Source organism: Daphnia magna, linkage group LG9 (genome assembly GCF_020631705.1).
Source record: "Daphnia magna isolate NIES linkage group LG9, ASM2063170v1.1, whole genome shotgun sequence".
Lineage (NCBI taxonomy): Eukaryota > Metazoa > Arthropoda > Branchiopoda > Diplostraca > Daphniidae > Daphnia > Daphnia magna.
The window spans coordinates 2,411,159-2,669,825 of NC_059190.1; the positions used below are offsets into that span (position 1 = coordinate 2,411,159).

Sequence of the window (258,667 nt, forward strand, 5' to 3'; positions counted from 1 at the left end):
TTTGTTTCAACAACCTTCTCCTGAGAATGATGAAAATAAAAATGTTAAAACCTTGAGATCAGATGCTAAAATTTAAGCAATTACTTTATTATCTGGTAATCCTAGTGTTTCTTTAATAAAGCTCAGCAATGAACCCAGGTCCCTTGGACCCCTATGGCGCTGGGATTCTGCTGCTCCTTTTGAGAAGAATTTCAATCTGTGCAATTTCAAGATGTAAAGAAAGCCTGCAAGATACTAGTTGTGTGAAAACATACGTTGGGTAGCCAGTGACATCTTGTTGGGAGCAAAGAGAAGTTGCTGTGGTGCAATCTACTTCTGCAATTACCACTTTCTCATCCAGATTTGACTGAACAGTGCTAGCTAGCTCAGCCCATGTTGGTTTTAAACGTTCACAGTGCCCACACCTGCAAAAATTCATCATTCAAATTATTTCCTATTAATATTAAAAGTTAAAAAATCTACTTACCAGGGGGCAAAAAACATAACAAAGTGATGACTTTTTGATAATTCTGTAGAAAAGTTGTCACCATCAAGTTTTACCACTGGACCAGTGTTGGCATCAGCCTCATTTCCTGCAACTAACTTCATCAATAAGACGATGGCAAAAAAGGTGCAATATCTCATTTTCTAAAGAGTAAAACATTAAATTTTAGTTCTGAATCATAGGAGAACTCTTTTGCTGAAATGTATACGCGAATTGTTAGCTGAAAATGGAACAGTCTACGTTTCCTTGATGAAAAGAAATTGGCAGTTTGCCGGTAAAAATGACGAGCTATGCTTAGAGACTAACACGTTTAATTTTTTTCAGCTAACGCTTCCTTGAGATGAAGCACAAATAGAATAAACACACGTAAGGAAGGATCCTTATCAGCCTACAAAAAGTCACACGATATCGTAGGGCGTTATTTATTTTATTTCTATTCAGATCATCCGGTAAAACAAAACTATAGAGCCATCTGGTGTCGGAATTGGCATTTAGACGTGATCCGTAGGTAAGCTGCGTCATCTATGTATTTGAATCAGAACCTTTAGCCCGCCATCTAGACCTTTGCTTCAGAACCTTTAGGTAAATATATTTTAAACCGAAGAGAAAGATTCCCTGATTTTAACAATTTTCATTTGCAGTGGAAAATTTCATTTCATTTTGATACCACATAAAATGAACCTAATAGCAAACTTCCTCGTTGACCATTCATAAAATCCGTAATGTGAAGTCAATAAGCCTAACATATCTAAAGCTCATTCGCGACGTTTGAAAAGCGAAACGCAAACGGTGTGGGCTTGATAAAAATCAACCACATAAGAAAATTTACAGAATAAACCAGCACAAGCATAACTGGTTCTCTTTGGAATGCAAGTTGCTGTTCGGATATTGGTAATCCGAATTCTATGGGGGAAAAATGAGTTTGCCGTGTCCAACAATAACAAATCAATTAAGCTGTTCACATTTTGGTTAACCATAACTAGAAGATTCACTGAAAGATTTTGATGATAGTCTTGTGGCTTCAAATTACTTCTCGTTAGTGCGATCCATTACTCTACACACAGTTTCACTATCTTCAAGCTCTCTAATCAGTATAATAGTTCGGTGCAGCAATCAGCCTTACATTTCCATGGTTCCATAGACAAAAGTGTTTTTGTAGTAGAATTCTATTTCTCTTTTTATAATTAGTTTTTGAGACAGACGGAGACATCAAACGTTATGTTTGTTATCTGAGCTGGTTTGTATCGCCATATTGCGCCATCCTGCATATGGACTGCAACATGTACCGAATTCGTAACAACTAATGAGCCATTGTTGTAGAAGAACATAGAAAATTTTTAATTGCGGACGAATGAGATTCCCTTTCTGGTAGCAGCGCGCACAACACTTGGTGTCAACCACACCGATACACCATAATGAAGTTGTGCGTTTCTTGGAACAATCAGTTAGAAAGACAAATTTGATTTAAGAATTAAAATTCGCATTGTTTTATTAAGCTGTATAGTATGAAGAGAACAACATATCCTTATGCTACAAACACAGAAGTTCCCTCAATAAATAATTATTTGATCTAGCATATTTTTCTTTCCTTCTGCGTGCAAAGATGAGCATAGTCACATAAGTCTAAAAGTGCACGTTAAGTACCCAATTCGGCTGCACGATCGCTATTTACGCTGGACATTGGCAGACACAACCGGACTTGAAAGCTTGTTGGTATACTCCTTGACCAGCTAGACCACCACCGTTCTGATAGTTGTTGAAGTTGCCAGCACCGTAACCATTAGCAGCTGAGCCTCCTCCATATCCACCGTTGCTGGTTGGTGGATTAAAGTAGGACGAAGTCTTGACTGAAGCAGCTCCTGATGCATAACCATCCGATCCTGAGTAACCATTAGCGTTGCCTCTGCCATAAGCTGGACTTGTTGAGCCATCAGCGTACTGCACATCGGCTACGTATCCATTTTGATCCGCAGAGTAGCTCACAACTTGAAGGCGATCGTCGGGCAAGAGGACACGGTATTCACCGTTCACTTTGCCTTGTTTGCCGGCCTCTTCATGACCAAAATCCTGGCCGGAGTAAGTATCCCTACGGCACAAGAAGATTTCAGATAAGTCAGGACGAAGATGACATTCAAAAATTGAAACTCACAAGATCTGGTAAGCGTAAGAGTATGACGGAGTGTTGGAATAAGTATCCGAATACGAAAAAGATGGGCTGACGAAAGCCATCAAAACAACAGCAACCTGAACAAGAAGATGAAAAGAAAACTGTTAATTTTAAAAGGGAAAACTGAAAAACTATTTGTTAACAATGTTTTACCAAAGTAAGCATAGTTAAAGACATGTTGATCAGCTACTAATGAAATGTTCGATGCTGGCGGAGAAGCTTGAAACTGAGAAGGAACTTGAAACTGACTGTGCATTTTAGCTACCACAACATTGTCCTTTTATACATTAGTTGAGACTGTTGTCGTTGCGTGTTCAGTTGTGGTTACTCATTATTGTAGTGTAATATACTGCTATTTAGGCGATGCTGGGAATGATATTATTACGAGAGGAGGGGTTTTACTGAATTCTTGAAGGTCTGGCTCACCCCGTAAAACCGGATCAACCGTGAGGCGCAGCCAGTCGCTCTGCTCGGCGCGTCTCGCCGAGTTTCAGATTCTCTCGGTGACATCGCGTGAAACGAAACAAAGATAAAGAACTATGGCAACAGTAATCGCAGCTCTACGCTTTTCCTATAGCCTTCGACCATCGGTCCGCCCGTTTGTCGCCTGATCGCGACCACAAGAAAAGAAAAAATTACAGATAAAGATACAGAAGACTTTCCCTTAATGTGTCGCCTAATTCGAAACCAATTAAAGGCAACAATTATTTTTTTTCCCTTACCACCCAATACTGTTCTTAATGTGTGACCGAACGACTAGTCTTTCGTGACGGGTCGATCGTCTTTTAAGGTATCGAAAACAAAATGTGAGTCCTTTTCTTTTTAATCTTGCAATCGTAAACCGCTTTGAACAGAAACAAAAATGAGTCTCTCCATTTCCTTTGAAAATTCGCAATTTCGCAATCGAACGAATTTGCGCAATCAGTTTTTCTTCGGAAAAGAAAATAGGGTCTAAACGAAAATTGCTCGCACTCAATCGTGAATACAGACAGAGTTGACCATTTTTCAAATCAAAACAAAAATATTCCAGCGTGGATGACAAAGATTAAAACAGATAAAACATCTGATTTAAGTGTTGGTGGCCATTACGGATTTGCGTAGACTATTTAAAAAATTGATTGGTCGTTGGTAACTTACCCTCCCGTGGAATATCGTGTGAGGTATGTTCTTGTTTTCGCTTCATCACCTTGATCGCACTTCCACGGTGTCTCTCTATGATATAACTGCAGATCAGCCCTTTTTCCGAACACAGAATGACGTTCATTGCCTTGAAAAATTACAGCAGTGCCAGAGATCCGAGAGATCAGTTGTGAGAATTAAAGATATTTCTATGTTATCATTGTTCTTTTTTTTTTCTAACGTGTTCTGCCCGACATACCAACGGGGTTATGATCAATATCTCTACACATTTTTAGTACACAACAATTAAAACACTAGAATCACATTTTTATGATTTCTTTACACCAAAAACTCTTCATAGCTCAGGTGTACCACTGTAACCCTTCTGTCTAATGGACCACAGTTGAATACAAAGTCTAATACAAAAGAAATCATTAAAAAAAAAGAATCATGAACTCTTTTGGATACAATCGTTTGAAGGACGCTGTATGAAAGTGAATACAGTACAGAGTGAATTCAGTTTTCAAGGAATAAAGACCTACATTATTATGATGATGCCACCGTCTTAGGATCTTGCAGGCAATGCCCTATATTTGAATCAGAAGATGAAACTTGTACCCCACATTGAGGTACTGATGCCACAGCACAAGCTATCACGTATGATATCTATCATTATGCAATCGTTATCCAGGTAACTAGATAAAAAGATCGTCCTTGGTAATGGAACACAAGGTGAATATCACGTCTTTAAAAGAGCTACGAAGAGATTTTAATTGCCGAGCAGCTTTTCGAATCGTGAGAAAAACAAGAACACAAAATTATTAATGTGGAAATTATACAGTAGAAAGGTAACTAGAATACCTGCAAAAACAGTCGTGTCATAAATTGTCAGCACTGGGCATTATCACGAATTCTACAGGTAAAAGCGTTCATGTCATGTCACATCAGGAACGCCTTGTGAAAACGCTCCAAGGATTCCGGCGACGTATCATTTCGCAAGATTATTTCGGCTATTTGTTACAGGTAGCAGCAGCAGGTGATCCTGTTTTGCAATCATTAAATTAAAAAGGAAAATTATGTATACGTTACATCTGACGGATGATGACGACCAGATTTCAGCATCTCATTTCTTCTGTGTATAGTTCACTTTCACTCGTTTTAAAAACTTCTTTGCTGGTGGTAGCATAAAACAATAAAGCTATGATAAACGTATATAGAAATCGGCAGACATTGTTAAATCGCCCATTGCGTCTATTATTATCACGCTCAATTAGGCTTACATTTATACACGACGGGGCTGGCAGTTTTCTTCTGGGTGTGACTCCGGCACGAGTTTCAACCTGTAATCGAGCCAGCGTGATGACGTATCGTATATAACATATATAGGAAAAGTATAACTGCATAAGTAAGTGTGCCGATGATCGATGACGAACAAAAATGCGTTTTTCAAACGGAGAAATCATGAAATGGTGCACCTCTATCAAATATTTTTTTTTCTTGCACTTCTTCTCGCTTTCCCTTTTTTTTTTTTTAAGAGGCAGCTCCTAGCGCCAGGTAACAGGTGAGAATGCACAGAACCTCGTGAAAAATGATTGTTTTCCATTCTCATTGATGATAATGAGATTCTATTTCCCGTAGCCTATCATAACACAATGGAAAACCAAAAGTTCGTTGAACACATTGGCTCCTGAAGCTATATTCTCACAAACGAAAGCAGATTCGATTTCTCGTAATATTTCAACAAGAAAAAGAGTACGTTACAAAACGTATATATACATAACAATCACCTGTTGTTCACTACTACAAGCTATAACGTTCACCTTATGACGGAAGGTTTCGCCCATCAGCTTAACGAGCACAGAGGGAAAACAGCCCCCCCGCCAAATGGTTAAATTTAATGACCGGAGAATGTGCACTTTCTCTATTGCTGTCATGCACATCAAGAAGACAAGACGTATAAAAGATCGTCTTCATCTCGTAACATCCGACAATTGGTTGGCCGTAACGCGCGGTCGTCCATCATATCGTGCGGTTACGCTTTGTTCTTGGTTTTACACGACACAAACACGGCGGGAGTTGAATTCAACTTTTCTTTCTTTAAGAAAAAAAGAGCCGGTCGTGTTGCGATGGAGCCCCAGTTTTTCATCGCGCTTTCGCTCGTCTGATTGCTGCTTTGTGTGTGCTCAGTTGGTTGACGAATCGAATTTCTCGCACACTTTGGCGTAGAAAGTGAAAGAGTATAACGTGAGAGGACGCGAGTTAGACCTCATTTTCATGAAAAAGAAAAAGATTTCCTTCGTTCTTTTGGTTTTGGGAGATATACATTTTTATTGGTTCAATATCGTAAGGCATCACACGAATACAAAATGAGGAAGCACATATTTTTCTTACACACTACAATGAAGGATCGACTCATCGTCTCTTATTATAATATATAGATGATTTTATCTGTTTTTAGTAGGATGCATATTGACGGCTTATTATTATGGACTTTTGAGTTAAATTATTCATACTGGCGTATATTGTTGAGGGGGCCTGTACTCTGGGGCAGAGTCTTGCTCAGGACGATGGTAAACGGGTCTGTATACTGGGAAGGAAGGCTCTGGACGATCTTCACCTGGATAAGGATAGGTGGGTCTGGATGGGTAAGCTGGCTCGGGGTAGGAAGGTCTGGTGTAGGCTGGTGGTTCTGGATAAGACGGTCTGCTGGGATATTCAAGCTTCGGGTAAGGTGGTCTGGAGTAAGTTGGCTCTGCTGGATAAGGTGGTCGAGTAGGGTAGGCTTCTTCAGGGTAGGAAGGTTCAGGATATGTTGTCTCGGTGTAAGGAGCTTCAGTAGTGGTAGTAGTAGGAGCTGGTGTGGTGGTTGTTGTTGTAGTAGGAGCAGGGGTAGTTGTGGTAGGTTTGTATTCCTGGGTAGTTACCTCTGGAGTAGGTTCAGGTTTTCGTTCCGGTTTCGGTTCGGTTTTGTAAACTGGTTCGCGATAGGCTGGCTTTGATGGAGCTGGCTCGGAATAAGTTGGCCTGTTTGGGTAAACTGGTCTTCCGGAATGAGATGGTCTCGGATATTCGGGTTTAGGATACGATGGTCTCTTGTAAGTAGGCTCTGGGTAAGTGGGTTCGGGATAAGCTGCCTCGCGATAAACGGGTTTAGGTGGAGCAGTTGGCTCGGGGTAGGTTGGCTCGCGATAATCAGGCTTAGTTGGAGCTTCTCTCTCGGGATAGACTGGCTCACGGTAGGCAGTCTTTGACGGGGCAGCTGGCTCACGATAAACGGGTTTAGCTGGGGCAGCTGGCTCACGATAAACGGGTTTAGCTGGGGTAGCAGGCTCACGATAAACTGGTTTAACTGGAGCAGCAGGCTCGCGATAAACTGGCTTAGCTGGAGCAGCTGGCTCGGGATAAGCTAGCTCTTTAGGATACGATTGTCTACTGGGATAATCAGGCTTCTTTGGGTAAGATGGTCTAGGGTAGGCAGGTTCAGCTTGGTAGGCAGGGGTAGCCTTGTACGGTGATTGAGTTGGTTCAATGTACTCGGGATAAATGGCTTCGCCCTCATAAGTGACATCAGCGGTGAATCCTGTTTCGGGATCAGCCCTGTACTTAACAGTCTGCTTACGACCATCGGGCAAAACGACGTGATAAGATCCAGTGACCACCTTGCCATCGCTTTCCTCATGACGACCGTAATCATCGTATTCGTCCTTGATGGCGTACCCAAAATTGTACGGCTCTCTTGTTACCTAACAATCAACAACAATGAAGTGTTATTCAATCACTTGCTAACGTGTTCTTCAAACATACCTCCGTTTCCTCCTGTTCCTGGTCAGCATTGTATGGAGCAGGTTCAGCAGCCTTGTAGGCGGGCTTCCTAATTGCCGGACGGGGATACTCTGGCTCAGTTTGCTCTTTAGGATAAGCAGGCTGACGAGGCCGATACACAGGCTTAGCTGGATAGGCAGGTTCAGGTTGGGTGTAGTCCGGTTCTTGCTGTTTAGACGCAACGTAAGCTGGAGGTTTGTACTCTGCTGGTTCTTCGTAATGAGCAGCAGCTGGCTTAGCGGGGTAAGATGGTTCGGGTTTAGGGTAATCCTTAGGCTCGTCGTATGTTTTAGGGGCATAACGGGCAGACTGGGCACGATGGCGGATGATGGGTGCCTCGTCAGCTGCAGGCTGGACGCGACGACGGTACACGGGCGCTTCGTCCGTCGTTGCCGGTTGAACACGACGCCGCTGAACTGGTGCGTCATCAGCAGCTGCTACTAAAGCAGCCATAAAAGCGATGCAGATCATAAAAATCTGCGAATGGGATCATAAAAAAAGGAAGATGAGAATGAATCAGTTGTTCGTATTAATTAAAGATGGCTATATACCTTCATGTTGTGTACTTGTTTGTGTATGTGAAAGGGGAGCAAAGCTAACACAGCTTTACTTCCAAAAGAGGTAGAAGTCAACTGTACTGAATGTTGATGTGCTCAGTCTGACTTATATAGGCGGTGTATAGATGCTTCCATCGTCTTTGGCAATATATACCCGCCTCCTTTGCACGCAGTGCGGTATAACAGGTGAACAGTTGTGCAGTTTTGCTTACCTGTGTGTGTACAGCCCACGCGTATAGACACACACCTTTGCTCTCTCTTACTGATGATGTGTTGCCCGTCTTTCTCCTTGTTCTCACCCAACTCCCCCACCAAACAGACAGACTGACGATATAATATCTAAAGGGCGCAATTGTCCACGGCTTGTTGGCCTTTCCCTTTCTCTTCTTGCTAACGTCGAGTGTCTTCCCCGCCCAACTTATGGCAGTTGCTCGATCTATTTTTTGTGTGTGTGCACGTCTAACGTCTTTAACTGGCCTGCAACACTAAAGGCAAATATTCCAGTGTGCGTGTTCGAACAATGAATAGGAAACAAAATGAATTCGGGCGAGAAAGTTTTTCAAATCGTCCCTCTAACTATCACGATCAAAGAAGAAGAAGAAAAAAATAAGAGGCACGCCCCAATTTAAAAAAAATTTTTGATTTTCTTTATCTTGCACTTTAATTTGATCCCTCCGTATAGAAGCTACAATAACTCTATACAGCAATCAATTGAAAAGCTCCATATAAATGCTCTGGGAAATGTAAAGGCATAAAACACTGGGCGCATTTCGTGACTAAAGTCAACGGACTTTTGAGTGGAAATTTCGCTGGTCAGCAAACAACAACAACAAAAAAAGTCCAGTGGTTATGTTTGTAAACAATATTCACGTTTCTCAAAAGCATATAAAAATAAAGAAAGAGTTTTGAAACAAGAACAACTTTCCCCCCGTGAGTGGTGCAGCTTGATTTGGTGCAATCAACCACACAGACATCACGGATACACAATCTGGGTATGTATAAGATTTTTGCTGATGTGATGATGGCGGTATCCTATTTGTATATCAACGGCTTACGTGGATGTGAACGAAGATACAGTCACACGCGATTCATTTACCTTTGGAAAGCCACTGACCTGAAGAATTCTTTGGAATTTTGCGTGATTTGGCGTAACTCGTGCCAGCCTAGATTTTCATCAAGGCCGATGACATCCCTTTTCCATCAGCATTCAAATACGGTGACGATTGTAAGATTAAAACCCACCTCGTTATTCAATGACGCAATTGAGGACACTGATTAAGACCTATCTTCCCACATCTTCTCTTATTAAGAAGAAATTCTTGCATTCAAATTCATTTTTCTGTTTAGGCTTTCAACCTAAAAAGCGTCAACACACATACAGAAAAAGGTCGGGGAAAAAAAAAGAATTTCTCAACAAAAAGTCGTGATATTCCGAAGGAGAAATGGAAAGTGGATACATACATCGCTCCTTCGCTGACTCTCGTCGTAATTCATTTTCAAATGTTTATTACAAAAACATGAAGACAAAAAAAAAATGACGTGCTACGGCAAAATTTTTTGAGTGCACGTCTTAGTGGGCCTGGCTAATATGAGGTGATTCTCGGAGCTCGAAAAGGGCGTGGTGATGAAAAAAAAGATTTCCCCATCCGCTACCCCGTTAGTTTCGCTTGACCCAAATATTAGCGTATATAGTTAAAGGATATGCTACATTTTTGGGGTTTTTTTTTTAACATAGAAAGACGACCATCAGATGAAGTGATAATGTAACGATATAAATAAGAAACCGGTTGGCTTTGCCCCCCTTTTATGCGGGATCCCGAAAGCTTTGCACGCCAACAAAAATATATACAAACAACTAGACACGAGTTGCCCGTATCGATACAGTTTGTGTACATCAAATATATGCGGACGAGTGAAAAGTGTTTCCCTGTTCCTGGGTGCTACAGCTTACTCATTAGAAAGTAGCCTATATTAAAATATCTTTTAAAAAAACAGGAGAAAAACAACCGAAAAATGCAAATGAATCCTTTTTTTTTTTTCTCTTTGATTTATTCAAGTCTTTTCTCGTGCCCTTTTAAGGGCACATGTTGTTTATCCACCTCTGTTTAAACCCGAGTTCATCAAAGAGCTAGTTAATTAGCGTTCACAGACCTCCCAATACGTGTCTACATTTTTTCATTAGCAGCAAAGTGAATTAGATCACTTCGCATCCAATTTACCTAATTTTTTTTTTATTTCTTAGAATTTTTCCACAAAAAAAAAGGGATGTTCTTTCGTCCCCATTTTTTGTCGATGGTACCATCTTCATAGGGGAAAGGGTAACGTAATACAAAACAAAAAAATGTTCTCGAAAAATGACGCAATTACCGAAACCTTGGAAAGTGATAGTCAATTGTTTTTTGCGGCTTCCCTGGAAAAGCCTATCTTAAACTCTCGCTCTCTCCGGCCCCTATTTATTTCCTATTCATAGAGTTGCGAACAAAAGATTTAATAACAATCAAAGTATAAGCACAGGAGGCAAAAAATAAAAACACGACAACCACATCAGCATTAGACCCACCCACCTAAAAGAAAAAAAGGTCTGCGTGAATAAAAATGTACATGATGCTCGCATGGCGGAACAGAAGCATCACGACCATAGCCGATTACATCAACCTTGGCGGTTATAACAATGCGTGGTTTAACAAAAAACGTTTCGCTTTCGACATATCTAACATTTTCTCTCTGTCGTCATTGTAGAGCAGCAGGTTTTTTGAGGGGAGGAGGGTGTCTTCTGATGGCCGACTGACCGCATTCTCCTAATTTTGAATCCCTTCTCTTTAAATTTTAATCGAAAAAAAAGTGAATGACTTCAGCAACGTGAGTATGAGCATAATGTATTTGTAAAGATTCGAAATCTACTTTAACAACAACGAAGGGAAAACAATAAAACAATAACAATGTCTGCGGCGATTCAAATGCGTCAACGCACGATGAATGCCGATCGGACTATTCTATGTAGGTATGGTTAGTAAGTATGGAACTCAGAGTTCCAAGAAAACAAAAAAACAAATCTTAATAACTGCATAAGTTATTGGGGTCCAAATTCGGTCGAGTTTTGCGTTCGTTCGTTTACCACCATCGCTCCACCTGTTTGCGTATGTTAGCACGGTTGCCGATACGGCGGCCATTGCGATAAGCGGCTGGAATAGGTAAAGGTCCATCAAACTCCAACACGTCATTGAAATCCTCCTCGAGAACAGCTTCTTCAGGGGTGGGTGCAACAGCTGGAAATTCAACGATCCTAGCTCGAACGGGAGCGCTGAATTTCTCGGGTTTCGGCAACGATTTCGAAATGATTCGCAGCAAAGATTCAGAAGGCGCCGAAGGAGATTCAGCGGCTAATTTCTCGGGAGTAGGAAGAGATTCGGATGGAACGAAAGATTCAACAGATCGTGCTCTAGTTGGGGCTCGAGGTGCAGTTTTATATTGGGCTGAATATTTAACTGGAAGGACGACAGCCTTCGGGGTCGGTGGTGCGGGACTTGGACGCGTGTAAACGGCTTTGATTTCCTTGTCGGCGTTCGTCCTGACATCCTGATCGACCTTGATTTGCTGATTGCTTTTAACCTCCTGGTTGATCTTAATAATTTCTTGATTGATTTTTATGACCTGATTGACTTTGGCGGCCTTGTTGGAGGCAGAAACGATAGTCCTCTTCCCTTTATTGTCCATCATTTCTGTTGTTGGGACGTAATCCGGATATTTGGCTTCTCCTTCGTAACTGACTTGCATTATATTGCCAGTCTCAGGTGCTGACCTGTAATTAACGAGCTGGACACGACCGTCGGGCAAGTTGACTCGATAAGATCCCGTCACCACATCACCATCGCGTTTCTCCTGCTGTTCGAAATCGTTGAACGTCTCCTGATCCTTGATGACGTAGCCAAATGAATACGATCTGGGATTCTTCTGGTTTCCAATAGATCGAACGGCCTGCATCTTTTATTTCAATATGATTAACCTTACAAGGATTAACTTTTCTCGTCGCTTATATTGTTTTATACCTTGATTTTGAGGGAGTCTTCTGGTCTGGCTTCGTTCTTCACCTCTGCTTTCATTTCTTCTTTAACCGCTGGTTTTGCCACCTGTCTGACAACCGGCCGTGCGATCTCCGGTTTGAACTCCTCTTTGATTTCTTCCTTTGCGATGTTCAATTGCCTGGATGCTGAAGGTGTAATCACTACCGGATTGACAGGAGTTTCCCTTTTGATGGCCGAATACGGCCGGGCAATGGGAATCTTAAATTCCGGATGGTAAATCCTGATGGGGGGACGCTGCGATCGTTGCTGAGCGTCACCGCTGACAGAAGCGGCAACGATGACGACAATAAATGCCAAGATCTACATGGGGTGGGGAGGGGGGAAATCCAGGTAAATTAAAGATTTCACGATTTCAGAATTGGGAATAAAGAAATAACTACCTTCATGCTGATGTGTTTGGCTAGGAAAGGTTGAAACTATTGTGACGATTGAACTATGTCGAGTCTGTTGTCTTATATATGCGGCCGATGGCCAGCGATGGCTTCAATCCGGGGCGTTTTCTTCCTCCATCTATCTAAGTTGCAACACGTGCTATAGGATACACCCGGAGAGCCTCTTTTTTTTTGTGAACTGGAAATGGAGAGAAAAAAATAAAATAACACGCGTACAAAGAGGAAGAACAACTAAATAAAAGAAAAACCGGTTTTTAATTATTATCTGTTTTTTTCTTTTTCAATTTGGTCCTTTTTTTTATTTGCTTATCTGGAGAACTTATAGAATGTGAAACAGGCGAACGACATTCGCCCCTCGACCGGTAGTAGCATCCAACGAGAGAGTAGCGCATCCACGGCTTTCACCACCCGTTTGCTCTTGCGCGTACCTCTTCGCACACGGCGTCAAGAAGCGCTGCATTTCGCCCGATGGATTCCGCCTTCGTTCTTTTTGCTTTAGCGAGGAGAAAGTGGGAGAAACGAACGTGAGGTAATATACAAAGGAGAAAATGAACTAAATCTGTCGCCAGACGGACGACAGGTTTGTTTTTTCAGAAGAATCCCGATCCGTTTTACCAAACGATATCTATGTCGTCTTTACCTCATAGGTGATAGGACACTTTGGAAAAGCTGGTGATGCCCAAAAAAAAAAGAGATTGTAGTATCACCACCAATGTTTGTCTATTGTTGTTGTTTTTATTTTTTTAAATTCAGAAGTTCACCTTAACTTTGACGAGTACACCCAACGTGTCCCGCATCAATTGCGATAAATCATCATCGTGAATTTTCGAGTTTGACAGATGGATGTCGTCGCATTCGGCCCACATCCATCATTATACGTTTTAATGGATGGTGATAGAGCATTTCAATCGAGGCTCCTCACACAATCAATTCATTCAACAATTTCTTTTGGGGGGAGCGCACATTGTTCTATGATCGGCCCGCATGATTCGTGATTATTCACTCATCACCACCATCGCTAAAATTGATCGTAAAAAGTGAAAAGACCTCATCGATTCGATGTATAATGATTGATATCTATCGTGTAACATAAAACGCCTTTATTTGATAGCAATTTTTTTAATTATCAGGGATCTTCGCGGAATTCATTTGCTCGGTGTCCATCATAAAAATGGTACCGATATCCATCACGCTCAAAAAAAAAATGACTCATTAGCGACGTGGACCAGATGACGATGCCAAGAAGTTAAAAGGGGTCGAGTCGACATGTTTTATTTGCATTTAATGTTTTAACTTGCATGTCAGGTAGACCAATTTTAGGGCAACGTCCAGGTCTCGTTCTTTTGCGACTTTCTATTGCAGCAGACAGCAAAAATCGAATCAGGCTTTCCTTTTTTTTTTTTGCTCTGTGTGGTGGCTACAATTTACAGTTCCCGTAAATATTTACACGATGTTTTGTTTCTCTAAGGTAATAGCTCTCATCGTAGACGATGTCATCATTGATAGTCCCCGTGCAGACATTCAATGTCCTCATTATGGCTGTTCTAGTGACATAAGCCAATTAATGGACCTTATTGAACAGGACAAATCAATTTCCAGTTTCTTGCATTTGTATTTAATCGAATTATTTGAAAAGAATTTATGACTCATTATATTGCCAATGAATAAAACGTGAGTGAAAACGAAAAAATGCGCATGTCTAGGTATTCGCCGATGGATAACAATCCCGATAATCGAGTGACCTAATAAAGCGAACGGTGAAATCGAAGAGGTCGGCCGCTTATGTCTCGTCCAGCTATTTCGTAATAATGAAAATCTCGTTCTAGGCAAACCAGACTAGACATTCAATGCGAATTCTATGGGTAAAAAACGAAAAAAAATTTTTAGTTCGCGATACTGACTTCTCTATAATGAAACGTGAAAGCGCTTTCGGTTTAGCACGACTATTTTCACGCGTGCTTTATAATTTACACGTTTGTTCCGTATAGAAACTCCCGCGGCTTTCGATTTCCCCTCTCCATTTAAATAATGACGTACCAAGGTCAAGATCGTTGACGTAGAAAATAAAAAATTTAATTAAATAGGTAGGCCTGCGTGTTTCCATTTCACCATGGCTTTTCACTTTCTGGAAGAGGCCCAACACTCATCCGCCCAACTATGCATACCTTTCTATTTTCGGAAAAATGAAAGCATTATGTAGAGGCCTATTATATATTTTAAAAGAAAAGCCACTCTTTCCTAATTGAATGCCACGATGATAATGCAAACATATTCACCTGATGCCAAGGTCACAATCATTTTATACTCACCTGATGAATAGGAAAGAGAGTGCCGTTTGTATATCAAGAGCGAAATTGACCCAGTTCCTCCAGCCACTGTGATTATCGGGTTCGTAGAATTTTCTGAAATGAAAATCTTAAACCGGTTGAAAATATTCTTCAGTTTCCTGTATTGTAATATCTCTCAATAATCTCCGAAAAAAATGTCATTCCATCATGGCAACAGAAAGTTTATAGAAGGCGGTATACAAATGTGCACGCTGATGCCACCTATTGCTAGAACCTACCAAACCACTTATCATTACCGATATCGGTCACGTTTTTTTTTTCAGTGACAATGGTCTAGCCATTACTATCTATTAGGTGGGTTAATCATACCTTTAAATGAACCGAGAATTAATTTAAAGTCCCCGGGCAGAGACGCACTTGTCAAAAGAGCCGTTTTTGATGACATATACAGCAGACAAACGCGGAGAAAAAGCCCTACAAGAACAGGATTAGCGGTTAAGTGCATATCTCAACTGGTGAAACCGTTCCTGGAGGAACAAGGGGAGAGAGAGAGAGAGAGCGGAGAAAGCAGCACCTTTTTCTTTTGTTTGCCTTTGGTATCCCTCCGTGTGAGATGTTTTCTCGAAAATAGAAAAGAATCCCCAAGAATAGCAAACATTCTATATAGCGTGTTTTGTGCAACATCTCTCCGAAATGCCATTCGAGTGGAAAAAGTACTTAAATGATTCCAACTAGAAAAACAGACCCATATTTGCTTTTTTTTTCTTTCTGACTTTCATTTTATTTCTTTAAAATCTCTCGTTTTTCTTATATCGCTCTCTTGAATCTGGTTCCTCCGTGCAACACTTGCCCGAAACAGAAAATAGTCGGTTGATGACTCGAGTTTTCTTCTCCTTCAGCTGCTCGGTCATAATCTTCTTCTCGTAAAAGAAAAAAAAAAACCACGGCCATTTAACCTGTCGGATATAGTTGTGTCCTCGATGGAAAAGAAGATGGTGTACTCAGACAGGTGTACGATGACACAGGTGAAAACGCTGATGGGCATTTTTTTTGTTGCTGTGTGTTTGCCCATCCATCGCCGCTTGTTATCTCCCTCCCTTGTTTTTACCCTCTTCACGGACCTTTTGTTATTGTGGGAAAAAGCATTTTCACTTTTTACGGAATTGAACATTGTTGTATCCTCAGTCGTGTGTGTGTGTGTGTGTTTATGTGAGGGTATATTATTTCTTTTAGCTTAAACAAGCGGAGAAAGTCAGAGAGTGGTCCTGCATGAGCGTCCGGCAATTAATGAGTCGTCGTAAACCGGTCGAGGTGAAAGTGAACAATGGCATATCTTTCCCCCCTTCCATATTCTCTTTGCTGGCCGTCGTACATTTTTTTCCGCCTCGCTGGACGTACGCTACGAGCAGCTGCTGTACGAGCTCCGGCTCTATATAAGAGGACTATGTTGGTCTTCAAGCACAGCTCATTCATCGTTTATTTGCCGACCAACGAAACCCTCCCGTAAGCAAGTTCCACGATGAAGGTAAACATTTTTGAAAGTGTGCGACACATCCGCAGGAAAAACAAAACATTTGTTGATTTCTGTTTTTAACAAGGTGCTCCTCATTTGCGCTGTTGGATGCTGGATGACGGTGGTATCGATGCCAGTAGCTCAAAAATCATCCCTCGATCATTTAATTATCCCCTACGAGAATTCACCTGTTGATTACGGCCTTTTCGCATCCGATCAAGGCTCACAATATCAAGACGAACCGACAGTAAGTATTTATCGTTTAAAAACATTCAGCACAAGAATATTATTGATGCATTTTGGTAAACTCGCGTAGGTTATCACCAACTACAATGTAGGCACGTTCAGACAAGGGGATTTCTTGACAGTGCCTCTTGGTGCTTCGTACACAGTTGGCGGTCCCGATCATCAGAACCGTTTGAAGAAAGGAATCGTCGTCGGAACAAAGCGTTTCTCGTTGACCAATACCGCTGCTGGCTATCGACCTGGCATTGTTTTGTAAATCACTGATAAAACACACAGACTTTTGATTTCGAGAACCGAACATTTCTGACAACACCTCGAGTGTTTTGTATAGATTTCACACGCGTGTTGGAGTGCACGTCATTTTGTTTCACGTATAGCGATCCCTTTGTCAACGTCTATTTTGCTCAGGTAAGTAAGAAGGCGTTTCCCTTTAATGTACAACGGTATGTTACAACTGCCCACATCCTCAATACACAAGTTCATTTTTAAAAAACGATTAAAAGAAATTACGCCATTAATGGCAATCGATGTAATTGCCTTTGTTTTTGTGCAACTCGAATCTTTTAGTTTTTCACGCACGACGTGCGTCTGTCTGCGGCCCTTTTTACAACGTTCTCTTCTATGTTTTGCGGTATCTACAGATATCCGTACTTGGGTATAGTTTCCTTCAATGCCAAACACTCGTCCTTGTGGGTTGTGGCTGCGGCTGTAAGTCGACATAACACACACGCAAAAAGTTCGTGATTATATGAGATTGATAAGTGCGACAGTAAAAAATAAAATATTGAAAGGAAACCGAGGCTCTTTTTCGAGGTACTTGGACACGCGTTGACGAGAACGATCAATAAATAAAATGCACGTCCTTGGTTGCACGAACGCGCAACCAAACGCGCAGGTATTGTGTGGCCGATCGGATGTAGTTAACGTAACAAAAAAAAGGGCCACCAAACACAGCAGTAGTTCTCGAAACAGCTGTTCCACATGGTCTGTCTCGACGCAAAGTCTCTGTATGTGTATACACTTTCTGTGTAGATCGATTTCTATTTATTCTCTACAGCGTGAAAAGAGACACAAATCGGAGACGTCTTTTACGTGAGGTAAGAAAAAACTGGAACTTGTTTACTATACTAGGTTAAATACAAACAGCGGGAATAATCGAAAAATGAGAAAACTTTACAAACGAATATTTATGCGATGACACGACTGGAACAGAAACCTTACAGTTTTCTCAGTGACATATTTCGCTTCGTTCTCGTCAATTGGGAACCAGTCTTCTGTGACGATGAACAACTCGAACGAGCAATTATATGTTGGTCGTCTTGATGAGCAATGGACACGAAAAAAAACGTCACGGTCATGTGTGAAAGCTTCGCTTTCATTTTGACGAGTCTAGTATGAGACAGCGTAGCCCATTTGAAGTTGTTGTCCAGGTCCTATGCTATTCGTTGTCAACTGTTGAATCTTTCACGACTTTCTATACCCTTCACTGCTGTCGAATACCGAATCAGGCAAACACCCAACGCAGGGAATGTTAAGACAAAAGATACGAATCACAAGACTCGTCTTTCCTTGTTTTCACTTCTGCTTGTAGTCGTGATTTCTTCTCAATTAATTTGCTGGGTTGCAGTAGAGTGATTACAAGTGATTCTTGGTTCGAATTAATGTTATCCGGTCACTGAATCCCAGCCACCTAAGGTAACTCGTTCTGATCTTCCTAAGAAACATCTTGTTTTCCTGTGATTAATTTCACCTGCATCTAGAATTTAATTAAATTCCTTAATGAAAAACAGTGGTGTGTAGAAGAGTGATTCGTTTTCTAATCCTTCCTTTGTTTCTGCTCTTGATCCATATCGATGGGATGTGATGGGCAAGTTAATTGCTCTCTCCTTCCATCCAACATTGGTGATGTGCCAACATTTGTTTGTCTGACACGTACCTCTATTAGTCACCTACGTTAAGGTCTGGAACTTTGGGGCTTGTTCGACCTTCAACGTTTACATTGAAGGACAATCACCTTTCCTTGTTTACCGATAGCCTTATATAAAAACATCGCTCTTCAATTGTCAGAGCAAGTTAGTTCATCAGTGTTAGTCAACTGATTAACACCGTGACGAACACGTCTGTTGCTCCCAAACACGAAATCCTCTTTACCTTTTGGTTGACTGATTTTCCAGCTGGTCTTTTTTTTAAAAAAATATATAATGGCTCATTCAACGTGCGTATCCTATTCAAGTTGTTTGGGATTTTGACTAGACCACAACCATACTTAATAATTAGTTAGCTAATTGTGCGTCTGTATATTGATTAGTTTCTACTTTTATCTTTAATCATTTTAGAGAAACTCAACCGCCATCAGTTGCAGAAGTATCGATTGCCACTGGAAATTCGGAACTTGGCAATCCTTCCGGAGACGATAATCCAGAAGAGATGGGCGGATTACGCAACCGACTATTATGTCGTTTCGTCAGTTCGACGTGCTTCCAGATGAACCGGCGCAAAACATTAGGAGAAAATCTTATGGAAACACCTTTGCGAAGATGTCTGTCGACTTTGGACATAACAATGCTTGGTATACGTGTTACGTTATAAGACTATGAATTCAGGTCAAAGTTAAATCAGACAATCATCGTTAGGTATTGGACATATGGTGGGTGCTGGCATTTACGTGTTGACGGGCACAGTGGCTCACAATATGGCAGGACCAGCCATCGTTTTGAGCTTCTTAATCGCTGGATTAGCTTCTGTTTTAGCTGCATTGTGTTACGCGGAGTTCGGCAGCCGCGTACCTAAAGCCGGATCCGCTTACGTATATACTTATGTAACCATAGGAGAGTTCTGGGCGTTTGTCATCGGCTGGAACATTCTATTGGAACACATGATTGGTACGTTTTCAAGATCAGATTTAAATTGTATTAAACATTTATTATGTGGACGGGTTACGCACAGGTGCGGCGTCAGTGGCCAGAGCCTGGAGCGGCTACGTGGATGCGTTAGCTGGAGGAGTAATTGCTAACGCAACGGCCGGAGTTTTCGGTGAAATGCACAACGACATGATGGCCAAAACGCCAGATTTCTTAGCCTTTGCCGTTTGTCTGGCTTATTGCGGATTATCTACTTTGGGAGTTAAGGGCTCCTCTTACTTTAACAGCTTCTTCACTATGGTAGGCTACGTTCAATATCTTTATTGCATTATTCTTTCAATAATTTATAACTTTGTCAGGTAAACATTGGCGTCATTGTATTTGTCAGTGGATTCGGTTTCTATTGGGCTGATTACCACAATTGGACTGATTACGGTGGGTTCGCGCCCTTTGGGTTCTCCGGAATCTTAAGCGGGGCGGCTACCTGTTTCTATGCGTACGTGGGCTTCGATAGCATCGCCACCTCGGGAGAAGAGGCTCGTGACCCGAGTTTCTCTATCCCGGTGGCAACTTTCGTTTCGATGAGCGTCGTTTCGTTGGGCTACATGTGCGTTTCGGCTGCTCTCACCCTGATGGTGCCCTATACGCTCATCAACCCGACGGCTGCTTTACCCGACGCTTTCGCCTCTCACGGCATCACCTGGGCACGCATCGTCATTAGCATCGGTGCATTGGCCGGCATGACGACCACCCTTTTCGGCTCTCTCTTTTCTCTTCCACGTGGAGTTTACGCTATGGCGCAAGACGGACTCCTCTTTAAAGTCTTCGCTCGAGTCCATGAGAAAACCCAGGTGCCACTAATCACCATCGGTGTTTGCGGCCTATTTAGCGCCATCGTGGCACTATTTTTCGATATTGAAAAACTAGTCGAATTCATGTCCATCGGTACGTTGATGGCATACACGATCGTCTCGGCAGCTGTTATTATCCTACGCTATCGCCCGCTAGTCAGCAAGTCTGATGTACTCCCGTTAACGGAGACCCCACCATCACCTGGAAGTGCCAAGGAGTTTGTCGATGTTTGTATAATTAACTATACTTGGGTGTGTGTGTGTGCCATGAATTATTGTTTGATTTTGGGATAGATGCTGAACGAAGCCGGCCGGTTGAAGCCGAAATTCTATTGGATTGAAAGGATCTTGGGCAGCTACGAGCCGGGTGTTCTTCCAGCCACTTGTGTTTTTATTTTCACCGTCAGTTGCTCTTGCATTTTTGCTATTCTTCAATGGGGAGGAAGGGCCGTCTACCATCCAAACGGGCCAGAATGGTGGCTGGCTGTATTACTAACTTTCCTCGTGGCAGTTTCTCTCATTAGTGAGTCCATCACGGTTGCATTGTTTTTAGCTTATTTATCGCCAATTTGTTTTCCTTCATTTAATTATTTAGCACTAGTCCTTATTGCTGTTCACAACCAGTCGACCGAAGGCTTACGATTCAAAGTTCCTTGGGTTCCGACTCTTCCAGCTCTATCCATCGCGGCTAATGTCGCTCTTATGGTGAATTTGAACCCGATGACGTGGATTCGATTCGCCATTTGGATGTCAATAGGTATGTGCCTGCCTAATATTGCTATCCAATCTGGATCCCGTGAAATGCTAATCAAAATGATCTGCAGGATTCGTAATTTACTTTGCATACGGAATGCGACACAGCAAAGAAAACGCCGCTGTCAGTTCTTACTCCGGCTTACTGAAATCCAACTCCCGTTCGGGTGAAGTGGGGTTCTACTCTAACAGCCAAGGATCTTCCCAGCACACCTTCGTCTCAAACAGAAAATTAAAACGCTATTTTAAAAGTCACTATATCTACGTCAATGTTTAAACTTTAGATCTATTTAAAAAGAGAAATTTGTTCTTAACTATTCAGTTACCTTTCACATTGTATTACGGGCCATTGGAAAAACAAACAAAAAATAGAGGAGAGAAAATGGCCGGAATACACGTATTATATGCAACAGGCAATCCGTTTAACCGTGTGTTTTGAAATTTAATTGTAAGTCATGTAGCGAGGTGTTGCGCTAAACTTAGCGTACGACTTGATAACTTTGTTGACAGCTTCCAAGAAATCTTTTTCGGTTGCTACCTTTCGACGAGCACGAATAGCAAACATGCCAGCTTCGGTGCACACTGAACGAATTTCGGCTCCTTAAAGTTGAAATATTGATGACTGTTAGTTTTAACAGATTTTCTAAACTTGAGTTGGTTTTATTACCAGTGCTGTTGGGACAGAGACGAGCCAGCAGTTCAAAACGGATATCTCTTTCCACGCTCATAGAACGAGCATGGATTTTGAAGATATGCGACCTGCCTTCCAGGTCGGGCAAACCGAATTCCACTTTACGATCCAAACGACCGGGACGCATTAAAGCTGGATCGAGAGTATCAGGTCGATTGGTGGCCATTAATACCTGAAAGAAAATTGCTAGTTTTAGTTCGATAAATGTTTAATGTCGTAGGATGGTTTACCTTGATGTTTCCTCGAGGATCAAAGCCATCAAGCTGATTAATCAACTCTAACATGGTCCTCTGGACTTCGTTATCTCCACCAGCACCATCGTCAAAACGAGCCCCACCGATAGCGTCGATTTCATCAAAGAAGATGAGACATGCCTTTTTTGTCCTAGCCATCTCGAACAATTCTCTGACCATTCGAGCTCCCTGTTATTAAGTTAAATCATTTATTAGCAAACCATTACGATAAATGAGCAAATTTTATTCTCATACCTCTCCGACGTATTTCTGAACAAGTTCGGAACCAATTACTCGGATGAAGCAAGCGTCTGTTCGGTTAGCTACTGCTCGAGCACAAAGCGTTTTGCCTGTACCAGGTGGACCAAAGAGCAAAACTCCCTTGGGTGGCTCAATACCAAGATTCACGAATCTCTCCGGCTGAAGAAAAAGAAAAGCTACTTATTAAATTCATGAATCAAGTATTACCGTAGATCTACATTACATGAAGAAGAGGCGTTTCCACGACTTCACGGAGCTTTTCAATTTGTTCTTTACAACCACCGACATCACTGTAAGTAACATCTGGTTTTTCCTCCACCTGCATCATTGTGACGGTGGGGTCAATTTTGGGTGGGAGAGGAATGTGGATCTGATATTTGTTGCGATCAACACCAACACGCATGCCTTCTTCAATGTCTGTGGGAGCCACTGAATCAGCCAGATCAACCACAAATTTGGCAAACTGTTTAACATTGATGATGTATTTTGGATCATCGGAATCTGCATTGATAATTTTGGTGCAGCGGGCAACCTAAAACACAGAAAAAATATTCTGATTCTGACTGCTACGCAAGAATTGAAAAACTTACTTGTAAAGGGTTGCTCATTGGCTAAATTTTGTTTATCAGCTGCAAGGTCCCACAGTGCTGGAGGGGCTAAACCTGTATCTGATTCTTTAATTCCAGCGAGCTCATTTACACGCTTTATAATAGACTGAATGTCTTCTTCTACATTTTTAATTGCTTTGGTGTATTGTCCTTGTCCCTGTAGATTAAGTTGAAGAAATAAATAAAAACTGATAGGACAATATAACTCTTTAGACATCGTGACTTACATAGGTCTTAAGAATCTCGATGTCTCTTTCGTCGAGAGCTGTTAAGCAAAGCAGAACGCAGAGTAACATTTTGGATGATCGAATACCAAACAACTAAAAATTTACCTTTAATGTCTTTCTCTTCTTTGACTTCTTCATTTTTAGTCTTACGCATATCTTCTCCTAAATGATCGGGCATTTTCACGGTTTTTTCGAATTGTTAGGAAGAAATATTCAACACAGGAGCAGAGGAACTATTTCGCTTCGTGACAAGCCGAAAATTTTGTATAACAAAAAGAATATGAGCTTGAAGTATCTTCTCACTTCATGGGTTCGACGTTGGTGCCTGAGGGCTGGCGAAAGTTTCTGATTTAATGCATTTGCTAAAATATTATTTTAGTAACTTCGTCAATAGTTTAAGAATAGATCCTTTATTTGTTTTGTTTACGCTTAAGGCCATTCTAAGGCTACATAAATACAGTTGTAAGCGTCGTGTCGTGGTAAGCATATCATACACAGCAACAAATAGCATTTGTCAAATTTCAATACTTTTGTAGTTCCGCATAAATGACTGAATTTACCTGATTTACAATGTCATGTGATTGTCTGGGAGGAAAATTTGCTCCCACAGCCTCGCCTTCCTGATTCACATTATTTGGAGTTAAATCTAATTCAGCGTAAATTGTTTCGTTATGAAATACAATAGGGATAATGTTTTCGTAATGGGCGTTTTGCGGTGCTACTTGATTCTCACGTCTTGACGTTGACATATCTCTATAGAGGAAAGCATTATCTAATATGTCTCGATTGCTTTTGCTTCCGAGACATTTCATGATTTTCGATCTGGAATTTAATAAAATTATGAGTTATGACCAAAATTTGAATGACACTGAAAAACATTCGAATACCTTTGGGTGAAAAGTATTCCGCAACCCACCAGAGTAAATACAATTGCAGCGGCTGCCAAAGAAATCCAAACAATAACGTGGTTACTTTCCTGATTTCGGTTTCCTTCACCCAGATTTGTTGCTGAATTGTTTTCGTGACCAGGAAATCCAACATTCGTTGGAAAAATCCGATGTAGCTGTGTGGTCAAAGAAAAATTCGGTTGGGGTGAATAAGAAACATTTGGTGGTCCAGTTGTAGGTGTAGTTGGCAAAGTAATTGGGTATGTAGTTCTGGTAATTACTACGTATGGTTCTGTTTCACTTCTATATTCTGTTATGTGTTGAGTGAAATTAAAAGTTAGTGAGACTGATTCACTCAGGATTTCACTGAAACATTTAGTAGCATATGGCTGACTATTACTCACGACAAAGCGAATTGTGCATCATTTGGCCTTTCACGCACTTCACACGGTTTTGCATACTTCTGGAGGAAATGTGGCGCTATAAGTGAACATGACAGCACTCCCAAATCCAAGTACAAGGTTCCATTTGTTCCCAGAACGTTCTCCAGATTGACGTTTCCTTTTGGAACATTGAGATGTTTAGTTACATTCGTAGATCTACTGAATTCACTGCACCCATGTGTATCTAAATTGCCGTTTTAATTAGAATAAAAATATGCATTGTTACGTTTAAAAAAAACAGGGATTTAACTTACAACAATTAATGCAGTATGACGCATTGCTATAATAGTAACCGCAAGGACTTTTTAAATTTTTTCCAATAAGGAATGGACCGATGCAAGTAGCTACCGGTTTAGTTTGGTCGGGATTCAAAACAGGTCTATTAAAGTGAAAATACATGACCGGACGCACTTCAGTACGCACGCTCAAACCTGCTAAGTTTTTATTGATAAACTGTTATGCGTTATAAAATTGTTGATGAGCACAAGGCTTTTAACATGTAAACCTACCAATACTGAGCTGAAAGGCGAGTGTTGACAATAGAACTAGAAAATTCCACGACACTTTTCCTGGTTGAGATGCTCAATAAGCGAATACGCATTTTCCTGTAAATGGGCGTTTTAAGTATCCGAGCGGAATTTGACCAATCTCAGCAGAATTTCGACGTTAGTTTAAAACTAGACGTTTTGTGCGTTTTGCTCACGGGACACGAATATGCTGTTGTCAGTAAACAAAAACCGCCCCTCAATCCGATAAGAAACGAAATGGAGCATTGAAAAGTGTCGACATTTTTTCCGGAAAAGGAAATTTTGCGGTATGTCAGCTGCTAAAGCACGTCGGTGTTTGCATACGTTCGTGCTAAAGCCGACAAATGTATTGTTGATATGCTCGCCATTATTGAACGTAGCAAATTTAAGTTCTATAAATGGATTCAATCTCAAAATACTTAAAAAAGGAAAGAAACAGTATGCCAAAGTCAATTTTGCATTTTAGTCTGAAGAAACACAAACCAACGAATAAAAACGAATCAAAAGTTAGCGACCAAAAAATCTGTTACATGATCAACATCGGCAGGAGATTGCCTGACGGCAAGCTCACCAACCTTGCTTAAAGTTTCCACTTGATACATTTTGGAAAGTTTCAATAGTTGTTTATTGGTGGCGGATATTCCCAAACAACCGGTGTAAATGAATCTCAAAAAGTGTTCCAAAACAGTGGGATCGATAGACGAATCGAACGTGACATTCGGTTTTTCAGTTCCACTTGTTTTACTCAGCAGGGTGTTCATTACTGGACTTCTAGTTGCCAGTACAACCTTGTGTGCTTCCATCACTTTGTCGTTGCCGATGAATACGTCAACATCAGTGAAATGCCGCTCGACGGCGGCCTGCCAAAGTTCTGTGATCCACAACGTATCCATAATTTCGTAATGATAATTTTCGATAGTGTTCCTCAGTTTAATACAGAAACTGATATTCTGTCGCTCGTAGAACGAGTCAACAGTTTGGGCCATGAAAAGGAATAGTTCCACCTTGTCCTCTTTTTTTGGTTTCATTTTTATCCATTTCCTGAAATCGGTCGAATAAAGCACTTCGTTTACCTCGAAGCCAAGGCTTCCGTGATCCATGCAAATGAGATGAATCCAAGGCTTTTCTATGCTATTGGTGTACAACATTTTTCCGGTGAGATATGGGGAAAACAGTTTGCTGTATTGATATTCAATAACAACGTTTGGCGAAAGGGCTGTTGAATTAATTCCAAATTCCCAGCAGCACTGAAATGTAGACGCATTAGGATCATAAAATACTTCAGTCTCTTTATCTGGCCTATAATTTAAATTACAAAACATCATTACTTAATCTATTGAATAGTTAACAACAGGTTTTTACCATGTAATCAGGACACAAGGCGATGATTTACTACATTCCGAATGCAATGCAGTAGCTTCTGGATTGAGACTAGCTATGCAACTCATTATTTGTTGTGCATCGATTTTCCTCAGTGCAGACCGGCACAAGTTAACTAGAGTAGTTAATTGATAACGTTCAGCCAATTTCAGTAGCTGCTCTTTGGCCAGAAAAGGCGTTTTCGATTCACCAGTGTAGAGAAAGTAAAGAAATTCTTCCACGATGGCAGGATCCACATCTTCAATGTGGATTTGATGAGGGCCATCTCTTTCTGGCTGTTGACTAGCGAATTCTTCTGCCAATACTTGACTACGAGCAGCCAGAATTGCTTTGTGGGCAGCAAATGTCTTATCCTGACACACAATTTCAACGTTGGCCCAATATTGACTTTTGAGGGAGGCATTCCACAGCTGATGTTTAACAAGTCGATCAGACAACTGGTAAGAACAGGAAGAGACGCTACCTTCGACCCAAATTGAGAAGACAAACGTGCACTTCCCAACAACCATTTCTGTAAGATCAGCCGTAAAAAACTGCAAACTCTTGCCATTTTTCACCTTGTTCCACACTTCTTTTTCTCTCATTTTCTGACGGGTTTCCGAGTCTTGTTTACCATATCTTACTTCCTTTACTTTCAATCCAATAGTATTCAGGTTAACTACCAATAATAGTACTATAGGTTGATTCTTATTTTGATTTTTGATGCAAACTCTGAATATTTTCTCTCCGCGGAACAGGATCATTTGTGACGTAATGGTATCGGGGTCTTTTTCGATATTCTCCAGTACCCACTCGTAAGACACCATCATCACCGAGTTACCCATAATATTAGCCGGCATTATTCTTTAATTCGCTACGCCAATAGCGCTGGATTACGGAAGACGATACAAAAAGAAAAAGAACCTTTCATTAACTTGTGAAATTTGAGAAAACTCGCCTGCAGTTATCAAGTTGTTCTTCCGAAGGGAAAATGCTTTAACGCAGAGACAATCCCCAGAAGTCTACATCCAACCGGTACAACGTACAGACTGAAGGCAGATGACGTGTACCAGCATCTGTATCAAAGTAAAGCGTTTGACGACGTTTCATAAGTTTTTTTTTCTGAGTTGGTAACGACCTCAAAATCCTGTCGAATCAAGGTAAAGAGCATTTCCCTAGCGTTTTGAATTTTGGGAACGTCCCTAATTGTTATCGTCGTCTAAAAATATGTGACATGAATAACAGCTACGTATTTTATGCACGGTCAGCACGTATAAATATAGCCTTTTCATAACGAACAGATACGATTTCGAAGCTCGAAAACACCGATGGCTTTCTACGTAATATTTTTGGAAAGCGATTTGCGCACGTTGAAGCGAAAAGTTGAATGACTTCCTAGCTGTTAAAACAACGATAACATTCTTTTTATTGGTATGGACAACCAGCAAACAAACCGTTAACTTTAACCATCTGTCGATGAAGTGTTTATGTTTCATTAGCAAAAATGGAAAAGGAAACTTTACAAAGGGAAACTTTTTCAGAAAAATGTGAGGATGAAGGTCGTCAGTTTGTCGACGTCTGGGGAAATTTCGCTCACCAATTTACTAATTTTGCTCAACGTTTTTGCTTCGTACATCTCGGCCAATGCAACCATTTGGGTTTGGCTGACGGATGGATCTAACGAACCCGTATGAAGAAATTTCAGAAACAGATTCACGACTTCGAGATCCATTTGAAAGGAAACGGCAGGTTTGTCTGCAATGTCGATTTTACAAGGAAGAGCATCCAATTTGGAAGTGACATCCGCAGAAATTCGATTGGCCAGTTGACAAATTTTTAACAACGTTTCAACTTCGTAAGATTCGGCCAAGTTGAAGAAGCTGTTTGTTAGTGGCCGACCTGTCCAAACGACCAGTATAAAGGAATTTTAAAAACACTTCAACTACTTCAACATCGATATTTTCTTCCACAGCCATTGACGATTTGCCCAGGTGATCGATGTCACCCAACAGGACATTCAAGACTGGACTACGTGCGGAAAGAACAACTCGGTGAGCTTCGAGTTTAACAGCACCGACGAATATTTCCACATCCGTCCACTTGTGTTCTAAAGCGAACTGCCAAAGTTGCGTTGTCCACGACGTGTCCATCAATTCGTAATGGTAGTTTTCAATAGTGCTGGCCATTTCCATGCAAAATGTTACGCGACATCCGTCACGAAACGTTTCACTCGTTTGACCCACGAACAGAAATAACTCGACATCTTCTGCTTTTCTCTTTTTCATTTCGATCCAGGTTTTTCCGTCGGTCGAATAAAATCCGTTCATAGCTTTGAAACCAAAATTGCGATGGTTGACGCAGACTAGATGGATCCACGGTTTCTTTACGACGAATCCATGCACCTTTCCGGTGAGATGCGGGGAAAACAACTTCTCGTGTTGATATTCAATGACAGTGTTGGGAAAGAGAGCTTTAGCATCGACCTTCAGTTCCCAACAGCATTGGAATGTAGATACACTTTGATCGTGGTCAATCACAATCTCTGCATCCGGCCTAAATTCAGTGAATGAATACATTTTTAAACGTAATTAATAAACGAAAACATTCTCTCACCTGATCAGGACAGATGATGAGGCTTTGACTTCCTGGTGCATTCCGGTAGCTGCAGGATTTAAACTAGACATGCAGTTCATCACTTGTTGGACATCGATTTTGGTTAGTGCAGCACGACACAAATTCTCGAGAGTCGTTAGTTGATAACGACTGGCTAACTTGAGAAGCTCGTCATTAGCTAACACTGTTTTCGGTTGGCCGGTGTAGAGGAAGTAGAGGAATTCTTCCATAACTGAAGGATCGACATCTTCCACGTGGATTTGATGAGAGCCCTCGTCTTTTGCTGGATGATCTTTAGCGAATTCGGCTGCAAAGATTGGACTGCGGGCAGCAAGAATGGCTTTGTGGGCGGAAAATGTTTTGTCTTTACACTTCAACTCAACGTCGATTCCATGCTCATGTTTGGCGGAGGCATTCCAGAATTGTTGCGTAATAAGACGATCGGAGAGGTGGTAACAATACCCAGTGACACTTCCTTCAATCCAGATTGAAAAAGTAAAGATGCACTTGCCCAAAAGCCTTTCAGTGAGATGGGCAGTGAATAACTGCAAGCTTTCGCCATCTTTCTCTTTCTTAATTTCATTTTCTTTCATCTTCAAATGGGATTGTAAACCTTGTTGACTGTATCGAATTTCTTTCACCCTCATTCCCATTCTATTGAGATTGGTGGCCAAGAATATCAAGGTAGGATTCTTATCTGTTGTTTTCTTCACACTGACACGGAATACTTTGTCTCCATTAAACAGAATCATCTTGGATAAAACTGTTTTGGTTTCTTCTATATCTTCCACTATCCATTCGAAGGACACCATCAACACCGACGTACCCGAAATTGTTACTGCCATGATACCATCTATTCTGCCATTGTGTAGAAATAATTCACAAGTTAATGAGTGACGTGGGAAAATAGATTTGTAGAAGAACCTGATGTGCTGTTTTATATCGTCCCTGCTGTGTTTTTGCTGGCAGCAATTTCGAAAGTGGCAAATAGAAGGCCTTGTAATGTGTTAAGACTACGATCTGCTGGAGCAATGACTTTCCAGCCTTTCTTTTCCAATTTGTGGACACCTAATGGAAGGAAAAACAAGGAACCTGCGTCACTACAACGTTTTGTTTCTAATTGCGTTGACGTCCTCTTCGTGGAAATCATCCCTTGTGATTTGATCCTTCGAAGGTCTTGGCCGAGTACGGCCGGGTCTTTTTATGGGTCTTTGATTCTTTTTCGATATCTTTTGTTAGCCGATTACACCCAAGTGTTGGTTTCTGCTGTGGTTTACAGCAAAACTTAACTCAATAGACTTCTCCCATGTTTTTATTTCTCCTGCGTTTCTACATGTAAGAAAACACAATTGGTGGGCAAAAGAAAGCCCTGTTATGATGGGCAATGACGTTGAACGTAGGCAGATTTGTGTAGGATAAAAAAAAAAAGATAAGTTGTATATGCAATAAAGTACAAACTGCACTTCAGTCAACATAGTCCATATGTCCTTCCTATTTTAGTGAAGTGCAGATAACAAGATGGATTACGCAACCTGACTTATGGTCCCTGAAAAAAAGTAAACCGCAATATCTATCTCGTTAATCCCTAACTCAAATTTAAATATTTGCATTCAGTTGCTAATGCAAATGTCTTGTTGACAACCCAACGATTCAAACGGAGGAAGGGTAAGAAACGCCAAGGACAAAGAGAGAACAAATTTTAATTTCTATCTTCATCCCTTCCCTCTAGAAATTCGAAAACAAATAGGACAAAAAGTGAAGATTAAAAATTTACATTTTTAGCCTACCCCTTCCCTCTAGAGATTTGAAGGCAAACAAAAAGTAGAAAATCTATTTCGTTGCCCATCCCTCGAATACTCATTTGAATAAACATTTCGAAAACAAAACCTAATGAAATGAATCATCTTCTTTGTTTTAGTCGTTTTCCCGCATTTTATTAGGTCAAACTTGTTTCGTCCCATTGACACTGCATTTTAGTCAGTCGGCCACGTCCAACTCATTCCGCTCGACTTGCTCGCAATGGCTGCATTCCAATTTCCCGAAATTCCACTAAATAAAAGACCTACTAAAACCCCTGTGACATTATTTTAAAAAAACTGATTAATCACGCCAAAACAGCATAAAAATTTATTTCCGATTCTCATAAACATGTTGTTAAATATACGACAAGAGCATTGCCCAACCGAAAATAGGATTGCAACATCTGCTAATCGATGATGCAATTCCCTTACGGTTGTTGTCTGAATGGCGCAATAGCCAAGTCCTTTATTCAAAAGTTAGACATGGAACCGACTGTTGTTACCACATAACAATCCAGCACTAACAAGAAAAAGGTACAGTTTACAGTGCCAACCGTTCGCCGTTCATATTGTCGTTTTATTTGTTATTTCTCTTTCACCGTGACAAAAGTACTTAGAAAATGGATTTCAAAGAAGGTTGTTCCATTGTGCAAGCTGACCCAATAATTACCTGCCCATTCTATTTGGAAAATCGCTGTCGATTTGGTGATCGGTGCCGAAATCTTCATCCAGTCGATCAATTACTTTCTTCACCTAATTCTTCAACCAAAACGAAGCCAAAGAAGAAAGAAACGATAGAAACAGAAATAAATCATCCAAAAATGCGAACGGCTTCAGATGTCATCCATCGAATCGTGTGGGATCCAGCTATAAACATCTCCGACTTCCGGGTGATCTACCTGGACCGTTTCACCGGATTGGGTTGCGTTACATTAGCCGAATACGTGGCTCACGATGCGGACGATCCTGTTATCCCTCAGCATCGGATCCAGCAAATCTGCTACTGTCCATTCACCTCTTCCGACAGCCGGTGCGGATGGGTCGTCTGGGAAAAGAAGAGCCGAACAGATTATGTTTTTGGTAGTGCTGGAAATGCTGGTACAATCAAATTACTCGATTTGATCGAGCACGTGAACAAAACGAGTCGTCCACTCACGAACTAAACATATTCTATTCATAACCGCTAGATGGCATTGCATCGAAGCTCCGACCTCATTTGCGAACGAAAAAAAAAAGAGGGGAGAGTAAAGAAGAAATGTAAATTGTACATAACGATGCAATGGAATACACACAACTGGCTCGTTATTTTGTTTTCTTTTCATACGATACAGGTCATTATGTTCTACAACTTATTGTCCATAGGAATCGTGAAAAATTGAAATGACTTTAAGGATATCAGCCCCGCAGAGAGAGTTCATTAAATAAAGAAGAGCAAATTCATTAAGAATAAGGTAAAAAAAAAAAGAGGCAGGTATAAAAACCTCGCATCAAAAAAGGTCCGTTGATAATAAACGGTCCTGTGTGGTTTTTTCAACCATTCTGTTTTTTGGTGGGTGTAGGTGTGTGTGTGTGTGTGTGAGGAGAGTCAAACGAGAGGAGAGAGTGAGAGAAAGAAAAAGAGAGGGGAGGGAGAGAAAACTATCCATTCGTTTCCTGCCCACTGATGGAAAAAAAGAAAGAAACGAGTTCTGGTGTGTTCTGCTGCCAGTTGCAGTCCAGACTTGTCGGAGGATAGTTGGGCCGAAACGAGAGTGTGTTAAAAACTTGACTGGTTTTCAACAACGCAACCGGATCATTTTGATTTCAAAAAATCCGCACGCGTGAAAGTGAACTCATCTTCATTTCCCATTCTCATTCTTTATTTGTAATTGAAATAAAGAATTTTAGCGAACTGTGTGGTTGGCGAAAGGAAGTTAACATTTTTATTCGGACAAGTTGTCAAAGGGCTCGTTATCACCATTGCGCCATATTCGCAAAACAAATCGACGATGGATGCGATTCCGCCTGACGCACCAGCCCCACGTCTCTGTCACGTTATCAAACGACCGGATTTCGAAGGATTCGGTTTTAATTTATTTGCTGGCAAAGTGAAAACGGGCCAATTTATTGGCAAAGTGGACGCTGGATCACCAGCTGAAGATGCTGGACTGAAACCTGGCGATCGTATTGTAGAAGTCAACGGCGTTCACATAGGAAACGAAAACCACAAACAGGTAAAAGTTGTTGTTTTTTTCCAGACTATAATGTAATCAACGGTTTACAATCATAAAAAACTCTGACCATCATGTAACTACATAAAAAAATAAAGTAAGAATTAGAGAGAAAAAGGAATTTTTGGGTTCTTTTTTATGGTTTAAGAATGCTGGAATGTTTTCGCTGTTGCAACGGGACATTATCGTCATTTCGAGATAAGTGTCGTTGGGTTGGGCTTTTGCGTCGTGATAATAACCGCGTGCGTAACTTGTAAGGTGGGTTCTTTCGTCGTTTTCAAACAGAGATTCTCTTCTCATTTTTTTTTTTTAACGACTCGTGCCATTCCCGCACGAAAACTGCCGGAATGTTCACATGTCGGTATAATTAACTCGACTGTCTGTGATAATCTAATAATGAAAAAAAGAACCCGTCAAATTCCGAGTTGAAAGAATGCACATTTATGAAACAACTGGACGCAACTAGACTGGAACGAGTTGACATTTGTGCTCTGCTGTGCTAGTTAGTACACAGTGGCATATGTGGCTGCAGATATCGTTAAAAAAAAAACGGCTGACGTGCGGAAGTGTGTGGGGGGGGATAACTACCGAGTTCCACACCCCTGTGCAGCACATGTTCATAGAACAAACCGGAAACAGATTCCCACCATCCTGGGGGTTTCTCTCAGTCCGATTATTATTTTTCCTAGAAATAAAAATTCTTTAATTCGATTTTAGGTTGTCCAGCGGATTAAATTGCGTCCAAACGAGACGGAATTATTGGTGGTGGACGACGAAGCGGATGAATATTACTCAAGTCTTGGAATAACCATCAAAGGCAGCCAATCGAATGTCATCCGCAAAAGCAGCGCACCTGTCATCGTTCAGCCGGCCAGAAAAATTTCCAGTTCATCCGAAAGCGAGCCCGAACGTCCGACGCAAGCCCGTCTGGAACAATCGTACGCGACGAACGGCCAAAGACGCGATTCCAGTTCATCTGAAGAGGAGGTACTGAACGTCGTATTTACATTGATCGATCGAGCTCAGTTGTTTGAACAAAAAGAAAATGGGGCGGATAAATGATGTCTTGATTCTGTCCAGGATTGGAGCAATGCACCTGCACCTCGATTGTGCCACGTCGTCAAGTGGAACGAGAGTGATGGTTTCGGATTCCACCTGCTGGCCGACAAGAAGCGCAAGGTTTTTATTTTGGCCTGATAAATAGTTGAGCATTAAAATTTAATAATGTCCGTGAACAAAAGGGCCAGTTTATTGGTAAAGTAGACCCTGGTTCAGTGGCTGACGCTGCCGGATTGAAATTGGGCGACAGGATTGTCGAAGTTAACGGACATAATGTGGTGGAGGAAACACACAAGCAAGTGGTTCAACGCATCAAAGCTGTTCCCAACGAAACGAAATTGCTGGTCATCGATCCGAGCGGGCAAGTGTATTACGCCGAGCGCAACATTACCATCACTTCATCCATGCCAAATGTTCAGAAGATGAGAACTCCAACCACGAAACCTAACCGAATGAATAATAGACCGGATAACTTGAAATTGGTGATGCCAACCGAAACCAACGGCACGGCACCTCCAAAATCTTCTCTCAAGGTATTTTTTACTCTGCACGAAAATTATTCTTTTTCACTACGATCATAATTAAATACTTTCTTCGCTTTTTATTTATTAAAAAAAAAGAGAGTTGATTCAGCTCCAGCTCCTCGTTTGTGTCACATCGTCAAATGGAGACAGGATGCGGGATACGGATTCCATTTGTTGGCTGATAAGAAACGTGTCGGTGAGTTGTAGCCATGACCGACTGACCAAAAACATTTTTTTGATTGATAAACTTGTTCCTAATTATCTGTCTACAAAGGTCATTTTATTGGTAAAGTGGATCCGAACACGCCAGCCAGTGCAGCGGGACTTAAAGTTTCTGATCGTATCATCGAAGTTAACGGTCACAACGTGGTCAACGAGTCCCACAAACAGGTTAGTTGTTCATTTCCTTTTTAATAGCTGTTCCTCAATTTACTAATGACTTCGGCCCGATACTAAATTGCCAAACAGATTGTGGAACGAATCAAAGCCCTTCCGAATGAAACGAAACTGTTGGTGCTCGATCCCGATGCCGACGTTTATTATAACGAACGCAACATAATGGTGAGCTCGTCGCAGAGCAATGTCGTCTTCATCAAAACACCTTGCCGCCCCACGCGCAAAGAATGACTCATCCGAAGATGACGACGATTATGAAGTGAAACTCCGCTCCAAAGGATCGCGGGTAAGTCAAAAATTTTTTTAAAATTTGATTCAGTGAAATGGCACACGATGGGTATTCGATATCCCCTTTCTAGAAACAATAAGGAAATTATCAGAGGTCGTACGTTGCTCCGCGCATGAACTTGCATATCATTTGCATGGTCAATTAGATTCTATCGACAAATCACGCACGCTCATTCAACTTTGAAGCAGGGGTTTTTTTTTCCGGGAAAGGAGGGCTCGATCTAAAAAAAAAAAGTGTGTCCTTTCATTAAACAAGAGACACAATTTTTCGTGCATTTTCTGATACAGCCTTGAATGATGAGTCTCTCATTTGCGATGCAAATGTCAATAAAGAGAAAGCTAAGAGAGAGAAATCTGAATATAGGTTTGTTGTATCTCTTTTTTACACAGACAAAGAGACAGGCTCTTTTTAATATTATTTGCTGCTGTTGATAAAAAGCTTTTTTTCAACGGTGAATGAAGCCATGTATGGCCGATTGGGGCCGAATTATCACGAAATCCAACTAGCCGTTCATGGGATTGTTTCAAGACCGGTTAAATCCATTGGTTTAGAATTTTTGACAGGCTTAACTCGTACGATTCCTCATTAATCCACGTTGCATAAAAGAAGGAAAATAGAAACCTCGCAACAAAAAAACTGAAACCAACACGCGCAAGTGTGTTCACGAAACTCCGTGCTGCCCGAACCTTCAAAAGATATAAAAAAAAAAACAAGAATGACTCAGGAGAGGAAAATATGGAATAAATCGTCTCTTTTCCAGAGCCTTTAGCACCTTAAATCGTCATGTCTACCCTCAGGTGTTTCCCACAGTTTTTTTTTTCTGTTCACGTAACGAAACGAGGAAACACGCGGGAAAAAAACGAACTTAACCCAAACTTAACGTAAACGTGTCGATTCTTCCTCGTCACATTCACTCGTATATTTTATACAATTGTTTGGTTTTGGAACTTTTCTGTGGGTACAAAACGATTTGTTCCGATGATGGAATTACCTTTATCCGGCGACAGTGATGGAATACCCTAAAATCTTATAAACTAACGACGTAATCATGTGTAACACGATATCAATGTTGTTAGGAAGAAGAAAAAAAAAACCAAAAAGGAAACGTAGAAAAATCGGTTTTGGGCGTTGTTTTGAAGGAGCCCCATGTGACGTCATCACTCACGCTGGCGATGTATATGATAAGCGAGTGGAACCAAAGAAGAAGAAGAAAAAAAGGCTTTTTCTTCTTTTTTTTTTTTCTAGGTTGTTGCGTTTAGAATTGTTTGGCATGCAAAAGGCTGGAGGCAATGAAGTGGAATACTTGTCTTTTCTTTTTTATTTCTCGAGAACTTGGAAGTTTCTCCTTTGCGTTTTGCTTTGATGAATGACCAAATTCACTAGACAATTGTCAATAGGTCAGAGTTTGAATTTTTGTTTGTGTAGGAATGAATAGCAAAACAAAATAGATAAGACAGTCTTTTCTTTGGTTGACAGGGGATTTTGTTTCCTTTTTTTTTTCACATTCTCAGTTCCGGTCGACAACAACCAAAAAAAAGAGACAAGTGCCGTGTGCCCATTTCGCGTGTGTCATTTTTTCCCTAACAAAAGGTTATAGAAAAACGAGGATGAAGAGAACAGAAAAAGAAAGGGAACATTCTGAATTTTTACCTGGCGAAAAAAGAAATCAAGGTCGCTTAAAAGGTATATACCACTTGTCTTCTTCCTTTCGCCCTCCAGGTGTATTGTGGTTACAAAAGGAACTATCGGTTAGGGACAGGCTGTTAGAGGGGGGCATTTTCCTTTTTCCTTTTTCATCGTCGAGAACAGAAAAAAAAATGGTTATATTCGACATCCTTATATGCAGTTGGTCTTAAATGTAATAATAATAATTTCTTTCTTTTTTACGGAGGGGCTCCTTTTTCCTTATTTTCTTTTGGATGTACACATTGTAGTTGCTATGGCGCTTTTGTTTCGGGTAGGCTGGAGTGGGCGTCGCTGATTGGAACATGAGTAATTGAGCAGTTTAGCATACCCGGTGGAAAACCTTCCATCCACGCAGGCTCAACAATATCTAAAATTACGTTAGAATATAATGAAGATTCTCTCGAATATATTTCCTCAAGCAGAAAATGTAATTCTACGGAGAAATGCGTTGAGATGCTTTGCTAAGATTACGTTTCCGTAGCGTGACGATATTCACGTTTGCCGATGATAAGCACCTGATATTTAAGGCTCTAAAGGTCTCGAAGGTTTACTGATTACAAGTGCGCACTCCATTTTTGAATGTTGTCGAATATCCTGTGTGACACGTCTATGAAAGAGGGGAAGATAAAAGGAAGACAATAGGTCGATTCCGAAAGAAGATGCAAAAAATAGATAATGTATACCAAAGTTGGGGAAACAAGGATAGATGGGACCAAGAATAAGATGGCTCCATTTTCTGCTTAAAAGGCCAAGAGGGGAAAGGAGGACACGTCCTGTGTACAATAGACAAAAAAGAACGGCAGCGTAAAGACAAACAAGAAAAATGAAAGCCAACTTCTTTATTTTTATGTTTCACCGATGAAACCGGTAAGATTTTCACCGGTGAGGGGCGCCGTGCTCGTCACATTCCACCAGGTGAATTTCTTTCCTTTTGTTTGTACAATTTTTTTTGAGGGAGCTTTTCAGCTTAGCTTATCTCTCTTTTTTTTTAAATGCTACGTGTGTGCGTTAGTTTACACAAATCCCCTCGCCGCGTGTCATGATAATGACACATGCGTGTGCGCATGTGTGAAACAGAAGTAGTCCGGTGAAGGATAATCAGGTCGTCAGAGCGCAGACCAGATTATCTCTTCCTTATTCAAATGGAAATTTCGTTTTACTTGGTATCTGTGTGCACACGACCCACCGTCTCCAATATCCAAAACAGGCATTGTTTAACTACAAAAACAACCAAATAACCTACAAAAATAAGATGATCCAGTTCTGTGGTAAACAAATTTAAAAGAAGATCTTAGCCTGTGACAGACAGAATAGTTGTCACACATTTTTTAAAATCTCAGACAGGAGAAATGATAAAATCCTAAATTTTGAGGGGAAATAATTTTCCTCTATTTGTACGGACTGGTTGAATAATTATCAATGAAATTTACAGTCGCCTGCATCGCCATCGTCCATTTCACCGTTATCGTCACCAACTTCACCAACTCGGCCGCTTTCCATGGCGACGATAGCCGCTGCCGCCAATTCCGGATTGAATTTGAACATGTCGGCTGCTCAACTGCGAGCTCGGCTGGCTGCCCAAAAGAAATACGACCCCAAGCGAGAAGCCATGGACCTGCGTCGCAAGCACGAAATCATCCAAACCATGTGAATACATTACACACACACGTGCAAGAAGGAAAGAAAACGAACTGCTGGAAGAAAATGGATTGGTTCGTTTGATACAATCGGTACTATTTGACGCTAATTATTATTATTGTTATTTTTTTTTTTTTAATATGAGCTTGCGCGTGGTTGTGATGGTGTCATGTTTATAGTCACTTGCGAATCGCATTGGCACACGTACCTCTAAGCAATGAGAAATTTTATTTTTTATTTTTTACGCAAACATTTTGATCCCATCTGACCCATTTAACGGCCAACAAAACAAATAAGGAAGAAAACAAGGAGAAAGAAAAACTGGTCTTTTTTTTTTTTTAAATGCTGTTTTCAACTTTAATGTAGCCCATAAACACTGGCTAATGTTTATTTCCCCGTTCAACATTTACCTATATTTTGTTTCAATTGTTGTTTTTACGGGGAACATCTTTTTTTTTTTTCATTCATTTTTCGATTCGGGTGGACATTTTTTCTTTTTTGGTTTCGATAACCAACTTGTGCAAGAGACGTAAAATTTCATGATGGATCAATTATTCAAAAACAAAAAAAAAGGTTTAATATAATACGTGTATAATATACCATTCAAATATATAGTGTTTTAAACATGATTGAACCCGGAATTTTCATTTCAGAATTCCTTAAACAAATCGCTAGTCCAGCCCACACAAAAAAAAATTATGGGAAGAGAAAATTATCCAATTTGCATAGCCAGTTTTGTGTCCACCTGTCGGAAATAAAAGATTTGAATTATCTTCGTTGGTTATTATCAGTGCTACCAAGGAGACTCAAAACAGTTGCCAAACGAGAAAAGCCCGCCGATTAGAAACAAAAAATATGGTATTGTGACAATAAAAATGATGACAAATTGGTTGACGGGAAATGGCTTAAAGCCAACAAAGATAACGAGAACTTATCGGCGGTTGCATCGTCCAACAGCTGCGGAATCGCCAAACAAAACGATAGAAAAACCACAACATTCTAACGGCGACCGGCGGTACTGTACGAAAGAGACTGCAGTTTCCCGTGTGCAACCGATAAAAAGACAAACATTCAATCGGCTGACGTAGCAGCCGCAATAAAACACCGCGCTACGGTGAGCCGCGTCGTACTTGGAGTGGAACACACCTCCTCAAATGCAACTACTACCATCAGACGGGCCAGAGCTACTCTTCATCTCTCGGCTCGCGCGTGGTCCCGCATCGATGAGATTCCGGTTTCAGCCCAGCGTGAATGCCCACAACACAAACACATACAAAGCGGTTTGGAATTTCAATGCGGTTTCATTCTTTTTTTGTTTTCTCTGACGCGTTCTTTCTCACATAGGAATATAGAGGTGCGTCAGGGCGTATCTTGACGCTTTGTTTAAATGAATCTCTTATATACACACACAGGCCACACGTTATGACACCTTGCTCCGATTCCGTGTCAACATTGAACACGTAAATGCTTTGGATTTTTTTATTTGTTTTTTCTATTTTGAATCTGTTTTCATATCAGTTGGTAAATCACCTGATTATTCAGAGCAACGGGCAGGCAGGCGGCACGCAGCGTAGACTGTTACGAAAATTCCTTAATCCATTCACTGACGATGGTGGCCATCTGTTGGCTGGACTGTAGGACGAAAGCGTGTTCGAATCCGTGAGGGCAGATAATAGCTCTGGCTTCAGGCACTTGGAGCTGCAAGTTGTGGTAGTACTCCAATGGGCACCAATGGTCTTTGGTTCCGAAATACAGCACAAGCCTGCCATGCCATCAATCAACATCCACGTCACGATTTGAATGAAAGGCAATTAAAGAAATGTACACCAATCACCTGTCGCTGTGAAGACGAATATCCTCAGCATTCAATTCACCCACCACCTTGAGCTCGTCGTGAGCCATAAACAAAGAACGTTCCAGCGCCTGTGGGTGTAGGAGACTCATGGTAGTTCTCACGTTTACGTGAACTATAGCCGGCGCACCAGGAGCCGATGACGTCGAACTTTCAATAGACAATTGACTTCCTTTCGAACCTGTACAACGTGAGAAGCTATTAGAACCTGGAAATGTTTTTAAAGAGAAGCACATCGTTGTGTTACGCATGGCCCATTGAACAATCGTTGTTAGCCACGATTCTGGAAGCCGATTAATCAAAGACGCCGCGAGGACGACAACTTTTCTAAATGGGCCAAGGATTGGCCACAGTTTCCTTCCACTTGGAGTTTGAGCCATTCGCTCGAGGGTAGGAAACAGTAGGTAGGCCGCAGCATTGTGCGTCTTCCGGTATCGTTTGACAAGCTCGACACAAATTTTAGCTCCAATAGAGTGCCCAATGAAGTGTAAGTTCACATCAGTAGGAACATAAGTATCAATAAATTTGATTTTATGGTTCACTTGACCATCAAGCGTAAAGAGCTCTGGTTTATCTGAGAGAATTTTGCCTAGTACTGTTAGAAAGAAAGAAAAAACCCATATTAAATTAAAGAGACTTACCATTTATAGTTGGTAAGATCACATTTTTAGGAACATCATGCCCTGCATGACCTAGTCCCCATATCACATATTTACCTAGCAGTTCACCATGAAGTGATCTGACAAACTCTTCATAGTAGCCAATCAGCCCTGGATTACCTAACAAGACCCATGCATGGAGAAAATGTATAGTGCCATGCTAGTCAATAATCAGAGAGTAGAAACTGGAAGTAATAATTTTTGGACTACAAATTTACCTGGAATTACAATTATCAAATGTCTCTTTTTGATTGGTTGATCAATCCAACCACCAACTGTAATCACACGAGTTGGTATATGGTTAATGTCGACATATCCTTCCTCCATTTTTCTTCAGCACTAACACTGTAATATAATAAACACACACAAACAAGAAATAGAATTCCTAATAGCTCTTAACGGATAGGTGACATTTCCCGTTGAGTGAGTGAAACGTAGCAGACGAAGAGTTTTTGGATTTGTAAACATTGGGCTTGCTGTCTGAGATATTTTTTTTGTTTTTTTTTTTTTTTTTCGGGGGCGGGCCGGGGTGGGGGGGGGGGGGGGGGGGGTTGTTTTTCCTCCCCCCCCTGTTTTTTAAAAAAAAAAATTTTTTTATAATAATTTTTTTTTTTTTTTTCCCCGTGGGAGGAGAAAGAAAAAAAAAAAAAAGTTTATAAAAAAAAAAAAACAACAAATTAAATTTTTTTTTTTTAAATTTTTTTCTCCCCCCCTTTCTTTTAAAAAAGGGGGGGAGGAAGGGGGTTTTTTTTGGGTTTCCGGGGGGGGGGGGGGGGCCCGGGGAATAAAAAATTTTTTTCCCCAAAAAAAGGGTGTTTTTAAAATTTTACCCCAAAAAAATTTTTTTTTGGGGGAATTGCACCAGGGGAGAAAAGTGCAGCCATCCGAAATCGACAATAGACGCGGATAGGTGTCACTTATTATTGTTTTTCCCCTTTCTCCCTCGTTTTGGCTCTGAATATTTTATCTGTGATTACTGCTAAAGTAAAATGTTACAATGCAAGAAATCATTCTTAACTAATAGTGTTACAGTTTATAAGCAGAAGTCTAGATTTATTAATAATGTGCTACCCTCGCTACAATGCAAAAACTACTCGTAAGTTAATACTTTCCCGCTGTTTTCAGACCCGACATTTTCAATCTGATTCTTGCTGGTCATTTTTTAGGTCTGATAATGAAAGATATTTGCACAAATCAAGAGTTCCCACAATGCACTTCCAACCATCTCTACCACGATTACCTATTCCCCGTCTTGAAGACACCTGCCAGCGATATTTAAATGCTCAATTGCCATTACTGGACGCTACACATTTTGAGGATACCAAAAGACTGGTTGCTAACTTCCAGTCGGAAGCTGGAAAAGGTATTTATAAATCTCATATTTCTTACAATAAATTGTATCTATAGGCAAATGCCAATTTCTTTCAGACCTGAACCAAAGGCTGGTTGCCCAAGACAAAGCAAATAAACACACAAGCTATATCACTGGCTCATGGTTTGATATGTATTTACGAGATCGACAGCCTATTGTTTTGAACTACAACCCATTTATTTCCTATATTGATGATCCAAAGACAGCTTACAATGATCAAACAATCAGAGCTGCAAATTTCTTGATCTCAGCCATCAGGTATTAAACTTACTAAACAATTTAGTGATGGTCATTACTTAGATAAGAAATTGTTTGATGACTGGTGTTTGTATAGGTTCAGGGAAACTTTGAATGCTGGCCTACTTGAACCTGAAGTATACCACCTAAACTCCAAAAAGAGCGACACGGATACATTCCGGAAAGTTGTTCGCATGCTGCCATCTTCGCTCTCTTGGTACGGCGCCTACCTATACAACGTATGTGTATTTTTTTTCTTCTTATTAAATCCTTCTTAGGATGGAATAGCATTATACTTTATTTTCTATCTAGGCATATCCGTTGGACATGTCTCAGTACCCCAGTTTGTTCAATTCAACCAGAGTCCCCGAAATCGGAAAAGATCGCCTTGTTCGGTTTGAAAAGGCAAAGCATGTGTTGGTTATGCGAGGCGGGCATTTCTACGTTTTTGACGTCTTGGATAAAGATGGTGCTATATTATTCTATCAAATCCTGTCAAATAGCGACCACAGTTAATATCTGTCATCATTTCTGTACAGGCAACTTATTGGAGCCATTGGATATTTATAGTTGTTTGAAGTATATCCAGCAAGATCCGATTGCCCCATCGCAACATCCAATTGGCTATTTAACTGCCGAAAATCGCGACACGTGGGCCAATGCTCGTCAATTACTGATGGAAAATAATAGCGGTCAGATGGAAGATATTGACAGTGCGCTTTTTAACTTGGTTCTGGACGACGTCGGCACTGACAACGATCCAGTCAAAATATCAAAACTGTTTCTCCATGGCAACGGGGCTAACCGGTATGATTCCCCCAAAAAAAGTTTTACCTGCAGTTACAACGGATCTTTTACACTATATACACAACATGAAACTTGATTTCAGGTGGTTCGACAAATCGTTTTCTCTAATCGTTGCTCGGGACGGCAAGGCAGCCGTGAATTTCGAGCATTCATGGGGAGATGGGGTGGCTGTGATGAGATTTCTCAACGAATCGTTTAAAGATTCTACGGGAAAACCTCGAGTCCATCCGGATGAAGTCGCTGGAATGGTTCCACGTCGCGACTTCGATCCGTCATATCACGTCAAACGTCTTGGTAAAGAGACATTTTGTAACAAGGAAAATCAAATGACTTCTCCATGGTGTCGTAGATTGAAACGTCTTTACTTTTGCCATTCCTGTATTCAGAATTCAAATTGAGTGATCGCCTCAAAGCGGCAGTGAGCGACGCTCGACAGCGTTTCGATCAAACCACAGGCGCTTTGACAGTCGACTTATTTATCTACAACGGCTTTAGTAAACACTTTTGCAAGGAGCAACAAGTCAGCCCAGACGCAATGATGCAACTAGGTTTTCAAGTACGAACTTAAGTGACTCGTGATCTTCTTCGGCAGTCTCTATTCGTATCCTAAAATATCTTTTTCTCATTTGCGTAAAAAGGTAGCCTATCAACTGCAGAATGGCGGTACGTGCTCCACCTATGAGTCGTGCAGTACGTCTGCCTTCAAGCACGGCCGAACGGAAACAATTCGACCGTGCACGTCGCAGACCACTGCCTTTAGTCGGGCTATTACCGCGTCTTCGGGAAAGCACACCCAGTCGGAGTTGCGTGCCATGATTACCGATTGTTCCAAAGTTCATGGCCAGCTGACTAAAGAAGCAGCGATGGGTATATTTCTTTATTCCAACCTGCTCATTTAGTTTTAGTTGATTATCTTTTTTGAATTGTTTTAGGGCAAGGATTCGATCGCCATTTGTTTGCCCTCAAGTATTTAGCCCAGCAACAGTCGCTGCCCATCCCGGCTCTGTATCAAGATCCAGCTTATGCAGCCATCAATCATAACATTCTGTCGACGTCAACACTGGGAAGTCCGGCTGTCGAGTTGGGTGGTTTCGCTCCGGTCGCACATGATGGATACGGCATTGGGTATGGGTATCCTTCTTGACTCTCATCCAACCGCTTTTCACGGTGCTGTTTATGTAACCGAATACCTTTGTATCTGACATGTCCACCCCCAGGTACTCGATCCAGGACAACCGACTGGGTGCTGTGGTGACCACTTACCCGCCACACCGAAACGGCTCCGATTTCGTTTCTTGTTTAGAGTCCGCCTTCCGCCGGATCGAAGATGTCTTGCGTAAAAAGAATTGACAGATATCTGTTGTTTTACGCTAGATTTTTAATAACCTGCAATAATATAACGAGAAGTATTTGATCCAAAACTTTATGTTTTGGTCTGATCGTTCTACGTAGTTATTATATTCGGCGAATAAGAGAGCGCGGAACTGTTCTGCGCTATTATATGTTTCCCGCACAATAGGTGCTGTCGGGATTGATAGCTGTAGTGGTAGACTATTTCTATTGTGATTGTTTGACTGTGTCACAATGAGCGGGTCATAGTAGAGTCACACACACATAGCAGAAGTACCTATGGAATAAGTTCTAGAGGAATCATTCCTGCTGCTGTTCTGGATGGAAGTGTGTGTGTGTATGATCCCCTCATTACACGTCCCGTTCAGCCCAGCGCGTTGCTGGGCAACAGCAAATCAGCCCTTCTTTTCAACCAACGGAAGAAAGATATAGAAAATCAAAATAATGGAACGTGTGACGAAGCATAGCAGGAAAAAAGAAAAGGAGGAGTATTTTTTCATTCTTTTTCACCTGCTCTTTGCTCGCGAAGAAAGAAAGAAGTGTGCATGCCGTATACGCGTGTACTAACATGAGATTGATAATAAGGGACGAAAAGAAAAAAGGATATTTTAAAAATGCTATCCATCCAACGAATGAAAGATAACGACGACGTACTATTTTTGGTGTTCAATCCAGGCGTACGGTCTCACAAATCCGAACTGCATGAGTTAAAAAAGAAGGCTGCTGAATAATATCTGGATATGTTCTTAATATAATTTTCCAAAACCTTCTTTTTTAAATCTACGAATATAATAAAAACAGTACGCAAAATTTTTCGTGTCTTTTTTCTTCCGAGACCCTTAGCATGACACGAAAGAGCAGCGATTCGTGTTGATGGGGATTGGGATTGAGGAGAGGGTACGAGTGGACAAAAAGAATGATTGGCAGCTGTATGGCGAAAGTATGAATACTAGCGTAGGGTTTGCATAGTAGTAGGATACCAGTGATGTGAACAAGTCTGTGTAATGTTTTGCTGATCTTTAGAGCTGTCACCCCTAACATGGACCCCACTCCCAATTCAATAGAAAACGAATCTCAACAAATGCATTCCCTCCGTCCCCCTCTATCTTACATCCGATGAGATTGTTGAAGCGGTTCAGGGATCTTTCCAAGCGTCCATTAGTAGTTTCGTACCTAAAAACATCGATCCTCCCGGTGATGTATGACAGGTACTACGTGCGGGAGCGTAGCCACTTGAAGGTGACCCATCCTTTTTATTACCAGTTAGTTTTGCCACCTGGCCTATCTCACGTGATTTGTGTTAAGGAATAAGCCACCGCCTCCAGAAGTACTGCTCGTAATTTAATTGATGATAACCTTCTTGGGCTAATACGGTGTGGAAGTAAGTGATTTGTTTTGATTGCTCTTCACGGGGGGAATCGAATTTTTGTAAGATTTAGTTTAGTTTTATAATGTTGTATGACACTAGTTTTAATTGCTACGGTTTTTTTGTCAGACAGTTACACGAGAACAAATGAAAAGCCTTTGTAAACAGAAAAAAAAACAATGGAATCAGTAATGGAGGCTGATTTCCGGAAAGTGTTGGTGATAACGTTGACATATTTTCTATATTATTATTTTGAAAATTTATATAATTACTGTAGGACTGTGTTAAATATTTTTTATATAAAGTTTTTTAATTGATATAAATAAAAAATAATAAAAGTAAATTTTATTTGGGTGTTCAAGGTTAAAAGTTGGTTTCGTCAAATCCAACGTTTCAACTTTCAAGCACGTGTTGCAGCAGTCCTCATTGGGATTGGAATCCGAAATGAGAGTTTTGTATGTTGATTGCTACGTGGAATTCCATCACCACGAATCGGTTAAAGTGTTACTTTTCAAGTTATCGCAGAATTTTGTTTCAATTAATGTTAACTACCTACCAAATTCTGACGTAAGTTATTTTTTCTACCTTGTTTTAAAGCATGCCATTACTGCTTTGTCGCCCAATTTGATTTTTGATCGTGTTAAATCATAGTTGATTATACCTATATTGCTACCTTTACTTGCTTACTTTAAGCTATATAGCTGTAGTACCAATATTGAATGGCAACTTAAACTCAACTTCTTAACCAATTCAAAAGAAACGATTCACCTCGCGATCTAACACGTGGTTCGATACCCACCTATACAGGCGTGGCGACAGCCTACGTGTCTGGGCATGTGTATTGCAGTGGTATCCGAAACGGAAGGGACGTCTTACTTTTGTAGAGACATAATAGAGTACAACTCGAGACAAACTCGCCCTCTTCGATTTATGAAAGGTAAAATATGTATACGTTTCGTCTATCTCATGGCTGAATGATTCCAATGCAGTCAATGAAGGCCCTGCTGGTAAAGAAGGGTTTATGGAGCCTCCTGTCCCAATAATGAGAAGACTCACTCAACTACCTTGCAAGTAAGGTGAACTTTATTGCCCCGTTTTGCGCACCCATCCTTCAGTCTGATATTGCTTTTTCTCTTGTTTATCTGTTTTTTTTCTTATCTTCGTAGAATGCAAGTATTTTTGTGTTTGAAGAAATGACTTTGTCAAGGCATTGTCATTTATCTGAATAGGACTGAATCTAGGGAAGACTGGATACAATAGGTGTGGTGACCGGTATGTAAATGCATTCCCATTTAGTTTCTTTCAGTTTACTTGTTTTGCACCTTTTTTAAAAATATTTTCTTTCATGGAGCCTCTTCGGACTTCAAGTGTTGTATCACGTCATTATTCTTGGCTGCTGAGCTCCAGTTGGAGGTGGCAAGGTGAAGTCGATCAGCGAAAAATGATGCGATCAACAACAAACCCCTTAGGAAAAAAAAAGAAAGGAAATAAAGAAATGGCCCTTTCCCTCCCGCCCATCAATTCAGATGCATCTAAGCGTGAAAGTGGTCTCTTTGAAAGGTAAAAAATCTTGAAATAAAACACAGCATTCCCCCCGTTCTTCCTTTTCCCATTTTCCAGTTCGTAGTACTAAAATATTTTTAAAAACATTTTATATATAAAAAAGAAATTATAAATTTTTGTTGGCAATATCCAGTTGTAGTATGTACGTCAAAGAACAAAGTTGTAACTGTTCAATGTAAAAGGGAAGCATTTATCTATTTCGATTAATAAGTTGGTCCCGATAAATTCTATCCAGGATAGAGAAAGTAGATGAAAACAGTTTTTTATTTGTGATGGGCTGGAAACAAACTGATACTGACAGTCACTATTATAGAAACTGGCTGACGCCAATTGATGAGCTCATCCGCCAAAAGTTCCACCCTCCTGCGTCGCTCACAACTTTCCCACTGCCATTTGGAATATAGGATAACTACACCAGTTGACATGTCACCGAATCCCGGCGGTAAACCCACATGACTTGCTCTGTGATTTGTTTTTCTTTTACATTTGTTCTTTTTTAACAGACGCCTGCCATGCCTCAGCAAAATCCAACGTCAGTTGATCCCCATTTTTCTTTACACGCTCGACATAGTAAAGTGCGTCTGTCATCCACCCATCAAGTAGTGGTGGAGAATAAGAAGAAAAGTAGAGCGGAATGAGGTGGGGATCGACGGGGTGGAAGAAAAGACGTCGACGCTGAAGCAGTTACGGGAGTTTTGTGATCATCGATCTACATCAAAGACGCCAACCAGAAAACCGACGCGATACGTTGCGGCAACTATCAGAGCCGCCGCTAGGAGAGAGAGGTCGAATGCAACGGGCTTTTACACGGGTAGGATTAACAGGGAAAAGAAGGACAGAGGTGAGCTTTCCTGATTGGTTGCCGCTGCGTCGACTCCGCCCGCTCCTCGACTAGTGTGGGATCGAATCCATGGGCGGGGTCGTCCTCCCTATTGGTTCCTGCGCGTCACTTTCCTGACGTCACCTTTACCACGTCTAACGTGAAAGGGTCTTCTGCACATCATGATTGATAGACGACGAGAGTCAAGAGGAGTTTTTGGAGGGAAACATGCAAGGTGGAGGGGAGGGTGAACGGTTACAAATAGTCTCGGAATCGTCCAATCTGATCGTAAACGTGATCCGGAAATCCCGCAATCAAATACCCACTCCCGATTCGGTCCTTAAAAAGTTGGTCGCCAAGCGAACACATCGTCGTGGAACAAACTCTTAACCAAACAACATACCGCCGAGTAAAACAACTCAGCTGCAAAAGTGATTCTTCGAGTTTTTTCACCCTCGATTGATCGAACCAAGGTGAGTTATCAGTTTTACATCATTTTAGACTCGAACAGGATATTACGTAAACATCTTGACCTGCTGTAGGTAAAACATTTTTCATGGCGATAGATTGTTTTACTCTTTATGGAAGTGTTCCAATCCGGATCTTTCCAGGGCGTTTTTCATTATGCAACAATTTTGGGTGGGTCAGTCTTTTTATGCGAAACTTTTCGTATGATGCGCTCAAAGTTTGGGTTCATTCTAGTTGTGCGAAAGTTCTAGTCTTCAGAAACCTAATTAAACCAGACACCTGTACACTAATTGTCCCGAAATCGCATAGGTGTCATTCTCCAAAGTTTCAGAGTTAACGAGGCCTAAAAATAGGTAACTGCTTCATCCGTCGGCTGTTGTTTGCAAAGAACTTAATCGTTTCATAGATAATTAGCTTCCCCGAGCCTATCTGCGCCAAACCTAATCAACGCCAATTGTATTAACTGCTATTATGTGCTCGATGTTTTATGATGTCCATTTGTGCAGGCCTACGAATTTATTGACCTCTGGGGCATGAAAAATGATTCCACTTTTATCCATCGCTGCGTATAGTCTTTACTTCGTAAAAATGGACAGGATATCAAAACTAATGCCCTTTCCTATCCACCCTCCTATTGGCTGATACCCTACGTCGCACCTGGATTTGGTACATTGTATTTATCCGCATCAGTTAACTCGTTACAAGAGGATTTGCAACAGAAAAAGGAGGACAGGGAAAAAAAAAGGATCTGCTGTTGACTGGTTTTTCCACTCAACCTAATGACGAGACGATCTGCTTCTTTTCTAACTGAGAGATTATCGCTCCTAAATGTAATAGATAAGTAGGTAGTTGACTACCGAAAATCCCCGTTTGTGTCATCATTCAGAGTGCTCCTGTGAAAGTCCTCAAATGTTTGGCACCTTGAGACCTCCCGCAGGTTCACTGTTACCGATACTCATCCCCGACCCTCCTTACAAGCCCCCGTTTGTATATATGTTCCGTAACATCACGTGAGACGAGTATCCCAAAACAAAAAAATCTAGAAAAAAAGAGCAGATGCCATAGTGAATAAAAGTAGAATAAAATCAATATAATTCAACTCTGTTTAATTACAGGTACATTAAATCCAAGCGGCACAGATTTGTTGATTGCCCCCTGATGATGGAGACGCGGATCCTGATGTCGACTTCGTCTACCAGCAACGGCAGCAATTACGACGGTTAGTTGTTGCACGTGTTATTTTTATTCCGCTTTTATTCGAAAAGATGCAAACAAAAGAAAGAAGTGCGCGTGTCGCCGTGCGTAGGTAAAAGGTTTCGGTCGAACCATATTAACGAAGTCATCAAGTCAAAACGAGCTTGAAACAAAAGCGAAGCTGTGGAAAAGTCGGTTTGATTGTGACTGACAAGTTGCGCACCAACTCATTAAGACTTTTAATTGCTTGGATAGCTGTTTATAACTAGAAATGTTGATATATTTATTTCTTAAAAAGCGCAAGAGCAACGAATATAAAGAGACGTTTTCCAACCAATTATACGCTGCCACAGTCTAGCCGTCGTTTGGCGCATATTATATAAAGCGAAGCCGTATTGGATATCCAAAACTGCTCCTTTCCTATTTATCTAAAACGTAACCTGATCAAACGAACTAATTAACGAGCTCCTTTTTGTCGTCCCTCTCGCATCGTTCTCTCCCTTTTCATGTTGATAACTTTGTGTCTCCTTCTGTAATGAAGCTCGCGAAGCATCAGTCAGCCACTTGGAATCGACGTCGAAGTGTCACAAGACTTTGGATGGCCGACTTAAAACAAGTTTTTTTTTTTATGACTTGCAGAAATGGAAAAAAAAGTTTCTCTTTTAATCTTTAAAGATAATATCGTGGGCGGTTGTTTCGTTTCTTAAATCCTTCGGTAGCCAAGGGAACCTGTAATATAAATGAGAGCTTTAAATCTACCACACTTCTGTGGTTCCTTAATTCTTCGTTAGGATGTTTTCTAACATTAAACGCGAAAGTATTTGATCTCGGATTTATCACAGCTGGGCTGGGTACATATTCAGCAGGCCTCGTTTTGCGTTGTTTGTTATATTTGACCATGAAAACGATACAGCAAGGCTTCCGTCGCTATAGTATAGCCTACTACAGAAGGGGGAGGGCTTCAAACCCAAACAATAGGTAGACTGAATACAGCGTCGCTATAGTATACATGCTGAAAGAGTAGAGAAGCCATGCCGAAATTCTTGTCTCAATAGAATCTCGCTCTCCCTTATTCACCTTTTCATATATCATACGGCAGCAGCTCATGCTTTATACCATGATGGCGGATATTGGTTTTCTCTAGTTCTTTCACCTTTTTTCCCTCCCCCTTACAACAGGTATATAGACTATGTCGATCATCAGAATTCTAAGATATACCCAGAAAACAGAACTCTATTCTAATACTACAGTCAAGAGAAAAATAAGTTGTACATTACATAGTGACTCTTTGAATAGAGACTGAGGGTAGTATGGAACCCCTCTGAAATTATTGAACTGAATAATCCCAACTAGTACTGTACGGAAATGTTGCATTTGAAAAAAAAAGTCTCAATGTTACAGAACAAGATGACCTTCCTACTTGAAAAATATCGCCCATAATTATTATTTTGCTTTGTGGCACACCTGGTAGTAATAATTATTGATCGTCGATGAAATCAGATAAGGACGGTAACAGGTAATTGAAACACTGTATATGAAAAAAGGGGGGGAACTGGGAGGGTTGTACTGGTAGATGTGAGGAAGGGGCTCGCACGCGTGGGATCGAATGTTTGGAATGATACGCCGACAAGGGCACGTGGCCGCTTCTTGATTGACAGCCATTCAACTGTGATATTAGCTACTCTTTACCGTGTCAATACTCTGTATCTGTCGTCTATAATGCTGGGGTATATGTGATTAAACCGATCCAGCATGCATGTAGTCAATTCGATTTCCTACCCTACCGTGTCCGTCATGTTCTGGTTTTTTTAAATTCTCTTCTTCGGTCAATTCGATTATAAAAATCGCATATCTCTTTCGTCACAGTTCCATGAAAGCTAGATAACAAAATATATGATTGTTTCATCGATGCGATAGAAATGATGCTCAACCGGAAAGAATCATCGGTACACCATCACCACCAAAGAACCACATCTTCAACGGGGACGGCCATTGGAGGCGGGCATCATCATCACCATCAAACGACTCAACTTCCTCCGCCTCTGACGGCCGTTCAAATGAGACCCCACTCAACGCCGGCTACTCTTCTTTGGCTGGAAGAAAATTACGAAATGGCACAAGGAGTTTGCGTCCCACGCAATACACTCTACCTTCACTATGTCGACTTTTGTTCTAAGCACGGCATGACACCCGTCAATGCCGCCTCGTTTGGCAAAGTAAGAAACCTAAATTCATTCTCAAATCAACTGAATGCAAGACACAATATGATTTATTTGAATGAATTCATTTTAGATTATCCGACAGCAGTTTCCGCAATTGACGACTCGGCGTTTAGGAACTAGAGGTCAATCGCGTTATCATTATTACGGAATCGCCATCCGGGAGAACTCGGCTTATTATGAGTTAGTCTACTCAAAGAAAGGGTTGCAAGCGTGAGTGCATTTTAAAAAAACTCTAGATAATTTATTTTTATTTTCCTGTCATCAGTCCTTTTATTACTTGATCGACTTGTGATCTGATGTCTGGCTGTCATCACAGACAAGGAGATCTAAATCAGTCCTATAATAAGCGTATCTATCATACGAAGAAGACCGATTTTCTTTCGATTCCTGTATTTTCCTGTCGTATGACGAAGTAGTTGTGCGTTTATGTGTCGTTGGTTGCCTAGGTGAGAGCAGCCATCTTGTTATATCAAGCCTCCGTGAATCTCTTTCTCCCCCACCGTGCACACTTTCCTTCTTTTTTTATTTTTCAAGCCATCCTTCAATCCATTTCTTTTCCTCCCCTTACACAATCTCGCTGGATGTGTATAAAAAAAGAAAAACGACATAACATATTCTACTGTAACTTTCGTGTCCCCTTATCTTGGAGATGGAAACTTTTGAGTTGATAAACGAAGTGTATGAACATAATTTTCTTTTCCTAACAGGACTGAAGATATTCGAAAAGATCACCTTAGACAGGTAATAAAGCGTATACAAAGTTTGCCTTCATTCTAGCAAAAACTTTATTTTATTTATTTTACTTACTGTTAGATGCCTTCCTCGTGTGCTGGGAACCATGCAGGAATGCCATCGTCTTCAAGATCTGTAACGTCTTCGTCATCTTCATCGCAAAGCGTTGGCGGAGGGATTCCTGTATCAGTTGCGGTGGCTCAAGCAGCCACAGCCGCTGCGCTGGCCACCCGCCTACCAGAGTTCCCTAATTTACGTGACTTGTGTCTACCGCCTGGCGGTATCAGCGGGGGCGTGCCCGAAGAGCGTGTTGCCACGTTTATCGTCATGTATCGCGCACACTGTCAGAGACTCCTCGATACAATTATCCGTGGCAGCTTCCAGGAAGTATGTTTCATTCATTCTAATAATCTATGATTAAATTATTAAAAGAAGAATTTAAAAAAAAAAATTTTTTAAACGATAAGGTGCAAACATTCCTCTTGCATTATTGGCAAGGCATGCCGCCTCACTTGGTTGGCGTCCTGGGAAGTCACGTGGTGGTCAATATTGTCGGCGTTTGCGATTCCATCCTCTACCGCTCCGTCTGCAGCATCCTCATGTCTTCTGTCATTCGAGTAATGTGAAATCAATTGAAATGGGACATGCTTAGTACCTAAAGTAACAATGAATGTGTGTTGCCTTGCCCCGTGCGATTATCGATCTATTTTAGGGGTTGCCGGAGAATTTGATCCAGATGATTCGCAAATTTGCGTCCGAACTGGAGTCTTGGCTTCAAGCTGCTTTGGACGATTTGCCGGAAAATCTACGTGCCGTTAAAATCGATCGTAAGAATTTCTATATTTTAAACAGAAAAAAACAATCTTCATTTTTTGTTTTCGGGGGTATTCGTTGCATTACCAGTGGCACGGCATTTTTGTCACATGCTACGACGACAAAGTTCGCTGAATCAGCTGTTTGGGACCGTACGGTTGGCATTACACGACCCGCAAGTGAATAGCGTTTTACTTCACGACTGGCAACGTCAGGATATTCACGCCATGACTAAAAGTGCCCTACAGGCGGCCAGCAATTTTCATTTGAACGATCAGGGTCAACAATTCCGTAAGCGTCGGTCAACTGAGGCGCAATCCATCAATCCCGCTACGGTCGAATTCGTGGCCGCCTGTAAGTTGACTGTCGATCAATTTCCTATTTTCATGTCTTTGAAAGTGTTTTCTCTTTTCAAATATGTCCGCAGTTGGTGGCGAGTTTGAGCGCCTTTTAGCGGAGCAAGCGCCGTTGGAAGCCTATACTGAATGGGTGGAGTCGATTGTGGATCGTTGCGTCCTCCAACAGCGCGGCCATCATCGCAGCAGACCCGCCTCTTCGCTACGTCATTCGATCCGCCAGTTCCTTCTTGTATGGATGGCTTTTAGCGGCCGTTTGCTGCGTGAGTTGACCGCACAGACCGCTGCCGGATTCGGTTAGTTGCCGCGCAACATTCGATTGTTTTCTTTTTCTATAACATATTGTTCTGCATTCGTTTTTCTGGATGGTTTGTTTTGTTATATTATATAGAAACGTTCCATTTGATGCGCATTATGGTGGACGATTATTTCTTGTACCTGGTCGAGTTGTTGCACGTTGACGACCGAGCCCGTGAGCTCATGCGTAACATCACACTCGACATTCCGCCGGAATACCTTGACACTGATTATGAAGGTTTTCTTCAAAATTTTATTGTTTGTTAAATATCATTTTTTAACACTTCAATTGAATCAAAATCATTTAGGGTTTCTTGCCACTGTTTTTGCAAACCTTGATATTTCACCGGAACTCAATAGTCTCGGTTCAGATCACCCATCCTCCGGCAACAGACATCTGACTGTGGGCGAACCACACTATGCTGATGTTGTGACAGAAGAAACAAGCCGTAAGTACATTAACTTTCGATCCATATACAAGTAACTCATTTGTCTTTTGATGGCAGATATGGAAAATAACAGCCCCAATATCCAACAGCAGCAGGTTATTGTGGTCAACAACGCTACAACCAACAATGGTTACAACAGTTTGCCCACCGAATCTACTTCCGACACTGGAACGTCGGATGAAACGTTCACCAGTTATGACTACGCAACTAACATTCGATTAGCCAATGGCTATAAATTCACTAGTGGCGGTGGGCCCACAAACACCGGAGGTTATAATAGCTATCCGGCTAGTAACACGCCACCCGCAGTTTCCCATCAAGTACTAAATTAACGCAAATTTGGTAATTAGATACACAAATCATAATGTTCGGGTTTCGTTTCAGCAACTAAGCTACTACCCTAGCACGGGTTTTGGCGATGTTACAACTGCTGCAGAGCAGTACACTAATGGATCATACAATGCAGCCTATCAACACGCAGCGTATCATATCCGGCGGGATTTCAGTACGGATGTCATTCATCACCAAGTACATAGCTGTTCCACTTCTGGTGGTGTGGGTTCGAGTGGATTTTATTCTTCAGAACACCAGCAGTCTCCACAGGTAATTACACCGACTACAGGCACCAATTATGTTAACATTCCCGCAACGGCTGGAACTGGAGATTATTACGGGACGGTCTATGATGTCACGTCGTCCGCTTCATCTAGCAGCAGCGCATCTGTTTACGGTGATTTAAATGACCAGAACCATCCAAAGTAAACTTTTGTTTTTATTACGGGTATTCATATTTGGCTTTATTAACTATTTCTTATGCTTCTCATCTCGTTAGATTGAAAAAGAATGAAACTGTCATAGCCCAGCAATCGTCAAGCGTCATCATTGGGCAGACTCAGCCTGATACGGAATGCGGAGGAAAAGCTCCCGAGACAAACACGTCAAGTAACTTTCATATCTCCTCAGAGCCCTATATTCGTTCATAAGAAAGACTGTATCATGCTTGAAACCTAGTCGAGTAATTATCCATACATGGTACAATCTCAGTTTGTTGATATGACGACGGCGAGTTCGGCTACACTCGCGAAAATCCCGAGTGAATTACCGAATCCCAGCACAAACCAAAATTCTCGACCACTAACTATGGTGGTGACTTATCGTCGTAATTGATCATATTTCTAGTCTGCGTATACATGCTTACCTATTTCGGTACTTCAGTCTGATTCTGGTCAATGTTAAATGCACACAGTTTTTTTTTAATCACTTTTTATTTTATTTAAATCGCTGTTTTTTTTTTGTTGGCCTTTTGCTGAAAAATCTAGAGGAATTTTCGTTCTTGTACCAAACACTTTGAAGTGTTAAATACTGTTGCTTTTTTCTCGGCGTGCATTCAATCTATTACTATTTGCCATTGAGAGGTCTCTTCAATACACTTATATTTCGTTTGGATTCTTTGTTTGAACTTCCTGTGCTTACCGAAATAAGATTTCGTTTTAAAATGTTGATCAATAATGAAATGTTCAATGATAGATGGCACCACTTTGCAGGTGTCATTTTTCACCCTGTTCTAGATAGTGGATGCTGCGTAAAGTGCGGGGCGCGGCGGAAGTGGGGTACAGGTGTGTGTTGACTGTTGAGTCAGTGTAAATTATTTTTTCATGACGCAAATGACGTAATCTATTGTCAAAATTATTTTGGGGGTTGTGTTACATTATAATTTTGTTACGCTAATGCGAGAGCCCATGAATAAGTGGTGCGTATAGTATGTTTATTTTAAGGTAGACATCACCTTGCGCGCCATAAACCACCGGTCCACCGCAATCATTTGTGTAGCTGTAGCAGACTGGTGTCATCGTCCCATGCATCCCTCACTTTAGGTAGTTTCCACGGTTTCGGCGTGTTATTTACATATTTTTTACACACGATTTGGTGGCTTAGTCTAGATTTATGAATTATGACGGAGAGAGTAAGATGAAATAGATTCATGCATCAACTACGATGGAAGACTTATCCAGGCTACTTCTGGAAGAAAGATCACACTCAGAACAGTTTAAGGCAAATTTTATGAAACTCAAAATTGAATATGATAAGTAATGCCCCATTGTGATGCACGATAACAACCCTATTGTAAAATATCATTAAAATTTTTTCAAAGGATCGTAGCTGAAAATCAAAGGCTTAATGATGATATATTGAAGTTTAAAGAATATAAACCTGAAGAACCTAATGAAGTGATTAAACGAAAACTCAAGAATGCTGAAAAACAATTGCAAGGCAAAGATTGTCTCATTTTATCATTACAAGAAGAGGTTGAATGAAAAAATCATAAGTTTTTCATAATTAACTATAAGGTTTTTGTGTTACAGCTTCGAACCATCAATGAATCTCTGAAGGAGAAACTCTGTCATGACAAGCACTATGCTTCAAGGATTACATCAACAGAAAATGCACTTGAACAAACAAAAGTCTTGTTATCAAATCTTCAGTTAGAAACATCAGTGTTGGTGAAAAATATTGAGAAGACCAAAAAGACAGATGAACAAGACCATCAAAGAGATCTCATGATGTTAGCAGATCGAGTATATAGTGGAGCTTACTATTAAAGCGTGAAGGTACTGGTCATCAGCCATTTTTTCTCGTTTAGTGTGCCCAGTCCGACCATGAACGGAGAGTAATTGCTCGCCAAGTGATAAAAGCCACGTCAAAAGCACGGAAAACAACAGACTTATTAAAACAAGAAAACAGTTTGCTCTCGTTTACCATTACAGTAAGACTTTAATGCACTATTACTTTATATTTTTTACCTAAAATTAATTTCTGCAGAAACTTAAAGAAACTTTGGATAAAATCTGTTGGGATAAAAGTGAACTGTCATCGCAATTAGACACCCTTAAAGTTCAGCACGGACAAGATCGTGGGGAGTTGATCATGCAAATCCGCAACCTTGAAGTATGTGCAAAGAAATAGCGTTTCTGAAAATGTACTAGGTAGCTTAATGAATTTTCGCCAAACAGTGCGAACACACTAAGCTTCAAGCTAAGTGCGATGCTGCCGAAAAAAGCATGCAAGAAGCTTTACGTGAAAAAGAAAAGGCTGTTTTAGCATTTCAAGCTGCCGAAAATAATGAAATCAAACTGAGGAATAGCGTGTTTGCGCTCGAAATAAAATTCGAAAAGACATGCGATAAATTTAAAAGAGATGTGGAGTATAAAGATCAAATAAATAACCTTGAAGTTCAGGAATTTAAAAAACACATTCACGGTATGCTATACACAACACTCGTCATTTTTACTATGTTTGATGACTTTATTATTTGCCGTTGAAAAAAAAGCGTTGAAAGTTGAATTAGAGGAAGAACGTTCGAAAATCCAGCACCATTCTGACAAATTGCGTGTTCATGAAAAAGAACTTACAGTGGCCAAAGAAGAGTTACGTAAGAAGGAAATCGAAGTCAATACTCAGGTGCAGGACATCAAAATTGCAACAGAAAACAAGTACCGGGTAATAGAGAAAGGTTCGATAAAATTGTGTTTTATGTATATTTTTTTCAAAATAAGCTTTTAATAGGCGATACTCGAGGAAAAATTTCAAAACGAAATGGAGACTTCTCGCAAGTATGCCGAAATCCAGAGCCAATTGATTTTAGAGCGCAATTTGAAGACTAGTCTGGAATCAGAATTGAACAGATTGACGTCCAATAATCAAACATTGAGCGAACGAATTCGATCTCTTGACGAATTGGAAATGGACCAGAAACGATTAAAAAATGCTATAGAATTTCTGGAACAAGAAAAGACTGAACTTTCTGAGCAGTTGGATCGCAACAAGCGATCTTCTGCCGAGGTAACCTATTGAATGAAACAACTGTAACGAATAACTTCTTACATGCATTTTTTTCCTAGCAATATGAAACTCTTTTGAAAGAACTGGAAATAAGTCGCTCCGGTCAAGCCATCGCGAATGAAACGATGCTTCAGACGGTGAGTGACTTGCGAGAACAGGTCACGCAGCTACAAAGTCAACTCGCTGTATCGGAACAAAATGCCGAATCTCAAGTGAAACGACTTGAAACCTCATTAAAAATCAACCAAAAGGTATAATTTTTGTTGCTTTCAATCTAGTTGCTATCGACTACTACAATCATATTGGTTTCGTATTTCAATTTTATTTTGCAGAAATCGCAGCAATATGCAAAATTAATTTGGAAGTTGCGACAGCGTCTTGCGTTGACTAGCCATTCCAAGCAAATAGTCCCACCATCTTCGTTTACTGATCTGGAACAATAGAACTTAAGGACAATGTGTTTCTTTCAAGTAATATTATGCCGTTACCATTTCTGTTTACATTTAATAATTTTAGTGGCACTAGCAGGCGAGCCCAACGGGTTCGTGGTAGCTCTCTGTTACTTGACTCTTTTGACATTAAATAACAGTTGATTTATTTTGATTTAAAATTCAAATGAATTTATCGTCGGAGTAATATTATAAATTGTAAACTAACATTCAGTTCTTGTTTTGAAAAACGTCGTATATTTAAAAACTTTATGATTAGAAAAGCATTTGAGTTGGATTCAAGAACTCAGCACTGCTATTCTGCATCCATAAAAATCATTGAAAAAAGAAGGGCCAATATGAAAAATCATTTACAATCTGTAGCTGAATGGGAGGACATCAGTTCCACCAAGTTCTATGTTATATAAGGTCAACCTATGAAGTTCACTCTCTCAAACAGACTAATTTTGTCCTATATTAATAGTGCTCTTTACACAGTTCAAATATGAATTGGAGAGCTGCTACACCAGTCAGCATGTGCACTAAACCTGACTGAAGGCTTTGAAGGAAAAAAATTGCTGTGCACAGCTAAATAAGAGATACAACATATCTTTCATGACACAAAAAAATTAGATTATAGGTACATACACACATGGGACTTTTAGTCTAACCCTGATTATTTACATGAGAAAAAAAAATTCTACTTTTCAATGGGGGAGTACATAGGTATTGGAAAATCAACATGTAGCCTTGGGTTAGGATAGTAGACTGTGCCCTGAACAATTGAATGATAAGTAAATTATGTTTCATGAATCATAAAAACTGGACTTGCCTGAGGCCTCAGATTGCCTAGTTTCCTTCTCATGGTTGTTGTCTGTGAATTTTCAACCTTTATCTCTTCGTAAAATTCATGAGCTATGTCACCATCTTCATCAAAATACATAGATCTAGAAAAATAAAGGAGGATGTTAAAAACGAACATTTAAACTTTATTATATGTACCCATTCCGTGGCTTACCCTTTCCTGGTGTAAACGAATTGCGAAGCAAGTCTACGAGGATCTAATCTTGGTTGCTTCTGGTATTGTCCATTGGTTGTCGTTTTTCCCTCTTTTGCTGGGCTGGTCGAACTAAACCAAGAGCCTTTACCAGACCACGACGCACCCATGAGCTTGACTATTATTTGTTTTGTCTTGGGTGAAAAAAACACAAATTTCACACTAAATTTGTCACGTTTTTTTTATTTTTCCTGTAAAAGTCGGAGCTTCGATCGATGACATTTGTTCTATTGACATCTATTCTGTCTGCTATTCGGGATTGCAACAAGGCCCCAACAAGGTTGCCAATAGAGTTTTTTTTCGAGCTTTGACGGAACCCCCCCCCTCTCTTTTGTTTTTTTTTTTTTTTTTTGGTTTTTTTTTTTTTTTTTTTATTATTTTTTTTTTTTTTTTTTTTTTTTTTTTTTTTTTTTTTTTCTTCCCCTTTTTTTTTTTTTTTATTTAAATTTTTTTTATTTTTTTTTTTTTTTTTTTTTTAATTTTTTTTTTTTTTTTTTTTTTTTTTTTTTTTTTTTTTTTTTTAATTTTTTTTTTTTTTTTTTTTTTTTTCCAAAAAAAATTTTTTTTTTTTCTTCCCTTTTTTTTTTTTTTTTTTTTTTTTTTTTTTCTTTTTTTTATTTGGGGGGGGTTTTTTTTTTTTTTTTTCACAACCCCCCCCCCCCCCCCCTTTTTAAAAAAAAACCCCCGTTTTTTTTTTGGGGGTTTTTTTTTGGAAAAACCGGGGGAAAACCGGGTTTTCAAAAACCGGGGCCGAGCCCTAGCCACGGAACACAAATTCAAATTTTACGCGTCGCATCTCGCTTCTCGCATGGTGTCTGGCCTGGCGTGTCGATGTTTGCATGTGTGGACGTGTGGTTACGTTCGGTGTTCGGTTTGGCGTATTATAATTTGTAGACACAAAGTAACGTGTTAGGTTCGCATAGTTTGTTGCTGGCGAACAAAAATGAAGTCGAATTTCAAATCCTTGGCAAATTCGTGCAGTTCCGTTTACTATGTAAATATGTTTTCACTGTAAATCTTGGACATCAAAACCCATGAATGCCATGAAAACCAGTCACCCACAGTCCCACACCCCAGCCATGGTCTAACATTGCCCCAGCAATGAAGCATGTTCAAGTTCAATAAGGTTGAAACCGCCAGATGGGGTCGCTAATTCGCTACCAGGTGGGGTAATTTTTTCTTTAAACTGCACGTGGTGGCGAAAAGCTGATGTTTGAAACACAACGTTCTAGAAGTTGGAACAGTACCTCGCAAATGCGAGAACATCGCAGTTGAAGACACCAATTCGTTGTGAATCGTAACCCAGAAAAACCCACTCAATCTTGCTAAAGTAAGTTGAATTTTTCCCTTGTTTCTATGAATTTCCCTATTTGAAGCGTTCTTTGTGTATAGCCAAACTTATTCTTTCCATTATTATCCGTGCAAACTAGGCTAAGAGAAAAAAATCGTGAAAATCCCATGTACCCGTAACTTCGAGACATTTTTTATTCGATCCGTTCAGTTAACTCGTATCCAATTATATTAGAAACATCCTGTGATTTTTGCCTTTTAAGAGTTGTCAAATATTCCCTTATCAATTAAATTTCAATATGTGTGGTTGTACGAACTGTTTATGGTACTTCGTACCGTTAATATTAAAAACTATGGCCTAGTATCCTTGATGAGACATTTTTTCATTAGTTTTCATGTGGTTAAAAGTTTTTCTAGCACATGTAACTTTTGAACGTCTTTCTGATGCAATTTGCGATAATTCTTGAATTATTTCCCCTAAAGGAACGTTTACATGTTGCCTTTTGTTGTTTGGTTGCATTTGCCTTACGGCTCTGAACACAAGCCACGTTTTTCCAACTGAAAAACCAGAAATGCCCTCCAGATAATGTGCAAAAAGACACGTGGCAATAGAACAGCGAACCCAGTTGACGAAAATGTATTTAAATTCAACCATTTAAAAGTTATTGTTTATATTTTTTGGAGGTTAAACAAAGCCTTATTCCGTCACGGGGACGAAGCACTACTTCGTTCAAAAGAACAATGTTTTCCCTCTGGTCCAGAGCTTTCACGTGAAAATTCCTCAAAATTGTTGACAAAATAACTTTTTCCTCCATTATCGCAAATTTCTGCCCTGAAATGTTGCAAGGTGAAAAAAGAAAGTCGCATATAGAATTTTACAGCTTATAAAGTAACAGCAATATACCAATGCAATTTCGTGGTCCCGCACTGAATGGAACGTAAACATATGGATGACGTCCCCTGCTGTTCTCTTCAAAGAACCGCCCTGGCTGAAAGAGCTCAGGATCGGGGAAGTGTTTAGAATCTCTATGAAGAATATAGGTAAAAAGTAACACTGTTGTGTTGGCGGGTACGGTATATCCATCTAGTGTTGACCAATAGACACAGCAGCTCTAGTTAATTGTTTTTGGGTAAGAGGTCAACGAATTCTGTTCATACGTATGATAGTATCCTGGCTCAGCTGACGACCCATTATTGGAACACTCGGGTACAAGCGCAGAGCTTCTTTAATGCAGCATTCGAGATATTTCAGTTCATTTAGGTCATTGATTGTAGCATGACGATCCGAATTCCCAAACACGCGATCGAGTTCTTCGCAGACTAATTCCTATGAAAATTGCAAACATCTAATAACGTAACTTTGGCGTATCTTAGGAGGATTGGTGAAGGATTGCAGTAACCTGAACATGTGGATGACTCCCAATGAGAAGAAGAGACCAACTAATTGCAGCTGTCGACGTATCATGACCCTTGAGGGGAAAAAAGAAGAAATGGTGCATAGCAAAACATTAGCAATTGAGTTTCGTTTACCTACTTCGAACATAAAAGTGTCGACTTCTTCACGAATGTCGGTATCGGTTAGCAAAATCCCATCGTTTGAAGCATCAATAAGAAGATCAAGGAAAGCCAAGCGTTTCTTAGCTGTTAAGGTAAAGGAAGAGTATTAGTCGTAATTCAAGATAATAATGTCCCAAATAAAAAAATTTTCAGAAGAAAAACTACCTGGAATGAAATTGTCATCTTGATTGGTACCCACGTCAATGGCATTCTTCTGTAGGCTATTTTGCTTCCGTTCCAGCTTCCTACTTTGAATCACCTGGAACGATAGAGTAAACGGTAAGAGCCAATGTCATACAACGCACGAATCAAGGACAAACTTACTTTATCCGTAAAGGCATGTAAGATTTTAAGATTTTTACGTTGCTCTGCGCCGTACGAAGACAGATGGAACAAGAGATTAGATTGCATCATCGGTTGACTTGCTCTAACATTAAAAATTCGGCACATCCTTTATGTTAACAAATTCATTTAAGCACTCAACAACAGCAATTGATGCAATTAAAGGTCTTACGAATGAACAGCTTGAGGGTATTCGCCATTGCTGTGAGTTTGGGCTTCAATTTTGCACCCCATTGCTGATTCTAAAAAGTTCCAGTTACCATACAGTGTTCGACGTAGATTGTGTTAAGCTCAAATACCACAGATGATGTCAAGGGTGCATCTTGTTATAAATGGATAAATATCAAAACCGTCCTTTTGGGTTTCCACGGCTGCGTTGATTTTTTCGATCAAAATTTGACTCTGTTCATTAAAAACTTGCACAAAATCTCCTAAAATTTTGAAATGAAAGGTCGGTGTAAGCAATTTTCGCCTACTAAACCATTTGCTTCCTGTCGAATCAAATTACACAAATTAATGGAGCCTTCATCAATAGTAATTCAACACAGTACCTGTGCTCGTGAGTAATCCAGTATTAAGCCAAGGATGAAGAAAACCATATTCGCGACTTTTGTCAATTAACGTGTTGTTGCTTAGTACAACCTAATAATCCAATTAAAGGCGTAGATCATAGTCGTAGTTTAAATGTAAATGAAAGTAAAACGGACGGTTCAATTATTTTAAAAACTGTTATTTTCACACAGATCTAACCTCAAACGCCTCGGGCGTAAACAGCAAAATATTCGGGAACGGGCCAGCCCATATACGAAGTACAGGACCACAAGAGCGCATGATGTACACGTATCCCATAACCAGACTGAAAAGTTCTATAAAAGAAAAGATGGAAATACGTATAAATAAAAATTTAGGCTATACACAACCTTCAGGTGGGACAAGAAAAGTCGTGGCGTTGCCCAGAAAAGTAAACCCGCCAAACATTCCAGGTATTTTGTTAACCCGTTGTATGAAGTTGATCCTTTTAATGATTGCGAAGAATACTGCACAGGTCACAACAATAGCCAAAGTGAATAGCGTCACGCTATTGGGTGCTGTAATCCATTGCGGAAGATGAAAATCCATTGTTCTTTATGCCTGTGGCTTGTCACGTCAGTCAATAACAGCACTATATTCCGTACTAACTCGACCGTATTTGTATGTTAATAATAGACAACATTGCGTGCTTCTTTATCTATCTCAGATATCAATTACGTCTTGATAAACTTCAACCGCTCGTGCAACGATCAATCTCAACGACTCCCAACAGCGAAATCAAGACTCATGGGTACAGATATATTTTCATGTGAGCAACTTCTACAAGGCATAAGTCATTTGTAAGACAATAGGCACAACTGTGGAGAAAAGCACTAGGTCTTAAGTCTATAATTTGCTTTTGATATTTTTCAGTTCACGTCGCATGATTTTTCCCGTGGCCGTCTTAGGAATGGAATCGACAAAGATGACTCCACCTCGTAGACGCTTGTGTGGGCTCACTTTGTCTGCAGAAACAAATAAAGTATACACTTCACCACTATTTTTCTGCAAACAAAAAAACTTACCTGCTATAAACGTGGCAACCTCCTTCTCCGTCAGAGTCGATCCGGGCCGCTTGATAATGTAAGCTCGAGGTAAATCACCAGCTGTTTCATCCGGAATAGGAGCCACTGCTGCGTCTTGCACGTCCGGATGGCTCAGCAAGATCTTCTCCAGTTCGGTTGGAGACACTTGGAGACCTTTGTACTTGATGAGTTCTTTCTTACGGTCTGTAATGTAGAAGAAGCCGTCTTCGTCATAGTAGCCGACGTCACCCGTATGCAACCATCCATCCGCGTCGACTGTCTCCTTAGAAGCGGCTTCATTACCAATGTAACCCTTCATTACAATGGGGCCTCTTACGCAGATTTCGCCTTCTTCGTTAGGACCCAACGATGCATCCGTTATTGGATCCACAACCTGTGTAAAGTATTTTTATTTAAATGCTTCCACTTAATGAAATAACAAGAATTAAACCTTGGACTCGCAGAAGGGCATGACGATACCGATACTTCCATCACGATTATGCGTGAAGGTGTTGCCGTGGGTACAGAGCGTCGCTTCAGTCAAGCCGTAAAGTTGCAGAATAAGAACGCCAAACTTCTCCTGTAAGGCGAGAAGCGTTTCTTTGCTGATGGCAGCCGCTCCAGATCTCATCATCTTTAAAGAACTGAGGTCATAATATTTCTCTACTGGCTGTTTCAAAAGTTGGACTGCAATCGCTGGTACCAAGAAAATGACACTAATCTAATTTTGAATATATTTTTAATAATATCGATTTTAAATTTGGCAGACTGATCAAATCTGTTACGAACTTTGAATTCTTGGATGCACTGCAACATCCCTTCGAAAGTGAACTTGTTCATGAGGACGAAACAAAGACCGCGCATGAAACATTCAAAAAGGCCGTTGAGTGTGGCCGCATGATACAATGGCATGAAAAACAAAGTGACGTCATCAGGATTTCGTATCAGGTATTTTGTAGTTTCTCTGTTAATGCAATTAAATAAATCGACATAAAATAGATAGCAGATCACGAATTTCCTCAAGATACTTACTGGCTTTGTCGTCTTGTTACGACGTAATTCAAATTCGTAAGTGCGACGCCTTTAGGGACGCCCGTTGTCCCACTTGAGAACAGGATGAAAGCCACCAATTCTAGTGGATTGTTCCCCACCGATTGAACGGTTTTTCCGCGTCCGGATGTCAATAGATCTTCCCAGTTGGTGCCATCACGATTCGCTGATCCCAATAAAATCATTGGCGGCCTGGTGGCAACTTGCGGATAGAGTTGATTGAATTTACTGTCAAAGCTATCCGTCCCAATCCATAATGTAGGTTTTGTCAACTGGACGCAATGTGTCAATTCAGCTATAAAATAAAACTTATATATTTTTATTATTACAGGTGAAACTATAAAAGATGATCTTACAAATTGTTTGAGCCGGATTGATTAAAGTGGATGTCGCTCCGCACAAATTCAATGCCAAGGTTGTAATGGAGTACTCCAAACACGTGGGTAAAGCAACAGCTACCATGTCTCCCGGTTTGAGATTGAATTTCAGTTGAAATCCAGCGGCCAATGCCAAGGTGCTGTCGGCAATTTCATTGTACGTCAGCGTGCGTTTCGTCTCTGGATCAATCTTTACAGAAATATCATCACAACTGTTGGTAGATTAACACATTTATGGCTTTAAGCTTTGAATTAAAATTTTTATAACAATTACGCAGGATACGTCGTCTCCGAATTCACGCATCCTGTCCACGACAAACTGGGCTAGCGTTACATTTGGAATTTTATCGTCATATTCTTCCGGGTGTCTTAGAATTCTGGAACTGGCTGTCGACAACCAAAACATTGTTACGTTAGTGCAAGCTCAACAAAACTATACACAGCAGTGAGAAATGAGAAAAAGAAAAGTGAAACCTGAATCTTGTTGTTGAGAAATGGAGACCATTGTGTAAATTTTGTGCAAAAACAACACGATCAGTTAGCAACAGCGACTGCGACAGACTATGAAGACCGACAACTGACTAGCATCAACATGGGCCGTGTCGTCAGTGCATGCGTTGCTGGTATTTCAGGAATGAAATAAACGAACGACGGCGCCCGCAGTCACGAACTTGAAGGTCGCCTAGTATACGGTACTACTACAAGCCTTGGGTGTTTTTGACTGATCCACACGCACTCGTATTTATATGCACGAGTTAAGCTTCTCGTTGCTATGACGATACGGTGTAATGTCACTTATCGGAAGCTTGCATTCGGAACGAATTCTTGTTTACTTTGAACGGCGTAAGTAATTGATTATCTATTTTTTTCTCTCAGGCCAAAGACCATCCGAAATGGTACGATACGTTTTAAACGGATAACAGTTAGGAAAATCCCGAAACAGAATTAACAATATTGACATACATCTACAAATAAGAATGACAATATTCTGAATCCTTAGGAGAGTCTTGCTTGATGAGTATCACGATTGAAATTTTCCTGTTAATTATAAAAACAATTTTAAATTCTCTTAATTAACAGGAGACAACTAGTTAGCACATGCAAACGTTAAAGAGTTGTACACACCGAAACGAAGCAGACAAACGTTGGAAAAACGATATTGAACTGGATGGAGAAGAGAAGCACTTTGAGTCCGAAAAGTGGGCCGTTCAACAGACTAACGATGACAGCAAAGATTAGAAATGGGCCAAGAAAACGTGGGGTTAAAAGTCTGTTGAGACATCGATTCAAAACGGACACTAGGGAGGAGGAAACCCGTTTATTCTGACGAGGCGCTTTCATCGGCTTTGTCACTAGAAAAGATTTTCTAGTCGTCATTTCATCGTCGGCCAGTCTATCCATTAAGGTAACGTCATCTTCATCAGGAATTGTTACGGTCAAAAATGACTGCGACGGTTCAATGTGAAAGCTGCGTTTAATTGCTTCGTTACGCTCTGTTGCCGTGTAGGCTAGGGAAACTAGAGATGTAACCAGAAAGAGCCAAACGAGTTGTTCGCTTGTCAAAAAAACTGGCATTTTGCTGCCCGATGGAAATGGACTTGCACTTTGGTTCGGTCGCTTTCACCGCATTCAGACGACAGGTAAGCGCTTTCACCCCACTCCTTTTTTTTTTTTGAGAAATGAAAAGTAATAGTAAGGTTGATTTCACGAAGAAAAAGCTCTTTGAGAAATAACTGGAGTAAGGGCTTGTAAAATTTCTGGAATTGCGTCCCATTCCCTGCTAGGCCACATGCCATATTATGCAAAAATAGTTTTAACGCATTAAAGGCATCGTAGGAAAGGGTAGGATTCCGTTTGCGTCATCGCCTCGGGTTCGTAAAGCTGAAAGTTGACATTTCACGGGGGGCAGGACAACCTAACTGACATACATCTTTATTTAAGTTTACGTTTTTGCTTTTGTTACGCCTCAGTTTTCAAGAACCGAGATTACAGGGGGCGGAGTTCATTAAATGTTTGAAAAACAAAATATGCATCTACATGTTTGGCACGACATTAAAAAAAGAAAACCAAGAAAGAAATTGTATTATCGAAACTAGGGGAAAATAAAAATCGTAAATGGAAGACAAAGAACCGGTTGCACGAATAAATTAACGGAATTTTATAATGCCGAATTTGGGGACAATCTTTGAAAGCGAGCACGATGCCAATGTCGCCATGTTCTAGCGCTTCGCCGTAAAAGAAAGTTACAACAGATTCAACGACCAGTCAGATTTTGTTGTGTGTCATTCTATTTGGGTTGGCAATTTGTTTTGACGTTTAAATGTTATTTTTGCTCAACCTAAATTTGGTGATTTACAACATGAGGGTTTTCTGGTTCAGCAACCGTACCTGAGGGGGGAGAGGGTTCGATACCCAGAAAAAAAAATTGTTCGCACACCAGTTAAAAATAGTTAGATCTAATATTCGATCACATCGTATTTGCCGTTTTAAAATTCTTTCCAAAACAACGATTCAAAAAAGTTAATTTCGAGTAATTGTATTATATAAGAAGCCATTTTTTGACTTAAATTTTGATAAACCGAATAGAATAACGAAATTGGCATACGTGTAACATTTTTTCCAAATTTCAATAGCCTTGATCACAAGGAACGATTCTGTGCCCTGTTTAGTGCCATCCTTTTAAGAGAGCTGTACAGCGAGGACAACGACTACAATAATAATAATGGTGGTGACTGTTCCAACGGCGATAAGCGTCCATTTCAAATCTTTCCACCACAATTTCCTTTGAATTCGTGCGCTCGCAACATGAAATTCTTGCGCTTGGGTTTCTAACGTCGCAGCTCGTAGTTCCAATTCGTTCAGGTTGCGCTCGCGAGCTTCGATGTTTTCCAGATTTTTCCGCATCACCTGAACCACTTCGTCTACCTGTCGTTGCGTCTGCTCAATCTGCGAAGGTAACCGGCTCGATAACTGTTGACCGGGTACCGTTGTCACAGTCAACTGGGCAACTGCGGGTCCTACCGCAGCTTCCGCCATCGTATTAGTAGCACAGTGCACTAGTGGTAAAACGAGATTTTTGTAATGTCAGTTATTAGCACGAAAAAAAAAGAATGAGTCAGCGTGCTAGCGGAACCCAGTCAGACGTCACTTTGTTATCTTTGGGCTACTATCTCATATACTTGTTTTCTCTACATTTCGTTGCTTTTTTTTCCCCTTTTTGGATGACATGGGAGCTCAGAGACAAGAAAATGTTCTTGTCTCTTTCAATTCCAGTTTTGATTTACGGAGTTATATTAAATATGGGGCGGAAATGAATTTAAAATATTTAGAAATCTTACCTGCAGCGTAAAAAGCAAAACTTTGAATCTGAAGACGCGATCGTCAGTGAAGTGAAAAACTAACTACCTTATCGTGTTTTAACGGTGTTTATCTGTTGATTACACTATCAGGACGTTAAATCTAGGCACCTTAGGCCGCCATCTAGCATGTAGCGTAATAGTTTTAAGACTAGTTTAGCCGCTAAGTAATAACTAATTCAGACAATTTATTACATTTTGATATTGATAATTCAAATAGAAACAATAATGAAAAAGAGTCCTGCTCGTCCACGGTTACAGTGATTAAACAAAAAACAAACAAGTAGTGTCAATAACGTTCAGCTCCTTCCCGGGCCAATCGCTTAGCAGCTGACGATCCATCGTCGTATATTCCGGGGCCTTTGAGGTACTTCCATTCTACATCCATCTCTTCCAAAGTAAATAGAAGTTCACGCCATAATTTCCGATGTTTTATTAAATTTCCAGTCGTCTTCCTCCAGCCGTTATCCATCCAGTAAAAGATGAGATTTTCATTTACGTTGCGGAGGTATTTGGATTCTGTATGGATGGCCATCCGGCCGATTCCCCACGCCTTAGCAATTTTAATCGCTTCGATGGCTGCTCGGATTTCTGCAGCACTTTTAGAAGTATCATCTCGGTCATCTAACGGCTCACTCACATTTCTGGTAATATCAAGTTAACATTATTAAGACTTACAACGTGTACCTAATAATTTAAATGTTTACAATTTATGATTACGCCCAAACCAAACGCCAATGCCAGCCTGAGCATCTGGATGCCCTTGCTGAAGACAGATGCCGTCAGTGTAAACGCGAACGAATCCGTTTCGATTGATACTGAAATTGTGAATCAATTTCTCTGGAACGGCTGGCGGGTTGACGTAACGGGCCGATCCGATTCGCATGAGGTCGACAATCCATTCAGCGTTTTGCGCAGCTTCACACAAATCGTGCCAGGAGACATCTTCATCGATGATGTGCTCAAACAGGTAGGACGAATGCAATTCTCTCCAAACGGATCGTTGCATTCCTCGCACAAGGACATCTTTTTTCACACCACGACGGAACAAATTGTAATCTGGATCGGGAACGTCACGACATCCATAGGCTTCCATGAAGGCTGCATCAATACGACGGGTAAAATTGCGGATGCGCTCTGTCCTTCCCTGTTTCATCTTCTTCAGTTGATGATGATGATAGTACATTTTGTTCTCTATCGACGAAGTATCCGTCGATGCGTACATTTTCGAACCTAAATGCAATTTTAATGGACTTCACTGGTAATTAAATTTAGAGATAAGTTTACCTTTAGCGCTTGAATTACTAAAAATAATGTTTTTGTTTGGTAGGAAATATTCTTGAATGATGTGAAACAAGTGAACGGTTTGCCCGTCAGCGATTGACTAGCGTTCTTCTCGACTCAACAGCGGCCTGTTATGGGAGAAAACGGAGAAAGGACAAATCTTGTGGATACTATAACAACGGGAAAGTAGAGCAAAGAGTACATTTTTATTAAATAAAAACAAGCTATTGCGACGATTTCTTTCACAAAGCAGAGCCAACCGGTTTGTGTCCCTTATAGATTATCAAACTGTAAGTAACCTGCAAATGCAAAGCGTGGGACTTATATCGATTGGAGACAATAACAAGTAAGTAGCTTCGTTCGTTTTCTAATCGTTTTTGTTTAATCTGGTTGATTTTAGTTTAGCAAGAAGAAAATTGAGGGGATTGAGCGTGAATACATTTTAATGTGTTTGCATATTGGGGATCAAAAAAAAATTTGGCGATCTTTCTGCGCCGTCGCCTTTAATTGCCCGGTCGATATCACATTGGCGAACTCGGTAAACGAATGTGAAGACGAGACCAAAGAGCAGAGCTTCAGCTAGGGTAAGTAAAGCGTCCATATCTGTATTATAATTAATGGTGAATTAATTTCCTGTTTTTTTTTCCACGATGTACAGTAATTGACAAGTGAGTTAGGCTGACATATTGCAACCGGTTGGATCGACCTACTTTGTTTCATATGAACGGGTGAAACAGCCGGTGGCGAACATGGGATGTAATCAGTATAATCCACTAGCAATCCCAGCACAAAGAATTGGAGCTTCATGATAGCGATGAATAGAGTCAAAGCGTGGGCTTTTTTCTACACGACCGTAAAACATGAGTTATAGTAAATAATGATATAAACACAGTAGGTACGTAGAAAGAGAAAATGGGGAAAGGTTACCATGCGACGATTCCAATTTGATCTCTCTAATCCTTTAAACGTCTTGACGATAACGTTAAAACCCCAGTTGCCCAACATACACATTAGGACGTTCAGGCCAGCCAGGGTTTGAAACAGAGGCATCACGATATACTGCATTCAAAAATTTAAAAGATTTGTGTTCTGAACATGGAATATTTGACTTAAAAAATTTACCTCGGGAAGAAACTGATTAATTTCAGCTATTTCCAAAACGACAGCAGCCATCGTTAGCAGAAATTGCCACAATGGTGCCTGGTACACTCTTCTTCTCATAGCTCGGAATCCTCGTCTATCAAGAAAGGTATTTTTGAAATTTCAATGACAGTATTTTGGCTAAACAAATGACTCACCTGGTGACGATTGAACTCCTACAGCAGATCCCAAAGAAACAGCAAGGTGATGCGCAAAGAGACATGGGAACTCGGTTGTCCATCAGTGTGTTAAGAATTTGCTCTTCGTCACCGTCAATCATTAGTGCCAGATCGAGAAAGTGCATCAACATGAACGGCATATACCTGAAAACATCAAGGTTAGTTTCTCTAAATACTTTCATTGAAAGTGTGAGTAAATTAATGTACGATTGTTTGACGATGCTGCATAGATTTCCAGCCCGTGGAACGAGAAACGACGTTAAGGAGAGCCAAGATATTATCATAGGCATGGAAACTAACAACCATAGAAAATCAGTTAGTAACAAAAAAAAAATGATGAGCCAAGAATTTTACCAATCCAGCTGAGAGAACGTTGCCATTCCCACGGACATTTCCTGACGTTACTGCAAATTTGGATGAAGAAAAGAAGCGTTAACAGTCCAGAACTGGCAGTGCCTCCATAAGCGATACCCAGGCCAATGATACCGAAGGCTGTGACAAACGAGATATGCACGATCCCAATGATAAACAGCACTAGAAAAACATTTTAATTGTTACCGTCAAAGTGTTGCGAAACATCGGGTGGATCGCTGTCAAAGTCGTATCGACTGCAGTTGAATTCTAGCATAACATCTTGTGACAAATTCATGATGGAGCGACACCAATCACAACAGTTTTGCCGGCCAGACTAAAAGTGCCGCACCCACAGGTGTAAGAGCGGCCGCGTCTAGTACCTGAAGTTGTTATCTCAACATCACTAGGCCATTGTATTACTTCATATCCGACCGCTGATTAGGAACATCCAGCAATCGACCCTACTGATAAAACACAATAAAGGTATTGGTCATATTTTAGCACGCGACTGTCTTTTGGTTAATGTTTTACTTATTTTATGCATCAACACAAATTCCAAGGCATTGTCCGGTTTTTGTGGGGTTGTTAACAAACTAGATAGCATTTCTTAAAGAAGTTCTAATGTCAAAGACATGTTATTGTTATTGGCAAACGTCTAGCTGTCATCATGCAAAGCAAGATGTCGTAAAAACCGTTACGTACCTGTAAAGCAGAAACTGGAACTACTAGGCATAGTCGTGATCCGGCCCGAAAACGTTGTGTTCCAGTAAAGCCAAGATTTATCATGGCCAAGATTATCTTGGCATTTCTTACGCCGTGCAAAAGCCAGTCTAGTTGTATAGCTGTCAGCGTGTAATCATTCCTGTTTACGTCTCCTCACGGTAATCCTCTTGTTGATGCAACTAGTATTTGGGCCTTGTATGACGGGATTGCAATAGCGGCGTTTCGTGGTAATCGAGTGGAAATGAGCTCGTTAAATACTGCACAACTTTAACCGTGGTGAACGAACTAGTATTGAACACAAGGTTGAATTTCACAAAAAGATAAATCAACACTTGTCGGTACATTCCCGAAACGCTGTCCTTGCCCATGTTCCAAATACCCGAGTTGCCCCCTTTTTTAAGTCTAACTTGTTTTTTGTTTTGTTTTTTTCTTTTTTCAGAATCTCAGAAGTCTCACTGGCGAAGGACGAGATTGGCGAAGTTTCAGAGTTAGCTCAATTTAAAAGTCCATAGTGAGTCGTAAGATTCTTTGAACGAAAGAGAAAGTTTGTTTCGCGTTCTTGAGTTTTTGTAATTCTCAGAAAAGGTCTTGCTCATTGAATTTTCCTTTTTGTCCGGTTAGGATTGCTAACATATTGAAAATCATAAAAATTTATTGCATAAAATTTTGTATTTCGTTCGATTTTCTAAGTTGGAAAAAAAAAAAATCTGCTATTTTACAACAGGAAGCATTGAAATTTACCCCATCCATTTTAATTGCTCAAAATTCAGGCGGTAGGGACTGGAACTGTTTCAGCAGCAGCAGGTGCAGCTTCAGAGGCAACGGGAGCTACTGAAGCAGTTCTAGCAGCAGCAAGAGCGGCTCTGGCTTCAACATGAGCAGCCATATGAGCGGCTTTAGCCTGTGCCACTTCGATCGTGTCCGGGACCTGGACCAAATTGGCCACTGGGGCTACTGGCAGATCGTTAGAAAGGACTCGGAAGCCTCGGTGATCAGCGGTGTAGGCAACGCGGACCTCTTTGCCATCCGGATTGAAGTAAGCGTAGCTGCCGATCTGGTTGCCCATAGCGTCACGGTAGTTGGACGATGCCTGTCCAGGAAAAGCATAACCGAACCTGGCTTGGCCCATCTCATCCTGAGCGTGGTATTGGCTGGAAGTGAAGCTGGGGACTGCGTGGTACGATGGGACAGCAGCTGCCGGAACTCCGGCGTAAGCGACAGGAGCCACTAAGGCACCTGTGACACCTGGATAATATCTTCCAGCGTCAGGTTGGTAGTTGGGAAACCATTGGGCTTGAGTTGCAACAGCGAGAACCAACAAACATGCGACCTATTTAAGTATTAGTACAGTAAGTACATTTTTAAAATATATGTACTGACAACGATTAGCTGAAAGATGTCACTTACGGTAGATTTCATTTTGATTCGCTGAAATGGATGTGAGAGCAGAGAGAGAGATGGATGATGACTGAATCTATCGGATAAAAGTCTTTTATACTTATCCTTGTGGGGGATGAAGGCGTCAACTTTTCCGGAACAATTCAAAAGAGTATGGCTCAGTACCTAAATGGCCATGATGAATATCACAGATATAAATCGTGTAATTTTTTTTTGTATGGAAAGTAACAAGAATGTTTGAATAATACGGAAGAGTTTTTTTTTTTTTTCACATTGGCCTTGTAACGAAGGTCTTGGTTTCAACAATGCAATTAAGAGTACCTGTATAGATTGCGCTGCCATATCGCATTAATCAGCATGGAATGAAAGACAGTTTTGAAAACCTTCCGGGCATGCAGGTATGTTTTGCCTTGCTTTTCCGACTGCCTGTTAAACGTGTGAAGGGTAAACGCCCCTCAGCCTCATTCGTACATATGGCGCAAAGAAATTTTGACTGAAAATCGGGGACTCCACCCAAATTGTGAACTCGTTCTCGTACCGTTCAACCTTGATTCTATCCGATATGACGTCCCTTTTCGTTGGGAGTGCTGACTTCCATGGAATCGAACACAATGACGGGGAAAAATTGAATATCGAGCAGGATAAGATCTACAATGTCAATTCTTTTATTTTCTTGCAATCTTCTGTGCAAAAACAGGAACATTAATTTTTTCGATACATGAAAGATAAGCTATTCTCTTTTAATGGATGTTGGGACACGTCTTAGTTCGACGAAGGGTTGGTAATATAGAAAATGGTGGAGCAATATGGGTACGATGTATATCGTGCCCATCATTTTGGAATCTTAGAGGCATGTAATTTTCATGTTACTAACCCTCTGTAGTTTTAGATTACCTAATGAATATTTTGAAGACTAAGCTGTTGTATTCTCGCGTCAACACATAGATCATGGTGGCGTACATTTTCCAATGTTGTTATAGTTTTGCTTCAAATGTAAATAGATTCTTTTAAATTTCAGGAGCGTGGATACATTCTAAACGCAGCCGAGAAAATCCCTCTATTACTGTTCACACTTGGGAATATTTATTCTGCAATGCGATTTTTAAAATTGCGTGCGTGAGCCACGACAGTTAAAGTTTCTGCCGTTTAAACACCCTTTCCACGCAAAAAAAACATTGCCATCAAAGACAAAACAGCGATGCAACCAACAGGTATGTTTTAAATGTGTATGTATTCAAATCGACTGATTTTTTTTAATACACATCAGTTTTGTATGTACAAAGAGAGCTAAACGATAATGCAAGTCGTCTTCTATGAGAAGAAATTGACGTGACGACAAGGCAAGAGAAATGAAAGAATCCATGACAAGTTTGATGACAGAAACTAGCAACTAGTACCCAATTTATGCTGAAGAAACTACGTTGGAAGCAGCCTCCTCTGCTACGGCAACCACGACGGGAGCGGCTTCAGAAGCAGCAGGCTCAGCTTCGACAACTACTACGGTTTCCGGAACGGCGGCAACGGACTCTGCAACAACTTCGACGGTTTGTGAAGCACTTTCCATGGGTTCTGAAACGGCTTCAGAGGGTTCAGCAACAGTGGCAACGGCTTCCGAAGCGGCGGCAACGGGTTCCGAATCGGCTTCAACGGGTTCAGCAACAGTGGCAACGGCTTCCGAAGCGGCGGCAACGGGTTCCGAATCGGCTTCAACGGGTTCAGCAACAGTGGCAACGGCTTCCGAAGCGGCGGCAACGGGTTCCGAATCGGCTTCAACGGGTTCAGCAACAGTGGCAACGGCTTCCGAAGCGGCGACAACGGGTTCAGCAACAGTGGCAACGGCTTCCGAAGCGGCGACAACGGGTTCAGCAACAGTGGCAACGGCTTCCGAAGCGGCGACAACGGGTTCAGCAACAGTGGCAACGGGTTCCGAAGCGGCAACAACGGGTTCCGAATCGGCTTCAACGGGTTCAGCAACAGCGGCAACGGGTTCCGAAGCGGCGACAACGGGTTCAGCGACAACTGCGACCGAGTTAGAAGCGGCTGTTTCTGGTTCTACGACGGCTGCAACGGGTTCCACAACGACTGCGACGGAGTCTGAAGCGGCCGCTACTGGTTCTACGATGGCGACAACGGGTTCTACGACAACTGCAACGGAGTCCGAAGAGGCCGCTACGGGTTCTGCAACAGCGGCTACTGGAGCTTCGACGGTGGCTGCTACAGTGATGGGATCTGCAGCGACAGGGGCTACTGGTTTGGGGGCAGCAGCGGCGGCTTGGGCGGCAGCAAGAATAGCTCTGGCTTCGGCGTGGGCAGCAAAGTGAGCTGCTTTAGCCTGGGCCACTTCGGGAGTATCCTGGACTTGGACAGGTGCAACCAAATTGGCCACGGGTGCTACCGAGTTGGCCACGGGTGCTACTGGCAGGTCGTTGGAAAGGACTCGGAAGCCTCGATGGTCAGCGGTGTAGGAAACGCGGACCTCTTTGCCATTGGGATTGAGGTAAGCGTAGCTGCCGATCTGGTTGCCCATAGCGTCACGGTAGTTGGACGATGCCTGTCCAGGAAAAGCGTAACCGAACTTGGCTTGGCCCATCTCATCCTGAGCGTGGTATTGGCTGGAAGTGAAGCTGGGAACTCCGTATGGGACAGGAGCCGCTGGAATTCCGCCGTAAGGAACAGATGGGAAAGGAGCAACATGTGGAATAGGAGCGATCGGATAATATCCGCCGAATCCATTCATTGCGTACCCAGTGTTGATCCATCTGGCGTGAGAGGCCGCAGCCAAAACCAAAACGCAAGCAACCTTAGGTAGGGCAACATTATAAAATTCAAAAGACATTTTAATTAATAACAGTTAAAATTTAAAAATTAAAAGCAAATAACATACGATTGATTGCATGTTGTATCGCTGAAGAGAGAGTGTGAGCTGTGAGAAGGAGGATTGTTGATTGACTTACTGGCTCACTATCTAGCCTTTTATATTGAAACCTCAACAAGGAAACACAGTCTAGTCAGCTGGACCTAGTTTATTTTTTTTTGTTTATTTTCAGACAGGGTGAAAGTATCAGGAAACTCTTTTTTTATTTCGTCTTATTTCGTAGCCAAAAATAATAACAATGCACATTTTGCTCAATTTTGAGTGTTAAAAGAATAACGCGGAACAGGTTCTCAACGACCTTGCGACAGTATGACTTAGCAAGGTGAACCAGTAAACTTCAAAGAACCATCAGATATGGTATTCAGTAGTGTCGAATAGTACGACAAGAGCCCAGGGAAAGGTATCGCCCGGTCAAGAACAACTGGTCCTGAAAGTAACGTAGCCTCAATCTAAGGCACGTGCCCAATAAAGGATAAAATTCGCCTGTCGGAGTGCCGATAGCTGTTTTATTTTATTATTTCGTACTAATCTTGGAAATCAAAAAAAAAAAAAAAAAAAAAAAAAAAAAAAAAATAGCAATTCACTTTCACGTAGGAATTTGGTTCAGCACGTACACGAAATTTGTTTTCTTTTTCGTCTTTTAGACAACGGTTGTTATAAAATAATAAACATAATTTCTAATTTTTACGTAGGTGAATTGTTAGTGGAGTGGAGACGGTAACTCTGTGCAAGGCAATAAACCCACCTACGATTGAGACGGGCTATCGTCTTTGTGGTTTTTCAAGACACATCAAAATATGTCACCATCACGAATTGCATTGTCGGCAACACACAATCAAGCATGGTAACGTTTCACCCTGGTTTAAAGGTTGAATTATCTTTGTACTTCCTAACTAGTAAATTCGATTGTAGTTGAAATCGTTGTCTACAGGTCGCCAGCCATACTAATTATCACTACAATGAAATAGCAACAAATGACCTCGTACAAAGATAAACGGAAAATATCATAAGTTTATCTATAGAGTCCGTGCGCCCTGGCGAAGAAATTGATAGAGCAAACACATAATGTACGTGTGAAAACTGGAGAATCATTTAGTTTTCAAATAAGCTTCGACTGAGAAGTTTGACAAGGTGGTTCTCGTAATTATTAACAGTGCGTCACTTACGTTCCAAAATTATTTATGGCAGGCCTAAAGGCCCTTGGAAACCAGCAAGTGTATTTATAAACCTTTGTTTTCTGCTGTTGGACAACTTAATAACACGAAAGTTGTGGCATCAATATCTTCAAGAATGGCGCCCAACAGTAATCGTTTACCACCAAATGGATACAGTAATGAACATTTAGCCCTCCTTCCAGAAACATTCACAAAAGCCATGATTGGAATACTAATCTCATCTGGTGTGATTGTTATCGGTATGCAGGTAAGCAACGATTATTCTTGTTGCCATATTTATTCATTTTACTGACGTGACATCTTTTTCGCTTGGTGAAAAGTCTTACGTTTACTACAATTTTACGCAAGTGTACGATGGAAACAGTCTTCCCAGTTCAAACTATGCAAGCTCCTGGGCTGTTTTGTACACTGCCATGGCTATGTCTAGTGGTTCGGCCAACGCTTTGATTGGATTTTTCCTATTCTGCGTCATCAGGGCTAAACGACGGCTCATGTAAGAATGTCAAAGGGGAAAAAAAAACATCAAAAATCCATTAGTTTTGATCAATCAAAGCTTATCTATGTTGATATTTGAATTATTCATAAAGGATGATCTTCGGAACCATTCTCACTTTTATCGCTGGTGTAGTATCGGCTTTGGCAGGTCTTTGTGCCATCGCCGAACTTGTAAAACTCTACAATGACAGTGAGATACCACAACACGTTTGCGTTGGAGCAGCTAACTACGAGCCTTTAAAAAGCACCTGTAACAATCGCAAACAATATTTTAAATTTGTTTTTTTCATATCTGAATTAACATGATATTCTCATGGGTAGGTGTAACGTGGTGGTGGTTGGAACTTTTGGTTGTTCTCTTTAGCGGTTTCGCACTCATCGCCAATTTCGCCTGTTTCGTCGTTTTGTGTATCGATATTTGGAATGAAAATTACTACAAAGAGCTGCAGCAAACACAATTGAATTCTGTGGAATCGCTTACGTCAGTTTCCACCATACCTGATTCCCTGTACGGCGATCATAGTACGAGGTCAGGTGTAATGATACCCCGGATTAATAGTTTGCAAGCAAAGCAACACCGTAAACCAGATGACAAACAACACTGGAATAGGACGAACGATGTTAGACTAAACCCTGGTGGCCAAACAGTAGGAAAACAACGAAACCTATCGCCTGGGCTGCATCGATCAATAACGAACCGACCTAGTTTGCCAATCGTCATTCGGAAGAATACAAGTTCAGAATATTTTTATTGATCAAAGCTATTTTTTTTTTTTTACTTATTACTTGTGTTTGCTTAGTATGCCATCATTATCTCGTTATTTTATATTTACCCAGCTAAATTGTGTTCCAAACTTCCAACTTCCAAGTCCTTTTATGTTGTAGGATTGCCAGTCCTCCGGCACACACGCTGAATGTACAAAACAGATGTTTATCATAACAATGCCAGAAATAAAATTAAAAAAAAAGCATTTTTTCCATATCAGATGTGAAATCATTTTCGAATTAGCAAAGGAATATTAAACTCTTGCATTCCATTCAGTATCCTAGGTAGAAAGGTTTGAATGTGAGACTGATCCCTATGGGTTGGAAGAATAACTTGAGTTGAATTTTCTTACCAGTAGATGGCGTATATGTTCTCAATTTACAAAAAAATAACAAAAAATACCGAAACTTAAATCTTACCAATAGATGACGTTGCGCAGAAAAAGTGTAGTACAATAAATGATGTAAACATTTGGGATGATAATTTTATGTACAAAAAAACCAGAACGAAGCGGTTTAGTTATTAAATAAAAATTTAATCACGAAGTGCTGCGACAACTGTAGGTCAGGGTTGCACAACCATATGAGGTTTTGTCGGCATTCGTCTGCTAGTGGGATATTCTCCCGCCGAGTAGCTTACGTGTACGTCGTGGCTGTGTGTGAGAACGGAATAAGGTGTTACGTGTAAAGCAAGTGATTTCGAACTCTAAAACTTCATCAAATATTTAGAAGAAGTGATATGGCAAAATAGCTTCATGATTCGTAAAATCTGTGAATTCTCTCTGTCGCTAAACGATGTACAAAATCCGGATTGGGGGGCCGTCACCACGATGCCGGCAGACCTGGTGAATGTCAGACCCAGTGTTCTATCACAAGATGGTCTATTAGTAACAACGGCGGGAAACTCGGTAAGTCTTTCTTTCGCATATTCATTTCTTTTTAATTACCGTAATTAAGCAAGGATAGTTGTTCTTTTTTTCGATTCTTACGACTTGTTGTTGATTGTTCTCTCGAATTATCGCATGAGACGAGATGGAATGGCATATTGAATCTCGATCCTGTAATTTTTTTAGGGGTTTAATTTGTGTGCAATATGAGAGCCCAAAAAGATAGGTTCATTATAAATTGCAATACTAAAAACGAATATTTTATATGCTTCCAATTGAATTAGAAGTGTGAGAAGGGAGTCCTTACGCCATCTGGTCATAGATAATTGAACATTTTTCAAACTCCAACGTTAAAGAAAGCAAAAATGAAATTTCCAGATTACTTTAGTTTAATATGTTTGCCCGCTAATTTTGCATCCTTGTTACACCCGGCGTCTCAAATAAGGACACACACAAAAAAGAGGAAACAAAAGAAAAAGATTAGAGCGTTTCATTTTCCATTTTCGGGGTTTGAAGTTTATCGTGGTGAGGAACAGGGAGAGATTAGTTGGGACGTTGGCAATGCATGGGTACTGACAGGGGGAAAATAATGAAAATACTTCCGAGGCTTTGATTTTATTTAATGAGTAGCAAAAGCGAGTACCCCACACCTGGACAAAATGAGAACTCATAAACAATTAATTCTTTTTTTGCGATTCCCAAACTTTCTTTTAAAAAATGGTAATGACTAAATCAATCGCTATGTTAAATTTAAAGATGGCGCTCGATTAAGGCTTTACACCATATCTCATCGGAAACTTGATCTTTTGAAAACAAAAAATTTAATGCGTTCGCGTACAGCTTTTCATTCCCGGTATTTCAGAGTCATTCGGATTTTTTATTTTTTATTACCTGGCAGGATTTAATGAAGCGACATTGGACACCAATCGCGTCCTAAGATTGCATTCTTTTGTTCTCTTGTTTGATGGCATTTTTCTTGTCGCGGTGTGCTGCCACCTAGCGATCGATTGTTGAACTATTACTATTTTTGTTTGCCCTTGAAAAGACCTTTTTACTACAAAACTGCGTCACAATCTCCCAAATGGGCAACAAAATAAAAAGGCGTCTCTTTTCCTTGAAAACCACACGATGCATTCACATAATGTGCGATCGCATTTTTACATTTTTTTTGCGTTGTACTTTGTTGTTTGCTGTTGTTTTTCCTCTACCTAATCCACACCTTCCTTCCTGCTTTTTGTTGTTATCCGTACAACGACAACGATTCTCAGAGGTCGTTTGTCGGTTTCAGGTGCAAATAATATTTCCGGGGGGGTTGTTTTACTTCGTCATCAAGGGGGGAATAATATTTGTGCTTTTCTCTGAAGGTGAAAATTTGCCTTCAGAAACATTGGGGACCCTTTCTCACGGCCACAGTATTCTTTTTTCTTCGTTTCTTTTCTAACTAAATAAATTACGCGAAAACCCTGAGGAAAAGAGATGTTAATGTTAACAGGCGAATAAATTCATTCGTTCTACTTTTTGTTGTGATCTTCGTCATTGACACGTGGATTGCAGTTTTATAAAAACTGTGCAAAGCCCCACGAGATTATTGGTCACGAGTTCACGCCTAAAACAAACACCATGCGGAAGCGTCAAGCAAAAAAAAAAGTACCAAACTTTCAAGATTCAACAACAACAAAAAAATGAGCTAAAAGCGTAAGAAATTAAGTGTTTGGCTTCTCACAAAATAATGGGCTTTATAATCTTGTTGTTACATACCCAAGGATGACGTCACACTGTTGTTCCCTTTGCTTGGATACAGCGCGTATTGTCGAATCGGTCACATCCTTCCCACAGAACCACTTAAGTTGCCTTCATTATTTGTGTGTTTTGCCTTCAAAAAAAAATCCCAGCCGCCTGGACTTTAGCTTATTCGATCAAAAAGCCACGGAATGGAGTAAATAACAAATGATAACGGGTTTGATAGCGCACTACTACGCAGACTACTATTAAACTTAATGCGTAATAGAAATTTTAAATTGTATTCATAACTGAAAGGGGGAAATGTTTTAAAAAATCATCGTTTAAACAAGTTTTTTTTTAAAGAACGTGCGCGACAGGTACACTGTGCGTGAGTCTTCTTTCTGAACGTGTTTTTCCTATTTTTTTTTCTAGCTATTTTTCATTTAGCTCAACACACTTGTTCATCTTGCGTTAAGACTTACATTGTTGTTGTATCAGTACAAACTAGTGTTTGTCTTCCTTTTGTTTCCTGGATCTTTAAATCTGGTTTAAAGGGTGGGGTGATTCGAAGGGGAATCCAGGTAGCAACACAATCATCTTAAAATAATTCTCCCCTCAATCCAATGTAGGTGACTGAAACTATTATTTTCTTTTCTTTTAATCCAAACGCTATCAACTACCTGTGGTCTCTAGGGTCAGGGGCTAAAAAAGATCCAGGTCGAACCTCCACCTGAAAATTTGTTTTAAAGTAGATTTCTTTTTTTAGTCTTTCTTTCTGGGCGAAACTCCAAAAAAAACAAAAAAACAAAAAAGAGAGAGACCATTGTGCGTTTCATGCCTGCAGTGATATTTTCTATAGAAAATAACTTTGAATATGAATTTTGAAAAAAGAGAGGGGCTCCTTTTTTTGTGTAAATTGTATGGGGGGGGGGAGAGAACAGCTGTGTGTGTATACGGTTTCCCTTCCCCATCTGTGGAGGGGGCGATCAGCTGTTTTGAAACAGCTACAGGCGGTTTTTTCGTCTCTTTTGTTTTCGTCCTCTACGGCTTGTCCTCTAACCACTCTCTTCTTTCAGCCAAATTCGGTCCCTTGCCATATCGGGACCCTAGCAGCACCGGTTTCAAAAAGTTCTTTGTGTTGTTTGTTTTTTTCCCTATCAGCTGATTCTTTCTATCCCTCCAACTGGATTGTATACAGTTTTCCAAAAATGTTATGTACGATTTGATGCTTGTGCAATCATTTCTTTTCTAAAATGCATTTAAGAAAAAAGGATTACGAAAAAGAAAGAGAACTTGAAACCAAACTTTCTCTCCCCAAGTCTTAACATTTTAAAAGTCTGATCAGAGTTTTCGTTGTTCTTCGATTTCGAACATCAACACGAAACCAAATACTGATCGTCTTCAACTACGACTCTCGGATGGTAATCATACGAGAATGTTCGGAAGGTGTTAGTTACTAAATATTAAAAAGGGAATAACAAGTTTCAGGTAGCGGCCATCTTGTTTCTCCTGTGATCCAATCAAAATGGATCGTTCCTCTGCACTTGTCAATTGATCGAAGAGACTTGTTTTCTCGTCTCATTTGTGAACTTTCTCGTCGTTTCATCTTTTGTTAATGATAAATTAACAGCTGATGAAAAGAAATCTTTTTTCTAGATCTAATTTCCCTCTTTTAATTTTTTTTCGCCATTTACAATTTACGGCTGTTCTTTATATTTCTTCACAACTTTCATTTTCGTCACCACACAGCACCGTTTTTATTGCAATATTTCTTGTGGTTAAATTGACCGGTAAAAGCATTTTCGCACGACGAAATCCAATTGTTTTTTAACTTTTCCAACGGGCGTAAGAGCGACATCTGCTTATTTTCTTGTTGAGGGGGGTAGATTTTTATCCAGCAAACAAAGAACATGGTGAATGTTTTTCGCCGTCAGAGGGCCCTTTAAAACGCTTCACAGCTGTTTTTTTTTTTTACCAGCCTTTGTCTCTAAGTCACCTTCTTCTCCGACTCGAATGTAGGGTGCGGATTATACGTTTTTGTGTAAACACACAGAAACAAGTTATCGGATATGGATACTCGCAATGACCCGAAAACCAGATATACCAGTTGAGAGAAATTTTGATGCCACATCAAAAAAGATTTTCTGTTTGTTTGTTTTGCTCGGCAAAAAAGTTTTTGTTTCAGTGATATTCGATCGACCAAAGTAGGTTTTGATGGTTTAACCATCTTGTTTTCCACTTTTAAAAAAGGAAGCAGATTAGATTACTTTTACATGGTATAGTTGCAGTCTAAAGACATTAAAAAGAAAGGAAACTGGAAACCGGTAGAGCTCAAATTTGTAATGACTTTCGCCTTTTTTCGGACGAAAAAATTTAACGTTCCCGAATTTTGTGGGAAAAACGTGTGTGCATTTTCCGTAGTGGTTGATTATTCATTCACCACAACGCTGGACGACTAGTTGGCTGTTTTTCCTTGGCACCACAGACGCGCGTCATCGGAACTGACGTCAGCGCCGTGCGGCGTCCGACGTCGTCGTCAGCTCGTCACGGCAACTTAGGTGTGTGCGCGCGCACTTTTTTTTGTCCGTTAAGATATTGTTATCAATCAACTTGGGAAATAGGCCACTCCCCTCATCGGGTGCTGAATGCAAAAATAAGCAACTCCAGGCTCCACGTCCTCTGTACTGATGAGGTCCTCTCACCAATTTTGGGTATCAAAATGGCGATTTTTTTAAAGCGCGTAGTAGATACTGCTTAGAGATTCTCAGCTGGTCCGAGGACAAATGAAGGTGACTGTTTTACATCTTTCTCGTGTTTTGCCTTAAAGTTTTCTTTCTTTCTTCGTAGCAGGAGAGAGACCCAAAAATAAAATGTTTGGGAACTACGGCGACGAAGCGAAAGAGAGGGAAAAAAAGAAAAGATGATGATGATGATAATAATAATCATTCTTCTTTCTTTTTTGTGTACGCTCTCCCTGGGTTGTTTGCTCCGCTGCCAAATGCGGTCCGCCTTTATCCTATGGCGTGTGTTTTTGTTTTGGTCTGATACTTGCTACGGCCTCCTCTATTGGTTGGAAAGAGAAGCGAGGTCCGATAGGCGGAGCTTGTGACGTCACAGGCGTGGGTTGGGGGGTGCCGAACAAAGAACTCAACTGCGCAGGTTTCCCCCATCCCTCTTCCCCTTCCCCTCCTTTGGTTCGTTCTGATATATACTGCAGAGTGCAGGGGCAGTAAGCGTCTCAGTTGCCGACGAACTTCCATCTCGCCGTCGTCGTACAAAAAGTTTCCCTTCGCAACTTTTTTGTACAAACGCGCACACACATACAAAGGATTTTCTCATCCTAGTTTTTCTTGTTCCTCAACTTCGGGTCGAAATCACACACAAAAAGAAACGTTTTTTTCGTGGATTTACACATTTTGTTTTGTTTGTTCTCTCATCGAACGTACGGTTTTGCTGCAGTTTTTCTTCGTTGGGAAACGGTAATTTTTCTTTTTTTTCCCTTTGTTCGTTCGTCCCCTCGACAGCAGCCATTTTGAGCCTGTTTCGTCTTGAAAAAGGGGACGAATACGCAATTTACTGTTTCACTTGAAAACTTATTTTTTGATTGAACAAAATTTTGATTGGATGCCATTTCTTTTTTTCTCTCCCCTCTTTTCTCCTGCACATTCGAAACTGCGCAGTTTAAGCGAGAGAACCAAGGCAGCTTTCTCTCGCACGGCGGCCATCTTGTCGAGCTCAGCCGCCATCTTGATCACGTCTACCAACCATTGTTGAGTATTTCGTCCTCCCAACGCATTTTCCTCTCTTATCGATTGTACCGTTTCCATCTCTCGTTTGGATGCTCAACATCTCTACCAAGACGAAGAAGCAAAATATCATTTTCTCGCCAATTTGTCTGACATCTCCAATTTGAAAAGAAAAATATCAAGAGAATGCGTGTCGAAGTTACATCAGCGGCCAATTTTCTCGTCAGACTTCTTCGTTTGAACAAGGAATCTGCCATCGTGTCTGATCAACAGCTGGAAGTCTTCCGTGCTGCTTTGATCGAGACATTGAGGATACGCTACCAGGAGCATTGGTTTCCCGAGAAACCGTGCAAAGGAAGCGGCTACCGTTGCATCCGCATCAATGGCAAAATGGATCCCGTCCTGGCTCAGGCTGGCGTTTTGGTCGGTTTACCCGGCCAGTTCCTGCACAGAATTTTCCCTTCGGAATTGACGATGTGGATCGATCCCCGTGAAGTGTCGTATCGTATCGGGGAAAACGGTTCGATCTGCGTCCTCTACGACGAACGGGAAGTGGAGGAAACGATGAGGCAGGAGAGGAATAGTAGCCACAATAAACAAGGTTCGTCGGCTTCGTCGACTCCCAACTCTTCGAATTCACCGTCACCATCGCTGGGTGGGTCGTCTGACTCTTCGTCCTCGTCCATGGATTTGAGTGGTGGAGATCCATCGGCTGGATGTAGAGAATCTGTTCGGTCAGAAATGGAATTTATGATGGATGCCCGCAATATCCTGGCCTTTGAGCATTTGGCTTCCTACGTTTCTAGTTAAGCTGGCCGGATTGTTTCACTACCCCCATCATCCATCCGCCGATCCATCCGCCGACAACCGACCTTCGGAAAATGGGATTTTGTCCCATCCATCCACATCAAACCCAGCTGAAAAGAATTCTTTCGGACCTTGCTGCTGTTCTTAATTTTTTTCTTTGTTTCATTATACATGCGAGATTTGATTCTACACAATCGGGGGGGAAAAAAAGAGAAGAAGACCTTTAAAATCGGGGGGACAGAAAATTCAGAAAGGAAGACAAGCCACCCAATGTTGCATGACAATATTTTTTGTTTTGTTTTCCGTTTTTACACCCGCATCGAGTTTTCCTTCCTTTTTACCATCACATGGGAAAAAAGGGAAGATTTTTTAAATTAACAAAACGGGGAGGGAAATGTTCCCACCACCTGCTACTGTGCCGCTCGCAAAGAAGATGGAGGAGCGGCGTGTGTTAAACCCGTACTGTGATCTCAACAAAGCCATTGCCAACCGTGCATCCCACCACCACGACCCCATTTGGAAGAGATGAGCTGAAATAAAAGAAGACATTTGAAGAGTCCCAACAATTTTTGAACTACTGAATCCTCCTCGTCACACAACAAAAAACGTCGATATATTATATACTCTTTATGTATATCTCTCTCTAGAAGCGTCTCCCAATTTTTTTGATAGAAAACAAACAAACCCTCCCCCATCTTATGTATGTAAATGAGTTTGTATAATCTTATGTCATAATTGTCTAAACCCACCACCCTCCACACCAAATTCCCCACTCCCTTTTAAAGCGAAAACTAATTTTGCCGTAAACCATCAGTTTAAACGAATGATGTTTTTGAAAGTCGATAAAACACAAGTCTCCCAATCCAACGTTGAAAATAGTTTTTTTAATTAAAAGAAAGCTCTCAGCTGAATTATCGTATTTATGGTCCCGTTTTTTTTTTTTTCGCATTGGTGTTGCAAGAAGGACAGATGGCAGCTTTACAATCACTCACTTAATTTCGGGGGTCAACCCACCCAACCATCCCTTTTTTAATGATGTAAACAAAAAATAAAGATTTCAATCCATTGATAAAAAAATTCAAATTTCCGGGGACCAAAAAGTGAAAAACCAATTTTTTTTTTTTTTTGAAAAAAAAAAGGCACGCAAGTGATGAAGACAAACCCCTTACAATTTCATTCCAACCTGACCTGCCTACCCCTTCAACAGCTATTCCGGCCTTTCAAATTTTTTATAAACTGACGAGTACAAATTTAAAGAAGAAAAATTGATTTTTTTAAAAAGAAACAAACAAACAAAAAAAACTACATTTTTTTTTGCTTGAAATGTTTTTACTTGAATGGCCGGATTGCCTTGTTGTGGTGGTGGATGGTCCGGCTTCGGGATATTTATCTCAGGATATCGCTGGATTGATTAACCTCCCTTTATAGCTCCCCATTTCTCATCTTCTTATTCGATCCTCCCCCTCGCAATCTTGAAATTTTGTGATCCCGATGATATTCAGTGAGTGCAATATCTTCCTTCGTCCCATCATCTTCCTCCTCAAATTTTGGCGACAATTGTAAAGCTGCACTTTTATCAAGCTCCTCACTTTTTGTGTACTTACGGAGAGGATCGTACAAAATCCCGTTCACCCCCCCCCCCATCGTTTTTTGAAAGGAAAGTGATTTTTTTTTTTGAAAACGGATGCGATAATTGAGCTCAGATTTTTATTCGAAAAGAGAAAAATTTATAGAAATATTTTTAACGCAGTAAAAACAAATAACACCTACACCCCTCCCAAAAATCACAATCCGGTTTTGATTTTACGTGTGAAAATGTCTGCTGGCTGATGTTATTCCCCCACCCTCCTTTTTTTTCCAAAATTTTAGAGCGTGAGTGTGTGTGTGCGTGTATAGATAATTATGGCGGGGGGTCTGTTTGTTTTCCTGGGGATAGAAGCAAGAGATAGAAAAGCCTACAAGATGTTTAAATATTTTTGGCACGTCTGTGTGCGAAATCAACCAAAAGGAGAAGACGGGACTTCAAAAAATTTCAAATGGGTCTCGCTACGGGTCTTTTTAAAAAAAAGAGAAAAGAAAGGGAATTCGGTTTTTCTTCCATCTCTATTCGAATGTAAAAAAATCGATTTTTTTTTTATTTTATTTTTTTGCGTGATTATCTATGGGTGCGTGATGTTTGCGAGCTACTTTGCATTGATTGGAAAGAGAGAGAAACAAAAAATATGTCCCAACGCCATTTATTTTTTGCCTTGCCGTTTCCTGTACAAAAAGCGACAATTCTCCCGAAATGGCTTTCATGGGAAATTTTGTTTTTTTCGATTTAGAGATAAAATTAAAAAAAAACACTATTTGATTGAAGTACGCCAAAACCCAGTCAATTTGAGCAAAGGAAGAAAAAAAAATTCTTTTTTTCAGCAACGGGGAAAGAAAAAAGAAGAAAAGCTTATTTTCTTTATGTGCCCTCCATCTCTCTCCAGTGCGCCATTTCTCCTCCTCGCCCCACCCTAATCGTGAATTTTTTTTTTTTTTTGTTGTGGAAAATTGAGTTCGGCCTGTGATGTTTTTTAAATTCTCTCCCGCGAACGCCCTCCTCCCCCCACTTCCCCTCACACAAAAGAAATATGAAATGGGAAAAACTATCTCGTATGTGATTTTGAGACAAAAATCGGTATTGAAACTCTCCTCGTCTCTCGGCACTTGATTTTGTTTGATCGACAAGTCTCTTTTTTCAGATTTTTTTTTCTATCTCTTTCTTTTTAATTTTCTCTATTTTAATTTTCACGTTTTTTTTTCGATGTAGTGTTATTTCCTATTTTTTTAAAAAATTAGAATATCCTCCGCCGTTTGGTTTGCGTGCAATTTTGAGAGAAGACGGGAATAGAAGAAAAGAAAAATTGTGATTCGATTCGTGTCAATTTTTGAAGATTTTTTTTTTTTTTCGTTTTTCTTTCGGAATTATGTACACACGAACTCTCTCACGGTGTGTGGTGCATGCTTTTTTCGTTTCACTTCTTTGAATATGATTATTCGTATCCTTTTTAATTACTATTTGGCAGTCTCCCCCCCCTCCCAATTTCTCTTTTCACTTTCTTCAAGTCTTTTTTTTTTAAATATAATTCAGTGTCCATGTAAACTACTTCGAAACGAAGAAGAAGACAAAAACTAAAAATGATCTAAACGAATGGGAAACTATGAATTTGAGGTCTTTAATTTCTTTTTGTCTTCTCTCTCTCTGCAACAAATATGTGCGCTCTTACGTGTATGTGTGTGTACAGAGGTATTTTTGTTCACCGTCAAAAAAGGAAAAAACAAAAAAATGTACACCCTTTTATTATAATGGAAGCAAAAAAAAAGAGACTTGTTTTTTGTATAGTAATAAAAAAACCTTCATCGCATCGCAAAAGAAATGACAATTCTCTCGCAATTTATTTCTTATCCTGACGACATCATTTCATTTTTAGCTCAACAATAAAATAAAATTGAAAACGAAGACACTATTTCGTCCAAAACTGACCTTGTTCCCGAAATGCATTAGGGTTGCGGGATCGTCGTCCTGCGCGCATGCGCCGTTTTTCTTTTTTTGCTGTCGTTCAAGTCGGGCCCTGACCCGCTTCATTGTGAATTTTATGTTCTTTTTTTTTTTTTTCTTTTCTAGAGAAAGAGATTTTGTGTGAGTTGGCGCTTGTTGCTGGGGGGACACACACTTTCGAATTCGTGAGTTCGGCGTCCGATCGTTCACCAAAAAGGAGAAAGAACGAAAAGGCATTTCAAGTAATGAACTCACAACGGCCCTGTTCTTATTAATTTTACTGGGGGTCCTCTCAGTTGGATATATAATATATATATATTTTCAATGGGTCGTTACGTTCAAGGAGCTTGCGATCGGTGCATCGCAGCGTGTAATAATAATAATAATGACACCATCATAATGAAACGGGTTCTCATTTTTTGTTTTTATATATTGACAACGGAAAAGAAACGGGCCTCATTTCTACTTGAATCGTGTCAAATGAAACTCTAGTCAAAATAAAGATGTGCCATCTAGTGAGCGGTTTGATTCGAATCTAATCAGGGGAGAGTTGCCCTCACAAAGAAGCTGATGATAAGTATAAAAAAAAAAAAAAGGGAAGACGAAGAGAAATGGAGACTCAGCTAGTCTCTTGTGAGCAGAGGTGAAAGATGATAACAAACAGAAGAAAAAGAGAAAGACGTGCGGTAGAGGCCGGGAGTGCAATGCACGTTAAGTAGGTGAAGAACCCAAGAGAGAAAGAGACTGTTGTGTGTGCAATGTTTGCTAGAGACAACGCCCGTGTTGTAAAGTGACTTTTGGTCGACATTCGACTCGCAATAAAGTCGAAACCCGCATATTATTGGCTTTTTACACACTGAGATATTAAAGCATTTTTTTTTGTGTTTTAATTCTTTTGTAATCAGAGAGGCCGGCGAGACACACGGGGGAGAAATAAGTGTGGCCCACATGCAACCGTGTTGTAAGCTTCTTGTTTAAAACTACAACGAGTTTTTTGACATCATTGTAGACGGATCAATTCGTTTGTGACTCATTTATCCTTCCTTTTGACGAATGGCTCGTACAAAGTGAATGTAGTCGATGATAATAACAAGAGGTTTTTAACGTTTTCCGGTGAAAGTCGACGATTTTTTGTTTTTTTTTTTTTTATCAAAAGAAAATTCTTAATTCATTTCCTTTCTTCCAATGAATAAATTTCAGCCGCTCTCTCTTTATTTGTTACCATTCTTTTTTTCTTTTTATTTTTCTTTCTGGTTATTGAATTTCAATTCTCTTTTTCTTATCGTTGTGTCTGACAATTTTTGTGTCTGTTCTTTTCATGTCTAGCAACAGCAGACGAGTGTGACGACGATCGGGGCAACGGTCGTCGTTGAAGCGGCGACTAGCGACGCCGGTAACCAAACGACCCGTTCGTGCCACTGTCCTCAATGGACATTGCGACGTCCACGTCACTGGGTCTACCGTGGAGAGGGCAATGCTTCCAGTTAATATTGAATTTTTTTTTAAATAATATTTCAGTTGTAAATGAAAAGACAAAACATTTGTTTTTGTGGTATGCTCTTTTGTCTTTGCAGAAATAGCAAAATGGAGTGGGGGATTATGATCCTCTTTGCTTAGTTACAAACTCCCAAAATAAATAGCTACTAAGCTTCTTAAATCTTAAGTTGTTAATCGGCTTAACACATTAATACTCTTTTTATTTCCCCTTTTCAAAAATGTGGTCTGCCCCACTCCAGTCGTCTTGGCTTTACCTCAGGTACAGTTTACTCTACTCATTAAAATTGTACGCACGTTAGTTAATAAAAAACAAATGATTAAATCTCAAATGACCTTAATCTTTCTTTTCTTCTTTCGATGCTATTTTAGGAGAAGAAAATTGTCAAGTTAGCCAAAATTGATTACAAGCTACGGCGAATGGATTCCGACAATCAATTTGTAGCCCAAGAGGTCAATGGAGGTATCAGAACAATCGCTGAAACGGTTAGATTATAGTAGCTTTAAAGTCGATTTGTTCTCAGTATTTTCATTGTTTGAGTTCGCTATTGTTTTGTTTTTGTTTCTTCCTTTCTTAGTTGGAACGGCTCATCTTTAGTCAAAAGATATTGGGTTCGTTGCTAGGCGCCGGATTAGTCCGTCCGTGTCATGTTTTTCACGTAGATTTAGACGAAATTGAAGAGGTGGATCACCTCGTTGATGTCTTCCGTCCAGGTTGATTTGAATTCATTTTTCCTGCTCACCACTTTCTTCTTTGAAACTCAAATGTCTTATTTACGTGTTTTTTTTTGAAAGCTCATCGTAAGCACAAACGATTAGCTCCAGTCTGCCACGTTATTGTGTGCCCGGATTGCACACTTTTACCTCGTCCTCCTCCTCTTCTCACGCAATCAGCAGAACAGTCAGTTACGGTTTCACCGACGAGCCCTTCCAAGCCAACAACACAACAGCCGCCAGTGTTTTGCGTCGAATTGAAACCGAAACAAGGCTTCCTTAGTATGGGTCATCAACATTGCCCTTTTTGCCTCAACCAATTCCTAAAGGTATATTCGTTCTTTTCTTCTGCCTTGGCACTAGGTACCGTTTTCTCTCCCGCACCAAATACGGTACTTTTTTTTTTCTTTTTTGGGTTATGACTTTGGTCGTCTTGTGTCGTGCTGACGCCATCAAGCCCCACACACAAGAGGCCAACACACACAACCTATAGTTGAATCATGAAATGGCAGAGAGAGCGGTGCCATTGTTTTTGACTTCTTACGTTTGGGTTTTCTCTCAATTTGATTAAAAAATGTTTTATTTGCGATGATGTTGGTGCGCTCGTATTTTAGCGAAAGCACGGGAAGATTCAATTGCTGAGCCAGTACTGCCCTCTTGATTTATTTTCTGGGTAAACATTTTTATTTGTATGTTTTGTATGCTCTCCGTTTTATGATGGTGTTCGGTACATTTTGATTGGCAGATCCCGTATGAGAATGCTTAAGGCTATAATAGCTCTTACCCGAACGCCCCAAAATAACCTGAGGATTTTTCAGGTAAAAAAAAAATAATAATCCATTTTCGTTTCTCCAATTATAAAGGAATGGATTAATTTATTCCGTTATCATCAGGATGGTAACCTAGTGTTTGCTGAAGAGTGCCAATCCAACTTGATGGCCGTTTTGCAGCAGTGGTTCCAGGTGGACGATACAGGCGATCGAACACTGTCGGTTCATTTTTCATCTTTTATTATCATTTCCTTTCAAAATAACAAAAGAATAACGATTTTCCTATTCTCAACTGAAGGCTTTTGAAACATTTTTGCACTTTGGTGATGGATGCACTGACTATGGAAATCTGTGATGGCACAGACGCGAGTCTAGATCAAACCGTTGATGATGTTAAAGAAGCAAAAGAATCTCAAGAAGATTGGAATCGACTGATCAAAGAAGAAAGAAGCGATCATTCTTTACCATGTTTGCCACCGCAGGCGAGAATTAGAAAAACTGGCCCAACAATAGCAACAAGTTTACCGTCACGGTCCGTCCTTTGCCGATTGCTACGAGTCCAATCGCTGGGCGATGTGGACTTTGGACGGCTTTACGACGCGTACGACGCTCTTGTATGTCGCTTTCGTGACGGCTCTGTGCCCTACGAAACGATGCGCTGGACGCATCCGCACACGGGTACGGTCGACTGGCTCCTCAGCCAAGAGAAAACCACCAACCAGACGATGGACGATGTCCGTCTAGTTCAACGCTACCGTATCTCATCAACGACTCGTGATTGTTCCATCATGATCGCCTTTCAGCGATTGGCCAACGATTCAGTCAAGTAATGACCTCATCACGCACGAAAGACGCACGCATGCGCACAAATTAAAGCTATAGCTAAGAAAATGTTGAATTATTCCGTTTGCAATAATATTTTAATTTGCATATAGAGACACAACGGAGTTTTCTTTTGCTGGTTCGGAACATTTGCCAATTTTGCGTGACCTTTCAGGTCAGCGGTACAAGTGTCACGCATCGGTCGTCGACTTGGACCCGAAGCCAGTGACTTGCGTGGAGAAACACCGCCGGCGAAATCAAGCCATGAATGAGGCCTTTTGGCTCAGCAACAGCAGCTCTTCCCACTCCCTTACGAATCGATTACCACCGAAAGTTTAAAACATGTTCCTTTCCAAAATAATTAATTAATCATTAATCGTATTGTTTGAAACACACACACACACACACAACCTAGTCAACTAGTCGGCCATTTTCCTTCCCCGTTTTGCGGTAACATGGGAGTTTTTCGTGACTCGTAGCTCGTGACAGTGATTCCAAATTTAAGCGTCAACACTTCCCGAGGGCCTTTAAACTCCCTTTCCTAAAAAGAAAAAGAAAAAAAAAAATACGAGATATTTCGTCTTCTCGGTTTTCACGTCCTCTTTGATTATGCGTCCCGATCAATTTCAACATTGAATTATTAATCGATTTTTGCGTGTTTCCTTTCACGGGCAGTTACCTAGCGTTTATTGCATTTTTTTTTCTGTTCCATTTGTGAGTTCTCAACACATTTTTTTTTTTTTTGTTCCCTTTGAATTTTTTTTTTTGTAGATGTTTGCGGTTCATTGTCCCTACTAAATTTTTTTATTTTTCTCGTTGTATCAAACATTTATTAGGAAAAAAAAAATTATAAAAAAAAAAGAAAAGGCTGAATTGGTTCTTGTTTCTATGCCCGAAAGGATCTTTTGAGAGTTTTAACTTTTCTATAGACCATCACAAAGCAATATTACCAAAAGTTCCGACAGATGGCCGCTACTAAAAAAAACGAGAAAAAAAAAACAAACGGGGCTGCCGTGAGCTGTGAACGGTTCTTTTTTGTTTCTTGTAGTTCTTAAAAAAATATATATTAATTTGATCTTTTATTGTATATTCATTCGACCGTTTCCAGGTAAATAAATAATAATAATAATAAAAAAGAACCCTGAGTCATCAGTAAGAGACAACAAGAAAAGGCAAAGTTATCTTTGGAATTGGCCCATGACCATGGCCGGCTCTTTCTCCCGAGTCTCTAACAACACAATCCCGGTGAAGGGTGGGTTGGTCTATTATTATCAACGCATACAATACAAGTTGTTCGTGACTTTTTAAGACTATTTGTAGCACTAGGCGGATGTGACGGAAGAAAAATACCGGATGAATTGGACTTTAGCTCCGGATCTGAGAATTTTGGAGGACAAAGACGACGACGGATGCAAGGAGAATTTCCATTGATTGAATCGATTCTGTTGCGCATTCTGCCAGATCCACCCAACGGTTATTGACTGACGCACTGGCGAAATTGTCAGCCCAGCGAGTGACGTTCCGTTTCATTCGCCGCACTGTCGGTGCATGGTTGACAATGACTTGGCCTCCACAACTGACGGCTATGGGAAAGAGCAAGGAAAGTTGGACAGCCCTTACGAATAGGCACATGTAACTGTCCAGCCGGGCATGAGTGGATCGCTGTCGAGACCGTAACGACCAAGACGACAATGTACTTGAAGCACTACTATTTCTTTCGTTATAGTGAGCCGTCAAGCGTTGGCTACCCAATACGATCTGGCTCATCATTCGACGCCAGGTGGCCGATAGCGGACAACGGTGTGTCTTGATGACAAGATGGCTTATTTGCCGGCTATTCTCTTCTTCAAGGTGATTTATTAATAGCTGATTAACCGAAGTGGACCAGTTATGAAGCCAGTCGCTAATCAACGGGAGGCATTGGGCTGGCCAGGCGGATAAGTCGATGACAGGCTGGTCGACGTCGACGATAGCCAAACAAAGCCAATGTTCGATGGCTTGGAGAGTTTGAATCAGTTCGCCATGAAATAAAGCGGCTGGGGTGTAATCCGGTGAATAGTGAGGAGCGCAAGAGACTTTCTCCTCATCGGCTCGCCATAGAATTGCTGCCGATAATGCGAGCAAGTGTCTAGACAATTGGAAGTCGATATCCCACAATTGACACTCGCCATGACTGAACCGATCGCGAACTCTTGGACCTTCAGTTTGGACAAAAATATCGAGCAAGGCAAGAAAAAGTCCGTTTCCCAAAAACTCGGCCATACGGGTTTTGTTTGATTCATCTTCGTTGCCGCATTCAAAGATGACGTCGAGCGTCGTATAGTGAACGACCGATTCAGCAGTCAGAGCTCGCGCAGGGCACTCATTTACAGCGCAGTAAATCAATCGGAGCGTGTGCTCTATTTCGGGCATCATGAGTGCACAGCATCGACCGTAGGAGCCCTCCTGATGGTACTTAATGGCTCGTAGCCAAATGGCCTTGCGGCTGCAGGGAAGTCCTCGCGTTTTTGAAACCGCTTCCACCAACATCTCTTCTTCCATAAACTCCGACCATTTTGGCCACTTGCGTCCCTGCTGATGCTGCTTGAAAGTAGCCCAGCGTCTCGGGATGATTTCATTGATCAGGCAGCCATCCAAATGTCGACCTATAGAAACGCAGACGAATAACAAGACGGAAGCATAGCCATGGGTGTCCCAGTCGAGAAAACCAACGAAGCCGTGCCATATGAGGTTTCTCAAATTAAGAGACAGGGGACTGCCAAGCAACAGCTGTAAAAGGATTACCTATTATTTCAAACAACCAGTAGGAGGATGTTATTTTTTTATTTTTAAAAATTCAGATTATGACGTTGAGATAATTTTATTTTTACTTGCGATATGCCCAGTATCACGAGCAACTCTTGGGAGGCCAACAGATCCCGGAACAACGATGGGACCTTTTTGTTTCGATCTCCATGTAGAAACAACTTAAAAGAAAGAATGTGTGTCATAATGTGAGTTATATCAGCTATTAAGTAGTGAATGACACAATATACATTGCCAAGAGCTCTCTCAAGTGCAGCAGTTATGAGCAGAAGGCATTCATGGCAGTTGAGAGCTACTTCATCTTTCCTGGTCAGCAAATCAAAACATAGGTCAATTCATCTTGGGTTGATGCATCCAAGCACACAACTTCATAAGACCTTTTAATTCCTCTTCTGGCATAAGCCTTCATTTTCATTCTAACATTTTGCAAGAAAGGGTGCAACATCCTCAATGATTTGGCTGTACCATTCTGCATTACGCTGAGTTGGGTCTGGGTGAAGCAAGTTTTCTTCTGATAGAATGAAACCTAATTGCATCCAGCAAAAACTTTTTTAAACAATTTAAAATACCAGCGTTTCGTAAGAGAGACGAAACATTTGAAATATCCAGTTCCAGTAGATCATCTGTGTCACATTTTAGACTGGCATCCCTGCTTGCCGTTTCTGCCAAGCCTTTTTTTAGTACAAGGTCCTGAACCCTGCGTGATAAATATGTGGATGTATTCTCCGCAATTTTGCACCATCTTCCAACGATTTCTTTCATTTTGTGACATCAATAAATAGGAAAAAGATTTATGTTTTAACCGAAGAAGCAGACGACTATTATATTGCAGACGACGAATTCGGTTGTCTAGATCTGTTCTTCCATCAGCATCATTTGGCGACGACTTGCATTGCATAGATGCAACGACTTGCTTTGTTTCGTCAAGTTAAATAAATTGCCAGACATAGTTAGTTACCTCTTGTCAGTTCCATTGAGTGATCCTCAAGAATTCGAACTTTTTACAAGTTTATTCGAAATCATGGCGTATCAACTGTATCGAAACACAACTTTGGGAAACACGTTGCAAGAAACACTAGATGAACTCATCCAGGTAGTTGAAAGTTGAAACTCTAGTGACTATATTTTGTATTTCAAATAACTGCAAAATATTCCTGCATGAAAATTTTCTTTTTTGTATTGTTTCAGTTTGGCCAAATTACTCCTCAACTAGCACTCAAAGTTTTGGTGCACTTTGATCGCACCATGAACAATTCTTTGGCTCTGAAAGTAAAGAACAGGCTTACATTCAAGGTAAAGTTCAATCTGAGTAGACTTAACTACAACTTTAAGATTTACATTTTTAAATTAACATTCCATTTAGGCAGGAAAACTAAATACTTATAGGTTTTGTGACAATGTGTGGACATTCCTTCTAAGTGATGTTGAATTCCGAGATGTCTCCGAACTTTGCAAAGGAGAAACTGTCAAAATTGTAGCATGTGATGGAAAAGGTATAGAACTAGTAGGAAAATTTGTTGGTGTATTAACATTATGCTTTTTTTTTTTCAGCTGTTCCTCCAACTAAAGATGATTAAAGTTGGTTCAACATCATATCATTACAAGTTTATGTATTTGGTGGCCCAGGCACAGAGAATAAAGATAAGATTTTTTTAGTTAACCAGAATTCTTTTGATTCTGGGGAAACAAATTTTCAGTAAGTAATAATGAGTGCCAGATTAATATCTCTTATTGAATTGATTTTCAAAAGTGGTACCTGCCGATGGAAAAGATTGTTGACTGTGACTTCTTCACCCACACAATTTTTTCTAAATCTTTGGAGCTATTGTACAGAAATCCTTGCATTTTCGTTTTTCTCGTAAAATTCTGGTATTCACGTACCTCAGCTCCAATACGTGGACAAAAGTGCCCATAGAATCTTAAAGACAATACGGTAAGATGCCCCGCTTCTCCTAAACCTAACCTCATTAGTAACCGGTGATTGAAGTTACAAATGTCGTTTTTAAACTTTGCGAAAAAATGAAGAATTCCAATGGATAACAGGAACGTGTTCAAGTAACAGGCAAGTTTATATAATTTGTACAAACAAAACATCTTCATCAGATAATCCGGTTGAACAATCTTCTACATCATAACTGAAAAAAATCAATTCTGAGCGCCTTTCAAGCCGAATTTCGATTAGCACTCAAACAGGTTAGATAAAAGAGATTTTGCACATGATGTAAAGTATGAAGTGGAGACCTGGGATCGGAACACGTTTCGGGCTAATGTTATTGAAATGATAAGCTGCGCTATCATTTGAAAAGGCATCTCGTTTGTTAAATCAAGCCTTGTCAAACGCGACAAAGTCAGTTAGACTGAATCTCGGTTGAGCCATGTAATCTGGAAAGAATCGAGCTAGCGCATCAAAAACACTAGATCTAAGCCTATAAGAGCTGTTGACAGTTGATTCGGCATTGTCGACTTTTCCACTCAACAGTTCATCTTCTTCCTGCTGTTCCTTGGTGCGAAATAGAAGATTGGTCAGTCGATGGAACTCTGCCATTTGGTCATCGCTTGTGCGATCCACGACAGCTGATAAGTTGTTCTGTAGGTATAACATAGCTCTGATAGGATCGGCTTCCGTTAACTCACGAAACTGGCATTTGCGGATCAGGAACTGACAACGAGTCAACAACTGGCTCTGACTCGGTCGGCACAAGCGAAGTGACCAAAAATCGTCAAGTCGCATTTTGGGATCATTCGAACGTCCAGGATTTCCTCCGAACAGGTAATGTGCCTAAAAAAAGAACCGGTCAATAATTTAATTACCTAACCATAAGAACCTTCTGCTACTATTTTAACAGACCTTTTTGACGTGATCATACACGAGCTGGTGTGCAAATCTCGGACATGGTTCCTCGCCAGGCATTTTGCTATTACTGTCTGACTCCTTCTCGCGGGAACTATCGTTTCGATAGACACAAGTCCTACATATCTAGAGTTCTAAAAAAATACTACCTAATTTAAAGTGAATTATATACCATTTGTTATCAACTATGTTGTAAACCCAGAAGGAATTTTTAACGTTGTCATCACGCTTATCTTTGTCTTTACTCAGACCAGAAAGAATGTAGATTTCATTGAGCTCATGGTCGATAGTGGCACGCTGAGTAAAGCCAGCCGCTGGAATCTGAGCCGGATCACGACGCCTTGTACCGTCAGTGACAGTTGTCACTTCACCCGTATCGACATTATAGGTAAAAAAGTCGTTCAAGTACTCCTTACCTATTTCAAGGAAAAGTGCAACAAACGTTAGACAACGCACTGACAAATTAAATAATTTTTGAAGTACTTCTCTGGCCGGCAAAGATGAATAACTTGCGTTCACTTGGATGAAAAAGCATTGAATGTCCGATCCTAGAACGCATTTCAATGGGACCCAATCCTGGGGAACCAGATGGATCGTCTCGTAACAACCGCCACGTGCTGGTGGGTATATGATACGCATAGAGGCCGGAGAACTGTGGCTCTGAAAGAAAAGCTCCGCCGACTCCACTACTGCTTGCTACGGCCAACCCTCGCTCCTCCGGATAACCAGGAGCAGGGCTGAGAATCCTTCCACCGAAAACGTAAATTGTTCTTTTCTCAGGATCTAGACACATCTGATGATCGAATATGAGTTTTGGGCCGCCGACGACAGCAGTGTCCTCACAAATAAGGTGCCATTTCTTTTGTTCAATGTCATACATGTAAAAATCACTCTTGAGATTGTTGGTGTGACGGTGCTGACTGTCAAGATAACGTCCCAAACAAAACAGCTGTCGATGGTCTTGATCTAAACACATTTTATGACATGATCTAGCACTGGGACCGCCTTCCTCCTCTGTGTTATTGCTCAGCAGGGTCCAAGTATTATTCGGGACTGAATACGACCATAAGTCGTTTAGGTCCTGGACACCGTCCCAGCCACCGAATAGATAAACGGTCTCTGTATTTGTCTGTTGAATATTCAAGAAACCTGATTAACATATGCCGAAGACATAGTTCCTCTTCTCTTACATCGATGCACATCTGATGGCCACCTCTCATTCCTGGACGATGACAGGGATCCTCGTCGATGCAAGGAAGAATTCTTGACCATTCCGGTACGTAATCTTGTGAATAGATGTACGGTCCGAATAGCCCATTGTCAACCGCCCGATGTAGAAGTTGTTCGGTCGCTTCGTAATCGCCCTTAACAACCATAGCCTAAGAAAAACGGCGTTTTAAAGGGTCGTTAAAAGACGATTGGTTGACCCATACATACCCAGTGTAGTTCACTAAGTAATGGATCTTCTAACTGAACTTTGGTTCTCTTCTGCAGGCATTCAAATGCTTCAAGGCATTGATTTTGCCTAAGATGTTTCAAGCACAATCGTATTGCCTCCCTCTCCCGGTAGGCATTATACCACTGAATGCACGGTTTCACGGCATCCCACTCTTGTGTACCCATTAATTCAACATACCAAATGGAAAAGTTAAAACTGGGTCCCCACGACTGGACAGGAACAATTTTGATGTAGCGACATGGAAACATTTTTCCTTCAACAAGGTGCTTCAGTGAAAAAGTCTCTGGTTGATTATCATTCTTAAGACCACTGTCAAATTCAAATATACTGTGATATATAACAATTTCTAACAGCTATTAGTAATTGTTGTTATTGATTATACCTGTTTAGTAGCTCAACCAAATTCTCTGGATGGAGTCCCCCATATATGCAGAATTTTTTCAGATTGCAAACATGGGTTTTTTCGTATTTACCAAAGGTGATACTTTCAATTAAGGATGCTCTCTCTAACTTTAACAGTATAAACTACAAAACAAGACCACAATATAAGTTTATTCCACCAAGCTTTTCAAGTATCAATACCTGAGGAGGTATGTTTGAATCAGAAGACCACCTAGATGCCTGATCTGCAGGGAAATCTTTCATAATATTCCTAATAAAAGATAAGTAATTGAATAACAATTTCAATTATCGCATTTTAATATACGCAGATACCAAACTGTCGATAAGCCTCAAGGTCTTCTGGAAAAAAAAACTAATGGCAACTGAGTAACTTTATTCTACTTACTCAGGGAAGTATGTAGCGGAGAAACTAGAGCAGCTATCCACAGAATAATTCAATTTCTTCATGTCAAGTCCGGCTTCAGCCATTATAAGCAAATTATTTTGATGTTTTAAATTGTAGACGAGTGAAATGCCGAATTCTGCGAGATTCGTTTATCCACAACACATAAGCTCTAAAGAGATAACTACGGGTATCTTAGCCGTATAAAAAAGAAAACATTTCTGAAAACAATCGACGATCGCATTGGCGTCGCGCGTCGGGGACTCGGGGAGTGGGGGTCAGTGCTCGGGTTTGGTGGATAGGCCTCGGGCTTCGTCCCCGATCACATTCTAATCGGGGACACCACTAACCTTCACAGATAAAAAGGAATCGGGGAAGTTCGGTGCAGGAATTTTTTTTCCGGTGCGGGACGGTGCTTATAATCGGTGCTGTTGCACCGAAAGCTTCAGCCATAGGGGGTTTGTCTTACCAGTGACCTTGCGTTCTGATAGGCCAACGAGAATCACGTGACTAGGGTCACTTGTTCTTGTTGGCCGCAGAGCAACTGCCAATTTAGATCACTATTCATTAATAATCGGGGAAGGCACCGAAATCACCGCACCGATAAAGATCATCCCCGCATCGAATCGACTAAAAAGTTCCCCCATTGGCGCGGGGCCAAGCGCTATCGGTGGACTATTGTTCCAGTGGGGTGAGAGCTGGGGCACCATTTAAAAAAAAGGCAGATGAAAAAGCGCCACATAAAGAAAAGGCCTACCAACTATGGCGACTTCTGACTGATCAGCCGGAAGATCTCTTACGCCCACGTAAACAATCGATTACTTGTAAACGAGGAGCGCACCCCGATTAAGCACCCGTTGCAAACCCGATGGGGTGCGTGGCGAAAAATAAGACACCCCGCACCTCGAAGGCCCCACTCCAAAACCGCTAAATGCCTACCGTGATCCGCATTAAAGCAACCCGATTGGCGCGGGGCCGATCCCTAGCGTCACCCCGTCAGGCAAAGGCAGTCAACTCTCACCTGCAGTTGGTTGCCTCGTTGGCTGGTTGCGACTTGCGAGTGCTGCACTGCACGCTTGCAGTACAGTACCAGACACTGGAACAGGACGACGACGTATTGGATTTACATGTTTATTGGTGGCTCAGTGTATTAACACTTGATTAGATAGAAACCTGCAAGTGTTTTTTACAAGTTAATCATGACCTAAACGTCAGATATTTTATCATATTCAATGCAAGACGAACCTTCTTCAGGTGAAATTTAATCTGGTTTTCATGGTCTAATAGTAAATTCTACAAGATTATTCTGCTGTATTTGCTTTGTGTGTTCTAATTTGTAAAATTTATTTTAGCCTAAAGCTTACTTAAAAATTCTATTTCTATTTCAGGAGGAAAACCATGAGAAAATACTATCAACTTGTTCTTTTCATTCTTTCAATTGTCAGCTTGGTGTGCTTTCTAATTTACAAACACGAGTATGATAGACTGAGAAATGTTCTTGAAGTCTTGAATGTATTTGGCTCGACAGTAACAGATGGACCCCAAGCACTAGCAAGCCGTTCTGAAATCTGCCATAATGGTTCCCTGGAGTTTATACCAGATTTTTGGCACAAATATTCTGAACTGGAAGTTTATTCAGCCTTCAAGACTGCAAATGAAAAAGGATGGAGTATAAATAGTTTGGCAATAGTGACTGGAAATCTATCTGTGCTGTTCAAGCAAATTTCGTGTGCTTTGGTATCTGGAGATGTCAGTGACGACAAATTTGAAGGAACAATTGAGTGGAAAAGAATTGAAACAGATAATGCTTCCATGGCTTATACAGTTGTTTGCAATGTTCCTGAAATGATAGGAAACTCTCATCTCCTCTCCCTCTACAACAGTAAAACGCCGTCGGAAATATTGAACGTCCCTCTGCACCTCGGTCCAGCACACCTGAAAGAAAAAGCTACTTCTCTTTGTATACTATCGAATGATCCCTATTGGCACGTAGGTGACCTTAGTGATTTTATTCAATATTATACGTTACTTGGAGTCGACAGTTTTTATCTTTATCATCGTGGAATTGGTGATCAAGTGATCTCAGCTTTGAAGGAATTAGCGCGAACATCCAGCAATGTAACAGTTCATCTAACAACCTGGAATCTTCCGTCGCAATCAACTTCCGTTCCATTTCTTGATTTTGCCCTGATAAGTCATGACTGTGCATGGAGGCACGGAGCAAAGAGGGGCCCGGCGGTGACCGTCCAATTTGGTCATTTCTTGTCGCTTCCTAAAGGTTTGGGAATAAAGGATTTTTTGGCGGAAACACAGAGTCACAGCACTGAAACAAGTTTTGAAGTTCGTATTCCCCTTCAAACAATATGCGCTAACTCTTCCGAAATTGAAGCTAGTCCTATACGGCGAGCAAGAATGATTAATCCGAAAAAGCAAGAAACCCGGAGTGGCCTTTTACGATGGACAGAAGCCCCAAATCATCCGGGTAATCCAGAAACCGCTACATTTGGTTCTCAGGCGGTTAAGTTGCTAACCCTGGAACCCTGTCGAACAACGAATAGCAGGGGAAAAGGTGATGAGCAGGTTGTACGCAATTTCCAAGCCGTCGCCCGAAACATCCCCCGCTTAAGAAACTATGGATAGAGCTCATTACACCAAGTTTGGCTGTTTTGATGTTCTTAACAATGTATTATGAATATGCCAGTTCGAAGGTGGCTCTGAATTTATGACAGAAATATACACTCATTTCAAACGTTGCATTATAGTAGCTCCGAGCAGCGAAGCATCCTTCAGTGTAGTACTATCTTCTTTCAATTCTTGACTCGGATACGTCGTTAACAAAGCAAACGGTTGGCCGCTGTATTGTGGACGCGCACTGCCAAATGGTATGAGTAATTAATCAAATCGTTTTGTCTTACATGGACGAAAATCAGCTATACTTACGTTGTAATATATTGTCTGACTTGTCCGACAGTATGCGAGTTATTAAAACGACCAATCAGTCTTGAACCATCAGCCAAGCGTATCTGGAGGAAGAACTCGAAAATTCTAAATCGCTAAAACCAGAGCTTGCTTTACTACCTGCACATTTGTAACTGGTTCACTTTCCACCAGATTAAGTTCAGTCTTGGCTTTTTGCTCACATGACGCCAAGTCTGTTGGATTAACGGAGGAAGATGCGGTGTTCTGGGAAACTGAGGGTGCTGGGTTTCCTAATACCTGACCTTCACCTCCAAAAGCCTGCAACATTAGAAATTCATAATTCGTTTAAAACGATTTATGTTAGTCTGATAATGCAGTTACCTGGAAACGCGTCTTCTTGCTGATGAATTCTTCTGTACGATGATCTTCCATTTGTAAGTGTACTTCACGGCCGCGAGATTCTCGGATCAACTCCATTGGTACTTCCCTAACGAGTTAGATAACGGAAACTGTATACGAAGTTTATTCTTATGCAAGATGAATGGCTACCCTCGTTTAATGTATTCAAGAAAGTCTTTATTTGCGGGATTTTGGTAATCTCTCACAGGTCCTTCGTCTAAACTGAACCCAGTTTTCCACAATTTTAGTACTACGGTACGCGGCTGTTCAGGCTGGCGGGCTCCTGGTATAACTAAAAAAAAAAATTATGATTGAATTAAAAAAAAAGGGATTCTTAAGCTAGAAAAGTACTACCCTGCGTATCTTCTTCACTTTGTCCTAGACGATAACCTGTTCCTTTAAATGTTTGATTACCCTTAGTAGAGGATGAAGTTCCTTTCTCCAAAACTTCAGCTCCATGTCTGGAATTTTTAAAAATTGTATTAATCTTTATAACAATGGTAAAAGATAATAAGGTACTCACTCTCTTGCAGACTTGAACATGTCTCCAATTAAATCACCAGAAGGCTTTCCTTTATTGCGGGGTGGGCCGATCACTTGCTGACCACTTCTTTCAGAGCCTCCCACATAAAAAGCCTGGCCCTCTTCATCAGAATCAGAAGAACTGCTGACATCTAAAAGTTTGTGAACAGCAGCAGCTCCCCTGATTTGAGGAAGTTTGTTTATAATATGGTGTATTGTACAAGCAATGAGGTTTAGCATCAAGTACCTCAGAGGAGGCTCTGGAACTTGGTTTGAAGGAAGTTCAACAGGTTCATCTTCTCCATCTCCTGCTTGTCTGTCCATTGCTCCATCATTTTCAAAGAAACTAGCAAGTGCTGTCTGTGAAAAATGTGCTAGTCAAATGGGAGTTCCATAAACTTCATAACGTGTGTAACCTCTAACTGCCAACCGGACGACTCAAGATAAAAACGTGCCCTTTGTTCATCAATTCCAGTAACTTCACGGAAATTAGCAACTAATTCCTCATTCGATGACATATTTAAAACAAAACGTAAGTTAAATGACAGAACAAAATTTTTACGATGGTAAATATTAGTTCTCAAAAGACGAACGAAGAGCTGCTGACGACACTCGGTTACGGCGACTAGGATTTCGAACAAAGTCGTAATGTTTTCCTAAACCGACAGAGCCGCTTATCGTACTATTGTCTTTACCCACTAGGTGGCTTTTGTTGTATACAAAAAGTGTTTAATGGGTTAGCAAGTGACGAGAGGTTACTGTTAGTTTAGTGATAAGTCACTAAAGTTCCGTATCAAACATCTCGTGTTCATCGGTATATTTAGGCGTAATAAGAAACTTTCAGGTAAAAAAATCAAACAAAAATACAAGTTAAGGTTAATATTAATTGTAATGACAGATGTGTAGCAGAAATATTATTCTGTGGTTACATTCTTAGATAAGCATATCTGCAGGAAGAAGTTGGAAGACCTTGAGCTCAACAGCCAGTTCTGAGATGGCGTTCCGTGAACTAGTAGATGGTGACTGTGGTGGAAGGAATCCAATGTTAAAAGTAGCGTCACACTTCACCAAAGATCAAGCATTTCGCCAGGATCTAGCTGTTTCACATAGACATCCTGACACAAGGCCTGAAGATGTTGTAAGTTTTCTGGTGGTGATGTATTAACTAGAAATAAATCTAAACATTTATTTTTGTTTTCCTAATACCTAATCTAGATGGTTAGAGAATTCTTGGAAGGTATACCTCCTCCTTCTCAAGTTGGATCAAGAGGAGCCTTTAACATGGAGAGTCTTCTTCGTGAAATGAGAGATTTTGAGAAGCCACAGGGGGTTTCTAGGATTCCCATTCAGGCAGGACCAAATGTGGCTCATTATGCATTTGATGAGAATAACTGGGCAGAAGATTTCTTGAGGAAGGAAACTCATGTGATACCAGAAGATATACCTTCTGCTAGTGGATGGAGCCAAGAATTTCTTGATAGTCCTGGTTATATTGGAGCTGTGGATGGTTATTCTTCAGAATGGGACACCCACTGGGATAGCTTAACCTCCCATATAGAAAAACCAAAATTTACAGCTCCCGACGCATTGGCACAAACTGCTGGTGAAATCATCGACAGAATGAAAGACCCAAAGTTCGCTCAATCTGAGGTAATATTTAGTTTTTGTATAAATACCTGGCAAAAGTATTTCAAAACAATCTTCAGTTTTTGCAGTTCATGCAAAGGGTTAATCAGGGGGAAGAAAATTTGACCGCTGAACCTAAGAGTACGGCCGCTTATGGTAATTCTAACTGGGCAGAAGAATTTGCTGGTGCGGATGGTGTGATAAAACAGCCGGAATCAAGTTCAGATCAAGATTGGACTGCTGAATTCACAACAAACCATCAGCCTGATTTGGCCGAAGAATGGACTAAAGAATTTAGTGGTAGTTCCCCTTTTTAGGCATTGTTATCGTAATCTTTATCTCGAAACGCATTTTCTGTTTTAAAGATGGTGCTAGTGCTGAAGTATTTAGGGGTGAAAATCCCTCAAATAATGATTTCTGGTCACAGCTTCAGCAAGATTGGGAAAAAGCAGCCGATGACAACCCTTCCAGCTATGGGTGGCTTAAGGAAACGCAACAAGATACTTTGAATGAAGTAACGTAACACATATGCATCTTTTTTGTTTCTACTATCTGCATCTGTCACTTTTCTTCAGTATTCGTTTGAGGCAGAGAATCCATATCAGGACAGTTCGGATCCTTACAACACAGGGCTTCAAAAGAGATTGGATGGTGATCTACCCAGTGCCATTTTGCTATTTGAGGCAGCCCTTCAAAAAGATCCTGAACATATAAAAGCCTGGGAAGTTCTCGGTAAGAGCAAAATAGCCACTGCCAAAATCAAAGCTAATTGTCACTTGTCTTTTATTTTAGGGTTGACTCTTGCCGAAAATGAGCAAGATCCAGGAGCCATTACAGCTTATAAGCGTTGTTTAGCACTGGAACCGACAAATTTAGTAGCTATAATGGGCTTAGCAGTCAGTTATACGAACGAATCTTACCAGCTACAGGCTTGCCAAGCCTTGGAGGTAAATGAAATAATTTTGTGTGAATACACGCGCATAAATCATTCGCGAATTTTTTCAGGACTGGCTGCGGAACAATCCCAAGTACGCACATCTGACATCCTCTTCATCAAGTCGAGTGAGTGAACGAGAAAAAACATTTACAAGTCTAGTTTCTGGGTATGTTAAATATCTGACCTACAAATTTTACCTTTTACATAACAGTTCAACTTTATTCAAATTCTGAATTATGTAGCGATACTTTCAATCGAGTCCAGGACATGTATCTTAGGGCGGCACGTTTGCAACCTTCACATGATCTGGATCCTGACGTTCAAACTGGTTTAGGCGTACTTCTTAACCTTTCAGGAGACTTTGATAAAGTAATTTGTCGAAAGAAAGAAATATGGTCTTGTGTTTCTTCATGTGGTAACTTTTATCTATTTAGGCCCCCGATTGTTTCAGATCCGCGCTGCAGATGAAGCCTAATGTAATCTTTCTCGATTTACTTGTATGGATCAATTAATTTATATCTCATTTTTAGGATTCTTTGCTTTGGAATCGTCTTGGAGCAACCTTAGGTGTATATTTTCTCTTACTTTACTACACCCGAGATTTTGTTTTCTCTCTCCAATGTAACGTTTTCTGTTTAATTATAGCGAATGGAGGTCGATCAGAAGAAGCAATTGAGTCTTATTATAAAGCCCTAGAGCTATCACCGGGTTTCATTCGTGCACGCTATAATCTGGCAGTTTCATGTATTAATTTGGGAGCTCACAAGTAAAATATTCTTTCCTTCAATATAATATCTTTCCCTTTAAGCAATTTGATTCGGTTGAACAGGGAGGCTGCTGAGCATCTCGTATCCGCCTTGCTCCTCCAGGCTAGGCGCTCCAAGCGCGTTATGTCCGACAACATTTGGTCGACGTTACGAATGGTACTGAATTTGATGAATAGGAGAGAATTCATTGCTGATATTGACGCCAGGTAAGCTTTTCTCTATAATTTCTAGTGATATACGCCAAATTTATTACGTATTCGATAACAGGGACTTGACTCGTTTGGCTGCCGAATTTGGTATAGCTGAGTAAGCAATTTTTCTTATATGGATAAGATCCAAAAATTTTTTTGTATAGGAAGTCGTTGGTTGACATGCGTTTCCAATATAACTACAGTTTATTTTATCCACTTTTGCGATTTATTTTTTCGCCCTTATATCCCTTATATCCTGATAGATTTTTGTTATAATGTAACGCTTAAAAAAATTTTCTTTCTTTTTCTTCACAACTTCGAGCGAGTCAGCCAATCGTGTTCTTGAGGTTTCCTTTGTGCGACGGGACTTATTAATACGTTAATAAGCGATGGCCCGCTAGTATGGTCAATTGCCTGCTTCAAGGCACTATTGAGTTCTTCAATTGTTTTACAGAGAAATCCTCTTCCGTTTTGACCGAGCTGAGCCAATTTTTCGTAGTGACATTCAGGTAACAAGCTAAGAGGCGGTGTACTAGAATTTAAAAATATATTAATAAAATAATAATTTATCTAATTAATATTTAAAAATTCTGATAGTTATTATTAAAATAATTAGAAAAAAATACATATTACGTAATAATATTTTGTAAATAATTTTTCAACATACGCGATAGTAGGATCCTGCCCCTCGCGAACAATGGCCCAAGTTTCCGGATCAAGTCCATTATAAATCCCATTGTTGTTAACAACAACTATAATCACAGGTAGGTTGTATCTGCAAGAAAGCAGACAACATGATGAAGTACATTTTAGCTAGCATAATGTAGGGGGCAATTAGCTCTACCTTAGCATAGTCTCAATTTCCATTCCACTGAACCCGATGGCCGAATCTCCTTCAACACAAATAACTCGCTTTGTTGGCTCTCTATCACGACAATACATAGCAGCAGCTACAGCAAAGGCAGGCCCAACTCCCATTGTTCCAAATGATCCAGCATCAAGACGGTGACGAGGTAACCTGTTGGAAAGAATTGAACGTCCGATGTCCATGGTATTCGCGCCTTCACTGACGATAATACTATCTATGAATTTGTTATGGAAATCAATTAACATTTTAAGTTATTCCATCATGCACGTTAAGTTCTGATGACTACCTTTTGGAATCAACTTTTGAACTGTGCTTAGAACAGCAAAATAGTTCAGTGGAACACTTACGTCTTTCGTCATACCCTAGAAAATCAATGGTGAGCACTTATAAATTTTTTTCACATAAAATCATACTATAATACTTGCTTACTGTAATGAAAACTTTGTTTGATTCACACTTAGATCGTAGGGATGCCCACCACTCTGAATTATCATCATATTTAAGGCTGGCAGATTGGCTTTGTGCAGTCAATTGATTCATTATGGCACCAACGTCGCCAACAAGAGCAACTGACGATTGGACGCTGTTATGAACCTCCTCGGGTTGAATATCAACTTGGATGATTTTTACTTTTGAATCAAATCGAGGGGGCCTTCCAAAATGCAAAATCCAGTTAAGGCGGGCTCCGAGTACTAAAATTACATCAGCCTTTTGCAAGGCAAGCGAACGAGCAGGAGCAACGCTGTTTATGTCACCATCATCAACTACACCTTTACCCATAGGGGTTGCCAAAACCTAGAATGCCTAAAGGTGTAAACAACTAACATTTTAACTACAGATTCTTATAAGTAATTGTACCGGAATGTTGGTCATTCTCACGAACTGGTTGATAACTTCTTCTGCGCGGGAGTAAGCTGCACCTTTTCCCACTACAAGCAATGGGCGTTGAGCAGATTTTAGAAGATCCACAGCACGCATTATGTCGCTTAACTCTGCGCAACTTTTAGGAGGTTCCAGCAAAGGCAACGGATTTTCGATCTCTTCTCCTGATTCTGTACGACCCAGTAAATCGCCCGGAAAATCCAGGTAAACAGCTCCTGAAGATCGAACGATTTTTTCAGTTATTGCACTAAAAATAGTTAGTTGTTAGCAGTAGGAGCTTTACCTGGTCGTCCGTACGTAGCAACACGAACTGCCTTTTCAACATGTAGGGGAATCATACTCAAGCTTGCTGGTCTAGCAGAGTATTTACAAAATAAACGAGTGGCTTCAACTTGGGGGCATTCCTGAAAAGCCCCCAATCCTTCTTGGGAAGTATCACTAGAACCACCAATCACAACTAATGGCCTGCAAGATGAATAATTAGATTGAGAGTAAACACAAAAGTACATCTACCAGACTAATACTGATGGTACCATCCATTTGATTGTGCATTTGCCATTCCACCAATGGTATGCAGTAATCCAGGTCCAGAAACAGCCAGACAAGCTCCAGGTTTCTTTGTCAGGTACCCAATAGCTTGTGCAGCATAGCATGCAGATTGCTCATTTCTCATTCCAATGTATTTGATTCCCTCCCTTTGGGCAGCGATGGCAACATCAATTACCGGGATACCAACAATACCAAACATGTATTCAACACCCTACATTATTACCAATATGGTTAACAGAAATTCATTAGACAAGGGAATTTCAGATACCTGTTGCTTTAAAGCTTTTGCCAGTATTGTATTGCCATCCATTTCTGATTCCTTTTTCTGTGCCTTTCTGCTATAATATTTCTAGTAGAAAAATAGTTGGTGTGAGAGGCTATTGAGTTATGAACAGTTTGAAGCTAAGCCAGATATGAAAGTCTACACAGTTACACAAACAGATTGGGATAATTGATTAAAGATACCAAGGGTTCGTCCAAATGTCAATATTTGTCAAATCCACGACTATTTCATGTTGCCAGACTTACGAAAAGAGAAAAAACAGGGTATGGTTTTAGCGATTGAATTGAAGAGCCATGATGAGCAACGCCAATGAAGTTGATTGCGATTGATCGCGCGCGATTCATGTCTTAATCGCAATGACGTGAACTTGCAAACTAAGTAGAATAATTTTAAGATGTTTGAATGCAAGATGGCTAATGTGGTAGTTTCACATCCAAAACCGAAGTGTCAACTACGAAGTAATGCTAATCTTAGATTTCTTGTCTGCCAAATGCCACCTTCGTAGGTTTGTTTACAAAGCTTAAGTATCGATTACTGAAAATTACTTGTTGCGTAATGTATTGTGATTTAAAATCACAACATTATTCTTTAGAGCCAATGTGGATCACATCTATACACCTGAAGCACTCACCTGGCAGTTTAGCGCTCGCTCGTACATTTTCATTTGTTTACTCCAATTTTCGGAGAATGGATTTCAATAAAATAAATTTCTGTTTTTTTTTTTATCGCGAGGGCAAAAGAAAGGCGGAGAGAAATGCGAAGACGATATTTTCAGTTCAATCAGGATCGAACTGTCCGTACACAAAATCGTGGAACGCTTAGAGTGATGATCGTAAAGTGATTGTATTTTTTTTATTAATTTTTTTTATTACAGGCGAGCTACGATCACATCACCACACATGAGACTGTCGCTTTCTACCAGTAAATTTAGAATCATCCCTTGTTTCTTTTCCCTGTCGTCTTCGGCGTTCCTTTTTCTCCAGAATCCAATCTCGGCTTTTTTTGGGGGCTTTTCCTGCGCGCAGTTGTTTCATCCTATCTCTGAGCCAGACAACGTACTGTGTAATATACTTTGCATGGACTGCCATGGGAAAAAAAAACATACCTTTTTTGTGAGAATGTAACACAGTTAGGGGCATCTTCGCGAGAGTCTACTCCCAACGCAGTAGGCAGCGGTTGTTGTCCACCTGTCATCAAACACAGAAAAAACTTCTTGGCCTTGGTACTATTAGGGTAGTCAACAACTAATCCGCCTGTAAAACCAGCCTTCATTGCTTGCGATGTGATCAGTTCCACCTGTGAACTATTTTCTGGATAGAACTGGAAAACCGCTCTACTTCCTCGACTCTGGATTAAGAAAATTTTGGGTAAAGAAATATATGAAAAACAATGTATCCAAAAAAACTGACCAGGCAGCCATAGAGTGAAGAAAAAAACGTGTACAGTCTTTTTGCTGGGTTGTGAGACTTCTGATCTGCATTGCATAGCCTTTATAAAGAATGGTACGTGATGGAAATCAGAATTTTTTTGTACTACGTACGTAAGTAAAATTTATGGAAAAAAGATAAAAACATACCATTGTAAAGCCGATATACTTATGGCGCCATCGAAAGCACCTGCACGAAATGGTAGGCCTTGGCCTAGGTCCCCCAAAAGGAGATCACCTTCCACTTCTCTTTCCTTTGCCACACCTTAGAAAACACAAGGTAACATGAAATGAATAAAAAAATGTATTTAAAATAAAATAAAATACCCAGCATAGCTGATGAAATGTCAACTCCTGTCCATACATGTCCTTGTTCAGTCAATGTTTCTCCACTGAGGCCTGATCCACAGCCCAAATCAATTATATGGCAAGGCTGGTTTTCAGGTAAACATAACAATTCTACTGCCCTCTCTGACATGACAAGTTGAATTTCCATCATTCGTGTGCTAGAAAAGAAAAACAGTAAGTTAAATTTAAAAAGAAACATAATAATGGCAAAGCATTCCATACTTCCGTGTGTATTTTCGAGCTTCATCTTCGCCGTAAAACTAGAGAAATTAAAACGCATTATACTATCTTTTTATTATTTTTTTTAATTTAAATTTTGACAGCTTACAATTTCCGGTGGAGCTTGATGTTCAGGACGACCCGACATGCTACTACAATTATTTTCTTCCTCACTTTTTGTTGTATATGTAGAGAATTGCCGAGAAAGACAAACTGATTTAAATGCGGACAACAAATTAAAGTAATGTAATAAATTAGGTTAGGAAACAAATAGTACACGCGTGCTGTATTGCACCTGAGCTGCAGACGACACAAAAAGGACATCTAGCAGTAACGCATAGAAGCTGACGTGTTTTCATAAGCTGAAATTTTTCATCTTGACATGCGGGCCTCCATGTGAAGGACAAAACTCTGAACGCAGTTAAAGGTTATCTGCTTAACTTAAGTCGTACAAGAACGTACGTACATTGTGTATTCCGAGAACCAACAGTCGTCAACTTACCTTCAAAGAATTTCGGTAATTTCTGGCCTTAAAATTTATTTTCTGGTTTATCGTTCACAACAGGTTATAAGATGTTTACTACACCAGACTACATGTTAAGATTGTAACAAAGACGTTACAGCCTCTTCGTGAGAGTACTGCGTTTGTTAGTTGTCCGTTGTTACAATGTTCACAAAATTAAAAAAAGTTCTTGATCTAGAACTTTAAATTCTGTGAGAAGTTTATTATTCCAGAGCTTTTTCATGTGCACTGGATTTTGCTGTTGAATCAGTGTGTGATAATCAGAAATTTTAATCTCTTTTTAGGTAGCTCATATAGGAGTAATAAAGTGTTAATTATGGCAAGACTAGATGAAATCTGCAAGTTGCCAGGTCACCAAGGAATTGTATGGAATGTAGGATGGAACCAAGAAGGAACTATTTTGGTTTCATGTGGTGAAGACAAAACTGTTCGTCTTTGGGCCAGGAACATCAATTCAGAAAACAACCTCTGGGTGTGTCACTCTATTTTATCTGACGGGCACCAGCGCACCATCAGATCAGTCTCATTTTCTCCCTGTAATAAGCTTATTGCCTCAGCAAGTTTTGATGGTACAGTTTGCATTTGGGAAAAGAAAACCAGCATGAAGGGCAATCAGTATGAATGCACAGCCACTTTAGAGGGGCATGAAAACGAAGTCAAATGCGTTGCCTGGTCGGCATCCGGCTCCTTTCTGGCAACATGCAGCCGTGATAAAAGTGTATGGATATGGGAGGTAGGCGAAGATGGTGACTTTGAATGCGCTGCCGTCTTGAGCGCCCATACCCAAGACGTAAAAAAAGTTATCTGGCATCCACATCAAGATATCTTGGCCTCGGCTAGCTATGACAATACGGTGAGATTATTTTGCGAGGAGGACGACGACTGGGTCTGCTTCGGGACGTTGAAATCCCATGATTCAACCGTCTGGAGTTTGGCTTTTGACTCTTCAGGAAAAAATTTGGCGACATGCAGTGACGATCGAACAATTAAGATTTGGAAAGAATATCTTCCGGGAAATGAATTTGGAATCGCCACGTCGGATAATACCCCAACCTGGAAGTGTGTCTGCACCTTGTCCGGAGTCCATCCTCGTGCAATATACGACATTTCGTGGTGTCACCAAACCGGTCTGATAGCTACTGCTTCCGGCGACGATGCTATTCGTATTTTCCGTATTGATCCGGAGAGCGATCCACATGCTCCTACCTTAGAACAACTTGTCACAGTACCAAGAGCTCATGAACAGGACGTTAACTCGGTGGCGTGGAATCCAGTGATTCCAGGCCTCCTGGCCTCTTGCAGTGATGACATGCACCTCAAAGTGTGGCAGTATAAAGGATGAAATAAGTTGTATGCCATTTCAGCATTTGGGCATGGTTCAATAAAGACTTCATACATTTCTATTATTTTTTTTTGTGTGGCCTAATGACTATTTCTCCTCTAATGTCCTAGTGCCTTGTGGTTCATCTGAACGCAGAAGTAAACAGTTTATTTATTTTTTTATTCTTTTATTTGATTGCAGGGGTTTTTAATGTTGACGAATTGCATCCGTCATCTAGTTAGACATCGCATACAACTTCAAAATTATTCTAGGGCCATGTCCAATCTAACGCTGTGCTCAGTGATTGACGAGCTTAATCGACTAGCCCCCTTGTCGTTAGCGGAACCATGGGATAATGTTGGTCTTTTAGTTGAGCCTTCCAGTTCGAAAATTGTTAAGAAGATATTACTCACCAATGACTTGACACCTAGTGTAATGCAAGAAGCTGAGGATTCTTCAGTTGACCTGATCTACTCTTATCATCCTCCTATCTTCGCACCTTTAAAGCGCATCTCAGCCGCAAACTGGAAAGTAAGTTTAATATCCATTTGCAAGATGTTCATTGATAAACTTATTTAAGATTGGTTGTACTCAATAGGAGAATATTATAGCTAAATGCTTGGAGAATAAAATAGCGGTTTTCTCTCCTCATACTGCATTAGACGCTCTAAAAGGTGGTGTCAACGACTGGTTGGCTGAAGCGTTTGGTATGTTGTTAATTTCTGTGTGTTTTTTAATGTTACGATAAATATGTAACTATTTGCATTTAGGTTCCCATGTTGCTTCGTGTGAACCGTTAACAACATCGTACGCTGCGTTTCCTCGTCGAAACTGCACGCACATGGTAGAAATTCCCGTGCCTTTCAACCCAGAAGGAAAAAAATTGGTTCGATCAATCCTGGAGTTGGTTGCGTCCGTTCCGGAAGCTCGTCTGGAAGAACAGTAAAATTATTCGCTCTTGAACCGATAACTGTTAAAAATAACTAGATGATATTTATTATATTTGCTAATTCAGCATTTCTACTGCGGATGGGTATGAGCAAATGACAATCATGGCCCCGGAAAAAGCCTTGCCATCCCTCATCGAGTTGGTTAACCATTGCTCATTTGCAAACGCATCTCGCTATGTTCGTATCATCCGGGTTGAGAAGGTAAAGCTCCTCATAGTTTAGAGTTAATTAGTGACTAAATATTTGTTTCTATAGCCTCCAATTCCTGGTCATGGAATGGGGCGACTGATTCGCCTGAAAGAGCCAGTGACAATCAGCCATGCCATAGAATTGGTAAAGAGCCATCTGAAGCTGGAGCATGTACGTCTAGCAATCGCACATAATGCAAAGGATGTGAACACGATCGCGTTATGTGCTGGTTCAGGTGCTTCAGTATTAAAGAACGTCAAAGCAGACGTTTTCTTAACTGGAGAGATGTCTCATCACGAAGTACTCGATGCCGTCCAGCGCGGAACCAGCGTCATTTTATGTGAGCACTCAAACACCGAGCGTGGATTTCTTACTAAGTGGAAAGACGTTCTTACATCAGCGCTTGGAGAAAGTATCCAGATAATCGTATCGGTTAATGATCACGATCCACTACACGTTGTTTAATGGCACCTTGAAGTAGCCTAAAGTTTCAATTTCAAAGATTCTTCATGGGTCCTTCTCTTGGGTACAACATAAAACAGTTGAGATGATCTTGGCATCATACTTCCAATAAAGAAAGTGCATAATGAGTATTGAGAAATCTAACAATCAGATTTATTAGTTCATGTAATGTACATCTGTTTAATTTTGTTCTTTTCTAGATGCCAATGATATTTAAGTTTAGCCCAAATACCCAGGCACATGGAGATAACTCTTTTCTCCTGTAACCCTTCTGGCCTAGACTTCATGGCTCTATATACTGAGGTGATAACAATCCTGGCTTTTTTGAAGTGATTGCATTGGATGAAGCTTATGGCAAGGTACAGCTGGCAACGCATTAAGGTTACAGGATCACAAAGTTTCTCTGCAATCTTATACTGCTGAAAGGAAATCCTTCCTGCTGCCTTTGCCTGAAGAAGAAAATAACTTGCTAAAATGTATCACTAATGATCAACAAATGTTGAACTAAATACTTACACAATCAGTAAGTTGATCACCTAGGGATGAAAAGGCTCCACCTAAGGTAGACAGGCAAGACATCATGTGGTCTAATTCAATCCTTTCATTGACCAACAGCTGAACTTGGTATCCACTGGGAAAACAAAAAAAAAAAATATAATTATTACAAAATGCAAGGTGTTCTTACACATCAACCACTAACAATCTCTGATCCATGTAGTATCGGACTGGTGGTTTTAACAAAATGTGAACAATTATTGTGGTCAAGTGATTTGAACTTGACTGGCTTGCAAAATGAATCCACGCTTGTTTTGCAAAGACACGAGATCTCAGGAGTTCACATCGGAAATATGATGCAACATGAGCATAGAGACAAAAGTGAAAAGTTGTCACTGTCTTTTCATCAACACTAATGGTATCTAGCAGAAAAGAGCCTTCATCTGTATTTCGAATACTGTCTTCTCTAATCTTCTTGTTATACAATTTTAATGTAGTAGACTCCTGTAAACTGTAATCGCTATATCTTGCTACAATTACTAATTGCCTTCTCATTTCGAATGTAAAATCAGCTACAGAAAATGTTTTGATTAAGAAAACGACACCTAGCGGCGTTGGATCAAAGCTATGAAAATAAGAATATCGTGTTGTTGTTTGTTGTCGTCTGCTTAACTTTTACGTCTACAGTATGGCCTCCGTGTATTCTCCAAAAAGCAACGCAATTTTAGGTATAATAGAATAATTAACAAACCTTTGTTCTTAGTATCGTTTTAATATCGTATATCTACAGAACACAGTGTTGTGAAAGACAATCCGGCCTTCTCCATGGTAAACCATAGTGACGAAACGAAATGTCGTCAATGGATCGGATGACGGAAGAGGGCTTCTCATAATCAACCTAAAAATATTAAAAGAATTAGCATTTCATATACCTGCTGTCAAGGACAATTTGTTAAATTCTGATTGAGGAGATGAAAGAATGTGTAGTATAGTATAGTGTATAGTATTTTTTTGGTTTTTTTTTGCATTCCTCTGGGACTAGAAGAGATGACAATTCCAATGGAGAAAGTATCTAAAAATGTAAGTAATAAATGAATGTTATGGTTAACTAGTGGGGAGTTAAGGTTTGATTATACCTCAGCATCCCCATTAGCCAATGTTTTATACAGCTGAACTTTCAAGGCATCATAGAGCTATTTTTTAAAATTAAGAAATGAACCCCAAAAACAAAAATACATTTTGAACCTCATCAGTAGGTGTGTGGCCTGGTTTTCTTTTCAAATCTGGCAGCTGTATAATATTACCAGTATGAATTATGAGTCCCTTGGTCATCGTCGTATGCACAATTTTCCAGCTTAGTCAATAAACACAAGCCATCAAGTAGTGTGACAAACTGAATTTAGAGAGAATGCGCAGACACGGTGAATTGAAACGTAGAAGGGAAGAGTGCTTTAGAACACTATCTAAGTTACTGTACAGATTTTTGAAAGATAGCTACAGAAACTTTTTGTCTACCAATAGTGACTTGACATTTCAACGAAGTTAGATCGTCTGCTGTTCTGAATATTTCATGTTGGGTCGCAAGGACGAAAATGGAGGAACGCTTTTGTTCCAGCAAGATACTAGTAGAACCTGAAACATTGTTTTGACAAGTACTGTCATATACCAAGTAAGTAACGGATTTAATCGTGTTAAATGTACGATTTTTCGATTCGAGTCTATTTAGGTGTCAGAACTGAAATTGTACTTTTAGAACTTTTAAAACACCGCATAACTTTTATTAACACTAGTTTACTTTTACAACTATCAAAATCTTGTTAACCATTTAGAGTAGAACAAAGTTCATTTTTTAGATTTCCGGAATTTCAACTTCCGGTTTTAAAATGCTAAATATCTCCTTAATGGTTAGTCTGTCAGAAAAAAATTCACATTTTCGTAATCCTCGTCAAATTTGGGGTCGACTCCATGTATCAGCTTAAAATATCCGAAAATCTTCAAAAATTTTTTTGATTTTGGTCGATTTTGGTCAAATCCGACTTTTGGCCAAAAACCCGTTAATCCAACCCCAAATTTGATAAGCATCACGAAAATCCTACTCGTTTTTGTTATGGGCACACTATTTCCGGAGATATTGATTACTTTCGGTTACTTCCGGAAAATTTTCGTGACAATTTGCAAGAAGTAAAAGATGAGCTGTATTACTCTAAAAATTTTAAATGTTTTTCTTACATGCGTTAGGGTGTTGCAGCTTTTATTCCGTATTTTTCTTGCTATCAACAGTACAGTCTGATCCTAAGAGCAACGACAGTTTTAGCTACAAATGTTTAGCACCTCGTCTTGCAACTAGTAGTTGATATTCTAGGTTTATATGTTTAAAATTTGAACCAACTGTCTGAGGATAGTAAAGTTCAAGCACTTAAAAGCAAGAATTGTACTGATTTAAAAGTAAAATCTATTTTCTTTGGATTTCAGACGGAAAAACTAGATGGCGTTGATGTGCGTCTATGATAAATATTACGAGTGACAAGTTAAATGGGTGTTTGTTACGTTTATACATGTTTAGTGTTTCAAAGGATTTTTCGTCAAAAAAATTGCGGTATGTTATTATCTGTTCAGTATTGCTATCGTTGTGTAAGTATTGAAACAGAAATCCTTAAAATATATTGCTTTTTGTATGTGGTAGAGTTTTGCCTTGTCAGTTGCTGAACCAGTAGCCTGCATTCCTGCTATCAACGTACCACAAGGGATGCTGACACTTTAAGAAGACCCATAGTAACCACTATGCCTGAGAAATGAACATCACCATCCTGTTCAGGTATTGTTAATGGACTTGAACTCTTTTGTTTTAGCTTCGTGATGTGTTCTCTCATCACTAAACAACAGTCTTCGTCTACTATGTGTTGCTAATCATCAGCCTTCATCATCCCATGTATCCAGATTTTAAAGCTTCTCTGCTCAGCCAGCCATCCTCTATACACTTCAGCTCTTCATTGTGGTATTACAGAATATTACTTATCTTCCACTACATGCACCTGTAACAATTTTCTCTACACAGGCTTCTCTTCCTCTCTTCTTAGCCTGCCAAATGCAAACAGGAATAAAGGTTCATCTCCATTGCCATACCATGGTATTTTCATTTGTTGGCTTATCTGGATTTCTTATTTTTACATCTAAATCTTTTTTTTAGAAATTGAAAATGTCATTGTTAATCCTGCTGCCAAATCGTCTTCCCGTACGAGTCATGCAGTTTTAGATTCCTCATGGAATTTCCTTGTGAGTAAAAAAAAAAAAAATAAAAAAAAAAAATAAAAAGGGTTTTCGCATTAAAAATTGCGTTGTCATTCTCATTTGTCAATTTTCTCTTCAGGCAACATCCACCCAGGCTGAAAAGGACATCCTACTAGTTGTGTGGACCAAACCTGCCTCGCCGTCTTCGCCTCGCCATCCTCGCCTCGCCGTCTTCGCCTCGCCATCCTCGCCTCGCCGTCTTCGCCTCGCCATCCTCGCCTCGCCGTCTTCGCCTCGCCATCCTCGCCTCGCCGTCTTCGCCTCGCCATCCTCGCCTCGCCGTCTTCGCCTCGCCATCCTCGCCTCGCCGTCTTCGCCTCGCCATCCTCGCCTCGCCGTCTTCGCCTCGCCATCCTCGCCTCGCCGTCTTCGCCTCGCCATCCTCGCCTCGCCGTCTTCGCCTCGCCATCCTCGCCTCGCCGTCTTCGCCTCGCCATCCTCGCCTCGCCGTCTTCGCCTCGCCATCCTCGCCTCGCCGTCTTCGCCTCGCCATCCTCGCCTCGCCGTCTTCGCCTCGCCATCCTCGCCTCGCCGTTTTCGCCTCGCCATCTTCTCCACGCCATCCTCGCCACGCCATCCTCGCCTTACCGTCTTTGCTCGCGCCCGGCTTCTCCTCATCGCCGTCATCGTGGAACGTCGCGTTTTTGGTATTTTGTTTTGTTGGTATTTTGTTTTGTTTTGTATTGTTGTATGTTTAAAGTTAACCCGTTGGCTGCCACCCATTTTGCTCCCCTTTTTTTTTTAGTTTAGGGACCGGCGGCGCTGTTCTGCTCCATGGTTGATCAGCCATGGGGTGGGGCAGTCGCCTTGCGCCTTATGGTGCCGTAGGCAATGCACCAGTAGGGACTTCCCCTTGTCGATGCGATGGTGGAGTACCTGGGGTGTGCATTCCCGTAAAGGTCTCCATCATCAAGTCAGCCCGGACTTGTCTTCGGACAAGTCCCCCTTTCATCGGATCCCTCTGAAACGATGCGTAGCGAATGTAGAAAAACAACCTACGGGTTGTAATGGCTTGGCAGCCAACGGGTTAACTTAAGTGTTTGTGTTTATATGCATGTATGTATTGTATATATTGTATAACATGTGATGTAAAACTGTGGTGGAATTGTGGGTGGAGGTGGGATAATACAAAACCAATTCCATTTATATCTTTGTGTATTGAATTTTATAATTAAAGAAGAAAACCAATTTCAAGACATGCAAACTTAAATTATCATTGAGCAATCTATAGGCAACAAGTACTTATATACTTTATATACTTTTACCTATAGGCAGAACTAAAATTTGCAATTCAAATTCTCAACGTGGATAGCCATTATGCTGGCACCAACTTTAAATTTCTGCCACTGCAAACTCAAATTAGTTTTGTTGAATTTAATCCATGTTTTGCACTTTGCTCTGTTGACACATTTCAGCAACTCTTCACATATGTTTTCTCACTAGTACGCAAATAGCTTCAAAATGTTTTAAATCTCAATATAATTCAATTTCACCACCAAGGCAAGAAAACAAAGTTAAACAATCTATATTGTGTTGACAGCCGGCAAATTGTATTCTTGCTCTTGGAATGCTGCTTTCTGGAACCTCACTAATGAACCAAGGAGTGTCCTGCAACAACAGCTACCATCCCAGAATTCCAATGATAAGTGTGGGAATAAAATGGTGGGTTCTGGAAAATAGACAAAATAACAAGAGTTGAGGTGTTAATGTCGCTATCTTTCCATTCTTACCAATCTGTGTTTTCCTACGTCAACCAACAGATGACAAATCAAGTCCCAAATTGACGCTCCAGCTCCATGTAATTACTTGTTCCAACACCTAATCAAAAGAAAAACAAGAACAAATAAATGAACAAAATCCTTCATGAAGGCAAATCTATAACATAGATAACCATTTTCAATAACCGAGGGTGTAGGCCAGGCTCAACACCAAAAGGGGACCATGCCATTCCTGTAACCCGTTGCCTGACACATGCCAGAATGCTTGTGTGTGATTAAATTTTGGAAAGATGCAAAATTTGACAAAATGGCTTCGGCCAGTGGCAAGAACGAATCAGCATGTTAACACGATCAGATAAGACAAAGGCATTCGTGTGAATGTCAAGATGTTTTCTATAATCAACTAAATGTACGAGTATAAAAAAATTGGTAAAAGTAACATGAGAAAAGCAGTTTCTTTGTTGATTAGAGAGTGTTAATGCCCAAGGAATTACAAAAAGACATATTAAAGTAATAAAAGATTTTTAAAAACCGGACAACGTATCAGAAGATGATTTGTAGTGACCCATGCTTCGTTCACAATGGCGATGGCACACTTCAGACGAATGTAAATTCCACTAGATCGGGACCAAAAAATCTTAGATGCACTGCTATCTACATGTGCACTGCCATCTATCGAAATATATTTCAGTTATTAAGCCCGACTTTTTTTGTACAAAAAATCGACACTTTGTTTTCGTTTTAATTTTGTACAAAAAGTCGTACTTAATTCAAATCAATGTCCAATTTGGATTCTCAGCCCTACAGTGTGAAAAAGTAGGCAGTGGAAAAAGTTCTGCTGATTGTGCTGACCTGCACAATGCCAGATTCATGTAAGCAATCTTGAAAATTTCCTGCAGTCAAATACATGACACCAAAGAAAAGAATGCACATACCTACTTTATGTGACAAAATTCCTTTGGCAGCAATGTTGGTTAACAAATAAATTCTCATTCGTCCAAGCATTTATTAATGCTTCCTTTTCACTATTAAATATAGATATTTTCACATGCTTGCCACTAACAAAAATAGTTTGAATTATAAATGTTCTCCTGGAAAATCCACTGTTCCCAATTTTCACACAACACTGAGTTACGAAAAAACATTTTTTTTGCCATTGCTGCTACCACAGGCCTGTGCTTCCACTGATGTTTTTGGTTTGAACAACAAAAATTCGTTCATATCTACAATTATCCAGTATCAAATCATATTTAACTAAATTAACTTCTTTTGCAGAGATCCATACTCTTCAAAGTATCAGTTCTATCATGAAGGAGAATGATGGGAGAAACATCGACATGCTAAATTTGTGGGAGTATGCTGATTGCTGAAGCCTGACTGGAGCTAATCCGCTTGGTGGCACCAGTCTGCAGTAATAAAAAGTTGAGGTATAATAGAATAATTAACAAACCTATGTTCTTAGTATCGTTTTAATATCGTAAATCTACAGAACACAGTGTTGTGAAAGACAATCCGGCCTTCTCCATGGTAAACCATATTGACGAATCGAAATGTCGTCAATGGATCGGATGACGGAAGAGGGCTTCTCATAATCAACCTAAAAATATTAAAAGCATTAGCATTTCATATACCTGCTGTCAAGGACAATTTGTTAAATTCTGATTGAGGAGATGAAAGAGATAATTTATAGTATTTTTTTTTTTTTTTTGCATTCCTCTGGGACTAGAAGAGATGACAATTCCAATGGAGAAAGTATCTAAAAATGTAAGTAATAAATGAATGTTATGGTTAACTAGTGGGGAGTTAAGGTTTGATTATACCTCAGCATCCCCATTAGCCAATGTTTTATACAGCTGAACTTTCAAGGCATCATAGAGCTATTTTTTAAAATTAAGAAATGAACCCCAAAAACAAAAATACATTTTGAACCTCATCAGTAGGTGTGTGGCCTGGTTTTCTTTTCAAATCTGGCAGCTGTATAATATTACCAGTATGAATTATCAGTCCCTTGGTCATCGTCGTATGCACAATTTTCCAGCTTAGTCAATAAACACAAGCTATCAAGTAGGGTGACAAACTGAATTTAGAGAGAATGCGCAGACACGGTGAATTGAAACGTAGAAGGGAAGAGTGCTTTAGAACACTATCTAAGTTATTTTACAGATTGTTGAAAGATAGCTAAAGAAACTTTTTGTCTACCAATAGTGACTTGACATTTCAACGAAGTTAGATCGTCTGCTGTTCTGAATATTTCATGTTGGGTCGCAAGGACGAAAATGGAGGAACGCTTTTGTTTCAGCCAGATACTAGTAGAACCTGAAACATTGTTTTGACAAGTACTGTCATATACCAAGTAAGTAACGGATTTAATCGTGTTAAATGTACGATTTTTCGATTCGAGTCTATTTAGGTGTCAGAACTGAAATTGTACTTTTAGAACTTTTAAAACACCGCATAACTTTTATTAACACTACTTTACTTTTACAACTATCAAAATCTTGTTAACCATTTAGAGTAGAACAAAGTTCATTTTTTAGATTTCCGGAATTTCAACTTCCGGTTTTAAAATGCTAAATATCTCCTTAATGGTTAGTCTGTCATAAAAAAAATCACATTTTCGTAATCCTCGTCAAATTTGGGGTCGACTCCATGTATCAGCTTAAAATATCCGAAAATCGTCCAAAATTTTTTGATTTTGGTCGATTTTGGTCAAATCCGACTTTTGGCCAAAAACCCGTTAATCCAACCCCAAATTTGATAAGCATCACGAAAATCCTACTCGTTTTTGTTATGGGCACACTATTTCCGGAGATATTGATTACTTTCGGTTACTTCCGGAAAATTTTCGTGACAATTTGCAAGAAGTAAAAAATGAGCTGTATTACTCTAAAAATTTCAAATGTTTTTCTTACATGCGTTAGGGTGTTGCAGCTTTTACTCCGTATTTTTCTTGCTATCAACAGTACAGTCTGATCCTAAGAGCAACGACAGTTTTAGCTACAAATGTTTAGCACCTCGTCTTGCAACTAGTAGTTGATATTCTAGGTTTATATGTTTAAAATTTGAACCAACTGTCTGAGGTTAGTAAAGTTCAAGCACTTAAAAGCAAGAATTGTACTGATTTAAAAGTAAAATCTATTTTCTTTGGATTTCAGACGGAAAAACTAGATGGCGTTGATGTGCGTCTATGATAAAAATTACGAGTGACAAGTTAAATGGGTGTTTGTTACGTTTATACATGTTTAGTGTTTCAAAGGATTTTTCGTCAACAAAAGGGCGGTATGTTATTATCTGTTCAGTATTGCTATCGTTGTGTAAGTATTGAAACAGAAATCCTTAAAATATATTGCTTTTTGTATGTGGTAGAGTTTTGCCTTGTCAGTTGCTGAACCAGTAGCCTGCATTCCTGCTATCAACGTACCACAAGGGATGCTGACACTTTAAGAAGACCCACAGTAACCACTATGCCTGAGAAATGAACATCACCATCCTGTTCAGGTATTGTTAATGGACTTGAACTCTTTTGTTTTAGCTTCGTGATGTGTTCTCTCATCACTAAACAACAGTCTTCGTCTACTATGTGTTGCTAATCATCAGCCTTCATCATCCCATGTATCCAGATTTTAAAGCTTCTCTGCTCAGCCAGCCATCCTCTATACACTTCAGCTCTTCATTGTGGTATTACAGAATATTACTTATCTTCCACTACATGCACCTGTAACAATTTTCTCTACACAAGCTTCTCTTCCTCTCTTCTTAGCCTGCCAAATGCAAACAGGAATAAAGGATCATCTCCATTGCCATACCATGGTATTTTCATTTGTTGGCTTATCTGGATTTCTTATTTTTACATCTATATCTTTTTTGTAGAAATTGAAAATGTCATTGTTAATCCTGCTGCCAAATCGTCTTCCCGTACGTGTCATGCAGTTTTAGATTCCTCATGGAATTTCCTTGTGAGTAAAAAAAAATAAATAAAAAAAAAAAATAAAAAGGGTTTTCGCATTAAAAATTGCGTTGTCATTCTCATTTGTCAATTTTCTCTTCAGGCAACATCCACCCAGGCTGAAAAGGACATCCTACTAGTTGTGTGGACCAAACCTGCCTCGCCGTCTTCGCCTCGCCATCCTCGCCTCGCCGTCTTCGCCTCGCCATCCTCGCCTCGCCGTCTTCGCCTCGCCATCCTCGCCTCGCCGTCTTCGCCTCGCCATCCTCGCCTCGCCTTCCTCGCCTCGCCGTCTTCGCCTCGCCATCCTCGCCTCGCCGTCTTCGCCTCGCCATCCTCTCCTCGCCGTCTTCGCCTCGCCATCCTCGCCTCGCCGTCTTCGCCTCGCCGTCTTCGCCTCGCCATCCTCGCCTCGCCGTCTTCGCCTCGCCATCCTCGCCTCGCCGTCTTCGCCTCGCCATCTTCGCCTCGCCATCTTCTCCACGCCATCCTCGCCACGCCATCCTCGCCTTACCGTCTTTGCTCGCGCCCGGCTTCTCCTCATCGCCGTCATCGTGGAACGTCGCGTTTTTGGTATTTTGTTTTGTTGGTATTTTGTTTTGTTTTGTATTGTTGTATGTTTAAAGTTAACCCGTTGGCTGCCACCCATTTTGCTCCCCTTTTTTTTAGTTTAGGGACCGGCGGCGCTGTTCTGCTCCATGGTTGATCAGCCATGGGGTGGGGCAGTCGCCTTGCGCCTTATGGCGCCGTAGGCAATGCACCAGTAGGGACTTCCCCTTGTCGATGCGATGGTGGAGTACCTGGGGTGTGCATTCCCGTAAAGGTCTCCATCATCAAGTCAGCCCGGACTTGTCTTCGGACAAGTCCCCCTTTCATCGGATCCCTCTGAAACGATGCGTAGCGAATGTAGAAAAACAACCTACGGGTTGTAATGGCTTGGCAGCCAACGGGTTAACTTAAGTGTTTGTGTTTATATGCATGTATGTATTGTATATATTGTATAACATGTGATGTAAAACTGTGGTGGAATTGTGGGTGGAGGTGGGATAATACAAAACCAATTCCATTTATATCTTTGTGTATTGAATTTTATAATTAAAGAAGAAAACCAATTTCAAGACATGCAAACTTAAATTATCATTGAGCAATCTATAGGCAACAAGTACTTATATACTTTATATACTTTTTACCTATAGGCAGAACTAAAATTTGCAATTCAAATTCTCAACGTGGATAGCCATTATGCTGGCACCAACTTTAAATTTCTGCCACTGCAAACTCAAATTAGTTTTGTTGAATTTAATCCATGTTTTGCACTTTGCTCTGTTGACACATTTCAGCAACTCTTCACATATGTTTTCTCACTAGTACGCAAATAGCTTCAAAATGTTTTAAATCTCAATATAATTCAATTTCACCACCAAGGCAAGAAAACAAAGTTAAACAATCTATATTGTGTTGACAGCCGGCAAATTGTATTCTTGCTCTTGGAATGCTGCTTTCTGGAACCTCACTAATGAACCAAGGAGTGTCCTGCAACAACAGCTACCATCCCAGAATTCCAATGATAAGTGTGGGAATAAAATGGTGGGTTCTGGAAAATAGACAAAATAACAAGAGTTGAGGTGTTAATGTCGCTATCTTTCCATTCTTACCAATCTGTGTTTTCCTACGTCAACCAACAGATGACAAATCAAGTCCCAAATTGACGCTCCAGCTCCATGTAATTACTTGTTCCAACACCTAATCAAAAGAAAAACAAGAACAAATAAATGAACAAAATCCTTCATGAAGGCAAATCTATAACATAGATAACCATTTTCAATAACCGAGGGTGTAGGCCAGGCTCAACACCAAAAGGGGACCATGCCATTCCTGTAACCCGTTGCCTGACACATGCCAGAATGCTTGTGTGTGATTAAATTTTGGAAAGATGCAAAATTTGACAAAATGGCTTCGGCCAGTGGCAAGAACGAATCAGCATGTTAACACGATCAGATAAGACAAAGGCATTCGTGTGAATGTCAAGATGTTTTCTATAATCAACTAAATGTACGAGTATAAAAAAATTGGTAAAAGTAACATGAGAAAAGCAGTTTCTTTGTTGATTAGAGAGTGTTAATGCCCAAGGAATTACAAAAAGACATATTAAAGTAATAAAAGATTTTTAAAAACCGGACAACGTATCAGAAGATGATTTGTAGTGACCCATGCTTCGTTCACAATGGCGATGGCACACTTCAGACGAATGTAAATTCCACTAGATCGGGACCAAAAAATCTTAGATGCACTGCTATCTACATGTGCACTGCCATCTATCGAAATATATTTCAGTTATTAAGCCCGACTTTTTTTGTACAAAAAATCGACACTTTGTTTTCGTTTTAATTTTGTACAAAAAGTCGTACTTAATTCAAATCAATGTCCAATTTGGATTCTCAGCCCTACAGTGTGAAAAAGTAGGCAGTGGAAAAGTTCTGCTGATTGTGCTGACCTGCACAATGCCAGATTCATGTAAGCAATCTTGAAAATTTCCTGCAGTCAAATACATGACACCAAAGAAAAGAATGCACATACCTACTTTATGTGACAAAATTCCTTTGGCAGCAATGTTGGTTAACAAATAAATTCTCATTCGTCCAAGCATTTATTAATGCTTCCTTTTCACTATTAAATATAGATATTTTCACATGCTTGCCACTAACAAAAATAGTTTGAATTATAAATGTTCTCCTGGAAAATCCACTGTTCCCAATTTTCACACAACACTGAGTTACGAAAAAACATTTTTTTTGCCATTGCTGCTACCACAGGCCTGTGCTTCCACTGATGTTTTTGGTTTGAACAACAAAAATTCGTTCATATCTACAATTATCCAGTATCAAATCATATTTAACTAAATTAACTTCTTTTGCAGAGATCCATACTCTTCAAAGTATCAGTTCTATCATGAAGGAGAATGATGGGAGAAACATCGACATGCTAAATTTGTGGGAGTATGCTGATTGCTGAAGCCTGACTGGAGCTAATCCGCTTGGTGGCACCAGTCTGCAGTAATAAAAAGTTGAGGTATAATAGAATAATTAACAAACCTATGTTCTTAGTATCGTTTTAATATCGTAAATCTACAGAACACAGTGTTGTGAAAGACAATCCGGCCTTCTCCATGGTAAACCATATTGACGAATCGAAATGTCGTCAATGGATCGGATGACGGAAGAGGGCTTCTCATAATCAACCTAAAAATATTAAAAGCATTAGCATTTCATATACCTGCTGTCAAGGACAATTTGTTAAATTCTGATTGAGGAGATGAAAGAGATAATTTATAGTATTTTTTTTTTTTTTTTGCATTCCTCTGGGACTAGAAGAGATGACAATTCCAATGGAGAAAGTATCTAAAAATGTAAGTAATAAATGAATGTTATGGTTAACTAGTGGGGAGTTAAGGTTTGATTATACCTCAGCATCCCCATTAGCCAATGTTTTATACAGCTGAACTTTCAAGGCATCATAGAGCTATTTTTTAAAATTAAGAAATGAACCCCAAAAACAAAAATACATTTTGAACCTCATCAGTAGGTGTGTGGCCTGGTTTTCTTTTCAAATCTGGCAGCTGTATAATATTACCAGTATGAATTATCAGTCCCTTGGTCATCGTCGTATGCACAATTTTCCAGCTTAGTCAATAAACACAAGCTATCAAGTAGGGTGACAAACTGAATTTAGAGAGAATGCGCAGACACGGTGAATTGAAACGTAGAAGGGAAGAGTGCTTTAGAACACTATCTAAGTTATTTTACAGATTGTTGAAAGATAGCTAAAGAAACTTTTTGTCTACCAATAGTGACTTGACATTTCAACGAAGTTAGATCGTCTGCTGTTCTGAATATTTCATGTTGGGTCGCAAGGACGAAAATGGAGGAACGCTTTTGTTTCAGCCAGATACTAGTAGAACCTGAAACATTGTTTTGACAAGTACTGTCATATACCAAGTAAGTAACGGATTTAATCGTGTTAAATGTACGATTTTTCGATTCGAGTCTATTTAGGTGTCAGAACTGAAATTGTACTTTTAGAACTTTTAAAACACCGCATAACTTTTATTAACACTACTTTACTTTTACAACTATCAAAATCTTGTTAACCATTTAGAGTAGAACAAAGTTCATTTTTTAGATTTCCGGAATTTCAACTTCCGGTTTTAAAATGCTAAATATCTCCTTAATGGTTAGTCTGTCATAAAAAAAATCACATTTTCGTAATCCTCGTCAAATTTGGGGTCGACTCCATGTATCAGCTTAAAATATCCGAAAATCGTCCAAAATTTTTTGATTTTGGTCGATTTTGGTCAAATCCGACTTTTGGCCAAAAACCCGTTAATCCAACCCCAAATTTGATAAGCATCACGAAAATCCTACTCGTTTTTGTTATGGGCACACTATTTCCGGAGATATTGATTACTTTCGGTTACTTCCGGAAAATTTTCGTGACAATTTGCAAGAAGTAAAAAATGAGCTGTATTACTCTAAAAATTTCAAATGTTTTTCTTACATGCGTTAGGGTGTTGCAGCTTTTACTCCGTATTTTTCTTGCTATCAACAGTACAGTCTGATCCTAAGAGCAACGACAGTTTTAGCTACAAATGTTTAGCACCTCGTCTTGCAACTAGTAGTTGATATTCTAGGTTTATATGTTTAAAATTTGAACCAACTGTCTGAGGTTAGTAAAGTTCAAGCACTTAAAAGCAAGAATTGTACTGATTTAAAAGTAAAATCTATTTTCTTTGGATTTCAGACGGAAAAACTAGATGGCGTTGATGTGCGTCTATGATAAAAATTACGAGTGACAAGTTAAATGGGTGTTTGTTACGTTTATACATGTTTAGTGTTTCAAAGGATTTTTCGTCAACAAAAGGGCGGTATGTTATTATCTGTTCAGTATTGCTATCGTTGTGTAAGTATTGAAACAGAAATCCTTAAAATATATTGCTTTTTGTATGTGGTAGAGTTTTGCCTTGTCAGTTGCTGAACCAGTAGCCTGCATTCCTGCTATCAACGTACCACAAGGGATGCTGACACTTTAAGAAGACCCACAGTAACCACTATGCCTGAGAAATGAACATCACCATCCTGTTCAGGTATTGTTAATGGACTTGAACTCTTTTGTTTTAGCTTCGTGATGTGTTCTCTCATCACTAAACAACAGTCTTCGTCTACTATGTGTTGCTAATCATCAGCCTTCATCATCCCATGTATCCAGATTTTAAAGCTTCTCTGCTCAGCCAGCCATCCTCTATACACTTCAGCTCTTCATTGTGGTATTACAGAATATTACTTATCTTCCACTACATGCACCTGTAACAATTTTCTCTACACAAGCTTCTCTTCCTCTCTTCTTAGCCTGCCAAATGTAAACAGGAATAAAGGATCATCTCCATTGCCATACCATGGTATTTTCATTTGTTGGCTTATCTGGATTTCTTATTTTTACATCTATATCTTTTTGTAGAAATTGAAAATGTCATTGTTAATCCTGCTGCCAAATCGTCTTCCCGTACGTGTCATGCAGTTTTAGATTCCTCATGGAATTTCCTTGTGAGTAAAAAAAATAAATAAAAAAAAAAAAAAAAGGGTTTTCGCATTAAAAATTGCGTTGTCATTCTCATTTGTCAATTTTCTCTTCAGGCAACATCCACCCAGGCTGAAAAGGACATCCTACTAGTTGTGTGGACCAAACCTGCCTCGCCGTCTTCGCCTCGCCATCCTCGCCTCGCCGTCTTCGCCTCGCCATCCTCGCCTCGCCGTCTTCGCCTCGCCATCCTCGCCTCGCCGTCTTCGCCTCGCCATCCTCGCCTCGCCTTCCTCGCCTCGCCGTCTTCGCCTCGCCATCCTCGCCTCGCCGTCTTCGCCTCGCCATCCTCTCCTCGCCGTCTTCGCCTCGCCATCCTCGCCTCGCCGTCTTCGCCTCGCCGTCTTCGCCTCGCCATCCTCGCCTCGCCGTCTTCGCCTCGCCATCCTCGCCTCGCCGTCTTCGCCTCGCCATCTTCGCCTCGCCATCTTCTCCACGCCATCCTCGCCACGCCATCCTCGCCTTACCGTCTTTGCTCGCGCCCGGCTTCTCCTCATCGCCGTCATCGTGGAACGTCGCGTTTTTGGTATTTTGTTTTGTTGGTATTTTGTTTTGTTTTGTATTGTTGTATGTTTAAAGTTAACCCGTTGGCTGCCACCCATTTTGCTCCCCTTTTTTTTTAGTTTAGGGACCGGCGGCGCTGTTCTGCTCCATGGTTGATCAGCCATGGGGTGGGGCAGTCGCCTTGCGCCTTATGGCGCCGTAGGCAATGCACCAGTAGGGACTTCCCCTTGTCGATGCGATGGTGGAGTACCTGGGGTGTGCATTCCCGTAAAGGTCTCCATCATCAAGTCAGCCCGGACTTGTCTTCGGACAAGTCCCCCTTTCATCGGATCCCTCTGAAACGATGCGTAGCGAATGTAGAAAAACAACCTACGGGTTGTAATGGCTTGGCAGCCAACGGGTTAACTTAAGTGTTTGTGTTTATATGCATGTATGTATTGTATATATTGTATAACATGTGATGTAAAACTGTGGTGGAATTGTGGGTGGAGGTGGGATAATACAAAACCAATTCCATTTATATCTTTGTGTATTGAATTTTATAATTAAAGAAGAAAACCAATTTCAAGACATGCAAACTTAAATTATCATTGAGCAATCTATAGGCAACAAGTACTTATATACTTTATATACTTTTTACCTATAGGCAGAACTAAAATTTGCAATTCAAATTCTCAACGTGGATAGCCATTATGCTGGCACCAACTTTTAAATTTCTGCCACTGCAAACTCAAATTAGTTTTGTTGAATTTAATCCATGTTTTGCACTTTGCTCTGTTGACACATTTCAGCAACTCTTCACATATGTTTTCTCACTAGTACGCAAATAGCTTCAAAATGTTTTAAATCTCAATATAATTCAATTTCACCACCAAGGCAAGAAAACAAAGTTAAACAATCTATATTGTGTTGACAGCCGGCAAATTGTATTCTTGCTCTTGGAATGCTGCTTTCTGGAACCTCACTAATGAACCAAGGAGTGTCCTGCAACAACAGCTACCATCCCAGAATTCCAATGATAAGTGTGGGAATAAAATGGTGGGTTCTGGAAAATAGACAAAATAACAAGAGTTGAGGTGTTAATGTCGCTATCTTTCCATTCTTACCAATCTGTGTTTTCCTACGTCAACCAACAGATGACAAATCAAGTCCCAAATTGACGCTCCAGCTCCATGTAATTACTTGTTCCAACACCTAATCAAAAGAAAAACAAGAACAAATAAATGAACAAAATCCTTCATGAAGGCAAATCTATAACATAGATAACCATTTTCAATAACCGAGGGTGTAGGCCAGGCTCAACACCAAAAGGGGACCATGCCATTCCTGTAACCCGTTGCCTGACACATGCCAGAATGCTTGTGTGTGATTAAATTTTGGAAAGATGCAAAATTTGACAAAATGGCTTCGGCCAGTGGCAAGAACGAATCAGCATGTTAACACGATCAGATAAGACAAAGGCATTCGTGTGAATGTCAAGATGTTTTCTATAATCAACTAAATGTACGAGTATAAAAAAATTGGTAAAAGTAACATGAGAAAAGCAGTTTCTTTGTTGATTAGAGAGTGTTAATGCCCAAGGAATTACAAAAAGACATATTAAAGTAATAAAAGATTTTTAAAAACCGGACAACGTATCAGAAGATGATTTGTAGTGACCCATGCTTCGTTCACAATGGCGATGGCACACTTCAGACGAATGTAAATTCCACTAGATCGGGACCAAAAAATCTTAGATGCACTGCTATCTACATGTGCACTGCCATCTATCGAAATATATTTCAGTTATTAAGCCCGACTTTTTTGTACAAAAAATCGACACTTTGTTTTCGTTTTAATTTTGTACAAAAAGTCGTACTTAATTCAAATCAATGTCCAATTTGGATTCTCAGCCCTACAGTGTGAAAAAGTAGGCAGTGGAAAAGTTCTGCTGATTGTGCTGACCTGCACAATGCCAGATTCATGTAAGCAATCTTGAAAATTTCCTGCAGTCAAATACATGACACCAAAGAAAAGAATGCACATACCTACTTTATGTGACAAAATTCCTTTGGCAGCAATGTTGGTTAACAAATAAATTCTCATTCGTCCAAGCATTTATTAATGCTTCCTTTTCACTATTAAATATAGATATTTTCACATGCTTGCCACTAACAAAAATAGTTTGAATTATAAATGTTCTCCTGGAAAATCCACTGTTCCCAATTTTCACACAACACTGAGTTACGAAAAAACATTTTTTTTGCCATTGCTGCTACCACAGGCCTGTGCTTCCACTGATGTTTTTGGTTTGAACAACAAAAATTCGTTCATATCTACAATTATCCAGTATCAAATCATATTTAACTAAATTAACTTCTTTTGCAGAGATCCATACTCTTCAAAGTATCAGTTCTATCATGAAGGAGAATGATGGGAGAAACATCGACATGCTAAATTTGTGGGAGTATGCTGATTGCTGAAGCCTGACTGGAGCTAATCCGCTTGGTGGCACCAGTCTGCAGTAATAAAAAGTTGAGGTATAATAGAATAATTAACAAACCTATGTTCTTAGTATCGTTTTAATATCGTAAATCTACAGAACACAGTGTTGTGAAAGACAATCCGGCCTTCTCCATGGTAAACCATATTGACGAATCGAAATGTCGTCAATGGATCGGATGACGGAAGAGGGCTTCTCATAATCAACCTAAAAATATTAAAAGCATTAGCATTTCATATACCTGCTGTCAAGGACAATTTGTTAAATTCTGATTGAGGAGATGAAAGAGATAATTTATAGTATTTTTTTTTTTTTTTTGCATTCCTCTGGGACTAGAAGAGATGACAATTCCAATGGAGAAAGTATCTAAAAATGTAAGTAATAAATGAATGTTATGGTTAACTAGTGGGGAGTTAAGGTTTGATTATACCTCAGCATCCCCATTAGCCAATGTTTTATACAGCTGAACTTTCAAGGCATCATAGAGCTATTTTTTAAAATTAAGAAATGAACCCCAAAAACAAAAATACATTTTGAACCTCATCAGTAGGTGTGTGGCCTGGTTTTCTTTTCAAATCTGGCAGCTGTATAATATTACCAGTATGAATTATCAGTCCCTTGGTCATCGTCGTATGCACAATTTTCCAGCTTAGTCAATAAACACAAGCTATCAAGTAGGGTGACAAACTGAATTTAGAGAGAATGCGCAGACACGGTGAATTGAAACGTAGAAGGGAAGAGTGCTTTAGAACACTATCTAAGTTATTTTACAGATTGTTGAAAGATAGCTAAAGAAACTTTTTGTCTACCAATAGTGACTTGACATTTCAACGAAGTTAGATCGTCTGCTGTTCTGAATATTTCATGTTGGGTCGCAAGGACGAAAATGGAGGAACGCTTTTGTTTCAGCCAGATACTAGTAGAACCTGAAACATTGTTTTGACAAGTACTGTCATATACCAAGTAAGTAACGGATTTAATCGTGTTAAATGTACGATTTTTCGATTCGAGTCTATTTAGGTGTCAGAACTGAAATTGTACTTTTAGAACTTTTAAAACACCGCATAACTTTTATTAACACTACTTTACTTTTACAACTATCAAAATCTTGTTAACCATTTAGAGTAGAACAAAGTTCATTTTTTAGATTTCCGGAATTTCAACTTCCGGTTTTAAAATGCTAAATATCTCCTTAATGGTTAGTCTGTCATAAAAAAAATCACATTTTCGTAATCCTCGTCAAATTTGGGGTCGACTCCATGTATCAGCTTAAAATATCCGAAAATCGTCCAAAATTTTTTTGATTTTGGTCGATTTTGGTCAAATCCGACTTTTGGCCAAAAACCCGTTAATCCAACCCCAAATTTGATAAGCATCACGAAAATCCTACTCGTTTTTGTTATGGGCACACTATTTCCGGAGATATTGATTACTTTCGGTTACTTCCGGAAAATTTTCGTGACAATTTGCAAGAAGTAAAAAATGAGCTGTATTACTCTAAAAATTTCAAATGTTTTTCTTACATGCGTTAGGGTGTTGCAGCTTTTACTCCGTATTTTTCTTGCTATCAACAGTACAGTCTGATCCTAAGAGCAACGACAGTTTTAGCTACAAATGTTTAGCACCTCGTCTTGCAACTAGTAGTTGATATTCTAGGTTTATATGTTTAAAATTTGAACCAACTGTCTGAGGTTAGTAAAGTTCAAGCACTTAAAAGCAAGAATTGTACTGATTTAAAAGTAAAATCTATTTTCTTTGGATTTCAGACGGAAAAACTAGATGGCGTTGATGTGCGTCTATGATAAAAATTACGAGTGACAAGTTAAATGGGTGTTTGTTACGTTTATACATGTTTAGTGTTTCAAAGGATTTTTCGTCAACAAAAGGGCGGTATGTTATTATCTGTTCAGTATTGCTATCGTTGTGTAAGTATTGAAACAGAAATCCTTAAAATATATTGCTTTTTGTATGTGGTAGAGTTTTGCCTTGTCAGTTGCTGAACCAGTAGCCTGCATTCCTGCTATCAACGTACCACAAGGGATGCTGACACTTTAAGAAGACCCACAGTAACCACTATGCCTGAGAAATGAACATCACCATCCTGTTCAGGTATTGTTAATGGACTTGAACTCTTTTGTTTTAGCTTCGTGATGTGTTCTCTCATCACTAAACAACAGTCTTCGTCTACTATGTGTTGCTAATCATCAGCCTTCATCATCCCATGTATCCAGATTTTAAAGCTTCTCTGCTCAGCCAGCCATCCTCTATACACTTCAGCTCTTCATTGTGGTATTACAGAATATTACTTATCTTCCACTACATGCACCTGTAACAATTTTCTCTACACAAGCTTCTCTTCCTCTCTTCTTAGCCTGCCAAATGCAAACAGGAATAAAGGATCATCTCCATTGCCATACCATGGTATTTTCATTTGTTGGCTTATCTGGATTTCTTATTTTTACATCTATATCTTTTTTGTAGAAATTGAAAATGTCATTGTTAATCCTGCTGCCAAATCGTCTTCCCGTACGTGTCATGCAGTTTTAGATTCCTCATGGAATTTCCTTGTGAGTAAAAAAAAATAAATAAAAAAAAAAAATAAAAAGGGTTTTCGCATTAAAAATTGCGTTGTCATTCTCATTTGTCAATTTTCTCTTCAGGCAACATCCACCCAGGCTGAAAAGGACATCCTACTAGTTGTGTGGACCAAACCTGCCTCGCCGTCTTCGCCTCGCCATCCTCGCCTCGCCGTCTTCGCCTCGCCTTCCTCGCCTCGCCGTCTTCGCCTCGCCATCCTCGCCTCGCCATCCTCGCCTCGCCGTCTTCGCCTCGCCATCCTCGCCTCGCCGTCTTCGCCTCGCCATCCTCGCCTCGCCGTCTTCGCCTCGCCATCCTCGCCTCGCCGTCTTCGCCTCGCCATCCTCGCCTCGCCGTCTTCGCCTCGCCATCCTCGCCTCGCCGTCTTCGCCTCGCCATCCTCGCCTCGCCGTCTTCGCCTCGCCATCCTCGCCTCGCCGTCTTCGCCTCGCCATCCTCGCCTCGCCTTCCTCGCCTCGCCGTCTTCGCCTCGCCATCCTCGCCTCGCCGTCTTCGCCTCGCCGTCTTCGCCTCGCCATCCTCGCCTCGCCGTCTTCGCCTCGCCATCCTCTCCTCGCCGTCTTCGCCTCGCCATCCTCGCCTCGCCGTCTTCGCCTCGCCGTCTTCGCCTCGCCATCCTCGCCTCGCCGTCTTCGCCTCGCCATCCTCGCCTCGCCGTCTTCGCCTCGCCATCTTCGCCTCGCCATCTTCTCCACGCCATCCTCGCCACGCCATCCTCGCCTTACCGTCTTTGCTCGCGCCCGGCTTCTCCTCATCGCCGTCATCGTGGAACGTCGCGTTTTTGGTATTTTGTTTTGTTGGTATTTTGTTTTGTTTTGTATTGTTGTATGTTTAAAGTTAACCCGTTGGCTGCCACCCATTTTGCTCCCCTTTTTTTTAGTTTAGGGACCGGCGGCGCTGTTCTGCTCCATGGTTGATCAGCCATGGGGTGGGGCAGTCGCCTTGCGCCTTATGGCGCCGTAGGCAATGCACCAGTAGGGACTTCCCCTTGTCGATGCGATGGTGGAGTACCTGGGGTGTGCATTCCCGTAAAGGTCTCCATCATCAAGTCAGCCCGGACTTGTCTTCGGACAAGTCCCCCTTTCATCGGATCCCTCTGAAACGATGCGTAGCGAATGTAGAAAAACAACCTACGGGTTGTAATGGCTTGGCAGCCAACGGGTTAACTTAAGTGTTTGTGTTTATATGCATGTATGTATTGTATATATTGTATAACATGTGATGTAAAACTGTGGTGGAATTGTGGGTGGAGGTGGGATAATACAAAACCAATTCCATTTATATCTTTGTGTATTGAATTTTATAATTAAAGAAGAAAACCAATTTCAAGACATGCAAACTTAAATTATCATTGAGCAATCTATAGGCAACAAGTACTTATATACTTTATATACTTTTTACCTATAGGCAGAACTAAAATTTGCAATTCAAATTCTCAACGTGGATAGCCATTATGCTGGCACCAACTTTAAATTTCTGCCACTGCAAACTCAAATTAGTTTTGTTGAATTTAATCCATGTTTTGCACTTTGCTCTGTTGACACATTTCAGCAACTCTTCACATATGTTTTCTCACTAGTACGCAAATAGCTTCAAAATGTTTTAAATCTCAATATAATTCAATTTCACCACCAAGGCAAGAAAACAAAGTTAAACAATCTATATTGTGTTGACAGCCGGCAAATTGTATTCTTGCTCTTGGAATGCTGCTTTCTGGAACCTCACTAATGAACCAAGGAGTGTCCTGCAACAACAGCTACCATCCCAGAATTCCAATGATAAGTGTGGGAATAAAATGGTGGGTTCTGGAAAATAGACAAAATAACAAGAGTTGAGGTGTTAATGTCGCTATCTTTCCATTCTTACCAATCTGTGTTTTCCTACGTCAACCAACAGATGACAAATCAAGTCCCAAATTGACGCTCCAGCTCCATGTAATTACTTGTTCCAACACCTAATCAAAAGAAAAACAAGAACAAATAAATGAACAAAATCCTTCATGAAGGCAAATCTATAACATAGATAACCATTTTCAATAACCGAGGGTGTAGGCCAGGCTCAACACCAAAAGGGGACCATGCCATTCCTGTAACCCGTTGCCTGACACATGCCAGAATGCTTGTGTGTGATTAAATTTTGGAAAGATGCAAAATTTGACAAAATGGCTTCGGCCAGTGGCAAGAACGAATCAGCATGTTAACACGATCAGATAAGACAAAGGCATTCGTGTGAATGTCAAGATGTTTTCTATAATCAACTAAATGTACGAGTATAAAAAAATTGGTAAAAGTAACATGAGAAAAGCAGTTTCTTTGTTGATTAGAGAGTGTTAATGCCCAAGGAATTACAAAAAGACATATTAAAGTAATAAAAGATTTTTAAAAACCGGACAACGTATCAGAAGATGATTTGTAGTGACCCATGCTTCGTTCACAATGGCGATGGCACACTTCAGACGAATGTAAATTCCACTAGATCGGGACCAAAAAATCTTAGATGCACTGCTATCTACATGTGCACTGCCATCTATCGAAATATATTTCAGTTATTAAGCCCGACTTTTTTGTACAAAAAATCGACACTTTGTTTTCGTTTTAATTTTGTACAAAAAGTCGTACTTAATTCAAATCAATGTCCAATTTGGATTCTCAGCCCTACAGTGTGAAAAAGTAGGCAGTGGAAAAGTTCTGCTGATTGTGCTGACCTGCACAATGCCAGATTCATGTAAGCAATCTTGAAAATTTCCTGCAGTCAAATACATGACACCAAAGAAAAGAATGCACATACCTACTTTATGTGACAAAATTCCTTTGGCAGCAATGTTGGTTAACAAATAAATTCTCATTCGTCCAAGCATTTATTAATGCTTCCTTTTCACTATTAAATATAGATATTTTCACATGCTTGCCACTAACAAAAATAGTTTGAATTATAAATGTTCTCCTGGAAAATCCACTGTTCCCAATTTTCACACAACACTGAGTTACGAAAAAAACATTTTTTTTGCCATTGCTGCTACCACAGGCCTGTGCTTCCACTGATGTTTTTGGTTTGAACAACAAAAATTCGTTCATATCTACAATTATCCAGTATCAAATCATATTTAACTAAATTAACTTCTTTTGCAGAGATCCATACTCTTCAAAGTATCAGTTCTATCATGAAGGAGAATGATGGGAGAAACATCGACATGCTAAATTTGTGGGAGTATGCTGATTGCTGAAGCCTGACTGGAGCTAATCCGCTTGGTGGCACCAGTCTGCAGTAATAAAAAGTTGAGGTATAATAGAATAATTAACAAACCTATGTTCTTAGTATCGTTTTAATATCGTAAATCTACAGAACACAGTGTTGTGAAAGACAATCCGGCCTTCTCCATGGTAAACCATATTGACGAATCGAAATGTCGTCAATGGATCGGATGACGGAAGAGGGCTTCTCATAATCAACCTAAAAATATTAAAAGCATTAGCATTTCATATACCTGCTGTCAAGGACAATTTGTTAAATTCTGATTGAGGAGATGAAAGAGATAATTTATAGTATTTTTTTTTTTTTTTGCATTCCTCTGGGACTAGAAGAGATGACAATTCCAATGGAGAAAGTATCTAAAAATGTAAGTAATAAATGAATGTTATGGTTAACTAGTGGGGAGTTAAGGTTTGATTATACCTCAGCATCCCCATTAGCCAATGTTTTATACAGCTGAACTTTCAAGGCATCATAGAGCTATTTTTTTAAAATTAAGAAATGAACCCCAAAAACAAAAATACATTTTGAACCTCATCAGTAGGTGTGTGGCCTGGTTTTCTTTTCAAATCTGGCAGCTGTATAATATTACCAGTATGAATTATCAGTCCCTTGGTCATCGTCGTATGCACAATTTTCCAGCTTAGTCAATAAACACAAGCTATCAAGTAGGGTGACAAACTGAATTTAGAGAGAATGCGCAGACACGGTGAATTGAAACGTAGAAGGGAAGAGTGCTTTAGAACACTATCTAAGTTATTTTACAGATTGTTGAAAGATAGCTAAAGAAACTTTTTGTCTACCAATAGTGACTTGACATTTCAACGAAGTTAGATCGTCTGCTGTTCTGAATATTTCATGTTGGGTCGCAAGGACGAAAATGGAGGAACGCTTTTGTTTCAGCCAGATACTAGTAGAACCTGAAACATTGTTTTGACAAGTACTGTCATATACCAAGTAAGTAACGGATTTAATCGTGTTAAATGTACGATTTTTCGATTCGAGTCTATTTAGGTGTCAGAACTGAAATTGTACTTTTAGAACTTTTAAAACACCGCATAACTTTTATTAACACTACTTTACTTTTACAACTATCAAAATCTTGTTAACCATTTAGAGTAGAACAAAGTTCATTTTTTAGATTTCCGGAATTTCAACTTCCGGTTTTAAAATGCTAAATATCTCCTTAATGGTTAGTCTGTCATAAAAAAAATCACATTTTCGTAATCCTCGTCAAATTTGGGGTCGACTCCATGTATCAGCTTAAAATATCCGAAAATCGTCCAAAATTTTTTTGATTTTGGTCGATTTTGGTCAAATCCGACTTTTGGCCAAAAACCCGTTAATCCAACCCCAAATTTGATAAGCATCACGAAAATCCTACTCGTTTTTGTTATGGGCACACTATTTCCGGAGATATTGATTACTTTCGGTTACTTCCGGAAAATTTTCGTGACAATTTGCAAGAAGTAAAAAATGAGCTGTATTACTCTAAAAATTTCAAATGTTTTTCTTACATGCGTTAGGGTGTTGCAGCTTTTACTCCGTATTTTTCTTGCTATCAACAGTACAGTCTGATCCTAAGAGCAACGACAGTTTTAGCTACAAATGTTTAGCACCTCGTCTTGCAACTAGTAGTTGATATTCTAGGTTTATATGTTTAAAATTTGAACCAACTGTCTGAGGTTAGTAAAGTTCAAGCACTTAAAAGCAAGAATTGTACTGATTTAAAAGTAAAATCTATTTTCTTTGGATTTCAGACGGAAAAACTAGATGGCGTTGATGTGCGTCTATGATAAAAATTACGAGTGACAAGTTAAATGGGTGTTTGTTACGTTTATACATGTTTAGTGTTTCAAAGGATTTTTCGTCAACAAAAGGGCGGTATGTTATTATCTGTTCAGTATTGCTATCGTTGTGTAAGTATTGAAACAGAAATCCTTAAAATATATTGCTTTTTGTATGTGGTAGAGTTTTGCCTTGTCAGTTGCTGAACCAGTAGCCTGCATTCCTGCTATCAACGTACCACAAGGGATGCTGACACTTTAAGAAGACCCACAGTAACCACTATGCCTGAGAAATGAACATCACCATCCTGTTCAGGTATTGTTAATGGACTTGAACTCTTTTGTTTTAGCTTCGTGATGTGTTCTCTCATCACTAAACAACAGTCTTCGTCTACTATGTGTTGCTAATCATCAGCCTTCATCATCCCATGTATCCAGATTTTAAAGCTTCTCTGCTCAGCCAGCCATCCTCTATACACTTCAGCTCTTCATTGTGGTATTACAGAATATTACTTATCTTCCACTACATGCACCTGTAACAATTTTCTCTACACAAGCTTCTCTTCCTCTCTTCTTAGCCTGCCAAATGCAAACAGGAATAAAGGATCATCTCCATTGCCATACCATGGTATTTTCATTTGTTGGCTTATCTGGATTTCTTATTTTTACATCTATATCTTTTTGTAGAAATTGAAAATGTCATTGTTAATCCTGCTGCCAAATCGTCTTCCCGTACGTGTCATGCAGTTTTAGATTCCTCATGGAATTTCCTTGTGAGTAAAAAAAAAATAAATAAAAAAAAAAAATAAAAAGGGTTTTCGCATTAAAAATTGCGTTGTCATTCTCATTTGTCAATTTTCTCTTCAGGCAACATCCACCCAGGCTGAAAAGGACATCCTACTAGTTGTGTGGACCAAACCTGCCTCGCCGTCTTCGCCTCGCCATCCTCGCCTCGCCGTCTTCGCCTCGCCATCCTCGCCTCGCCGTCTTCGCCTCGCCATCCTCGCCTCGCCGTCTTCGCCTCGCCATCCTCGCCTCGCCTTCCTCGCCTCGCCGTCTTCGCCTCGCCATCCTCTCCTCGCCGTCTTCGCCTCGCCATCCTCTCCTCGCCGTCTTCGCCTCGCCATCCTCGCCTCGCCGTCTTCGCCTCGCCGTCTTCGCCTCGCCATCCTCGCCTCGCCGTCTTCGCCTCGCCATCTTCGCCTCGCCATCTTCTCCACGCCATCCTCGCCACGCCATCCTCGCCTTACCGTCTTTGCTCGCGCCCGGCTTCTCCTCATCGCCGTCATCGTGGAACGTCGCGTTTTTGGTATTTTGTTTTGTTGGTATTTTGTTTTGTTTTGTATTGTTGTATGTTTAAAGTTAACCCGTTGGCTGCCACCCATTTTGCTCCCCTTTTTTTTAGTTTAGGGACCGGCGGCGCTGTTCTGCTCCATGGTTGATCAGCCATGGGGTGGGGCAGTCGCCTTGCGCCTTATGGCGCCGTAGGCAATGCACCAGTAGGGACTTCCCCTTGTCGATGCGATGGTGGAGTACCTGGGGTGTGCATTCCCGTAAAGGTCTCCATCATCAAGTCAGCCCGGACTTGTCTTCGGACAAGTCCCCCTTTCATCGGATCCCTCTGAAACGATGCGTAGCGAATGTAGAAAAACAACCTACGGGTTGTAATGGCTTGGCAGCCAACGGGTTAACTTAAGTGTTTGTGTTTATATGCATGTATGTATTGTATATATTGTATAACATGTGATGTAAAACTGTGGTGGAATTGTGGGTGGAGGTGGGATAATACAAAACCAATTCCATTTATATCTTTGTGTATTGAATTTTATAATTAAAGAAGAAAACCAATTTCAAGACATGCAAACTTAAATTATCATTGAGCAATCTATAGGCAACAAGTACTTATATACTTTATATACTTTTTACCTATAGGCAGAACTAAAATTTGCAATTCAAATTCTCAACGTGGATAGCCATTATGCTGGCACCAACTTTAAATTTCTGCCACTGCAAACTCAAATTAGTTTTGTTGAATTTAATCCATGTTTTGCACTTTGCTCTGTTGACACATTTCAGCAACTCTTCACATATGTTTTCTCACTAGTACGCAAATAGCTTCAAAATGTTTTAAATCTCAATATAATTCAATTTCACCACCAAGGCAAGAAAACAAAGTTAAACAATCTATATTGTGTTGACAGCCGGCAAATTGTATTCTTGCTCTTGGAATGCTGCTTTCTGGAACCTCACTAATGAACCAAGGAGTGTCCTGCAACAACAGCTACCATCCCAGAATTCCAATGATAAGTGTGGGAATAAAATGGTGGGTTCTGGAAAATAGACAAAATAACAAGAGTTGAGGTGTTAATGTCGCTATCTTTCCATTCTTACCAATCTGTGTTTTCCTACGTCAACCAACAGATGACAAATCAAGTCCCAAATTGACGCTCCAGCTCCATGTAATTACTTGTTCCAACACCTAATCAAAAGAAAAACAAGAACAAATAAATGAACAAAATCCTTCATGAAGGCAAATCTATAACATAGATAACCATTTTCAATAACCGAGGGTGTAGGCCAGGCTCAACACCAAAAGGGGACCATGCCATTCCTGTAACCCGTTGCCTGACACATGCCAGAATGCTTGTGTGTGATTAAATTTTGGAAAGATGCAAAATTTGACAAAATGGCTTCGGCCAGTGGCAAGAACGAATCAGCATGTTAACACGATCAGATAAGACAAAGGCATTCGTGTGAATGTCAAGATGTTTTCTATAATCAACTAAATGTACGAGTATAAAAAAATTGGTAAAAGTAACATGAGAAAAGCAGTTTCTTTGTTGATTAGAGAGTGTTAATGCCCAAGGAATTACAAAAGACATATTAAAGTAATAAAAGATTTTTAAAAACCGGACAACGTATCAGAAGATGATTTGTAGTGACCCATGCTTCGTTCACAATGGCGATGGCACACTTCAGACGAATGTAAATTCCACTAGATCGGGACCAAAAAATCTTAGATGCACTGCTATCTACATGTGCACTGCCATCTATCGAAATATATTTCAGTTATTAAGCCCGACTTTTTTGTACAAAAAATCGACACTTTGTTTTCGTTTTAATTTTGTACAAAAAGTCGTACTTAATTCAAATCAATGTCCAATTTGGATTCTCAGCCCTACAGTGTGAAAAAGTAGGCAGTGGAAAAGTTCTGCTGATTGTGCTGACCTGCACAATGCCAGATTCATGTAAGCAATCTTGAAAATTTCCTGCAGTCAAATACATGACACCAAAGAAAAGAATGCACATACCTACTTTATGTGACAAAATTCCTTTGGCAGCAATGTTGGTTAACAAATAAATTCTCATTCGTCCAAGCATTTATTAATGCTTCCTTTTCACTATTAAATATAGATATTTTCACATGCTTGCCACTAACAAAAATAGTTTGAATTATAAATGTTCTCCTGGAAAATCCACTGTTCCCAATTTTCACACAACACTGAGTTACGAAAAAACATTTTTTTTGCCATTGCTGCTACCACAGGCCTGTGCTTCCACTGATGTTTTTGGTTTGAACAACAAAAATTCGTTCATATCTACAATTATCCAGTATCAAATCATATTTAACTAAATTAACTTCTTTTGCAGAGATCCATACTCTTCAAAGTATCAGTTCTATCATGAAGGAGAATGATGGGAGAAACATCGACATGCTAAATTTGTGGGAGTATGCTGATTGCTGAAGCCTGACTGGAGCTAATCCGCTTGGTGGCACCAGTCTGCAGTAGGGCAGTTTTGTTTTTGTGTTTACATTACGGCTATGAGTTTCTTCTCATTAGTTTTCTGTGTTACAAAACTGCCCTACCGTAGACTAGCGCAATCAAGCCGATTAGTTCCAGCAGAGTCATGGAACCCATTACTCTGGTTCCAGTCAGGGTTCAGCATACTCCCAGATTTTTTTCTGCTGGCCCATTCCATTGTTTCTCCTGTCTTTCACTTCACGATTATATCATACAAACCATTTTCTTCTTAGAAACCTTGTCTATCCGAAGTTTCGAACCAGACATACAGAAATAGTACAGAACACAGAAGCACTGTTATTTCATGACAGAAGTGTTACAAGCAAACAAAAAACGGCCCAAAAATTACAGTCCGTCGTGTTACCAGTGAAGCCACGCCTGCCGAAGAAGGGTCACAGCATGATGGACGAAGTATACCAGGAGTAGTCATGGGGTTACCCTTTGGACGGGAAAGCTTGAGCTGCGGATGTTACGCACAACCACAGACTACGTAGTCTGTGCGCACAACTAGATGGCGTTTCGGTTGTTATGCATTTTTTTAAGAAATTCAAAATTTAGCCAACAATGAAAAGTGGGAAGTGTATCGACCTTCCCACTTTCGTTAAAATTTGCCAAAACAGACATCTCTATGAATTCAATAAAAATTACACATTATACTCAAAATTGAGCGCGGATTTCGATATAAGTCAACCGAGCCGATTTTGAAATAAACAGAGCAAAAGTACTGTTAGCGCAACAACTTTGTTCTTCGAAGCGCTAATAGTATTTTTGTTCGTTTATTTGAAAGGCGGTCCAGTTAACGAGATTACTAAAATGTCATCACAATCAGCGTCCAATTTTGAGTAGACCTACACTGTGCGATTTTTGTTGATCAGTTTACCATTAAAAAAAAACGAGTTTTATGGATTATTTGAAATGTATAAGATATATTTCCTTTTGACATGATAACCAATTAATGTGACATATTTAGAAATCACACACCTCGTGATTAATTGCGAAGTTGTTTACAGCGGTAGCATATAACGGAGCAAGTAATCAGAAGTTCTCTATGCATGTTTTGAAACAACAAAAAGTCTTACCAAATGTTAAATAATCAAATTATGTACAGCCAGTGGTAGGGTAGTCGGTGAAGAAAGTGATACCGAAGAGTGTGGAATCAACCAGTTTTCTCCGAAATATCAGAGTATATTTGGTGAAAACAAGATTTATTTTTTTTATTTACTTTTTTCGTGTTGTTGTAGAAATCGGGAGGGAATAGAAATAACATTTTGCAGAGATTGTATCCTGTATACATGATTGATGATAACTAACTAGTAAGCGAAAAAATATGTACATTCCAATACGATGTCAACGGCCCTGATCATCGAACGCGTATAGCAGAGAGAAAACAAAGTTCTTTTCTAGCCGTAATAATAGTGACTGTTATTCCCGTTGCGAATGAAACTACGGGGGTGCGTATCACCTTCTTCGACAGTGGAACGTCGTATTGTGCCAACACCCCCGTGCTGCCCGGAGTAGCCGTATTGGGTAGAATAAACACCTTCGGCACTGGGGACGGGTCCCGTAGTCATTGTTCCGTTCAAGCTGGTGAGTTCAGAAAGGAGTGGCGGAGGAGGCGGCAGAGATAAGCTGGTCAAGTCAATATCATTATCGACGTCACTAACGTCATCAGCAAAGGCCGGTATGGGATCGGAAGAGTGAAGCGATTTTGCTTCTCGTCGGCCTCGCCGTTTTTGCCACCACATTCGCGCTATCAGTAAGGTCAACACCACAAGAATGCCGGCTGCAATGCTTAGCGTCAGATAAAGGATGAACTTTTCTTGATTCTCTGTCAATTCAAAGAAGAGCGGTACATTAGTTTTCAACGGAGGAACGTTGGCTCGGAGCGCATTGTAACGCGATAAATGAGACTTGAACAACAACTAGGACGTGTAGTAAATGTGCTGAAAAAGGTGTTATAGAGAACCTTTCAAAAAGACTCGGCCTAAGAGAGGCAGTGCATTGTAATCATGGAACAGTTGCAAAAGACATTGGGGTTAAATGTCCCCACGCATTCTCTTTCTGTCTCTGTCTCTCTCTCTCTCTGTTTAGTTTTTTCCTTATGATCAATCAACTCACCTGAAAGCTGCCTGTTTGCCATTATTAAATACCTTTCATAAACGATACAGAGGTGATCCAGTCTGTGATGAAACCAAAGACGTTCTGCTGCGACGAGTTGGCTTGGATGTCCAGTCCATTACCGCGTGCCGCGTTGCTGTCCCGATCGGAAGACTGCGGCCATTCCTGGCGACGGCGGGAGTCCCTGTGGCCACCGCCGCCGTCACTTCCGATATCGCCTAGCATGTCATCAACATCTACGACGACGTCGGCATCGCCTAGTTGATTTGTTACACATATGTACACATCACAATAGTAGATTTTGAGAACCCCCGTCACACAACCCTTCTAATTGATTCAATTCGGACTCGAAGACAGAGAGAGACAGTCAGAGAAGGAGAAAAGAAACAGATGAAAGAAAAAGGGGAGAAAGTGAAGATGCATTCTGCAATTGGAATGCAAAACTACAGACGCAATAAAGCAGCAAAACATGCCGTGCGCAACTTGCGAGCATTTGAATTCCACTGCTCGTGTCGGAATTCGTGATACACCCAATCAAGTTGCTATATAGAGAAGCTGTGAGTTTGTGCACGATAACGCCAGCAAACATGCTTTGCTTGAAACACATCCCGACACATCCAGTCAATAGACGGACGTGACTGGTTGAAAAGAAAGAAGGTTCGACTAGAGGGCAAACGTTAAGTGCATGACAAGTCGTTTGAAACAAAAAGCCATGCGCGTTGGAAAGTATAGCGGCTCGATCGATTCTAGTGTAGACAAATTACCGATAAATCCGCCACGCTTGGCTTGCTGGTCGCCGAAAGGTCGGTCAGTCGTTCTGTAGTTATTCGCATGGTCATAATTGCTTGCGTCATCTTGGGCTGCGACGTGTCGAGGAGGAATGGACGTGGCTGAAGAAACCGGTTCGGCGTAGTCTTCCGATTCGAACGAGTTCTCGCTCATCAAGTCCTCGTTGTCGAATGAAGTTTGATGATCCGGCACTTCGTCCTCTTCCAGCTCTCCTTGGTAATGATCTTTCAAGATCTTCCGTGAAACTGAAACGATCACCATCAATTTAAAGACAAACTATTCCAACCACCATTTATTAGAAGGGTCATCAATGAATTACCACATGTGTAGACGACACGGAGGTACAGGTGAGATTGGGGACTGCATGGATTACCGAACGTCGACGACGATGCGTTAAGCGTACATCGACGCTTGCCGTGGCACATTTGCATCACCGTCTCTGTGGAAAAGCTTGCTTCGCAAGCTGAAAGATAAAACGCGTAAGAGATAACTGAAAACATTGCGTCTGCTTTATAGCCCTTTATACGTCATCTGAAGTTGTACTTAAACAAATAGTCTTTGCCCCGTAAAGTTGTAGCCATTCGGCAGTATACATGGGGTGAATATACGAATCAATCGAAGATGATTTGAATGTTGTACTTTTACAGAAAGAAAAATCCACGCATCGATTTTAAAGTCGACTTGTAACTTGAAGGCATTATTGAAACTTCCGGAAAATGGCTGTAAGGAAAACTTATTGTCGCAACTTCTAAGAATGGGATACGCTTATTATCGGGCTTCTGTTGTTCACGTTTGACAGTCTGATTCCTTCGTCAACGGTGGATCGTAGCAGGCCTATGATTGAGTACCAGGATTTGCGTGTCTTTGAATGATTGCACAAACTTTTTCTTTCTTTCTTTCTTTCCTAACTCACTTTAAATCTGAGCCTACAAAGTTGAAACAACGAGAACGTCAGAATTACGAAACGCTAGTTCTAATACCATTCCATATTCTGCCATCGCCTTTAACACTTAATTTCCATATAAAACTTCATGTACGTACAGTACGGTACATCATCAAATGAAATAACCCATTATCCAAGTTATGTAAATAGCCTAATGGTTGACCTCCTGGTGACCTATCCCCTCCTACACGTAATCCATTAATGATCTCTAATGAGCCACGTGTGGGTTCCTATCCGGAGTAGGCTATAGCTCAGCTTGACAGGGGATGTATGCACGCCACCCATGTCTCGTCATTGACGTCTAAGCACACATACAGGTATCCTTATTAGCGGATTAACTGCCAACCTGAAGCATTGAATAATGCAGGTGAAGCTTACGGCGCTAAAGGACTATAGAAAATAAGCCGATTAAGTACCATAAAGAAACGTTAAAAATGCACGCGTTGCTGTTTGGCCAGGCGTATATACGCAGGTGGGTTCTGTTCACTGTCGGTTAGTATCAATGCAAATCTTTTTCTGTTATTAGCTCACGCATTGACAACGACGTCAACAAAAACTGAACGGCAGATGGCAGTAAAATACAGTGTCGTGAAGAGGGGCACAACAAAAAAAGCCAGAGACTCACTCTCATCGTCGACTCCGGGCGGCTGGAGGCACTGGGCGCTCTGGAACTGCACCCGTCCGAATGTTGCCGAATAAATGGCTATGCGCGCGTTCCGTTTGCATTTCAGCTGGATCGTTTCGTTTTCGCAGATAATTTTACTCCGAAATTCGAGCGGGCGACACTTGTAGGCTACTTCGACGAACTTTGGCGGTTGACCTGGACATGACGGAGAAGCTGGAACAACAACAGCCGTGTCTTTGCTGTTGCTCGCCGATGTGGTGAATTTGCAGTGTCTCTTCTTCATGCAGGCTTCGACTACGGTTTGAAGTAACGCGTGCTGAAGTCCACCGGAATAAATGGTTAACCATGTCGTCGGACTTTGTAATTGAAAATGGATTAACTCTTACCTGCATTTGAGGAGTGAGTGTGCACGTGTCGTTGTTCGTATTGGTCTGTAATTGATTTCCGTCTACGGCGGTCAATGCAGGCGGATCGGGCGGATGCTGTTGTTGCGAACAGAGTGCCACGCCCGGCGCGGGCCTTCCGTACTGGGCCAGCTGGATGGAAACGGCCGTGCCCAAGGGACAGCGAAGCGTCAAAGTCTCACCGTCGCAGGCGGCTCGCTGAATAGTTCGCAACGTTCCCGACAGGAGAGCTGCAAAATGAAAAATCAATGACAGTTGGCTCATTACACAGTTTTGTTATTCAAGCGCACAGAAAAACTGGTCGGAAATACATTCGAAGCGCTAATTACTAAAAAGTCATACAGCAAATAGCAGAACGAAAACGTCCCTCATCATATCGCTAGCGCGTATAATTCCACAAAGCTCATTTTCTTTATTATTATTTCAGGTTATCCATTTCATCCGGATTTCATCAGTGGATCGGGTCGGAGAAATTCCTCTTGGGAAACGCGAGACTCATAAAACTGAGATTTCCGTCCATGACCAAGAATGTATTAATAATGGCTTTCAAAAAAAAAAATAAACTAAACTACTCCGCTGCACTACTGGTTCTACCGCACATACTGTATATATCTACAGCGATATCGAACCAGAGTTAGGACTCTAATCACGTCTGATCAAAACAAGGCATCGTCTCTTATCAAAAATCAAGAAAAATGAACCGGTTCGTTTCTAATGAAATCAAATGACCTCCAAACATAACTGGTTATCCCTTTCACTCTAACCACCCAAAAAAGAAGACGAACGTCATCGCTACGACACTCGGAATTCTATAGCCAAGCACCACGGCAAGAACAGTCGCAGATTAATTACCATAACGAATTCTCAGAGAGATTTATTTCCGGGTGAGAGGGTGGCCCAAGTAAAAGACGCGGAAGGGCCAATCATACGGATGCAATTTGACCTTTTTATTTTCTAGGGTTTCCTCTTTTGATGGTCTCTTATTTTCCATACTTAAAAAACGAATGGGATTTATTTTCGTTTTTCCACCGTTGCGAGAGAAATCCGGACCGACAGACGGTGCGGAATATATACATCGACTACATTTAGGTACACGAGCGGCCTGCACACGATGTGTTATAAATAGTTTTCTTTTCTTCTTTTTTTTTTCAAAGGGAAAGAGTACGTACCACAACAGGGTATTCAAGTTCTAGCGTACGCTGAGGAAGTGTAGAGTGCAAGATCAAAAACAAAAAAAAATTCTTTTTTGGCTTCACAACTTCATCATCTTTTGATGGAGGCTGTTGCTAGTCTCCTACTACGGGCTGTCATTTGTGTACAAGAAAGGGAAAACAGAGACACACGCCGAGATAAAGGGCCCTCTCTGGCTCCGTTAATGGCGGCGCCGAGAGACGACACTTCAATCAACCGAGTTTTGCTGGCCGAAAAAAAAGGAGGAAAAAACAGTTGACTCCCACACGGAATTCTGGCAGCAAAGGAAAGAACAAAATCGCCTTTTTGCTTTGAATTTCGCCACGTTTGCGGAGGGTACACATGGACCCATTGCAAGGATTCGACACGGTCCCGTCTGATGTACAGCGATGCGTACAAGGCGGCCTGCCCAGTCACAATTATCCACACATATATAGACATTATACTATCAGCCCACGTGTTTCTCTTTTTCTTTTCGTTTGCAGAGGCCATGTGGCTGGAAAGCGCATCCGTTCCGTGTCAGCGTTGGGTTAAAGAATGTTTCTCATTTTAGCGCAACACGCCAGCCATTGCGCAATAGCACATTTTACTGCGTGAGTGTGTGTGTGTGTGATGGTACGTGTGCGCACGGGGTAAAAGACTCGTTCGCAATCTTGTTTGCTAGCAAGCCAAAAAAACAAAAAAAGCAGTTGGTGAATGCAACAATTTTTATAGCGAAAAATGCGCGTCCGGTTTCGATCGACACGCTGGCGCCACCATAATGCTTTTATGTCGCAATAAATAAATGCTTGTATATACGTATATATACTAGTAGACAAACAAATGGCAGTTCCGCAGTTGGATCGGTAATCAATTGCGATGTTGGATCGACCAAGTTTTCGTAAGGCAAAAGACCCAACTAAACAACAAAAGCAGCGACACACACACACACTTACACAAACAAAAATGACACACAAGTCCTATTCCGTCTTCTCTGCTCAATCTCTCTGTGTGTGTGTGTGTGTGTGTGTGTGATAGGTGACAGGGGGGGTTTTCATGCCAGAGAAGGTTTGCCTGCCCCGGCCACGGTTCTTTGGGCTTTGGCTTTCATTAATCAAACAAAAGACCCGAAAACAAAGAGAAAGGGAGAGAACGGAGAGGAATGTACATATAATAAAGTGTGATCGATTCCCATGAACATGTGTATAGAAAAATAAAAATAAAAGAGGAGGGTGGGGAGGGAACAGAGACGTGTTTGCACCAGTCTCTTGTGTGGCAAAGGAGTGATGATATATAAAAGCCTTGAGCGCAACTAAACACGATTTTCTTTTTTTTTTCTGAAGGGAAATAGGACCACGCCCATGGTTGCGACAATCCAGCCACACGGTTTGATGACAGCAGCAAAAGCGGGGTGTATAAATATATATTTTTTTTTAAAAGGGGGCAATATCACTCTCTTTCAGACTTTACGCATTTCTCTTTTCTAAATCGTGATAAAACAAAATTTGAATACAATTTTTCAGATCTTCTTCTTCTTCTTTTTTGGGGGGGGGTTCAGTTTTTCATATCGTCTTTCTTTGTCCGCCTTTCTTTCTTCATCGTTTCGGTCGAACTCGCTCCGAATCTCGTGTCAGTTCTCTTCATCTTTTTTTCTCACGGTTCGCAGACCTTATACTATAAAATATTAATAGTCCACTAATAACCGCTTCCGCATATCCTGGAAGCTCTTATCTTTTTCTTTTCATTTGAAAGAAAGAGGCATCGAAAAAGGAAGACACACAGACACCGAAAAATATAACAGCCCACACCAACAGTCAGCTTTTGTTTTGCTTTCATCTTTTCAGTCAACGGATCGGAACCGTTTGTTTCAACGTTCCACACGGTTAACATCGACGAGCGGCTCGTCATATTATTTGTGCATAAACTTTACCATGTGTATAGAATACGTTACGGAACTATTCCATGCTTTTTATTATGTCCATTCATTCTTGTTGTTCTCTCTACCGCCGGTAGTTCATTTCCCTCTGGTTTTCTTTCTTTTCAATTTTTACCGTCTCCAAAGGTTCCCATTTTCTCGTTGGTTGGCATCTCTAATCGATGCCGTAGAGTAATAACTTATACACACGGTACATAGTACTTCCCTTAGCCCTTCGCAGAGTGTACGCTGCACGGGAAAACACGAAAAAGGTGGTGTTATGAAGCGCAGCGGACGACGACTCTCTTTGCCTGTCTCCGTTATTTATTACCAAGGGGGAGAAGGATGAATCCTCGACATGACACCCCTATAGGCCCAGGCTGTAACAGTGTCATTTCACTCCCCCCACCCTCCTCAAAAAGAGAAGAAAAAAAATATATTCCTTGAGCAATGTCACTGTCGTGCTGCTTGTTTTAAAAATGTTGTTGTTGTTGGACAGTCACAGGATGAAACGAGAAAAACAAACAAAACAACAACAAACAAATCGAAATAGATCTGTTGGGTTTTGTTTTCTTTCCGTTCTTTTTATTTGGTGTGTGTGTGTGTAGTCGCGCCAGTGGCCAGCGCAATCCTCGCCGGAGCTGTTCACAGCGCTCGCTTTATTATACACAAAAATACTGCGCTTTAACTAAACATGTTTAAAAAGAAAAAAGAATGTCGCGACCCCGAAAGTCCTTGATGGACGAGAGCGTAGGAAACAAGAAAGAGAGAGAGAGCTCTCAATCTCATTACGCAATCAAAGGCCATTAATATCGTTAGGTTCTTGTCTATTTCCTTTTATGCCTGGCGTTGCCCCATCTCAGTGTGACAGTGTACGTTTGAAAAAGATAAGCAAAACAAAAAACAAAAATATATCCCTCTTTAGAGAGTGATTTTCTATATGCCGCCCGATACGGACAAGGTATATAGACACCGCCGCAGTGATACAGGTCAACATCCGCCGGATTGGAAATCATTTTCCATCTTCCTTTTCTTCTTTGTTACGTCTCCGAAAAAGAATTTGACAGAGAGAGAGAGAGAGAAATAAAGAAAACAACAATAGAAAATAGCCTCTTTTTATAGATTGCTTGGCATATACAAATCATTATCGATGCTGACATGACGGATATATCCCACCTGCCATCGGTATGCCCAGCAAAAAAAAAGAAAAGAAAATAATAATAAAAGAAAAGTAAATAGACATTCGATGTATATAAGGGCGGGCTAAAATATTATAGGGCTGTTCAAGCTACAGAGAGTTGGTTTTAAAAGCATCAACGTTTTGACTGGAAATCCGTGTAACTCCAGTCGGACACGAGACATGGACATCCCTCACATTCATATCTCCCATCTTTTTCCTATTATTCGTTTCGGGTCTTTGCATCCCCCGCGCGAAGAAACGTCAAGGTCCTCTGCACACTCTATTACCTGACACTATAATCCACCCTCACGCAACAAGAGTCAGTTAATGAAAATACATTGGGATTCTAGCTGAGAACTGCGGCTCTTCCAACCATTCATTCATTTAAAAATTAAACATTTTTCTTTTCTTTTTTTGCCGGGGCAAAATGATTCACACACACATGAACCGGAATTAAAATAAAAGGATGTCTCTTTTCTTTATACAGAGTTCTTAAAAAATAAAAATAACGAAACATTTTTGGAATGTCGGCAAGTTTTTGGCTAGCTGTCAAGAACGTTGGGCCAAAAAATATATAAAAAATAAAAAAAAAAACTTTCATACGGCGCCAGAAAGGAATGACAGAGAGAGAAGCCTGCTGCCCGATATAGACTCAACTGGCTGGTTAAAAAAGCCTTACCAATAACCTCCCCGAAAAAAACAAAAAACAACTCGTAGGCGTGCTTTATGTTCACCTACATCCTTATACTGCGTGCACACCAAGTTTCTGACGGACACAAACGAATGTTTCATCCTGCTCCTACACCCTGTCCTTTCTTTCTTCGTCACTCTGACTCAAACACACAGACACACAACAACACAAAAACAAAAACAATTTTAAGACGCGAGGTGATGATAGTTTTCCTACCGAGAGGGTCTTCGCGAAAGATGAACTGGCTCCGGACGGGCCGCACGTTGCCATCCATCAACATAAGCGAGAGCCACAAGAGCAAAGTGATGCGGCCGAACCAGGCAGAACGAGCCGCACCAACAATAGCGACAGTGACAGCCATATTTTGCATACGACCTGTGCACAACTAGATTTAAAAAAAACAAAACAATCACTTGCTGCTTGCGCGTTTTTGGCGTGTATCACAACCAAGGACGTGCGCTTACTGTTTGAAAGAGAGCTTGGCCGACGCGCGGCAGCCAAAGCACCCACGACGCGACACGGACGGGCGCCAACTGTCGTGCAACCAGTTATGACGAGTCTGAAACTAACCTACCTTCCACTCCGGTGTGCGCATGTTAAAACGGGCGGCCAGGAGCTACACTACCCCTTGCTTCATGCGTGGAAATCATTTGTATCCATTTTTGTTTCTTGCGCAAAACGAGACGGGATTGCATTAGCTACCATAGAGGAACCACACGCGATTTTCAGCGTCTGCCATTGCCGTTGGCCTTTCGAGCGTGTCAAATGCTGACAGAGGGCACTGATGCAGCAACGAAACCATCATCAGTTAGGCATGCACCACTCTCAGCTGAGGGCAGTATACAGCCCACTCTGTTGCATGCACGGCTTGATGCCGATCAATCAATAACTAATATACAGTATTCTCTCTTATGCAGTCTCTCTCTCTCTCTCTCTCTCTCTGTATAGATGGCCGGGAATGTTTCACCAACTGACTACCCGTTATAGGTTTTTGTGCTTCTGTTCTCTTCCCCCCTCTTTTTCATCATCATCATCCACGCCCGGTTAAATCAATTAAAGGTTGCCATGACGAAAGGCTCTTAACAGACACCAGAGACGTCTGTGATCAGACTGCCTTCAAACAGAGAAGGAAAAAGGGGGATGGAAATCAGGACTTTCTCATCTCTTTTTCATGATCAGCATAATCAAAACGAAAAGAAAAAGAAATATGAATATCTGAATATGTTCTAGAGAGAGAGAGAGAGAGACAAATTGCTATAGAGGAACCAGCCTGTATTTCTGTGAGTCATATACCGAATTGATGAAAGAATTTGTGCGTGCGCGCCTATATCATTTCTCAACGTTGCCTTATGTCATCCAACACGCACGCGCCGCCCTCCACACCGTAACACACGTAACACCAGGCGGACACAATGAACGATGGGGTGTTCGCTATAAGACTTCGTACAGCGCACATAGAGTCCCTACGTACGGCTAGAAACAAGAGCTGTACACGTCTATATGGGGTTAGAAGCTACACACCCCAAGACTCACCGTCGGGATATGTCAAAAGAAAACACTAAACTAAAAATTCTTTTCTTGCTTCTACCAGACTTGATGGATTCCTTCTGGTCCTCTTGGAGCTGCTCTTCGTTGGTGCCGGACCGTTCTAAATTTTTATTTTTCTCTTCTCCCTGTTTTCTTACCATGTCGCGCTCGATATGAAATGTTTAGGCAACGTCAGAGAGCTTTAAAAAAAAAAAATGAAATAGGGTGGCACAGGGAATCCTTCGAATACCTTTACGACAAGACATTGCGGACGACGTAAACGGATGGCTCCCTATTCCGGCAGATAGGCTTCATGTTGGCCGACACACAAGAGTATACATCAGACACGGCAGAACAGTTACGCTATGGATATTTAGACGGCCAGGGAAGTGACGCAAGTATTTGACGGATGATGGCGCCACTGGCTTTTGCCGGAATCTTGTTCGAGATTTGGTTTGTTTTATTTGAAGGAGGAGTTTTAATCCGGACGTAAAAACATTCCAGAGTATCAGTATTTATTCAGAAAAAACACACACACACACAATGACACGCTGTGTGTGAGGCACATGATTTTTCATTCATTAAGTATTCATCGTTCTCTCTACTGGATATCAACGGAGAAAACACTATAATAGTACGGAACAAGCAAAAGCTTTAGAAAGAAAAAAAAAATGATCCGGACGAGAGTCAAAAGGGTCACCGAGAAAGTTCAACGTTGGTGTACACGTAGGCAGCGTGTATAGGTACGGAAATATTAAGTTTCATAACATCATCACGCAAGACCCATGCTGTCCGTCTTTTTTTTTGCCTGTTTTGATTTTTAAATGCCATTCGATTACATTTTTAAAAATCAAAAAGAAAAGAAAAAAAAACACGGAAGAAGGAGTTTCCCCTATTTTTTTAAAGAGCCTATTGTTGAACTGTGAAGAAAAATGAAATTTAAACATAGAAAATATGGGAAAAAAATTGACATTTGATAGGAAGGTTTTGGGTTGGGCACCAGGCCGGGACGATCGATTTTTCTGTGGTCTTACAACTGTATACAATAGGCAGTCCCTTCGATGTTACGAATGGCTGGAACTGTATAGCCGTTTGTAACCAAAAAAACCCTAATAACTCCCCCAACGACCAAAAGACCGAAACGCTAATTACACACGTGGATTGTATAAGCAAGGGAATAAAGGGACATGTTAGGCGCGTGCCGCACTCGGTCCGCCTACCTCCACCAAATTCAACGCATTTGAGAAGAACAGAGAGAGAGAGAGAAAAAGGAAAAACAACAAACGGTTACATCCGTTTGTTGATCGACCGGCCGACCCAATTCCATTTGGAAGTCCTGGCGGGCAGTCATCCGCAAACGATAACTGACAGTAGCCATCCCGAAATTAGACGTACATCGCGATCGGGTTTCAACTGGAATTGAATGTCAACTAAAGTGTACTTGCTACTCTATACTGTCTATTAAGAACGGCTAGTTAAAATAAAGCGGAGGGGGGAAGCAACAAACAAAAAAGGAAATCGAACATTCAATCAGCAACAACGTATCCATATCGCATGTGAGGTAAAGAATTTCAGTGATATAAAATGTCAGTCCTTTTTATTTGTTTGTTGTTTTCATTTGCAGGATTCGAATAGGAATTCTGAAAAGTCTATACGAGAAGCCAGAATTAATGCCATTGCGCTCGTATACTTCCTATATACGTGCGGAGATTCAATGCCGGACGCAACCGAGACAATGCGTCTTGTTGATATCGTTTGTACAACGAACAACAACAACAAAATATTCATTTTCGACGAACTTTGTCTAAGAAAAGTATGGGCGTGTATAGAGTGCCATAACTATAGACACACAAGACGAAAAACGGATCATTTCTTATCATTAACATTTCGGCTGTGCGTACATGTATACGGTATAGTCTGGACAATGGCTGTTGAGAGTTGATGACATCGTACACAGTACTTCTACTTCCGGATCCTTGTGTATGTTCTCTTTTCATACACACACTGTCCCTTTTTTTTCCCCCCATTTTCTGACTGCGTCTCTCCCCTCTTCAAACTTCTACTTGCGTATAGTCTTTCAGCCTCTTGAAGCAGAGTCTACACTATACAAGACTTGCTGGTTTTGTTTGACGAGTAGACGAGTCGACAGTCTCTGCGTCAGAAGACTATAAGGTTTCCCAGGAACGAAATTCAAAAGACAAAAGATGAGCTAGTAGGAAATGTTTTCAAATACGAACGCATCAGCCTTAACTTTAAAAATAAAAATCATAACATTACTTGATGCACGATAAGATTTTTGTCTGGTCTATAGTCTTCATCGTATCATGCATAAAATATCGAAGCAATGCATGTGTATATACAAGATGGCTGTTGAATTTATGCATTTTTCCCTTATAGAGTATAGAATCGATTCGCTTTGTTACTGTTGTCCTTCCATTTTGTTTTGTTTTGTTATTCCCATCCGCCAATCGTGTCAGATTTCACGATTGATATATATACAACGGGCGGACCCACTTGCCTTTTGCCCTTATTCTCAATTCAAATTGCATCCACAGCGACTCTGACATTCTGTCTATACAACAACAGCAAGGGTCGACAAACAGATTGATAGTTTTCGTCAAGTCGATCGATCCGTTTCTTTCGTATTCATTCGACGTTTTGTCAACCGTTTCTTGTTTCCCTTTAAAGCCACGCAAGCCGATTTTCCGCCATTTTTCACCATATACTATTTTCACTTCATAATAATGAGATGAACTAAAAATTCAAAAAAGACAAGAAAAAAGTGCGGAATCAATCGAGCGAAAATGGAAAGAAAATGTAAATAAATCAATCAAATATTTTCAATTGATTGATCATGTTGGCTGGGGTACACGTCCATTGCTAGGCAACAAATCGGAAAGTTGTTCAGACAGGTCGAGCCTCTTGGAATAAGAAGAAACGAGCAAAAGAGAAACAGACAAATCGTCAGTCATTCGTTAACCGTCACGGCCAAGCTGAAAGAAACAAATGCAGTTGAAAGAGACGTCTATAATAAATTCGTTTTAAAAAATCATTTCCAAAAAATCGAAAAAAATTAAAATCAAACGCCAAACAAGGAGACGTTCCAACTAGTTTTCCAATTTAACCAGAACATGTTTTCCCTGGGCACGTAATGGGATTGCGTTGCACGGCCAGTGGTATATAGCATCGGTTGTTTTTGGTGGTAGTTGTGTGGGCCGTCGTCACTGATATGCCCCGATGGCCAGAAGCTTAACAAACTAAACAAAAACAACAACAAAAAAATGCCCTTTGATTCCCGTTGTAATAGGATCGGCCGAGCAGCCAAAATGAATAAGAAATCAGGAGAGAAGAGAAAGGTTCTCGAGAGAAGAATAACAGATGAAAGCGATTACATCTATGAATGCCTTGTTGTTGTTTGGTTTTCTCACACACACACACACACACCTGGCGATGAAGGCACCCATTAGTTTCCTACTGGCGTCGCCCCGCGCCTTTTCAAATTGATTGGCATCGACCAGAAATTCAACAACAACACACACAAAAAATAAAAAATAAATTTACTTCGTTCTTTCCCTTTTTTCCTACCCCCACAAGAAAAAGGGACAACAAGTTTCAAGAATAGACAGTGAAAGAGAACAAGGCGGGACAAGTTGAATCCATCACCGGAGAAGCTCCGTTGCGTATGTAGTGCCCTATAGAAGACGCGTATAAGAAAACCAGCAGCCCGAATGACGGCAGCTCGTTCATTTTCTTAAGGCTCCCAGAAGGATCGGGAAAAGAAAAAAAAAAGGGGGACAGCCTGAGAATCTTTTCTCTAAGCTTCGGTAACTCCAATGTTTGCTATGGTTAATGTCTTATCATTTCAGAAAGGAAAGAAAAAAAAAAAAGGGAGTGAAAAGAGAATTTAAAAATAAATAAAAAAAAAAAAAAGGGCAGCATTTTAAAAATATTCCATTGGGTTATTTCAACTCGGCGTGAAAATGCTGTTACGTGATTGTTGGCTTGTTCAATTCTGTATGGACGCGCACGTGCCTAAGAGGCTATAGATCGGCAAGTACTAGACACTATATACGCAGATGAGGAGAAACAAAAGAGGGGAGAGTAAGTAAAGAGTGTAGGGGATGTGTGTCGGTTCCAAATATAGGTTATTTAACTAACTGGCTCGACTCGCAGCTTCCCTAGCTTTTGACTCATTTAACAGCGTTTTAGCGGATTGGCCCGGGCATTGTTAGGAATCCTTCCGTAAAGTGCTCCGGTTAAAAGAGGGGGCATTTTTTTTTCGCTGAATGTTGATCCCTATATTTTTTTTTTTGTTCCCCTTCTTATGTGGAGCCATTGATTGTTGTAAATCTCACGTTCAGTTCATGCTCGACGTCCGTTTTTCCTTCTTTCTATAGCCCACGTTTAAGTGAATGCATAGGCTGACTGTGCTGTGGAAAACCGGAGTTAAAAGAGAAGCCCAAGCGTGTCGAACAGGTGTACGGTCGAAACGACGGTCATCCATCAGCCGATACATTCACAGCTGCTGTTGTCGGCCCCATCCTTTTTCTCTCTGTGACTGCCTTTAAAGACACTACCTAATATGCATGTCTCTCTCTCTGTGTGTGCAGTCCATTTTTTGTAATTTCTGCCTTCCATTCTTTGTTAACGATTTGATAAAAACCAGAGCCAAGAAGCTTTCATCGAGTCGAGAGTCACTAATAAAATATTTCGGACATGCAGCGAAAATATGACAATCGACTCACTGACAAACCGTCACGTACTTGCAACGCAGTTCCAAAAACAATAAGGCTGCCGCAGCGCTCTCGTTAAAAATAGCCTACCAGAAAAATTGCATCGCTCTCGCGCCAAACTTGAAAACAAAACAACAACAAAAAAAAAAACTGTAAATGATTCAGTTTTTAAAACAAAAACAGCACGGACAAGCAGCTGGGCGATAACTGCATTTCATTAACGTAAAAAGAAAAGGGTTGGCACACAGAAGAACTAATGACGTTTTCCCCCCCCCCACTGAAAAATTAAACCTCCCCGCTGCCTCTCGTTTCTCTAAACATCGAAAACCGAAACAAATATCAGTGAAAATGTGTAGACAGAACAGCTTTGACTAGAAAAAAAAAATTAAAATAGAATCATCGTGGTTTCAATTAGCATACCGACTCGAAATAGCCCGTTGCGGGTGACATCCGATAGTCCAATGGCTGGGATTAAGGGCGAGAAAATCCTTGTTCAAAGAGACATTGACTATGTATATTCCTTAGTTTAATTAACGAAACATTTGACCCCCGCCCCGATTTTCTAACGGTTTAGCAATCGATGCCAATGGCCGGCTAAACAAGTAGATTTCAAAGCGAATTGAAAAACGAGCCATTGATTCACTTTAAAAGGCATGAGACAAAGTTCAAATTTCCCAGTTGGAAATCGTCTCTGATTGGCTCACAGAATTTCGACTTCGGACATTTCAATCAACGACAACAACAGAAAAAAAAAGACATCATGTAAACTTGTAAAAGGAGGGCATCCAGGCGCGTCTTGTACATATATATCTATATTCAAAACACATTGTATTTATAGATACGACGTGAAAATTGTTCAAACGGATCGGCGGCAGCGGAGAGGGGCGAAAAAAAGGGGGCGGCACATCGTGCCATCGTCCGTCTCTCACTAAATATTTACGTGCAACCCCAAACCAGATATACCATAAGCGAGAGAAAGAACTAGACCATCATCATCACCACGTGTATCTTTCAAAACTCCCTTTCTTTTTTTTTCCTTTTAATTCTCCTGGTCTCAAATCGAAGAGCACATCCGTACACGTAGATATAAAGATAACCAAATCAAAGAAAAGCGCTGGCTGTGTAATATATACACACACACCTTCCTTCTTTTTAAAAGCTTAGAGTGTTACAGCGCGTGAGCCTTGTCCTTTCGCACTTTTCTTGTCTATACACAATGTGTTTATTATACTTTGATGTGTGTATAATCTAAACAAAAAAAGAGAGCCAGTCGGGTGCATTGTCGATGGTGTATACAACCGAGTAGCTAGTCCTATTCCTTCTTCTTCTTTGTGCTTATAACTGTATATACAACATATGTGTACACGAAGTAGTTATAATAACCCGACAGAGGAGGGGGTGTGCAAGAAGACCCTTCTTTTCCCCCCTCTGTTCCGTAAACATAAACAATCACGGAGAAACAAGCCAACATGAACACCTTTTTTTTTTTCTTCTTCAAAGTCGTTTCGCTCTCTCAGTCGGGATTTTTTGTTTTGTTTTGTTTTATACTGTTAAGTTATTTATTCTAAGTTGATAGCGTTATGTATATACAGAATATATATACACACCGATGATACAAAATGGCGTTGCTGCCTCTGGAATCCTTGGACTGGATGAAGAAGATTGAGCCAACAATTAAAATTTTTTTAAAAATTGGAATGGAGGAAGATTTCTAATCTCTCATCCCCCTAAAGAAAAAACTCCTTCCGTTTTCTCTTTTCATCATCTAATAGCTGCGTGGATATAAAAAACGTGTGTCAGTGTTATTCTTCCATCTTTTCCCTTTTGCTTATACGTCTACGTGATTTCCCCCAAAAATGAAACTTCAATCTCCGTGGGTGCATGGAAGTTGTTGAATAATGTGACGTGGGCGGTTGGCATTTTCAGAGAAACACGGTTCAATTTCACTCACTATATAACCTGCTAAAAATGGATGTTTTTTTTCTTTTAAACCGGAGACGCACAGTATGTAAGTATAAGCCATGAAAAGTTTGTAGCTCCTCTCAGAGAGTGTATACATTTTATAGACATATAGAAAATAAGAAGCAGACACGCTCATCAACTTTGTGTTTCTAATTAGGAGCACGCAAAACAAGTTTGCATCTAGAGACGGTGGCAAAAGGAAAAAAACGTTCGTTTACAAACTTGACGAGCAATTTGGTGGGTTTTTTTTAACTTTTTTTTTTAATTTCCCAATAAGCCCAAACTTTTATGCAATTAAAGCCGATTTGGCGGCTAGTACAAAAACAAAAAATCGAATGGCTGGGATTGATTTATAAGAGAAATTATCCGGAATGCCCAACGCCGAGTTCTTTTTTTTCAACAACGAGCCTTTTCCATGTTAACGACACCTGACCTTTCTCTTAAGGTGTGAGCAAATTGGACAATAGATTTCACGTTTAACTCGCATCACTTCAAGTTGGGGCCCATCTGCGTAGCCTATTCTGTCGCTCGAGGGACCGCTGACATCAGCCACCACTCCCAAACACAGTGGGTCTACCCTGACTCCCAGCTAAATGTCATATGGCTACTCATAAAGCGCAGTTTAATTCAACCTCGTTTATGAAAGGGAATATAGTCACACCAGTATAATGAGATGGTGTTCATTGTACACGTCGGTCCTTCAAAGCTCTAAAAGGTCAACAGCCGCAAGATTGAAAATCTGGCACAACAGAGCTCTTCAGTTGTCAGCAGTACTTGAAAAAAAGGAAAGCCTTTCGTGAATTTAGCGGGATGAAGAGAGAGAGGGGAAAAAAAAAAGTCTGATATTGGACGGGAACGATAAAGAACAGGGGAGAGAGAGACCAAATCAAACAAAACAGAGACACCACCCCAATAATAGGACGCCTGTCATTTGATGTTGGAACACCTAGATGTGCCACCATTGCTGACTAATGTTACACTTGTCGGCGTTCTGCTGGTGACTCTCCGAAAGGGCAAACATTCAAATTCAATGAGGGACGATCTTTTTTTTTTCTTTAAAGACTCGACAACGCGTAAAGTTAAAAATCCCATCGCGCCCACATAGTACTAAAATAAAAAAAAATCATCGTAACCAAATGAATAAGAAAACGGTTCAAAGTTTCAATCGAGCGTGTTGCACCACCGTCATCAAATGTTTTGCTACAACCTCGGACTTGCTAATTGGATTGGATCAGTACCGCCACATTGCGCGCCTGACACGCAATCGTACCAGAATGACGGAAGCATTGAAATTATTTTTAAAAGAAATAGGCACATTCAACACGCCTACATAGTAAGCGAACGGTCCAACTTCCGAAATGATTGAATCCATTTATCTTTTGTTTAAAAACACAAAAATTCCTGTTTGCTTCTTCTTCTAATGTTATATGAAAGAATCCTAACTAAGAGATATCTCGCGGTTCAAAAAAAAAAAAATTAAATTAAAACACGCACGAGCCAGAACCGGAAGCCTTTCAAAAATGTCTTATGTCCCTTTTTTCCTCCCCTTTTCTTCATCCCTTCTTTTTGGTCTCTTCTTCCTGTCGCGGTAGTGTAGTGTGGTGGACCTTCTTTTTTTTTTCCCTTAACCGATAACCCACATCATCAAAGACGTGTCTCTCTTTCCAACCCTGACGCAAAAGGATGTTGACTTAAAAGGACACGCGCGCGCTCACAGATCTGATCTGACTCGCTTCCTCCCAGCAGCTCCCTAACTTTTTTTTTTATTTTAAATACAAGGAACTCATCCACACAGTTGCCAGCCGTTCCGGAGTGGCACTGCATTATCATGGCAATGAGATGAAGCGTGGGAATAATAAAAAATCTAAGTACCCGTTAAAGAAAGAAAACGATGATGATTGCTGGATTGAAATCGACCATTTCATAAATATTTTTTCAATTTTCTTTTATTAAAATTCAAGGGCCAGTCACGACCATTCGCAAGCAATTCGCTTGAACCCTTTCTATTTCTCTTTAACAAAAAAAAAAAAGACGGAAGGGGAATAAAAAGAAGAATAAGACGGGCAATCCAGCACGTTTGGAGGCGAAATAAAGAAAACACGAGCGGTAGCTGCATCCCAACTGTCACTTACTTTATCTTGATTGACACGAACCAATCTCTTTTTTTTTTCTTTCTTCAATAGAGTCAACAATCACCGATTCAATCGGCTGTGTCTGCATACCGAATACCGCAGATCCTATCCTTGCCCGCCTTTCCACATTTCGATTACAAGCAGAGAATTGATAAAGAAGCAAGAAAAAATTTGTAGAGGAACAGCAAATCAGAAGAAAAGAAATCGATATCACTAGATGACAGACTCTGCAGGGCAGGGGGACGTTGCATTGTAGGGTTGATAGTTTAAGTAGTGGTATAAGGCGCTTTTTGTACACATTCGCTGGATGTGTAGACAAGCTCATTTCGATTCCAGCAGCGAACGGGCTCGCGTATTCTTTTTCCCATCCGCTGGAGAGGCGGAAGAATCGATCAGACGGAATCGACTGCGGATAACTTGCTTCGACTTCCCATTTGATCCCGGATTTAAAGAGCGTCAGTGTAGCCATTGTAGGAAAGAGAGAGAAAAAAGAGACCATTGCACCCACGCCATTTTTATTTGATCGCCAAAAGAGTTGGGTCGAAATGTAAGCAAAACATTTAAATCCATACCCCGCACCCAAAATATAAAGACCATCTAAAACTTGGACCATCTAAAACAGCGTCAATCTCAAGCGCTACACGCATTTAATCACGGCATTCCAAAAACGAGAAAAAAAACACAAAGTCTAGATGATTTATAGACCCGTTTTAACACAACACTCGGCGAAAAATGCAGTAGCCACCAACAAGTCAGTTGCGTGAGGATGGCCCTACTAAATGATGGAGAAGGCAAGAAGAAAAAAAAAAGAAAAGCTCGGCCATGAATCACGTCCCCGATAACGAAGCGAATGATTGCGTCCATACGGGGGTGGCTCCGAAAACGGCGCCTCCTTTCTAATAAAGACGTCGCCGTATCGTTCAACTCTTTTCCTATTCAATGTTTTCCCCTTGCTTCTTTTTTCTTGACGTGTTGGCCTATACAAAAAGATTATTGCCGTCCTTTTTTTTCTTCTTTAACACGGCCTAGCATCGGTACAAGTTTTCCTTCTGCGTACGAGGAACGAACGAGAGCGAAAAAAAAGGAGGTTATTTTAAGTTGCGTCGTGTGTGTACACGACTGTGGCTGCTGGAAACAAAAACACGAAAGAAGAAGAAACAAAAAAAAAAAAAGGACGACAAACGGGCCGGCTGAGAGAATCAAACTGATTTTTCCCTTTTCTGGCCGTTCCCATTTTCTTCTTATAGACGACCCGCGAACGCGCAGCCGTTTCAAAGAAGAAGCACTTGACTCGGGAAAAAAGGTCGTTAACGTTTGTTGTTTTTTTTTACTTTCTGTACGAGAGGGGAGAAAGAGAAAAACAAAAAAAAAAAAAAATGAGGGAAAGAGAAGGAAAATGGGGAAGAAAAAAAGGCACCACAAGGATTCCGGCTCTATCCATGTGGCGACAGCTGTCTTAACTTGATACTCACTCGTCTATTAGCCGCCTATAGCCGGCTGACGAAACTGAATAATCATTATCGTTCCGCCATCCTTCGTATCTCTTTTCTTGCTTCCAACCATCCGAATGCAAATCGTTTTCAATCTCCCCCCCCCGCTTTCGCATTTTTATTTTTTGTCACAGCAAAAAAAAAAAAATGAAAACCTTTCTGCATTATTACAATCAAATCTCTAAACTGCCCTGTAAAAAAAAAAAAAGAAAAGAAACGTAAATGGAATTGACAAGTTTCGTCTTGGATTGACGTGCGGGATCAATACGAACGTCACAAAAGAGATGCCCCAGCAAAAAAAGAAAGAAGACTCAACATTGTGTACAACCCAGAAGAGAATAGATTGAAGAGCTATACACACCACACAGCAAAAGAAAAGAATTAAAAAAAAAATCATAATAAAAAGGCGACTGGGCGTAAGATGCTGACGAGGCGCTGCGGCGAGGAGAAGCTTCGTTATCCATCGACAAAAGCCGTGAGCCGACGGAAGCCAATAACGTAACAAAAGAAAGTAAAAGTTCTCTTTCGGCGATATCGCAAGCGGCCAACCCGTGGCAGATGATTAGCGGTCGATGGCACAACATAAAAGAGGCAAGAAGGAGGACTTACCCAAATTGTCGGCGTTTGACGAGGATGCGGCCAGCAGCAACAGCAGCAGCCACGGCGTAAGACATCCACCACTGGGATGGCTAATCCTGCGGGCTGCATTCATCGCCGAGGAAACTGACCGGCTATTTTTCACAGTCCAAGGTGCACACTCCAATTGGGTCACCATTTTTCGTTTGATTCGTTCACGAAATCTCCACTTTGGCACTGTTTGGTTTTTGGTTTGGTTTTTCTCGGTCGAAACACACGGGAAAAATCCACCAAAAAAGCCGTTAGAAATGGATGGAAAACAATTGACGGGCCACTGTTTCAACAAAAAAAAAAATCAAATCCACCACGTGTCACACGTATAATCGAATGGTCGTCCGTCCAATTGACTCGGTCGATGAACGAGAAAATGAAATTATCAGCGGGGACCAACAACTAAAAATGTGGGGATCCACTCGGCTCGACAGTCGGCGCCGTACTAAACAAACCATTGAAAAGGGGATATAAAGAAAAAAACATCTCCGTTCCTTCCTTCTTTCTCTCTCTCTCTCTCCCTTACTTTTCTTCTCCCTCCCCACGCCTCCCCCCGGAAGGTGTATGCGTGCGTTCCAGCCCCCTCTAGCAATAGTCACACTACATAGTAAAGCATGCAGTGATATGGTAGATACATACCGGCTCAAATCTGGCTATTCCCAGGTTTCCATACGGCCGTTGTGTGCCGATCAACGAAACCATAGTTTGAACTTTGTTCCAAAACATTCAATCGAAGGATCACGCTCCGTTGTGTCCAACACGCAAGCCTTTGCATTATTTACATATATACGTTCAGATGTTGATCCGTTTTGAGAAAGATTTGGCTTGGGGCAGCCCCAGCGTGAGGTCCTCGACTATCCAAAGAGGAAACGGATGGCTAATCAGAGTTGACACGAATGAGAGAGAGACGATCCTGTTAAGGAATAAAAAGGGAGGATCCGTATTTTAAAAGACACGGATAGAAACATCTGTTATAAGCAAAGTCCGTTGTCATTCGTTACTCGCATAGCCGGGGAAACATAGATACATACATAGGGACTGTTACAAGAACGTTCCAGTTTGGGAGTAGAGCAAAAGGCGGCTGGACACATACACAAACAGTTGTGCGATCCCTCTCTTGTGTTGCTGTTAAACTGTTTAAACGTATATACTAGAGCTCTCCCTTTAAAGCTCGGGATTGAATAGAATGGCTTTCTCATTATTCGAAAGGGATTAAAGTCGGATGAAGATCGTCAACAATTTAAAGTTGCAGCTTCGATTTTTGAACAGATCATGTTGGATTCTGATGTGGAACTGCTGTGTCTTATGTCTATCGTTACTTTGTGTGACAAGCCTTACGCTGATCATTCGTTTCGTCTTTGTTTGTGGATGCGGAGGCATATACTTAAGACCGGAACGGGATTTTCTTCCTGCACCACTTGAGACTGTCGATTGACGACATCAGCGCAACACGGGGATTTTTGTTTTGTTTTTTATCTTTTCTTGACGGACTGGCCTTTAGTGGATGTCTTTCGTTGCAAGACTCACGTACGAGACAAAGTCGTCGCGCGTGAGGGAATGAGCAAAAACAAAAAGGGAAGAAGAAACACAAAGAAGAAAATGGGATGAGCAACGAGTCAGAGAGACAAACGGTGCGACGACAGGCCACAGAGTCCACTTTCCGCTTCCCAATTTATTATTGAGTGCTCAATTCTAGTGCGCAAAGGTCTACGTACTCTATGCAGAGTACACGTCTGTGTATCTGAAGACGTTGAACGAAAAAGAAAAATATATGAATTTGTTGAACAGGTAATTCGTCAAAGAAATGAAACGTTCGCAGATGATTATGCATCGCTCGGCGATGATGCGCACAGGTTTTCTCGATTTATTCAAATCATATGCAAGAAAAACTAATTTTTTTCTTTTTCCTTCTTTCTTTTTATTGGTGATGTCACTAAGGCAACCAGCAAGAGAACTGATTATGATTTACATCCCATCACGTACTACGGTCGACCAAATCATTCGAGGCAATGAAATCAGCGTATGATGAGAACAGTCGGAAAAAGGGGGGAATTCTGGACATCGTTTGATTGGCTCTGTGCTGAAGACTTTGACCGACATAATAACATCAGCAGCTCATTCACAGTTAGCCACCAAAGGACGAAATGAAACAAGCCGAATAATACATTCCCAACTCCTCCCCCTCGTTTTTTTCTTTCTTTCTGAAATCCCTAATCAAAAATCATTTTTTTCCCCAGTTTCGGACCATCATTCACCTCCATCTCTTTCCTGTATTACTAATAGAATCAGTCGGAAATGTCAGCGCTGGCTTTGTTCGAGGTCCAATCGATGCCGCCAGTCGGCATATATATATACAGGATTAGATTGATATAGAATAACGATTTTTTTTTGGCTTTCTCGTTCTGTTTGTCTATACGTTGTGATGTACACATTGTGCAGTATATATAGCAACAACTGCGTACAAAGACCTACATGCGATTGCACGTGTGCTGATCATATAGAGGGTCCCTTATCAAAGTGATTAACGGAAACAGGCGGACCGGAAAGACATTGGCCAACGAATGGCATGGAACTATGGTGCAATTAAGAATCAAAGGTGTTCAATACTTGCAAAAAAAAAAAAAATTGACACTGAAATAAAAAGGGTATATTGTTCGACGTGGGTAATACATCTGCGTGCGCCAAAGTACTTTTGAAAGCAATCAAGTTCCCAACGAGATGGAATGGTCGCAAGGGGAGTACTGTGCTGTATGCTCTACACGCTTACAGTTCGGGGTGTAGTAGGTGTAGAAGACTCACTAAGAAATAGCGCGGGCGGAATAAGAGTTTCGCGCTGACAGGCACTGCGTGGGACCAAATCCTACCGTCTCATCATCGTCAACGAAGACGTGAAACTCTCACTTTTCCTCCTCGATGGCATTGAGGTGACGACAAGGCTTCAAACTTTGTTTTTTTGGAAAGAAGAAAGAAGGAAAAAAAAAAGAAAAAGAGAAGCAAAAATATTCCCATTGGAGGCGTTGGTTGCGAACGCTTCCGTCTTTACATCACTCGTCATCTCCATCAGATAGTATAATAACAATAATAGCAACTTCTTTTATATTTATAGCGCTCATTACACGTCCCTGACTGCCAGTATATCTTTACTGAAATTCATTATAATTACGGCGCTTCTTGTCGACTATTAGCAGCGATTTCGATTTAACGTAATGCGCTTTAACGTAGTTACTTTAATAATCGAACAACGAATGTCTGATAGATATGATTATGCTTTAAAGTACTACCACGCACGTGTTTTAGAAATCCCAGTCAACGCTCCAAGTTTGAAAATCGTTCATCTCTTTTCTCTCTGACGTCAACGACCAAACTAAATAAACTGTGAGGCTTCGCATATCATTCGACTACACAGGGCGGTACATTTGAAATTGTTCGTGCCGTATATACACAACCGTTACTTTGTATACAACCGCGATCGATCTTTATAGCGATCAAATCAGCTTCCCGATCCTCTGCTCAGCATTTTCGTGCCTGTAAACAATTGTTTGCACCCCCCTCCCATCCTCAAAATAGCAATTGCTAAAGTCATTTCGCGTATAATCGCCTTTCAATCGAAGCGATCCGCAGAAGCAAAAAGAAAACTGCATTGTGAAGCAAATGAAAATCGGTGGGTCGGCGAGCGAGCGGCTTTAGTTGCTACGCTTCAATTGATCGGGAGGAGAGAACAATCAGAGAGTGGGTTTGATCGTGTAGTACTTGACTCTATGCGTACGTGGAACTGCGAAGAATTGCAATTTCAGCAATCGTCATTCGTATGAGAATTGGATGTGAACCCGCCATATTATTGTGCCAAGTATAAGCTTCAAATTCGAATCGATATGAACAAACCGACTTCAAAAATTGATTCTATTTTTGTTTTCAATCTCTATTATTTGTTTTGTTTTCAATCTCTATTGTTTGTTTTGGTTTTTCTCGAGATTTAAGACAATAAACATTTGAATAGAGCAAAGAGAATCACAAGTGTAAAAAGAATTGAAACCAAAATAAGCAGAGCTCGTTTCAAGAAATCTTACTGGATGCTAATGGACTGTTGGCTCTAATCAAAGTATACACAAAAATATCAGTAAAATACTTTTGAAAAGGGTCCTTTTTGTGTGTGGGTGTGTGTGTGCGCCCCCTTCTTTCTTTTGTCTTATAATTTTTATTTTTTTATTTTCTTTTCGGATGTGCTGTATTATATAAATAGACTCCAGGGCGCAACTCTCTTTTTCTCGCCGTTAAGGCACGTGGTCTATTCGTCTTTTGGCAGCTGGGCTTTTCATACAACATGCAGCTAGTCTATTATATACCGCAGTACAAGAAAAACAACATCCCAAAATGAAAAGTCATTTCGCTGTTTCCTTGAAACTCGCCCCTTTTTTTTGTTGTACAGCAAAAACAGAAAAGCCCCGATTGTGTGTCACGCATCAGTTGAAACATCGACACACACACACACACAAAAAAACGCTAACCTTTTTTTCATTTTTCTACTACTTCTATTACGCCGTCTGGGACGACTCACGCTTCTTAGATCCGGGATGTGTGATCGATTGACGTGTACGAAACCTCGGCAGCCGCCACTGTTTCGTGTAGCGGAACAACCTGAGATTGAAAAAAACCTTCAAAAACATTAAAAGAAACTCTAAAAATTTAATTTTTTTATCATTTACAACAGCGATGATGAGCGATTATTAAAGTTGACAATCAACGCCATTCTACATCCGTCTCCGTTGCAAGACGAAACTCCTTTGACTCTTCGCTGCGTTAGACACGGTAATGATACGTAACGAGACTGGCAATATAGTACGTACAAAAAGTATGCATGTGGGGGTGTGTGCCCGTCTAGAAAAGGGGGGACACTGAGCCTCTCAAAAACATCACTAATACTTAAAGAAGAAGAGAAGCACGCACGAGAGTTATAGGCAAACAAGAAAAGTCATCTTGTTGTGTGCGGCGTGAATGAGCCGGAGGGGAATCGAAGACAAACAAACAATGGCCATTAGAGTGCAGTCTATACAGTTCATATAGTTAAGTTAGAACATCCGAAGAAAGACGTGGCTGCTGAGAGCCCAACGGGATAAAGCAACAACTTCGTATACAACTTTTCAAAAAAACTAAAAAATCTTATGTGGCTGGAAGTTATACGCATTTTCTTGAAGCCGCTATTCAAATGTGGATCAGTCAGAAAAAAACGAAACAAGCGGAAATCTATTCCGGTGTAGGGAGAAGGGGGGAAAAGAAAGAAAGGCATGTCCTGCTGTAATCTCATTTTCTGAGGCTCCGGATGGCATCTCATCTCAAGAATGTTTTGGCTTTTCTTTTTGTTTCTTTCTGGGTTGAAGTATACAAGAAACGACGACATCAAAATCAACAAGTCTAGGCCTATACGATGGTGTGTCAATCAAACCATCAGGTGGTCTTGATACGTTAACATAAAAGATAAAAGAAGAGAGGAAAAAGCTTAGACCTTTATAATCCATCAACGTCGCATCTAAATTACATTTCACCCCCTTTGTTTTCGTTTTTTTTGTTTTCACTTTCACGAAGAATAAAATGTGTAGTACATAAATTTACTTTGTCCTGAAATAACGCATCCTCAACTTATCAAAAGTTGGTGAAATTCTATTATTATTTTTGTTCTTTTTTTTTTTTTCAAAATGATTTCATTAAACTTTTTCCAAGAATTCACGAATCTTTCGGTTGACGTTATGGGGAGCGTCTTGTTGTACCCAATGTGACGCTTCGGGAATCAGGCCAAGAGTGAAGTTCTCCGCCCATCTGTCATCGTTAGAAGAACAAAACGAAATAAAAAAGAGAAAAAATGTAACAAAACTTTCATTTTTCTGGCTGATGGAGTTTAGTAAAACACCCCCGTTCTCTTTAAACTAGAAAAAAAACAAAAAAACAAATAAAAACGAAATCTACAAAGTTAAATTTCCAATGAATATTTCCGAATTTCCCATTTTGACCCCCCATTCAAAAATCGAATCATCCACAAAAGAGTAAAGAAAAAATATGATTACTTGGCTGATTGATGAGCCATGGAGATGTTAAGGAAACGATCCTCGCCGCCCCAGATAAGCAGCGTCGGTACTTTGACCACAATACCTTCTTGGCCCATCGTATCGGGATCGATCATGCTCCGGTAATAGTTGATCGGGCCGGTCAAATCGTCTAAATCAAAAATATTTTTGATATTCACTTTTGAATTTTTTTTCAAAGATAACAGACACGGACTTGAATGTAAAAGAATAAAATTCTGAAAAAATTTAAAAAATAAAATCCTGGATACACGCATAACAAGATCCCCCCCTTAGAAAAATGTGGTAGGTTCCAGCAGCATTCCAAGCAGACGATAACTGAAAACTTTCCAAAAAGAAAGGACCATCAAGACACATTCGGTTTGACAGCGACATGGAACGCGTATTATATGTAAATTAATGGAGTTTAGACCTTTTCCGATGATAATGAATGGAGCGTGTGTGTGTTACATTGTCGTATATAGACGGGCGTAGGGCAAATGGAAAGAGACCAGCCAGCAATAGGGATGGAAAAGAAAGACTTACTTCGATGTCGATAGAGATACAGATAGGCCTTGGCGTCTTCTTCTTTCAGTCCCGGACGCTGGAACACCCAACGGAAAAGGGACGCACGGAACGCCGTAAGCAGTAGTTCTGGTACGACGGGCAATTGGAAGAATATCATGTACCTTTTAGGGAAGCATATCCAAATTCAACGTTAAAAACAATCTCATTTCATTTTTGACATCGTCTCAATCAATCAATCTCAAACTGACCACGACTTGAAAATCTGCGTCAATTCGCTAGAAATGACGGAGATGAAGGCGGCCGGATGGGGGCAATTCATCGGTACGAAACGACGCACCATTTGCGGGTGGCGGATAACGACTTCCCAGCCGATTCCGGCACCCCAGTCATGGGCTAGTAGCACGTCACACTTGCCCTTACCTTCCAAAAGAATAAAAATAAAAATAAAAGGTTGACAAATGATGTCCACTTGTCTCCTCCCACATCATTGGCTACGAATTTCAATCAACGTTGTATGCTGTCTGTAAGAAGAAAAAAAGGGAGGCTTCTTTCCCGATGGATTTAAAAACACAATACAGGGGGACAGCTGTCATGTTGGTTAGCCTCCCAACAAACAAACAAAACAAACAAAAAGAAGAGTGACAAAAAAAAAAAAAACATGGAGGATTTATGTCCGTACAAAGAAGCCGGACAAATGTCTAGAGCCCCTGTATATAAGCCCTTGTGTACATCTAGAATTTATTATTCAAAACAATTCATTAGCATAAGGCGCTCAGGCCAGGCCTCTGAGGACACATTGTGCAACATCGTACAATAAAACTTTTGACGCTGCATTCAAAACCGCACAAGGATTCCTCTGATGTGTACCGCACCACCCACAAAATGCAAAAGACAATTCAGCTCACAAGAGTAGACCCTCCGCGGTGGATGATGTCAAATAGAAACCCACTCCCCATGTCATTTGATAAGTTTTGTCTACTAAAAAAAAATTAAGGAGTAGAGTAGCTTGTTATCTCAATCTAGTGGCAGGTTTTTTTCCCCTTGTCTTTCAAGGGAGAACGAGAGAAGAAAATGAAGATCAAAGGAGAAATGGGGGAGTCGAGTTGATTGTAACGCGGGACAAGTCGTCAAGTGTGTGCGTAACGAGCACTGCGCGCACTCAATAAGACAGCGCAGATTGTAAGATCTCTTTGATTATTTTAAAGGTTATTGTTTGTTTTCGTGGCTTCCCCGTTTTTTTATTTTATCCTTCAGCATTACGACGAACAATTTGCTATCGGTCACTTAAGATCTCGACTCTCTGAAAAGGCGATTTACGACTGCACGATTTTTTTTGTTTTTATTTTTAAAGCTGATTTCTCTCTCAATCCCACTCCACCTACATTACAGAACTACCATCTCCATCCCCCGTTTGGATTTGTATCCTCGCAACGGGAAATCGGAAAAAAAAAACAGACGAAGATAGTGGAGAAAACGACCGAAAGAAAATGAAAAACAAAAACAAAACATGGAGACAACAAGTTTGCCGGTCGTAAATCTTTTTTCGGTGGTTATTTTCAATGACTTCCAACGTATACAACAACAACAACAACAAAAAAAGAGCCCATAACAATTTTTTCTACGGGTCAGCCATCGCAGCAACTGAATAATAAACGTCTATATACTATGGTGTTTGCGTAACATATGGACGGTGCGTCAATTCAACTGGACATACAGTACATTACCGAGTATATTGATGATTTGGCAGACGTCATCCACCAGCCTGTTCATTTTGTAGGCGTCTCGTCCGTTAGGTTTGTCCGAGTCTCCGTAACCTCTCATGTCCACCGCTACTACGCTGGACACACAAAACAAAAGAGAAAAACGTCAATATCCAAAACACAAAAAAAATATGTTTTTTGTTTTTTTAAATAAACGAAGAGAAATAAGAAAAATAGGTGAGAAAAAAATAATAATAAAAAGCCCAGCGTGAGTATCGCCCTATAGCGTTTGGCTGGCTATAATCATAAATAACTCTCTTTCACGTTGTGTTTTCCTCTTTGCGCCCAGCCAATATAGAATGGGTAATATATCAATTTCCGCGTTCGACGGGCAAAAGGCGATATCAGGACGGAGAGAGGTGTATATGCGCGCTGGATGTGTGTCTCTCTCTCTCTCTCTTACGGGGTGAAAGCAAACAATAAAGACGGCAGAGAAAGAGACGCAACACACGAAGTCGAGGCGACACACCGTTGGAAATCGATAGATTTACGAGCGACTTTTATTATTAACACCCGATTTTCTTCACAAGAATTTGATGAATCGCGTTCGGCATCGTCGACTCTTCTATACTCTTCTCTTTTTCAAGTTACACTCTATATCACAGCCACTGCTATGTAGAGGCTCTCCTATGAACAAACAAGAAAGGACGACCCAACAGCAGCCCGGCAGCCATATTTACTGTCAACATCTACTTTAAATGCCTTTTATTTTTTCAAAACTTGCATCCATTTCTTTTATTTCATAAAAAAAAAAACATAGAATAATTACCGGCCATAAATAGTATAATATTTGACTATTACACTCTAAGAAAAAAATGAATAAATTAGCATAGTACCGATGAGTGGATGCAAACTCTTTGAGCTGATGTCTCCAAGAGTACCAAAATTCAGGGAAGCCGTGCAGACAGAGCATCAGCGGTCGTGACGAGCTGCCACTCTCAATATAATGAATGCTGACGTCCTTGTTTTAATTAGAATTTTCACAACAGGTTCGAAAAAAGGGATTATTTTATCATTGATTTTTGCTTTGTTTCGTGTCATGATGTAGTAATAAATAGAAAACAAAGGTAACACCTTTAACTGGACGAAATGGCTTTTGCCTAACCCTCGAGAGGCCAACCATCCTTTACTGCTTGTGCGTTTCTTCTTTTTCACTGTACCGGTGTAGTCGGTGACGACACTCCACGGCCAGAACACGACAAGGAAAGGTAGGATAAAGACTGTCACTAAAGAAGAGAGGAACCAAGTGACGCACTGAACTGCTATGCCAATAGCCCAGTTGGCCTTTGCGGTGGGCATGTTCTCTAGTAAATTTTGAAAAACAAAAACAAAACAAAAACAAATCCGCAATGAAGTGGCAGTTTTTCCCGTCAGGTTTTCTCTATTTTTTGTTGTTGTTGTTGTGGAGAATTATGGGATGCCGACGCCACGGCACCTTGGCAACGTGATGACTGGGGACCTTTTTTTTTGTTTTTAAATTTTTTTTTTTTTTTTGCTTTTCAATCTTCTCTGCCCTCTCCAGTGCGAGAGACTGGCCTCACTAATCTTGGGACTTTTGGAATTGCTCCCGAACTCTGTCGTATAGACTGACGTCCATCCATCTTATCGCCTTATCCGCTCAGTTGTGCGCGATGGGCAAACGTCGTCTCGACCGTCGTACCGGACTTGACTTCGTTCCCGGAGGACTTTGAAAAAAAAAAAAAAAAAGGCAAAATCTCAATGGTTACGCGTCTATTCAAATATTCACCAAGGTAATTCGACTTTGACTCTCGTCCTTGGAGCTTGTTTTTAGACTTTTTTATAGCTGCAATTATTTATACTTGGTTGTTGTTTTTTGGGGGGTTTTTTTGTTTGACTTTTTCTGGTAGTAAAGGCCAACGCTCACTGAGTCTCCTAGCGGCTTAAAACGACACTGTTTTTACCTTTCATTATTTAAAGAAATGTTGAATCACGAAAAACATACGATGGTTCAAAGGAAATTAGCGTTTGGAAAACAACTTAGAAACGCACAGAATTTAGAAAATCTGTCGGTATTATCATATGTTATGGTAAATTGCCAATGCAAGAAAACTTTGATTTCGGAAAGGAAAAGTTGGGTTCAGATGTCTATCCAAAGTGGGGCAGCTGTCAGTGAGTCTAGTCAAAAATTTAAATCGTTTTAAAAACTTGCGACTTTTGAATTGATGAAACGCACATGTGATGTTGCAAATGTCGGAAGATGCTCGGAATCACGTCATCAAAAACACGTAGGTTACTAAGAGGCTCTTGCAAAATTGACGTTTAGAACGTGGGATGTGTTTCATAGTCTGACGTATCCATTGCCTTCATTTTACTGATTTAAAAACGAAAAAAAAAAACGCATTTGACTCATTTGTGAGGAAACCCACGCAAGCCATTAATAAAAATCGATGTTTGCGGGTATACTTAGGCAAAAAAATTTCAGTCTCAAATAAAAATAGTCGTGTATGATTTTAAACGATCACCTACGCAAACAATCATCTTGTCAGTAATCGCGTAAAAGAATTTAGAGCAGAAGATAATTAAAGTTATTTTAAATACAATTTGTAATAAAAAAAAAAAGTATTAAATCACTGCTATGTGCAGCCATCTAGTGGTAAAATTTCCTACACATTTTTTATCAGTGATAAATTTGACCACAAGATGGCAGTAATTTTCGTGAATTAAGTAAATGATGACAAAAAGAAATACAACAAACAAAAACGGCTGAAGCATTCGACAAACAAATAAAGTCACGGCATCGATTGCCGATGCTGAAGATTAAGCAGAGCGGAGCCAATTTCTATCGAGCACATCACAAATAAAAGAAAAGTGTAATGTCAACGACATCACAGCTCGGCTGATTTCCATACGACAATGCGGGCGGTTCCACAGAGTTTGATAATTCCTCATTTCTTTCAAAGCGCTGATGCTTGAAGATTTCGAACGAACCACATGGAAAAACACGACAATTGAACCGTTACCCCCCCACCCACCCCTTGATGTAAAAGCTACTCGAATCAGAACGGATGGCGATGGCCGTTTTCGATAGTGACTTCCTTCGTTCCTTTCATTTCGAAGGGTGGAGGGCCCTACCGGCATGAGATCGACTCATACAATACCATCAAGATAAGACTGGGAATATTCAAATTGCTGACAGTCTATATAGACGATTACATCAATCGCTATAGATGGCTATCGAAGCTCCCGTATTCCATCCACTCAGGTGGTAGCATCAGCTCCAGTAACCCGAGGTTTCCTTTTAATTCCTCATTTTTTTTTCTCCCCCCTCTTCTTCTTCTTCTTCCCCTCGTTCATCCCGAACAACCTGTCTGTTTATATTTTCTTCTTTATTTTTCTCCATTTTTTCTTCTCCTTCTTTTCGTTTAAATCAAATCTGTACGATCGCATCTTGGACGAATTACCTTGAGAAAAGAAAAAAAAGGGAACGAACGAATTTCTGAACTTGAAAGAAGGGGAGAGAGAGAGATAGAAACGAGTCTTGTTCTATTCCTCTTTTATTACCTGTACATACCTGGAGGGGATTCTTGGTGCAGGCTCACGTGAGAGCCAGCAGGACGCTAAAAGACAGCGGGCCAAGTTCCCTTTTGGTGGGAATGACCCCGGAGTTTGTGTTCTTTCTTCTTCTTCTTCTTCTTCTTCTTGTGTACAGGAAAGGAATAACGATAGAAAAAAAAAAAAAAAGGTGGAAGAGGGAATGAAGGAAACGAATAATACAAGGAGGGGTGAAAGACGAAGAAGGAGCAAAGAAAGAAAAGAAAAATCATGACCGAAGAGCGCAAACGTGAATGCGGCTCCAACACACAGGGAACAACAAGAAGAAGAAGAGAACCTGCTGGCCCTCGGGCGGTAGTAGGTCCAACCCAATGGGGAGCAACGCAAACCCCACCGAGTTCTTTTTTACCTTACATTTCCCCCCCTCCTCCTCAGTCTCTTCCCCTCTCACTCCTCCAGTTCCCTTTAGTCTGCCGCCAACCAGCGTCTGCTCGAGTCGGTTCCTCAATTGTGTTCCCGACCGATCGAAAAATTAATTTTTTTTTTTGTGTGTGTGTGTTTGTGTGTGTGTGTATCTCTTTTTTTTTTCTCTGCTTGTATTCGTTGGCACGTTACGTCAGTGCATTTTGCCAAGTGATTTACTGGCACCCAATCAGAAGACAACGGATTAACGACATTCACTGGATATATAATCAATTCAACAAAACTTGGGTTGTGCGTGTTGTTCTTTTTCCCTGTCCCAAACCGACAAAAACAAAAAAAAACAAAACAAATACGAAGAGGGAAAAGCTTTTCTTTTTTTTTTTCGCTTTTTTCCGGTTCGATTAAGTTTTGAAAAAATTAATATTATCGCAGTGGTCGGAGTCGATCTGACACGGTATGAACGAGTGGAATGTGCTGATCAGATTGTGACTTGCCATGTTTTGACCTCTTTCAAAATACGATTTAAAAAAATAAAAAACAAAACAAAATTCTTAACTATCAAAGCCAAAAAGTCCGGTGCATTTTACCTGGGGAATATCCTACCTGCCAATGGAGACGGTTCAAGTAATAACCGACCTTCACCAAGAGCTTTGACTTGTTTCAACTACAGTATCCCCTCCCCACCCCCTTTAAAAAAATTTGGGTATAGATATCAATAAAAAAAAAAAAAAGGAAGAGCTGCCAAACTCATCGCCGGAAACATCCGACAGAAAGAGAAAAAGAAATTTTAAAAAATAAAAAGAAGATGATGTTTCGTAAACACCTGAGCGCTCAAAGTTGGCGAACGGTGGGGGCAGTGTTGCTCCTACTCTCGCACTACGTCGGACCCGGATCGTCCTTTATGGTTGTGGTTGACGAGCCGGCTGTTACCCCGGCCGGATCAATCATTTTCCACGCCGCAATGACGGATGACGGAGGCCAGAACGGACGCCAGTGGACCTACGTTTGGTCATCAACGTCACCGGAAACGACCAGAAGCTTTTTTCATCTGAGCAGAGATGGATCGGTGCGTTTAAAACGGTCACCCATCAGCCGGCCTTGCTCCGACTGGCCCCTGCGTATCGAAGCCTACGATCCGGCCGTCCGCACGGGAGTAACGCGGGTCAGTTTGCCGCTAACGGTTCGATTCAAATCCTGCGGCAATCAACTGATGGACGGCCATCGTCGGCAGCGAGTCGACCATTCGGTCCGATTGACCACCATCCTACCGGACTGGGCGGGACGTGAAGTGGACGACGACCGGCTTTTCAACGAGATTTGCCTGCGGCGGAGTGAGCTCATAGTCCCCAAACTGGATGCCTACCTGCCGGAATCGGTGCGACGCTACTGCAGGACTGACAGTTGGACTTCGTCAACGTCCAACCGAGCGGTAGAATCATCGGGAGTGGATCTGGTTTCGACAGAATCTGAATGCCGTCCGGGACGGACGGGCAACGCCCACCTTCACTATCGGCTCAACTGTTCGTCGCCCATCGGCAATGGCGTTGTTGAAGCGCAAAGAGAAATGGATGTGACGGCCCGATTGGATCCTCCTCCGCCACCCGACATTTTGCACCGGTCCGGCCACCGCCAGCGACGCCAAACTGCCGCAGACGCTTCCTTCTCATTCGAGCAGCCCGTCTACGTCGCGTCCGTGCCGGAAGAGCGAGACAGAGGCTTGCAAGTGATCTCTTTAGCCGTCCGCAATCCGCCGCCGATAGGCGTCATGTACTCCATGGTGGCCGTCTTAGACGCCCGTTCGCAAAAATTATTCTCCATCGACGGCCAGACGGGCAGCATCACAACGTCGGCTCGCTTAGACCGCGAGTCTATGGACGTCCACTATCTGCGCGTGACGGCGACGGAAATGGTGGCCGGCGCCGAGGGCAGCGGCGGAGCCAACAGGCCGCAACCGAGAAGCGCCACCGCCACCGTTCAGATAAACGTCGAAGATGTCAACGATTTCCCGCCAACATTCGAACAGGCTAATTACGAGACGGCCATCAAAGAGTCGGCCTCCATCGGGACGGCCGTCCTGACGGTCCGCGCTAAAGATCAGGACGCCGGAGCCAACGCCGATGTCCATTACAGCATTGTCAATCCGTTCGGAGCCAACGAAGCGTTCCGCATCGATGCTAAAACGGGGGTCATCAGCACTCGGCTGGCCCTGGACCGCGAAACCAACGACCAGTACAATCTGACCATCCAGGCTGTGGACCAAGGACCGGTCCAGGAGCGTCAATCAGCCACTGCTTCGGTTCACGTCCAGATCGGCGATGAAAACGACAATTATCCGCAATTCTCCGAACGGACGTACACGGTCGAAGTGGCCGAGAATGTCAACTGGGCAGAGAACCCAATCGTCGCTCGCATCAGGTAAGAATTTTATTATTATTATTATTTTTTTTTAAATCAGTGAATCCAAGCATTAAATGCTATTTGAGTGCTGATGGCAATCCCAGTGTACACATTGTGTTTCCTCTCGTATTTTGTATTTTCTTTTTTTTGGTTATCGATCTGGCATCAATGGCGACGTTTTTGTCAACTATAACGAGTTTCAAATCTCGTTTTTTTCTTTTTTTTTCTGAAGAGTCGATTTGATTTCTAAGCTGAAAAAGGAGAGAGAAAAGTATAGACAAAGGTCTGCATATTTTATGATAGAAAAAAAAGGGCTTGCTGCCACCACTGCGAGGGCCCAAATATGGCCGAAGAAGCCTCGTCACTCTTTTTTTCTTGCTTTCTCGTTTGAGTTGTTTCATTCTTTTTAGAAAAAAATAAAAATAGAATAAGGAATAAGAAAGATATAACTCTAACGTCCAAAACAAACACACGGCACTCGATCTTCTTTCCCGAACCGGTTCGGGAAGTTAGAAAACAAAAACAAAACCTGGTAGCTTTGAATTTTTTGTTTCCCCTCTCTCCTCGTCAGAAGTTTTCAATATCATCGATAATTAAATAAGGGCAACGAGTGTAAAATGGAGAAAGATTTAGAAAAAAAAAAAAAACAAAGGTCGTCGAATGACAAAACGAAAAAGGCAAGAAAACAAGATGGACAAAATTCCGGTTTCAAGTTCGACAACAACACACTGTTGTTCAAAATATTTTCTCCTTTGTGTGAAGAAATTCAAAACTTACGTTCCTCGTTCTTTATTTTGTTGGAAAAAAAAAAAAAACCGAACAAAAATAGATGGAACGAAGAGAAAAAAAAACTAATGAATTCCTCGTCCAGGTGTATATGTATATTAGGGCTCGACTAGCTGGGAAAACGTCGTGTATGGTCATTGAAAAATGTGCAGCCAAACAAAAGGAATTTCTTCTAAAAATCTAACAAAGTTGTTATTTTGTTTGTTTGTTTTTTTCCTATTCTATGTGGAGCTTTTTCTTTTATTTTGTTGTTGTCTCTCTTCCCCTCATTTTTTTTCTTGTTTTGTTTGTTCGGTCGGGGAAATCAATCCCGCAACGTTACGTCAAAGGAAAAGGCGGATGTCGCTTCGCATCGTCATCGCACGCCTCGTGTGTGTTTCTTCTTCTGCCTTCAGTAACGATGTTTTTCATTCCTTCTTCATCTTTTTTTTTTTTTTACTTACATTCCATGTTTTTAATGTCAGCGTGAAAGGAAGAGTAGCGTTAATCGACAAGAAGAAAAAAAAATAGGCGGGAAATGTTCAATATTTGAATTCTCAAAAGATTGGAGTGTTTGCTGAAAAGGTTCCCAAAATGGCGAATAGCTAGACCCTTTTTTTTTTATAGAGATGCAAATAATAAAATAAAAAAAGAAGAAGACGAAAAGATGGTTGGTGTGTATAGTGAGATGGCCTGTCAGTGGCCCCGCTTGTTGCCAGATCGTAAATTGAAGCTGCCACGACAAGAGAAGGCTGAAGAGAGGCGATTCACGATCCATGTTTAGAACGTATACACTATGTACATATAAATAGAAAAAGAAAAAGAAAAAAGAAGAAATAGCCTTTTGTCGTTCTTCCCCCCCTTAAAAGAAAAAAACATATTCATGGAGTGGGTGCGAAGACGACCCGCGCGTAATGTATAAACAACGAGCGATGGGGGCTGCCCTTATCGGGCAGCATTTTGTAGAGAGGGTCAACAAGCCAGACGGCCAAAAAAAAACTCCATTGCAGATTTCTCTTTGATTGTCTCTTCCATGCCTCGTCGTGTGTTTTATCGTCTCTCTTCGTCTTGCCCAACGCAAGCCACTCCAAAAAGATCAGCATTCATTGATGGATGACGAACTACATCAAAGTGGAAGCAGCTTCTTCTTCTTTCCGACTTGTTTTGGTGGTAACCCATAGCAACCATCAAATTGAAAAGATTGTAAATCACTCAAGAGGAAAGAGAAAAAACAAAAGAAGACGATCCATCACACATTCCGATTACAATTCAAAAAAAAGTTGGACATTTATTTCGTGTCTTGAACGCTTCTCCGACTTGGACGTCGTCTGCCGAACGTGCACGTCAGACGCCCAAAGAGTTTGCGAAAGCGCAGCCTCAATGCGCGTGTCGACTAGGCCAAACAAGAAATGCATTCGTCTCAAAGATGATGTAAAAAAAAAGTGATGAAATTCACCCCGTTTAATCCATTTCGCCATTTTTTCTTTGACAATAACAAACAGGGCGACAGATGCGGATGTTGGTCCTAACGCCATCCTGCGGTATTCGCTTATCGGTGGCAACACGCAGGGCCACTTTGTCATCGACTCGTTGAGCGGCGACGTTGCCGTTGTGCAGCCGCTCGATTTCGAAACGGTGCGAAGCTACCGGTTGGTCATCCGCGCCCAAGATGGCGGCAATCCGAGCCGTTCAAACACGACCCAGTTGCTTGTCAACGTGCGCGATGTCAACGACAACGCCCCGCGTTTCTACACGTCCCTTTTCCAAGAATCCGTCATCGAAAACGTGCCCATCGGCCACAGCATCGTCAGGGTTCAAGCCTACGACGCCGACGACGCCGACAACGCCCTCATCTCCTACAGGATCGTCCCGTTGGCCATCATGACCCCGACCGGCAATCAGCAGACGGACGAAGATCAACTGCCATTCGGCATCGATCCCGACACGGGCTGGATCGTCACCGTGCGTGATCTGGACCGCGAAGAGAATCACCATCACGAGTTCGAGGTCAGTTTCAATCACATTTGAATATCTCTATACGATTTCCAGCTGCTTTTCTTCTTGATTTCATTGAAATTTCCAATGTTTTGATCGATGTCTTCAACTTTTAGAAAACAACAAGCTCTTTCTTTTCTCTAATCTTTTTTGGGAAAAGAAAAATGTTGGTTGGCAGTTAAGAGAGCCTTCAGCAGGGATGTCTAGAATGGGAGAACGTCCATCACCATCGTTCGTAAACTCGTAGACGCTAATGGCTGGTGGACGGCTCCTTGGGGCCGGGGCAAAATTTATAGTTATTGACTCTAAATGTTTTGAAAACTTCCTTATATATATTTTTTTAGCCCAACAGACACGTTTTCACGGTATTTAAAAAAACAAAATTTAAAAACATCAAACAAAAATAACAAAGAAAGACAAAGATTTCAAAAAAAAAAATCGAAAGATTTTCGCGGCTATGATGGGCGTGTTTAAACGCCAGTTTCTGGTGTACGCTTTGGAACATTTGATGAAGTTCCAAAGTGTTTCTTTTTTTATTTCCTTTGTTGTTGTTTCTCTTTCTTCGAGTTCGAAAGTTTAAAAGAAAGGTGTAGAAAACGATAAGACGGGCTAACTACCAGGTGTGAAAATGAGCTCGCACGTTGCGTAAATGATGACATCCGCAATGTTCGATGCACTTCATCAAAAATACACAACACAGAAAAGAAAAAAAAATCAAAAAGATAAAGAAAAAAAAAAAGGCCGGCGGCCGGCCATCATAAAAGAACAAAAAAAAAAATGAAAAGAATTTACAAAAGACTTGCGGCTTTTATTAGCTGTACCCGATCTGAATTAATGAACCATTTCCCTTCTTGATATAATGATTTTCTAAACGAGCTCATCAACAAACGATGTTTATGTCCTCTCTCTCTTTCTCTCTTTCTCATCTGGCTAACAAAATAAAGTTGTAACCTTTTTGGCGTTTAAAAGGTTTTGGCAACGGACGGCGGCGGGAAAACGGCGACGGCCCGCGTCGTTCTGCAAATTCAAGATCAGAACGACAACGACCCCGTTTTTTGGCCCAAAATTTACGACGCCGTCGTCGGCGAAGACGCCACGCCAGGGACGCCCGTCTTGACCGTCACGGCCACCGATCGCGACGAGAATCCCAGGCTCCAGTATTCCATCGTGGGCGGCAACGTCAGAGGCCGTTTCAGCGTCAGCTCGCAAAACGGACAAGGTCTCATCTCCGTGGCCCAGCCGCTCGACTACAAACAAGAGAAACGCTTCGTGCTAACCGTCCAGGCCAGCGACTCTGGCGGACGCAGCGACACGGCCACCGTTTACCTCAACGTCTCCGACGCCAACACTCACGCGCCGGCCTTCGAAGCCGCGCCTTATTCGGCCACTGTGTTCGAAGACGCCCCGATAGGTAAAATTCGTTATTTTTTGTTGAATGTTTTCAAAGCGATTCGAAATGACCCGAAATTTGGGCGCTGAAATGACGCAACGAGCCTGTTGCTTAAGTGTGAGGGAGGGGGATATGTAAATGAGTTAACAAGCATGAAAAACAAGACGGGTTAAGAAGGCAATTGGCTTTCATTAAGTCAAATAATTCAAAAGAAAAAGGGAGGGAAAAATAATGTTGGTTATCCACCCAACGAACTTAATTACATATAGTTTAATTCGTTACGTAAGAAAGAAAAAAAAAAGAAACGACCGAATCGAATCTTGATCTTAATGTCGATGATTATACAGGAACAACCGTTTTAATTGTGGCTGCCAGCGACGGAGATGTGGGCGACAATGCGCGAATCACGTACGGACTATCGGGCGAGTTAGTGCCGGAATTCTCCATCCAGCCGGCCACTGGCGCCATCATCACGACCAAACCGCTGGACAGAGAGCGGACGTCCGGCTACTTGCTGACCATCACGGCTCGCGATAACGGAAACCCGCCGCTGAGCGACACCACCGACGTGGAGATCAGCCTGGCCGACGTCAACGACAACCCGCCCGTCTTCCAGCAGACGACCTACACGGCCAACGTGCCGGAAGACGCGCTCATCGGCACTTCCGTCCTCCAAGTGACGGCCACCGACGCCGACCAGGGATTTAACGGCAGAGTTCGTTACGTTCTACTGGACAGCGACGCCAACGCTTCCCCCTTCACCCTGGACGCCACTTCCGGCATTTTGCGGACCAATAAATTGCTGGACAGAGAATCGACGGCCAAGTACGACCTGCTGGTCCAGGCCATCGATCGCGGTACTCCCGAACTGTCGGGAGCGGCGTCCGTCATCGTCATCATCGACGACGTCAACGACTCGCCGCCGTCTTTCAACATTCCGCCGTCATCGGATCGCGTCCGGCTCTTCATCCAGGAGAACTCGCCCGTCGGATCGAAAGTGGGCGACATTTTGGCCCGCGATCCCGACGAAGGCGTCAACGCCGTCGTCCATTATTCCATCATTGGCGGGCCGGACGCCGAAGCTTTCACGCTCGTCCCGCGTCCGGAATCCGGATCGGCCGAGCTTCTGACGCGCATCGACTTGGACTACGAGTCGGCCCGCAAGCGCTACGAGCTGCTGGTGCGGGCGGCATCGCCGCCGCTGCGCACCGACGTCATCGTCGAAGTCAACGTCGTCGACGTCAACGACAACGTGCCCGTCCTCAACGATTTCCGGCTGGTGCTTAACAATTTCAGAAATTATTTCCCTTTGGGGCCGGTGGCCCGCGTGCCCGTCTTCGACGCAGACGTCAACGACCAGGTAACAAAACCCATTTTTTCTTTTTTTCTTTTTTCTAACGCAAATCGACAAAGTGAAAATTGACGCCTCCCAACCCCCTCGAAAAGCAAACAGAAATAATTTTTTTTAAACAGTCTAAGCGGTTAGCCACTTCAAAAAAAAAAAAAAGTCTTAATGGATGTCCATTAAACATGAAAATTGTGGGCCGGAGTTGCCTAAAGAAACGAGTCCCTTCTCTCTTTTATTTTTTTATTATTATATTTTTCTTTCCCCCTTATTCCCTAGTTTTTCGGGAGGTCGTAAACTGTTTTTTAATTTCATTCCATCCTCAAAAAAAAAAAAAAAAGGGGGGGAGAAAGGCCCTTGCGGGAAAAAAAAACAAAACATGTCCTTTTTGGAACTACAACTTGCAAGGGGGCCGCATGAAAACGTAGAAAATCCACACTACACACTACACACAGTCGACACTCTCTCTCTTGACTGGCGCCATATATATATATACCAGAATACAAGGGGCGGATGGAGAGGGGACCGGATAAAACAACAAGATAAAAAAAAAAAAAAAGCCACCATCTATGCATCCAGCTTTCTTTTTCCTCCCCCCTTCTATCTAAGGCCTACTATAAACACTGCCTGACAAGAAGTGAGATAGACCCTACAGACCAAGAAGAGTAGAGGGGGGATTCTAACTGTCGTCTTCTTTCATAGAAAACGTACTGTATACGTAGCGTATACACACAGAGAAGATGTATGAGGTTCGATTGGGAGCAATATAATACCGAGTGGCATAGAGCCTTTACGTCTATCGTATTTATACGAGTAGTGGGGATGGGGGGACGCCTTCCAGCGTAATTAAGGTTTCTTCTATTATTATTTTTTTTTTTTTTTGGGGGGTCTTTTTCACCCTCCCACTATCGTACACATTGCAGGCGAGAGGTAGCTCGTAGATAAGTTTATATGCGGTGTGTGTACAGAGTGAAATGGTAGGGGAGAGAGCTTTGATCCAAACCCCTCTCTACGATGTGTGTTCCAGAACGAGTCAATACCAGTGGATTGAGACCCTACGTCCGTACGTGAAGGAACTTTAAATATCTCTTTCCCATTTTTTTGGGGGGAGGGGACGTGTTCATATTTATTTAACGTCATAGAACAGCATTTTTTTTATAACTTTTTGTTAGACCTTTCGATTCGATCAATATGTACAAGGCGATTGTTACATGCAGAACAAAACAAAAAACATCTTGATACTAGATTTGTTTTTAAAAATAGACCAGTGTTATTAAAAGGTTTCTTACTAACCGCCAGGTGGTTATCGACAACAGCAGTTGCGTTTTTTCTTATGGGGCGACGTCTGCGGGGGGGTTTTTGAATGGAATTCAACGTAAGGAATTCAAGGTTCTCTTTTGTTCCAAGTTTTGTTGTGCTACACATCTTTATATAGATAGGCATTGCTACGCTATTCGAAAGAAGAATAGACACGGCAAGTCGTTAAAATGAAAAAAAAAAATTGAGACGGGGAAAGGGATGAAAAAGAGAGAGAAATTCAATTAGTTTGACGAGATATTTTCTCCCCGCTTCACGGGTGTTTAGCGCTATAAAATAAGACGGAAATTCAAAAATAAAAAAAGGGCGCCCCCTTGTGTGAAGGTAAGAAACAGAAGAGCATCGCTCAAAATACTTTCACACAGCACGGCATGATCATAGCAATAAAAACGAAGAAAAATAAATGATTTCGACTCTTTTCGACCCCCCTTTGACTGGGATAGTCAAATCCCATTGGCGGAACAAAATCGAAATTGGTCACGCTCCAGCGGGAGTTTTTTTTTCTTTTCTTTTTTTCCGACATCACCGATCACGTTTCCCATTTAAAAAAAAAAAAAAAAAAAAAGATATTAACATGTTAGGTAACATGAACATTGAACAACAACACATGTTTCCAATGATTTGTGTCTATGTCTGTGTGTGTGTTACCAAATTGAATTGGAATCGTTATTTTATTCTTTTTTTTTGTGCATATGCACGATTATTAGTTGCACTACCGGGTGGTATCTGGCAACAGCGCGGATTTGATCCATTTGAACGAAACGAGCGGCTACATCACCCTGTCATCAAACCTGAACACTAATGTGCCCATCTCGGCGGCTATGGAAATCTCCGTCAGCGGTAAGTGCTCGCATTTTCTCTTTTCATTAAAAAATAAACATAAATCATTTGATTTATTATTTTTTAAAAAATTGAATAAAGAACAAAATGGGGTCGTTATTATTATTATTTTTTGACATCACGAATCTCATTCGAATCGCTGAAGATTTGAATGTAATCGTGAGTAGCCACGCCCAGTTTCACGACAAACATTTTCTCTATCTCGGGGATGAGCCTTGAAGGGGTCCGTTCAACCGAAATTTTTTCTTTTTTAAAAGATTTATCTTTTCTTTCCTTCTTATTTAAATCCCACGTCCGACAACAATAAAAAAAAAAATCAAAAAAGGTGTCGAGTTATTCATCTCGTTCGTCTTCTCTTCCATAACGGAACCCGGTTGTCCGCCCTGTTTTCAATAGGATTAGGACTCACCCGTCCTCCTCTCAATATAAATCAATTGGGGGTTGAAGGCCTTCGGATTAGCATAATAGATTTCTTTCTTCTTTTATTTTTGATTATTACTTTTGCCAATAAAGGCCTGGCTCGTATCTTACCGGTCATTTCCCTATTTATTATAGGCCCTTACTGTCTCCTTCCTCTCTGAATTTTTTATATAACAAGCCTAACCAATAGGGTCTATAGACAAAACGAAAAAACCAAAAAAAACATATCCAACCCATTCCGTGACTAAGCAGATACACACACTCTATTCCCCATGTCACGCCATATTGTTCTTGCCTTTTTGTAATTTGTTTTTACCCTCTCCGCTTGATTGTTGATGATTGTCGGGAAGCAAAAAAAAAAACAAGACAACGGGGGGAAACCACAACAGTTGGGGTATTTTCTTCTTACTTACTTTCTAGGTCTCTTTCAGGCCCTAGAGGGCCTGGAAAAAAAAAAACTCATTTGGGTTGTGTTCTAACTCTTCAAGAAGCACCAAGACTTTGGCCTGTGGTGTAATTATTACGAAACAAGAAAAAAAGGTCCACTTGGTTTTTTCCCCCTCCCTGTTCACCGCTGACACCACAACAATCATTAAGAAGGTCTTGTAATATTCTTTTCCATGGTAACTCTATACTCCGCGACAATGAGGACCAATCAAGAACAAGCTCCACAAACAGGTTTCTTTATTGGGACGTGTGTACTTATTCAACCCGTCAAGATAAAAAAAAATAAATAAATAAAATAAAACACAAAGAAAAGTTCCAACCATCGCGGGTGGATGTGATAGGATCGGGCGTTAAAACCGCCAGATCGCGGCTGAATATAACGAACGAAGAAATTGATGTACAACGAAAGATATCTTTCTCTAAAATATGTCGACGGTGTATAACTATGTGCGACAAAGAGATAAATATGCATAAAAAAAAACGGGTTATCTCCATCTTTTTAGGAAGGGGGGGGGGGTTACATTCCTGAAAAATGCGTATAGACTCGCATAACGATATGCGTTTTCTAAGACATTTGAAATTCTTTTATGTTACGTAAGTAAAAAGACTTTAGAGAAGAAGGAAAAAACAAAACAAAAAGAGCAACAGCTGCCACTGTCTTTTTTTGTTTTTCAATTTCGTGAGGCACGAACCTCGGGACCGCGATGACAAATCGACCCACAGCGTCGTGTGTTGCATCTAACGAGAACATTCCCCCACCGAACTTTCTCTTTTATTCTTTTTAAAAAAGAGTTAATGGTGTTTAACGTGTAGTATACACATTTTGTTGTTTGAATATCAAGCTCGAGAAAACAACTGTCGAATCATCAAAAAAAAAAGGGGGACATTTTTCTTTTCTTTTGGAAATCGTCCATTGTTCTTGTGCTTTACAGAGCCCCCTGACAGTGGGGGCATCTTGTCTAGAAATCTGCCGAGGCTCTATCTCAACCACCATTGTACCTCCTTAAAGATAAAAAAACTTAAGCGGCGCAATATGGTGGTAGTCGTTTTTCGTGTGGACTGGTGCTGCGTAGTGGAAGGTATTGATTATATCTCACGCTGTCCAAGCAACCAAAAGAAGAGCGCAATGGGGCGAGTGTGTGTGTGTGTGTACTGGGTGTCCCTGTTAAAATGCTGAGAAATCGGGAAGATGAAGAGTACGACCACTGTCGTCATCGACTTTGCCATACTATAGCGGTCATAAAAATGATAATAAAAGAAAAAGAATGTGGCTAGAAAAGATGTAGCACTTGCTGGCTGTGTTGGATATAATACCTAACAAAAGCAACAAGGCCTTTTCTTTAACTTCCCCTTCTTGATCCATCTTGATAACCTCCGGCTAGCGTCATATAATACATCGAAAAGCTCTTTTCCTGTGCCTCACTTAATGCAATTTCAGCTTAAGTTCGCTCATAAGAAATACAAGACGAATAGAATAGAAATGAATAGGCTACTTTTCTATTCCGGCGAACCTTTCACACTCAATGATTTTTTTTTCTTTCTTGTGTTAATATTATCTACGGTCCCACTCGTTTGTTTAAAAGAACACAATAGCCCCCCCCCCCCTAAATAAAAAGAAAAAGAAAACAGAGTTCTCATTTTTTTTTTTTGGGAGGGGGGTCCACCTATACAAATCAAACAAAGAAGGTGAAATGAGACCGCCACCTCATTGCCAATGACTCAAGACTTTGAATTTATTCGTGAAGAACACCGACGAGCAGCCGACTCCTATTGGCGAAAACAAAATTTGTCCGTCCTACTTTCGCCCCATTATTCCCCCCCCCCCATATTTCTGAAAATAATATCCCGCACCTATTACACAGCTCATTAGTCAGCCAAGCTTTTTGGAGAGGGGATAGTCATGGTCTTCTTTTTGGTCAACCTCATCCAATCTATGAAGCTTTCTCTCTTAGCAGCTTCATTTCTTCTCTTTCTTTTTAAAGGCTGAGATCTAAAGAAAAACAAGGGAAAAAAAAATCAAAAAGAATAAGAAAAACATGCACGTCATCGAGGCCATCCACTCGAACGCCTAATAGCGTCTCTCGCAGCTGGTGAAAATTGGCTACGAAAGGGCACGCGTGTTTTCCTCTTTTAAAAGAAAAAAACAAAACAAACGAATAACGTCAGTCCTTTCGGACTCATGAGATGAAGAACGGACAAGTTGCGTGACGCAAAAAACTTTGTCCAGTTCGGTCTTCGTTTTCCAACTGCTGGGCGCCAGCGAAAACAAGAAAGAAAACGATTCAAAGCGATGAGATAGTCTCTATATGCAAATGACTCTCGCACCCTTTTTGACTGATGCGTATACGAAAGATACATGGGAAAAAGACGACGACTCAATTTCTCGTCGTTTCGACTCCACATGTCATTATATCAGCTGATAGTCAGACAAAATGACGACGTTGGCCAGCCGACCGCGAGAACCGCAACATCATCAAGATTTCAAAAATAAAATGAATTTCCAAGAAGAAGAAAAAAAAATATGAACACACACACAGAAAACAACCTTCAGTCATTTCATTGAACTTGTGAACTTTTTCATCGCAACTTCCGCTGACCTTTTCACCTGAAAAGAGCCCGAACCGAATGGCTGAGAAAATCGTCGCCGTCCGTCTCCATTTTGTTTTGTTTTTTTATTTAAATTTCTTCTATATCGACGGTGCTGAGTAGACAATTTGATACGGCGCATCCATCCGTCCACATGCACACACAAACTATTTTTGCAGTCATTATTTATCAATTGAGCGTCATTTTCTCTGAAAAAAAAATAAGTGGAGAGAGAGAGCAGCCCCCTCGTGTGTGTGACTGTCGCTCCGCTAGAGAAAACAAGGACGCGATGTGTCATTAAAAAATAAAAAAATTAAATAATAGAACCAACCGAACTGTTTCGCTGTTCCGCTCTTCGTAACGCGTTGTGTTTGTTCGCCGTTTTGTTTGGGTAAAGGGCACGACGGTTACCATGGCAACAGCACGCCGTTCTCTCATTTAAACACGGCACGTGTGTGTGCTGCGCTTCTGTTCGGCGACACGACAGATGAGTCATTCTAGCACACAATGACGATCAATACGAATTCAAAGTGATTGTTTGTGCCCTCTGAATCGTTCAGTTTTTGTTTTTTTAAAATTGAAATAACCAACCCAATTCATCGTTTTGATTTCATAATAACGCGGCGGCGGCGCCAATGAAGACGGCACAAATGTGGTCAGAGCTGAAATGCAACTGTCTGTTTTACTGGTGACGGACGCGATGCTATTCAACTCGGTGACGCTCCGATTGGGCGACATGGATCAGGAGAGCTTCCTGTCTCAACCGCTCTACAATTATTTCGTAGACGGCCTGGCCGCCATCATCCCTTGCCCCAAGGAGAACGTCTTTGTCTTCAACATTCAGGTAAGATTATTTATTGTCTACCTTTTGTTATTTTTTGTTATTTTTTTTACTGTGTTTTTTCGGCTGTAAAAAAGAAAAATGGGGACAGAATCCCACCTCCAAATTTCACTTGTCACGTATCATTCAAACTACAAGCCGCGACGTACACACACTTCCTGTTATGTCGATTACATGATGAAATCGTGCGCAAGTTTATGGGGTTGTAACAAAAACAAAAATAGAAAACTCTAACCGCAGTGTCGATCGTCACACTCTCACATTCCTCTGTTTCCGAAAATGTCGTACTTTTCAAATCAATCAAGTGGGGAAAATTCGTTTTTAAATATACGAGATCGCATACAAATGTGTTCACAATTTTGAGAAAGAAAGAGATAGACAAGAGCTCATAAAAAAATAAAAAATTGCCGACCGGTTTATGCAAATGTTTGCCGCCAACCGATAAATCACCCAGTGATTAATGGTCAACGTTCAACACATAAAAACCAACGAAAAAAAAATCAGGAAAAAAGACAACAAAAACACTAGGAATAAAACTCGTTGAGAAGTTTTTGAAAAGGCAAAGACGAAAACAGAAAAAAAAAAAAAGGCCATAACATTTCGAGACAATTGGCCAATAGAATTTCTATTGTCGAAATAAAAAGAAAAGAAGACTTCCCCCTGGAAAGAGAGAAAGAATCGTAAAGTTCAAAGTAGCGAATCAAGATGTTTTGTTTAACTTTTCGTTTAGTTTGGCCCTTTTTCTTTTACAGCAGAAAATCTCTCAATTTTCCACATTCGTTCGATTCTTGTGTTTTTTAAAATGTTTTGTTTCTGATTTGTTTTTCTCTCTTTTTCTTTCTATTTATTGATCACATGTTTATGCAGAACGATTACGAGGCAGACGGGCGGATACTGAACGTTAGTTTCTCTGCCAAACGGCCCGACCTACCGGGCGAGGTCCTCTATACGCAGCAGTTTCTCCAGGAACGAGTTTACCTCCGGCGCCACGCCCTGACTAAATTAACCACCCTCCAGGTAAAATAATGTTTGGAACCGCTACGCTACAGAGTAACACGATCGCCCCGGCACCAACCCAACAGTTTTTCATCAATCAATACGTTCAATTTTGAACACCGTTTGATTTTTGTTTTCTTTCTTCTTCCACAATTTAATAATAATAAAAAAAAGGTGTTACCATTCGACGACACGTTATGCGTCCGAGAGCCTTGTCTCAATTTCGAAGAGTGCCTTTCGGTCCTGAAATTCGGCAACGCATCCGATTTCATCAGCAGCCCTACTCTGCTCTTCCGGCCCATCCATCCAGTCAGCACTTTTGCCTGCAGGTGTCCAGCTGGATTCACCGGTTAGTCATCAATTTTTCTTTCGATTTTAAAAATATGTCGTCCATTGTTGTCGCCATCTTTTGGCGTTCAACCAACGGAACATTAAAAAAAAAACAACAAGACAACCGAAACAAAAAGGGGGAAAATCTTTACAAGACAAGACAAAAAGGTCACGACCGTCTCGACTCTCGAGACCCCTTTAATTGCTCCCCTGCCGTATAATATTCTTTTTTCTGTGTACCTGACGGTTCATTACCATTGAAGCCCTCAAGGTAAGACGAGCCGGCAGTAGGTTCCATCCGTGGTAGACAGAAAAGAAAATGAAAAATCGAAGTCTTGTTAGCGAAAGAGCCGAAACCCCCGGTTATTTTGATTAATGCCCGACAGCAGATCATAAAAATCAATTAAATACCATCAAGGCGACTGGTGGAAAGAGAAAGACCAAAACAAGCTGGTCGCCTTCCCCTTTGTTTTCATTCGTTATCTCATTCTCTTCAATATTTGTCGTGCTAAAAAAAAATTTATAATAATCTGGCAAGTTCACATCGTTAGAAGCGATTCACACGCGTCACAACCCGTGAGAGGGGCTCTTAACGAAGCGTTAACAAAAACAAGAATGAATTCGTCCTTCGTCTTCCCCCCTAAAAAATTGACATAGATATTCTACTCCAAGTAAAAACATTTTATTTGGATGACGACGGATCGTTATAGGAATGAGAGAGCATTACGTGTGCGACACGGAAGTCAACTTGTGCTACTCCAATCCGTGCCTGAACGGGGGCAGCTGCCTGCGCAAAGAGGGCGGTTACACGTGCCTGTGTCGACAGGGATTCACTGGAAGCGAATGCCAACTGGATGTGTCGGGGAAAATGGGCATCGCAGCCGGCGGACGCGGAAGGCAACAAGATAAAACGTGCAATGGAAGGACTGGCCTTTGCGCTCTGACCAACTGCACGGGCCCGGCAAATTTCTACACGCCGCTGACTTGTCATCTGCGCTCACGCAGTTTCTATCGAGGATCTTTCCTCACTTTTCCAGCCTTGAGACAGCGTTATCGTCTCCACCTCAAACTCAGGTATGTCCGTTTTCCACACACACAGCGCGTTGAAGCAAATCGGATGTGGCCGAATCGATTGGTCACACACACAAACAAATTAGCGACGTATAAATAATTGCCTTTTTTTCAAAATAAATAGTTTTGCTACGAGAGAGAGAAACGGCCTGTTGTTGTACAATGGACGATACAACGAACGTCACGATTTCATCGCACTGGAACTGATCGACGGCCGCCTTTCATTCTCCTTTTCGCTGGGCGCTAATTTGTCTCACGTTGTCCTCGAACAGCCTTTCTCATTAGCCGATGGCGATTGGCATACGGTCACTATCGATTACTTCAACAGGGTAAGTTCTTGACTAACACGCGCACCTTTTTCTTGATGTGTCTGTGTGGCGGGAATTTTGAATTTTTTGTTTTGTCTGTGTGTCTGTAGACGGTGGTGTTGAGTTTAGATGACTGTGACACGGCCGTCAGTGTTAAGTACGGCCATAAGTTGGGTAGTAAATGTGCCGCTCAGGTCGTTCACCACCTGGAGCCACGCTGTGCCCAGTTTACCGAGACATGCCACCGGTTCCTGGACTTGACGGCGCCCCTGCAGCTGGGAGGTTTGCCGTCAGCCTCGTCCGAATTCCAAGTTCGCAATCGCGACTACGACGGATGCATCAAGGACCTTCACATCGACCACCAATTCATCGACTTGGCCAGCTTCGTGGCCGACAACGGCACCGTTGCCGGTTGTCAGGAAAAGAAAGATTTCTGCTCTTCGAATCCGTGCCGCAACGGAGGCAAATGCCGCCAGGGTTTCAGCACTTTCCTCTGCGAGTGTCCCGATGGCGTGGCCGGCAAAGATTGTTCAGAAAGTAAGTTATCGTTCTGCCTACGAACCCACTGAACCCTTCCCTTGAAAAATAAAAGAGGGAAATGCCCAAATGTTGATGTTAAAAATTCCTATGCTAAGTTATTTTGTTTTGCTCGTGCGAGAAGCCATTGAAGGGTCGAGGCAATTCCGTGGCGACGGCTATTTGATATTCACGCCAGACGCCAAGCCCATCGTTTTACCGTGGTCGGCCAGCTTCGCTTTCCGCACCAGACAGGCGGATTCGTTTCTGATGAAGCTGGAAATCGAACCCGCTCATTTCGTGCTCGTTGAGGTAAGAAAAATTTAAAAATCAAAACTGTTTGAAATTGGCGGTTCTATTACCATGACGACGACGCGACAACAATAGGGAGATTTTAAAAAAATAATAAAATGATTACTAACGCATTTCGATGACGATGCAGACTATCGACGGTAAATTGAGCATCACCTGGGAATCGGGCCAGTTCAGTTTGGCTGACACGGAGCCGCTCAACGATGGCAAATGGCACTGGGCCGAGCTCAAGTGGATGCAAGGTGAACTCTGGCTCAATACCGACTACGGCCTCTACGAGAAAACCGTGCCCGTCGACTCGAAATTGACCGGATTGATGCCGGCCAGAGTCGTTCTCGGTCGATTAGAAACGGCCAACACAACCGGATTGATCGGCTGCATCAAAGTAAGTCATTTTCACCCCCATCTCAATTCCCCCCGCCCTCTCCAAAAAGAGAAGGAACAAACGAGTTTTTGCTGAGCAAAATCGAATTAAAAAAACACAAAAAATACAAACGGTTACAAACTTTTTAACAGGATGTCAGAATCGACCAGCAACGCAACTTGTGGTTGAAATCATCGGTCGAGCATCGAGTGAGCGACGGCTGCAGCTCGACAGATTCCTGTAGCGCCCGCAGCGACATGTGCCCGCAACGTGCCACTTGCGCAGACACTTGGAATTCGCACAAATGCGTGTGCGACGTTGGCTTTGTTGGAGCCGATTGCGCAAACATTTGCGAGTACAACCCCTGCGAGAATAATGCCACCTGTCAAATCGACCAGTCCATTCGGCGGGGTTACAAATGCGGCTGTCAAGGTGACACGTCAGGCGATTATTGCGAAGTGGCCTTAGATCAGCCGTGCCCAGCAACGTGGTGGGGCTATCCGGTTTGCGGGCCGTGTCGCTGCGACACGGACAAAGGCTACGATCCCAACTGTAACAAAACCAACGGCCAATGCGTCTGTCAGGTGAACATCAAAAACATTGCCTCCCCTTTGTGTTGTTTACTGTCTCTCTTTCTCGTTTTGATTTTGGTGCGCACGATTATCACGCTGTTCGTCCCGCATGTCATTTCGTTTGCATACGAGAAATTTACGAACAAAAAAAAAACAAAAAAAGAGAGAGAGAGAGAGAAACGAGTTTTGCATTTGTAATTTTAGTCGACATTTTCACGGGGTGTAACATACGAAATATATTTATAGGAAAATCACTACCAGCCGGTCAACGAGGAGGAATGTCTCGACTGTAATTGCTACCTGACGGGCTCGTTTGGCTCAAAGTGTGACGCCCTTACCGGTAAGAGAGAACAAATAAGAGAAGCTTTTAACTCCACCCACCTGTCCAGAAATAGCCAGCATCTCCCAACAGAGGAAAAACGAACCCCCTCTACCCCTCCCCACCAACAAAAATAAATGGAGAGAATGAGAGAGCAAATGATTGTTGCCCGCACACACAAAAAAAAAACACAATCATTTTAACCGGTTATTACGTTTTTCGTTTCCTTTCTTGCCCATTCTTTTACTACCCCCTGTAGGTCAATGCAAGTGCCGACCGGGAGTCATTGGCCGGCGATGCGACTCTTGCCCCAACCTTTTCGCCGAAGTCACGCTCAATGGATGCGAAGGTAAGAAAAAAAGGCTCATCTATATTCAGTTTTTTTTTGTTTCCTTCTCTCCATTTAAAAAAAAAAAAAAAAAACAGCTGTGCTTTTTTTTCCGCCGACAAAACGATGGCGGGAGCAATAACAACAACAATAACAAACCTTTTCGTTATAATACTAAGCGTCTAAAAAATAAAACCCCCGCCATTTTGTTGTTCTCTTTTTTTTTTTTCTTTTCTTTAACGACCCAGTAATCTACGACGCTTGCCCAAGGAGCTTCGACTCCGGCATCTGGTTCGACCGCACCCTATACGGACTGACCACCGCCAGAGATTGTCCAATAGGATCGCTGGGACAGGCTTACAAAACGTGCGACAAGGAAGTCGGTTGGATGCCCGCTGATTTATTCAATTGCACCACCATCCCCTTCGTTGATTTAAGAGAAATGGTAATGACAGTACAAAGCAGGGGGGGATAATGATGGTCATTGTGACTTTAACCGTAAACTACTCAACCCATCGCGCAGTTGAAACGATTGGATCAGGGCAGTTTGAACCTCAACCCGTTCATCTCGGTGAGGCTGGCGCAACAGCTGTTCAAAGCCACGAATCACAGTTCGAAACTGTACGGTAGCGATATCTTCATCGGACAACAGCTGCTCGTCAAAATTTTAGAGCACGACACGCATCGCGAAGGATTCAACTTGACTCACCGGCACGACAAAGATTTTATCAGAGTATGTCAAACTTGTTTTTTGTTTTTTAAATCGCAAATTTCTCCTTTGAAAAAAACAAACAAAACAAAATGGGTGACTTATTTTTCTTTTCTGGGTGAAATTTTAAAAACAACAGAATCTGGTTAGCGCTACGAGCGTGCTCTTCCAGTTACAATATGTCGGACATTGGAGGACGATCGAACGAGTCCACGGCTACGGAGCTGAGGCGCTTCTCATGGCTTTCCAAAACTACGCCGCTAATTTGGCACGTCAGCAAAACAGCACTTATACACTACCGTTCGAAGTTGTCACCCCTAATATGGGTAATAATTCCAATTCATTTCAATCACCCGATTTTTTGTTTTTGTTTTAAAATTAAAATCAATTTTAAAAAAATCCCAGTTTTCGGAATGGATTTGTTGAGCACGGAACAAATCATAGGACACGAATCAAAATCGAGCGGATTGGAAAAGATCGTGCTGCCGGACACTAGCCGATACCTGGAAGAAGGATCGGCAGGTGTCAATAAAGAGCGGCCATCGTCAGCCAACGCCATTTTCCCGAAATACAACAACTACGTCAAAAACCCCGTGCTGTTCGATCGAACGTCAAAATTCTTCACGCCGCTCAATTTACTCGGCTTCCGACTGCCGTCCAGCCAAAAGACGACCGACCGTTCCAACGCCGAAACCCAACGGTCCGTCGTCAGCTACGCCATCTACCGGACGGCCGGCGAAATTTTGCCCCAAGTTTTCGAAGCGAATTTAAGACAACGTTACGGAGTCGATCTGACCTTGCCCTCCACCACGATGGGACTGGCCGCCTTGTCCGTCGACGGCAACATCATATCAGATGAGCCAGATGGGCCGCCGATCAAGTACCGCATTCGAGTCGATTACGTCAACCAGCGCGCCAATCCGCAGTGCGTTCACTGGAAACCAACGGGGTCGGGCGGGGCCGGTTCGGCCCTGGCGAAAGGCGCGTGGAGCCGAGAAGGTTGTCGAACGGATTTCCACGATCCGTGGTTCTACGATCAAGAGGATTTCCACGTGAATTGCACATGCTCAAGTCTGGGGCCAGTGGCCGTCGTCATGAACAAAGAGGAATTCATAACAATGGCGAGGGAGCCTACGCTGATCGAAGATGTGGTCACGTACATCGGTCTGGTGGCCAGCGTGGTTTTCTTGGCGGTGGCGTTCATCTGTCTCAGTTTGATTAGCGGCCAGCAACAGACCAATTCCAATTCAATCCACCGCAATTTCGTCGTCTGCCTCCTACTGGCTCAGCTGCTCTTCTTGTTGGCCCTCAAACTGCGGGGAACCGTCCAACACCACGAGGTGAGTGAAGGGGGTGCCTCTCTTAAATCCACACACATACATTACAGAAAGAAAAAAACCGCTAACACAAAGTAACGCTCTAACGATTCTCTTTTCTTGCCATCGTCGACTGAACAGTTTGTTTGTAAATTACTGGCCATGGGTTTGCACTACTTGTGGTTGTGCATCTTCTCCTGGCTGATGATCGAATCGATCCACTTGTACCGAATGCTGACCGAACTGCGTGACGTCAATCATGGCCACATGAGCTTCTATTATTCAGTCGGCTACGGACTTCCGGCCATCATCCTTGGCTTGTCGGTCGGTGTGCGCGCGGACCAATACGGCAATTATTATTTGTAAGTGAATATTAAAAAATTCAAAAAATAATGATAAAAACGTGCCAGCGACCGCGCTAGACAAGAAAGGCCAAATCATTCAATAACCATGTCATTATTAATTTTTGTTTTGTTGTGTTTTTTTTTTTTTTTTTCGGTTTTCATTCGACAGCTGCTGGTTGTCGGTTTTCGAATCAGTCATCTGGAGTCTGGTCGGCCCGTGTTGCTTCATGATTGTCTGCTCGCTAATTACCTTCGGCATGGGCTTGCGGGCCGCCTTCACGCTCAAAGATCACATCGAAGGTTACGGCAATTTGAGAACGCTCATTTGGCTCGGCTTGGCCCTCCTACCTGTCACGGCCACCGTGTGGGTATTGGCCGTCTTGTCGGCCAGTGACACATCCGAAATTCTCTTTTACGCCTTCTCACTCTGCTCCGTCCTCGAGTCCATTTTCATCATGCTGGGCTACTGTCTACTGAACCGACGGGTTCGTCTCGGCCTACTCCATCTAGCGGGACGCAAAGACACTATGGATCACGATGACATTCACGGACTTGGCCATCAGATAGAAACGCATTCGGTCACAGCCTCCCGATCGGCTTTGGCCTATCAAAACAATCGCGACACGGCGTCCACTTTGCAGCAACGAGAACAGAATCATCAGAGACATCTAGGCATTTCGACGGCATCGACCACGTCCCGCTCTACTTGCAAGACGGGCAGCAGCAGCAATTACCGCAGCGCCGATATGCGCAGCGGCGATGTTTCGACCAGTACGGGCAGCCGTTCGTCGTACACTAGTAGGCAAATCGTACACAAATCCCCGTACGCTTACGACAACGATGACGAACAACCGAAAAAGAGACATCCGTCCGGAGGAGAAAGCGGAGGTGAATCGGACGGCCAATTGGATTTGGCTTCGAGTCACACGAGCGATGACGATGAAACCGCCACCAACAGAAGTCTTAGCATCAACAGAAATTTGAAAGGTATCCCCCCCCACAAAAAAAAAATAAATCAAATCAAATGGATTAGAATATCAGTTTAAAAATAAAATTGGATCATTTTAGAACATCGAAAACCAGAGTTGCCTTCAAAACCAGCCTTCATGCCCAACATTTGCGAAGTGGGTGAACCAATGCCCCAAATTCCATCTCCAACACCACCCCATAACATGATGATGCCCATGTCGAACAGCAACATACGGCCACTCTATTCGCCTGCCTGGTCTAGCCAACTGCCACCACCCGCTTATCCACTATCGGTAAGAGTCAATCAATCGAATGATTTAAAAAAAAAAAAACATGGATTGATTGAGTGATCTAATCTCAAAATGTTAGATGTCTTACTCGCCGGCCGGTCGTTGGGTTTCGGAGAGGATGTCCAGCGCCACGCCTTCAGAGAACGAACAGGCCAGCCCGAACGCGGGCCACGCCAAATCGTCTACCCATTTCATCGCACCTCTGGGTATGCCACGTAATTACGACGATGAAGATTACGAGGATTACGAGCACCATCAAGAAAGGAATCCCGCTGGATTCCAAACGGGTAAATGAAATTATTAAAAAAACCAAAAAAAACATGGCAGATCTAATTATTATAGACTATACAATGTCTTATTCTGCCCTCCTTTACGATCGCAATTGTTTTCTTTCATTACAGTAGACAACGATGCTCAACGAACAGACGGGTTCTCGTTGGACGGTCGAGACATTGGCGGTTCCGTCACGAACAATTTGAATTTCGCATCAACCGCCACGGGCATTGCACCTGAGAGAAAACTCATGACTCCCGTAACCACCCTGGAAATGACCGACTCGGAATATGTCTAACACACACAGAGGACACACTCCAGCTCCAGGGCATGTGTAGGTGTTCTTGCACGCAATCCGACCATCTGGTGAAGATGAGGACGTTTTAAAAATAAAAAATTCAAAGTTGACCGAAAAAAGAGAAGATGAGCAAAAATTCAACGACCTGTTTCCGTCCTCTCCCCTCGAGTCCAATCCAATGCAAATGACGATATTATTAGAAACTGGTTGTAATGACCGCTACCAATTTTGGTTGTGTTATTTGTAAATGTACAGCTTTTTTGTTAAAGAAAAGAAGAAAAAAAAAACGTATGAGTGATAAGATCTCTTTTGATTCCATTTTTTTTTTTACTTCTTGTCTTCACAAGTATACTTGCTGTTTCTGTTCGTTAAAAGTGCCATGTTTTTTTGTTCAGTGTGCGATGTAACAATGTGTTTTTTTCGTTTTAACGTCTTGTGCAATAAAGGAATCTTGTCTGTTAATCATTTCTAATCATTTGTTTAAAAAAAAAAGGCAAATGTAAACGAGCAGGTATTGCCCGTGTTAGTCGTAAACGGACAACGGATAGATTCATTTATGCAAATTAAACAAACGAGAATTAGATGTCTTGACAAAGAGGCCTATAATAAGCAAAATAAAGAGGATTCAATGCATCCGCGAGCGCAAAAGTACTGCCCTCTATCATTCAACTTGAAACTTCTTCCACCAAAAGTTCAAACATGAGACTTCAGTTGAAAAAACAAAAAAACAAAACAATCTTGACTACTAGCAACCATCTCCAATAAGTAAAACATTTCAAAAATAGCAAATATGAATGAAAGATAGTGCACGTGGTGTTCTCTGCGAATTGACAATGGATAGATTTTCTTAAAGAAAATTAGACAAATGATAACAAAACATAATACGTCTTGACAAAACAGGCCTACAATGGAATGGTGACTCAGAATGCATCCGTGAGCGCGAAAAGTAATGCCCTCTATCGTACGAAAGTGGACTTCTCTCGGTTCAAACGTGAAACCAGCAGTTGATTGAAAAACAATAGAAAAAGTGGTAATTTTCTTGACATGTTTACGAAATTCGAGGAGACGAATGGCCGTGAGGTCACAACCATTGACTACAGAAGTGTAATAAAACAGGATTGCCTACCTTTAGGAAGGGTGATTCAGCTAGATGCTTGAAGAGTTGACATCATACAGGACATGGCCATGTCTAGATAAGCCTTGCTCAAACTCCTCATACCAGCTGCAGGAATGTTGACACTATTTATCACACTGATTAGGTATGTCATTGATTCAGAATAGTTATGTCAGTTCCAATGTTTCACTATACAAGCTTCATCTTGACAGGTTTGACTAACTAGAGCTGACAGTACTTGATTGTACACTGGTGATTCAAATGCAAGGTGATGAACAAGAGTAGCCTATCACCCAGGATATTCTTAAACGGAACAGCCACTTGTCTCGAGAGCACATTGATAGTCACTGGATATCATGGGTGTCACAGGATATGCCAATAACTGATTGTCAGGGACTGTCAGGATCAATAGCATAAACTGAATCATATGTGTAGCAGCCACACTGTCCGTCATGGTGTAATCTTGAAGCATGTGAAAAGTTTTACCTATGAGGAAAGTGATGTAATTGTTAATCCTTTTTACCTTTTTTTTTGTTCAAAACAGAGGAACTAAGATCATTATAGTTTTTTCTAATAATTGGTAATGTTAGATTATGACATGATGTCAGATTGCTTTCACTTAGCTAAAATACGAATCCAATGAAATATTTCGTCATTCTTCGAAACCCAATTGAGCGACACGTGCACAATGAAGAAAGAGACATAAAAATTTCTTACAACGTTTGACCTCTGTAATTTTCTAATATCCAATCTTTTCGTATAGCTGCCAACAACAACTGATGTCTTACCGTGATTTTCTTCAATTTAGCTTGAAAGGCATTTCAAAGATCTTCTTGAAACATACTTTCGCCGTTCTTTACCCAAACTTGAATGGTGAAAAAAATGTAAGGTAATCATCTAAGCGCGCCAACCGCCAAGGCGCCATTCGCGACAAGATACATCGTTGCCAAACCCAGAATCAATTAATTTTGAATTGATTAAATAACATGATCAGATTTGATGAGAAAAACAAATCAAAAATTTCAAAATTGATGTCGAAAATCAAGTTTGTTTTAATTTGGTATTTATACTTTATGAGTTATTCAAATTAAAAGTAGCCAAGTATGTTTTTTTTACAACAAATCGGGCTTAAAGTCAGGCTTCAATTCAATGCAATTATGCAATCGCTTGGTGGTTAACGATGCCTCCACTAGATGCTTTGATAATATGGCGACCACGACTACTTGTGTGCTGCCTAGCTAGCTGATTCTTGTGGTTTATTTCTAATGTGATCCTGTAAGTTGAAATTATATTGTTTATCATTATATCTTTCTACATATTCTTAGTCGATGAGACAATTGTAAGCCGTTTTATTATTCTTATGTGCCAGCTTTAACTATTCTTGGACAAGGCTTATTTCCTTTGTGGTTCTTTTCTTAGCTCGGCTACTGCGGAGGTACAAATATAGTTTTATGGTTTGCTTTATGTATGCTAGTTGTTGCAGTTAGTACTTGCGTTATAGGTGCTGATGTTTAAAGTTCAAAGCTGAGATAAATGTTATGGATATCCTGTCAGTTGATTCCAGCCTTAAGAACCTATTCATACATTTAGACAGGTATGTCTCAAGATATTTTCAGCAACAATTTCACTCTTTTGTTCTCTGTTTCTTGGTGGCCAGATAACAGATGAAAGCCACTTTTACTACCATATTTACTTAACAGTAGCTAAAGAAAGATCCTGTAAGGTGGGAAAGAAAATGGTCAAAATTTCGAGCATGTTTTGTGAAGATGTGATGTCATGATGTGTCAAGATGTGTGATCTTTCTTATTATTTTGACAGATACTATTACTGCTGGAATTCTTGGAATTTAACTGGATGGATGGAATTTACTGCTGGAATTCTTGAAAAATAATGCAATTTCACTATAGGCAAATCTGGCTTTTTACTGCATCACCAAAGATATTACAAAATCCTTGGTTATTCAAAATCTTTTTGTATTACAGGAACATGAAGGTAAATATGTGGCGATTCGAAGCACATATAGTATTTATTTAATAATGAGGGGCAAAACTGGGCCACCTTGTTTTCCCCCGCCCCGTTTCCCTTGATTTGTGATAAACCCGTAGCGGGTCATGCCATTTACTTACCATTTAATCCGCACCGCTTAATCGAGCATCTTTCGTCTAGAGATTTTTCTAACCATGTACTTGTGTCTTCTTCGTCACTTTCTCGGGGTTTGAATCCAAGACCTTTATTTTACATAGCCAATGCTCTACCACTGAGCTACTGCTTGCATATTACTTCAAATTACTTCTTCATATGATTTATGTACCTAAGTGAAAATGACGATAGAGCCTCAAATGTCAATGGAGGGAATAAAATTTCCCTTTGGTTCCAAAAAAATACTACCTAAGTCCCTTAAATGCAAATTGTGAAGAACGCGTCGGGTTCAATGACAGTTAACCGTTTGAACAGTTACATTTTTTTGAAGAAAAAAAAAAGATGTCTGACTAATGACTAATCGTGTATTTATAGAAGACAAAATTTATCAAGCGACGTCTTACTGAATTTTACTATTTGAGATACAAAACATACTTAGTATTAGGGCAATTTTTCATGCAAATAATTTTTTCAAGTGATTTTGTAACAAAACGAGGTAAATGGGGCATACTTTTTCTTTAGCAACGTTTTGTTTAGATACAATACCTTGCCTTCTGTAGTATCACAGAAATCTTACGCGTGAGCCACATTTCTGTCAAATGTACTTCTTCGCCAAATCAGTTACGGAATACGTGTCGACCGGATTACTCGACTTTGCTGCAAATATTCAGAAAACATCTGTTATAATTGCTTCCAAAATTTTTAATTTGCTGTAATTTGAAAACAATTCACCGAGTACTCGTGTTCATCAACAACAAAGCCGCCGTCTGCACAAACAATTTGGTATTGCTTGGCCTTTAAAGCCGCCATAGGTACCAAAATCTTTTTGGCGATTGCAGGATTATTCTGGGCCGATCCGGAATTGTTCGTCAAAAGACGCATCTGATCGCTCTTGTGACTTGGATCAAGTATCAGCAGACGTGCGTTTCCCTGTGCCCTTTCTTCTATGCCAATAATCGTGCGGCTGTGGCCTAGAAAAAGAGAATTGAGAGAAACGTTAAACTTGGTCTAATAATATAGGGCTGTTCATACCTTGATGTTGAAAGTACAATGGGGGCTTAAATTCAGACGTTTCCTCAAAGTAATTTTTAACCCAATCGAATAACGCGGGGTGTAGTTTACCATCGGCAGAAGTAGGTCGATGGAAATCTATCAAACGATATCTGAGCGGAAAAAAATATAGTGGTTATTACTAAAAGAGTTGCCGATAAAATAAACGTTTACGATTTTGTTAATTCACCGTATGCGACATGAAGCCAAAAGTGTCGCTATTTCTGTTGCGCCAATCCATTTACACGTACCAGAGAGCTTGCCTCCTAACTGTTCACAACCCTATCCAGCATTCGCATTTAAAAGTAACGTTATACATGAAATGGTTTACAAGTAAGTCTACTTACTTGTTCATCAAATCCCATCTTCCAAGCTTCTTCTATTGCCGATTGAAGTCGAGAAATGGACGGTACTTTGATGGAACTATCGGATGTTGATGATGTCGAAGGACAAAGATTTAATAGTCGGTCGGCATACTGAGGATTGCGAAGAAGTGCGCTGAGCAACATTTGTAGGTTCCTATGCCGTTATTTGAAATTTATTCGACATATTCGTACTGTTAAATCACACATGTCACCTTTACCGATAGCCGCAACCCCAACCAGAGTCGCCGAAAGATGCAGCATAGTGATCAACAGCACTACACATGTGCGTGGATTGTGCCACCGTAAGCTTTCTGATATGGTTTGTAATATCTGTAATGCAAGATGTATTAACGAGAGTAAGTCAAAGTTTGATTCGTTTACGTTCTACCCAGAGTGGCTGACGAACCATCGTCCAGTCCGATTTTTTCACTCATTTTAAGCATAATCCGTTTTTCATGATAGTCTACAGCAGACATGTTCCCTTTTTTGACAGATCTGAAAAGATTTGCATCACACTGTCGATTCAAATTTCTTCCTTGATCGAAACCATGCATCGATTGAAGTCGCTTGAAATCGTCACGTTCCTTGTTCTGCATTAAACATCGTTCTTCTTGTTCCAACTTACGGGCAAGCTCTTCATCAACGTCTGACATTTGAACAGGATGGAAACTAATGTAACATCTCATTCAAAAAGAAAAATACGAACACTGCATGTTACCATTGGAAATATCTGTTGAGAAATGCAGATTGACATGTTGAGCAAGTGGCTCCTCAGAACAGAATTCGAATAGACAAACAGGACAAGACAATTTCAGAGTTTGAGCCTTGGATGTTGATTCCTATGAAAAATAATGTTTTAAAAACAACCAAGAAACTAACTATATAACTAAAAATTATATATGCTAATAGGCCAAACTAATGCAAATGCACAACTATACCTCATTTTGTAACACATCATGTTGTGCACGAAAGTGGAATTCAAGCGATAAAGTATCTTTAAATGTTTGGCTGCAAAGTGGACAAGCATGCACAGCAGAGTTGAAGGGCTTTGAATTATCTTCGGAGATTTGTTCTTCCAGACCCTGAAATAAAAATATTTGAATTGCCACCTAGTACTTCATTTTGATAACATTTTATCTTACATTTAGATGTTCATTCTCAATATGAGCTTCTATTATACATAGTTCTTCGCAAACTTGAGGGCACATCGGACATGTGAACTTCGGTACTTGATCAGAACTAATTTTATTTTTACCGGATACGGCAGCAGAATATGACGGTTCGTTCGATACGATACGACAATCTTCGTCAGAGCTCATTCTTAACTCTGAAGGTTTTTCTTTACATGAATATTACAACGTACGTGAAAAAATAAAAATCCCACAAATAATATGATGGCTTTTGCCGCCTTGACCAAAGCTTAAAACTGTAAACAAACTTTAACTGAACACCGTCTGCAATGGCACTACGTTAGCAGACGGAAGTAAAGGAAATCACGCGGGAAAAAGTAAAATATTATGTTTCTGGTGTATTTATAGGATCGGTAATAATGGGTTTTAAATTTCGAATTTAATTAAGAAATTTGAGATTTTAGGTATCTCATAATAATTTAATAAATAAGTTGGGGTGATAGGCCAGTGCTTGACATGGATAACACTGATGAAAATTACATATCGTTTGTGAAATCCTCGCCCAAAAATCCTTGCATGGTTGTAATATTGTAAGGGCAAGCCTGAAATACATTGGCACATGTTGCCAGGCCCTGGGAACCGGTGAAAACGGCCAGTTCAAAAGGAAGAGCTGGAGATCCGGGATCTTTTCTCATCAATTCAGCCGGATGCATATTACGTCTGTTACGAAATGCAAAAATCATTCATTAGATGTAAATTTAGGAAAGATCATTTTCTGTATACGGATAATAAATATTGTTCTACGTACTTGGCTACTTTTAAAAGAATTAAATCTTCCTCCAAGGCCGGATCCAAGGACGTGTTGTTCTTCGTTGCCTCACTTCTTGTGCCTTCGAGTTCGCATAGGAAGCGAAGCAAGCAGTTACTTCGATCCATCGACAGGATTAACTGTACAAGAAGATGTTGGGCATGAAGTTCACGCAGGGCATTGATTATTTGTGTTTACCTTCAAGATAGCATCTCTGTCTCCAAGCCTAATTCGATTCGAAAGTTGACCAACAGCAGATCTTCTTTTCCTTCCCTTAAATCTGAACGGAAGATAGCCTAGCTCTGAGAAGAGCATGTAGATCAATACCGCTATTGATACGCCGAGACCACCTTTGGTAGAAATTTCGGGATAAATTCCAGTCGGGCTCAAATTGATATTTGAAACAGAGGCCAGTACACCGACTAACAGCACTAAAAAGACGATCACTCGCAGAAGTTTCATTTTTGAAGTTCTTGAATTGTGTCAGCTCCAGAAAGGCCACGGAGATACTGAACTTCAATAAGGAGAGATGTCAACCTGATGCTTTCTACCCCGGAAGTGCAGATAGGAAGTCACTAGCGGGACGTGACGTACCTTCACAATTACTTATGGAAGTTTTCTTTCTTTGTTAAATCATAATGCGTCCCTGGTGAAACGTCTTGAAGTTTTCCGTGTGCCGTAATGTTGTTTATTTTATCAAACTACGGGGGCCTAATGGGGGGCAGCGTTGGTTTCTGATAATGACAACACAAACCAATATACCACCGTCTTTAGTCGTCCCGTTGTATAATGACGATTCCAAAGTCCAAATTCAGCGCGAGGGAATCACATACCCAAAAATTAATTAAGATATTGGGTTCGTCTAAGCTCATTCTGTTTCAAATTAGATCGATGGATTTGACAACGTAGAAATGAAAAATTTTGCGGCTTGGTACTCGTGAGCTGCAAATATTGAGGGCAAGAAACGATGAACATAATCAACATTTGAATAGAAATTTAGCGTATTTACCATTTTCCCACGAATTATCGCAATGAAATTGGTTAAGGCATTGCACAGGTAATGCTGAGAGGATCACACCTTAAAGCTGTTAAAACAGAATCACAAAACATAATTATAAGAAAATACGACATAGACTGAAAACAGAAAAAACAATATCAACGAACAAAAACGTAAATACTAACGCGATATGACTGCTTTTAAGCGGTTTTCTCCATACAGAGCTTGCATTCGTATTCGGCTAGCTGGATGAATACAAATTTCAAAAGAACCGTTATAGGGTCTCTCCAAATGACGTATCCTTCTTCTTTTCGAATACATTCAATTTTGGTGGGCTAAAATGGATCTTTGCACTTTTAATGTATTTTGTAATGCTCGAGAAAGTATATTACAGCTTTTAAATTTGTGCTAAGTGCTATCGATCCCTGGCATCTGCTACTTGAGCCGGAACTGTTACGACGATACCGTCCATTGATTCTGTCAAAGTAATTTGACATCCCAAGCGAGATCTGTGAATAATATTTCATAAAAGTCGTTATTTCGCATAAGGATGGAAAATGAATAAACTTACGTGTCACAAAGTCCGTATGCTAGATCAAGCATATCCATCTCTTCGTCAGATGGTTTCTCTGGAAGTTTATCAAAATCTTCCTTCTTGAAAATTATATGGCATGTTGAGCATGAGAGTGTGCCCTCACAAGCACCTATAAAAACAAAATGAATCTTCCTAAGAATGCTTCTACTTCCTAAAATTAAGCAACATGTGCACGAAAAGCAGGTGTTCATTGGAGTATAATTTAGGACAAAATAATTTGGAAAGAAAAAAAACCTGGAAGGGAATGCAGCATCATGTTAGTTAGCGTTAAAGCAGCAGGGTAATTCACACTATATCAAACTAACCAAAACCTTCTAGGTCCACGTCATTATTGATGGCAGCATCCAGGAATGTATCACCCACTTTGGCTTTGACTAGCATGGAATTACCTTCTCTATTTACAAATGTGACAGAAATCCTGGAAAAAAAAATATTTATTTGAACAATTTAAACAATCGGCAAGCTGAAACAGTCATGAACAGTGACCATACATTTTCTTTTGAAAAGAAGGTAGACTATGGCAGAAGGATCGCCGGTCATGGTACCGAACATCCGACGCCAATGAACGAATAACGTTTGATTTTTCACACAGCATCATTAGGGATCGCTGGGCTGGAACTCTCAGCTTGCTTATAATTCGCAACATATTTGCATAAAATCAGAATATAACAAATGGAATTCAACTTAGCAACAACAAAAACCACACGCTGGATTACCGTCTGCAAATAACTATCCCGACATCTAGGAAATAGTATTAGCACTAACATTTATACTTAATGATAGATGGCGTTGGAGATTTTGTTCTGGCAGCAGGCATCACCATAGAAAGAAGATCTTGTCATTAGTATATATCGGGAACTTTATCAATTATTTCACCTAAAAGCAGAGCAGAGAGCTTTGTCTGATAAAAAATATTATAGATTGCGATGTAGTCGACTAAAAGAACTGGAAAAGAAAAAAAAAATTACATTTTTCCGATTAAAAAGAATTCAGATGATTTACGAAGTTTACCAGAATTTTCCTTACACGGAAGCCACGATTAAGTCAACGACATGATCTGTTTATTCACTTGGCGGGAAATTACCGTGCTTAGGCATACTAATTAGCCTTCCACGCCTATACAGGTGAGTCGGTTACAACAGCGTGAGAAACATCCGCTGACTTAATTTCTTTCGACACACAAACCGTCCTTCCTTCTCGGTTTCGAACGTCGTTCATGGAACAAAAAACCAACCAAAATGAAAGAAAAAAAAAAAAAAAACGGAAGTAGACTGAGCAAGATCCCTCCAGGATTAACAGGTACCAAATCAGAATTCCAACATGCTAATCATATCACAGCAGGAATTTTACCATTCTGTACGCTACTGAATGTGCATCTTTTTCTATCCCATTTCTGCATTTATTGCAGCCAACTTATGGCGATAGCTTCTGGATAGTACCTCAAGAACTTTGGCGGATCCCCTCAATCATATTTAGCGAGTACGTGCGACAACCAACGTTCAAATAACATGTAATTAATGCTAGAAACTCACACATCCTACGATAAGGGTTACAATAATGTCCAGCATCAGAAGCGGCGACCATTGCTGAATGAGCTGCCAAAATGGCTCGACTATTGTGGATAAGAAATTGTTTTTCCCTCTCAGTATTTCAACCCAAAAGAAAACGACTTTTCGAGAGCAGTTAAAATTATATGAATATGACCCGCTCTACAGCTGATAAGCAGTCACTTAGCGCCCGCTAAGTTTGTTGTCAGGTGAGCATTTCTGTATAGGGTACATGGAAGTGTAACATTAACGCTTGAAAAAAAAATAAAAAAATACCGCAACAATAATTCATGAGACAGCAGTCGGACTCGCCAAATGAAATAACATACAAATCACGCTTACGATCTTACACGGCGATAACGCATTCGCTATTATCTACGCATCAACCACTCAGGCCGACACTCTTAAGGCCACCATATTTTTTTTTTCTCACCGGAGTTTGGAACCATTGCATATCACCTGTCAAACAGTGGCTAGAAATTTGAACTTCCATCGGCATACATGAATTAGAAATGCATTTTCCACGAATAAAACTGAATAACTTGAGAAATCAATTAATTCATGCATACGCGCAAAAATGTTGCCATCATTCCCCCCACATTATCAACTTAAAATTGTAAAGCTGAAAAACGAAAAAAAAAAAACAACCCCGGAAAGTAGTATATACATATATTTTTTTTCTTTCTCATGCGGAAAGGTCTTATTTGATCTTTAAACGCGGGCAAAGCGTCGCGATAAGATACCTTTTTGTACAGTACGTGTACGATGTAAACTGTATTATATCGTAACGGCACTATATGTTTGTTATCTATGCCATGCCGTGGCATTTCCCCGGTCGGTTTCGTCGCAACGAGCGTCTCCGGAGCTGGCAGACAGCCTGGCTCCAGTTCCCTTGTAATATTGACACTTCCACCCCACCCCCTTTTTTTTTTTCCTTCACCCCACCCCACACTCAACACCCTCAGAGAGACGTTTACAGCCAAGCAACCTACGCACAAGTGTCAATGTCAATTTTTTCGAAATAGAGACAAGGCACAAGCTGAGTGTCAATCGAAAAAAAAAAAAAACGCTCACATTTGGCACCGACTGATAGATCCAATCCAATTTCAATATAATTTTTTAAAGAAAGAAAAGAAAAATGACGCAACTGTCAACGTTTTCTTTTCGCTCGAAAATCCATTTGACTATTTGAACGGCAGAGTTTTCAGACCGCTAGAATAAGACCAACATTTGGTGGTGGACGCAGAGGGACGGATCGAGTTGATGTTGACCTACACTCCAAAGAAGAAAGCAAAAAAAAAAAAAAACACAAGAAGAAGATGAAAGAATCTCTGTTAAAGTGATGGTTGAGAAGGTTCTAAGCTAAAACAAATAGACACAGGAATCCCTCTCTGGTTGATGTTGGGAGGGTAGCATTTGTTTGCTCTCTTGCCACAGAGTCGACAAAGAGGGGGGGTGTGCACGACATACAATCACAGGTAAGAAAAAAAAAAAGAAAATACGTAGCTCCAGACTGCGTGGCGCCACATCTAGAATCAACAGAAAACTTATTTCGGGGTGTCCATTGCCTAATAGAGAGGGAGGGGGGAACAAAAAGAAAGGCCAGTTTTGTGTGAACGCATTGCTTTATGGATATCTGATATAGAGCTGAACGTTCGTACCTATCCGTTGACGTGTAAAAGCGTGACTATAGAACCTGAAAGAAGCTTGTTATTTGAATAATTATTTAAAGTCGATGACGTCATTTCCGGTTTTCAAAAGAAAACGAAAAAAAACAAAAACAAAAAACGCTGCTCTGCATATATGGACCATTATTATCATCATCCCCCCATCTTTGTGTTTGCCATACTCTTCGTGCTTCTGCTGATGATACGACTACTAACTTTTTCACCTATCGGCTTCGGTTGTTTCTCTCCCACTTATCCAAGAGATTGAGTGGGATTAACTTCGGTGAAGTCTCTCTCTCATTCTCTCTGCCGCTGTTTGTATCGGTGGCAGTTAGCTCGGTGGCCGGCCGGGAATGTGTGTGGACTTTAATTGATGTGATGGTGATGAGTGACATTTTCAGTCAACTGAACGATGGCGGACTTAATCCCCTCGACGGGGCAGATGGGTCAGGTACATTCCCTCACAGATAAGAGGCATATGAATGGACCACCAGCAAGCGGATCCGCCTTTTGACTCTGATTGGAATGTCCATTTGAAATTTTATCGATTAGAGCACCTGATTGGAAGCTACCTTATATTGTAAATAATTAGATGAATTTAAGATAATCGATTTACCTCTGTTTTTCTGCCGATTCCTTTTCCCCATTCATTTCCATTCATGGATTCTGTTCATTCTACAAATGCATGACATTAAGTTTACCTGTAATCCTCAAGAGCGTGACAGCGGGTGATGCAAATAAACGGAGCTTCCGCTCTTTGCTCTCTGCAATGAAAAAAACAAAAAACAAAAAATTGTTATTATTGATTTTGATGACTTATCTAGCGCAGCTGTGATGGCGATAAGACTCCCTGAAAGAGAAAACACAACAACCAAATAAACGTAGAAAAAAAAAAAAAAAGGTCGAGCAGAGGAGAAACGTCAATAAAAACTTACAAACATAACGAAGCCCTTTTTGAATGTTTCGCGCAATCTTTTATCAAAAGTGTATACAGGTGCAAAGAAGTAAAATGTTTTACAGTCGGCCGGGATTTATTAGTCGGGTTTGCTTCGCCACGTAATTACATCAGTTGTGTTACACAAGTGAGGCGACCTTTTTAATTTTTCCTTTTTCAAAATGCCAAGTCCAAATTCCTTGGCCTTTAAACTAGAAACCCGAGAACATGATTCAAACAGAAAGAAGCCCAAGAATAAAAAGAAAAAAATTTCATCAACAATTGAAATCAACGAAAAACAGCAATCGTAGAACAGCAATCAAGATCGAAAGGCGGAGCTTCGTTGCAAGCCCTTTAGCCTCCAATAATCCAATAACGTGAAAATAGAGGCGGTCTTACAATCGCTCACATCCCACCCCTTTCCCGCCCCAGCTCCTCCCATTTCCTCCACTTTCTGCGGATTTCGTTAAACGTGCGCTACTGTTCCCACCAAAATTCCACCCTGACTTAGATAAAAAACAAAAAAACAAAAAAAAACCTTCATACAAAAGAAAAAGGAGGGAACCAAAAGAAAAATTCGAAATAACAAAAAACCCCTTCAAAATCACGTCCAAGCCAAAAAGCAAAAGCAACGGACAGTTGAAGGTTTCGTTCAACACGGTAGGGAGGAGAAATAGGCGTGGTTTCGTTTCTCTGTCCAGCAAAAGCTCTACCACTCCGTTCTGTGTATATCTCCCACCCCCCTCCATTTTTTTTGGGTGGTTTTTTTTTTCGGGGGGGGGGAGACTTGGAAAAAGAAAAAAAGAAAAAAAAAGCGTTCGTTTTCTTATACAGCTTTTAGACTATATACTTGCGTGCCGGGGCCCGAGTGGTGCTGCGCCGTGTGTCAGTTCAGTTCCATAAAAAAGCTCGTCCCTTTAAGCTGCTTATTTCCCGTCGTGTGTGTGGTGTGTATGTGTGTAACGTGTACGTGCTGTGTATGTATCGGTGTGCGTGTGTGTCGGTGCATGACTTGACGCGTCCCTGCCCAGATTTTCGACTGATTTTCTTCTTCTTTTTTTTTTTTCGTGCTTCTTCTTCTTCGCCAAGTCCCTTTGGCGCTTCTTGCACACCATCCCTCCAGAGCACCTTACACACTATAGCCCCCCCCCCACAACAGTGATTGACTAAGTGAGCGAGTAAGAGATCGAGCGTGCTCGACGGCCGAACGGTGAAAAATCACGCACTGGCCAACGTTTCCGAGCCGACCAGTTGCTGCCGTCGCACGCTACTGCGAAAAAAAGAAATCTAACAAATAAACATCATTCACAATAATAAAAAAGAGAATCTAGTTCCGCCTCTTTTTTTGTGTGTGTGTGTGTGTTGCCCTCCTTCTTCGGTCAACAGTGTCTAATTAACTGGACAACAGATTGCCCTTCAAGTGTTGAACGTGACTTGGCCTAAAAAAAAAAACAGCCGGCGGGATTTTTCTCTTTTTTGTTGTTGTTTACATGCGATTTTTCAACACGACGACCGACGCCATTACGTCAACCATTTCAGCGCCAATAGTTAAAGGTAACGGAATAGACTTAAACGTATCGCTTAGATGTGTTCGAGAATCGTAATAAAGCGCAGCCACATACATATGTACGCATTAGATAATCTGTCGTGTCAACAAGACCGACGCTCTAAATGTTTTAGGCCTAACGCCCCAAGAGAGCGTTTTATATGGGGCGGCCTAACATATGATCGCATACTCCAATTGAGAATTCCCCCCCTTCGCAATTGAGTTAATGGATCCAATGTTTTTATTGGTTATAAGGATTTAAAGAAGAAAGGGAATCGCTTACTTCGTATGATGTAATTGCGCGTGCGGGTTACTCGGCGCAGATGGTCGAATTTCTGGTCACCAAAACAGCTCCTAAATAAATTACAATGCCAAAGAATGACTTCAACCACATTCACAAGTGTCAAATGACTCGGTGCAAAAATATGAAAATGGCAAATCAAGGGGGCAAGTGAGAAGTTGACATTCAACGAGTAATTGGAATAGCACCCTTCAAACGTTTAAAAATTCTGTGTGATGTAGATAAGGGAAAGAAAAAAAAGGTTATTCATTTTGACATTTTTTGAGGTTTTTTTTTTTGTTGTTTAATGTGTAAAAATGGGGGAGAAAGAGAAAAAGTTGAGTGACCCGTCGGTCCGTTTTTAACTTCTCTCGTTCGAATGGTGCGAAATACGAAGCGTTTCAAATAAATGGAAAAAAAAAAAAGTAGGAAAACAACCGGACTCTCTTCGTCGCTTTAGTTTCTTTCTCCAAACAGCTGCGCAGGTGTGTAACACGACACTCGAGCAAAAGGAAGAAAGAAAAAAAAAAACAACCAAAATCAAAGAAATTTCAATTTGGAAACTTCAAATGAGACTAAAGGGAATATTTCATACGTCGACTCTTTGATTTCCTACACCTACCCCTAATAGCAAATGCGCAAAAAAAAAAAAAGGTGCGAATGTCTATTTTTTTTTTAAAATATACACCGAGACATCAAACCTTCCTTCGATCATGTCCACCACGCCCATCTGGCCACAACAACGGGTCATATATACTCGAAAATGGGGGGAGGGAATCGTACTTTTTAACGACATTCGAGGGAATTGTGCCTACACTCATGTAGGCCTGCACATTTAGCACCAAAAAAGCTCACTCCTTTTTTTTTCATAGGGAAGGTTGTTGTAGGTTAAAAAAAAAAGACCTGCCGCGATTTCTCACAAAAAATCCTTCCGCGTGATCGATCACTTGATTTTACAGGCCCTATAGGCTTGAAAGTGTTGGGACACCTGGCTCATTAGAATCAACCTTTTTTTTTTTTATACCAAGGTGTCGCAAACCCAATAAAACATGTACACAGGCCTCGGTTCACACGCTAATTATTTAATAGTAAAATTTCAAAAACACCTGATTTTTTTAAAAATTCAATTATTGTGAATTTAAATGTGTGATTTGATATTTTCTGTTTTGAACAAAGTCGAAATGAAAGAGAAGAGCAAGAACGCGGCGCGCTCCCGACGGGAGAAGGAAAACGCCGAGTTCATGGAGCTGGCCAAGATGTTGCCGCTACCGTCGGCCATCACTTCGCAGCTGGACAAAGCGTCCGTCATCAGACTGACGACATCCTACCTCAAAATGAGACAAGTCTTTCCCGACGGTGAGTTTTTTTCTTTTCTTTTTCAAATTCAATCACCCAAAATTGTTTGACAATTAAAAAAAACAAACAAAAAAGGAGAGAATCTATGAGGACTCTACTAATGTTTGAAAAATAAAGCTCGTTGAAAATAATAACAAAAGATCGAGCAAAAGAGTTTCCGGATGCTGCGTGGGAGATTCGGAAGACGTCGTCATCTCGTTATGATTTACTGGTGCGGATCATTAGTGACTCGATGGGGGGTGGCAAATAATGGACAAGCGGCACGCGCCTTTTCATAATAATAACATAACAATCGACGACACAACGCGCAACTTGGTTTTCTCCCTTCAAGCTATTTTCTTTTCTTTTTTTCCTTTTCATTCCGGAGCGGAAAAACAGACGAATAATATCATCACACAATTTTGTCGTTGATGATGGCACCGGTTATTCCCACTAAAAAAAAAAAAAGAAAAAGAGAAGGGTCTATACACACAATGGGAATGGCGGAAAAGAATAAGCTTTTTGCTTTGAAAGACCCCCCATTGAGGGGAGTGTGCCGGGCACCGTGGATTCTATTCCCAACTCCATCCGCCCGCCTTTTTTTTTTTTTTTTAGCTATTCATTATTGGCAACGCTGATTTTACGCCCCTTTAAACAAGTTGACAATCAAAATACAAAACTTTCTTTCTTTAAAAAAAAAATCGGATGTTTGTTGGGATGCATAAGAGACTCTCTTTATTCAGCTTCTACTAAGACGGATGGATGGATAATTAGGATGGGCGGTATCCTTGACAGTGACTCCACCCTGAAGAAATGATTATTTAAAAAACCCCCCCTTTTTTTCTTGCCCCCTCAGTGATTTTTGAAATATATCCGATGATGGATTTTGGAAGACTCCTCTGCAAACTGACAACCACGCTGAATAATTTTTGCTTAAACCCATACAGTCAACCCGGAAGGGCGTCTATTGAAGCGATTCCCATCACACATTTGTTGCAATTTGTTTCGCCCACACATAGAAAAGAAAGAAAAAAAAAATAAGTCATTGAAAAGATGTTTGGTGTCGTGTAGACAGAACGAGAGAGAGAAAAGAGGGAGATGGTCCTGCGCTATTGCACTGATAAGGAGAACAGCACGCGCCATCAGCGTTAACAAGATGGTGTATACACACAGTGTTTCTGTTCTTCCATGATTATTCTCACCCAATAAGTGCGAAACTAAAAAGCGAACAAAAAACTCCTTTCCCCCCTTATTATTTTCGTGATTTGACATCCTCACCAAAAGAAGAAAGAAAAAAAAAAGATGGGACAGACGAGATTCGAACATCAAAAATACGTTTTTCCGAACAGCTGACGAGTGAATGGACCATGTATCTATCACAATCTTGTTCCGCCTGCTAGGAGGGGGTTCTCTTTTCATTGCGCTTTGATCAGACGGAAGTGCTGAATCGGAACACGAAAAAAATAAAAATAATAATATTTGAATAACATTAGGAGCTGGAGAAAAAGGATGAAAGAAAGAAGGGGGGCTTTCCTATCAGTGACGCATCATCAGGCCACCCACTCGAAAAACACGGGACGGATATGCGGGTGTATAAACGCATCGAAAACTTGTGTACGTGTGGGAATTATCTGAAAATTCCGGTGTATGGATTTTTGTTGGAACATTATTTTTAGGGGGTTACAATCACATTTCCTCCCGTTTCGAAATATATTCGTGGGAGAGCTAAAACATGAAATTGGATATTGAACGGGACCCGATAAGAAAATTCATTTAAAAAAAAAGAGGAAAATGCGGAAAAATTGAAATCGATCCGGGACGTTTCATTGCGCTAATTAGTGAATATTGTGAATTAAAAAAACAAAAAAAACACGACCAATAAGATAAAGCGCAAAGAAATTTGATAAATGTATAGGGGAACATAATTACGTTCCCTTACCAAATTTCTATGCATAGATAATTGATTCGAAAAATTTCCTTTCATTTTTGGTAGGTTTGGGAGATGCTTGGGGTTCGGCTCCATTGTGCAACAATCCTCGAGAAACTTGCATTAAAGAACTGGGCTCTCATTTACTTCAGGTAAGAAATCACTTTCTCACTGTAACTAATTCCCTCCTCCTCACAGGCTCTTAGTATATTGAATTACAGACATCACAAATCTATTATGTCTTTACGGAGAAACAAAAAGGACCTTTCTTTTTTAAAAAAAAAAGAGGTCCCCCTTGTCTTTGTTTCCATTTTAAATAAATCACAAGTTGTAAAACAAGACGGGGGCTGAAAAAAAAAATAAATGAAATGGAGTCGTTTCCACACATTGTTTCTCACCTTTTTGGCAGTCGAGAGCCAACAAGGGAAGCTGGACCCAACCATAAAAAAAAAAAAGGAAGAAGGTTTCTTGAATAAATTAAACAACGCACAAAAGAAAAAAAGTCATGAATCAAAACTTGTTACTGGACTTTCGTTAAAGCAAAAAAAAAAAAAAAAAGGAAAATGAATCATTTAATTTTCACATTTAAAAAGAGTGGTAGAATAGCGCAAGGTAACAAGGTGTCGAACGCCCTCAACCGGAAACATGCTTTCCACTTCATTAAAAAAAAAAAAAACATCCAGCAAACCTCCTCTAACAAAAACTTGATAATCTCAGCTTTTAAAAAAAAATTATTGTTATTGGCTTGTGTTAAAAAAAAAAAAAAAAAAGAACTTGAGCCATTACGAACGGGTCGCATTTCCCTATGTGTTAACCAGCGTGGGAACTGCGGTTACCCCATTCACTAACCTGTTCTTTTTTATTTGTTAAAAAAAAAAAAAGACCCTGGACGGTTTCATTTTCGTCGTGGCGCCCGACGGCAAAATCATGTACATCTCGGAAACAGCTTCCGTTCACTTGGGATTGAGTCAGGTAACTAAAAAAAATATATATATAAACATTTCCTATTTTTTCTAAAAAAATAATAGGATGACGTCATAATCACGGCAAGAGTTTCCGTTACATCGATTTCACTTCTCCCTTTACGCTAGTAAAACAAAAAAAAAAACACCGCGACCTAGTGCAACTATATATCGATAGATGTGCGTGTGTAAAATAGTTTGATGGCTGGACTTTCGGTGCCTTCCGGGCTCTTTTTCTTTCTTTTTCTTTCTGGGAGGTCGGAAAATGCAAGTTGACGACTAAAGACACGGACGAACGGGAACAGCACGAATGCACGTTTCATGGGTGGTTGTGTGCTGTTTTTCGTTTTTCTTGCCGACAATGACGGCCCCTCCTTTAGATATATATACAGCAATGTGGCATACATATACAGTACATCTTAACGCTTGGTGTTGGTTGTGTTGCACGAACGGAGGAGGAGGAATAGAGAGGATGGTACTACACTCACCCCGAACAAAGTGTTGTGCTCAAATGTTTTCCGCCCTTTCGATAGATGTTATAGTCCGTCTAACTGCTCCATCCCGACCGGACATGAAGACAATTCGATCCGCCTTCGCTTGTTTTAGGTCATCTTCGCAGTTCCCGCTAAAAAACAAAAGAAAGAGAAATTTCGTTATCTATTGCGCTTCTGTCGCGTGCTTCTTTAGTGCCGTTTTGGTGTCCAATGATAGTTCCAGACTACCCCCCCCCCTTTCCCCTAAAGTGTTGCAACATTCCAGTAGCCTATAGCTCGTTAACAGAATGGTTACCATAGATCTTGAGCACACACACAAAAAAAAGAAACAACAGGCCTGAAAAGGTCAAGTAAAGACACCCAACTCCCTACACTTGCGAGTGTGTTAATCCATCGTCAGGATGCTAAGGGGAGCGTCTTCGTGTGGCACATGCCGACGACAGCGACACGTGTGTAGTTGAGTCATGACCTGACAAATGGTCGCCCTCCTTAGGCCTACGTAACACCAGATTTATTTTAATTTTTTAAGTTAGCTGGACATTTTGAAAATGAAATGAAATTTTATCTGAACGATTTTTAGGTGGAATTGACGGGTAATTCGATTTACGAGTACATCCATCCAGCGGATCATGAAGAAATGACATCCGTATTGACTGTTCATCCCAACGTCTCTGGCTCTGTAGTTCAAGGTTTATTTGTTTGTTTTTTCTTTTTTTTTTGTACTTGGTTCGTTTCTTCTATATGTAATTTAACACAAAAAATCTGTCTTTTTTTTTTCTTTCGTTTGTTCATCCAGAATTTGAAGTGGAAAGAGCCTTCTTCGTTCGGATGAAGTGCGTTCTAGCCAAAAGGAACGCCGGACTCACAACTGGAGGTTACAAGGTACTGTTTCTTACGCCTTTTGATCATCTTTCCCCCCAAACTATTCCTCTCGCTTTATAGTCTCTTTACTAACATATTAAATAAGGGTAGTACCCATACACAAAAGCCAGTCTGGAGCACGACTACTTGACGTAATCTGGTCATCTCAGTTTTTTTTTGATTTTTTTCTTTTTTCGATTCGTTCAAAGATGCAAATCAGTTGACCTGGCTCTCCCGCAACGTAAAAAACAAAAGAAAACGTCTTATAAGCAATTGAAACAAAGATCCCATGACTTGGAGAGTTGGACCCTAAAAGTTTTTCTAAACAAAAAGATTCACAGAAAATAAAAAAAATAAAATCTTGATTGCATTGAGAATTCCCCATCCCCCAAACATTTCTTTTCCGGACGTATATAAATATAACATCAGTAAAGGATAGAGAAAAAGAAAAAAAAAAGAGCCGATGCGAGCGATTTCTTGCTGAGCTGGTCGTTGACGAAAAGTCACGAACTGCTTTGGTATGGCGGCGAAAATGTATCGATTCTCCCAACAGCTTAGATTTAGTATATACGTCTATATATCTAAATATACAGCATATATTCTAGATTTTAAAAAATAAAATATAAAAAAAGACGTTCCGCTGGAAGAGGCGGAAAATGCACCTCCACCGGATTATCGCAGATATTTGTCACATCTTCCCTGAAACATCACAGTCGATGTACACATACACACCGAATAACTTTGCTTTCCTCACGAACCCGCGCGCATCTTCCAATCCAGACAAGACCCATTTTTGTGCCTCGCACATTTCAAAGCTGATGGCCCTGTTGTTGTTGGATAGGACGTTCCTTATTTATGGGTCTCTTAGGCCTTCAAAAAAAAAATAAACGAAAAGAGACAACAAGCGCAGAAGAAAAATGTCTTTACACTCAACTCTTGTGTGTACATTTTTACCGCGCTACATATATATATATAGTTAATACTTGGAATTTTACTGGTACAGCGCGCAACAGCCGCCCAACAGCAAACAGCGCCTATCCTTTTGGTTTCTTAGGCCCCCCTTTCTGATTATCCCTGAACCTATGGTCATAGGCACGTTTTACCACTTGGCTACATGTACGGTAGTTAGCATAGGGCTACTGGACGGATGGTATAAAAACGAGCACTTGTGTACGCGCTTCCTCCGATGCGGCTCCCCCCTTCAATGGCTCCGCCTTTTGAACGCCCATATTTTTCTATCCGTTCGGCTGTTAACCACCGCCCATCACCTTCGTAGGGGCTAAACAATTTGTCCTTGTATAAAAAAAAAATATTTAACGCCTCCTAGTCTCGTGACTGGCACATCGAGATTTGACTCTGTTGAGGAATTAGCGGGATGAGATGGCGGGGGAAGATGAATAGCCCCCCTCCAAAAAAAAGAAAAGACCGGCATTAGAAAAAGAAAAAGCATTTATAAATAAATTTATATGTTTAATCCGCTAAAGCTGTTTTTTTTTGCCTGTCGTTTGTTAGTGCCCCTCTCTTTGAAAACATAAAAAAAAAGCCATTCTTCCACGCTGCACGATTTCAATTTCGATTTTTCTCCCTCCAATATTTCAGTACTCAGAAAAATGTACATAAAACATTATGTTAACATTTAAGAAAAGTAGCTATTGCTGTTAAAGAAAATAAAATGAAAACGAGTGCGCCACTTTGCCCGAGTTGCCATCAAAATGGCTGCCAGGTGCCATATTGCGTGTTGCTGCGACGCCATTTCCATCAAAAGGGTCAAAAGTCGTTAAAAAGCCAAAAAGAAATCATTAAAAAGAAATTAAGCACAACTCCCCATCTAGAACGTTGTAATAGACCATCAATCGACGCCCATTTGAAAAAAGCATGGCTTACGAACAAAAACAAATCTTTTCTTCATATTTCACCATCGTTTCAAGAAATCTAGAAAAATAAAAATTCGGCTTTTACGTTTCTCTAGCCCTTTGCGGAAACCCCTTTCCCCCCCAATTTAACTACCACCGTTTCACATTTCCTTTGCTGCCTTCGATTCGAATCGTTAAACGTCAATTCATTCATGTCCGAATGTTTTAAAACGAGCAAAAATTATCAACAGCTGCATGTTCTTCTTTCCCTCCAAAAAAAAAGGTGATTCACTGCTCGGGATATTTGAAAGTTCGTCCCTACCCGGTAGCAACGGGCGATTCGGTTTACGCAACAACAGCCGACGGCAGTGGAACGAGCAGCAATGGCGGTGTCGGATTCCAGAACTTGGGCCTCGTGGCTGTAGGCCATTCACTACCACCGTCGGCCATTACCGAATTGAAACTCCATTCCAACATGTTCATGTTCCGGGCATCGCTCGATCTACGGCTCATCTTTTTAGACGCTAGGGTCGCCCACCTGACCGGCTACGAACCGCAAGACCTCATCGAAAAGACTCTCTATCAATACATTCACGTAGGCGACCTACTGCACATGAGATTCGCCCACCACACACGTAAGTGATTAAAAAAAGAATCGAGTCTGTTTCTGTCGTTGACGTCTACCGTTCTTCGTGTCAATTCTGGACATGCTTAACACAAAACTGTACATTGAGTCAAACGTCACGTAATCACACAAGAATTTCAAGTCGAGACACGTTTTCTTATACATATTTAAGAATATTTCGAATTCACAAGTCTAACGATAAGTTCGTGTCTTGTTGACGATACATCATCACACGAACACATCAGTCACAGACAAAAAAAATTATTTCTTACTTGTCTCTTTTTTTGTTGTTGTCTAGTTCTGTTCAAGGGTCAAGTGACAACGAAATATTACAGATTCTTGACCAGGGATGGCGGATGGGTCTGGATGCAATCCTACGCCACCATTGTTCACAACAGCCGATCGTCACGACCACATTGTATCGTTGCAGTCAACTATGTTCTTAGGTAGAAGAACAAATGATTTCCCCCCTTTTTTTCATTAACTTTACGCCTCATTGCCAAACTTATTGATTTAATTATTAGCGATGTCGAAGCGCAATCACTCCAATTGTCAACAGAGCAAATGGCTACTGCGTCGGCTGCTAGTTCGACCTATCTAAACACATCGGTAACAGACGCAGCGTGTTCATCGTCCACGGAAAATGGACACATGGTCAGTTCTTCTTCTTCGCCGTCTTCGGTGGCTTCGGCAGCCGTCACAGCCGTAATTTCTGCTCCAGTTTCACGGACTGGTAAAACCCGGCCGGCTAGAAAAGCCAAGCCTAGAGTGTCTCCTTATCCTGTGAGTCCCACGATTACGGCGGCCGTAGCATCCACTAGTAGTGGAAGTATCGTTGCGGAACCGGTACAACTCAATCCGTTGCCTCCACCACTGCAAGATGAGTACAGCAATCCGATGATGGATTACCGTTACGTCAACGATGGATTACCTTCGACGGGCAATCACCAGTACCTGACATCGACCATGTACTCGGCCTACAACAGCAACGAAGTCCAGCTCTACAATTACGGACCGAACGGAGTAGCTGAAGCGGCCAATGGAAGTGGTAGCAACCATTCCGGAGGCGATCTCTACAATCCATACTACGAAACGGACAATATGGCTGCCTATCCCGTATCAGCCCCTCTACGGCACTACACCAATTTAGGCGAAGGTAATTTATTTGTTGAAAACCTCTTATGTAATTTAGGCCTATGTAATGAAATAATGCAATGCATCAGGTGAAGCAATGGAAGCTGCCGGAAGTGATATGTACAGTAGCAGCGAGAATTCACCCGAGAGTCACCAACGATTGATGCAGCATCATCAACATCACCAGCAAATCCAGCACGTCCATCACCAACAATTGCTAGCCACGTCCAGATTATCACCTGTTTCACCGGCAACGTCGGGCGAGGATCCCCATCAGCAATACCAACACCACCATCATCATCACCACCAACAGCAGCAGCAGCAGCAGCAACTCCAACAGCAGCAAATGGGGGTTCTCCACCAGCATCATCCGGCCGGAATCAGCGTCATCAGTAACAACAGTCACGGCCATCACTTACACCATCACCAGCAACAACATCAACACCATCTCCACCACCATCAGCAACAGCAGCAGCACCACAATACACCGGATGAGGTGGACTCCACCCAACAAACGCAAACGTGAGTCCAATAAAGCGTAACATTGATTTTTTTTTTCTCTTTACGCCAAAAACAACACGCGTTACGACTGGAATGTGTTATTTTTGGGCAACCGAAAAAGATCCACAACGTTTGTTTGAATTATTCGCGTAAGAAGGAAAAAATGCCTACATTTTTGGTGGGGTCCTCTTCCGGCAAAAGGTCACGTGGCCTATCCTTACCTCCCCCATCGTTTTTACTGTAGACCTAACGTATGTGTATTTATACATACTACTTGATCGTTGTGGATCATTGCCGTCCAAACATTCACAAGAACAAGTTGGGGCGTAGCGTTAGGTGGGGGGATCAATTGAAACAACACAGATTTTTCTTCCGGGATTTCGGGGAAGAGCTTTTCATGCCTTAAAGCTCCTCTATATGTCTGGAGAGAGTGACGAACTCTCGTTATTATTATTCTCTTTCCATCCACCGTACGCTGATAGCGTCGGAGTGGTCGTCAATCCCACCAACTAATCCAAGGAGGACTCGAGGATTCAACACACTCGGCACTGCTGGGAACCCAGAAAACGCACAGATTTGCGCTCCCGTCGGTTCTATTTTAGATTTGTTTATTCAGATTTGGTTTAAAGCATACTCTTGTTTAAAATTTTGAAAATCTAAACTCTTTCCAAACAAAAAAAAACAATGATGTTAGAAAGAAAAATAGTCACCCTTGAGGCTCTGAGTAATGAAAACTGAGTGTCCTTTCTTGGCCACTTTTTAACGTACGAAATTGCCTTTTTAAAATGAAACAAAAATATTTGCACAGTCAGTAGCTACTTTAAATTTACACATTTTCTGCGCAATCATCCAAAACTCGAAATAGGAATTTTGAATAAAAAATAATCGTTCATTCTGCCGAGATCCATTTAAAGCGATCCACATAATACGTGTTTCTCTTAACAATTATCAAGAAAATATTCACGATTTTATTTGATTATAGGTTAAATGGAAGTTCTAATTGCAGTCTGCCTCCACCGCCGGCCTACAACAACAACAGTAACAGCAGCAACAATAGCAGTTACGGTGATAATTACCAGAGCAATGGTGGAACATCCAGCAGCAATTATCACGATCAGACGGGAAGAATTTACAGCGGTGTTTACACGACGAGTAGCGTCATCGGTGCCCCTGATCCCGTCATTGGAGCTGAAGGCCTAGTCTCTTCTGCTTCTCTCGTGACTGCCCAGCCGCCTGGTTACACGAGCGTTATCGTTGATGCCACTCACCAGTACCATCACCATCATCACCATGCTGTCCACCATCCAATGGCCCTAGCCACTGATTTCCCAGTTCACTAACTGAAGCCATAGTTTTTGTTTTTTTTCTGTTCAATAGCACAACTCATTTTCTCAACATATCTTTTATGTTTCTTTTATGGACCTATTACATAATTCCTACCACAACCCCCACCCCCACCCCTAAAACATCTCTCTCCCCGATGCCTTGCCCGTCATATTTACATTGTTTGAAATGTTCTTATTATTATTATCGGCCATTTTTAATGCATTAGATTTCCAAACCCACCAAAGGTCTGATTCGCTCACCTTAATTGTATTTTAAAAAGAAAAAAAAAATCTATGTTTCTATTATATTACTACACACATACAGGTGTTTGCGTGTCACACTGTTACTTCTATAGGTCAATCATCTCTTATGTTTTTTCATTTGATCTGTCTCTTTATTGCCACGTCTCCCCACCATTTGTACATATTATAATAACACCCACGTTCGCTGCAATACAATCTAGGGGAAAACAGCAAAATGAATACAATGTCTAGACAAGAAAGAAAAATCTATATACTACAGGAGAGACGTAGATTCAATTCAGGTCGGGAAAAAAATGTGGAAAGTCTTGTCAAAACATTCGCTCCATCTTTCTGGCGCAGACTCTTCACTTTTTCAATTGTTGTGTTTCAAGAACTTTTCAAGGAGCATGCGAGGGCGTGCCGTTACCATGGTAACGTGAGCTCTGGTCTCAACGACCGTCATCTTTCGGCTCGCTTGATTATTTCTAACCTTTCCATGTATACTATACACATACAAAATTCTTTCATAGTTTCTTCATCTATTTGAGAGAACATCGCAACCCTCCCTTTTATATTTCCCCTTTTTCAAAAGCTTGCGGCATCAATGCAGAGTCACACAGTTGATTAGAATACAAAGGAAGTGTAAGAGACAGCCAAGAACTTGCCTTTCAAGGGTTTTGGTGGCCTCCGACGTCACTAGCTGTTATAGACATCCCAGAGCGATATCAGAGCATCGCTACCTCCGGCAGCCAACAAACCGCTGCCAGGACCCGCTATGAAGATCAAGCTGTTGACGGCCTCGTCATGAAGCTGAAGGACGCAAAGCTTTTTGTGAGATCGAGCACTGAAGAGGCGAATCCGCTTGTCCCAGCCGGCTGTTGCGTAGATACGAAGGTCGGATAGGCGGAGCGCCATAACGTTCAAACCTGGATTGGTCAACGCAATCGATTTGAGCTCTGTTAGGTTGTCTGCGTTGAAGATGTAAAGGGTTTCGCATGAAGTCCCTAATAGAAGTTCATTACGATGGGCATGATGCCCTAGGCAGGTTGGCATGCTCTTGACTCTTGTTCGATGGAGTACGATGTTCTCGTTCCAAATGCAAATGCAACCACTTTCGTAGGCGGTTGCTATTTTACTCCCTTGCCCCAACAATTTAATGGCCATTAGAGCTCCTTCGCCATCATCTATTTTCAGCGTACTTGTTCGTTCAAGAGACGATGTCTCGTTAATGTCGAAAATATGAACAGAGTTTTTCTCTGTAGGGATGGCTATGATGTTTGTCCACAGGTCGCACTTGCAGAACCCTTCATGATCGACAAGCAAACGATAAACTGCAATTTTTTTAAATTATGTATCAGGTCTTCATAAAATCGACCCACTGTGAGCTTGCCAGGTCTTGAGTGATCGATAAACCTGAATTATGTATTTCAACTGGTATTTTAAAGACTTTTTTTTTTTTAAATTATTAAATTCCAAATATTTTTGGCTCCATTATTTGATCCACTAACGAGAGTTTCTTCACCTCCTTCCTTCGTCCGAAATGTAGTTAAAGCTGTGACTGGTCCACTTGGGTTGTGCAGAATGTGGGTTGGATCTGGTGGTGTTTGAGCCATCGATCTTATGACCTAATTTAGATTGGCTTCAAAAAACTTTAACTATTGACCTTAAAAACGAAGAGAAAGATGTTTACCATAAAAAATATGGCCATCTAGCGGTCGATCTTGAACTTGACTTTCCCAAGGATTTATTCAATCTTTTGTGACAATGACTATCAGTTCCAGTCATGCTTATTAATCAATTTTGGGTCCATTGCCATGTCTCCATGTTCCATACTAACCAGCAATTCCCCTCCATCCCATGTTCGGCCAATTCCAATTGGCATGATTAGAAATGTCATGGTTGAAAGATTTTCTTTCATAGGGATGATGCCACCGTAACATGTACTATTTTTTATCTTCATGATCGGGAACCCAATTATGCTGTGACTGGTCCATATATGCAGAATTAACCATTGATGAGGCAACCAGGTTGCATCAGGTTACCAGATTCGAATTACTTTTAAGTTTTAGCTGGTGTGATGTAGGATTTTGCACAATGTGGGTTGGATCTGGTGGTGTTTAAAAATAGCCATGTTCCGAATTGATGACAAAATATAATTGAGATTCACCAATATGATCACAAACCATAGACAGCTAAAGCTTGAGAGGAATATTTAAACTATTTGATGCACAAAATGTTTACAATGTGTAAATCATGCAGAACGTTAGAAACTTTCAAAAGTTGTCGTCTTTTTTTGAAATTGTACGCCATCTATAGTCTCTGTGATCAAGTAGGCACATGTTACGTCTAGCAGCTGCAGACTAAAAAGAAGTCTTCTTCAAAAAATCTCCTAAAATGGCCTCGACTGCAGCGTGTGAATCTATCGAAGATAGTCTGAAATTATCTGGTAAAAAGTCTTTCGCAGGCATTCCCGAAGCGACATTTGTGGTAAGTAATCCTCTACCAGTTACAGTGTTCAGTTTCATTTCCGCGAGTGCATTATTACTTCGTGCCGGTGACAGGAAGATGTGGATGCTTACATGAAGGATCGGGAAGGGGTGGAGTCAATACTGCGACAGCTCGACGAACAACATGGTGAGTTATTCTATTATAGGTGTGTACTGATTAAAATTTAACCATGTGTTCTTTAGGAAAGTATAAATTCATGGAGCTCAATCTTCTTGCCCGCAAAAAGAAGCTGAAGAGCCAAATTCCAGACATCCAAAAATCACTCGACATGATCCAAGTCCTAGAAGCAAAAAAGAAAACTAATGAACAAATTGAAACTCACTTTCTGCTGTCAGATCTTCTGTATTCTAGAGCTATTATTGAACCAACAGACAAAGTCTGCTTGTGGCTAGGAGTATGAAATCATTTAAACCAAAAAAGAGATGTGTTGTATAATTGATCTGTCTCTAATTTTAGGCTAATGTGATGTTGGAGTACACTTTAGAGGATGCCAAGGCTTTGCTGGAGAAAAATCATGAAACAGCAAGGAAAAATCTTTCACAAGTGCATCATGATCTTGATTTCCTGAGGTATTTAATCAGTGTAGCTTAGCTAAGATATTCCACTATGTGAATGTTTTTTCTAATTTTTTGCAGGGATCAAATGACAACAACTGAAGTGAACATGGCTAGGCTTTACAATTGGGATGTTAAGAGAAGACAAGCCCTCAATGCTAAATAATTATTATTTACAGCTAGCATGAAAAGATCCACTTCAATTGTCCACAATAAAAACAAAAGTCCAACTCAGTATGAAGTTTTTATTCAATAATGAACATGAAATACATAATAAATGAGTGTTTAATGTCAAGGCACAAAAGGTAGTGATTTGACAGATGGAAGTAGTCTCAGTTTATCTGTTCATCATGATCTGGTGTACTTTGTTCCGAAGGTTCCTCCTTACTCAAGCTTTCAACAGCCAAATATTTTTGGAGTTCTGCAGATAATCTTTGATTCTCTTCCCTAATTTTAAAAGTACACATGTTTATGGTGTTTTATGCTAAGTTCAAAAACATGTACTTACTTTAACATCTCAGCTTGTCTCCGAGCAAAATGCAATTCAGTCCTCATGGACTCCAGCTCAGCCTGGTCGGGATGTGCAACACTCAAATGTGTTTTTAGATACCTAACATGTGGAAGCAATATTCTTACTGTACTGTAGAATTTTATTATACTACGCATTAAAACTCGTGGTTACATCAGTGCATCATTAGGTTTTTCTGGTTCTTCATACAGTCCTACCAAGACTTTAGTCAAGGCGTCCATCACTCCTGCCTTCTCCAAATAACGACGAAACTCGTCACGTTTGCTCTCCATTTCTTAATCAGTTGGTTTTTGAAAATCGTATAAAACGGTTAATCGGAAAGTGTGATTTAAAAAGAAATCAACGAGAAATTTAGAAAACAATTCCCGAAAAGGGTACAAAAATACGAAACACGTCAGTAGGCAATGGTCTTTGCCGAATTTTCAAAGGGGAAAGAGCAATCGTGCAAATAATCGATAAGACTAACAATCGATTTACTCAGTGGCCCTTGCTACCTTGACGTGCATGATGAAAACTTTTACATTTTGTTGTGAGTTATTCCTGTTGAACGTTATATTTCAAATCCTCGAATGGAAATTTTAAATAATTTTATCTTTAGAATGTTTAAGTTGCTGTCTAACAAATTCATCATGAGTTGCTCTGGTGGCATGCTCTCAAAGTAGTCACTGCTTGCGGCATATTAACCAAATATGAAAAGAAAGCAGGAAATACAGCCAATATATATCCAAACCATATTTGTACCGAATTGCATTTAAAGGTTTGTACAACCTCCACTGTTCAAATATGAGAAAGGAGTTCAAGGTTGGGATAAGAAGAGCAAATCGTATATAAAACATGTAAATGATATACTGGATGTAGATCCGTGTATTGTTCTTCTTGCACTTGTAACACTGCCCAGATTGCAAAAGATGCGTAGTTGTACGCATGACAGCTGTCAAGAGAGTGTGTAGAAAGCAGAGGGGAGAACAAAACCAAAAACAAAACATGACCCCTTTTCCTAATGATAATGAACAAAAAAACAAGTCGTCACCGGGATGAACTGACGTTTTCCCCAACATATTTGGATTTAAGAAAGGCTTAACAAAAAAAACGATCGCGATCTCTTATGTCTCAAATTTTTTTAATGGTTATTGCTCCACTATAAAAAAGCTATGCTCATACTCAAAACACACAGCAAGGTAGACCGAAAAAAGGCCCTTTGCGCTTATGTGAATGTCAAGCCAGCCTCTCGGTAAGTTTGGAAGATTTTTTCGACCGAGTTAACGTAAGCAGCACTACGTAAGTCGATTCCTAGGTTGTATTTCATCGCAGTGCGCATGATAGCCTGTGAAAAAAAAAAAAAATAAATAAATAAAAAGTCAAAATTCATAATGACATTCTTTCTTGCCTTGGCAGATCGCTCCATGGAGTAATCCAAACCAGAGTGAACGATGTCCTTTTCAGACGCACCCTAAAACCGAATAAAAATTGTTTTCGCGTAAGTTACTGGTTACGAATACGAAAAAATTACCGAGATTCTCTTTTGGAAAGACTCTGATGGCGTGATTGGAATCGCTCCACCAACGCGGCCAAATCTCCTTTCTAAAGATTGCTGAACCGATTCTAAAATTTCAAAAGAAAAAGAAAAGAGAATTGTGGTTACACGATCAAATGGCCCTGAAGGGGTGGGCAAAAATTTACCCAAAGCCAGGTACTGTTCGATAGATTCTGATCATCCCCATGAAATTCAATGTAAAGCCCAAAAAAAGAGAAGAGAAAGAAACCCGAAAGAGAAAGAGAAGATATAGTAACGATGCGTAAGAGTAAATGCTAACTTACCCAACAGGTGGTGGTTGGATTCACGTTCGTACTTGAATGTCAGACGACCGTACGAGACGTGGTTCAAGTTCTTCAGCCATTCAAAGTAGGAAACAGTGACACCACCAGCGTTGATGTAAAGGTCGGGAATGACCAGAATGTTGCGTTCGATGAGGATTTTATCGGCGGCAGGTGTAGTGGGACCATTGGCAGCTTCAGCGATGATCTAGACCAAGATGATATTCATGTCATTACTATCACGTAGTAGCAGTTTACTAATAATCATACCTTGGCTTGAATTCTGTGGGCATTATGTTTGTTGATCACCTTCTCGATAGCAGCAGGTACAAGGATGTCGCAGTTTTCGTACAACAAACATTCACCAGTGTAAGGCTGAGCACCTGGGAACCCAACGATGGTTCCGTGTTGAAGCTTATAGTCTTCCAGTTCCTAGCAAAGGCCAAGATAAATATTACGCTCGAGGGAATGAGTCAGAATCCAAGTGAAAGCTAATTTTTTGAAAGTACCTTGGGGTCAATGCCGGTGGGGTTGACGATGGAGCCATCGTATTCCATGATACCAATTACGGTAGCTCCGGCACGGTGCAAGTATCTTGCCGTATGCAAACCGACATTACCGAAACCCTGGATGATGACGGATTTGCCGCCCATACCGGGAGTGGTACCAATCATAGACATGTAAGACGCTTCATTCAAGAAGTTCTCGAGACCATGGAAGACACCGCGACCGGTGGCTGAAACGCGGCCATGGATACCTCCCTGGTTGATGGGTTTGCCAGTTACGCAGGCATGGCTGTTGATGTCATTGTAACCGATGGTGGAGGCGTAAGTATCGGCAATCCAAGCCATTTCACGTTCACCGGTACCCATATCTGGGGCAGGGACGTCGATGCCGGGTCCTGAATAAAAATGCCGGTTTAACATACTAACCTAGGGAACTTAAAAGTTGGGGTGTATTTCACATACCAATGAAGCCTTTTTTGGCAAGCTCAAGGGTGAATCGACGGGTGATTTTCTCCAGCTCATTATCGCTGTACTTGCGTGGGTTGATTTTAACTCCAGCTTTGGCGCCACCGAAAGGTACATCGACGCAAGCACACTTGAATGTCATCAAAGCAGACAAGGCCTTAACTTCATCAATGTTGACTTCATCGGAATAACGAATACCTATGTAAAGAATACAAAATGGAGAATCATCATTTAAAATTGGAAGGTTGCCTTGAAAGTTAACAACTTGTACATTGGCTGACTGCTCAAAATAGAAGCAAGGCAGGGGAACTGTAGCCTGTTTTCCTCCTTCTCTTTACGTGCCGATCATCACGTTCATGCCAACTACCATTATCATTCAGCCACCGTTCCTTCTTTCCTTTCGCTTTGCTTTCCATCGAAAGACTGTAGCGCCCACCCCCTTTCGAGTCACGCCACACAATGGGACTAGAATCACGCGACACACCTTCTGACGTCACTTTTTTCAACCAATCAGCAAGAGAACTATTTTAGATGCTCGTTTTGGCCGAAATCCTACTGCGTGCATTCCCTATTCACACAGTAAAGCCGCTATGAGAGTTAGAAACCAACCGCATCCAAACAAACAGAAATTATTGACAACCAATTCCTGCAATTCGCAACAGAAATTAGAAAAAAAGCGACCCGCTGTCTGTAATACTTTTTGGTCACAAATTACATTTTCTAGAAAGCCCTGGCGAACACCGTTTCCCTTCGAAAACACCTAGCATGAGGTAATTTAATTTCTAGGAAGCGTACAGCCTCACCGCAGGTTACGGTAGTTTCTATATATTTGTGGTAAACAACGACAGACGAAAAACCGGTTTCAACTGACCCTAATTTTTCTCCTTTTTTTTTTTTAAATTGTACCTTATCTACCCTAATGGTTTCACAAGGCTTTATCTTTCACATGATATTTTGTGCCCTGAAGTTAAACCCTACTTGTGCTATTTCCCAGAAGGTAAAAACAGCTAATCTAATGTTAGAAAAACCAATTATGTTAACTACATTGTTCTATTTACCTCCTTTGCAGGGTAGACGATGTTGGCTGTGCTGGGCTCTGTAGCCTGTAATCATTTCATATTCACCATTGTCTCTCTTAAGGGGAAAGGAGACTTCCAAAACATGATGGCAGGGCTGAATGATGTTAAGTAGACCCTTAACCTTTTTGCGTTTTTCCTCAGTGCTCATTCGGGGTGCCCTCCAGTCCTCAACCAATTTTTCTTGTAGGATCTTGCAGGATTTATGATAGAAGAACTCAACCATATCAAAAAAGAGGGGATCTTCAGCATCTTCAATGCCCTTTAAGTGATCAGGAATCACGTAGGCGATATCAGAATTCAGCCTGGTCTGCTGCTGAACGGCTGCTGGGCTAAGCTTAAGCAGAGTCTGCCCATTGGCAGAAGAGGCATTCCTCAATAGAGCTGCTGTGAAACGCAACATGTTTCCTAAAAGAAATAACATTCTTCGTAAACAAACCTTAATACAACATAGAAAATCGAAAATGGAACCTTACCCAAGATCTTCAGCTGTGTTCGCCGAGTAGCAATCACGACACGACCGTCGGAAGTAGTGCAGGGATGCGTTCAGGCTAACAGCTGATTATAAAGACTCAGCTTATGCTTTTGGGTACGTACAACTAACTGAAAGGGTGGCAAATTTTAACTCCAGATGGCACCACTTTCTGCAATCTATAAACTTCGCATGGCTTATTGAAATTTTTCCTTTTCAGTGTTATCTTATCCGGATATTATTTTTCATTTCATAAAATAAACATTCGGATGGTAATGAAATGTCTAGGGCAACACTGATATATAATGTATTCAAACAAGTTTAGCTAATATTTTTTGCTTCCTTTCCACGTTCAAGGTGTGCGAAGAACAGCAGTAATAACACAAGTAGATCAAGCTTGAGTAACACAACTATTTGTACCGGACGGTAACAAAACTGTTGACGCCATTCATGTTTTTTGCTGTGTAGGTCGCATCAGTATGTCATGGACCTAAAAACATGTTATGCAATATCTCCTTTAAGATGCCGCACTACGTTGGAAAACAACTGCATACTCTTACCTGAACATGGGGCGGTGTACTTAAGATATAGACCACTGAATCAGCTACGTCCACCGGGTCAATAGGCTTCATCGTCGAAAAAAGGTCTGTAACACTTTCGGCGTTACTACTAGTGCTATGCAAAGCATTCACGAAAAAATCTGTTGCTACGAAACCTGGACTGATAGCCTATCGAATTCCATTAAAGCACTCGTTAAACGATCTTTGCCGCATTATAAGAAGAATATAAATGGCATACCGCGACTCGGATATTGGTTTTAAGATCTCTCAGCTCTTGTCTATGGCCTTCCGTCAGAGACCGGACGCAAAATTTTGTAGCGCTGTAAAAATGATTCCCTGGACTGATTGGTACCCGATGGCCTGAAAGACTATCAACCAATAGTAAGTTTTGTTTTTGAAGTTAACACAAGCTATGTGGACCTGAATACCTGCTGATGTGGATAATTTGACCATCATCCACTCCCCGTTCGCGCATGGAATTTACGGCTTCCTTGGTGCATAGACATAAGGCTATGACATTGACGTCAAGCATAGACTTCCATGCTGAAACCGTAGCCTCTGGACACGAAATAAAACAGCGACATGCATTAGAAAAAAACAGAAAAGAAAAAAAAAATTATCTTTCTACCAAACCAGGGCCAAGAAGTGTGCCGTAATCTCCGAATCCAGCATTATTGATACATACATCGACGCCCCCTACATTGCTTTTGATCCATTCAAATAGAGTTAATATCTCTTCTTCTTTAGACAAATCACACTGATATGCATGAAGCTTTCCTTTTGCTGATTCAAGTCCTTCACCCAACTGGATTTCATTATTTATCAAAAGAAAACAACATGATGAAAGATACTTGGCATGGATAGTGAATGCTGGGGGCATGTTTACCTTTCGAATTTTCTCAACATTCCTGGCGCATCCGACAACAACAAGCCCACATTCAACAAGTTTTCGACAAATAGCTGCTCCAATGCCAACACTGGCTCCAGTTACAAGAGCAACCCGTCCAACCCAGCGATCCATCCTTAGAAGAAGACTACATTATTTTGAGATTCGGGTTACCAGACATAAAAAACAGACAAAACAAAAATAAATTGCGAAAGCTATGTAAAAAAGGGTTAGTTTAGTTCTTACTGGCTTTCAGAAGTGCTACTTTTTTCCGGGAAACTTAATTTAGTCTTTGCTGTCCACACGTGTTGCTGGTTAATAATTATCAGATTTAGATGTGTTGCTATGTGAGACAATAGTCGTGTGATACGTTCGACCGCGCTGCTAGATAAAGCACCTGCTGTGTGATACCACACACACGTGCCGGTCGTAAAAAATACAATAATTTCAATATTTGCATCGGGCAAAATCTTAATTTTGAAAATTTTACTTATGATCCCTTTTTTATATTAAATATCTAATATTAGGACGTAAAAGATAAGACAATACTTGCTCAAAATTATTTTTTATCTTAAGTTCGAAACCCGACAACGGAGTTTAGCAGACTTCAAATTGAAATGTTAATAATTGTTTGGCTTTTTTCAAGTCAACGCAAGCTGGGTCATTTATTATGTCTGTGTTAAGTCCAACTGATAAACTAATACGTAAACTCCGTAAAAAGCTACGTCAAATAGAAAATCTTGAATTTCTCGGGCGCTCAAATCTAAATGAAGAAGAACTTTTAAAGGTATACACGTTTTTATTATGGTAATCGTCAAGATTTCAACTTATATTCTTACCACGAAAGGTGAAGCAAAAAAATGCCACTAGAATTGAGCTTGCCAAACTTTTAAAACAAAGTGAAGAAGGCTGTATGGCTTTTACACCTGGAATTGGTACCCATATTCCCACAAGTACCACTGATCAATCAGAGAGCATACCTACTACAATAATAACTCCAGAAAATAAAACTAAACATGGACCAAAAAATCAATTTTATTCAATTTCCTATCCCTGAAGTGCAAGAAAAAGTGAAATCTATTAAAAATCTTGAAGTGGACTTAAACACATCTGTCTTTATAGAGCCTTTAAAATTGCCTGAAACCATGAAGCGTCCCACTCCTGAGTATATCGAAAATGTCAGAACCCTGTACTCATTAACATGAAAATATTTTCTTTAGGGAAGATATACCTTCATTGAGCCCTGGAATCTTCTGCTTCCAGTGACACACAGTCAAAGAAGCCTAAGCCAGAGAGTTCTACACCAGACAAACCTAACAAAATCAAATCTAAAATGCACAATACAGCAGGAAAATCTCCTGTTCAAAAGTCCTGGCATGAAACTCCATTCCTTCTAAATATTCTTGAATCCCACAATGATATTGTGAGTTGTGTTGATTTAGATGAGACCCACATCATCTCAGGAAGGTAGTAGAATAATAGCGGTTACGAGATGAAATTCATTTTTTGACTTTTTGTTCTTCCCGGAAGCCGAGATACATTAGTACAAGTTTGGTGTGCTACAACCGGCTCTGCATTGATGGACCTTCGAGGACACACAAATACGGTTACTTGTGTTTCGCTGTTATCAGTCGAAGACTCAAAACATTTGAATGCGGAGCTGTCTGGAAGTATTAGCGAAGATACAGGTCCTCGATTGGCTCTTACGGGTTCTCTCGATTGCTGTATTAAGCTTTGGAACATAGAGAATGGGTCAGCCTTGCGTTCCATCTATACATTCAGTGGAGTGACAGCCCTCTGCTATTCGCCTTCCGCATTCTTGCTGCGTCGTAGGAAGTGAAGGGGGGAAATTGGAAACCTATACATTCCTCGAAGAAAGCACAAATCCACGTTTTTCAATTAAAACTTTTCGAGGATTCCGTATCTCATATAAAGGTAGGCATGGCAAATCATTCGGATAAGAGTCGATTGTTAATTGAATGAATCACGTCTTTTTTTCCGCTGCAGTTACAAAATGAAAACTTGATTTGCTCGTCCCTTGATGGATTCATAAGTGTATGGTCCATGAAGGGAACTGAGTTATCTCGTCTATTCCGATCAGATGATCTCGTCCCTGAAACTGGCCATGTAATCCGTTGTCGACCAATTCTTAGCCTTGCCGTGAATTCAGCCTACCCAACAATTTTCTACGGGGATGAAGGGGCAACAGTTAAAATGTTGACCTGGAAAACTGGTAGCTCGAGTTAATTGTGTTATTTTTATTATGTTTTCTAATTTCTTTCGTGGTACAGGATGCGTCAAAAAGCTCAGGAATCATGTTTATGATTTTGGGATAACTAATGCAATTTTCGCAACCCAATCATTCCTTCTCTCTTCGTCCATTAATCTTGATACTGGAGTCTCCTCCATTAACATCCGTTCTTTACCCGAGTGCAATTACTTGGGCTCATTGAACGTTTCTGGCATTGAACGTATTTTTTGCCTAGCCGCAACAGAAGACCAGAACGACAAATCTCTTCGATTGATTGTCGGCGGTACTCAATTAATGTTGCTAGAAACAAGAAAAATTGGATGTCGTCGTTCTCCGAAGTAAGTTCAAAGAGCATGTTGGAAACGTCAATTTGAACAAGTTAATGCTTCTCCTTATGCGCACAGGAAAGACAGTTTATTGAAACCTCATTTCATCAATGAATTTACTTTACCCGCTGGTGATTCTGAAGACGACTTTAGTAGTTCTTCAGAAGAAGAAATTGAAGAAGATGAGGATGAACCAGCTAACTCAAATGAGACGGTTAATGCAAATGAATCTAGCCAGAGGAGCTCCTGGTGCACTATTCCTCTGATCGGTTATCGACTCGCATATTTTGTTGTTCGTGGAATGAACCCCATTAAGAATCAAATCTAAAGCTATAAATAATCCAATTAACCATTACGCAATACTTATTTGTATTTTTAACAGACAAAAAAAAATAATAATTGAGAAATAAATTTGGCTTCAGGGCGTTCACATTTGTTATTTTTTTAAAGTACTAATCCAATATGATCGATTCTCACTTCACGAGTTCAAGCGAACAAATGGTAGCAGGCAGTTGAAGCTTTCTTGATTGAAGTTTAAATATCGCGTTTCCATAATTGTTATCTATACACATCTTGTCAGTTGGTCATGCTGGGCGTAATGGTAACCACTACAGGGACATCTGTGTGGATTGCTGTGGATGTGTTGGCAAGTCCATTGCGATTTTTTGGTTCAATCCACTTAGCATCGTGAATCAGGATTGTATTCATTCCGACTGCAGCAGCGCCATAGATAAGGAAAAGTGAATCCAGAGCTATGCGGCTACCTGGATAAAAGACAAGTGTTAATATATTTCAAAACGGGTATTGTTTTTTCGCTTATTCTTGCTTACAAATGGAATATCCCATATAGTTGGTTTGATCACAAGTGTATCCGGAAGAAATCATTTTTCCGTACAAGGACATAGACCAGATGTAAAGTGCAATCATGATTAGCCCACTCATAGCTGATAAGATTGAAAAAACCAGGACCATAACGTTGTGCCTAAATGTAACTGATATAAACAATGCTCTTCCGCATTCTTACTATTCGGTTAAATTTTTTACCTTTTGATGATGACAACTCCGGTCGTCATTACAAACATTCCTCCCCATAGGCCCGCAGCAGTTGTATCCATTGGTAGTCCATACATCACGATGGCTGAATACTAATGAATAAATTCAATTGCATACATAAGGACGTCGGATAACACTTATAAGGACTGTTTCTTGTAGCACCATACCTCAGTAATAATCATTGTAATTCCCAAGAGAATATTGAAAACGCCGAAAACTTTTACTCGGGTTTCCATTGTGATGGGGTACTTGCGGAATCGAAGGTCGAGATGGACTGAACTACAGACTAGAAGCTTTCACCACATCATAACTGAGAGCTACCTATCACTTTTTAAGACGTTTGATAAAATTGATTTCCCGTCGACGTCACAGACGATTTTAAGTCTGCGGAAATTATCTATTGTTGATACACAGACAGTGTTTACTGACAGTTTCAAACGGTATAGTTGTCCCACTATATCAGGGTCAATCCTACCTCGCCAGCTCTTCCTGCTTCTTATCTACTTGAACTTTGGAAACAATTACACATTGACGATCTTGTGTTCAATATTCGAATGCTCCCCTTAGACGACCTGGATCTGCCAGATTATTCCAATCGATCCAGGTAGATGCTAGTTTGCTGGGAAGTATTTATTTTAATTTCCACGTCGTTTAAGGATTGGGCGTCCATTTTTCAAAGCAGTTCTTCTTTCCTTATGATACTCTGTAACTTCCTTAAATATGCAGAAGAAAATACTTCTGTTTGACGTATTTACTGGGACGGCCGTCAATTTGAAGGAACTATTTCGATCTTGTTTTAAAACATTGTTCTGAAGCCAAGACAAGTCGAAAACAAGGGGATGACCTAGAATTTTTATTTAAAATCAGTTAAACACTTAATGTAATTTTTAAAAACATTGTGATTTCAAAATTAGTTACAAATAAGAATAGTGTGTATGTAAAGCCACACCAAGCACCAGATGCAAACATCCCTCTGCTGATGAAAATGTGACTAGTTGTGCAGGATTTTCATCCAGGATTCCACACTCACTTATTTCATTGTAGCAAAATTGTTCACTGCAATGAAATTGTTCAGATCTAATTCAAATGAGGTATGTTGAGAAAATAAATTCCATTTAAGGAAAAGTATTGTTTAGCTTGAATTCCAATAATTCCTATAACACAAAGTTAATCTTAATTGACTTTCTAATGGAGGATGTGGTTTCATTTGAAATTAGCTATTCAGCGTTTCTTCCACTTCTTCACAGTTCTTTGTGTATGATTGTGCTAAGTATATTAGTTACCGCGTATTAACTGTGATTTAAGCGCAATGAGGAATAGCTAACTTAAATTATCCAAGCACATCATTCTATTTTGTAAAAAACTCAAAAAGGAAAGAAGTATACTTGCCAAACCTATCCGGACCACCAGAATCAAATGCATCAAACTCATTTTGTCCTTCAACGTATTAAAACATTTTTATTTTACGTAGCTCGTTATTTTATTTTTGTTTCAATTAAACGAACACGAGGACATGGAACTTCATAACAAACATTCCAATTCCCGCAGAAAAATGAAGTAGCAAATGATCCTAAAATTGGGGACTAAATGGCTGCGCTAAGAGCATAGAAATAAAATGCGTGTTGTATTTTATAATTTTTGCATTCATATTGCATCAATTAAAGTCGTTGTTTAAACTTATGGCCTCATGTCTTTTTTTTCCTAAGAAAGTTGTAAACATTTCTTGCACGGTTACATGTTTTACTATTAGTTACAGCTTACAGACTTGAATGCAGAGGGCAGAGTCACAGGGACCAACAGCCGCCAGGTGCGCGCATGGCCGGACAGCCTTTTCCTATTTGAGTTTGCAGACGATGTAGAAAATAATTTTTGTTCATGTTTACATGTTAGACCGCGTTTTAGATCTCTGGCCTCCAACAACATTTTAAGGCGCAGTTGGCAGTCTTAACAAAACATATCAATAAAACTATATTAACATGGCGTCATTGCTTTTGAGATACTCCAGCTCACTTCGTTTTGTATCAGCCTCCCAAGTAAATTGATGTTTTTTCAAATGTATAAAACAATAGCTATTGACAATTCATGTAATGTTGCAGGTGAGCCAGCTGAGATGCTTACACCGACAACCTCTCGATCAGGAGTGGGCAGCTTTGGCCAAAAAACAGTTGAAAGGCAAAGATCCTGAGCAAGAACTGCTTTGGTATACATCTGAAGACATTACATTGAAACCAATTTATACAAAAAAAGATATTGAAGGGTAAGTAAACTCAAGGTATATAACTTTTTATTGCCACTAATCCTATTCTTTCCCTGAATAGACTTGATCATGAGTTACCAGGCAAGTTTCCTTTTACACGTGGTCCATATCCTACCATGTACTCCCAAAGACCATGGACAATCCGTCAGTATGCTGGCTTCAGCACAGTTGAAGAGAGCAATAAATTTTACAGAGAAAATATAAAGGCTGGACAGCAAGGCCTAAGTGTTGCTTTTGATCTTGCTACCCACTGTGGGTTAGTTTTAACACATTTCATCTTTATCTGGTGATCAATCTATTTTTTTGTTATGTCATACATTAGCTATGATTCTGACAACCCACGAGTTTATGGTGATGTTGGAATGGCTGGAGTAGCTATTGACAGTGTTGAGGATATGAAATCACTGTTTGATGGGATTCCATTAGAGAAAATGTCTGTTTCTATGACAATGAATGGGGCTGTAATTCCTGTTTTGGCAATGCACATTGTTGCTGCTGAGGAACAAGTATGCAACCCTTCTTTAATTAAAAATCTTTATAATTATTCGCGTAAACTTTTCACAGGGTGTTAAAGCGGAACTCCTGTCGGGTACCATTCAAAACGACATCCTTAAGGAATTCATGGTTCGAAATACCTACATTTATCCCCCTGCTCCTTCTATGAGAGTCATCGGTGACATTTTTAGTTACATATCCGCGGTAAGGGCTGTCTATCCTGAGTCCCATATTTGAAAATTATTATTTGCCTTTCTATCGAACAGAAAATGCCGAAGTTTAACTCGATCAGTATATCGGGATACCACATGCAAGAGGCTGGAGCTACTGCGACGCTTGAACTAGGATTCACTATGGCTGATGGCATCGAATATTGTCGAACAGGCTTGCAATCTGGTTTAACTATTGATGCGTTCGCGCCACGTTTATCTTTCTTCTTTGGAATTGGAATGAACTTTTATATGGTAATCTAACTTTTTGTATTATATTTATATCCGCTACTCTAATTCCTATTTCGAGCAGGAGATTGCCAAACTAAGAGCAGCCCGCCGTCTCTGGGCCAATTTGTTACAAGAAAAGTTTAGCCCTAAAAGCCAAAAATCATTGGCTTTGAGGACCCATTGTCAGACGTCTGGCTGGTCATTGACAGCTCAAGATCCGTACAATAACATTGTGCGTACGACAGTTGAAGCTATGGCAGCTGTTTTTGGTGGCACTCAATCTCTCCACACTAACTCCTTCGATGAAGCCTTGGCCTTACCTTCTAAATTTTCGTCGCGTATTGCCCGCAACACACAAATCATACTTCAGGAAGAAACGGGAATACCAAAGGTTGCGCTAATTTATTTTTATATTTTACTTTTTCTGTTATTGTTATTTATTTTATTTGCTTGGTTTTGTTATTATTATTATTATTTATTTATTATTTTCCTTTTTTTTTCAATTTTAAACAAATTCCATTACGTGCAAAGATCATTGATCCCTGGGCTGGCAGTTATATGATGGAGACGCTGACTGATGAAGTCTACACGAAATCCAAAAGAATTGTTGATGAAGTCGAGCAAATGGGTGGTATGGCCAAAGCTGTAGCTTCCGGCTGGCCAAAACTTAAAATCGAAGAATGTGCTGCCCGTCGCCAAGCACAGATTGACTCCGGCTATGGTAAGTCTTTCTAGACCAACTTTCGTATAGATGAGAAATAATTTTGAGATGTAAAATTTTGAAATTTTACTTCAGAGACAATTGTTGGCGTGAACAAATATCAACCAGAAAACCCGGAGCAAGTGGAAGTCCTCATGATCAACAATGAAGAAGTCAGAAACAAGCAAATTGAAAAAATCAAAAAGGTTGGTATATCATTAACATTTTGATGTCATACATTTATTCCTTTATTCTTAAAGCTAAATCATTTTCTATTTCATTGTTCTCTGTTTTATTTATAGGTTAAAGCGACACGTGATTCAGCCAAGGCAGAACAGTGTCTCCAAGCGATAACAGATTGCGCTGGCGGCGGCGAGGGCAATTTATTGGCCTTGGCCGTCGAGGCTTCTCGCGCCCGCTGCACCGTAGGCGAAATAACCCAAGCCATGGAAAAGGTAAAATGTTTTTCCTTTTTCTTCTTTTTCTTCTTTTTCTTTTGCCCTCTGCGTTCTATAATGGGGCTTGGTAACGAGTAGGTTTTTGGGCGTCACGTAGCGCGGGATACAATGATATCTGGAGCCTACAAAAGCGAGTTTGCAGACAAATCGCAGTTCGATGTAGTAGCTAAAAAGGTAGGCCTCAGCGGACTCGAATTCGGCACGGAAAATTCCCGAGGAAGTTAAAATAAGAAAAACCGACTCTTTCCGTAGATTGAAGAGCTCGTAGCCATAGAAGGACGTCGTCCTCGTATCCTGGTAGCCAAGATGGGACAAGACGGCCATGACCGTGGCGCCAAAGTTATCGCTACTGGTTTTGCTGACCTTGGATTCGATGTCGACATCGGCCCTCTATTCCAGGTTTGTTTTTCTTTAGCGTCTTTATCATCCGCAGACATTTACCTGTTGTTACTTGATAAGACGCCAAGCGAAGTAGCCCAACAAGCCATTGATGCTGATGTTCACGTTGTCGGAGTGTCCTCATTGGCAGCCGCTCATCGGACCCTTGTACCCGAGTTGATTAAGGTTTTGAGAGATATGGGGCGATCTGATATTCTCGTGGTCGTTGGTGGCGTTATCCCACCTCAAGATTACGACATGGTCTACAATGCCGGCGCGTCTGCCATTTTCGGACCGGGTGAGTCAAAAACCTTTTTGTTTTTCTCTAATTCCTTTGATTGACATCTATGGGATTTTTTCGGTGATAGGTACGAAAATTCCTGTTGCAGCGCTCGAAGTTGTTAATTTGATTATCGGTGGATTAACCCGAAAAACTCAATCAACCGCCAATTAAGTAAAACTTGGAAAAAAAGGCAGATGATTTCGTTTCCAGTAATGGTGTCGTCAGTGAAGAAACTGTTATGTGATTTTGGTTCTTTTTAATTTGAATGCTTAGAGACGTAATATAAAGTTGGAATATAGTTTCAGTCTTACAGTACACGGCTACGTTGTAGACGGGAAAATCTGGGATTGGTTACTGCTTTTCGAGCGTTCAGCCAATGGGAAGAGGGGCTCTCCGGATTGGTTAGGCCTTGCACTAAGCCACTCCCCATTTCTACACAAAGGATTCTTTTTGAAGCTTCCCCTGCAATTTCACTTGCCTTAAAAATCTTTTCACTAATTACATAAAAAAAGGCCCGTGTTCATTTAGAGAATTTTTCAGTTTTTGTTGAAGGCTATTTTGAATGGTTGGACAATAATTTGTTGCTAGAGAACGACAAGTTATTCTAGTAGCCCTAGCATTATTTTATTTACTAATCAGAAAGTAATAATGAAAATGAGTCATCAAATTTACATGTTTAGTCAGTGGACAAGAAAAAATAGTATTCCAGATTTTTGGCCTGGTGTAAGGTTTTGTCAAGTAGCCAAGTCTTTTGTTCTCTTTTGGACAGCTTTCTCTTTTTCCCTCTTAGAACCAAGAATGGCATTTTTGTTTGTTCCCTTTTTTTTTTTTTTCATTTTCTCTAAGCGTCATCGCCAGATTTCAGAACAAAACTTCTGATAATATTTTCATATCAGTTTGTTTTAAGATCAACATGAAAATCCACATTGCATAATCACTCAGGGGTTACATAAAAACGTATTGGATGGGGTGAATTAGCTGTCGTTTCCTGTTACTCCTCATATGGTATAATTATTCAAGACAAATTATGCTTTATCGATTTTTTACGTTCGTTATACGAGTTCACAGGTTTTCCACCTGCATAATTTACATTCGACGTCAGGCCTTTTCGATCGGTGGTTCCTGATGAATTGATTTTCCCCTTTTATGTATCGTAAAGCCACTGATGTCGAGGGCCTTGTCTACAAACATTCGACATTGCCTACTTTTCTTTCCTGGCGGCTGAGAGTATGTTCAACAAAAATCAAACATGGCCCTTGATATTTCTTCTGGTCGGCTTTATTTCGATCCAAAACAGATTTCTACAAACGATTGAACTGAGGAAAGTGGTTTAGACTATTTCAGTTCGTTGCAAGATAAAATCTAACAACCGAGTCCAAGTTGGTCAATGATTGGGAGTGATCCAGAATTTTTTAATGCTACATATTTTAGGTCTGTAAAAATCAGTAGTGGTCTAGTAATCCCTTGGTACTTCACTTTTTTTTTTCGGCATGCCCTTTTTATCCTTTTTTTTAAGCTCTTTATTGTTCCACATTTTTAGCCTGTTGACCATCTGGCTATCTCAAATGCCACATGGACTGATTTTTCGTCTGCATCAAGTCTTTTAATGCAACTCAACAAAAAAAAAACTAGTAGTTGTGAATTTTTCGACGAGAATTTTTCAGCCACGGATGAGTTAACGCAGCAGCCTATAAATAGAAAAGATGGAGGAGAGAGGGAGAGTGTTGTGGCAAAACTGGTAAACCGAAGAGAAAATAGATCTTGCAACATGGCGCGTGTCGAAGACGTCTGAGCTAATATTTCCAACCCTCCTCCCTCTGCAGTCACCTAAAATTGTAGCCTACGTCCTATAAAAATCCATATTAGACGAAACAATTTGATGGGTAAAATACTCAAAGTCCGTAGCTTCGTGTTTTCTTTCCCGAAAGGCCTGACGAATGCAAATGAACGGCTTGAATTCAGTTCAAGGGCTCTCGGAACAACGGGAATCAAGAAAACGTTGTTGGGGAGCCAGAGTGTGTGTGCCTGACACAATAGAGCGGTGGGTGGGAGAGGGGGGTTGATATGAGAGTGAAAAAACATAAAAGCAGGAAATGGCAATGCTGTTTTCCCACCCGTCGCCTAAGGCTCGTTTAGAATCTTCCCCTTCCCTCTGGATTCCCCCCTCAATCGCTATTGGTTGCTCATGTCCCCCATCGAATCCGAGTGGGTGTGTCTACCTCCCAGTCGCGGGTGGCAAAAAGGGTCGCACCACCCTCACCCACCACCCAGAGTGTGTGCCCCACCAAGAGAGAACACGGCGCTCGGAGTTTATTCTCTTTCAAACAGACGGTGGACGTAGAAGCAAAAATCTCGTGGAAAAAGCTGTGCAGTTCGTATATGCGCGTGTGTGTGTGTGTGTATGTTTAATTTGAAAACGGTGTGTCTAGCCAAAACAAACTTGGAAAATGTGTATTCAGTGACAGTTAACCTTTTGGAATTGTCATTTCTCAATGACGTTGGATACGAAACGAGTCACCACGAATCGAGTGAGTAAAAACGAAATATTTTCAAAAATGAAAGCAAATCGTGTCACCTACATTCGCACAAATTGAGAGAAACGAAGATGGCGAAAACGGTTTTTTCTATTTTGCGGCTAGGCATCGTATGAAAATTACAACGACGTTCCTCTTTCAGAATAGAAGGAAGAAGAAGAAGAAGAAAGAAAAGAGGAGGAAGGAAAAAAAAAAGAGAAAGAGAAGGGAAAATGATGTGGCTGGCGGCATCCGAGAGAAAACAGGGGGCAGTAGAGAGGGGATGCACAAACAAGCGAGTAGAAAGGGGGAGGAGAAGGGGATGATAATAAAGCCCAAAGGGAGGATGGGGAGAAACCACCCCTCAACTGGATGTCTGTATGAACAGGGACGGGAAAGGTTTTTTTCCCTTTCAACCCGCGGATTCATCAACCCGCAGTAGCCGGCGGTTTCCCGAACCGCGGATTCTGAGCCATACAGATCTGTTTCGGGATTTTCATGCATCCCCTCTTCTCTCGTTCCTTTTTTTTTTGTAAAGAAAAAAAAAATAAATAAAAGAGATCCCAGCGTGGGGTTAGAATCGTGCTCCTCCCTATCAGCTGACGCCAGAAATGATATGACGTCATTTCCCCCACGCATAGTATATAATAGCGGGTTCGTGTTTCCCCTATTTATTATTACGGGAAAAAAAGGGGAGATGCTCCAATTTCATTACTTTATTTGAATCTGACGGAGATTTGTTTTCTAGTCCTTATTTATTTCGAAGAATTCTGATAAAACATTACGAATATCTTTAAGTACTTAACAAAAACAAAGGACGAATGAAAAAAAATGTCCATTAGAGGTAAAACCTAAATATTGGTCATCATTTCAGATTCAGGAATTCCCGTGGGTTATTCAAATGAGATCAGGTCCCCCCCCCCGTCAATCGGGAGAAAAAAGGGGAGAGAGAAGTGTCGCCACGTGCTCGACCACCGCACGGCACTTTCACGCCCCTCTTTCCCGCATAGAGTCTCTCTATTATTATATTCTCTCCCCTCTTTCTCCCTGTTTTCATCATCTTTTTTTTTTAAAGGGGGGGAATAAAAAAAAACCGTTGTTCCATCCGGTTTGGCCCGGGGTCATTTTCTCACAGGTCACATCCCCCCTCTAACGCCCATTGGTCCGCACCTTCCAAGTCTAAGAGCAAATTGGGTGTTGAGGCACCGTAGAAATTTTTACCAAGTCTACTAAGAAAACTCATTTGCATATTTGATTATACCCCTCTCTGGGTGCTCCCATCTTAATATCCACCTGTACGTATTTGTTTAAATAACAGAAATGAATGAATCGACGGGTGACGTTAAACCGAATCCAAACGTAGGTGACGTCAATTGTCACCTGATTTGCACCGTGTGTCAAGGTTACCTGGTAGACGCTACCACCATTACCGAGTGTCTTCATTCATGTAAGAGTTTTCTCATCTCCAATATCCAAATGAGACATCAATTAATTTTTTCCCTCCTCCAACGTGAATGATCGTTACAGTTTGTCGGTCATGCGTGGTTCCGCACGTGGCGGAATTCCATCAATGCCCTTCTTGTTCCGTCCCGCTTAGTACGACCAAACCTTTTTCACAGCTCAGGTGAGATTCACTTTGTTTTTTGTTTTTTTTCTTCACTTCACTGATGTACATTCATCACATCTTAATAGGAGAGATTACACACTGCAGAGTATCGTCTACAAAATGATACCGAGACTTGCGCGCAACGAATTGGAGAGAAGAAGGAAATTCCGTCTGGAACGCTCCGACGCTACCACGATGGCCGATGATAACAAAACTGAGGAATGTTATTTACAATCGTTTTTTGCTCCAAACGATCCCATCTCCATGTCATTAGAATACGCTGAACCGTAAGTTTTTGAATCATTTTGGATTGAACTGTTGGCGGGAGTTTGAATGTTTGTGTGCGCGTGAAACGATAGAAATTGCGAATTTGGTTTGAGAGCGAATCTGGGCAAAGATGGACCGGAAACTGGATCTCAGCATCGTCGTTTCTTCCGTTGTCCGGCTGATCTTCCCATTGGCCATTTGGTTAAATTTCTTCGCAATAAATTCAACGTTACCGATCCCGCTACGCACAAGGTCCGTGTTGCTTCCTTTCAATTGCGTTCCGAACGGTAGGACTAATTTATTTTTTAAACGTTTATTCAGCTGGAAATCTTATACAACGGTCGTCCGCTTGCACCAGAGTACAAACTATCGGATGTGGCCTACATCTTCTCATGGAAAGAGGTATTCAACTATTTGATTATTTTGTTGTTGTTGCTATTGTCATAAACAAACAACTGATAAACGTTATCTCGTGTTTACAAAAAAAATGTGTGTGATTCAATTTATGATGCTAAATGAAATTGCAGAGAGAACCTTTGAGATTGTGGTACCGGATATCGCCTACCGTAGCCAAGGAAGAAGAGCCTATCCAGTGGAAGACTACGCCGGAAGAGATCAAGACGAAAGGTAATCAACGAGCAAGTCTTGTTGACATTACTAGTAAACGTAGTTGGCAATGTAATGGCAAAGATGAACGTCTTGCCAAGCGCCGGAAGCGTCCATCCGCACAGAAAATAGCAAAGATTCAACGAGCGACTACGGAATCCGTTGATTCTCTGGTCGTTCCTCCAGCGAAAACTATTTTTGATGAGGCACGTACAACTGAATTCAGTTGTTCGACGCCAATTCCGCCAACCGGAAGCGTTACATCCGTCGAAACTTGCGAAATCACCGAGTCCAATAAAATTCACAATTGGCTACCGAAAGCCGTTTTCGATTTGGACGATCGAGCGTTATTCGCTAAAAGACTCCAAAGAATCACCAATCCTTCCGAATTCCGGCCGGAAGAAAAAGAAGCTGCACCCCCTTCCATTGAGAAATCCGACAAAAAAGATCCGGAACCTCCAGTAGTCGACAAGGACGCCCAATTAATTCCGTTGCGGATCTGCGTGACTCCCGAACCTCCAACAGCTTCCGGCCATCATGGTCCCGAAGATGAAATTCACGATAGTATCGGTGCGCTAGACCTATCGGGCAGCAAAGGCGATTCCAGCGATGCATCATCACCTTTATCAGCTGGAAGTTGTAGATCCATCGCAAGTCCAGTAGGTCCGTCCACTAAGATGGGTCCTCATCCTTATTTCATGACGCCCAGTGCTGTCTATCATCACGTCCAGCAACAAGATCCAGCTCAATCGATGGCTGTGCTAGCCGCAGCTGCCCAACAGTCTACCAATAAACGGAATTCCAGCCGGAGTGAAGATGATGTCCATAAAGCGTGGGACCTTTTCCATATCCGGCCGTCCACTGCTCATAGTAGTCAACCAGCTACCCATCAGAGCCTATTGAATTTACTGAATTCGAAACAGAAGTAAAAATTTAATAAACATAGATATATATTTTGACCAAAATTCCGGCTTGATCGGATGTGTGATTTTTGCCATTCGTCGTCTGTGTGATTTTCGTTTTTTGTACCGACTCTTTTCTTTTCGCTTTGACATTATTTTTCTATACATATTATAAATAGCTATGGACACTTGAAAATACATTGATTTCACAAGTTATGGGCAGTGTTGTGATTGATTTTTATTTTTCCACCAAAGGCAGCAGACCATGTCCAGATTTAAATGGAAGATCGTAAAAACGATAGGCCTTTTTTTTCCATTCCTGATTTGTGACTCTTAAAAGGGAAAGCCTTAGGCTATTAATACAAATCTCGAATTTCTATAGGAATAGTTTCGACATTGTTCATCGACTAGCCATTTAATTCCCTTTCGAAAAAGCAGGAAGTTGATTTTTTGAAAGGAAGTAAAATAAAATGGACAAATGAAATGCAAATGGCGCTTGTAAAAAAGAAAAATATTTTTAGTTATACCCCATTCATTTTGATTGGATTCTTCTTCCTTCTATAAATGCATAGAATTTCATTGAGCCTTAAAAAAAAAGGTGTATACATCTACCTGTCGAGAAAGAGAAGGTAAAAAAAAAAAAAGTATATATATTTTTTTTTGAATTGGCTGGTTAATGGGCATCGTGGCGGCTAACAGAGAGAGAGAGAGAGCCAAAGAGACCTTGCTAGCGGCGTAGTTTGATGGTTACGCGGGATTGAGTCTTGCCGGAAGCGTTATAAGGTTCTCTTTCTCTTCTGACGCTTTATCTCTGTTTTCTCGTCTTCCTTTTTTTGTGTCATGTCCAGCTGTTTGTATCAGATGCGCATCGTGTGTTCACTCAAGATGAATTCAGTTAAAAATAACTAGAAAAACAAAAATTGGCGAATGATTTAAATTCTTGTTTTTTTAATTTTTTAAATAGGAAAATATTTTTCTTACCTTTTTGTAGGACGATTGCGTGGAAATTTATAGCCTGAAGGTTGGAATGTAAAGAATTCCCAATGTTGTTTTTTTATTGTCAACCAAATACAAATCAATCACGATGACGTCACGAAGTGGCTCATAATTGAATTTTTTCTAGTTCAAGTTTTTTTTTTCTTTCTCTCACGAATGGGGTAGATGCGACATTATTATTACCTGCCAGATGTTGCCATGACGACGGAGTGAGGCGTCCTCCCACCCCACCCAATACGGATGGGCGTGTATCGATCCGATGCCTCGTGCCGGGACTCCCTCACATCGTTTGCCATTCGAAAAGAATACCCCTCTAGAAAAAAAACAAAACAAAAAAACTTTGGTACTATACGTCAGATCCGTGCAAATGGCCACCACCGTCAAGACTGTAAAAAAAAAAAGGAACAAATTTTAGGTGGGACATTTTTATGAGTTTATGGCTGCATTGATGGTTTCGCGGCTCCCGTTTCAGGTCAACATTTGATTGCTTCACGGATTTTAAAACTCCATTTCGGGTTTTTTCACCAGAGCTGTAATAAAATCTCATCATTCTCAAACAGTCCGACTATTATGAAGTTGTCCACTTTTGCGAAAATAGCTCACAATCAGAAATGACGACATTCACGTTCCAATTCTAAAGAATTCAAACAAGAGCAGACGACATTCTTGGTCGAGGAAATCAACTGATATGGCTTTTTGGCTAAGCGTTCACGAAATTAACAGAAACCTCAACCTGGAACGTGTCTAAATCATTTTCAAAGCATCACTAAAAGAATAAAGGTCTACTGCTACCATCGAATATTGGCTATATTGACAGGTAAGAAACGAAGCTTGATTGCATTCAGGTTTTGATTTTCTAACAGTCGTAAAATACTAAGAAAAATAGAGACCAACCTCGGCGATTTGCTGAGAAATCGAAAACCAGAAAATGCATCATGGCGCCGTGCAATCTGGAAAAGAAAAAAAAAGAAGACGCATTCAGAGCAGTGGGGGAAAAAAAACTAGTGAAAAGACTCGATTTCAACGTCGCGACCTTAGTCCTAACGAGTATTTATCATTTTGACAGAGAATTTTCGTCTCGTTCCAAAATTTTTGTTTGTTTGTTCTCGATCGACACACAGTATAGTAATAACAAAAAAACAAAACTCCAAGGACGTCCGACAACAGTTTTCCAGATCACGTGATCGTTTGCAGACTGCACGATACAAAAAAAATGCCGTCACCTAGGCAACGAATGATCTGGAAAGATAAAAAGAACATTGTCTTTGCAAATATGCTGAAACAAAAACGAATCGCCGTGGAAATAACCGCGAAAATATTGTCAAGTCCACTGATGAAAGACCTCCCGTGTTTCAAAGTTTTGGGTGTTAAGTGAAGTGAACTTTTGTTTCAAAAATAGCAAAAACATGTAGACAAACATGTCATCCTTGCTGTACACCTTCTGGCGCTAATGGACATCTAATGAGTTAATTATCCAAGTGCAAGACGTCGGGTAATGAGAGCCCGAGACGCCGAAAAAGTTGAAAACGGCGACAGAAAAACAGTCGAATACTAGTTCAGCTTTTCGATTTAAATAGAATTGACGACGTCAAAAGATTCCAAAGTGTATGAACAATCTGTCTGTCGAAAGTGAAACACATCAAATGAAAAATCTTTCGCGTAAATCGCTAATGAAAGATTAATATTAAATGGCCGCCATGTTCAACGAGATTCGAGAAATGTCGGCAGAAAAACTGCTCGAAATGCAAGTCTAAACTCAATTTCAAGGTTTAAAAATGTGACAGACGCGTTGTTGACGTTACGTTCTGACTTTTGGTATCAATGATTCTGCAGAAAAGTGGACCTGAAACGTTTAATCAGCGTTTATTAAGTTGGCGTCATCAACAAATTTCGTCCTGACGGCGCGGCGGTTTCATATTCGCTTAAAACATCAGCCTTTCATCTGTCCAAAACGGCTACAACCCTTAAACTTTTTGGCAATCAAATCGTACTAGCATATTCCCAAGAAAGAAAGCTGTTGATTGATTCTAATGAATTTATCTTAGATCGAGATTTAAGGAGATTAAATTGGCGAAGAAAGAGGACGAGTTGTGAGCTGAAATGCCCATTTTTCGGGTGCGGCTCGCCGTCCATGAGAACACAAGCATGAGGCTTTATTCTGTAAAAAGATGGCGGCCCTTTGTCATCCGGGGCCCACACGTGACCATTGCTCCACCAATAGGAGCTCGCCTTTGGGGAAGGAGGGCGTGCCATCAACTAGTCTGGCCAGAAAGGGAGCCATCGACCGGCATGTTTCTATCAGTCGCCGCCAGGGACGGCCAGAGTTCGGTTCGTATTTCGTGGTCGCTCGTTGTGCTGTATAAATGTAAGGCACGCAACAAACAGCGCCCTCGTTAGG

The 258,667-nt window shown here is 40.8% G+C and overlaps 51 protein-coding genes and 16 long non-coding RNA genes across 154 annotated transcripts in view; 27 read left to right on the forward strand and 40 right to left on the reverse strand.

The window, feature by feature from the left end:
- The window catches only part of LOC116930975 (thioredoxin domain-containing protein 5 homolog), a 2,274-nt gene extending 1,395 nt beyond the window's left edge, over positions 1–879 (reverse strand). Inside the window, exons 1-5 of one of the 2 annotated variants that reach the window (XM_032938445.2) lie at positions 693–879; positions 467–627; positions 255–404; positions 85–196; positions 1–20 (exon numbers count right to left, since the gene is read on the reverse strand). The exon at positions 1–20 is cut by the window's left edge and continues 268 nt beyond it. In XM_032938445.2, the coding sequence (XP_032794336.2) occupies positions 1–20; positions 85–196; positions 255–404; positions 467–624 (440 nt within the window). In that variant the 5' untranslated portion in view covers positions 625–627; positions 693–879. The remainder of the gene's footprint in view (positions 21–84; positions 197–254; positions 405–466; positions 628–692) is intronic. The other variant, XM_032938444.2, reaches the window with a different exon arrangement.
- A 1,068-nt stretch (positions 880–1,947) lies between these two features.
- LOC116930991 (pro-resilin) lies at positions 1,948–2,985 on the reverse strand. Its single transcript, XM_032938468.2, has 3 exons — positions 2,805–2,985; positions 2,634–2,728; positions 1,948–2,570 (listed from the first exon to the last, which is right to left on the reverse strand). Exons 1-3 carry the CDS (start codon positions 2,826–2,828, stop codon positions 2,153–2,155), a joined length of 537 nt encoding a protein of 178 aa, XP_032794359.1. The 5' UTR covers positions 2,829–2,985; the 3' UTR covers positions 1,948–2,152.
- A 3,087-nt stretch (positions 2,986–6,072) lies between these two features.
- On the reverse strand, positions 6,073–8,302 carry LOC116930960 (adhesive plaque matrix protein). 2 transcript variants are annotated; one of them, XM_045178773.1, is made up of 4 exons: positions 8,144–8,302; positions 7,575–8,069; positions 7,025–7,513; positions 6,073–6,928 (listed from the first exon to the last, which is right to left on the reverse strand). In XM_045178773.1, the coding sequence occupies exons 1-4, from the start codon at positions 8,147–8,149 to the stop codon at positions 6,278–6,280; spliced, it is 1,641 nt and encodes a 546-aa protein (XP_045034708.1). In that variant the 5' UTR covers positions 8,150–8,302; the 3' UTR covers positions 6,073–6,277. The 2 variants fall into 2 exon arrangements, with proteins under 2 accessions (XP_045034708.1, XP_032794308.2); XM_032938417.2 differs by having other exon boundaries at positions 6,073–7,513; positions 8,144–8,301.
- A 2,707-nt stretch (positions 8,303–11,009) lies between these two features.
- On the reverse strand, positions 11,010–12,770 carry LOC116930974 (actin cytoskeleton-regulatory complex protein PAN1). Its single transcript, XM_045178774.1, has 3 exons — positions 12,612–12,770; positions 12,196–12,531; positions 11,010–12,130 (listed from the first exon to the last, which is right to left on the reverse strand). Exons 1-3 carry the CDS (start codon positions 12,615–12,617, stop codon positions 11,261–11,263), a joined length of 1,212 nt encoding a protein of 403 aa, XP_045034709.1. The 5' UTR covers positions 12,618–12,770; the 3' UTR covers positions 11,010–11,260.
- Positions 11,010–18,793, reverse strand: LOC123475747. Its single transcript, XR_006651052.1, has 3 exons — positions 18,783–18,793; positions 16,945–16,947; positions 11,010–11,137 (listed from the first exon to the last, which is right to left on the reverse strand). It is a non-coding gene; the product is annotated as an uncharacterized LOC123475747 (long non-coding RNA).
- On the forward strand, positions 16,284–17,166 carry LOC116930998. The gene is made up of 3 exons (XM_032938476.2): positions 16,284–16,436; positions 16,510–16,671; positions 16,741–17,166. Exons 1-3 carry the CDS (start codon positions 16,431–16,433, stop codon positions 16,924–16,926), a joined length of 354 nt encoding a protein of 117 aa, XP_032794367.2. The 5' UTR covers positions 16,284–16,430; the 3' UTR covers positions 16,927–17,166.
- LOC116930952 (cationic amino acid transporter 4) lies at positions 18,756–21,552 on the forward strand. Its single transcript, XM_045178772.1, is given in 9 exon segments — positions 18,756–18,885; positions 19,007–19,239; positions 19,304–19,552; positions 19,617–19,831; positions 19,891–20,610; positions 20,677–20,905; positions 20,978–21,139; positions 21,207–21,294; positions 21,296–21,552. Coding segments are annotated over 9 exon segments (1,986 nt in total). The 5' UTR covers positions 18,756–18,871; the 3' UTR covers positions 21,372–21,552.
- On the reverse strand, positions 21,458–23,429 carry LOC116930973 (26S proteasome regulatory subunit 7). Of its 2 annotated transcripts, none has more exons than XM_032938441.2 (8): positions 23,261–23,429; positions 23,156–23,193; positions 22,911–23,085; positions 22,544–22,852; positions 22,315–22,479; positions 22,057–22,248; positions 21,803–21,998; positions 21,458–21,735 (listed from the first exon to the last, which is right to left on the reverse strand). In XM_032938441.2, the coding sequence occupies exons 3-8, from the start codon at positions 22,926–22,928 to the stop codon at positions 21,578–21,580; spliced, it is 1,038 nt and encodes a 345-aa protein (XP_032794332.2). In that variant the 5' UTR covers positions 22,929–23,085; positions 23,156–23,193; positions 23,261–23,429; the 3' UTR covers positions 21,458–21,577. The 2 variants fall into 2 exon arrangements, with proteins under 2 accessions (XP_032794332.2, XP_045034710.1); XM_045178775.1 differs by having other exon boundaries at positions 22,891–23,085; positions 23,261–23,427.
- Positions 23,430–24,209: 780 nt separating this feature from the next.
- LOC116930977 lies at positions 24,210–25,205 on the reverse strand. Of its 3 annotated transcripts, none has more exons than XR_006651051.1 (4): positions 24,995–25,205; positions 24,740–24,916; positions 24,447–24,669; positions 24,210–24,352 (listed from the first exon to the last, which is right to left on the reverse strand). It is a non-coding gene; the product is annotated as an uncharacterized LOC116930977 (long non-coding RNA). The 3 variants fall into 3 exon arrangements; XR_006651050.1 differs by having other exon boundaries at positions 24,740–24,938; XR_006651049.1 differs by having other exon boundaries at positions 24,740–24,919; positions 24,995–25,204.
- A 256-nt stretch (positions 25,206–25,461) lies between these two features.
- Positions 25,462–27,408, reverse strand: LOC116930966. Its single transcript, XM_032938426.2, has 3 exons — positions 26,375–27,408; positions 25,543–26,311; positions 25,462–25,479 (listed from the first exon to the last, which is right to left on the reverse strand). The coding sequence occupies exons 1-3, from the start codon at positions 27,229–27,231 to the stop codon at positions 25,462–25,464; spliced, it is 1,644 nt and encodes a 547-aa protein (XP_032794317.2). The 5' UTR covers positions 27,232–27,408.
- A 247-nt stretch (positions 27,409–27,655) lies between these two features.
- On the reverse strand, positions 27,656–30,073 carry LOC116930956. The gene is given in 4 exon segments (XM_032938410.2): positions 27,656–28,241; positions 28,243–28,924; positions 28,985–29,842; positions 29,909–30,073. Coding segments are annotated over 3 exon segments (1,860 nt in total). The 5' UTR covers positions 29,830–29,842; positions 29,909–30,073; the 3' UTR covers positions 27,656–27,908.
- Positions 30,074–31,169: 1,096 nt separating this feature from the next.
- LOC116930990 (leukocyte receptor cluster member 9) lies at positions 31,170–32,088 on the forward strand. The gene is made up of 2 exons (XM_032938467.2): positions 31,170–31,317; positions 31,394–32,088. Exon 2 carries the CDS (start codon positions 31,404–31,406, stop codon positions 31,944–31,946), a length of 543 nt encoding a protein of 180 aa, XP_032794358.2. The 5' UTR covers positions 31,170–31,317; positions 31,394–31,403; the 3' UTR covers positions 31,947–32,088.
- Positions 32,089–32,435: 347 nt separating this feature from the next.
- On the forward strand, positions 32,436–38,518 carry LOC116930968 (Na(+)/H(+) exchange regulatory cofactor NHE-RF2). The gene is made up of 8 exons (XM_032938429.2): positions 32,436–32,996; positions 33,711–33,980; positions 34,074–34,172; positions 34,235–34,585; positions 34,673–34,772; positions 34,851–34,966; positions 35,045–35,258; positions 38,380–38,518. Exons 1-7 carry the CDS (start codon positions 32,772–32,774, stop codon positions 35,201–35,203), a joined length of 1,320 nt encoding a protein of 439 aa, XP_032794320.2. The 5' UTR covers positions 32,436–32,771; the 3' UTR covers positions 35,204–35,258; positions 38,380–38,518.
- A 366-nt stretch (positions 38,519–38,884) lies between these two features.
- LOC116930979 (lipid droplet-associated hydrolase) lies at positions 38,885–41,556 on the reverse strand. 3 transcript variants are annotated; one of them, XM_032938451.2, is made up of 6 exons: positions 41,315–41,553; positions 41,079–41,216; positions 40,685–41,011; positions 40,420–40,618; positions 40,116–40,347; positions 38,885–39,330 (listed from the first exon to the last, which is right to left on the reverse strand). In XM_032938451.2, the coding sequence occupies exons 1-5, from the start codon at positions 41,421–41,423 to the stop codon at positions 40,164–40,166; spliced, it is 957 nt and encodes a 318-aa protein (XP_032794342.1). In that variant the 5' UTR covers positions 41,424–41,553; the 3' UTR covers positions 38,885–39,330; positions 40,116–40,163. The 3 variants fall into 3 exon arrangements, with proteins under 3 accessions (XP_032794342.1, XP_045035323.1, XP_045035322.1); XM_045179388.1 differs by having other exon boundaries at positions 38,885–40,347; positions 40,685–41,032; positions 41,154–41,216; positions 41,315–41,556; XM_045179387.1 differs by having other exon boundaries at positions 38,885–40,347; positions 41,315–41,554.
- Positions 41,557–41,995: 439 nt separating this feature from the next.
- On the forward strand, positions 41,996–44,933 carry LOC116930955 (carnitine O-palmitoyltransferase 2, mitochondrial). Its single transcript, XM_032938409.2, has 11 exons — positions 41,996–42,192; positions 42,263–42,459; positions 42,525–42,726; positions 42,803–42,944; positions 43,018–43,174; positions 43,245–43,512; positions 43,595–43,806; positions 43,899–44,068; positions 44,151–44,379; positions 44,445–44,637; positions 44,730–44,933. Exons 1-11 carry the CDS (start codon positions 42,086–42,088, stop codon positions 44,860–44,862), a joined length of 2,010 nt encoding a protein of 669 aa, XP_032794300.2. The 5' UTR covers positions 41,996–42,085; the 3' UTR covers positions 44,863–44,933.
- Positions 44,934–46,665: 1,732 nt separating this feature from the next.
- Positions 46,666–56,588, forward strand: LOC116930947 (transcription factor RFX4). 4 transcript variants are annotated; one of them, XM_032938395.2, is made up of 21 exons: positions 46,666–46,795; positions 47,036–47,165; positions 47,227–47,299; positions 47,395–47,500; positions 47,580–47,788; positions 48,105–48,233; positions 48,295–49,084; positions 50,195–50,298; positions 52,191–52,489; positions 52,566–52,705; positions 53,203–53,236; positions 53,309–53,614; positions 53,695–53,844; positions 53,940–54,054; positions 54,131–54,394; positions 54,468–54,692; positions 54,788–54,931; positions 55,002–55,142; positions 55,200–55,462; positions 55,527–55,900; positions 55,975–56,588. In XM_032938395.2, exons 8-21 carry the CDS (start codon positions 50,238–50,240, stop codon positions 56,123–56,125), a joined length of 2,667 nt encoding a protein of 888 aa, XP_032794286.2. In that variant the 5' UTR covers positions 46,666–46,795; positions 47,036–47,165; positions 47,227–47,299; positions 47,395–47,500; positions 47,580–47,788; positions 48,105–48,233; positions 48,295–49,084; positions 50,195–50,237; the 3' UTR covers positions 56,126–56,588. The 4 variants fall into 4 exon arrangements, with proteins under 4 accessions (XP_032794286.2, XP_045034734.1, XP_032794287.2 ...); XM_045178799.1 differs by having other exon boundaries at positions 46,667–46,795; positions 46,986–47,165; positions 47,218–47,299; XM_032938396.2 differs by having other exon boundaries at positions 46,667–46,795; positions 46,986–47,165.
- A 180-nt stretch (positions 56,589–56,768) lies between these two features.
- Positions 56,769–59,585, forward strand: LOC116930962 (cingulin-like protein 1). 2 transcript variants are annotated; one of them, XM_045178857.1, is made up of 11 exons: positions 56,769–57,016; positions 57,078–57,229; positions 57,295–57,448; positions 57,506–57,718; positions 57,784–57,906; positions 57,963–58,088; positions 58,154–58,400; positions 58,471–58,640; positions 58,707–58,982; positions 59,042–59,233; positions 59,315–59,585. In XM_045178857.1, the coding sequence occupies exons 2-11, from the start codon at positions 57,138–57,140 to the stop codon at positions 59,423–59,425; spliced, it is 1,704 nt and encodes a 567-aa protein (XP_045034792.1). In that variant the 5' UTR covers positions 56,769–57,016; positions 57,078–57,137; the 3' UTR covers positions 59,426–59,585. The 2 variants fall into 2 exon arrangements, with proteins under 2 accessions (XP_045034792.1, XP_032794311.2); XM_032938420.2 differs by lacking the exon at positions 56,769–57,016 and having other exon boundaries at positions 57,087–57,229; positions 57,295–57,413.
- Positions 59,586–59,645: 60 nt separating this feature from the next.
- LOC116930999 (tumor suppressor candidate 2) lies at positions 59,646–60,728 on the reverse strand. Its single transcript, XM_032938477.2, has 3 exons — positions 60,429–60,728; positions 60,243–60,357; positions 59,646–60,185 (listed from the first exon to the last, which is right to left on the reverse strand). Exons 1-3 carry the CDS (start codon positions 60,575–60,577, stop codon positions 60,111–60,113), a joined length of 339 nt encoding a protein of 112 aa, XP_032794368.2. The 5' UTR covers positions 60,578–60,728; the 3' UTR covers positions 59,646–60,110.
- Positions 60,729–61,327: 599 nt separating this feature from the next.
- Positions 61,328–65,026, forward strand: LOC116931012. Of its 2 annotated transcripts, none has more exons than XR_006651221.1 (5): positions 61,328–61,797; positions 63,132–63,406; positions 63,468–64,639; positions 64,702–64,827; positions 64,894–65,026. It is a non-coding gene; the product is annotated as an uncharacterized LOC116931012 (long non-coding RNA). The 2 variants fall into 2 exon arrangements; XR_006651222.1 differs by having other exon boundaries at positions 63,146–63,406.
- On the reverse strand, positions 62,379–64,775 carry LOC116930969 (cytochrome P450 4C1). The gene is made up of 12 exons (XM_032938432.2): positions 64,577–64,775; positions 64,407–64,522; positions 64,208–64,298; positions 63,956–64,147; positions 63,829–63,898; positions 63,639–63,765; positions 63,480–63,573; positions 63,292–63,398; positions 63,158–63,226; positions 62,916–63,084; positions 62,662–62,841; positions 62,379–62,589 (listed from the first exon to the last, which is right to left on the reverse strand). Exons 1-12 carry the CDS (start codon positions 64,773–64,775, stop codon positions 62,420–62,422), a joined length of 1,584 nt encoding a protein of 527 aa, XP_032794323.2. The 3' UTR covers positions 62,379–62,419.
- LOC123466554 (4-coumarate--CoA ligase 1-like) lies at positions 64,972–67,295 on the reverse strand. Of its 2 annotated transcripts, XM_045178866.1 has the most exons (8): positions 67,153–67,295; positions 66,953–67,065; positions 66,658–66,868; positions 66,284–66,596; positions 66,041–66,215; positions 65,703–65,972; positions 65,252–65,645; positions 64,972–65,191 (listed from the first exon to the last, which is right to left on the reverse strand). In XM_045178866.1, the coding sequence occupies exons 1-8, from the start codon at positions 67,181–67,183 to the stop codon at positions 65,073–65,075; spliced, it is 1,626 nt and encodes a 541-aa protein (XP_045034801.1). In that variant the 5' UTR covers positions 67,184–67,295; the 3' UTR covers positions 64,972–65,072. The 2 variants fall into 2 exon arrangements, with proteins under 2 accessions (XP_045034801.1, XP_045034802.1); XM_045178867.1 differs by lacking the exon at positions 67,153–67,295 and having other exon boundaries at positions 66,658–66,890; positions 66,953–67,071.
- On the forward strand, positions 67,229–74,310 carry LOC116931009. 6 transcript variants are annotated; one of them, XR_006651220.1, is made up of 14 exons: positions 67,229–67,370; positions 67,555–67,696; positions 67,759–68,083; positions 68,186–68,318; positions 70,255–70,681; positions 70,779–71,295; positions 71,365–71,504; positions 71,572–71,664; positions 71,719–71,902; positions 71,977–72,567; positions 72,641–72,795; positions 72,868–73,474; positions 73,651–73,872; positions 74,154–74,310. It is a non-coding gene; the product is annotated as an uncharacterized LOC116931009 (long non-coding RNA). The 6 variants fall into 6 exon arrangements; XR_004398689.2 differs by having other exon boundaries at positions 70,255–70,401; positions 70,482–70,681; positions 71,365–71,664; XR_006651217.1 differs by having other exon boundaries at positions 71,365–71,664; positions 73,552–73,872.
- LOC116930996 lies at positions 67,517–68,253 on the reverse strand. Its single transcript, XM_032938473.2, has 2 exons — positions 67,804–68,253; positions 67,517–67,716 (listed from the first exon to the last, which is right to left on the reverse strand). Exons 1-2 carry the CDS (start codon positions 68,251–68,253, stop codon positions 67,675–67,677), a joined length of 492 nt encoding a protein of 163 aa, XP_032794364.2. The 3' UTR covers positions 67,517–67,674.
- A 54-nt stretch (positions 74,311–74,364) lies between the features above and the next one.
- On the reverse strand, positions 74,365–75,469 carry LOC116930985 (cuticle protein 6). Its single transcript, XM_032938461.2, has 3 exons — positions 75,434–75,469; positions 75,122–75,277; positions 74,365–75,044 (listed from the first exon to the last, which is right to left on the reverse strand). Exons 1-3 carry the CDS (start codon positions 75,452–75,454, stop codon positions 74,481–74,483), a joined length of 741 nt encoding a protein of 246 aa, XP_032794352.2. The 5' UTR covers positions 75,455–75,469; the 3' UTR covers positions 74,365–74,480.
- Positions 75,470–76,324: 855 nt separating this feature from the next.
- LOC116930964 (calphotin) lies at positions 76,325–78,155 on the reverse strand. Of its 2 annotated transcripts, XM_045178868.1 has the most exons (3): positions 77,997–78,155; positions 77,049–77,912; positions 76,325–76,964 (listed from the first exon to the last, which is right to left on the reverse strand). In XM_045178868.1, exons 1-3 carry the CDS (start codon positions 78,006–78,008, stop codon positions 76,515–76,517), a joined length of 1,326 nt encoding a protein of 441 aa, XP_045034803.1. In that variant the 5' UTR covers positions 78,009–78,155; the 3' UTR covers positions 76,325–76,514. The 2 variants fall into 2 exon arrangements, with proteins under 2 accessions (XP_045034803.1, XP_032794312.2); XM_032938421.2 differs by having other exon boundaries at positions 76,325–77,912.
- A 466-nt stretch (positions 78,156–78,621) lies between these two features.
- Positions 78,622–80,639, forward strand: LOC116930981. Of its 5 annotated transcripts, none has more exons than XM_032938457.2 (6): positions 78,622–78,831; positions 78,900–79,118; positions 79,176–79,409; positions 79,483–79,655; positions 79,750–79,907; positions 79,979–80,639. In XM_032938457.2, exons 3-6 carry the CDS (start codon positions 79,278–79,280, stop codon positions 80,410–80,412), a joined length of 897 nt encoding a protein of 298 aa, XP_032794348.2. In that variant the 5' UTR covers positions 78,622–78,831; positions 78,900–79,118; positions 79,176–79,277; the 3' UTR covers positions 80,413–80,639. The 5 variants fall into 5 exon arrangements, with proteins under 5 accessions (XP_032794348.2, XP_045034806.1, XP_032794349.2 ...); XM_045178871.1 differs by having other exon boundaries at positions 78,623–78,855; positions 78,919–79,054; XM_032938458.2 differs by having other exon boundaries at positions 78,623–78,831; positions 78,900–79,054.
- A 320-nt stretch (positions 80,640–80,959) lies between these two features.
- Positions 80,960–100,002, forward strand: LOC116930959 (inositol-pentakisphosphate 2-kinase). Of its 2 annotated transcripts, none has more exons than XM_045178865.1 (11): positions 80,960–81,330; positions 92,440–92,596; positions 92,850–92,869; positions 92,980–93,093; positions 93,186–93,321; positions 93,403–93,650; positions 93,936–93,994; positions 94,067–94,139; positions 94,215–94,309; positions 94,390–94,705; positions 99,886–100,002. In XM_045178865.1, exons 1-11 carry the CDS (start codon positions 81,178–81,180, stop codon positions 99,898–99,900), a joined length of 1,386 nt encoding a protein of 461 aa, XP_045034800.1. In that variant the 5' UTR covers positions 80,960–81,177; the 3' UTR covers positions 99,901–100,002. The 2 variants fall into 2 exon arrangements, with proteins under 2 accessions (XP_045034800.1, XP_045034799.1); XM_045178864.1 differs by lacking the exon at positions 99,886–100,002 and adding an exon at positions 95,027–95,481 and having other exon boundaries at positions 80,968–81,330; positions 94,390–94,917.
- Positions 86,250–90,991, forward strand: LOC116930987 (protein BTG2). Its single transcript, XM_045178873.1, has 2 exons — positions 86,250–86,510; positions 86,712–90,991. Exon 2 carries the CDS (start codon positions 86,964–86,966, stop codon positions 87,585–87,587), a length of 624 nt encoding a protein of 207 aa, XP_045034808.1. The 5' UTR covers positions 86,250–86,510; positions 86,712–86,963; the 3' UTR covers positions 87,588–90,991.
- LOC116930954 (endoplasmic reticulum membrane-associated RNA degradation protein) lies at positions 95,980–98,476 on the reverse strand. 4 transcript variants are annotated; one of them, XM_045178862.1, is made up of 5 exons: positions 98,288–98,476; positions 98,096–98,229; positions 97,949–98,024; positions 97,784–97,879; positions 95,980–97,697 (listed from the first exon to the last, which is right to left on the reverse strand). In XM_045178862.1, the coding sequence occupies exons 1-5, from the start codon at positions 98,339–98,341 to the stop codon at positions 96,279–96,281; spliced, it is 1,779 nt and encodes a 592-aa protein (XP_045034797.1). In that variant the 5' UTR covers positions 98,342–98,476; the 3' UTR covers positions 95,980–96,278. The 4 variants fall into 4 exon arrangements, with proteins under 4 accessions (XP_045034797.1, XP_045034796.1, XP_045034795.1 ...); XM_045178861.1 differs by having other exon boundaries at positions 97,784–98,024; positions 98,096–98,208; XM_045178860.1 differs by having other exon boundaries at positions 97,784–98,024; positions 98,096–98,226.
- LOC116931001 (transcription initiation factor IIA subunit 2) lies at positions 98,675–99,378 on the forward strand. Its single transcript, XM_032938479.2, has 4 exons — positions 98,675–98,811; positions 98,907–99,011; positions 99,082–99,211; positions 99,270–99,378. Exons 1-4 carry the CDS (start codon positions 98,740–98,742, stop codon positions 99,293–99,295), a joined length of 333 nt encoding a protein of 110 aa, XP_032794370.1. The 5' UTR covers positions 98,675–98,739; the 3' UTR covers positions 99,296–99,378.
- Positions 99,769–103,025, reverse strand: LOC116930949 (muskelin). Its single transcript, XM_032938404.2, has 9 exons — positions 102,816–103,025; positions 102,611–102,680; positions 102,411–102,553; positions 102,007–102,337; positions 101,760–101,948; positions 101,053–101,698; positions 100,742–100,985; positions 100,567–100,687; positions 99,769–100,497 (listed from the first exon to the last, which is right to left on the reverse strand). Exons 1-9 carry the CDS (start codon positions 102,896–102,898, stop codon positions 100,042–100,044), a joined length of 2,283 nt encoding a protein of 760 aa, XP_032794295.2. The 5' UTR covers positions 102,899–103,025; the 3' UTR covers positions 99,769–100,041.
- An 809-nt stretch (positions 103,026–103,834) lies between these two features.
- On the forward strand, positions 103,835–105,565 carry LOC116930938. The gene is made up of 2 exons (XM_032938385.2): positions 103,835–104,066; positions 104,201–105,565. The coding sequence occupies exon 2, from the start codon at positions 104,211–104,213 to the stop codon at positions 105,450–105,452; it is 1,242 nt and encodes a 413-aa protein (XP_032794276.2). The 5' UTR covers positions 103,835–104,066; positions 104,201–104,210; the 3' UTR covers positions 105,453–105,565.
- Positions 105,477–107,304, reverse strand: LOC116930940 (NSFL1 cofactor p47). The gene is made up of 9 exons (XM_032938389.2): positions 107,069–107,304; positions 106,900–107,012; positions 106,654–106,833; positions 106,485–106,591; positions 106,281–106,422; positions 106,113–106,218; positions 105,891–106,049; positions 105,753–105,835; positions 105,477–105,684 (listed from the first exon to the last, which is right to left on the reverse strand). The coding sequence occupies exons 1-9, from the start codon at positions 107,168–107,170 to the stop codon at positions 105,552–105,554; spliced, it is 1,125 nt and encodes a 374-aa protein (XP_032794280.2). The 5' UTR covers positions 107,171–107,304; the 3' UTR covers positions 105,477–105,551.
- Positions 107,305–107,345: 41 nt separating this feature from the next.
- On the forward strand, positions 107,346–110,385 carry LOC116930936 (peroxisomal targeting signal 1 receptor). 4 transcript variants are annotated; one of them, XM_032938382.2, is made up of 14 exons: positions 107,347–107,496; positions 107,590–107,790; positions 107,868–108,302; positions 108,359–108,578; positions 108,644–108,792; positions 108,854–109,010; positions 109,071–109,225; positions 109,284–109,381; positions 109,458–109,584; positions 109,650–109,691; positions 109,746–109,782; positions 109,861–109,981; positions 110,045–110,188; positions 110,250–110,385. In XM_032938382.2, the coding sequence occupies exons 2-14, from the start codon at positions 107,647–107,649 to the stop codon at positions 110,290–110,292; spliced, it is 1,872 nt and encodes a 623-aa protein (XP_032794273.2). In that variant the 5' UTR covers positions 107,347–107,496; positions 107,590–107,646; the 3' UTR covers positions 110,293–110,385. The 4 variants fall into 4 exon arrangements, with proteins under 4 accessions (XP_032794271.2, XP_032794272.2, XP_032794273.2 ...); XM_032938383.2 differs by having other exon boundaries at positions 108,368–108,578; XM_032938380.2 differs by having other exon boundaries at positions 107,346–107,496; positions 109,746–109,981.
- LOC116930937 (2-hydroxyacyl-CoA lyase 1) lies at positions 110,359–113,250 on the reverse strand. Of its 2 annotated transcripts, none has more exons than XM_032938384.2 (10): positions 113,001–113,250; positions 112,741–112,821; positions 112,457–112,683; positions 112,207–112,388; positions 111,900–112,138; positions 111,471–111,836; positions 111,328–111,403; positions 111,018–111,255; positions 110,841–110,948; positions 110,359–110,705 (listed from the first exon to the last, which is right to left on the reverse strand). In XM_032938384.2, the coding sequence occupies exons 1-10, from the start codon at positions 113,097–113,099 to the stop codon at positions 110,483–110,485; spliced, it is 1,839 nt and encodes a 612-aa protein (XP_032794275.2). In that variant the 5' UTR covers positions 113,100–113,250; the 3' UTR covers positions 110,359–110,482. The 2 variants fall into 2 exon arrangements, with proteins under 2 accessions (XP_032794275.2, XP_045034798.1); XM_045178863.1 differs by having other exon boundaries at positions 112,938–113,006.
- A 329-nt stretch (positions 113,251–113,579) lies between these two features.
- Positions 113,580–115,041, reverse strand: LOC116930941 (probable 18S rRNA (guanine-N(7))-methyltransferase). The gene is made up of 7 exons (XM_032938390.2): positions 114,858–115,041; positions 114,752–114,789; positions 114,509–114,687; positions 114,332–114,446; positions 114,165–114,243; positions 113,861–114,102; positions 113,580–113,796 (listed from the first exon to the last, which is right to left on the reverse strand). The coding sequence occupies exons 1-7, from the start codon at positions 114,894–114,896 to the stop codon at positions 113,646–113,648; spliced, it is 843 nt and encodes a 280-aa protein (XP_032794281.1). The 5' UTR covers positions 114,897–115,041; the 3' UTR covers positions 113,580–113,645.
- A 68-nt stretch (positions 115,042–115,109) lies between these two features.
- Positions 115,110–118,322, forward strand: LOC116930939 (probable cytosolic iron-sulfur protein assembly protein Ciao1). Of its 2 annotated transcripts, XM_032938386.2 has the most exons (6): positions 115,115–115,265; positions 116,794–117,123; positions 117,191–117,299; positions 117,363–117,534; positions 117,608–117,743; positions 117,798–118,322. In XM_032938386.2, exons 2-6 carry the CDS (start codon positions 116,803–116,805, stop codon positions 118,194–118,196), a joined length of 1,137 nt encoding a protein of 378 aa, XP_032794277.2. In that variant the 5' UTR covers positions 115,115–115,265; positions 116,794–116,802; the 3' UTR covers positions 118,197–118,322. The 2 variants fall into 2 exon arrangements, with proteins under 2 accessions (XP_032794279.2, XP_032794277.2); XM_032938388.2 differs by lacking the exons at positions 116,794–117,123; positions 117,191–117,299; positions 117,363–117,534; positions 117,608–117,743; positions 117,798–118,322 and adding an exon at positions 115,556–116,677 and having other exon boundaries at positions 115,110–115,265.
- A 2-nt stretch (positions 118,323–118,324) lies between these two features.
- LOC116930942 (uncharacterized protein F58A4.6) lies at positions 118,325–119,401 on the reverse strand. The gene is made up of 3 exons (XM_032938391.2): positions 118,894–119,401; positions 118,710–118,824; positions 118,325–118,642 (listed from the first exon to the last, which is right to left on the reverse strand). The coding sequence occupies exons 1-3, from the start codon at positions 119,241–119,243 to the stop codon at positions 118,355–118,357; spliced, it is 753 nt and encodes a 250-aa protein (XP_032794282.2). The 5' UTR covers positions 119,244–119,401; the 3' UTR covers positions 118,325–118,354.
- Positions 119,402–121,223: 1,822 nt separating this feature from the next.
- On the forward strand, positions 121,224–122,223 carry LOC116931006. Of its 3 annotated transcripts, none has more exons than XR_006651234.1 (6): positions 121,224–121,284; positions 121,372–121,503; positions 121,572–121,683; positions 121,744–121,815; positions 121,876–121,961; positions 122,056–122,223. It is a non-coding gene; the product is annotated as an uncharacterized LOC116931006 (long non-coding RNA). The 3 variants fall into 3 exon arrangements; XR_006651233.1 differs by having other exon boundaries at positions 121,603–121,683; XR_006651235.1 differs by having other exon boundaries at positions 121,626–121,683.
- A 1,215-nt stretch (positions 122,224–123,438) lies between these two features.
- Positions 123,439–125,957, reverse strand: LOC116931003. Of its 14 annotated transcripts, none has more exons than XR_006651228.1 (6): positions 125,683–125,957; positions 125,515–125,571; positions 124,630–125,450; positions 123,868–124,546; positions 123,707–123,794; positions 123,439–123,645 (listed from the first exon to the last, which is right to left on the reverse strand). It is a non-coding gene; the product is annotated as an uncharacterized LOC116931003 (long non-coding RNA). The 14 variants fall into 14 exon arrangements; XR_006651225.1 differs by having other exon boundaries at positions 125,624–125,957; XR_006651223.1 differs by having other exon boundaries at positions 124,630–125,100; positions 125,182–125,450; positions 125,515–125,949.
- A 3,070-nt stretch (positions 125,958–129,027) lies between these two features.
- LOC123475813 lies at positions 129,028–131,533 on the reverse strand. 11 transcript variants are annotated; one of them, XR_006651241.1, is made up of 6 exons: positions 131,271–131,533; positions 131,103–131,159; positions 130,218–131,038; positions 129,457–129,955; positions 129,296–129,383; positions 129,028–129,234 (listed from the first exon to the last, which is right to left on the reverse strand). It is a non-coding gene; the product is annotated as an uncharacterized LOC123475813 (long non-coding RNA). The 11 variants fall into 11 exon arrangements; XR_006651240.1 differs by having other exon boundaries at positions 131,212–131,533; XR_006651237.1 differs by having other exon boundaries at positions 130,218–130,688; positions 130,770–131,038; positions 131,103–131,528.
- Positions 131,534–134,613: 3,080 nt separating this feature from the next.
- Positions 134,614–137,118, reverse strand: LOC123475781. 11 transcript variants are annotated; one of them, XR_006651135.1, is made up of 6 exons: positions 136,856–137,118; positions 136,688–136,744; positions 135,803–136,623; positions 135,043–135,541; positions 134,882–134,969; positions 134,614–134,820 (listed from the first exon to the last, which is right to left on the reverse strand). It is a non-coding gene; the product is annotated as an uncharacterized LOC123475781 (long non-coding RNA). The 11 variants fall into 11 exon arrangements; XR_006651134.1 differs by having other exon boundaries at positions 136,797–137,118; XR_006651131.1 differs by having other exon boundaries at positions 135,803–136,273; positions 136,355–136,623; positions 136,688–137,113.
- Positions 137,119–140,453: 3,335 nt separating this feature from the next.
- LOC123475757 lies at positions 140,454–142,964 on the reverse strand. 10 transcript variants are annotated; one of them, XR_006651060.1, is made up of 7 exons: positions 142,638–142,958; positions 142,528–142,584; positions 142,196–142,463; positions 141,643–142,114; positions 140,883–141,381; positions 140,722–140,809; positions 140,454–140,660 (listed from the first exon to the last, which is right to left on the reverse strand). It is a non-coding gene; the product is annotated as an uncharacterized LOC123475757 (long non-coding RNA). The 10 variants fall into 10 exon arrangements; XR_006651066.1 differs by having other exon boundaries at positions 142,340–142,463; positions 142,638–142,954; XR_006651061.1 differs by having other exon boundaries at positions 141,647–142,463; positions 142,638–142,964.
- A 3,050-nt stretch (positions 142,965–146,014) lies between these two features.
- On the reverse strand, positions 146,015–146,764 carry LOC116931004. The gene is made up of 3 exons (XR_006651068.1): positions 146,444–146,764; positions 146,283–146,370; positions 146,015–146,221 (listed from the first exon to the last, which is right to left on the reverse strand). It is a non-coding gene; the product is annotated as an uncharacterized LOC116931004 (long non-coding RNA).
- A 250-nt stretch (positions 146,765–147,014) lies between these two features.
- LOC123475758 lies at positions 147,015–147,681 on the forward strand. Of its 2 annotated transcripts, XR_006651070.1 has the most exons (3): positions 147,077–147,236; positions 147,306–147,463; positions 147,543–147,681. It is a non-coding gene; the product is annotated as an uncharacterized LOC123475758 (long non-coding RNA). The 2 variants fall into 2 exon arrangements; XR_006651069.1 differs by having other exon boundaries at positions 147,015–147,236; positions 147,306–147,681.
- Positions 147,682–148,600: 919 nt separating this feature from the next.
- On the reverse strand, positions 148,601–170,445 carry LOC116930958 (protein eva-1). Of its 3 annotated transcripts, XM_032938414.2 has the most exons (8): positions 157,994–158,147; positions 157,746–157,914; positions 152,556–152,803; positions 152,170–152,485; positions 150,921–151,064; positions 150,577–150,846; positions 149,845–150,069; positions 148,601–149,522 (listed from the first exon to the last, which is right to left on the reverse strand). In XM_032938414.2, the coding sequence occupies exons 2-8, from the start codon at positions 157,897–157,899 to the stop codon at positions 149,095–149,097; spliced, it is 1,785 nt and encodes a 594-aa protein (XP_032794305.2). In that variant the 5' UTR covers positions 157,900–157,914; positions 157,994–158,147; the 3' UTR covers positions 148,601–149,094. The 3 variants fall into 3 exon arrangements, with proteins under 3 accessions (XP_032794305.2, XP_045034925.1, XP_045034926.1); XM_045178990.1 differs by lacking the exons at positions 157,746–157,914; positions 157,994–158,147 and adding an exon at positions 169,983–170,445; XM_045178991.1 differs by lacking the exons at positions 149,845–150,069; positions 157,746–157,914; positions 157,994–158,147 and adding an exon at positions 169,983–170,445.
- Positions 170,446–175,488: 5,043 nt separating this feature from the next.
- On the reverse strand, positions 175,489–179,870 carry LOC116933770 (epoxide hydrolase 4). The gene is made up of 7 exons (XM_045178995.1): positions 179,416–179,870; positions 179,178–179,302; positions 178,306–178,418; positions 176,830–177,001; positions 176,600–176,742; positions 176,057–176,207; positions 175,489–175,811 (listed from the first exon to the last, which is right to left on the reverse strand). Exons 1-7 carry the CDS (start codon positions 179,638–179,640, stop codon positions 175,700–175,702), a joined length of 1,041 nt encoding a protein of 346 aa, XP_045034930.1. The 5' UTR covers positions 179,641–179,870; the 3' UTR covers positions 175,489–175,699.
- A 2,443-nt stretch (positions 179,871–182,313) lies between these two features.
- LOC116930943 (protocadherin-like wing polarity protein stan) lies at positions 182,314–206,397 on the forward strand. Of its 2 annotated transcripts, none has more exons than XM_045178992.1 (25): positions 182,314–184,692; positions 186,942–187,446; positions 188,404–188,845; positions 189,172–190,184; positions 192,194–192,326; positions 196,421–196,623; positions 197,488–197,637; positions 197,791–197,965; positions 198,657–199,020; positions 199,142–199,346; positions 199,436–199,862; positions 199,987–200,153; positions 200,284–200,538; positions 200,670–201,101; positions 201,336–201,429; positions 201,668–201,757; positions 201,985–202,181; positions 202,260–202,469; positions 202,585–202,771; positions 202,851–203,785; positions 203,903–204,123; positions 204,275–205,092; positions 205,174–205,367; positions 205,444–205,651; positions 205,766–206,397. In XM_045178992.1, exons 1-25 carry the CDS (start codon positions 183,083–183,085, stop codon positions 205,933–205,935), a joined length of 9,405 nt encoding a protein of 3,134 aa, XP_045034927.1. In that variant the 5' UTR covers positions 182,314–183,082; the 3' UTR covers positions 205,936–206,397. The 2 variants fall into 2 exon arrangements, with proteins under 2 accessions (XP_045034927.1, XP_045034928.1); XM_045178993.1 differs by having other exon boundaries at positions 205,769–206,397.
- Positions 195,669–196,422, reverse strand: LOC116931018. Its single transcript, XR_004398704.2, has 2 exons — positions 196,111–196,422; positions 195,669–196,048 (listed from the first exon to the last, which is right to left on the reverse strand). It is a non-coding gene; the product is annotated as an uncharacterized LOC116931018 (long non-coding RNA).
- Positions 206,398–206,465: 68 nt separating the features above from the next.
- On the reverse strand, positions 206,466–207,981 carry LOC116931015. Its single transcript, XR_004398699.2, has 3 exons — positions 207,838–207,981; positions 207,062–207,535; positions 206,466–206,909 (listed from the first exon to the last, which is right to left on the reverse strand). It is a non-coding gene; the product is annotated as an uncharacterized LOC116931015 (long non-coding RNA).
- Positions 207,982–208,330: 349 nt separating this feature from the next.
- Positions 208,331–209,431, forward strand: LOC116931005. The gene is made up of 3 exons (XR_006651350.1): positions 208,331–208,484; positions 208,551–208,643; positions 208,868–209,431. It is a non-coding gene; the product is annotated as an uncharacterized LOC116931005 (long non-coding RNA).
- A 108-nt stretch (positions 209,432–209,539) lies between these two features.
- On the reverse strand, positions 209,540–212,057 carry LOC116930971 (zinc finger-containing ubiquitin peptidase 1). Its single transcript, XM_032938433.2, has 10 exons — positions 211,746–212,057; positions 211,542–211,685; positions 211,322–211,442; positions 210,992–211,249; positions 210,822–210,933; positions 210,586–210,757; positions 210,429–210,520; positions 210,221–210,351; positions 209,921–210,159; positions 209,540–209,845 (listed from the first exon to the last, which is right to left on the reverse strand). Exons 1-10 carry the CDS (start codon positions 211,920–211,922, stop codon positions 209,810–209,812), a joined length of 1,482 nt encoding a protein of 493 aa, XP_032794324.2. The 5' UTR covers positions 211,923–212,057; the 3' UTR covers positions 209,540–209,809.
- Positions 212,058–212,116: 59 nt separating this feature from the next.
- Positions 212,117–213,872, reverse strand: LOC116930988. Its single transcript, XM_045178997.1, has 6 exons — positions 213,724–213,872; positions 213,551–213,626; positions 213,136–213,483; positions 212,740–213,050; positions 212,542–212,681; positions 212,117–212,453 (listed from the first exon to the last, which is right to left on the reverse strand). The coding sequence occupies exons 4-6, from the start codon at positions 213,001–213,003 to the stop codon at positions 212,270–212,272; spliced, it is 588 nt and encodes a 195-aa protein (XP_045034932.1). The 5' UTR covers positions 213,004–213,050; positions 213,136–213,483; positions 213,551–213,626; positions 213,724–213,872; the 3' UTR covers positions 212,117–212,269.
- An 11-nt stretch (positions 213,873–213,883) lies between these two features.
- On the reverse strand, positions 213,884–216,568 carry LOC116930995 (2Fe-2S ferredoxin). Of its 2 annotated transcripts, none has more exons than XM_032938471.2 (4): positions 214,625–216,562; positions 214,439–214,551; positions 214,110–214,242; positions 213,884–214,047 (listed from the first exon to the last, which is right to left on the reverse strand). In XM_032938471.2, exons 1-4 carry the CDS (start codon positions 214,777–214,779, stop codon positions 213,954–213,956), a joined length of 495 nt encoding a protein of 164 aa, XP_032794362.2. In that variant the 5' UTR covers positions 214,780–216,562; the 3' UTR covers positions 213,884–213,953. The 2 variants fall into 2 exon arrangements, with proteins under 2 accessions (XP_032794362.2, XP_032794363.2); XM_032938472.2 differs by having other exon boundaries at positions 213,939–214,047; positions 214,445–214,551; positions 214,625–216,568.
- Positions 216,569–219,137: 2,569 nt separating this feature from the next.
- LOC116930948 (protein single-minded) lies at positions 219,138–231,627 on the forward strand. Of its 2 annotated transcripts, XM_032938402.2 has the most exons (11): positions 219,138–219,835; positions 221,284–221,463; positions 223,436–223,521; positions 224,252–224,341; positions 225,406–225,514; positions 225,622–225,707; positions 227,823–228,174; positions 228,463–228,610; positions 228,689–229,320; positions 229,388–229,820; positions 230,782–231,627. In XM_032938402.2, exons 1-11 carry the CDS (start codon positions 219,772–219,774, stop codon positions 231,137–231,139), a joined length of 2,538 nt encoding a protein of 845 aa, XP_032794293.1. In that variant the 5' UTR covers positions 219,138–219,771; the 3' UTR covers positions 231,140–231,627. The 2 variants fall into 2 exon arrangements, with proteins under 2 accessions (XP_032794293.1, XP_045034929.1); XM_045178994.1 differs by lacking the exons at positions 219,138–219,835; positions 221,284–221,463; positions 223,436–223,521; positions 224,252–224,341 and adding an exon at positions 224,952–225,324.
- LOC116931011 lies at positions 221,817–228,576 on the reverse strand. 3 transcript variants are annotated; one of them, XR_006651351.1, is made up of 3 exons: positions 228,437–228,576; positions 224,820–224,956; positions 221,817–221,895 (listed from the first exon to the last, which is right to left on the reverse strand). It is a non-coding gene; the product is annotated as an uncharacterized LOC116931011 (long non-coding RNA). The 3 variants fall into 3 exon arrangements; XR_006651352.1 differs by having other exon boundaries at positions 221,817–222,406; XR_006651353.1 differs by lacking the exon at positions 221,817–221,895 and adding an exon at positions 224,581–224,705.
- A 404-nt stretch (positions 231,628–232,031) lies between the features above and the next one.
- Positions 232,032–233,010, reverse strand: LOC116930980 (guanine nucleotide-binding protein subunit beta-like protein 1). The gene is given in 2 exon segments (XM_045178998.1): positions 232,032–232,783; positions 232,834–233,010. Coding segments are annotated over 2 exon segments (867 nt in total). The 5' UTR covers positions 232,981–233,010; the 3' UTR covers positions 232,032–232,063.
- Positions 233,011–233,694: 684 nt separating this feature from the next.
- Positions 233,695–234,663, forward strand: LOC116930989 (prefoldin subunit 3). The gene is made up of 5 exons (XM_032938466.2): positions 233,695–233,854; positions 233,929–234,001; positions 234,058–234,269; positions 234,332–234,444; positions 234,511–234,663. The coding sequence occupies exons 1-5, from the start codon at positions 233,762–233,764 to the stop codon at positions 234,593–234,595; spliced, it is 576 nt and encodes a 191-aa protein (XP_032794357.1). The 5' UTR covers positions 233,695–233,761; the 3' UTR covers positions 234,596–234,663.
- LOC116931000 (c-Myc-binding protein) lies at positions 234,661–235,384 on the reverse strand. Its single transcript, XM_032938478.2, has 3 exons — positions 235,112–235,384; positions 234,938–235,039; positions 234,661–234,876 (listed from the first exon to the last, which is right to left on the reverse strand). The coding sequence occupies exons 1-3, from the start codon at positions 235,228–235,230 to the stop codon at positions 234,762–234,764; spliced, it is 336 nt and encodes a 111-aa protein (XP_032794369.1). The 5' UTR covers positions 235,231–235,384; the 3' UTR covers positions 234,661–234,761.
- On the forward strand, positions 235,385–235,933 carry LOC123475853. Its single transcript, XR_006651354.1, has 2 exons — positions 235,385–235,487; positions 235,557–235,933. It is a non-coding gene; the product is annotated as an uncharacterized LOC123475853 (long non-coding RNA).
- LOC116930965 (glutamate dehydrogenase, mitochondrial) lies at positions 235,805–239,436 on the reverse strand. Of its 2 annotated transcripts, XM_032938423.2 has the most exons (10): positions 239,297–239,436; positions 238,803–239,228; positions 237,742–237,942; positions 237,283–237,674; positions 237,044–237,205; positions 236,777–236,981; positions 236,639–236,665; positions 236,469–236,560; positions 236,346–236,408; positions 235,805–236,282 (listed from the first exon to the last, which is right to left on the reverse strand). In XM_032938423.2, the coding sequence occupies exons 2-10, from the start codon at positions 239,221–239,223 to the stop codon at positions 236,163–236,165; spliced, it is 1,683 nt and encodes a 560-aa protein (XP_032794314.1). In that variant the 5' UTR covers positions 239,224–239,228; positions 239,297–239,436; the 3' UTR covers positions 235,805–236,162. The 2 variants fall into 2 exon arrangements, with proteins under 2 accessions (XP_032794314.1, XP_032794316.1); XM_032938425.2 differs by lacking the exon at positions 236,639–236,665 and having other exon boundaries at positions 239,297–239,435.
- Positions 239,437–239,575: 139 nt separating this feature from the next.
- Positions 239,576–241,136, reverse strand: LOC116930984 (dehydrogenase/reductase SDR family member 11). Of its 3 annotated transcripts, none has more exons than XM_032938460.2 (7): positions 240,985–241,136; positions 240,739–240,874; positions 240,486–240,657; positions 240,281–240,410; positions 240,091–240,220; positions 239,853–240,020; positions 239,576–239,782 (listed from the first exon to the last, which is right to left on the reverse strand). In XM_032938460.2, the coding sequence occupies exons 2-7, from the start codon at positions 240,871–240,873 to the stop codon at positions 239,741–239,743; spliced, it is 777 nt and encodes a 258-aa protein (XP_032794351.2). In that variant the 5' UTR covers position 240,874; positions 240,985–241,136; the 3' UTR covers positions 239,576–239,740. The 3 variants fall into 3 exon arrangements, with proteins under 3 accessions (XP_032794351.2, XP_045034934.1, XP_045034935.1); XM_045178999.1 differs by having other exon boundaries at positions 240,739–240,886; positions 240,985–241,120; XM_045179000.1 differs by having other exon boundaries at positions 240,739–240,917; positions 240,985–241,114.
- A 134-nt stretch (positions 241,137–241,270) lies between these two features.
- Positions 241,271–243,741, forward strand: LOC116930961 (lissencephaly-1 homolog). Its single transcript, XM_045179169.1, is given in 11 exon segments — positions 241,271–241,525; positions 241,586–241,790; positions 241,861–241,903; positions 241,959–241,983; positions 241,985–242,205; positions 242,269–242,551; positions 242,553–242,645; positions 242,647–242,673; positions 242,746–242,971; positions 243,030–243,327; positions 243,394–243,741. Coding segments are annotated over 11 exon segments (1,788 nt in total). The 5' UTR covers positions 241,271–241,408; the 3' UTR covers positions 243,644–243,741.
- LOC116930992 lies at positions 243,668–245,441 on the reverse strand. Its single transcript, XM_032938469.2, has 5 exons — positions 245,287–245,441; positions 244,536–245,212; positions 244,360–244,460; positions 244,146–244,297; positions 243,668–244,079 (listed from the first exon to the last, which is right to left on the reverse strand). The coding sequence occupies exons 2-5, from the start codon at positions 244,602–244,604 to the stop codon at positions 243,892–243,894; spliced, it is 510 nt and encodes a 169-aa protein (XP_032794360.2). The 5' UTR covers positions 244,605–245,212; positions 245,287–245,441; the 3' UTR covers positions 243,668–243,891.
- A 784-nt stretch (positions 245,442–246,225) lies between these two features.
- LOC116930950 (methylmalonyl-CoA mutase, mitochondrial) lies at positions 246,226–249,677 on the forward strand. The gene is made up of 14 exons (XM_032938405.2): positions 246,226–246,401; positions 246,465–246,625; positions 246,687–246,881; positions 246,948–247,131; positions 247,190–247,324; positions 247,387–247,584; positions 247,643–247,951; positions 248,092–248,281; positions 248,357–248,466; positions 248,563–248,715; positions 248,797–248,892; positions 248,971–249,117; positions 249,178–249,394; positions 249,465–249,677. Exons 1-14 carry the CDS (start codon positions 246,345–246,347, stop codon positions 249,548–249,550), a joined length of 2,238 nt encoding a protein of 745 aa, XP_032794296.2. The 5' UTR covers positions 246,226–246,344; the 3' UTR covers positions 249,551–249,677.
- Positions 249,678–251,673: 1,996 nt separating this feature from the next.
- LOC116930951 lies at positions 251,674–255,489 on the forward strand. The gene is made up of 7 exons (XM_032938406.2): positions 251,674–251,907; positions 253,211–253,339; positions 253,420–253,516; positions 253,585–253,785; positions 253,858–254,017; positions 254,087–254,167; positions 254,293–255,489. Exons 1-7 carry the CDS (start codon positions 251,781–251,783, stop codon positions 255,298–255,300), a joined length of 1,803 nt encoding a protein of 600 aa, XP_032794297.2. The 5' UTR covers positions 251,674–251,780; the 3' UTR covers positions 255,301–255,489.
- Positions 255,490–258,555: 3,066 nt separating this feature from the next.
- LOC116930957 (polycomb group protein Psc) overlaps positions 258,556–258,667 on the forward strand; it is a 5,435-nt gene continuing 5,323 nt past the window's right edge. The window contains exon 1 of the mRNA XM_045179001.1: positions 258,556–258,667. This exon is cut by the window's right edge and continues 124 nt beyond it. The gene's annotated coding sequence lies outside the window, so the exon portion shown is untranslated.

Excerpts from the sequence above, each read along its gene's own strand:
- LOC116930988 (XM_045178997.1), bottom strand. The coding sequence starts at position 213,003 with ATGAAACTTCTGCGAGTGATCGTCTTTTTAGTGCTGTTAGTCGGTGTA. Across the intron at positions 212,682-212,739 it reads ACAGAGATGCTATCTTGAAG|TTAATCCTGTCGATGGATCG; the intron begins GTAAACACAAAT and ends CTTCTTGTACAG. Across the intron at positions 212,454-212,541 it reads ATTCTTTTAAAAGTAGCCAA|ACGTAATATGCATCCGGCTG; the intron begins GTACGTAGAACA and ends ATTTCGTAACAG.
- LOC116930966 (XM_032938426.2), bottom strand. The coding sequence starts at position 27,231 with ATGCCGGCTAATATTATGGGTAACTCGGTGATGATGGTGTCTTACGAG. Across the intron at positions 26,312-26,374 it reads CCTTGTGTCCTGATTACATG|GCCAGATAAAGAGACTGAAG; the intron begins GTAAAAACCTGT and ends TTTAAATTATAG.
- LOC116930989 (XM_032938466.2), top strand. The coding sequence starts at position 233,762 with ATGGCCTCGACTGCAGCGTGTGAATCTATCGAAGATAGTCTGAAATTA. Across the intron at positions 233,855-233,928 it reads TTCCCGAAGCGACATTTGTG|GAAGATGTGGATGCTTACAT; the intron begins GTAAGTAATCCT and ends TGCCGGTGACAG. Across the intron at positions 234,002-234,057 it reads ACAGCTCGACGAACAACATG|GAAAGTATAAATTCATGGAG; the intron begins GTGAGTTATTCT and ends TGTGTTCTTTAG.
- LOC116930985 (XM_032938461.2), bottom strand. The coding sequence starts at position 75,454 with ATGGCAGCGCAATCTATACAG. Across the intron at positions 75,278-75,433 it reads TGGCAGCGCAATCTATACAG|GTACTGAGCCATACTCTTTT; the intron begins GTACTCTTAATT and ends ATGGCCATTTAG. Across the intron at positions 75,045-75,121 it reads GAATCAAAATGAAATCTACC|GTCGCATGTTTGTTGGTTCT; the intron begins GTAAGTGACATC and ends ATACTTAAATAG.
- LOC116930979 (XM_045179387.1), bottom strand. The coding sequence starts at position 41,423 with ATGGAGGAAGGATATGTCGACATTAACCATATACCAACTCGTGTGATT. Across the intron at positions 41,012-41,078 it reads GATCTTACCAACTATAAATG|ATAAACCAGAGCTCTTTACG; the intron begins GTAAGTCTCTTT and ends AAATTCTCTCAG. Across the intron at positions 40,348-40,419 it reads ATTCGTCTTCACAGCGACAG|GCTTGTGCTGTATTTCGGAA; the intron begins GTGATTGGTGTA and ends ATGGCATGGCAG.
- LOC116930939 (XM_032938386.2), top strand. The coding sequence starts at position 116,803 with ATGTTGACGAATTGCATCCGTCATCTAGTTAGACATCGCATACAACTT. Across the intron at positions 117,535-117,607 it reads GAAGCTCGTCTGGAAGAACA|CATTTCTACTGCGGATGGGT; the intron begins GTAAAATTATTC and ends TTGCTAATTCAG. Across the intron at positions 117,744-117,797 it reads GTATCATCCGGGTTGAGAAG|CCTCCAATTCCTGGTCATGG; the intron begins GTAAAGCTCCTC and ends TTGTTTCTATAG.
- LOC116930950 (XM_032938405.2), top strand. The coding sequence starts at position 246,345 with ATGGCGTCATTGCTTTTGAGATACTCCAGCTCACTTCGTTTTGTATCA. Across the intron at positions 247,585-247,642 it reads TTGGAATGAACTTTTATATG|GAGATTGCCAAACTAAGAGC; the intron begins GTAATCTAACTT and ends TATTTCGAGCAG. Across the intron at positions 248,282-248,356 it reads ACAGATTGACTCCGGCTATG|AGACAATTGTTGGCGTGAAC; the intron begins GTAAGTCTTTCT and ends ATTTTACTTCAG.
- LOC116931000 (XM_032938478.2), bottom strand. The coding sequence starts at position 235,230 with ATGGAGAGCAAACGTGACGAGTTTCGTCGTTATTTGGAGAAGGCAGGA. Across the intron at positions 235,040-235,111 it reads AAACCTAATGATGCACTGAT|GTATCTAAAAACACATTTGA; the intron begins GTAACCACGAGT and ends TCCACATGTTAG. Across the intron at positions 234,877-234,937 it reads AGACAAGCTGAGATGTTAAA|GGAAGAGAATCAAAGATTAT; the intron begins GTAAGTACATGT and ends TTTTAAAATTAG.
- LOC116930943 (XM_045178992.1), top strand. The coding sequence starts at position 183,083 with ATGATGTTTCGTAAACACCTGAGCGCTCAAAGTTGGCGAACGGTGGGG. Across the intron at positions 202,182-202,259 it reads TCGTTGATTTAAGAGAAATG|TTGAAACGATTGGATCAGGG; the intron begins GTAATGACAGTA and ends CCCATCGCGCAG. Across the intron at positions 205,652-205,765 it reads TCCCGCTGGATTCCAAACGG|TAGACAACGATGCTCAACGA; the intron begins GTAAATGAAATT and ends CTTTCATTACAG.
- LOC116930995 (XM_032938471.2), bottom strand. The coding sequence starts at position 214,779 with ATGTTGCGAATTATAAGCAAGCTGAGAGTTCCAGCCCAGCGATCCCTA. Across the intron at positions 214,552-214,624 it reads CCTTCTTTTCAAAAGAAAAT|GATTTCTGTCACATTTGTAA; the intron begins GTATGGTCACTG and ends TTTTTTTTCCAG. Across the intron at positions 214,243-214,438 it reads CGTGGACCTAGAAGGTTTTG|GTGCTTGTGAGGGCACACTC; the intron begins GTTAGTTTGATA and ends TTGTTTTTATAG.
- LOC116930958 (XM_045178990.1), bottom strand. The coding sequence starts at position 170,148 with ATGGTGACCCAATTGGAGTGTGCACCTTGGACTGTGAAAAATAGCCGG. Across the intron at positions 151,065-152,169 it reads GCCCGGAGTCGACGATGAGA|CTTGCGAAGCAAGCTTTTCC; the intron begins GTGAGTCTCTGG and ends TTTATCTTTCAG. Across the intron at positions 150,847-150,920 it reads CCGTGTCGTCTACACATGTG|TTTCACGGAAGATCTTGAAA; the intron begins GTAATTCATTGA and ends TGATCGTTTCAG.
- LOC116930965 (XM_032938423.2), bottom strand. The coding sequence starts at position 239,223 with ATGTTGCGTTTCACAGCAGCTCTATTGAGGAATGCCTCTTCTGCCAAT. Across the intron at positions 237,943-238,802 it reads TCGTCTACCCTGCAAAGGAG|GTATTCGTTATTCCGATGAA; the intron begins GTAAATAGAACA and ends TTCTTTACATAG. Across the intron at positions 236,561-236,638 it reads CGAACAGTACCTGGCTTTGG|AATCGGTTCAGCAATCTTTA; the intron begins GTAAATTTTTGC and ends TTGAAATTTTAG.
- LOC116930974 (XM_045178774.1), bottom strand. Across the intron at positions 12,131-12,195 it reads AAGACTCCCTCAAAATCAAG|ATGCAGGCCGTTCGATCTAT; the intron begins GTATAAAACAAT and ends TTGAAATAAAAG.
- LOC123466554 (XM_045178866.1), bottom strand. The coding sequence starts at position 67,183 with ATGGTCTCCATTTCTCAACAACAAGATTCAG. Across the intron at positions 66,216-66,283 it reads GTAACAAGACGACAAAGCCA|AGAAACTACAAAATACCTGA; the intron begins GTAAGTATCTTG and ends TTGCATTAACAG. Across the intron at positions 65,192-65,251 it reads GGTTGCCACGTTTATAGCAG|ACAAAGTGAGCCCACACAAG; the intron begins GTAAGTTTTTTT and ends TTGTTTCTGCAG.
- LOC116930938 (XM_032938385.2), top strand. The coding sequence starts at position 104,211 with ATGAGAAAATACTATCAACTTGTTCTTTTCATTCTTTCAATTGTCAGC.
- LOC116930941 (XM_032938390.2), bottom strand. The coding sequence starts at position 114,896 with ATGTCGGGTCGTCCTGAACATCAAGCTCCACCGGAAATT. Across the intron at positions 114,447-114,508 it reads CATTTCATCAGCTATGCTGG|GTGTGGCAAAGGAAAGAGAA; the intron begins GTATTTTATTTT and ends GTGTTTTCTAAG. Across the intron at positions 114,103-114,164 it reads CTTCACTCTATGGCTGCCTG|AGTCGAGGAAGTAGAGCGGT; the intron begins GTCAGTTTTTTT and ends TTCTTAATCCAG.
- LOC116930960 (XM_032938417.2), bottom strand. Across the intron at positions 7,514-7,574 it reads AGGAACAGGAGGAAACGGAG|GTAACAAGAGAGCCGTACAA; the intron begins GTATGTTTGAAG and ends GTTGATTGTTAG.
- LOC116930969 (XM_032938432.2), bottom strand. The coding sequence starts at position 64,775 with ATGGATTTTCATCTTCCGCAATGGATTACAGCACCCAATAGCGTGACG. Across the intron at positions 64,523-64,576 it reads TTTTCTTGTCCCACCTGAAG|AACTTTTCAGTCTGGTTATG; the intron begins GTTGTGTATAGC and ends TTTCTTTTATAG. Across the intron at positions 63,766-63,828 it reads TACCCTCAAGCTGTTCATTC|GATGTGCCGAATTTTTAATG; the intron begins GTAAGACCTTTA and ends GTTAACATAAAG.
- LOC116930987 (XM_045178873.1), top strand. The coding sequence starts at position 86,964 with ATGCGTGTCGAAGTTACATCAGCGGCCAATTTTCTCGTCAGACTTCTT.
- LOC116930951 (XM_032938406.2), top strand. The coding sequence starts at position 251,781 with ATGTTTAATTTGAAAACGGTGTGTCTAGCCAAAACAAACTTGGAAAAT. Across the intron at positions 251,908-253,210 it reads AACGAGTCACCACGAATCGA|AAATGAATGAATCGACGGGT; the intron begins GTGAGTAAAAAC and ends TTTAAATAACAG. Across the intron at positions 253,786-253,857 it reads TCATTAGAATACGCTGAACC|AAATTGCGAATTTGGTTTGA; the intron begins GTAAGTTTTTGA and ends GTGAAACGATAG.
- LOC116930962 (XM_045178857.1), top strand. The coding sequence starts at position 57,138 with ATGGAAGACTTATCCAGGCTACTTCTGGAAGAAAGATCACACTCAGAA. Across the intron at positions 57,230-57,294 it reads CTCAAAATTGAATATGATAA|GATCGTAGCTGAAAATCAAA; the intron begins GTAATGCCCCAT and ends ATTTTTTCAAAG. Across the intron at positions 57,449-57,505 it reads TTTTATCATTACAAGAAGAG|CTTCGAACCATCAATGAATC; the intron begins GTTGAATGAAAA and ends TTTGTGTTACAG.
- LOC116930936 (XM_032938380.2), top strand. The coding sequence starts at position 107,647 with ATGGCGTTCCGTGAACTAGTAGATGGTGACTGTGGTGGAAGGAATCCA. Across the intron at positions 108,579-108,643 it reads ATGGACTAAAGAATTTAGTG|ATGGTGCTAGTGCTGAAGTA; the intron begins GTAGTTCCCCTT and ends TCTGTTTTAAAG. Across the intron at positions 110,189-110,249 it reads ATTGCTGATATTGACGCCAG|GGACTTGACTCGTTTGGCTG; the intron begins GTAAGCTTTTCT and ends ATTCGATAACAG.
- LOC116930998 (XM_032938476.2), top strand. Across the intron at positions 16,672-16,740 it reads AATATCAAGACGAACCGACA|GTTATCACCAACTACAATGT; the intron begins GTAAGTATTTAT and ends AAACTCGCGTAG.
- LOC116930971 (XM_032938433.2), bottom strand. The coding sequence starts at position 211,922 with ATGAGCTCTGACGAAGATTGTCGTATCGTATCGAACGAACCGTCATAT. Across the intron at positions 211,250-211,321 it reads CTCAACAGATATTTCCAATG|ACGTTGATGAAGAGCTTGCC; the intron begins GTAACATGCAGT and ends TTCAAATGTCAG. Across the intron at positions 209,846-209,920 it reads TTGATGAACACGAGTACTCG|CAAAGTCGAGTAATCCGGTC; the intron begins GTGAATTGTTTT and ends GAATATTTGCAG.
- LOC116930992 (XM_032938469.2), bottom strand. The coding sequence starts at position 244,604 with ATGGAAACCCGAGTAAAAGTTTTCGGCGTTTTCAATATTCTCTTGGGA. Across the intron at positions 244,298-244,359 it reads GGAGTTGTCATCATCAAAAG|GCACAACGTTATGGTCCTGG; the intron begins GTAAAAAATTTA and ends AGTTACATTTAG. Across the intron at positions 244,080-244,145 it reads CTATATGGGATATTCCATTT|GTAGCCGCATAGCTCTGGAT; the intron begins GTAAGCAAGAAT and ends TCTTTTATCCAG.
- LOC116930968 (XM_032938429.2), top strand. The coding sequence starts at position 32,772 with ATGGATGCGATTCCGCCTGACGCACCAGCCCCACGTCTCTGTCACGTT. Across the intron at positions 34,173-34,234 it reads TGGCCGACAAGAAGCGCAAG|GGCCAGTTTATTGGTAAAGT; the intron begins GTTTTTATTTTG and ends CGTGAACAAAAG. Across the intron at positions 34,967-35,044 it reads TCAACGAGTCCCACAAACAG|ATTGTGGAACGAATCAAAGC; the intron begins GTTAGTTGTTCA and ends ATTGCCAAACAG.
- LOC116930955 (XM_032938409.2), top strand. The coding sequence starts at position 42,086 with ATGTTACAATGCAAGAAATCATTCTTAACTAATAGTGTTACAGTTTAT. Across the intron at positions 42,727-42,802 it reads TTCTTGATCTCAGCCATCAG|GTTCAGGGAAACTTTGAATG; the intron begins GTATTAAACTTA and ends GTGTTTGTATAG. Across the intron at positions 43,513-43,594 it reads CATGGCAACGGGGCTAACCG|GTGGTTCGACAAATCGTTTT; the intron begins GTATGATTCCCC and ends ACTTGATTTCAG.
- LOC116933770 (XM_045178995.1), bottom strand. The coding sequence starts at position 179,640 with ATGCCCACCGCAAAGGCCAACTGGGCTATTGGCATAGCAGTTCAGTGC. Across the intron at positions 179,303-179,415 it reads GCCATTTCGTCCAGTTAAAG|GACGTCAGCATTCATTATAT; the intron begins GTGTTACCTTTG and ends AATTAAAACAAG. Across the intron at positions 176,208-176,599 it reads GTATCTCTATCGACATCGAA|ACGATTTGACCGGCCCGATC; the intron begins GTAAGTCTTTCT and ends TTTTTGATTTAG.
- LOC116930949 (XM_032938404.2), bottom strand. The coding sequence starts at position 102,898 with ATGGCTGAAGCCGGACTTGACATGAAGAAATTGAATTATTCTGTGGAT. Across the intron at positions 102,681-102,815 it reads TCCGCTACATACTTCCCTGA|GAATATTATGAAAGATTTCC; the intron begins GTAAGTAGAATA and ends ATCTTTTATTAG. Across the intron at positions 102,338-102,410 it reads TTGGTTGAGCTACTAAACAG|TGGTCTTAAGAATGATAATC; the intron begins GTATAATCAATA and ends TGAATTTGACAG.
- LOC116930937 (XM_032938384.2), bottom strand. The coding sequence starts at position 113,099 with ATGAATCGCGCGCGATCAATCGCAATCAACTTCATTGGCGTTGCTCAT. Across the intron at positions 112,139-112,206 it reads TGCTACGTACGGACGACCAG|GAGCTGTTTACCTGGATTTT; the intron begins GTAAAGCTCCTA and ends TTCGATCTTCAG. Across the intron at positions 111,256-111,327 it reads TCAAAAGTTGATTCCAAAAG|ATAGTATTATCGTCAGTGAA; the intron begins GTAGTCATCAGA and ends ACAAATTCATAG.
- LOC116931001 (XM_032938479.2), top strand. The coding sequence starts at position 98,740 with ATGGCGTATCAACTGTATCGAAACACAACTTTGGGAAACACGTTGCAA. Across the intron at positions 98,812-98,906 it reads CACTAGATGAACTCATCCAG|TTTGGCCAAATTACTCCTCA; the intron begins GTAGTTGAAAGT and ends GTATTGTTTCAG. Across the intron at positions 99,012-99,081 it reads AGAACAGGCTTACATTCAAG|GCAGGAAAACTAAATACTTA; the intron begins GTAAAGTTCAAT and ends CATTCCATTTAG.
- LOC116930942 (XM_032938391.2), bottom strand. The coding sequence starts at position 119,243 with ATGAGAAGGCAATTAGTAATTGTAGCAAGATATAGCGATTACAGTTTA. Across the intron at positions 118,825-118,893 it reads TACTACATGGATCAGAGATT|TGGATACCAAGTTCAGCTGT; the intron begins GTTAGTGGTTGA and ends TTGTTTTCCCAG. Across the intron at positions 118,643-118,709 it reads GTGATCAACTTACTGATTGT|GCAAAGGCAGCAGGAAGGAT; the intron begins GTAAGTATTTAG and ends TTTCTTCTTCAG.
- LOC116930973 (XM_045178775.1), bottom strand. The coding sequence starts at position 23,333 with ATGCCCGATCATTTAGGAGAAGATATGCGTAAGACTAAAAATGAAGAA. Across the intron at positions 23,194-23,260 it reads AGAAGAGAAAGACATTAAAG|CTCTCGACGAAAGAGACATC; the intron begins GTAAATTTTTAG and ends TTTGCTTAACAG. Across the intron at positions 23,086-23,155 it reads TCGAGATTCTTAAGACCTAT|GGACAAGGACAATACACCAA; the intron begins GTAAGTCACGAT and ends CTTAATCTACAG.
- LOC116930984 (XM_032938460.2), bottom strand. The coding sequence starts at position 240,873 with ATGGATCGCTGGGTTGGACGGGTTGCTCTTGTAACTGGAGCCAGTGTT. Across the intron at positions 240,411-240,485 it reads CGGCACACTTCTTGGCCCTG|AGGCTACGGTTTCAGCATGG; the intron begins GTTTGGTAGAAA and ends TTTCGTGTCCAG. Across the intron at positions 239,783-239,852 it reads GTACACCGCCCCATGTTCAG|GTCCATGACATACTGATGCG; the intron begins GTAAGAGTATGC and ends ACATGTTTTTAG.
- LOC116930990 (XM_032938467.2), top strand. The coding sequence starts at position 31,404 with ATGGATTTCAAAGAAGGTTGTTCCATTGTGCAAGCTGACCCAATAATT.
- LOC116930959 (XM_045178864.1), top strand. The coding sequence starts at position 81,178 with ATGATTCGTAAAATCTGTGAATTCTCTCTGTCGCTAAACGATGTACAA. Across the intron at positions 93,094-93,185 it reads TCAGAACAATCGCTGAAACG|TTGGAACGGCTCATCTTTAG; the intron begins GTTAGATTATAG and ends TTCCTTTCTTAG. Across the intron at positions 93,651-93,935 it reads GCCTCAACCAATTCCTAAAG|CGAAAGCACGGGAAGATTCA; the intron begins GTATATTCGTTC and ends CTCGTATTTTAG.
- LOC116930940 (XM_032938389.2), bottom strand. The coding sequence starts at position 107,170 with ATGTCATCGAATGAGGAATTAGTTGCTAATTTCCGTGAAGTTACTGGA. Across the intron at positions 106,592-106,653 it reads ATGTTCAAGTCTGCAAGAGA|ACATGGAGCTGAAGTTTTGG; the intron begins GTGAGTACCTTA and ends TAAAAATTCCAG. Across the intron at positions 105,685-105,752 it reads GTCAGACAATATATTACAAC|TGCGCGTCCACAATACAGCG; the intron begins GTAAGTATAGCT and ends ACCATTTGGCAG.
- LOC116930999 (XM_032938477.2), bottom strand. The coding sequence starts at position 60,577 with ATGGGTGCGTCGTGGTCTGGTAAAGGCTCTTGGTTTAGTTCGACCAGC. Across the intron at positions 60,358-60,428 it reads TTCGTTTACACCAGGAAAGG|ATCTATGTATTTTGATGAAG; the intron begins GTAAGCCACGGA and ends TTATTTTTCTAG. Across the intron at positions 60,186-60,242 it reads TAGGCAATCTGAGGCCTCAG|GGCACAGTCTACTATCCTAA; the intron begins GCAAGTCCAGTT and ends TCAATTGTTCAG.
- LOC116930954 (XM_045178859.1), bottom strand. The coding sequence starts at position 98,341 with ATGATCTACTGGAACTGGATATTTCAAATGTTTCGTCTCTCTTACGAA. Across the intron at positions 98,230-98,287 it reads GTCTCTCTTACGAAACGCTG|AAGAAAACTTGCTTCACCCA; the intron begins GTATTTTAAATT and ends TCATTCTATCAG. Across the intron at positions 98,025-98,095 it reads GCCAGAAGAGGAATTAAAAG|GAAAGATGAAGTAGCTCTCA; the intron begins GTCTTATGAAGT and ends TTTGCTGACCAG.
- LOC116930981 (XM_032938457.2), top strand. The coding sequence starts at position 79,278 with ATGGCGCCCAACAGTAATCGTTTACCACCAAATGGATACAGTAATGAA. Across the intron at positions 79,656-79,749 it reads AGGGCTAAACGACGGCTCAT|GATGATCTTCGGAACCATTC; the intron begins GTAAGAATGTCA and ends TTATTCATAAAG. Across the intron at positions 79,908-79,978 it reads CGAGCCTTTAAAAAGCACCT|GTGTAACGTGGTGGTGGTTG; the intron begins GTAACAATCGCA and ends TCTCATGGGTAG.
- LOC116930948 (XM_032938402.2), top strand. The coding sequence starts at position 219,772 with ATGCGATTTTTCAACACGACGACCGACGCCATTACGTCAACCATTTCA. Across the intron at positions 219,836-221,283 it reads TTCAGCGCCAATAGTTAAAG|TCGAAATGAAAGAGAAGAGC; the intron begins GTAACGGAATAG and ends TTTTGAACAAAG. Across the intron at positions 221,464-223,435 it reads GAGACAAGTCTTTCCCGACG|GTTTGGGAGATGCTTGGGGT; the intron begins GTGAGTTTTTTT and ends CATTTTTGGTAG.
- LOC116930991 (XM_032938468.2), bottom strand. The coding sequence starts at position 2,828 with ATGTCTTTAACTATGCTTACTTTG. Across the intron at positions 2,729-2,804 it reads CTTTAACTATGCTTACTTTG|GTTGCTGTTGTTTTGATGGC; the intron begins GTAAAACATTGT and ends CTTCTTGTTCAG. Across the intron at positions 2,571-2,633 it reads TCTTACGCTTACCAGATCTT|GGATACTTACTCCGGCCAGG; the intron begins GTGAGTTTCAAT and ends CTTGTGCCGTAG.
- LOC116930996 (XM_032938473.2), bottom strand. The coding sequence starts at position 68,253 with ATGCCAGTTTTTTTGACAAGCGAACAACTCGTTTGGCTCTTTCTGGTT. Across the intron at positions 67,717-67,803 it reads CGTTTGTCTGCTTCGTTTCG|GAAAATTTCAATCGTGATAC; the intron begins GTGTGTACAACT and ends TATAATTAACAG.
- LOC116930947 (XM_032938395.2), top strand. The coding sequence starts at position 50,238 with ATGATGGAGACGCGGATCCTGATGTCGACTTCGTCTACCAGCAACGGC. Across the intron at positions 50,299-52,190 it reads CAACGGCAGCAATTACGACG|AAATGATGCTCAACCGGAAA; the intron begins GTTAGTTGTTGC and ends TCGATGCGATAG. Across the intron at positions 52,706-53,202 it reads TCAAAGAAAGGGTTGCAAGC|GACTGAAGATATTCGAAAAG; the intron begins GTGAGTGCATTT and ends TTTTCCTAACAG.